The sequence below is a fragment of the Fistularia commersonii genome, chromosome 23, assembly GCF_037954325.1.
Source record: "Fistularia commersonii isolate RoL2024-O1a breed Wild chromosome 23, RoL_Fcom_v1.0, whole genome shotgun sequence".
In the NCBI taxonomy this organism is placed as follows: domain Eukaryota; kingdom Metazoa; phylum Chordata; class Actinopteri; order Syngnathiformes; family Fistulariidae; genus Fistularia; species Fistularia commersonii.
In genome coordinates this window covers 7,194,696-7,410,932 of record NC_141306.1, presented here as the reverse complement: position 1 = coordinate 7,410,932, position 216,237 = coordinate 7,194,696, and the positions used below count along the sequence as shown (strand labels likewise).

The 216,237-nt window shown below is 42.9% G+C and overlaps 17 protein-coding genes and 2 long non-coding RNA genes across 35 annotated transcripts; 11 read left to right on the top strand and 8 right to left on the bottom strand.

Moving 5' to 3' along the window:
- Positions 1 to 3,045: 3,045 nt before the first annotated feature.
- Positions 3,046 to 18,380, top strand: fscn1a (fascin actin-bundling protein 1a). The gene is made up of 5 exons (XM_086170552.1): positions 3,046 to 4,158; positions 14,177 to 14,333; positions 15,652 to 15,773; positions 15,950 to 16,117; positions 16,327 to 18,380. The coding sequence occupies exons 1-5, from the start codon at positions 3,318 to 3,320 to the stop codon at positions 16,533 to 16,535; spliced, it is 1,497 nt and encodes a 498-aa protein (XP_086026678.1). The 5' UTR covers positions 3,046 to 3,317; the 3' UTR covers positions 16,536 to 18,380.
- Positions 18,381 to 23,900: 5,520 nt separating this feature from the next.
- Positions 23,901 to 46,463, bottom strand: rnf216 (ring finger protein 216). 4 transcript variants are annotated; one of them, XM_086170872.1, is made up of 18 exons: positions 46,336 to 46,463; positions 44,889 to 44,980; positions 42,129 to 42,259; positions 39,978 to 40,734; positions 39,472 to 39,878; positions 39,212 to 39,288; positions 38,276 to 38,384; positions 37,602 to 37,763; positions 37,392 to 37,503; positions 36,541 to 36,674; positions 36,147 to 36,197; positions 34,958 to 35,095; positions 33,895 to 34,043; positions 33,505 to 33,583; positions 29,068 to 29,165; positions 26,093 to 26,315; positions 24,781 to 24,850; positions 23,901 to 24,681 (listed from the first exon to the last, which is right to left on the bottom strand). In XM_086170872.1, exons 2-18 carry the CDS (start codon positions 44,953 to 44,955, stop codon positions 24,293 to 24,295), a joined length of 3,153 nt encoding a protein of 1,050 aa, XP_086026998.1. In that variant the 5' UTR covers positions 44,956 to 44,980; positions 46,336 to 46,463; the 3' UTR covers positions 23,901 to 24,292. The 4 variants fall into 4 exon arrangements, with proteins under 4 accessions (XP_086026998.1, XP_086026999.1, XP_086026997.1 ...); XM_086170873.1 differs by having other exon boundaries at positions 39,472 to 39,875; XM_086170871.1 differs by having other exon boundaries at positions 23,902 to 24,681; positions 39,472 to 40,734.
- Positions 46,464 to 50,360: 3,897 nt separating this feature from the next.
- On the bottom strand, positions 50,361 to 68,707 carry smurf1 (SMAD specific E3 ubiquitin protein ligase 1). Of its 2 annotated transcripts, none has more exons than XM_086170433.1 (18): positions 68,449 to 68,707; positions 60,237 to 60,275; positions 58,825 to 58,933; positions 58,486 to 58,619; positions 58,302 to 58,367; positions 58,097 to 58,172; positions 57,623 to 57,834; positions 57,425 to 57,509; positions 56,782 to 56,928; positions 55,354 to 55,588; positions 54,661 to 54,764; positions 54,179 to 54,293; positions 53,901 to 54,079; positions 53,628 to 53,765; positions 52,744 to 52,864; positions 52,391 to 52,592; positions 50,765 to 50,849; positions 50,361 to 50,686 (listed from the first exon to the last, which is right to left on the bottom strand). In XM_086170433.1, exons 1-18 carry the CDS (start codon positions 68,501 to 68,503, stop codon positions 50,587 to 50,589), a joined length of 2,202 nt encoding a protein of 733 aa, XP_086026559.1. In that variant the 5' UTR covers positions 68,504 to 68,707; the 3' UTR covers positions 50,361 to 50,586. The 2 variants fall into 2 exon arrangements, with proteins under 2 accessions (XP_086026559.1, XP_086026560.1); XM_086170434.1 differs by having other exon boundaries at positions 50,765 to 50,840.
- A 4,270-nt stretch (positions 68,708 to 72,977) lies between these two features.
- Positions 72,978 to 89,476, top strand: LOC147220877 (myosin-16-like). The gene is made up of 44 exons (XM_086170319.1): positions 72,978 to 73,248; positions 73,338 to 73,481; positions 74,114 to 74,270; positions 74,664 to 74,691; positions 74,798 to 74,894; positions 74,993 to 75,085; positions 75,471 to 75,534; positions 75,710 to 75,808; positions 76,106 to 76,209; positions 76,435 to 76,573; positions 76,702 to 76,803; positions 77,580 to 77,746; positions 77,823 to 77,993; positions 78,098 to 78,274; positions 78,850 to 79,035; positions 79,150 to 79,237; positions 79,368 to 79,485; positions 79,663 to 79,783; positions 80,623 to 80,759; positions 80,846 to 80,927; positions 81,016 to 81,189; positions 81,269 to 81,349; positions 81,646 to 81,792; positions 81,872 to 81,976; positions 82,075 to 82,161; positions 82,272 to 82,417; positions 82,569 to 82,659; positions 82,774 to 82,830; positions 82,951 to 83,037; positions 83,121 to 83,366; positions 83,462 to 83,579; positions 83,727 to 83,854; positions 84,297 to 84,493; positions 85,072 to 85,204; positions 85,364 to 85,580; positions 85,829 to 85,965; positions 86,304 to 86,407; positions 86,498 to 86,690; positions 86,766 to 86,969; positions 87,082 to 87,207; positions 87,885 to 88,055; positions 88,150 to 88,350; positions 88,463 to 88,668; positions 88,752 to 89,476. The coding sequence occupies exons 1-43, from the start codon at positions 73,039 to 73,041 to the stop codon at positions 88,658 to 88,660; spliced, it is 5,832 nt and encodes a 1,943-aa protein (XP_086026445.1). The 5' UTR covers positions 72,978 to 73,038; the 3' UTR covers positions 88,661 to 88,668; positions 88,752 to 89,476.
- A 440-nt stretch (positions 89,477 to 89,916) lies between these two features.
- wipi2 (WD repeat domain, phosphoinositide interacting 2) lies at positions 89,917 to 98,671 on the bottom strand. 2 transcript variants are annotated; one of them, XM_086170321.1, is made up of 12 exons: positions 98,437 to 98,671; positions 97,576 to 97,658; positions 96,698 to 96,867; positions 96,442 to 96,538; positions 95,987 to 96,084; positions 94,443 to 94,535; positions 94,263 to 94,333; positions 93,752 to 93,859; positions 93,449 to 93,613; positions 93,259 to 93,366; positions 92,512 to 92,609; positions 89,917 to 91,299 (listed from the first exon to the last, which is right to left on the bottom strand). In XM_086170321.1, exons 1-12 carry the CDS (start codon positions 98,508 to 98,510, stop codon positions 91,187 to 91,189), a joined length of 1,278 nt encoding a protein of 425 aa, XP_086026447.1. In that variant the 5' UTR covers positions 98,511 to 98,671; the 3' UTR covers positions 89,917 to 91,186. The 2 variants fall into 2 exon arrangements, with proteins under 2 accessions (XP_086026447.1, XP_086026446.1); XM_086170320.1 differs by having other exon boundaries at positions 93,746 to 93,859; positions 98,437 to 98,670.
- A 3,579-nt stretch (positions 98,672 to 102,250) lies between these two features.
- mmd2a (monocyte to macrophage differentiation-associated 2a) lies at positions 102,251 to 112,060 on the top strand. Its single transcript, XM_086170208.1, has 7 exons — positions 102,251 to 102,576; positions 106,384 to 106,465; positions 108,058 to 108,218; positions 108,459 to 108,533; positions 109,011 to 109,112; positions 109,268 to 109,337; positions 109,909 to 112,060. Exons 1-7 carry the CDS (start codon positions 102,476 to 102,478, stop codon positions 110,107 to 110,109), a joined length of 792 nt encoding a protein of 263 aa, XP_086026334.1. The 5' UTR covers positions 102,251 to 102,475; the 3' UTR covers positions 110,110 to 112,060.
- A 124-nt stretch (positions 112,061 to 112,184) lies between these two features.
- ap5z1 (adaptor related protein complex 5 subunit zeta 1) lies at positions 112,185 to 122,354 on the bottom strand. 2 transcript variants are annotated; one of them, XM_086170207.1, is made up of 18 exons: positions 122,286 to 122,354; positions 121,954 to 122,099; positions 120,982 to 121,119; positions 119,569 to 119,749; positions 119,255 to 119,405; positions 118,453 to 118,565; positions 118,156 to 118,333; positions 116,955 to 117,095; positions 116,785 to 116,822; positions 116,283 to 116,445; positions 115,939 to 116,117; positions 115,692 to 115,834; positions 114,458 to 114,576; positions 114,142 to 114,269; positions 113,917 to 114,014; positions 113,172 to 113,304; positions 112,789 to 113,003; positions 112,185 to 112,711 (listed from the first exon to the last, which is right to left on the bottom strand). In XM_086170207.1, the coding sequence occupies exons 2-18, from the start codon at positions 121,992 to 121,994 to the stop codon at positions 112,459 to 112,461; spliced, it is 2,412 nt and encodes an 803-aa protein (XP_086026333.1). In that variant the 5' UTR covers positions 121,995 to 122,099; positions 122,286 to 122,354; the 3' UTR covers positions 112,185 to 112,458. The 2 variants fall into 2 exon arrangements, with proteins under 2 accessions (XP_086026333.1, XP_086026331.1); XM_086170205.1 differs by lacking the exon at positions 122,286 to 122,354 and adding an exon at positions 117,868 to 117,915.
- A 90-nt stretch (positions 122,355 to 122,444) lies between these two features.
- card11 (caspase recruitment domain family, member 11) lies at positions 122,445 to 141,827 on the top strand. The gene is made up of 25 exons (XM_086170204.1): positions 122,445 to 122,602; positions 129,899 to 130,089; positions 130,277 to 130,414; positions 130,642 to 130,818; positions 131,160 to 131,308; positions 131,400 to 131,579; positions 131,944 to 132,090; positions 132,403 to 132,528; positions 133,532 to 133,726; positions 133,806 to 133,955; positions 134,320 to 134,389; positions 134,610 to 134,770; positions 134,853 to 134,959; positions 135,090 to 135,130; positions 135,218 to 135,341; positions 135,422 to 135,623; positions 135,780 to 135,906; positions 136,222 to 136,465; positions 136,663 to 136,747; positions 137,255 to 137,350; positions 138,312 to 138,429; positions 139,279 to 139,452; positions 140,201 to 140,322; positions 140,501 to 140,616; positions 141,383 to 141,827. Exons 2-25 carry the CDS (start codon positions 129,909 to 129,911, stop codon positions 141,585 to 141,587), a joined length of 3,435 nt encoding a protein of 1,144 aa, XP_086026330.1. The 5' UTR covers positions 122,445 to 122,602; positions 129,899 to 129,908; the 3' UTR covers positions 141,588 to 141,827.
- Positions 141,828 to 144,330: 2,503 nt separating this feature from the next.
- On the top strand, positions 144,331 to 149,908 carry LOC147220872 (carbohydrate sulfotransferase 12-like). Its single transcript, XM_086170708.1, has 5 exons — positions 144,331 to 144,377; positions 146,724 to 147,427; positions 148,337 to 148,489; positions 148,667 to 148,846; positions 149,001 to 149,908. Exons 2-5 carry the CDS (start codon positions 147,059 to 147,061, stop codon positions 149,547 to 149,549), a joined length of 1,251 nt encoding a protein of 416 aa, XP_086026834.1. The 5' UTR covers positions 144,331 to 144,377; positions 146,724 to 147,058; the 3' UTR covers positions 149,550 to 149,908.
- Positions 149,909 to 158,207: 8,299 nt separating this feature from the next.
- Positions 158,208 to 168,328, top strand: il2rb (interleukin 2 receptor, beta). Of its 4 annotated transcripts, none has more exons than XM_086170763.1 (11): positions 158,208 to 158,407; positions 160,871 to 160,918; positions 161,801 to 161,895; positions 162,536 to 162,665; positions 162,746 to 162,812; positions 163,199 to 163,292; positions 163,525 to 163,670; positions 163,771 to 163,951; positions 164,167 to 164,257; positions 165,474 to 165,552; positions 165,686 to 168,328. In XM_086170763.1, the coding sequence occupies exons 3-11, from the start codon at positions 161,820 to 161,822 to the stop codon at positions 166,481 to 166,483; spliced, it is 1,662 nt and encodes a 553-aa protein (XP_086026889.1). In that variant the 5' UTR covers positions 158,208 to 158,407; positions 160,871 to 160,918; positions 161,801 to 161,819; the 3' UTR covers positions 166,484 to 168,328. The 4 variants fall into 4 exon arrangements, with proteins under 4 accessions (XP_086026889.1, XP_086026888.1, XP_086026887.1 ...); XM_086170762.1 differs by having other exon boundaries at positions 160,791 to 160,918; XM_086170761.1 differs by lacking the exon at positions 160,871 to 160,918 and having other exon boundaries at positions 158,208 to 158,403.
- Positions 168,329 to 171,439: 3,111 nt separating this feature from the next.
- On the bottom strand, positions 171,440 to 173,080 carry LOC147220870 (uncharacterized). Its single transcript, XR_015107967.1, has 3 exons — positions 173,065 to 173,080; positions 172,807 to 172,976; positions 171,440 to 171,586 (listed from the first exon to the last, which is right to left on the bottom strand). It is a non-coding gene; the product is annotated as an uncharacterized LOC147220870 (long non-coding RNA).
- c1qtnf6a (C1q and TNF related 6a) lies at positions 171,537 to 177,045 on the top strand. 3 transcript variants are annotated; one of them, XM_086170875.1, is made up of 4 exons: positions 171,537 to 171,652; positions 171,860 to 172,039; positions 173,070 to 173,304; positions 174,708 to 177,045. In XM_086170875.1, exons 3-4 carry the CDS (start codon positions 173,085 to 173,087, stop codon positions 175,253 to 175,255), a joined length of 768 nt encoding a protein of 255 aa, XP_086027001.1. In that variant the 5' UTR covers positions 171,537 to 171,652; positions 171,860 to 172,039; positions 173,070 to 173,084; the 3' UTR covers positions 175,256 to 177,045. The 3 variants fall into 3 exon arrangements, with proteins under 3 accessions (XP_086027001.1, XP_086027003.1, XP_086027002.1); XM_086170877.1 differs by lacking the exon at positions 171,537 to 171,652 and having other exon boundaries at positions 171,969 to 172,039; positions 172,827 to 173,304; XM_086170876.1 differs by lacking the exon at positions 171,537 to 171,652 and having other exon boundaries at positions 171,982 to 172,039; positions 172,834 to 173,304.
- Positions 177,046 to 177,913: 868 nt separating this feature from the next.
- LOC147220868 (SUMO-conjugating enzyme UBC9-like) lies at positions 177,914 to 183,622 on the bottom strand. 3 transcript variants are annotated; one of them, XM_086170195.1, is made up of 8 exons: positions 183,563 to 183,614; positions 183,347 to 183,434; positions 182,969 to 183,054; positions 182,756 to 182,839; positions 182,381 to 182,453; positions 180,853 to 180,962; positions 180,152 to 180,231; positions 177,914 to 179,946 (listed from the first exon to the last, which is right to left on the bottom strand). In XM_086170195.1, exons 3-8 carry the CDS (start codon positions 183,032 to 183,034, stop codon positions 179,883 to 179,885), a joined length of 477 nt encoding a protein of 158 aa, XP_086026321.1. In that variant the 5' UTR covers positions 183,035 to 183,054; positions 183,347 to 183,434; positions 183,563 to 183,614; the 3' UTR covers positions 177,914 to 179,882. The 3 variants fall into 3 exon arrangements, with proteins under 3 accessions (XP_086026321.1, XP_086026320.1, XP_086026322.1); XM_086170194.1 differs by having other exon boundaries at positions 183,347 to 183,622; XM_086170196.1 differs by having other exon boundaries at positions 183,391 to 183,598.
- Positions 183,623 to 184,169: 547 nt separating this feature from the next.
- Positions 184,170 to 185,786, bottom strand: mpst (mercaptopyruvate sulfurtransferase). Its single transcript, XM_086170193.1, has 2 exons — positions 185,192 to 185,786; positions 184,170 to 184,782 (listed from the first exon to the last, which is right to left on the bottom strand). The coding sequence occupies exons 1-2, from the start codon at positions 185,784 to 185,786 to the stop codon at positions 184,487 to 184,489; spliced, it is 891 nt and encodes a 296-aa protein (XP_086026319.1). The 3' UTR covers positions 184,170 to 184,486.
- Positions 184,655 to 186,202, top strand: LOC147220866 (uncharacterized). Its single transcript, XR_015107912.1, has 2 exons — positions 184,655 to 184,784; positions 185,207 to 186,202. It is a non-coding gene; the product is annotated as an uncharacterized LOC147220866 (long non-coding RNA).
- A 1,877-nt stretch (positions 186,203 to 188,079) lies between these two features.
- On the top strand, positions 188,080 to 198,297 carry LOC147220865 (uncharacterized). Of its 2 annotated transcripts, XM_086170579.1 has the most exons (4): positions 188,080 to 188,281; positions 192,039 to 192,500; positions 192,850 to 193,248; positions 193,656 to 198,297. In XM_086170579.1, exons 2-4 carry the CDS (start codon positions 192,057 to 192,059, stop codon positions 197,559 to 197,561), a joined length of 4,749 nt encoding a protein of 1,582 aa, XP_086026705.1. In that variant the 5' UTR covers positions 188,080 to 188,281; positions 192,039 to 192,056; the 3' UTR covers positions 197,562 to 198,297. The 2 variants fall into 2 exon arrangements, with proteins under 2 accessions (XP_086026705.1, XP_086026706.1); XM_086170580.1 differs by lacking the exon at positions 188,080 to 188,281 and having other exon boundaries at positions 192,454 to 192,477.
- Positions 198,298 to 200,200: 1,903 nt separating this feature from the next.
- On the top strand, positions 200,201 to 201,468 carry LOC147220864 (mitochondrial ribosome and complex I assembly factor AltMIEF1-like). 2 transcript variants are annotated; one of them, XM_086170586.1, is made up of 3 exons: positions 200,216 to 200,283; positions 200,374 to 200,532; positions 201,220 to 201,468. In XM_086170586.1, exon 3 carries the CDS (start codon positions 201,256 to 201,258, stop codon positions 201,466 to 201,468), a length of 213 nt encoding a protein of 70 aa, XP_086026712.1. In that variant the 5' UTR covers positions 200,216 to 200,283; positions 200,374 to 200,532; positions 201,220 to 201,255. The 2 variants fall into 2 exon arrangements, with proteins under 2 accessions (XP_086026711.1, XP_086026712.1); XM_086170585.1 differs by lacking the exon at positions 200,374 to 200,532 and having other exon boundaries at positions 200,201 to 200,283.
- Positions 201,469 to 201,795: 327 nt separating this feature from the next.
- On the top strand, positions 201,796 to 209,337 carry mief1 (mitochondrial elongation factor 1). Of its 2 annotated transcripts, XM_086170582.1 has the most exons (5): positions 201,796 to 201,942; positions 203,500 to 203,680; positions 203,854 to 203,892; positions 204,525 to 204,796; positions 205,615 to 209,337. In XM_086170582.1, exons 1-5 carry the CDS (start codon positions 201,796 to 201,798, stop codon positions 206,452 to 206,454), a joined length of 1,479 nt encoding a protein of 492 aa, XP_086026708.1. In that variant the 3' UTR covers positions 206,455 to 209,337. The 2 variants fall into 2 exon arrangements, with proteins under 2 accessions (XP_086026708.1, XP_086026709.1); XM_086170583.1 differs by lacking the exon at positions 203,854 to 203,892.
- Positions 209,212 to 215,058, bottom strand: napsa (napsin A aspartic peptidase). Its single transcript, XM_086170584.1, has 9 exons — positions 214,918 to 215,058; positions 213,815 to 213,968; positions 213,138 to 213,261; positions 212,521 to 212,639; positions 212,170 to 212,369; positions 211,954 to 212,076; positions 211,243 to 211,387; positions 210,543 to 210,641; positions 209,212 to 209,738 (listed from the first exon to the last, which is right to left on the bottom strand). Exons 1-9 carry the CDS (start codon positions 214,980 to 214,982, stop codon positions 209,577 to 209,579), a joined length of 1,191 nt encoding a protein of 396 aa, XP_086026710.1. The 5' UTR covers positions 214,983 to 215,058; the 3' UTR covers positions 209,212 to 209,576.
- Positions 215,059 to 216,237: the final 1,179 nt, after the last annotated feature.

Genomic DNA, 216,237 nt, shown 5'->3' with positions numbered 1-216,237 from the left:
CCCCATCTTGGTGTTAAATCTGTTTTGAAAACCACAACTTTGAAGCACACCACATTCACAATGTTTACATGTGCAGAAACTAAAATAATTTTCCGATGTTTATTTTGTTGTACTAAATTGTTGTACTATTGACGCACTATTGATATTTACATGAAAATTATATTAACATTGAAAATTGGCTTTGATCAGTACTCAGCCTATCTGATTTTAGCATCAACTGAGGGGTTTCGAAATGTGATCACAAAGGTTATGTAAGCATGAGAAATAGCTATTAAATTAAATCCTTAACACCAATGTCTTAACAAGATGTAGGATGCAAGTGTTGAACGTATTTTTTATAGATGTGTAAAAAGGGTGACAGAAGGTCTCGAATAAAGTTGCAAAATGACCCGCAGCTTAATTTCAGATACATTGAAAAACAACATAAAGATAAAGGACCAGTGAAATCTCAATTTGAAAAAGATTCATTACTGCCTTCTTACGGAAGCCCCCAAACTAAATTATTAAACAAGCTAACGACTCTATTAGTCATGATACTCTAAACGTGATGTAATATCAGGGTTCGGTTAACAAAAATGAAAACGTCAGAGCTGAGTACTATGACTTGCAAGCTAAGCGTGGTCATTGAATAAATATTTATAATGTGTGGGCTGCACGAGGCCGACAACTATCAAACACACGCTTGTGCGCGTGTACAGACACACCGCTCACTTTTCATGGCGACACACACCCAGACAGAGGACGACATCAGTGATATAGTGTCATATCATTCCACATCAACAGCAACAAGGAAAGTGTTTATGTGTTTATTTTTGATCAGTGATATGTTAAAGTGACCATTTGCTCATATGACCACATACTCTTGTGTGTTTGTGTGATGGTGAGTTTGTGTGTATGTGACTGCGCGATCACACACATACACGGAGAAGATGCCAGCGTGATCTGTTTGGACTCTTTGTTTAGGAGGCCAGGCCTTTCCTGCCCTCTGATGATGTGCGTGCTGAGGCCATGAATAGCGCTTTGTGTGTGGACACACACACATAGTCCTCATGACTTGAATGCAGGGTCTATCTGATCAGTGTGTCCCACAGAAAAAACAGAGAGGATGATTCGATATAATCATCGGCTGGAAGTCTCCCTGAGTGCAGAGGTATGCATGTTAATAAATCTCCTGTCTTGTCATGTCAGAGCTCTTCTTTGGAGTTGTCAGTTCAAGTGGTGCTCCTTACCTCCCCTGCATCACCTTTGCATCAGCAGGGTGGAACGATGACGGAAAGTTGGACCAAGAGTCCATCTAAAACACACATCGAGAAATTCAAATTGAGTAAGAATCACATTAGACACATCTTGCCTCGTTATCATTCACCAAGATATGACTGCTGGTAAGGACCTTTTTAATTATCACCGCATTCACCTTTTTGTTCTCATAAGGCCTGTTTAACAGCTGTCTTTTTACAGGATCATTTGTGTTTTATGTTAGGTTGCATTGTAGTCTGAGTTGCAGTATATCTGAAAACCAAAGTAACCAGAATCATTATCAATCATTTGGGCTAAACAATTAGAAAATAGTGCAGAGGGTTTACAAACCGTAAGAATAATACAAAAAGAGGAAATTAACTGTATTATCCTCTGAAAACATGTTCACTATCAAGTACACTGAACTATGAAATTAACTCATTAATTCAGTAATGTGTAAACTCCAACAAAATTTAGAAATCACTGTCAAACAACGGTCTGTTTGAACTCACACAGTGCTAGTTCACCCCTGTGCTGGTGTTTCTATGTGATGGAGGGAAAAGACAAAGTGAGGAAGGAGGGGTTTCCTAAATTAAACAAACGAGGCAATGAGCAATTAAGAGATCTAATATTTACCCGTCATCAGATTTTGTCCACAGGGGTTTGCTCTAACTGTGAGCACTGAGTGTGGGGGAGAGGAGACACTGATGCAAGCTAGTGATAGTCGTGATATGCTATGGTTCTGAAACTGAGACTTAATCAATGGGGGGAAAAAACATCTACAGTAAAAACTATTTAACTAAATAAGAAAAAATACTGAACAATGAACTCGAAACTGAGATAAATTCAGGGCCTTATACTGACATCTGTGATCACCAAATGAAACTATGTAGGTATATGTCTTTTAAAGCTATCTTTTGCTTGACTGTCATCTTAATTAAACAAAAAAAAAAGTCCTTAATTTGAAGTGGTCTGCACACAAATAAAGCCATTTCAGATCATACTTGTTTTTTTTTTCGTCGGAAAAGGTTGCATGAAAAGCACATCTGTGCAAGATATGTTTTGGAAGGACCTGGATGTGAGCAAAATTCTGAGATGAAAGATGCCATATTTTAGACAACAGACAGAAATAATTTTCCCCTCACGAATGTCAAAGAAGCCAAAAATTATACACAACACCGAGGAACACTAGCAGTTATGTCAAGGTACACTGTTTTTATACATACAATCAAGGGAAGTCAAGCTAGTGATATTGTAGCTATCGCCAATGATATCCTTCACGAATCAGTCAAACTCTTATCAATACAAAGCTGGGCAGTTTTATTACTTATGTGAATCCGAATTCTGTTCATAGAAACCCGTTCCAATCTTTGATTCTATTTGGAAAGAAAATCTGTCCAAATATTGGGCATAAATTCCAATGTTTTCACGCACTTTCCACATTCCAAGTGCCGCCTTTTTCACATTAGCACGGGATTGTTGGGGGGGGGAGGGGGGCACTAAAACGGAATGTACCATTAACTGTGACTCATTCATCTACCGGGTACTTTCCAATAGCCAACGACTTCAGTGATTCTACATTATTCCGTTTATTCTTGCGGGCGAGTAACGGTACTTTCAACGGATATTCAGTCCTCCCTCGGGTGCACACGAAGCTGGGGAGACAAAGAAAGTTGAAGTCCCGGCTGCCAGCGGTGGCCGCCGCGCCGCAGGCAGAACCATGTCCCCGGCGGGAGGGGGGGGGGGTGACGAGGAGGGGGGAGGGGCGCCGCTTCGTGACGTCACTGATGCTTATATAGGCTGCAGCTGTGGCCGCGGGCTCGCGCTGATGAGACAGGCAGAGTGCTGAGTACCGGCGGCGCGCGCGCTCACAGACTCCCCACTCAGCCGCGCGCACACACTCCCACAAACACACACACCATCCGCTCTCTTTCTCTCTCTCACACACACACTCCCCAAACAAAGGGAAGCACGCGAGGCGAGCAGAGCATCCCACCCTTTCAGCCGCAAGCCAGCTCTCTTGCAGAAGCGCCCCCCCTCCCCCCCGGTAGCACCCTCATCCTCTCCGGACGGAACCGACCATGACAACGAACGGCGCCGCTAACGGAACCAGCGACATGCTGCAGATCCAGTTCGGCCTGATCAACTGCGGGAACAAATACCTGACGGCCGAGACGTTCGGCTTCAAGATCAACGCCTCCGCCACGAGCATGAAGAAGAAGCAGATCTGGACCTTGGAGCAGAGCGGCGACGACTCCAGCGGCAACGTGTTCCTCCTCAAGTCACATCTGGGCCGCTACATCGCCACCGACAAGGACGGTAACGTGACGGGGGACAGCGAGACCCCGGGCCCGGACTGCCGGTTCGTCATCACCGCGCACGACGACGGCCGCTGGTCCCTGCAGTCGGAGCCGCACGGCCGCTACCTGGGCGGCACCGAGGACCGGATCATCTGCTTCGCGCAGACAGTGTCCGTGGCGGAGAAATGGAGCGTGCACATCGCCATGCACCCGCAGGTCAACATCTTCAGCCTGACGCGCAAACGCTACGCGCACCTGAGCTCCAAGGTGGACGAGATCGCCATCGACAGGGACGTCCCGTGGGGCGTGGACTCCATGATCACCCTGGTGTTCCGCGACCAGCGGTACCACCTGCAGACCTCCGACAACCGCTTCCTGCGCAACGACGGCTCGCTGGTGGCCGCGCCGGACAAGAGCACCGGCTACACGCTGGAGTTCCGCTCCGGCAAGGTGGCGTTCAGGGACTGCAGCGGCAGGTATCTGGCTCCCTCCGGGCCCTCCGGCACCATGAAGTCCGGCAAGAGCGCACGGGTGGGCAAGGACGAGCTGTTCGTGCTGGAGCAGAGCCACCCGCAGGTCGTCCTCACCGCCGCCAACGAGAGGAACGTCTCCACCCGGCAAGGTGCGTGTGTGTGCATGTGTGTGCGTGTGTGTGTGCAACGGTATCTCGTGGATTATCTCGAGAGATTATAGACCTGACATATCAGCCCCCCCCCCCCTCACACCCACATAACACATGTCCATCCTCATGTCAATCACCTTGACCATGTGAGGCCTGGATACTTGACCTTGCCTCCCCCTCACACCTGGACACTAAGTGTGACCACTGATTTAAAGCCTCCACAAAGCTTGTTTAACATACACACATGCACGCTCACTGGGCCTGCACGCTGACGTGAGACACTCCCATGCACATGTAGACAAGCATGTTCATTCTAAAAAGGACAGGCATCACACCTGCAGGGACACCAAGTCCATTCATTTGAGCTATTTTTAACCCCTTATGAAATGCAGGGGACATGAAGTACAAGGTAAAAGTCTAGGAAAGGTGTGTAACACAGAGGCCGTCCTCAGGCCCACTGCTCTTTTCCAGCAGCATCACGACGTGCACGTGAGCTGCAAGGAGAAGTTGAAAGGTCTGGGCCCAGACAGAAGCCTCTATGAATACAACTGACATTTTTTTCCACCCAATCCACCTTTTGTCCCCATCCAGACGAACACTACGGCCAAGACATCAAGTAATATAAATTTAAAGCAATGCCTTTCATTCATTGTTGGTTTGATGAATAGTGCTTTGGAAATGTTTGCTTTTCGCCAGTGTTTCTGCCGGACATGTTTTTCTTCAGTATTGTGCTCGCTCAGCCTAGTATGTGTCCACACTTTGAGCTCATAACCGGCGGTTGCTCAAAGGATAAGCAGGCCGTTCATGAATGCAGGTTTTCTAGAGACGACAGCGGGTGAGATTTCTATCCGTTTCAACGCAAAACACAAATTTCCATCAGAATAAAGTCGGCAACAAGCCCACAGTTAGCTTTCTCTGCAAATATGGAACGACGGAGCGGCAGGACAAACGTCCCGGTGATGATTCCAGCTGCCAGCACCAGTTTGCTCAGACGTCATGGAGATGAGTCAGGGTTTTTGTCTGACTGGTATTCACCAGCGGAGATGATTTAAGGGTTGAGTGAAAACCCAACTGAGCAACATCAACGGTCCACACCTGCGCTGGTGTGCGATTGTCGGACGGCAGGTTTCCCCACAGCGGAACTTCGCGTGCCACAGGGTTGCGTGCCCACGAGACCTCCTGATTGCTGGATTTTTCTGCAATTATCTGGCGCGGCGGTTCATTTTCTTTTGAAGCCCATTTAGCATGCGGTCACCGTCAAACTGCCACGCACGTCTGATGGCGTTCAGATCTGCGTGATTGGACCTCTGAATGAATCATTGGTTCGAGATAGAAGATATTTTCTCAGGTTAGCTAAGGTTGTCCAGAGAAGAGGACTCTGTTCATCTTCCTCATTGTTCCTTCTGCACCCCCTCCCCCACACAGTCCTGTGTTGAGCGTCTCTAAGGTCATTTTCAGTGGCTGTCAATCAAGGGAAGATACTTAATGTGTGTCACAAGCCCCATATTTTTAACAGGCTGTAAAAACAGGAATTTTTTTTTTTTGGCTTTTTTTGGAAACCAAATGCATCAAGGCTTTAGGATCACAAAGCGAGAAGTCAAAGTCTGTGGGAATGTGGGATTGATTTGCTGAGACGGCATAAAAAAAATAATCCTGGCTGTCTCATGTAATGAATGAAAGGAACAAATTAATGCTCTGTGAGTCTATATTTAGTGCGCGGTCACGGAGTATGCTGGTGAGAATACTGCTCGGCTTTGTGGTTTTTCTCCCCGTTTTTCAAGAAAATGATCCTTTTATTTTCAGCTCCCGTCTCCTTCTGTCACACCCTCCCTCTGTCTCCCTTCTGTGTTTACCCCTCAAAAGGAACATTTATCCACATTTTCTTTTTTTTCCATTCCATCAGCAGTGCGATTCAAACGTTGTGCAAGGTCTCCGACACAAAATGGAGACCGGTATCCGCCATGAACGAATGAGATGATGCCAAAAGAGAAAACATGAATTACAGTTAAATCATCTCTAAGTGCGAGAATGATATAGTCTGTTTGACATTGTGCTGCATCAGATGATCCCGTCTGAGCTTGATGATGAAAATCAGCCACATCCTGCCCACTCTGGGATTAATCACGGATTCATAAGGGAATGCAGGGGTTAAATCAGTGAAAGTCCCATCAGAGATGACTTTTTGGGTTACTCCTGTTTCACCGGCAACTCACCTGCAGAGTTTTTTCAGAAATATTTTATCCTACTGAAAAACAGACAAAAAGATCTTCATGGATTAATGCTGATGTCCTTTCTTTTTTGTGTGCAGTTTAATGCCACAATAACATTCGCAAGATTGATTTAGCCATTTCTAATCTAAAATTCTTAAATATTTGAGTCTCCATCGCCTTAATGGTCAGACTCTTCAACTGATGTTAATATGGACCCATGCACGGGTCAACATTAGAACAAGGAGTGCTGCGATATATTACAATGCTCAAAACTAATTAAACCCCAGTTGGTGATGTTTCCAAAGTATTTTGAAGAAGTCTATTTAAAAACTAGTGGGATTTTTCTTCTGCTTCACATCATGCAGCAGTCTGAGGCCTGGAGGACTGAAACCATACGGGCTGCAGGACCAACAAAACAACAAAGTGGAAAATATTTGTTTATTTCCGTATTGATAGACATCGGAAATTTGAACAGTTGAATGTCTTGATGGCAGACGTTTGGACTCAAGAAGCCTGTTTTCACATTCACTGATCAAAGTATCAATAGGGTTGTTGGACCCTGCTTTTAAGACCATGAGGACCTCCCCCCCCCAAAAAAAATTTAAGGCTTAATCATTAACCCATGTTTCCATATTAAGTTGACACTGGTCCTTCAGGTGGCAAACACTGGGGATTTTGCTTTATGGTGAAATGGGAAGAACCCAGTTTTCATGGGTTCAGCGAACAAACACGGCCCTCATCTGTGATCACTCCACCTCTCTGCTCCGGTCTGTCAGTAAATTGCAGGCAGTCTGATTTCTTTCAACGAAGAACATGTTCTACCCACCAACAACTGGATCCTTGTGATGTGGATTAAATCTTGCCTGAGTTCTAACTGGCTCCAGATGCGTCCGAGCGACAGCTGCTCAAAGCCGCCCCCCCTTCCTTGCCGTTCTCTGTTTGTTGGGTGGACCTGAGCCAACATGGCAGTCAGAGCGGCTCAGGCTGGCTTGTGTTAACGGCTGACAAGGTGACGTCAGTCCAAAAGGTGCTTCCTTAATACAGCTTTTCCTTTTTAACTCCAGCCTTGGAAACAAAGTTTCAATCTGTGGGAATTCCCTCTTACATGCTCTGCACAGCAACAATCAATATTCTTATGTCTTTTGTTTTTTTGTAATTGTTCTCAGCTATTGGTTCATCTTTGCCATCTTCCCTCCGTGGTCCGCTCCCTCTTGGATTCGTTGAATCCTATTCTCTTTTGTCTCCTGGCTGAATTCTCTCGCTGCCCCTGCTTCGCCTCTTTCCACATAACAGCTTTGTTTCGTAAAAGCTCTTGGGTTGCAAAAGTCCGGAATTCGCTGACCATCTTTTTTTTTTTTTTGAGATTTGTATGGCCAAATAACTTGTTTGAACAGTCCTGTTTTTTTATGTGAATAGTTTTCTCGTGAAATTGGTCTTAGCTGCTCTGAGAAGAGCCATCTTATTAGGAACGTAAGGTTATTTTATACCATCAGCTGACAAACCTACGAAGCGCTTCATGTTAGAGATTCTAAATTTAATTTCACTGTTGGTAACTTGAAGGTCCAAATCTAATCCAAGCAGTCTGGCAACTTTTGGTAACACCGGTGGTTCATGTTATTGTAAACACTGTCCTTTGCACTTTTGCTATCTTCTGAGCAGGTGTCTCTTCACACCTGAGCTCAGGTGTTTGGGGAGACAGCTAGCGTCATAGGCTGGCCTTCACAGGATGTGCAATGATTGTGTTAGAGATGTTGAGAGTGAAATAAATGAATAGACCACAGTGTCGACATGCGCAGGAATTGAATTCCATCTCATCTACCGAAGCCTCGTTCTGCTCCACAACTTGTCAATACTTGTCCTCAAATCTGAACAAAGAACTTTTTGTACTTTCACACTGATTTCACCTTTCAGTATACATTTCTTCATGTCGGACCATGAATAGGAGATTGAATATGGTGAAAGAGGACATGAAGTTAGTTGGTGTGGGTGGACGATTAATCGCTGTGACGATCCCTGAAGGGAGGAGCCGACAAGAAAAGATGCAGTACCATGAATCAAACCATAACGTTACAAGGCAGTAATATTCTATGAATGGTATTTCTGGAACCATCCCCTGATCTCTCTCTATGGCGGCTTCTTTCTTCCTCCACCCACATCTTGAATTCTCGCCTCTCCTGTGACGTTCTGACTCAGTGACCGCGAGCAGGCTTGACTGTACTTCACAAAAAAGCCAGTGGCAGGACTCCATAAGGGAGTACTTTCTGATAAAGGTGCAGGTTGTAATGTGACTGCCAAAGTCCATTGTCTCTACCTCTGTTTCCTGTCATTAGCGTTTGTAGCCATCATGATAGTCATTAATCTGTTTCACTCAGAGATGGTTGTACATCGCTTGAACAGAGATAGTCGCAGATGCCCCGAGAGACCGTTTAACGGCCCTCCTATGGACGAAGTCAGGACTATTAGCCCGTTAGCCTGGGGCTAAATGACCTTTTTAAGTGGCCTGTTCTGTTCCTGTACTGTTGCCAGTGACGCCTCAGAGCTGCTTTGAGAGGCCGCCATCCCCTATCGGCTTCAGACCGATCTCCCCTTTCGGATCCCTGCGCCCCAAAACAAACCACTGCTAAAAAACTACTTGCATGACCAAATATCATCAATCCTTCGCAGCCATTATAAAAAGCAAAAATGTACATTCCTACAATATCACAAAACAACAGCTATACGAGCATCTCTTTACAGAATTGATAAAAATGCAACTAAAATTGTAACAAATTGTTTTGAAACTTCAAGCTTTACATCCTGTTTTGAGTTCTTTCAAAAACCCAGGATAATAATTTGAACTCCTTTTTGTGTTTGAGAAATAAATAAATGAGCTTTTTCTATCAATATTAATGAATACAAATATTGTGTTCCAGTGCGGCGCTGTATGAATTATGGATTAATAGATTTACATTAAGGTTTACTTATTAAATGGAGGTCCACGCAACAGTAAAGCTACCTTCTACTGGACAATGGAGAGGATGATCCTTGGTTGATGTAAACCAAGGAACCCCTCAGTGAAAAGGATCAAATGTCTTCATTCCATTTGTAGAATTAAATTCCGAGAGCGTAAATTTAATAGAATCGCATGTTTGTCTGTTTTGGCACCAAGTCTTCCTCCGGGATTGTGGTTATGGGGAAACACTCGGTAGATGCGCTTTCTTACCTGCTGGAAGCAAATGACTCCTGGAAACTGATCCTGCTTTAAGAATTCTGAGGTGATGTGAAAAGTCTTTAGGGCCCGTTACCATAGATACGGATCACATCAGGACAGCCAGTACAGAGCCCGCAGGGCACGATCTTATCAACTCCTACCAAAAACAGAGAGCATGTAGAGGATATAGTCATAGATTTTACTGCAACGCACACACATTATGTTTTTCACCACCTTGTTTTTTTCATTAAGGAAGCAACGGACCAGACACAATCCGCTTCCTGTGCCGTGTCATGTGACATACACTCCGGCATGAAATCATAGATGGAAATGGAATCCGTTTGTGTGGAAAGGCAGTTTTACTTTTGAAATTACAATCCAGCAACATGGCAACGTCGTCTGACATCCATGCAGATTTTACTTACAAGCTCTAAATGTTTCTTTTATCCTAAACCAAATGTTCTAATTAGATAAGCCAGCCCAATTTCTAAAAGGTTTTAACTTTATAAATTCAATTCTGAGGTGGGTGGTGATGCTCATTTTAAATCAGATTTGTTGTGCAACATTTTAGCATGTCATTTGACTTTTGACCAGAAAAACAAAGATTCAGATTTGGTGGAGGAGGATTATGTCTGGACTGAATCAACCCCAACATCCTGTCTGTGACCTTCACAGAAACTGGGACGCAAAAGTGCCAGGTTCAACCTTGACTGGTGAGGGACAACCCTCTGCAGCAGTCAAAGCACAAACACACACATGATAAACACGTCCAAGGATGCAGAATCCTACTTTGTTTTTTGTTAGCCGTCAAAGACTAAACCCTTGCCTTAATGGACCTTCGGTTTGTGATTTCAGACTCTCGTTTGACCCCCATTAGAGCTTTGACTTCCCCATATTTGCACGCCAACACACACATGTGGAGCGGCGCCGTATTTATAGCTTCTCCTTGATGTGGCGTAATCTTACAGTGAGAGTTAATGGAGTGGTCATTCCTACTGTGCAGTGGAGTCCAGCTGCAGCCACAGAGGTGCAGCTTTTGGAATTCACTTTCTTTGTCAACTTCATAAAATACTGTATTACAGTCATTTTGAAGAAAGGTTTAGTTGCAGAGAAAATATCAGCCAAATCAGAGGCATAAAATGTCACTAATTCAGTTTTTATAAGGAAAATCTTAGAATCTGTCTGATTTTTTTTTTTTGCTGCATATGTACATGTGTTGCGCTTGTGTGTGTGTGTGTGCGCGCACGTTTGCTGAATGAGTAGCCATTCTGTGTCTGGATCAGAACAAAGGCTGGCTGCTTCCTCTGTCAGGCCCACTGAATAAGACGCACACTCGCACACAATTGCAGCGGACACAATGGCCTACAAGGCAGACTGCAGACCTCCACTGCTGGCTCACAGTAACCAGGGCCAACAATCAGCCCAACGCCAACAGGATGGATGGGAAGGGTGGGGTTGCGTCAAGCAGTGGGTGGGGGTATAGGATCCTGCACGAGTGGTCACCCCTTTTTGTGTGGTTTGCTATCCGTCGCCTCCTTTACCAGCAAAACTATGAGCTTCAGGGAGGGACTTGTCTGTTTAGAATACCCACGGCAAACACATACTTTTATACCGTTATCACAGAGTGGACACTCACGGACGTCACGTTCCATAACTACTAACCTTAAACTTCACAATTACATGTCTGTCAAAGACCTGGACCAAAAACCCAGTATTTGCCGTAAAACCAACTTTTAAACCTTTGAAAGGCTCCTCAGAAAGTACTGCTCATCTTCACTTACATCATTACTTTTCCAGGATGACTAAGATGGTTTGAACCTAAACGCCCCCCCAAAGATCACTGAACATAAACACACACACACACACACACACACTGGCCCTGGCCTCTCGGGTCATGGCTGCGGTTCTGTCAACCTCGCGGTGTTTAGTCTCTGTCAGCTTTGTGTTTCCACCCAGTCTTTTTCATTTATGATGACAATTTTCAAGGTGTGTGTGTGTGTGTGTGTGTGTGTGTGTTTATGCAAGCACATAAAGCCTCTTTCATTGAAATATTGAGGTTTTTCATGTTGATGCTAACATCCTTCTCTCAAACCCATTTAAAACCCATTTCAAACCACTGGAGTGGCATCATTTATTCCATGGCGTTACATAAACATGAAATTGAACTTATTTACTTTCAAGTTGGTTTGCATTCATCCTCTGAATGTGGGATGTGTGTGGTTATAAGGAAGCACGGATGTTTGTTTTATTGTATCTTGAGTGAACGTGTAGGTTTGATGTTGCAGGACCAAGTGAATCCAATTGCTTGTGAGTTGCACGTCCATGAATAACAATGAATTACAATTCAACACACAGATATAAAACGGAGGTTTTTGGGACTGAAATATTTGACTCTAAGAGATGAAAACTTCTTTGAGCAGTCACATCTCCCACATTAAGTTCCACTTTGGTTGCTTTGCATTACTAAGTAAACGTTGCTGTGTGTGTGTGGACGTTGGCCTTGCAAGAAGCAGCGAGGATAAGGGAGCATTTTGAAATGTGAGTGATGCTGCTGCTGCAGATGAGCGAGTCCGACCCTCCTCCTCTTCCTTTTGCCTCTTTCAGCTAAACACCCCTCTGATCTCTGCTGACCATGTGGTTCCTCTTACAGCCAGAGCCTGACACATTCTCCCTCTTGCTCCGCTGCGAGTGTGCACATGTGTGCATATTTCTGCAGAAATTCAATCTGTCTCTCCAAGGACAGAGTTCCCCAGCCTCAAAATTGGACGTCGGTGGACAGTCCGCCGAGAAGAGGAAATGTGTTTAACATCTCCCCTTTGTATGCTTTACGTAATCCTTGCTCTGTGGCAGCGCAGCCTCAACTGCAGTCTGTTACTTCTACACCATTGGCTTGAGTTTGGCTCGGCCAATCATGATGCAAATAATTTGCGCTGAATTATACCTCGCATGCATGTTTATTGCGCCACAATTGTGCAGAGATCAGAGCGCTGCTGTGGCGCAGCAGAAAACTGATAAATTGCCCTAAGTCATGGCTTGAGATTTGAAAATGGGGAAAAATGTGGGAGTTGGAAAGATTTAAGGTAACCAGACCCTGCAGACTCCTCCTCATATCTTCCTGGGGCCACACTGTCTAATACCAGACCAACACATGAATCCCAGAGGAAAATGCCAGTAGCATATGTGTTGCTTAAGAGTCAAAAGAATAGCCTGGATCTCCTGAACCAGTGGCTTCCGATAACAGCTGCCGACCGCTGTTTTTTTTTTTTTTTCTTTTTTTTGGAATGCAACCAACTTTCAAATTAATGTAAATAGTAGAAACATATATTTTACCTGCAGTCAGTTTTTGGGATGCACCAATAACATCGAATCGTGCAGCGAATGGTGTCACAACCATCATCTTGGCCTTGGTGTGCAGATCCTGCACCCTGGAGGGAGGCAGGGACAAAGACTTTAAATCGGAGTTTGTCCCAAACACCACTCTTCATTTCAGTTAATTTCCAATGTGATTTCTGTATATTATTATAGTCAGTGCATTTCATATATAACAGAAACATTTGTCTAAAACATGAAAAAATCTGCACATCTGACTCCCCTTCAAAAATGCTGCCACTGCAAATTGAAGTCTTATTCACAAATCTCGTTTCTGGTTTTAATGATAAACCGTAAGGACAGAGTGAAGAAACTGCTGGAGGTCAGTTAACACTGACCCAGTTTCAGAGGGATGAGGGCTAGAGTGTGGGGGGTTGGGGTATGTGAGGCATCCCTGGTATGCCCCCCCATGTGTCCATCCACAATGTACTTAAACATTATGCTCTGGAGAGGGGAAAAAAAAACATTTTCATTAACTTGCAAAACCTCTAGCCTATGAGGTCAGAGCAATCATCCGCCTATCTGGATCTCCGAATCAGAGGACAATTCATTATACATTTTCCATGCTTTGTTTTTATAGTAACTGTGTTGCGCAAAGTAAACCCCCCCCGGCATGACAAAATGACAAAACTAGCCAGCTGTTGGACTGATGGGAACAAGAAACATGGAAAAACTGAGATGGAAATTGGGGGGGATGGTGGGGATAGATGGAGCATACACACCAGTGTTTGCTTGTTTCCTCACACGCTCACAAATCCCTAGCTCTTTCTCACTCTGCATACATTTACACAGACGGCAGCCGACAGACAGAACAACTCTCTGCCTCTGAATCCAGGCGGATGGTCCATCCATGGGATGACCTCATCATATACAATAGCATGCATTGTGCTATATATATATTTATGAGAGAGAGGCTATAGACGTGTGGGAATAATGTGATTTTATGAGGTCTGCTGTGGTCTATGTACAATGAGATGAACATATGCAGGAGTGTGTGTGTGTGTGAACTCACACAGCTCATCTAAATCCTTCTCTAATCCAGGCCGTCTGATGTTGCTCATTTTGTATGTCTTTATGTGGCGTGTGTGTGACGGGGAGAGAGAGAGATACCATTACTAAACTCCTGGTTGTCTTAAGTGTTAACTTTTGACAGAATACAAAAGATTTTTTTGACCGGTCTTAACATACAGCTTCTTGCATGTACGCACACACATCTTAGCAACCCCCTTTTCCCTTTGTCCCCGCGCAGGTATGGACCTGTCAGCCAATCAGGATGAGGAAGGTGACCAGGAGGTTTTCCAGGTGGAAATCTGTCGTGAAAACAGGAAGTGCGCTTTCCGGACCGCAGCCGGGAAGTACTGGACCCTCACTGCGAACGGTGGCCTGCAGTGCACTGCCTCCACCAAGTACGTTTCTCATTTTCCTATTCTTTAAATCTCAGTAGCAAAGATGTATCACTGCCACACCTGCTTCAGTTTGTCGCTTTATACAAACACCCAAAGACACACACACTGAGAGGTGTGTGTTTGAGAACCTGATACTGGCCTTACTCTCTCCTTTTGTCTGTACGTGTTTGTGTCTGTCAGTACAGAGCGAGTGCTGGCTGTTCACCGCCACCTTTTGACCTTTGACCCTGCTCTTGTGAGACTCCAGACCGCGTCGGGAGCCGGTGCTCCTTGTTGTCTAGAATAAGAATTGGTTTGCTGCTCAAGGCTGACATCAGACAACTGTTAGATAAAAGCACAAAGAATCAAACCCCTGATTTATGCTTCTGTCCTGAGGATAAGCTCAGAGTTTTTCTTTCTGAAACAAATTGTGCCATTTGAGTTTAAACTGAGAATTAAAAGATTCTCCTTTTAATTGCCTCTCAGAGAGAGAGCATCATACGCAGTAGCAGCAGTTCAATATGCAGAGAGATGCCAGCTGAAACTGTCAAGAGATCATCATTTAATGGATCATTTGGTTCTGTTTTTTCTGAATTTGACAATCTAAACACAATGGTCCATGTTGTATGAAAGGTTTGTTTTGTTTCTGATTCATCCTTAAATTGGATCTTATTGATCATCACTCATTTTCTGAGTTTGCTGAATGTTGCAAATCAGACGAACTTGAATGCCGCAAGCTTCAATGTTCTCCTGACGAAAAACAAAAGTCGTCAGAGACTCCAATAGAGAACGGATAGACACGTGTCCCCACTGAAATCCCTCTGGGATTTTAGCATAAGGTTTCCATGAAGCCCAGACAGTCGGCATTCTCAAGCAGCCTGTCTCTTCACATGGCGAGCTCCCGTCCCTCGGCAGCACTCAGAGCGTGTCGGGGCACCCGTAGGCCAGCCGAGGCGAGGGTGTCGCATTTCAGCCTCTGCGAAGGGCGCAGGAACGAAAAGTATCATGAAGTTGCATTTGGAGGGTCCACTGATGGAGCCTCCTGCCTCAGCTTAGGAAAACTACACCGTGATCTAGTTTTTCCTGTTTTTTTCTGACCTATACTGCATGCTGCACAAATCAATGCCCCCCCACCCCACCCCGACATGCTCTGTCTCTGACCTGTGGGTTCTGGGAGGTTAAAGTTACACCAAGCATATTGAACCCTCCTCAAATACTTTCTGCCGGATGAAAGGATACAATAGGAGACAGTTTGGCAGATGCTTCAGAGTAAATATACTTGTATTTATACAGGCTTTGTTTTTGTATATAGAATTTTTCACCATCTTACTCTCTGCAGGTCTGCTAACTGCTACTTTGACATCGAATGGCGTGGGAAGAGGCTGACACTCCGGGCTGCTAATGGGAAATATGTTGCTGCCAAGAAGAACGGCCAGCTTGCAGCCACCATTGATTCTGCTGGTCAGTTTAATTTGTCGATACCGCCAGTTTCACTTCAGGTCGGGACTAAATATAAGGAGAGCGTCGCATATCTATCAGGGTTTGGGAGTTGATTCTCCTCTTCGCACAGACTTTTTTTAACATCATCAGTACCGTACATATTTACACTCACTCCGTGATGTCCGTGAACGTCTCAGGCGAGTCCGAGGAGTTCATCATGAAGTTGATCAACCGCCCCATCATCGTGCTGCGCGGTGAGCACGGCTTCATCGGCTGCAGGAAGGTGACCGGAACGCTGGACTCCAACCGCTCCTCCTACGACTACTTCACCTTGGAGTTCAGAGACGGAGCCTATAGCCTGCAAGGTCAGTGTTGCCGAGGCGACTGCACCGGCAGCTCCATCCCCATACAACCGGCCCCCTGGGGGTAGAAAGGGATTAAATCTTGCAGTCATTACACTCATTATGGATTTATTTAAAAACGGGATTTGATTTGGCTCATTTTCACGCACTAATTCAAACAAAGCAGTTTTAAGCTTGAACCTCTTTGTCCTCTCTAATCCGTCCTCCCACAGATTCCACCGGTAAATACTGGATGGTTGGTAATGAGCAGGCCGTGGTGAGCAGCAGCGACACGCCCGTCGACTTCCTCTTTGAGTTTTGCGACTACAACAAGCTGGCCGTACGCCACGGCGCCGATGGCAAGTACCTCCGCGGCGACCACGCCGGCGTACTGAAGGCCAATGCCGATGACCTGGAGACCGCGACGCTGTGGGAGTATTGAGGGGGGAGAAAGGAAAACAGTGCAGTGATGCAGCACCACCTGTGTATACACGTACCTATCCACAAGCCCCGCCCCCTCCTAACCACGTTCTGTACTTTTGACTTTATATGTAGGGAAGGAGGAAGGAGGGAAAAAAAAGGGTTCGGTCTCTGCGGCTCCTCTTTTCTCCCTTCTTCCCATCGCTCCCTTTCTCAGCTCTGCTCTGCAGTGCCGACCTTTATCTGTTGCCATAGTTACCGTGGGGCTGTGCACTTTTTCTGCTCCCGTCTGGTTTGCTGCTCGATTTGTCGCTCCTCCCCCTCCTCGCCTTACGATTGCCCCTCCACATACACATTTGGTGGAGGCCGTCCTTTTTTTTTCCACTTTTTTTTTTTTTCAATTGCCCAGAACAGAGCAGAGTCATATTTGAAGAGAGCCCCCCCCCCAGCCCCCCCTGTCTCTCACGTCTCTTGGTATCTGACCCTGACGTGGCTGATCTGGTCTCACTGTCTCCAGACTCCGTCAGGTCAGCATCTCTGATCTTGTTGGGTTACAAAACGGATTGTTCATGTTTTGCCTGGAAGCGTCTAAATGAACAGGTCAAGTTTGTGTGACTATGTGATGTAACTGGATGATGAAGATATTGTAGATGATGTAACCGGTGGGTTGTAAACCCCCTTCATCTCAGCTGTATGATGCTCAAATGTAAACTATTTTCCTGTGGTTGTTCTCTTAAGCAGAGGTGGAGTGTCTGATTGTCTTGGACCAAACGGGATTTAGTAAATTTGATCTCCAACCCCCAATCCCCTGAACCTATTGTCCTCAGAACCGTTTAAAGTATATTAAAAAAAAAAGTTATTTTGACTGTACTTACCTGACATACTGGAAGGAAACGTGGTTGGATTCTTTCTCAATGTCCAAGGCACAGGCATTATCATGGGTGGAAGGACCATAGGTTGTCATGGCAACTGGAGAGAAAATGAAAGCCCTTAGCTAAACGACATCTCTATCTAGACCAGGCTGTAAGGGGACTGAGGACCCGCCTCCCGTCATCTCACTCCTGACACGACTGGAACCTGGTGCCACACACACTTAAAGCTCCGAGTCCCCATCATCCAGACCGACAAACCCAATCCAACACTTGAGAGCCTTACTTTAATCCTGAGTGCCCTTAGATTAGTGCGTTTCAACGTTGATCACGTTTGTATCAGCGTTTTCGTTTTTTTGATTCGTTGAAAAGTGACTATTTAAAACAAGGATTATTTTTTGTTTAGTAGTAAGTTGTTTTTTTTTCCTTGCGTTTAGCATGTTTTGGTGCAGTCATGTAGCACATTGCACCCACCAGTCCTAGCTTTTCCGATTCTCGACCCTTCAGCTCGTTTTCTGAAAAACCTCAGCGCACAGCAGTATTTTACAGTTACTCTTTCACAACACGTCGAAGCATCGACTCTTCACTGACATCACAGATACTTCTTTCTCTGGGGCAAAAGAGAAAGATTGTAATCAGCAACAAAGCCTGTCTTTTTTTTTTTTTTCCTCTGAAGTCCATATTTGTATGAAGGGTTGAGAATCTCGAGCGAATTGTTGGAGCTGTTATTTCTGGAGGCGCCTTCTCCAGGTAACGACAAAAGGCTTAAAGGAAGGGATGTGAAAGGGTTAACGTGTGGTAATGACTGTGCCTTACCCTTGAGTTTTTGGGCCGTAGGAAATAAATGAGGAAAAAAAATTGAAATCCACACCTTTTGCTTTGTATAACTGGAACTTCCTTTTGTATTATTTTGTATAATTTTTTTGATATTGTGGATTAATCTCTCTCGTGCCATTGGTTCACCTGAAACCCAACAACCAATAAAACTGGGATTTGAACGATAACTGTCAGTTTTATTCTTTCCACTCACATTTCCGGACTTCTTTCTTTACATCTGAAACAGGGGGTTGAATGTGCATGGCAGAGATCTGGTTTGACACTGCTGGATTCCTTAAACCTGCAAAACAAGGTTTGTCAATGTGTGGAAATAAAACAAAACACAGGAAGATGAAATATTTACAATTTTTGAAAACCTTTTTAGAACCTGCAACATTGTTACGACTGCAGTTGATTACAAAATGTTTTTTCAAAATACAAACTGATCTTTGTTTCCTAGATGGCAATGCATTTGACTTTTTTGGAGGGAAATTGCAAAGATTAAGAGAAAATATAAGAAATCCCAAACAAAATGAACAAGAAATAAATCTTAAAACAGCATATTATCCCAAATGAAATACACAATAGTTGCAAGTGTGGCTTTAAGAGCTGTTCCCTCAATGCTCACACATGGAATTACGAGTTCTGCGCCCGCCTACTTTTAATATCACCAAGTTTCTCTGAGAAGCAGCTGTCAAGCAAAGATATCTGACAGATTGCTCACACAAGATCCTCCTCCAAGGAGAATGACAAGTGTGACTGAGGAACAACTCCCTTTGGGTCTGTTCCTTCCCAATGATGCTTTCCCAGAAAATCTGCTGCCTTGGATGTCTATAGAGAAATATTAACCCCCGAACATCTGGGATTAATTGTGTTAATATCACGTTGACTTCAGATGATAAACCCAATTACTAAAATGCAAATAATAAAATTAACAGGTTAAAACAAAGAGAAGCCACACTATTAATTTACAGTTATGTAAATGTGATGGGCATGAAAGGGATGACACCTAACAAAAGAAGCATTCTGTCTTTTCTTCCTGTGTGAAAACAGTAAATGTTCATGAAATCTCAAAACTATCTCAAATTACATGTGTGTGTGTGTGTGTGTGTGTTCAGTGCTTGGTGAGAAAGAGGAGCTTGGGTAGCGGATTTTTAAATCACAGCCTGTCCTGCCCTCCTGATTTGTCATATAATCTCTGAGCTGTGTGCTCTGACCACATGGAGTGGCTCCATGTGCTGCCTCACTAACACACACACACACACACACACACACACACACACACTTTCCTGCCTGCTGAATAGAGTCTTTGTGTTGAAACATTTATTCTGGTGCAGACCCCCCTTTCTAAAAAATCACAACATACAAAGCATGCTGGATAGTAATATAATGATGGAGCCTCCAGAGAAGATCTCTAATCCTGTCCAACCCCCCCTTACACACACACAAAGATACACGTAAGACTGCACATCCCAGAGGAACACCCAACATGGCAAAACAAACACACCACATCTTACTAATCTCCCCCCCTGGCCGCCTCGCCTCACCCGCTCCCCTTGCGTTATCCTCCTGCTCTAACCATCTCCCATCTTCCTTCCTGCTCTGAGCAACTGAGTTTGAAAAGATGAGTCACTAAAAATATGACCTAGATCCTGGAAAAAAAAAGGGTGCTGTGGTTTGTGGGTAGAGAGTCGCACTGCAGGGCGAGCTGACGCCGGGTTTTTTTCCATCCCAGAACGAGTGAAGAGACAGAGCGAGGGGTGGGGGGCAAGAGGAGGCTTTGCACTAAAATGGCTGCCATCTCAACCTCAGCCACCCTACACTCCTCCCACACACATCCACTCGACCTCTTGTAACCATAGAGACTCCAGCTGGTAGAATCTGGGGGTGGGGGGTTCACCTCAAAAATGTCCAAACCCTTATTTAACTGAAAATGTCTCCTTAACGTAGGGCAAATCTGCAAAGCTGTGTGTGTGTGTGTGTGTGGATGGGTGGGGGGTGGGGGCACAATGACTCGAGGGTTGAGGATGAGGAGCCTCAGGGAGCAGCGGGGGGGGCTGCGTTTGATCAGGGTAGAGGAAGCGGCACAGGGCCCAATGTCCCCTCCTCTGCAGCTCTGCATGTGTGTGTGTGTGTGTGTGTGCACGTCCACGCAGACCACTTTTATCTACCGGCTATTGTCACATTAATCAAATTGGTGTCTACCACTGTATTTCCGTCCCCAGTGCAGACCAGCAGACAGTCACTGGGTCACTGGGTCAGTGTGGAAACTCTTTCTAGGCCTTAAAGGAGCAACATGGATGAAATGTAAGGCAGGAGACCAGAAGGCCTTGTGTGCAGATTTAAAAACACAATATAGAACACTACACCATCCTTTCTTTTCCAGCTTTTTTCATGTAGATGCTGCACCAGATTATGTGTGTGACCCAGATGTGAGCTGCTCTTTTAGTCTGACTTGGTTAGCAAACGAAAAAAAAACCCAAAACAAAACCTAGATATTTTTCAGTGTCCCCGATCGGGGTATCATTCTGTTACAGTTTAAATCCAAATGACAGCAACCATGGAAAATATCTTTTTAGTTTTCCCCATCCCGCATAAATGTATATATTACACCCAGGTCACTGCTGCATGAGTACAAGCTCATTAGAACACACACACATGCAGGCACGCACGCACACACACACACACACACACACTCTCATTAAAAGATAAAGGAACTATTACAGATACAAACAACAGCAGAGGGGGATGGGGGTGAGGTGGGCTGAATCATCTGGGGAGAAAATGCTGGCAAACATTGGCAGCCCCTGTGGACAGAGCAGCGTGTGGCTTGGAGGGTGTGAAGGTTCTGTGTGTGTATGTGTTCATTCATTGTTCATTCTCGGTCACACACACACACACGCATAACTGGGAGGACAGGAAGCTGCAGGAGAGGTGGGGTTTCTCAAACCCAGGTGTCGCAGGAAATATGGCAGTACTGTACATTTGAGGTTCATTCAGACAGACACACACACACACACACATACTCACTGCGTGTCCAGTCCGTCATCAGTTTCACAGAAGCTATTCAGTGGTGTTTTTTTTTTGTCCTCAGCGATTGGAGCAGGGAGCTGCAGGCCTGTTTATCTGAGGGTCTCAGGAGCGACTTCCATTCTTCACGCAACAACAGCACCCAGATAAACAATACCAAAGCAAACATCAGAAGTGCATGATTTGCTTTTTCAGGGAAGTCCCAAGAGGTCATTCATTTAGGTCCATTTTAGTATAATATTCTTTTAAACCCTGTGATAACCACACTTTGTTTCCTCTGCAATAATGGCGCCTGCGGTTTGAGGTTTTATGACACAGAATGAATGTGGAGAATCTGCGCTCCAAAACTGCAGGGTGTCGATGTCAGAGGAAAATATAAGTCGAGGTCTGATAAGTTGCTACAGATACATTTCACCTTTTCAAAATGATGAAGTAAAGACTTTGAGGGAGGAAAAAAGAGAGGAAGTTGTAAATGCATGCTTAAATGCCCTTCTGAACCCCCTGTGGTGCTCGCATTGTATGTCACATTCCACACAATCCCACTAAAAAAGTGTCACATTACTACGATTACATTAAATGAAAAAAAAATGGTGCTAAAACAGGCTGCTTGATAGGTTTGATCTTTTCTTTTGCTGATGATCAGCATGTCTTTGCAGCGTTTGGGTGTCTGAGTCCTGCAGGCATTTTGTTTTAATCCAAATTAAAGGACAGATCAATTTTTTTGGGGGGAGTTATAATTTATTGGGTTAATAAGTCCCTGGATCACCATCATGACCACAGACCACACAGGAGGGTGAGGGCGGGGGCTGGGTATCACTGTCTGTACCATCCAGTGACTGATGTTTCAGAGAAAATGCCTCACAGTGTGGGGAAATCGGTGCTCTGGATGATTCAGTCACACAAATAGAGTGAGTGAAAGCAGATGAGCTCGTAAAATAAAATGCACTTTGAGCCAAGACCTTTTTCACATTGCTCGTCTAATTTCATAGTCATGGCAGAAATGTGTGTGTGTGTTGTTTGTGTAGCGTCTTTCACTGAGCGTCAGCACATCTCTTAAGCTCATATTGCGAACCGAACGAGTCATGAGCAGACAATAAGCTGTAATTCTATCAAACTGATATCCAAGATCCACCAGAGAAGAAAAACGTTTGTCTCTATGTTCGGTAAATCCAACATCTGTATGTCTGACGGATTGATCATCTCCGTTCTGTTGCTAGGTTACAAACATCCTCCCGTGCCAAAGTGTCTGAAGCTCAGATGTTCAGCATCACTGACTGGAGGGGCTGAATTACCTTAAAAAAGTCTCTGATCATCATCCTGTAATTTTTTTAATAAAACATCCATCATCATGAAATCTCAGCTGCTGGTTGTGACACACACATCTGTCTGGCACCACTTGTGACTCCAACCATTAGAAACCCCCCGGGGGGCTGAGGTGCTGGTGCTGTGAGGAGGAGGGGTGTGTGTGTGTCTGAGCTGCTCTTATTGAAACAAGAGGCAGGGAGTGTAGAAAAGTGATTTGTCTCACTCACAGCACACTTGGCTGAACAAAGGATTCCCCTCCGAGTCACATCACAAAGCCGGACTGTGACCAGGCTGTGATTGGTGCAAACTGCGCTTTTCATCATGTGATTGGTGCTTGGCCTTCAGGCTGTGGGTCTGTGAGTCAGCCCCTTTCTCCCCCATGACATGAGGATAGGGAGGGCAGAGAGGGAGAGAGCAGAAAGGTAATACTCTGGGCCCAAAAAAGGTAGTTAAAACTGCAAACAAAAAAACAAAAACAAAGGTGTGAGCAATGACCTTCACAAAGTCATCAGTGCAGAGAGGTTTATGTCCTGCATCTAGTGCTAGCTAGCACAAAATTCACATTACCTCTTATTAATTTTATTCAATATAAGGAGTTCTGCATGAGAGACGGTGAGGTGATGTCTTCAGGGTGAGACAGTCATCAAACCTTCAAATCCGATGAAGATTTTTGCAAAGGAGCACCAACACCAGGATTTTTTTTCTTGGATGTCCTTAGAAGACCCTTCAGAAGCATCTTATGTGCTGTGGTTGAACTTGAAAAGCTGCTTAGAGACAGTTTAAGGGCAAAACAATTCATTTTTGGCATAAGTTGTCATGTTCTGAGTGAGACTGGCCTGGAGAGGATTACAGCAAATGGAGGAAATGCCTGATCATGCATACCTGATTTCATGCATCTCTTTGAATGGATGTCTGGGTTCCACTGAGGCTCTAAAAACTTAAAAGCAATGCAATTTAAACATTACGGTCTTTCTGTGTACATTACAACATTGAAGATAATCAGATTCAATGTAGAAAAAAAAAAGACTTCCTGTTAGTTTGAAGACACTAATGTTGAGAGGACCCTCACTTCTCCGGACCAGTCGAACACAGAAAAGTGCTTAATGGACAGAACCATTGCGCTGACTGAGTGTCAAACAGCCTGCCGAGTCCAAAGGGAGGAAGAACAGCCTGGAGATTCCCTGAAGAGCCTCAGCTACAAAACGTTAGAAACATTGACGATTTGAGAATCTCATTGGATTTAAATGTGTTTTGCTTGGGACATAAAAACAATAAAATCTTATTTAAATAATTAAGATTGATTTCTTTACTACAGCTGGAAAGTAAAGTCCAAACCCAAATGACCTAAAATTCCAGTCAATGTAAAGAGAAAACTTTAATAGAAAACAGTGTAAATATACAAAAGATACAGAAAGGGAATGCTAATTTTTTTTTTTTTTTATTCCTTTAATTTTCTCAAAAATATCTGTATAAACAGGATTTTTGTTGTTGTCAAAGTCATGAACTGTTTAATCAACCCTGGGATTTCAAGAGATTAACAGAAGAAAAAGACGGGCAGTTACGTAGGAATCCTCTTTACATTTCTTATCGCAGCTTTTGCAGAAGAAGGCAAACGGTCTACAAGGAGTTTGTCTCTATTGATAAACCCATGGTTTTCCATGTGTGTTTGACTTCTGAAAGTCGCAGGAGCACAGGTAAATAATGACAACGAATGGAGCCCTAGCAGCAGGGTGTGCGCGCGTCCGTGTAATTGTGTGTGTTAAAAGCGTCTGTAGTAGCGGTGGGGGGGCCCGTAGTGCATTGGAAGGTCCATCACATCCACATTGTGGTGGTGTGGGTTGTGGAGGTTGTGATGGTGGTTATGAAGATTGTTGTTGTTATTGTTAAGGGGGGGCAGGTGCTGCAGCGGGGGGACATATGGCGCGGGGGGCAACGGGCGCACGAGGACCTGGTGGTACATCCTGGCCTGGTTCGGGGCTGGAGGGTAACGGGCGCGAGGGGGAATGAACAGGGGTGCTTGTACCGCTTGGGGGTGGGGTGGTGGTCCTGGGTTCGGGTTCTGGGGGTTTTCGGGCGGCGGGCCGACACGGGGACGCTTGGTGTCCTGGATGGGCTCTGGCGGGGGGCCCACTCTCTTCCCTGAATTATCTGAGGAAAGAAAAAAGAAACCGCAGGAGCAACGATGGCTGGGGTTGATGGTCGCTGAGAGGAGAGATGGGGGTTGTCATCCAAGCGCTCTGTCCTCACCTGCACACTTCTTATTCAGCTCTGCTTCTCCTTCCCTCTGGATCTCCTGAATGATGCGCTCATCATCTTGCTATAAAACAAGTATACATAAACAGATGAAGATACTTTACCCCTTTTTATTTTTTTATTGAAAAAAAATAAAAGTTTTGATGTCAAAACCCAAACATCAGAAAAATGACCAGTTGTAGTAGGGCATTAAAGGTAGATTCTTTAGATCCATATTTTAAACATATAAATTTTATTTTCAAGTTATTTATTCATTCAGTTTTGCAGATGACTGGCTGTATATGTGTATGCTAGATTTTTTTTTTCCCCCACATCCACAGGTCAATGTAAATTTTTCTGTGGCCTCCTTTGTTACTTTCCTGTAGGAAATTTTGAACGGTGTCCCTTTCTATCTGAGGATTTTACATCATCGGTCGCTCACATAATTGTCCTCGGAGCCACATTCTCAATCGCCTGCTATCACACTAGGAAGTGACTATAAGTTCTGTCTGAGAGCCGTCCTCCTGTTGGTGCAGAAAAAAATCTGTATCAAAGTATACTAAGAAAGGCAACAGCATAAGTTAAGATACTGTGGGCTTAGCATCACGATCTGCATTCACAGCATTTTCTTCCTGGCCTGAGGAAGACTCCATGCGGACAGACGTCTGTAGATGCTAATTGTTGCCGTTGTGTGATACGGAAAGAAAATTGTTCACAAACTGTTAAAAGTCCCGAACATTTGGAATGCAAAAAGGAAAACTCATGAGTAATGATGAGGCAGCAACAAGGCGGATTAACACTTTCGGAGTTTTGTGGTGAAGCCTGGGAGACACACTTGGCCACATTGGTGACTCTGTGGAGCGGCGGGAGCGACTCCAGCTCCTCCTGCAGGAGGCTAATATTTTCTGTTGTTTGCCAGTAACACAGTGGCTATGTCATTGTGGGCTATGTAAGGGGCCAGGTGGTCAGGGTCAGAGCGTAGGGAGAGTCAATGGAGGTCTGTGTGTGTGTGTGTGTGTGGGGGGGGGGGGGGGGGGGGGGAACCACAGAAGAATGCTGGACTGGATGTCCACCAGGAGTATTTAACCACAGTATGTTTCCAGCCTGGTGGCAGAGCTTACAGTACAACACATGACAACGGTATCTGTATTAATTACATGATACCCAAGCAACTCCCCCTGGGTTGTTATTAGCCACTTATTATTTGTATCATGTTTTTGAAAGTGTCTTCTCATGAGCCTAAATCTGAGTTTGACTTGTTGATTTTATTTCATGTCCAAACTCTTACTCAACAAAATTGATATTGTGTAAGTGTGTGAAAGCGCACCGTGGGATCGGTCCAGAGGGAGCACTTGCGGCAATGTCGGCATGGCGCTCCCGGAGAGCGGGCATGTTGGCAGAAGTGGTTGTAGCCATTGATGGGCGCTCGGCAGAGGTAGCACATGAAGCCGCCGCAGCGGCACGACATCCGATTACAGCCCTCTGACTTCACCAGTCCCATTCCGCACTTCACACACTTCCTCACCCGGGCTGCCGTCATGCGCTCCTCGCTGCAGCAAGCGGAAGGTGGGGAGACGGAGCATCATCAAAAAACAAAGCAGAGCAGGCATTGGAGACAAACATGGCCGCACCGCTGGAACACCTGCGAGGGCAAAGATGGTCAAAACTTCCTGCAGGTCACAGCTGTGTTTTATTTTTAAAGTCAAGGAGAATCTCGACTTGGGTAGAGATTTGGTCTGAAGGTCGGAGGCAGGATAATAACAATGTAGGATACACAGTAATAAACGTTTTCCCCCCTGAATTTGATATAAAGAAGCAAATCTTTTATCACAAAGGATTAGATTATAGACTAATTAAATTGGGTGCTTTCTTTCCTTCGACTTGCACAAAAAAGCATGCTTTAATTCATGCTCAAGCTGAGACAGCTCGTCTTCATAAGTGGTAGAACATATTAGTTTAAGCTGTTAACTGGAAAATGTAAATTAAAATGAAAGAAAGAAAACTGAAATCTGTCAATATCTGAGTCGGACAATCAAAGGTAACAATGAGAATTCACATAGCAAAATTGAGGGCTTCCTCTCTTAAACCCTGTTGTTTAAGTGGTGACTTCTTTATTAGACATTCTGACATTTTCTTTTTCCAAAATATCAATAATTTCTCATTTCACCATGCTGAATGCTACACATACACATAAAATAAAGGCTTGATTGCAAAGTTTCCCTGGACTTTGTCCTAAAATAGGATACATTTCATGTCCTGTAGCTAAACTTGTCATGAGTTCTGAAATTGAATGCCATAATTCCTTCTTGTTCTTCAACTTTGTGAAGTTGCCATCCCAGTATTATGGGTGTTTTTTGTTCACCATCATCCATGCGTGGTGAGTGCCTTTAGCTGCTGTGGTTATCTATCACAAAGGGCAGTTAGAGATGGTTCTTAAGTCACCACTTGTTATACCGTGTGGTATTCATTGTGGACGGTAAAGAATTTAATTGTACAGGGAAACATCTTTCCTTACAGTGCCTGCGAAAATAAACACTGTATCCTTGAACCACTTTGTTCTACATCAGGTCTTAACCTTGAGTCACCATGTTCTTTAAACAGATTAACACAGGAATAAACAATAATTTTCACCCAGTTTTGATTTCTGGGTCAAATGCTTTGTATCAAGTGTTTTTTCCAATGATGTTTGCTGTAGTTTTATCATCAACCCAACGTGACTTTGGGCTACAAGGAGTCAAATGGCCCCTGCAGGCTTAAAGTTCCCTGTGGTGCAACAGATCAGCTACTGTCATCACACAGCTGCTGCCGCTGGGATTCAAACTTTTCTCCTGCTGTTTCTCAAATAGGTCACAACTGCCATCAGGAGCACAAGAAGACAGTCTCTTCATTGATCCTTCTTGTTTTCAGTACACAAATCAAAACTACGAGACCAGGTCTTTACATTCAGAAACAAGGCCTGCCAAAGAAATCAACACTGTAATAGCAATCTTAACTAGAGGTTGCAATATAGCAACTGAATAAGACTATATGTAATCTTGTAATAATGTTTTATTTGTTGTCTCAGTAAAATGCAGAAATCCCTTTGACAATTTCAATATAATCTGTCTGGGATTAATAAATCTATTGCAAGCGCTGTTTGAAATATTCCGACCTTCATTGGAGTCTCAGCTGCTACAGCTGGGGTGGACTAATATTATAATATTCTGCTACAACAATCAGGACAGTCTCCTGATCACTCCACCAGGCCACTTCCTCCCTCTTTTAGCACCAGGAAATGAAAAGGTCTGTTAACTGGTCAAAACAGGAACTACTGCCTTGACCTTCACAGGAAGCAGACAGCCTCTACTTCCTGGAGTGTTGTCCGCAACACTGCGTTGTTTATCCTACATCCTCTCTTGTCAGTCCAAGGAAGAGCAAAGAAACTAAAGAAAAGGACCCGGGACCACAATGGCTCCTGACCCATCTATTACCCACAGCAGAAGTTATATGTATCAGCCATGACAAGCTATTTCACCAATTTAAAATATTTGATTCTTACATAAGTATCAATAGGAAGATTCAGTCAAGAGCCAGAAACCATTTCATTTCATTGAACTCTAAAAGTGTGACACATTAATGCATGCAAAATAATGCCTGAGGAAGCAGATACAATCTTGTAACGAACATAATCTGAATGTCTGCCTGTTAAAACCTTAATGAACATGTTAGTTTCCATGGAGCTGGCACAGATGTACAAGTTATGCAAGACACCTACAGAGCCACAACCCATCACTGTCACACAAGGCTGGCTTCGGAATTTTCCTTTTGTGTCAATCTGGAGGGCTCATCTCTTCTTTAGTTTGAAGAAAATGACCTCTGTGATTTCAACAAAGCAGTTTCTCCCCAAACTTTCCGAAGTATAAGTAATTATACTTTTATGGAGTAATGGTCATTAACTGCAATGTCCCTGTGGACAAGCTGTTTATATCTTTGTCTTAGTAGAGATTTGTCCAGATTCTAATTTTTTTTAGCTTTCGTTCATTGAAAATGAATATTTGTTCATACAGTTTTCACACAAATGGATGAATCCCTTCACTTTCAACCTGTGCAATGTGTTGTTTGTTGTTTGGAATATGCTGTGAGCGTTTAAGGACTATGGAAGAGGGCATGACTACAAAAATAACAGGATACGCATTTGAACAGTCAATATTTAATCTGTGTATTATATTTATTGCATTATGGGTTAATAAAGAGGCCTGTCATTCACAGTGGATAAATGAGAACAAAATGGGTCAGACTATCTTGGCGTGTGGGGACACTTACAAGAGCACCCTCATGCGGATCTCATCTCTCTCCAGGACTTGCTCACATGTCTTCCCCACATGCTGCTTCCACTGGACATGACACTTTCGACAGGTTTCCTACAAATCACAGACACAACAGATGACAAAAGACTATATTAATTATATGCTTATGTAACATTTATTTCTCATGTAACATTTATTTTTCTGTAATTGGATTATACAGTGAAAATTTAATCACCGATGAACCCAAATTTGTACTTCTTTTAATTATGCACCTTCAGTAATAACTGTCATGCAGCTTTAGTAATAGCTAAACACACAGGGTTTCCTGCATGCATATTTCTGATTTAGATGCTGCTGGTGCTGTCACTGCAGTGACTTGGACTTGCGCGGACAGTTAGGTGTGGCTCTACGTGCAAATGTGTGTGACTGCAGTGAGATTTAGTCTGACTGCGTGGTTGCCTAGAAACAGCAACTCCATCCTCCATGCTCCTTTACTGTCAGCACAAGACATTCAAGCCAAAACCACCCGCTGGGCAGACATCACAAGCGTGTGCATTCACAAACGTGCGCGCACGCACACACACACACACACACACATGCACACGCACACACACACACGCACACAGAGTAGTGGTTGCCCCGCTCGCTAACCCTTAGCTAAGTGGAGTCATCATAAATATTTAAATCCCTCATTCAATATTTAAGAGGGAGGAATATGGCAGTTGATTGCAGTGCCTCGTGTCCTGCCATCCCTTTTTCCCCCACTTGGAATTATTTCTCGTGTCTCTCGGGCCATGACATTCCCAGCTGCGTGCACACAAGGTCAGCCAGAGGGTGGAGAAACCACAGGTTTAGAGCAGTTACGCTTTACAGAGATGCTAAATGCGTTTTTCAGAGAAAAATGTGAATCCACTTGAGCTAGCTCACTGTAGCTGCTTCAAGCAAGGGAAGCACCCTTACAGAGCCAAGTCTAACATCAAACAGATGAGGGGCAGACTAAAAGAATGAAAATGTGAAGGCATAATTTGTAAAGGGAGTGTCCGATGGAAAGATTAGTTGAATGTAGTGTGCCTTTTAGTGTCATGATTTCAGAAAAATGGAGTCTGTGGAGGAGGGGAGGAGGGGTTACATGAGAGCCACAGAAGAGAGTCTGGAAATGCCGGAGCAGACAAAGACTGCAGGGAGAGGCAGTGGGTAAAGGAGTGTGGTGAAAGATCGCTCCCCAGTGGTTACCTCCAGAGCAAGGAGAGAGACAGAATGAGGGGAAGCATGACACTGTCTGAGACCTGTTGGTTACAATGTGGAGAGGCAGGAACACAACTCAGCTTTTAGGCCACATTTGTGAGGTTTCCTCCCATGTGACACCAATTGGATGTGGTTCATCGACATGTTAGGAGGGAAAATCCACTTTGAATCAGGTATTTTAGATCCTTTTCAGGCATTTCTCTTATGTGGGAAAAAAATGTTCGATGAATCAGATATCTGCCACTCTGTCATTTAAGAGGACAGATCGGATATTGCCTGTCGACGGCAGCAGCACATAACTCAAATTGTTAGGGTTCCCTGTGTAATTAAGAAGCCCTGCAAATGTTTCGACAAGCTTCAGGACATAGTCATAACAGCAGGCTGACCCACGCCACAGCTGCAGGATGGATCTGTCTGATGTGAAATCCCAGAAATTTACAAGCACGCACGCACGCACACATGCACGCACACACACACACACACACACACACACACTAGTCATTCATAAACACCTCTTCCTGCAGAACTTCTTGCTGCAACTCCATCTGCATTATGCTGCCCTCCCTTGGGTCCTACCCTCCTGTCCCCCCCTTCATTCAACCCTGCCTCTCCTCTCTTCCCCTGGATCTCTTGAGATACAAGCCGAAGCTCTCCTTATAAGGCATTGCGAGCCAATTGTACAGCCTCAGATTGGAAAGCGCACTGAGTTAGTGTGTGTGTGTGCCTTTTTATTGCAGGAGTGGTCCTTTACTGCATTGAGGATGTACACTCAGAAAACAGTACAAAAGCCCTCATATTTCAGTTTAATGTAGAAACTCAAATATTCTTTGTTGAGACGCCCCACCCCTGGAGCACCAATGTTGAGAAAGAATCTGGTCATGATGGGGGAATTTCCTGGGCTGTAATTAGAAACAGTGACATCACAAATCTATCTGATGGAAATAGTAATCTCAAACAGTGGAATTAAAAGAGGGGCAAAAAGCAGTTTGTAATGCTCCTGCAAACAGCTTAGCTGTGATCAATGGATTGCCAAAAAATGACTGAATACTATGTGCACATCTATAGCTTAGGTTTAAGTTAAGATTAATGGTTGGACCTGAAACAAGTCACAAAAAAATCTCAAACGGAGAGCATTTCATTTTTACAATGTAAAACTTCCCTTATTGCCAGCAGCAAACCATGTTTAGGAGGTTAGACATGCCGCTGATGCGTGGCATCATATTTTCAAAAGTCTGTTATAATAGCTGTTCTTTGTCAGACAGATTTACTTCAGCAGTGAGACTTTACTGTGACCACTGCTGACATCCGTACTGTTGAATGCTGTGATACTGTAATTACTGTGCACCAAGGTTCTGCCATTAGTTTGCTGTTAGTTTGACAAAGAAAAGCTGGTAATATTGATGGGATAATCCTCAAATGATAAAATGGATTGAAAAAACACGCTTGTAGAAAGATTCCACTCTCCTCTGTTGTAACAGTTCCTTCCATGGCCTACATTTCACATTCCTCTGCTTCCATGAAGTGATCACAGGCCTGGAACAGGCCAGTCCAAGTGTCCTGGTAACCACATGTGGAATAAATCAGCAGTTGCGTGTGTGTGTTTCTGTGGATCTGACAGAGCCAGGGGAGGGGAAGAATCTGGGTCAAACTTGATCTGAACCACATTTGAAATGGAGGTGGAATAGTGTTCAACCAATAACAAACAAGTAACGGGACAGTGAAGTGTACATCCAGCCAATGAGGCAGAAGTGTGAGAGAAAGTGGGTGGCCCTGCAGAAGTGTGTCAGTTACATAATGACAGCCCCTCCCTGGTCATAGACTGCAGGCCATGGGACTGATGGACCGGTCAAGCTGATGGTTTGAAAAATACATAAAACACAAGCTAGTCTTTTTAACTCCAACATGGACTGTGTTTGTGTGCGTATACACATACAACGACTAACACAAACACATGCACAAACAGATGTACATACTATTATTTAATGTGTGCTTAAGTTCCAAATGAAGACATTTAACCATAAAAGGGGAACAAAGGAACTAGAGAAGGCTCACACTACAGTACTCACATCCGGATTCTATGCACACGTTTGACAGGAAACATGTTTTCTCAACTTCTCCCACAAAGACTAAAAAGAGCATAAAACCCTGCACTCACAAACATACTGGAACCTCATAGTTGACCTAAATCTACAATTGCCACTTATTGAGACACTCAGTTACAGAATATGATTTGTGTTAAGTACGGTAATAAGATGCAGCTGTTCAATAACTTCAGCACAGATGGCATGAACATGGGGCCCCTCCTACAGTCCATTGGTGGAATTACACAAGGAACACCCTTCCGCCCTTATCTTTTGATGGATGTAGCTTGGGCCCCTGTACCTTCTCACCAACATCGTCCATCTTCCCAAACAGTCAGGAGTTAAAATCTCCTTAAAAAGGCATTAAAAGGGTTAAAAAGTGCTAGTGGTGCTTTATAATATCTTTTTGCTTTGTATGCATGTATATACTGCAAATACATAGTACCAGGTGTATAGAATAAGAATTTGATTTCCCACACAATTTGACCACACTTAATAAAAAATTGTGAGTTTGAAAGGAGTAGTAGTACTTATAGTGGTAATCATTGTGATAGTAATAGTAGTAGTAACTGAACCAGGTTTCAAAGAGAGCAAGCACTGTGACTTGCAACATATTTCTGATGTTACTAATCGGTTTCCTGTTGATACACTGGCTTGTCAGCAAATTAAATACTGACCTTAACTTCATCATGGTGTACTCTGATCGCTTCCTGATTCATCCATGGTGCTTGTGTGTGTGTGTGTATGCGCCCGCTTTGGCAAAAATCATGTTGGTTTTTAGACCAACTCTGGCAGACAAAAACATTCCTCAGACAGAGGGAGAAGGCAAGGACAACAGCCAGACTTAGAAAGAGGAGGCAACATTTCCAGATGGAAAGGTTTCATCTCCATGGAAATGTTCAACAATGTTTTCCCTCAACCATATTTTCATTTCTATCTCATGTTTGGTCTACACAACATAATTAATGGTGAGGAGGACAGTACACTCAGGGTTTCATTGTGAACGCAGCTTATTCTGTCAAGAGTGACTGAATTAATTATGACTTGTCCTTGTAAATTTAAATCTTCCCTTTTGTGATTTACCTCTAACAGCCAGATTCGATAGTGTGAGGGAGTGCAGGACTGACCTTGCGGCACCGGGGGTTGGGACAGCTAAACAGGCACATGCCTTTATCCAGCAATGCCGGGAAGTTGCAAAATGGACATCTACAAAACATCAGAAAAGGTGAAAAAGGAGTCAACCAAGGTTAAGAGGACATTTATAATCCTGGTATGAACAACATTTTTCCATTAATGGAAACGACGGCCAAATACAATGTCAGGGATCATTCTTATCAAGAGATGAGAACTGAAATGCTTATGTCAAAATTGACGGAAACACGTATTTGCATCTATTAGGACTGCAAAACGTGGTGTGACAATTGTCTCGAACAAGACTTTGTGTACTCCACAGGAGGTGATCACGCCCTGCCCACCCACACGCACACACCCACGCACTCATACACACATACACTCACCTCACTAATTCATCAGCACAGGTGGCAGCAACTGCCTCCTCTGCTTGCCTCTCATAATATTTACAGAGTATGTTCTCTGGGAGGACCTTATCCAGCTCACACACAGGGTAGGAGCAAGGGCAGCCCCCCTCCATGCAGCTCAGCTCAGACTGCAAAATAAATAGACGTGCACACAAACACACATAATTTGAACTTTATAGGAGATAAAATATGATGGTCACCTTTTTAAGAACTTTGAAACTGTAGATCAGTATTTATGATATAAAGGATTAATGTGACTAGCATTGCAAAATGAGTCTTGGGCTCCTTTATCAAGGTTTTGGTTTGTGTTCTGCAACCCAGATGTCAATGACTTTGTTTTAATGTCCCTGGTTACATGTGACCAGCATTCCAAGGCTCATTTAAGGATTCTGTAGGTGTAAGGCTTCTTTTTGATTTACTGTGAAAAAACGCTTTTAAGTCGATGTTGTAAAAACTGCATTCAGTAAAGACATTTCATGTGTTGTAAAATAGTGTTTGACATATGATTACATATTTTTCAAATAGCACTGAATCATTCTATGGATCTACTGAATCTTATTTATAACAGTTTACAATTCTGACTCCATCCATGATATGTGACATCAACATGTACATTAATCTATGTGAAGCAGGTCAGAGGTTGCGGCGGTGCTGATGTGTTTTCATTTTAACTGCACTTTTAAATGTAAAACCTCCGTCCACTCATTGATTTAATCACCAACACATTCCTCAATTTATCTCTATTTATATAAACACAGCTGCCATCCTCCTCAGTTTTCTCTGTTGAACTCTTCAGTCGGCAACATCACATTTTTCTCATGTTGCAGAATAAGCAGATTGGATAAATAATTTACAACTGATTAATAATGTTGCTATGTGTTTTTAATCTTACAAATAAAGGGTAAATGTCTGGCTTTTGCATAGAAACGGTCATCAATAGAATATTTTTATGTTTCAAATCCTACAAAAATGCAGAAAACTTGTAATTAAGATGTGTTTTTTTTCTTTAAGTGAGATGTTTTCTTTAAAAACATGTACAAACCTTTCCAGAGCCAAATACTGCCTCCTGAGCATATTTGACTAGGCACTCTTTGCAGAACAGATGGCCATCTGAACACTGCGTCATTTTCTCAAACGCAAACTCCCCGTAGCAGCAGCCACACTCAATTAGCTGGCCATCCTACAGACAAGATTGGAAAAATAACATATTTGATGTAACTCAAACGGTCCCATAAATTAGCCGCAAGGTCAAGTCTCTCATCCTGGAGTGATGGCAAAGCTGAGATAAAAGGAAGCAATTTTTCTTCACTAAAGATGTGAACATTTGCTGGCACAGGCCCCTTCTGTTTCACTGGTGTGTAACACCAGCCAGATGAAGTACTTGAGAAACTGAGATAAACCTCTGATCTGACAGGTATGGAAGGGTGGAGTTTGAAGAGCATAGTACTTCTTTTTCAACACAAATACCCATTTATTATCAAATATTTTATTTGAAGTTGATCGTGCACTATTGTTTCACTTGTTGATTAACTTCATAAATTGTGCCCCCCCCCCCGTTTAAGAATTTTCCAACTTTGTGCAAATTGTTGTTCTTTAAATATTTGTATTTACGAAGCTGTTTCTGAACCTACATAGCTTCAAGTAATTGATTTGTTTCATTTGAATGTGATTGCTCTTTACAAGATTCAAAGTGGAGAACTTGGTTATGGTTGTTTGCCTCTGTCATACAGTCACAGTCTAAATCCAATGAAGACAGCAAGATTAGTGTTTTTAAGACACATTATCATGTCAAAGGGAAGTAAAACTCCTGTCCTTTGCCTACCAGATTTATTGTCTTTCTTCTAATTGTAAAAAAAAATGAAAATTCAATTCTTCTACATGAAACTGAAAAAGTGGCATTTTAATAAGCTATACATTTTGGATTTAGTTAACTTTTTTCCCCCCTTCTTCATAGATTCCAAGAAATTCCTCAAGTCTTCTTCAGATTGTGTTCACATGACCAGGATGGGATGACTGACCTACATTCGGGTTGACAAGTCTAACAACATTACATCATGTCCTTCACCAACACAGACATAACACATTGAGTGTCTTCAATTGTGACTGTAGCTGTGATTATTTATTTTAGTGTTTGCTATATAAAGCTGGACAAGCTTGTAAACTTTAAAGATGTTTTACAGAGTACTTTCTAGACATTTTTTTGTACCATGATTATGGACAGAAAATAGTACCTTTTTATATTCATCTTCATTGACCTGCAGAGCAAGGAGGAAGTCCTCGTGCTGTAGACCGAAAACCAAGGGAAAGGCAATAAATTTCACCGGGAACAATGATTCTCTTCGATGGTGAAAAACAGACTGGAGGTTTAAGATCCGACAGGTTGTTTGGATCTTTTATAAGTAAATAAGTAAGTACAATTGAAATAAATACCGAAAGAACAAAAACAGGAAGATTGCCTCTAAGGAATTAAACATTTTTTAAGTATTGTGATAATGGAAATGAATAGTGTCACTGCATTCAAATAGAAAAAGTTGTGTCACTCCGTATAGTTAATGCTCTGTGGGCGGATGAGGAGAAAAAACTCTGAATGGCAAGAATAACAGTGTGCTGTCAGGATATGAATACCTCTGCCCATTCCTTGGCTTTCTGCTGAAAGAATGAAAGCTCCTTTTGTACAGAAGCCTCCAGATTGCTGTATGTCCTGCAGTAGCGACGATCGTTCTCTAAAAAATACATCCTCCTGTTAAACTTCACAGAACCTGGTGGAGGAAGCAGTCTGGTAAGTCATAAAGCCCAAAAATGAATTTGAGGCAACATTCAGATTCTAAACCAAAAGCAACCCCACACCTCATTTATTGTATATGCTCATATTCATCCTGGCTGGCCTGGCTTTAGTTTCCAGTGTTGTGTTCTCACTGAACTTTTAGTGGCCTCTGTGTGGGCCCCGTTGTCATGGCATTGACATATTTTACAGGAAGTCCTTCATTTAGTTATTATCAACATAACAAACAACTGAGTACAGGCAACCCATTATTGAATATCACAGCAGGCCTGCTCAGTGCTGTGATACTGATGAATAATACACCATTTTAATCAGAAGACATTTATCACATAGTCCAGTGACAGAAGCAGTAATTACGGCCACCAGGAGTCAAACTATATGTTATTGCTTCCTGTCATGTAGGATCAGCAGCACATAAAATGTACTATGTTTCTTTGAACAATCATTTGTTTGCTGTCTTGTATATATTTAAGGGTGATACAATGGATCTTGAGCTCTTTAGTGAAACTCAACAACAAAAGTCTCACAGTAAAGATAAAAGAATGCCAGCAGGGCACCATCACCATAATGAAGTCTGAGTTTACAGATACACAAACTACTACTTGCACTGCAAGCACTAATGCGTATGCAATGTATGCTATATGGTGATTTCAGCAGGGACATGGGCAGAGAAAAAGGTTATAACTTTGCTCACCATGCTCGAAATGAAAATCGACATAGCAGCGCTCAGAGGAGGTTCTACTCCGCCGTCTCTTTCCTAAAGGATCACCTGAATCTTGCCACTTTTTCAGAGCTTCACATAAGGCCTGTATAAGATGGAGTAGGGGGTAGTTGAGATAAAAGTGAATGGCAGCTAAAGTAGTGATGATAGATGACAAACTTTAAGGACAACAATCAATGATACCTTGCGTGTGATTGCATAGTGTCCCTTCAGGGCATTAAGAGCCCATTTGATGTCTTGGCAGCTGATCATCCGGAAATCTGCCATGAGCAGGTCGGCAGCCTGCATCACGGCCTCTGGGCCCACTGCACCCAGCTTGGCATAATCAAACAAGTCCTCGGTCACCTGAACATAAAAAACCGCATTGATTCATAAAAACAACTGAGACCAACATTAAGTGTAGACATGAGGCACGATTGTAAAACACTGAATGTGTAAGATCACACACCACAAGCATGATCTGCCAGCAATACATGACTTTTATATCAAACTGTTAAATGTATTGTGGAGGTGTGCATTTATATGCCTTAAGACAACCACACTTACAATGTGGCTAACTATTGTTAAATGCCCTGAACTTGCTTGCAAAAGCCCAACCCAAACAAAACAAACACCACCAGTTAAATCACTATAGTATGTGAGAAGTAGTTGTTAATCCACTGAGTCAAAGGAAATGTGTGTTTTTTAGTTTGGTCTGAACTGAGATGCCTTAACCCTCTCAGGCTCAAATTAAGTTGTAGTTGCAGGAAAAATCTGATATTTGGCTGTCGCAAATCTGCAACATCTGCCTGGAGAAGGTTAAGAAGGTGCACGTGAGATGTTGGCTGTGCGAAATGTTTAACACCTCATACACACACCTCTGCATTTGTGTCTTCAGACTCCAGGAAGATGCTGGTGGGGGCTACTGTAGCTGTTGCGGTCTCTGTCTTTGGATATTCTGGGTTCTCCAACAGCAAGTTACATATTCTGGAATTACAGTAAAAGGAAAGCTGAATTTAGAATCTAGAGACCAAGTTTTATTAGTGTCTTACAAACAACAATAACAAAAAAAAAACAACTTCATATATAAATTCTAATGGTACATCTGAAAATATTAAACTTTTCTATCAAGTTGGAAAAAATGTCTATCGAATAAGATAAACCTCATAGTTTAATGTTCATACTGTTCAATGTAACAGTGCACTTTACTGCTTTGCACTCAAACTGAGTATACGGTTAATTTCATGTCACTATGGGATTGTGAGAAACAATCTCGATTCCTCTGTAATTTCAGTACATGCAGAGAAACGGACAACAAAGCTGACTTTGATAAGCCCTTTCTATGCGGAACATAATTGAAGAATGTTTAGTATTTTGAGAAAAGAGGAGAAATGTGGATAATAAAGACCAAATTTCAACATTAAAGCTGTAATGTAATTTTGAGAATAAAGCCTTGGAAAAGGTTGTGACTTTTTTGCCATATGGAATCATTGGTAAGAGACCTACATTGATGTTTTCCTTGTGTGGCAACTAATTCACACAATTAATGAATGCGCTACATTTTGTTGTTGTGTGGATGGAGGCCTAAAGAACAAACAATGTCCAAAAAGTGATTGCAAAAAAACTTTATCATGTGTACTTTGAGAGGAGGGGCAAATACAAACTAACAGAGGACCAGAAAATGCACACCTAGAAAATATCCCCCGTTTTTATGCAAATAGTATAGGATTTCAACAGGTATTGATGCAACATGATGAGCAATAGAATTATTTCTATTAACAAAATACATTGGGAGATAAAGTGAATGCTCTTACACATTCAAGTCTTCAACATTATTCTTTTGGATCACTTCTGCTACATAGGCTTCCTGGACATCTGGGAAAAGATCCAACTGCAGGGGACACACAACAGGTTAAAAGACAGTGCCAGAGAAGACAAACAGAACAGGGATATGAAGGCTAAAGTGAATAATTACTGTACAGTGAAAAGAAGTGATGTGAATTCAGACTAACTTGTGTATTGTGTAAGGAGGCTACAATAGCTCCAATGCTTGCAGTATGTATATGATACTTACAACACCAATTATTAGGGTTCTAACATGTGACTGCAGTTCAGGCCTCTCTTGTGGCACAGAGGGACCAGGCCTGGCATCCTCGATTCTGGGCATATCTTCTGGTGCAGGAGGGACAGCCACAAGAGCTGGTAAGTGGTTGACCCGCTCTGGGTTTGGGACCAGTGCCTCACCTCTGTTGTGATGAACTGATACTATGGGAAGTGGAGGAGCTGGAGGATTCACGTTTACATCAGGCACCCTGAAGTTGAGATTATATGCTGACGGGACCATGTTAGAGGCACCGGCCTGTGGTTGATGATTAGGAACGGCCACCCCAGGTGCTTGACTTCCAAGGATGATGCGGTGACCAGCCTCCGGAGGCCCGAGTCTCTCTGGGGCTGCAGCTATTAGCACTGTGGATGGTTCTACTGGTAACAGATGGGGAGGTAGAGGGGGTTGGACTGGAGTCTGACCCGGGGCCTGGGCTAGGGGCAGTGGTGTTATCTGAATAAGATTGCTTTGCATACCTCTAAGTAACGCTGGAGGTTGTGTTACTGAAGTAGTGGCTTGACTGTTTGGCTGTTTTGGTAGGACAACTAGCTTCACCTCCCTCAGTTGTATGAAGTTGGGTTGTGGGGTGGCAGCTCCAGTGAAGTGATTCTGTGTGGATGTACCAGGCTGAGGCTGTGTATCTGTATGAGACTGTGGCTGGGGCAGAGCCTGTGAAGATGAAGTACTGGCCTGAGGATTATCTTGTTGCTGTGTACTGGATTCAGACCTCTCCTTTGTGGAAGCACTTGATACAGTCAGTGTAACTCCACAAGAATGTGCAGCACTGGTAGATGAACTCATCTGGGGCTCTAGCAGTGAAGGAGCAACTGGGCCAGCTTGTAGTTTTGTGAGTCCAGATGTGCTAGGCTGAGCAGGTTCTTGTAGATGAGCTAATGATGTGGTACTAGTTACAATGTGCCTGGAGGTAGATGGGGTTTGGATAGAAGAAACTGCTGGGACCACTGCTGCTGTATGTTGTGATGCGTCATTCTGTTGCTGTGAGTTTGAGTTGGGTTTTAGCAGTGTGTCTGATGAGGGACCAGGTCGAGGCTGTAAGAGTCCTGATGTCCTGACAGCAGAGGATGAAGGATTTGTGTCTCTGGATGTAGAAGGAACTGAGTCAGGATCCCCCGACGTTGCACTCCTTTCCCCGACAACTTGGATTAAGTTCCGTGAGACCACGCCCCATTTTGCTGCTGGTCTAATTATGTGTCTGCGTGAAGGAGTTTGTGTCTACAGGAAAGAACAGAGAAAGCATACTAATAGATCAATGGAGACCATTGTGTCAACTGTGTTACAAGTTGTCTGACAACCTCTTTTCTCTTTTACTCTGATCCCCTTTAATTCTTCAAATTTGTAAATGAAGTAGTTTGGCCATAACGTGAAAGTTGTCTATCCTATGGTGTTTAATATTGAGTCTGAAATTTGCAAAACATCTCTCCCGACCTGTTTGTGTCAGCACAGGTCTGTCTCAACACATATTTATTCCACTACAGTCAACAAAAAACACATCACATTACATACTTCAGAAGCCAGGCAGTGACTTCATCCTCATAAAGAAATCTCAAGGGGAAACCCTATCTTAGTTTAATGGAAGGAAACTCCATCTGTAAAATGAACATATCCAATATTTATCAGTAAGAGCAAAGCAGTTCGGTTTTATTGCCAGATCCTAATGTTATCACTGATTCCAATTGCCAGTAGATAAGCAGTGACAAGCTAGCTCTGAGATTTGTTGTTGTTGTTGTTGTTTCAGGGAGCCAAAGGACTTTGAAAAGAGAAGCACGCCAACAGCAGCAGTGGTGGAAAATGCAAAGGAATCAACTTCCTACTTCTCTGAGTATATCTGAGTCTAGAGGCATAATATTTGGCCCACTGCAGAGTTTGGTGTCCTCCCAAAGTTTTTAACAACTGACACTTTTCTCTTTTCTCAGCTTCAATGTTCAATATTTGTTACAGGGACATTAATGCACATGTGGGAAAAAGCCACACTGTTTTATCTTGATATATTTCAAACTACTGCCATTCATGTACCTCCCCCCACAAATGTATCAGTGGTCGCTGGGCAACAGTGGATTGCACAAATTAATGTGCATTCTTTAACAAATACAATAGGTCATAGGGCTTTATTTTTGATTACATGCCTATGGGTGTCCTAGACAACTCCAGCTGTGTGGTCGATGCGATCACAACCATTGGCACAGGAGAACAGAACAAGGAGCTAGAACACTGTAGTAAGCATTCAAAGGTAATGGTGATGAAAGTCTATTTGTAATTATCTTCAGCAAGTGGGGGTATGGCCAGAACATATAAATAAGTGCAAAATCAGTACATCTTTCGCTTTTACAAAGCTCTGTGTAATTTTCAAAGTACTAGAACATCCTGAGCTAGCTGTTTGCATGCTATGTGACTCTATGGTTAAGTTAATAGTTATGATATGCTAAAAACCATGATGTAACTTCATGATGTAAACATCTTTGAGCAGGTCGAAATGTGATTATGAACTCAAATATTTAACTCAAGTATTTTTGCACTATTTTCTATTAACACCATCACCTATAAATACAGTAGACTTAGTAAGTGTGGTATACACAAAAGGGATTTAAAGAGCACTCTTCATCACTCACCTCCACTATTCTGATATCATCGTCATCAGCATCATCTGGGACGAGAACAGGGCTTCTATTTACCACTGTCACAGTCTCCTCATCTGAGTCGTCAGAAATGGTGATCAACTCCCTCTGACGGCCACAGGAGCCTGCACATTAATGTTTATTCATATTACCATTTGAAGCTGAGTCAAAGTATGATAAGTATGTTTTGATGCATCTAAGCTGACGTATATTGGAAAAATGTGACTGCAGAAAAAATCAACGGTCAAATTTGGGTTTATCTATATCTTTTTGGACAGTTATTAGAGATTATTAGAGAGTTATTAGAAAGTGCAATTCTATGTCAACACCAATTATCATACAGGAATCTTGAAAGCCATTATTCATACCACATCCACTTCCATTGTTAATACCATATCAATTTTTTCCTCAATTATTAACTTTTTGTGTCAGTGAATAAACCATTGGACAGGTATCTCTGATAACTGAGACTGCAAATTACTAGATAATCACTGTTCACTGCAGCCAGTCAATCATCTCAGATGTAGACAGTCTGATGAGGGTCAACACCTTGTTATGCATCAATACATCTTGAGTCAAAACATTGTTTTTACTGGATTTGATTAAGAAGCAGCTTCAAAAAATACTTTAATTACTACCTTTGACACCAACCAGACCTATGAGGAATGAAATGAAAAGTAACAAAGCAGCAATCCATGAGTAACTCAACTTCTAAGTCCACTTCATGACAGGATGTAACACTTGCACCTATTCTTCATCTGCACTGGGTTCTTGGTGATTTTAGTGAAAGTAAGTATATGTATAGTATAGTTTCAGGATTTATTCTTCCAAAAAGACTTGTCTTATTAACAGCATAATAGAACACTTGTTTCATTTTTTCATTCACTCACAGTCCCACTACTTATCCAGGACGAGGTCATGGCTGCAGCAGGCTTGAACAAGTCGACCCACAAGTCCCTAGCCTCATGATAAACTCTTACAATTCCATAATAACCCCAGGGTGTTCCTATTCAGACAGAATGCATAATCCCTCCACGATGTTCAGGGTCTCCTGCGAGGTGAACATGACCAGAATCCTTCTACAGGCGGTACCCGACTGACTTCCAAACTGACTCCTTTAATTGCAAAAGATCACCTTCCTCCCCATACAATTCTTGTTCCGTTCTACACTCTCATGAATATACAGTACTCCTTCAATTTTGGTAGCAACTCTATTCCAAAATGGAGAGGATTATTAACCAATGTCCAGGAAAGACATGGCATCTGACTTCGAAGTGGTCACTCTCATCTTGATTGCGTCGCATACGACTACAAATTAGCCAAGTGCAAGCTTAAGTTCATATGAGACTGAAGCCAATTGGACCACAATGCCACTGAAACCCTGCTGATCCTGACGCCCCCATACCAGACATTCTCTTCCCCCTTTACCGAAACTAGAGATCCTGTTCATGAAAACCACAAATTGAGACAAAATGCAGGCCTGGTGAATCCAAACACTCCTGGAAATGTGTTGTGCCAAATATGCAAACAGCATTCACTCACAGATCAGATGGCGTGCAACTGCAATTCTGAAGACACAATACATTACACACATTTGGCAGACACTTTTAACCAAAGCGACTTACAGTGGTAAAGCAGGGGGATTGAACTCAGGGCCTGATACATGCAAAGCATGCGCTCTACTACTGAGCTACAAACAATACAACACTCCTGCAGTCCCTCTATTCGTTCTCAGCCCTGATGCTTTACTGGTGCTGAAACCACGAACCAGTGACTATGTGTTGCTTTTTCATGTTTGCTCTACCGGGAAACTTAGGTCTAGGCTCGGCCACAAGGCCCAGTCACTGGCGAACTCAATGGCCAACACCTGCTTACATCTAATTCCATTCCTGGACTAATCTATCAATGCACTCTTGGCAATTTCTATCAAGACAAGAGAGCACAGACAATGCATGAACTCTCTCTCCTACACACGCGCACTTACGGGCACGCGCACACGCACACACACACACACACAAATCAAATAAGGTAATTAGGGACATATCTGAATTAAACCTCGAAGATGAACTCCTCTTGAGCGCCACTGGAGGGAGTTACAGTTCAGTGCATCACACTACAAAGTTATTGATAAGCTCCTTTTAGCAGCTTCAAAGTGCATCTACCACAGTTCTATCAATAATTCCCTGTTCAGACCCAATTTTAAGGTTCATTTATTTTGATTCAGTCTCATCAGCTCACACTTCATATGTTGATAAAAAGTATTGATGCATATAGCGCAACACTCTCTTCTTATCTTACCACTCTAAAAGATTGCTGACTCAATTTAAATCCTAAGTGTCAGGGTTTTTTCTGTTCCATATCCATCATATTATTGTATTTTCTATGTTATAACAATTGAGCTCATATTCCAGAAGCCCTGTCAATGAGCACCAGAACAACTACTTCCTGCCAACATAGTAACCCATTTCCGATCCTCTGATGCCACAGAACTGTACCCACTCTCCCCTGGCATTCCTTACCAAAAACAGATTATTTTGACCCTTATGTGATTGTATCCAAACAATCTCTGCCAAAATGCAAAGACACTAAATGAAAGCCTAAAACGCAAAATGATTATATTTTTCTGAAACAGGTTGCTGACGGCTCCCTTTAAAACATCAAGCAGGTAAAAAAAATATGAGGGAAGAAGGATATTACAAGCTGATATATGCTAAAAAAAGACTTTGTACAAGTAATTTCAGAGAGTGAACGAACCTTGGCTGCGGTGGACGTTGAAACTTGCCAGGTGGATGACATCATCATCACTGCATCCATCTGCCATCGTGACACCGAACTCTGCCTGCTGACTGAATTAGCCCACACATAGAATCATGGTAGGCATGATCAAACGCACGCATGCTTGACACGCCTCAAGCGCTTATGCTTTACACTCGCACGCGTGCACACACACACACGCACACAAACACACACACACACAAACACACAGACACACACACACACACACACACACACACACACACACACACACACTGGTATTCCCCCTGGAATTCACCAAATAGTTTAACAGTAACATAGTTGATATCTTGCAGCATTTCCCAAACAAGATGCTGACCAAACCCATTTATCGTAAATAGTATATTTACGCACGGCTGTGTGCAAGGGACAATGAAACAGAAAGTTTATCTGATATGTTAAATCTCACACACACATCCTTCTGTCCGCATTCATGGTTTCCTTACCAAAATCATTTGACACGAGAAGCTGAATTTTGGAGATACCCCCCCCCAACATTTTGTTTTCTCTACAATGCAGCAGGATCTGATGTGTTTATCTCAGGGGGTTAAAAATCCTCCAAGATAACATTGAAACACTCAAAAACAGCAATGCATTGTTCCAGATATACAGAAGTCAGTGTCGACTGGCTTTACTGACAGTGACTTTGCTCGGATTTTACTTTTGACTCAGGCCTTATGAGAAAACCCACATTGTCCACGTGATGTCTGCAGCCTGCTGATGAAAACAAAACCAAAGACATGATAGTATTTTATCTTTTTATATGGCAGGGACCTTACTTTGTAACCTATCAATATATGTGACAGGCGTGGGGGGGGGGGGGGGGACCTTGTACTCTGATAGGTGTAGACATCTAAGGATGTTTTGGTACGGTTTACTTGAACTTCACCATTCGAAGTTTAGAGTTGTTTGCTAACATCTAGTGAAAAGTGGATATCGTAACGCCTTACGTGATCGCGGATCATTGTGTCGTCACAATTCCTCACAACAGTCATTTCTCACCCAGCAACAGTCGCCCCTGGGCTGACGTTAGAGACATCAGCGTTACCGTTGCGAGTTCTCATCAAGTACATGACGCTGGAACGACCAGGAACTGGCATTGTTTGCAATATCAACTGCTCGACTTGTCACTATGACATTATCGTCAACATCATATATAGACAGATGTTAAAAACACCAGAGTTTGAATAGATAGTGTTAAACCTGGATGATATTATCTCGTCACACGTAGAGAAAGCAGTGGTTTCAGCTAAGCTAACGTTAATCAGCTTGGTTGGCTAGCTAGCCAATAGATTAACGAGTTAGCAGACTTCTGTTTGCATTTTTAACCACAACACCCTCCCCCCCAAAACGTCCACGCGACGTCTGGAAACGAGATATGGGAATGCTTTAAAGGGTAAAAACCTACCGCGGCTTTCTTTTTGTTGGACAGCCAGCACAAAGACGTCTTCTTTGGAGAGAGACTATCCGTGAATATGGAAACAAACTGCCAAAACAAGAACAGAGGCAAGTTCATGACGTCATGCGCACGATGTCTTTTAGCTGCGCTCGAGCCGCGGCCTTCCGGGAACTGTAGTTAAACCCGGAAAGGACCTTTTTTTTTTAGATTTAATAATAAACAATTGAATTATTTATAGTTTATGCTACGTTTGCACCGGTAGCCGGATCAGATTTTATTTTAAAATAAAGTTTTAAAATAAAGTAATAGAATCTTAAGACTGAGATGATGGAAGGGACCCCCACCCCCTCATTCATAAATGTTGATGTACCGGTAGACGTAACGCAGTGTTTTGCTTTGTGTTCAGTTGCTGCCTTGTGACTGCCCTGTTTGCAAGTTCTCTTTCGTTTGCAATATAACAGGAACGCTGTGTCATGTCGGAATTTGCCCAACTATATGTAGTGAAACTGATGAGGAGAAAATAAAAACCAGGATTGGGAGATTTTCAAACAAATTAATCTTTGTGTTTGAGGTTTATGGAGTATGTATACATTTCTGATATGACTGGACTCATAATGGATGATATGAAACAACTTTTTGATGATAACAGATGTTGGGGTGTACATTTTATTATGAATGATGATTGTAAATATAACCTGTCGATCTCTATTTCTTTCATTCTATTCCCTGATTCTTCTTACGGACACTATTGTGTATCCTGCATGTTAGCCAGCGAATAGCTTATGTACTTAACCTGTATGGGATTATTTTTTCTTTTGTTCCAATGGTAAAGCCAAGTCAGTCAACTGGATTGTAGATATGTATGTAGAAAAGAATACACGCCCACAAACTCAACATATCATCTCCATTGTATATCCTGTGTTCAATACAAAGGTACCGGTCACACTTTGTGCTCTTAACATAAGCGGGCAGTTAAGAACAGTGTCCATGTAATTTTTCTTATTGGACTTTAATATTGTGCATAAAGTAAATCAAAGACCATAATATTCAGCAAGCCTGTCCTGTACATCACGTGGGACAAGATTGTCAATAAAATGTGCATTACTGCCTTTTCTAAGGTGAACAGATGACATAAAATGCCCCCATGGTTCAGAGACAAGACGTGTGTGGGATGAGTCTTATAAAATGCAATCTCTCACAGTGATCCTTGATACTAGTTGAATGTTTTACCAAACTATGAAATTAATGTTACCACTACCTATTCATGGTTGGGCATCAAAGGGCAGTTTAGGCTCTGTTCTGATAAACAGACATCCCAAAACAAATGTATTTGCTGTCCAAACTGTACTGAATTTAGTAGATGAGGCTAAATTCCTTTACCAAATTTTCTTTCATGGATTCTGAATCACAAATAATGATTTGAAAATGATTAGATTCATCAACTGTGCTGTACCTAAGTTAAAGCATTAGCCGACAATGCAAAGACCTGTTAATATATGACATATCCCCTTCAGAGTTCAAAGACAAATAAATATCACAGCAACACTCATTACAAATAGTCCATTATCATGTGATAAATAGATATATCATGCCTGACTAAGTCATTGTTCTCCTTTAGTTGCTCCCATGCCCTGATAAAGGCAAAGGGCTGTGCCAGGGGGGCACCCAACATTAAACCTATCCCAGACCATAAACCTATGACTTAAATACCAGATTGGTCGAGGCTCAGGTTAACAACTTCCAGTGTTGCTAATAATCTGCAGGGTGCTGGTGGAGATTGGGCTACTGTGGGTCGGAGAAGGAGAGAGGGAATGTGTATCAGAGAGGGAAGAGGAAAACCCTGGGGCTTGGACTGAGAGCACAGATCTAAATGTTGGGACAATGGCAGTTGGTTGGTTGACGTGATGATTTAAGTCGTTCTATCATGGTACTTATATTTTAGGAGGTGTTTGTTAGGAATGTACTGGAGGAAAACAAATCGTGATGCATCTGAAACTAGAAATGGATGGTGTGATCTTTATGTTCGTGGTTGGAACTTCGTGAGTTCCCGCACATGTACAGAGGACAGATAATGAATAAGTTAGTAGGGGGATGCGAGGTTGGAACAGCCAGGCAGGAGGCTTAGAAGCTGACTAAAGAGCAGCATTATGGAGTGGAGTGGAAGACGACATGATGTGATTAGTTGGTGTGAGGAGAGGACGCAGAGAATAGACTGCGAAGGAGGCAGATAATTTTCTGTGGCGACCCCTGAGCGAGCAGCAGAAAGGAAAAGAACATCGTGCACGACTATCAAATCAACTGTCTAACACAATGCTGGTGGACAAATAGTATAAACGGCAATAAAATCGAAGACAAATTCCATCAGGCAATGCATGAGGTCTAAAGCGCTCACTTACTGTCAGGGAAATTTCTCCCTCTACTGCTAACGACTGGCCAGCAGAGGGCGCTGCAGTCACATTTTAACAAGAAGGTAGGGCCCCTCCCGTTGCCATGGCACTCGGGGATGTTGCTCAGTGTCCGTCTATCAACTCAAATAGACAAGCGATCCATGTGATATCGACTTGTGACGATGCACCTGAAAACAAGGACGGCTCCTGATCCTGACAGATCTTTGGTGTAATTTCTTTGTACACTGATTTTATATTTTAATTTATTGCACAGGAAAAATTCACACAACACAAAGGAATTATTTTCAATTTAATTTCTTTTAATATAATCTTATTTACACTGTATTTCATAAATGTTTTAGTACATAGTAAGTTACAATACTCTCGCATCCATAACATAGTGAACTCAGAACCTAGAAAATGTAGATTGAAAGATTCTGCTTAACAGTCTTCAATCAGCGAGGGAGCCCAAACAGTTTCCCTCCTTTCTCTCACAGAATTGAGGTTTTTGATTCCATTCATATCTGTGATGGCCCAGCGACTGCAAACGCTTATTTGTTCATTCACGGCAGTCTTTCACAGAGATGACGTACAAGACCCAGGTGAACCTTTTTCAACCATTCAGACAATGAGGGAAAAAAAAAAAGCAAATGGGCAGAAACACGCCGGCGCCACAAAGGAGAAAATGGGTTGCTGAAAACTGCGAATTCGATGTGTGACAGGCTCAAGTTTTTATTATACAGATCACATAGAATGGAAAAAAAAGTTCCTGAAGCTGAGTCCTCCTTTGCATTTCCACGGCTCATTTTGAAAAATGCCAAGTCTTGTCAACTGACCTCAAAAAATTTGAAAATTCAGGCGCAGGGAAGGTCAGTCCCTTTTCCTTTTTGATCTTTGTGACATCATATTCAAAACACTAACAGTTTCTAGACGGTCACAGGAATATTTCGGAGTTAACATGATTGTTAAAAAAAAAAAAAAAAAAAAAAACTTTGTGGGCTACATGATTTGCGAACAAATTGATCATTCAACTCTGGCGGGGTTGGGGGGTGATGAGATTAGTGTGAGCTCTACGTCGAGCTAATAGCAGCTTGGTCAGTAATCAATAAATAATAAACTTCAGAGTGGATCAGAGTGGTCGCAGGTACAAACGGAAGAAACAAAAAAAAAAGTTACCAAAAACAGAGAAGCAGGCTCATTTGATCTATTTTTTTTAACAGCATAACCAGGTGCCATGCTGCACGCACACACACACACACACACACACACACACACACACACACACACACACACACAGGCACTCACCCACGCACGCACGCTTGCATTTCACACTACCTCTCATGCACACACATATTTACACATTCGGATACACGACAGTGGTTAAACATGAAGCGTGAATACTAGTCGATCAATCAACTCGTCAGGAAGAAAGACAATCAGTCTCCGCTTTGTTCGCTCTGCACATCGGATTTGGAGGGTCTCTGTTCGCAGGCTCGAGTGTGTGACAGGAGACAGAATCAGTGGCGGCAGACATTCTGAGGAATTGACATCATAGCTTGTTAAAACTGAAAGATAAAAATGTTTCTTCAAAACATTTGAAAAAATCTTTAAAACACTTCTTGTTTCTGTCCCGGCCCACCCCCCCCATGGTTGTGCTTCCTCCTTGAGCCCCCCCCCCTCAGTTTGTAGTGCAGAGGTGGAGACAGACTGCATGTGTTCCGGTCATGCTTGGCCTCTCAGTATACACTGCGTATACTTGGATGTTCTTTGTGTGTATGCGCGTGTGTTTCTGTGTGTGTATACATTGAAAATGTTAATATATCTGAATGCAAGTGCAACTGTGTTTTTTAATGCAGTTTTGGTCATGGCTTCGTCACTCCACAGCGAAGCCGCAGGTCTCCTCCACAGCCGTCAGCAGTTTCTCGTAAAGTTTCTCGTAAGACTCGTAGGGAGGGATGTCTATCCTGTTGAAGCTGGAGATACAGAGCGGGACCGTTAGGGATCTCGGTGGGGCGAACACATCAACGATGCAAACGTTAGCCGTTCCTTACCACGTGTGAGCCTTGGGCAGGTTGTCTGTGTTGGCGTCAATCAAATGAATGGTAAAGAGCCTTGGTCCTGCGGAGCCTGTAGAACCTTACACACATACATTCTAGTTATCACTGATCTACCCTGGTGCACAGCACGACATGTAATCTGAAGACGGCAGGTGGCATTTATCAGCCCTGACCTTAAGAAACACCAAATAATTCAGATGATAAGGACAGCATGATTACGCTTGCAAAAGTTGAGATTTGGGCTATTTTAAATGTGACTGTAGCGTCCTTTAGATATTCTTATTCATGGGAACATAATGCCTGTGGCAAAATAAGACACGGGGTTCTTTGTCTACAGGAAAAAGGACCCCGTCGGTGCCACTTCAAACCGTCTAAGGCTGAAACACAGATGAAACAAGCGGCTAAAAAAGTTGAGACAGACTATTATGGGTTGTCGTAATTGGAAAACTCAATTGCTTAAAAAACAAGAACTCTCCTGCCTTGAAAAGTACTTGTAAAACGTGGCCTCATTCACTTTTGACTAACCAAAGGCACTTTTAAAGTATGGTCTTTGTTAGCATTTGTATGGTGTTAGCATGCTACTGTAGTTCATCAAGTAACAAACATAAGAAAATGACTAGAACTTTCTAGTCTTTCCATGTTTCTCTCTCTGTCAGATTTAATCCAGTGAAATGATTTTCAATCGAACATACAAATGGTGCCAGATTTAACTCAAATCTGGGTAATTACTTGACTTAATAGTTACTTATCAATGTCAGTCTCGCCTAGTTTTGAAGCTCGCGTGAAGAAACCCTGCTGCAAATTGGAGCCAAAAACTTCTAGACTTAAAAGGGGATGCTCCCACAAAGAAAGATATTTTTCTTCTCTTCTACAGAGCTTGTTATCTGCAACATTTTTTGCTGTGAGTTGCTGAATATCAGCTCATGAATTATGTAACTGAATGGAATTTCTCTGTGTGCTCATAGTTTTGAAAAGCTCTTTCTCTGTTGCTTAGACGGCCCTCAATTCTATATAGGTTTCCTTTGATTAAGGTTATCGGTCGGAGGGAACTTCCAGATAAAAGTCTGCTCAGAATCTCAGCATGTATGGAACTACTTCCATTCCTACAACTGAATTCACACTGCAATGAAAGGATTCTTCGCTATGAATCTCTCTGGCTTTTCAGTTATAAGGCTTGAATTATCAAAACAAGCTGAACTGGATTTTCTCATATTAGCGCCAGAAATACAGTGAGCTGTGCAGGCAGGTGTCGCTATGACCTTCAAGCCGATCAGTGACGTGATCCATGCCGCTGCTCTAGCTTCCAAACACAGAAGGTGGGAAACCAAGACATCCCGAACTGTGATTAGTCTATGAATACTTCTTTGTATAAGGCTGGGATGCGACTAGTCTAGATCTTACTGTGCATTATTCCATGATATCGATACATCAGCAAGAAGTCTATGCAACAATCAGGGTCAGATAAATCAAGTGATCATTTCGGAGAGTTGCGATCGAGGCATTCGCAATCATTTCCTTTTTATAATGTGCGGCTAATCAGAGTAGAAGGTGGGACGAGGCTATCATTTGTCATCAGAACCAAACACCGCGGCTGTGTCAGTGAGCCGGTGCATGACCCACCCTGCAGCGCTTTGAACCCCTGCAAGGGGACCCTGGTGGAGCCGGTGACGAACTGCAGCAGGCGCCCTCTCCTCTCCTCACTGAAGTCCTCCACCGCCTGCCAGAACCACCGCACCACGTTGCTTTCCACTGTGCAGTGCTTTAGGCGGGTGTTTGTCTTCCAGTCTGCCAGGTCTATCTTTCCCAAACCACCAATGATCAGCTGGATTAAGAGGAAAAGGAAATGGTCTAATTGAGCAAAAAAAAATTACTCAACGATTTTTTTTTTCCTGGACAGTCCTCCAATGACAGCAAATAAGAAGGTAGCATCTCTTCAGTCATGAGTTTTTTAAGGTACAGTAAAGACGCTCTACCTCGAGTTCTTTGTGGTCAAAAGGTTTGAGGAGGTGCTGAGGGATGAGTTCACTGAAACCCTTCTGCAGTGCCAGAAACTGGGCTTCGATTCCACGCATAAACCTCCAGTTCACATAAAGTCTGGAAAAAAACACAAAAACAGGTTATATTTTCAGGCTCCAGAGAGATTACATTCAATACATTATTTTGGAAAATCATTTTAAAGTTGCATTACTGCTCTGAAATCACAATATAAGCCTCTCCTTGGCTTTGCTCCCAATATGGAAACTAAAACGCAACTTCCAAAAATGCTGCAGGTTTTTGTTTGTTATTGATTAAGACTGCAGCTGGATCACAGCTGATCAGCTGCCATGTGACCAGTTGGGAGTTGGAGATGGGGAGTGGTAAAACTGTTGCCAATGTTTGTGTCCTTTATAGCACCAGGTAACCCACTGTGAGCGCTCTGTAATCTCTTCCGTTATGTAAAACTCAATTCCGACAACAATGATTCAGGAAGATGTTCAAAGTTTCGAGACAGATTTTAAACAAGCCGGTCAATGAATCTTAATCAATTTAAGTGCATAATTTGTCATCTTTTAAACATTCACAAATTCAGGCTCAGCTCCAGTCTCTTGTAAAAGAAAATGGACACGGGATAAACTTTAGCTGAAGCAGAAAATCTATTAATATCCTCTGACTATCAAGGTGAAATGGGCTCATTTTTTGTGTGTAAAAAGAAGTTATTAATTTTACACAAATATACTGATAATGTGTGACAGCAATTGGAACTGATGAACATTTTTTTTTTAATTCAAGTTTAAATCCAGTTTTTTATAACAGATTGGGGGATATATTTCACCTGTATTGGAAAAAAAAACCCAACTAAAAATCTCACAATCTTTACCTCACATATTCCTTCTTGTTCTCCTCCGTGACTGGGATGTTACGGCCATTAGGTTTGAGCTCATGCTGCAGGAATTTGCCAAAGGCATTGTGTTCCACGCAGAACGTGTGGTCGAGTACTGAGGTGATATCATTCTCTCTGCCCACAAGAGAGGATGTTAAAATGAGGCAGATTTGAATGTTACACATTAACAACATATGCATTGGAAAAAAAGAACTGCTTTGCTGAAAGGCAGTGCAGGGAAATTCAAAGTGTGCAGGTGTGTTTGCTCACAATATCCAGACGAGACTCTTGTGCAACTCCGGGTCTGTGGTCTCCAGGTCATTGAGCTGGATGGGCTTGCCTAGCAGCTGTTTATAGAAGGGCAGCGTGAAGCTCCCATTAATGTAGTGACCATGGAACACCGCCAGGCCCATTACCCGGCCCACAAAGTGAAAGTATGAAAGGTGGTCCTGAAATGAAGAGAGACAGACGGCAATATTGTGGATCAGGGAATAGGTCGAGTGGAAAGAGTCGTGTGTGTGTGTGTGTGTTTGTTTGTGTGCACTCACAGGGTTGATAGAGGAGTCAGGGTTGATCTGTAATGTGTAGATGTTGTCTGTAGAGTACTGGAACAGGCCGTAATAGGGGTTCAACATTTCATGACACAGCAGGTACAGCCATTCCCTACAGACAACCATCAGTGTTATCAAAAACCCAATCTCCAGGGAAGCGTGGTAAATAAATGAAATAAAAATAAAAAGAAATTAAAACAAAGGCCAAAGATACTGTTTTTCTGAACTCTTAAAAAACTGACAGTGAATATCCATAACAGGCTTCATATGTTTAACCTCATATACTTTTATTAGTCAGTTTGCAGGCTTTCGATCACAGGCGCTGCATTAAGGTGCCATTTATCTGTTGTTACTGCTGAGGAAGAGATGGACTCTTAGCCTGTCACTCCTTTGGCGACTACAGTCAACAGTAGCACCCCCCCCAAAAAAAAAGCAGATATAAAACTGACTCTCTCAAATAAGGGGGAAGAGACTGTCACCTGGCCACGCCTCCATAGTCCAGGCCCTCCTCTCCTCTGAATTTCACCATCAGACGCTTCTTCAGATCTTTGGGCCTCATCTTCATTATCTGTCGATAGGATTCCTGGACCCGCAAACATGACATTTCAAATTCATTAACAGACGTAAGGGTTATCTCATGCAAGATAACCAGTGAGTGACCTACAACATGACTGCTTGCGCCAGTGCACATCGGTTTTTGTTTTTTCAGGCAGTGGAGCTGCTGTTCAGCTCTGAGAGAGAGTGTGGTTGGGAGAATAGGCTGCTGACTCACACGGAGCAAGGATTTGTTGTGCGGATGTAAATATTCACGGGAAGTAAACACTGTACTTCACTCCAGGACAGTCAATACATTCCTATTCGGTGCCATTTATGTGACAGATGTGTTTGTTTACAATTCGCGAACCAAATTCATCGCACGGCTCCCTGAACTTCTCAGAAATTCTGACTGACTAGGATGTGAATGTTGGCGTCTTTCAGTAAAATGTTCATTTCGGACAATGTTTACAAAATATTGTCAAACACTGCATTTTAAAGGGTGCGGGATTTCTCTGAGCTTCTCCTTCGGCATGTTGACGATTGATGTGAACATGTATGGACAAACATGTATGGACAGAGAATCTGATAGGTGGGAAAAGTGTATTTGCTTTTCCTGACGTTACACTGGTACCCACCTCGAAGATCTCCTCCCTGGATACCTCGATGCGACAGTGGCCGGCTTGAGGCTGCTGCAGAGACAGCTCATGGCGGAGCAGCTTCAACTTGTGGACCAAGTCTCTCTCGTAGCGCGCCGCCAGATCTCCTTCTCCTCCTCCGCTGCCGCCGCCGCCTACTTCTCCGCCTCCCACGTCTTCACCCCCCACATCCATCTGAGGGGCTTGGGATGATTCCTTGGCTTGGGACTGCTGGCTGGAGACAGGAAGAGGTAGAGGGGAAAGACCAGGAAGAGACCACATTGACAAGAGGAAAGGGTTAGAGTTTGTGGATGCACGAAAATGGAGAAAAAAAACAACTGCAGAGCAAAATAAATTTTAGCAGAGAAGTTCTCAGAGAGATGTTTAGAAATATATTATGTAGTGGATTATATACTGTGTTCAACCAGCCCAACTAAATCTACAGTAAGCCTGCATTTCCTAATATATATATATATATATCACACGATCCAGCATTATCACCAGAGCTGTTGACTGTTAGTAGGTCATGTTCAGATTCAGAGTTCTGCATCCCAGCAGCGACAGATGACATGACCAGATTAGACTTTAAGCCATGTAGGTTTTTATCATATAGGTCTTAGATGTCTGTTACCCAGGTGTGGTCCATGTCTGGCCTATTATACTGCAGCTTAAGATTTGCTCTACCTGCTAAAAGATATTAATGCTCCCATATTTCACACACAAATATGTTTTGGTCTGTCTTGCTAAGAACTACTTCTGCATAAAAAGGCGTAGGCTTTTATCTTAACTCATCAAACTGCGGCATCTGCTTATGTTCATTTTTCAAAATTGAGGCGACTTAGAAGCACGTTCCAGCTGTTTGGAAACACATCTGATCGACCGGGAGCCCAGAGAACATGTCACGAAAACCAGCAAAGGAATGGAACATTTGTCTTCCGCATTTGTGCCTGGGATCAGTTACTGGTGCTGATGAAGTTCTTGAACAACTGGAGAGGAGTCTGCCCTGTCCGTGCAAAAAGGGCTGGACATCAGCCGACTCAAAGCCCGTTGTCCCGACACAGTTCATCTTGACTGCTGTCTGTAGGGGAACAGACTTCGGTTGGCTAACACATATCTGACTGACATGAAGTGACAAATAATTCCTAGTTTTAATCTGAGGATTGTTTTCAGAATTGGTCGCGTCAAACTTTTAGATCATCCAAGGGAGCAAGAATGTAGTTGGACACCTAGATAAAGTTTCTGTGTCGCATCATCAACATGATGCCAATTCTCAGTATTGCATTGCTGGGCCCCATCTTCTTGATGTGGAGTATTGTGGAAGAAAACGTTCCTTGAGACATTTTAAATGTGCTTCGGTGCAGCTTTGTTATTTTAATTTTCTATCAAAAGTACATGTCATATTCAGTGTCCAACATGCATATGCATTACCTGATGATGGTGTGTAAGCGTGGGTCTGTGAACTGCGTGGTTCGGTTGTTGTGGTCCACAAAGTAGATCCGGCCGGACACGGTGCTTCGTACCTCCCAGCCCACTGGCAACGGACCAAGCTCCTCGCAGCTCACGCTGGCCAGATCCCTGCACCGGGAAGAAGTACTCAAGACTCAAGACTCCAGCCAGCAGAAATCCTCTGTGCTGCCCTTTAAGCCCGTGCGCCTTCAAGTTGTTAAGCCTTCAACAAGGCTGAACAAGCACACGCCGCGACTGCTCTAACCCCGCATACTGTATGTTCTTAACTCATATATACTAACCTCAACTCTAACCCTGGGGGACGCAGGAAAAGAACATAAGGGGTTCTCAAAAGAATTCCCGGATCAGGGGTCGTAGACAGTCTTCAACATTCACAAAAAGAAAAAAGCGTAATCTTTCCGTCCAAGTATCATTACACGCAGTAACGTTCTTAAATATGGATGGGTGTATTTATTTGTTCTGGGCTTCCTTTTTGGAATATCTGTCTCCATCCTTTTCCTTTGTTGTTGCAAGTGCCCGGCTTTTGGAGACGGTTTTATTTAACCATTATGTAACGTCTGCTTATGTTTCGACGAGACGTTGTTCGAGCGAGTTGTAGTCGTACCGTGGTATCCGGGGGTCGTGCCAGGTGCTGACACCTGTCTGTGTGTGGAGAAAGTACACCTGGCCTTGCACAGTTGTTCGCTGCTCTGTTTAAAAAACAAAACAAAACAACAACAACAAAAAAAGCACAGAAATATCAAGACTAAGTATAAGTTGGTAGAGCACGATGTGATAGATTTTGCTAGAGTGTTTGACTAACCATATCCCTCTGGTAGATCAGGCGGCTGGTGCCCGTGGGGTCTGTTCTGAGGGGTGTGGCCATGTCCTCGAGAATCCTGCCCTCTGATTCGTTGCGTCTGGAGCCGGCTCTCTTGACTCGGAGAATCAAGACGGCAGTTCCCACCGCCCGCAGCACCGGTGGAGTCGGAGTAAGGCAGCGGCTCTTCGCTGAAACACCCCTCAAACACAGGCCTGTGCAGACGCACACGCGCGCACACACACACAGACACACACACACACATACGCACACACACACACCGAGTTTCCTGTTTTATGCTGGAATCACATGACAGAACAGCGGTCTTTGTTCTTCAGGATACAAATGATGATACAACGCAAACTACACCGCAGATCCCGCAACAGTGCGAGCTGCGAGTTCTGCTTTGGGCGCAAACTGTCGGCTGCGCCATGCCGTAACATCAAATAACACAAGAGCATTTTTTTCCACACTCACCCATCGTTTTCCAACAGTCCCCTGCAGTCGACCACGGGGCCTCCGCTGCCGATGCGATCTCGTGTCTGTAAACTCACTGGAAGAATGAGTGAGTGGTTAGCGAGGAGAAAGCAAGTGTTAAACTTAGGAGGAACGTTCAAAATTCGCATGTATATTTACAGTATTACGCAAAGACAAGGAAGTACATCCTAGCGCCAAGCCTTACCTACAATCTGCCCTCGCACCGCATCGCTGTCCGAGGGGTTCAGTTTACATAGATCTAGACGTTGGTCTGCAAGAAAAGCATACAGTTACAAACATAAACTCCTTTTGATTTTGAAACGAAAATCGACAAATTATATTCTGATTTGTGTGACATTAGAATCGGGAGGGTGGGGAGTGAATCTTACATCCTGTGTCTTTTAGCCGGCTGATAGCATTGGAAAGAAGTCGTATGCAGCCCAAGAAACCCGCGCCCTGTCGTTTATGGATCTTCTTGTGGTTCCATATACTGATGGTGATGGAGTCTGTCTTTCCGATGTAGCTACGACACGAGAAACCTTTTCAGATTTCTTTCACTTTCTGCCATTTTAACACATCTTCGAATCAAACAACACAAACATGCAACACAGATTTCACGAATTACATCATGCTAACTTAATAGCTTATTTTTAGACCAGGTGGTTTATAAAAAAAAAAAAAAAAAAGTAAATGACAGAGCAGATATGACTGGGGTGAGGGAGCCTCACAGGTCGTAGTGCTGATTCCATTTGGGGTCCAGTGTGCTCTTGACTGTGTCTGTCGAGTGGCATTGACCTGATCCGTCCACCACAACCTTGGCAAAAGGATCTGGCAGGCCTGTATGGATTCAAATTGATCGGTTCACTGAGTTAAATCCGACAGACAGTAATGATGCAGTGATCTCTGGTCTCCACTCTCTGCATTTTAATCTGGGCCAAATGCGAACATTTAATATCTAATAAATAAATAAACCCCTGCAAAGTTAGTAACTGCAAATGAAGAGCTTTTTTTTTTCTTAAAATGCTGCATTTTTTTTTTTTTTGGATGCCCAAGTTTTGGGGCATTTAAGTCTCTTTAATCTCTTTTTGTTTTATTGTTTCTGTCTCTATGAAGTGCACAGCAACAGGACAGAGGGACAGATCATTCTGTCTCAGAGGAGCAAATGGATGTGCTGAAAGCTCCATGTCTGTGGAAAATTACAGTGGGAACAGTGAAAGAGGAAATTCAACACAGAGACCCTGCTGCTGGACATAGTATAATCTCACGTGCAGAGGCCAGTGTTGTTTGGTTCGGTATAAACAACATGTAACAGTGAAGTCACTGGTGTGGCAGTACTGCGGAATCTGCGTGAATCGTGCTGGAGATACAAAAAAGCCCCGTCGGGAGTCGTAGACTCATCTTTGCAATATGTGAAGTTTTGCCCCACAAAACACTGTTTCTCAAAGTCCACGTCCTCCTTTTGAAAATACTTCCATTCATAATTTACAGGGCTATAAACTGTATTTAATCCAAAATATAATTTCTTAATACAAGCAGAACCCTGCACATTTTTTCTGAGAGATTTCATTTTTAATAATTGTCCTTTCCCTAAATGTAAGTCATTTTCACGAATGATTCATGCTGAACTGCACCAAATACTCAAACACAGGCTGGACATTGATCGACAGCTGCAACGATGTCGACCATGGAAGGGATTTCATTTCAAAAGAACTTTTCCCAACTTCCTTTGATTCCCCCTCGAGAGTAGAAAACGTTTTCATAACGTAATAATGATTTTTGGGATTTCAGACTTTTCAGATTGCAATTTTCAGTATTTTTATGCATAACTGATGAATGAGAACTTAAATGACTAAAACAAGCTAAAAGAGCTGCATAATATAATCTGGGATTACAACATAGCCCATCTGAACGTCATTATCATCGGTCTTTGGTTTCAAAAGTAATTAAAAAAAGACAAACAAAAAACTGTGGGACTTATTATGACGGCATTTTTGAAATGTGAATGACTTAAATTACAGCACTGTTAACATCATAGCTTTAAGGATACAGTCGGGCCCTCCCCACCCACCCGCACTTAGCACGCACGCATACACACACGCACACAAGTATATGAAAATGTGGCCGATGAATAGATACTTACGAAAGAAATCTTTCTTTGCAAGGTTCTTGGCACATAATACTGCAAAAAACAAAAACAAAAGAAAACATTATGAACAAAATGCCACAGATGAATATGTAAATAATGTTGCAGTGTGTGGGCAGCGACAAATGTATGTTTACGCACGCACAAAATATAACGCCTGAGCTGAAAGAATGTAGGTCTGAATTATGTATAAATGTCAAAGGACTGTAATGAACGGGAAAACGTAGCTGGCATACAGTCAGCGTCAGAGCATAAAGTAAAGGCCAATGTCAGGGCATCACACACACACACACACACACACACACACACACACACACACACAAAGACAGGGTATTAGAATGTTTTTGCCACATCATCAGTGACTGTCGACACAGAGATCAAACCTCAAGCTGACCGAGCCTTTGGAAAGTCAAAGTGTGTGAGCAGTGTATAAAGTTTATTTTGTGTGAATTTTGTTGAGCGGAAACATTGTATGAAACAAAAATGGGTTGTTTCTGCAGGGGTCGAACGGGTGGTGAGGTCACGGCCAGCAGCAATGTGGGATCAGGAGCTGAAATCTGATGAATGTGGGGTGGGAGGCCAGTCCAGACAAATTACCACTTTTGTTCCAAGCATGTGCAACTCCATCACACCGCCATCAAACTGAGAGCAGCTTCTAAACCATACAAATGTATATTTATGTCTGAAGACAATTTCTGCGCTCGTACAGAACCTGTTTTCAGGAGAGCTTTGTTTCTGACTCATTTGACCACTGATATTCCTCGTTTACAGATTAGATCATAGCCGGAGCTCTCGGCTGTGTAGAAAAGCTTTGTAGAAATGAGACGAACTGACATTTATGAATGATCTGCTTAGTAGCGACCTGCATTGTGATCCTGTTGAAAAATGTCTCCAGATGATCTGGTCTGAGTGAAGTCGCTCCTGTGAGCCAGTTTCTCTCAACAATTCATTTATCTGTACATCCGGTGACTGCATAGAAACACCTAGAGCAGCCTGCCAAAAGTGGATAATGACACACTTGAGACACGTGCAGCCTTTTTTCCTAGTCTGTTTAAACTCTGCGTTCAGAATCAGCTGACGCTAAACCTGATTATTGTCATTACCGAATAATCTGTGCATTGTTTTCTGGATTAATCTATTAGCTGAGTGGGCAAGAAAATGTCAGAGCGATTAACACCTGCATTTCCCTTTTCAAAAGATGAATTTCTGAAATACTCGCAAACCAAATATGAAAAAAAGGACACGATTAAAGGTATTTGACTTTTTTACGCTTATGTATATGTTAAATTAGACTATGACTTTTGCTCGAGTGACTGCTGAGCATACACCTTAATAACGCAGTACTTAAAGCGATGTAGAAGTCAACCATGATGAAATGGTGTGTGTGTGTGTCTGTGTGTACGGTTCATACACAACCCATCGCTGTTACTGATGAAAGCATTTCACTGTGGTAAATATATCGCTCCGAACTGCCCAGATCAAGGGGGTTGCCATGGCTCGGAAAACAAACTATCTCCTGATCTATGTCGAATGAGGCGGTCCACTGAAATGCTGATGGAAGGTGACCAAGACAGTCATGGAGGCAGGGAGTGAATCAGCCTTTGGACTTAGGATGTGGTGAATGTGGTGGCAAAGACACGTCTGCTGTAGGCTTGTCCATTTCCTGTGATTAAAGCATGGAGAATGGCAGCAGGATATCCTTCCCTCTTCCTCATCAAGCACGTCCATCTCTCCATTTCTTGACTCACACATTCCACACTGAGACATCATCTTTACAAGAGACAATGAGTGAAAACATAGCTACAAGACAAAGAGGATCAAATTTCCTATTTGCCCCTGCCTCCTCTTTCACACCCGCAGCAGAAGAAGACGGTCTCTGTCAGTGTCATCGTGGTGCTTCCTGGCCCTTTCAGCCTCCGGCCTCTTGCCAGGGACACCCAGAGTTTCGCCCTGTCTCTCTTTTCAGCCTATTCACAAGCTCTTCCATGGCACTGAATATGTGACCGACCCTTTCTCTGCATCTCAGGAAATTCCTTAATCTGCCAAGGTCACGACTGGTAAAGAGAGACAGCCACAAGCTCAGCTGGCTCTCAGTTTCCTCTCTGCAACTTTCTTTTTCAGCGTTTATCGCAGCTTTTGTAGAAAACCCAAGAGATGGGAGGAGCCAGTGGTGGAATTTCATTTATCCCACCTCGAGGGAACAAGTAGCATCAGTACAAGAACGATAAAGAAAAAGTGTGCCGCTGCTGCATCAAGATTACAACTCCTTCAGGAAAGAAAAAAAAATATATATATATATATATATATATATATTCTTGGGGTCAGAAAATTGAAATATTTCTGAAAAACAATCCAACGATGCAATTCAGAGACTCTTTAAATTTTACATCAGGTATTAAAATCAAGTGCTTCGGAGAAGATGGAAGGAATGTTCAAATCTTCACATGACTCAGCCCAATGAGACTGTGCTGGTTGCTGTGCTAGTTGCTGTCTTAGAACTAGACTGGAAGTGTGTCTGGGGACAACAGGAGAAATAAGGAGAATGCAGCCTTTTCATCTCATTGAAATATGTGTTAGTGTACGTGCCTGCGTGCGTGTGGAAGACCTGTAAATCCAAATTGCAGCAGAGTGTCTCCGCACTAACCTGCATCCACTCCCACAGCCAGCCATAAAAGGAAGTCAAAATGGGCCTAATGAGCTTGTTGTGGATCAGCATTACTGATCATTCATTTCAATGTCGAAATGAAAATAAAGCAGAGAGGATTAAAACACTTGTTGAGATTTCAAGGGTTTTGTGTTTTGCTTGGGCTCTCAGCAGCAGGAGAGACAGGAATGGATGAATTCAAATGCAAACCCAAGAGCAGATCAGCGTGCACAACCAGAGGAGCCTCCTCTCTTCAAAATAAAAGTGCAGAGCTGTAACATGAAGCACCTTTAAGCACCAAAATGCCACTCTGTGATGCAACTGCAGCTCAGCCAAAGCCATGAAACGGTGTTTGAATTCCAATTCATTAAATATGACGTAAGATCCATGTAGACCAACACAGAAGGATACAACAAGCTTTAGCTTACATGCTATGAATATGCTAAACCAAAAGCTGCTCTGAACTCATAAACATGTGTCCAATGGAAACCCACTACAGGTCAACTTGTATAGACTTTCCGGCAGTCATAAATCTGGACCCAGTTATTTATTAATTATCTGAACATAAGCTCTCAGTACATGAGTTTTCAGTTGAAAGAATGTGATTCTAGTGATGAAGACTGAATCATGATTACTTCAGTGTTATGCACATACAAAACAGTGAAACCACGTAGGGTTTTTCAATTGACATGTTCCAGAAGACACTAAAGGCCTTGTAAAATTAAATAGGTATCTACCAGAAAATGAGATAAGGGGTTTTATCACGGACTCAGTTCCGTCACATCTGACACGCTCTTTATATATTTTGATGGGACTTTGACATTTGCAAAAGCTGCAGAAGCAATGGTAACAATAAAATACCAAAAACTCATAAAAAGCCTAAACCAAGTGTGTCTCGGACCACCTATGAATGTGGTCTTTGTGACGTGACCGCTGAGATTGATCTTAATAGCAGGTCTGAGCAGAGTTGTGAACCTAAGTGACCTGCTGTGTAAGATTTGAGAGGGGAAAAAAAAAGTCGATGTGACATCCTCCAGGTTAAAAAAACAAAGAAAAAAAAAATTAAACAACTCAATTAGCTTGTCGCCCTAAAAAACAAACCAAACAAAACAGGATTCAAACACGTACTCACGGTGACAAATGGGCTTCCTTACTCATTGCCACCAATGTCTCAGTTACATATAAGTAGTCAAATACGCAAAAATTAAAAAAAATATCTTTCAAAAAAATATCAAGACACTCTATCAAACATAATAGTGTCAACATTTTCCACACTGATTTTGTATGCCTGCGTGTGTTTTGTGTTTTCCCACATGCTGCAGGCTCAATCAGTCGGTGAGAGGATTAGAGGCGCTTATGCAGCTTCCTAAGAGAGCACCATTTCCCCTTTCACTCGCCGAAACACACTTGAGCTACTTTCTGCAGCCCTTAATTCGCTCCTTTTCTTTACTTATTCTCCAGGCTTTTACTCCTCTCTGTCCCCATTCAGTCTCTTCCCTCCCATCTCCTGTGACCGCGTGTCCTGAGTCACCCACTGTCCTGACGCTGACTTGTATTTTTGCGCGTTCGGTTCAGGTATCTGGCACCCAAACAGTTAGTGCTTCAGCTTTGATGAAATGAACATTAAAATTCCCATTGATTCTTTCCACACTGAAGTTTTCATTTTAAGAACCAAATTTGGTCATAAGACTCATTACCTTGCTGCATATATACTGAACATGTTTAGTTAACAGATGAATTACATCCATAGCGGAAACTGTATTAACAAGTCTTAATAACATAGCGCAGTCCTCAAAAAGACCCTGCATCGGGGTGAACATGCCGATGTTTTCAGTCAAATCACGTAAGGTCCATCAATGTTCACTCAAAACAAACAGGAGCGTGCACGAAACAAAAATACAAATACTGATCCGGCAAATAAGCTTCAACCTAGAAAGCGTTTGCATAAAAACAATTTGGCTTTACTGAGAAGAACGCTCCAAAAAACAATATTTGCTTTGAAATGATGAATCAGGAGGTTGTTTTGAGGGCACCTCTCCCGGTCCTTTCTAGATCTAAACTTCTGGACTTGCAGACTGAAAGGATTACTCTTGAGGAGGGGTTTTTCCCCTGTTTCTTTTGAGGCCCCTTTCAGAGAAGAAAAACACAAGAAAATTTTACCCAGTGAGAAGTTGGAGTAGATTTCATTTCAGCGCGGGAGTGTACCACGGCTACATACCACGACTGGTCACTACATGAGTTACTAAACAGCCGCAGGAGAGAAATAAGCAAAAGATGACCAAAGGAAAGCTGAAAATAGCAATAAATGATGAACTTCAATTGTGTAGCACTTTTTAGAACAACATTGCAAAGTGCTCTAAAAGGGAAATTATATAAATTTCATTATACTGTTGAACCACAACTGGGAGGTGGGGTTTTATCTGTTTTGCCTTGTAGCTGGAACTGCAACAAGAATAAAAAGCTTACATTTATTGAATTAACTTTAATACCTGAGGAGAACTGAAATTACTAGGAGGAATTGTGTGATGTTCTGAAGCAGAACAGACAGAGACATGCTGTCTGCTTAATGGCAATGAATGGTTTTGCTTCTGGGAGGGTGCAGGTCAACACACAGCTATGTCCCAGCCTGCTGAGTCAATTCAGCAGTGAAGAAAAATCTGGCTAGGTGTCATTGGTCCCCACTGATAAAGATATATATCCCACTTAAAGAGGTTTCTCATAGTGAGAGAAAAAAAAAACACCCCTGCCTATCTGTCTTTCTACACACATGCACACTGCATTTTGAGCTGCAGTCCCTTAATAACACTGAAAATAACTGTTTTGATTTGATGGACCTGGGTGGCATAACACTGTGATGGTTAGCACTCACACCAAGAATGTTTTCACTTTGATTCAGATAGAGTGGTCCCTTCTTTATGGCGTTTACATGTTCTCCTGGTTCCTGCCAGGGTTCCCTTCAGGTTCTCTGCCTTTACCCCACAGTCCAACAATAGTCAGTATGAGAACTCTAAATTGTCCATAGGTGTGAATGAGTGAGTGAATGGTTGGTTGTCTCTGTATGTGGCTCTATGAGCCACTGACGACTGGTCCAGGTTAAACCCCCCACTGAGATCATCTCCAGAAGCTGGTATAACAAATGATTGGCACAGCAGATCAATAGAGCCCTATAGTTCTCATGAAACATAAGGAGAGGAGTGTCAATAAATGTGCCTTTTTTGCACTCATCTTTCTATAAAGTAATCTGAACAAGATTCTAAGAGTGACATGATAAACCAGGGAAAAAGTCAAACAGAACACTTGTACTATCAGTCCTCATTTTAGCGGACCTCACTACAATACAATGCTTAGACATTAGAAAAAGAAATCCACTAGAGATGCACAATCACAGCTTAGCTAGTGAACACCTGTCCATAAACACAGGCCGGTCTTTGTAATCTGAACCAGAATCAGGCCTGCAGAGTTTTTGTCTATGTCCCTGCCACAGGCACAGGAGCCTGTCTGATGTAGGCTAAACAAGCCCTCTCCCTGACAGACTAAACAAAGCGTCAGCCAGCCGAACAGCATTGCACTCCCATTGGCTCATCACACATTCCTCGGCCAATTAGAATTCCACTCATACCTGTGGGGGCGGGGCACGGTCGGGGGCAATAACCTTGTTTGCATTGAAGCTGAAATAATGAGCCACTGGGCGACACACAAATACAAATGCACGCAATCATAGGAGCGCCCCCCAAAACACATAAACACTTCATTTAGTTGTAAACACTTTGTTGGTGTGCTTTTCTACAAGTAATTACATTTGATTTATAACACTTCTAGAACTTAAAAGACTGCAGTGTGATACCAATATTAATAAACATCTAAACACCACAGTAGCACACACTTAATCAGTAGAGCTTACAACAAAGGATTACAACAAACTTTTTTTTCAAAGAAATACTTTCAACATGAAAAATTGATTTTCAGTGTGTCCCCGGTGACATTATCTATTCATTTATTTAGGATTCCAGGGACTTTCAATAGTCATGTGACTGAATGAAAAATGTTGCACAAGATGGTACCGGTCCAGCTTCTAAACACAGGTAACATTAGCTGGCCACATCTTCTATATAGGACGTCACAGATGTGATGGCGTTTCCCTTAACTACATTATAAACTACATGATTTGTTGAAAATAAAACAAAAGTAGAAAAAAAGAACAACCTCCAAACTATATAGATGTTACAGTTTGGCAATACTCATATGAGACCATCTTAGTGTTTTTTTTCCTTCCAGTGTAGTTGTGAGGTGTTCTGCAAACCGATGCATTGTTTGGAATATTGTTAGTTACAGAGGAGACTGGTGACGTTAGTATGTGGTGATATACATCATTGATATAAGAATAATAATGATCAGGTCGAATATGTGATGCATGCAATGAAAATGAGTGCATAAGATCAAGTTATCTTCTAAACAGTTATAAACAATGCTGAGGCCATCCATGTTCAAGTCACAGAGGGGGCACAACAGTGCAACAAGGAAGAATAAGCACAAGTACAGTAAAGCAGAGCCCTTAATCAAAGATTGCGATTCAAACCTTCTTTGGAAATCATATTTCCCCAAATACACTTGTGTCTTCCAACCAAACACCCATGCTTAGCTGTGTTTTGCTCCGATATGAATCAGAGGAAAACCGAGTCGTCTGCCCAGCGGCTCAGAGAGGTCATTTCCATTTGAATAGAGGCCCCTAGGAGACCAGTGGGGTTACACTGGCTACAGTGTAAAACCATTGTTCCAGCTCCGTGTGTGTGTGTGTGTGTGTGTGTGTGTGTGTGTGCGCGTGTGTGTGTGCGACAGGCAGACGCTAGTATATCCTGCAGAAGAGCGTCCAAACCGCAGATATATCCGATGACCACCCCAAAGTGCTAACGTGTCCAGCTCGGCGGTGTTTAAGTTCATCCTGCCCAGACATTTATTCACCTCCAGCTGACACAGGGACAAAAATACCTATCGATACGACTAGCACGTCAAATCAACCGCGACTGTTTTTTTTCCCTTATTTCTAAGACTGCTTTTCAATATTTCCTGTCATCCTCGGCCGGTACATTCGGGTCATGCTTCGGGTCGGGTCACCCCCCTTTCCCCCACTCCCAAAAACTGGGTGTAGCAATCGGGCGTTAGCGGTCAACATTAACTCCAGTGTTAAAAATGGCTAACACCACCGGGCTAATGGCAATTCATCAGGTTGCCGAGTGTATCTGTTAGCCGTCCATGTTCCCGACAACCCCCGCCGTGTAAAACCCGAGCCGGGCGGAGGAGCTGCTGCTCTCCGGCTCGTCCTTCTGTGGTTAGCATGCTAGCTAACATGCTAGCAACTGTAATGCAGTGTTTTCCGATTAAAAAACCGGATGTTTAGGGCAGAGCCGACTCGGGAGCCCCAGTCCCGCTTCGACATGTCTCCCCAGTGGTGGGTGGGCAGGGGGTCGTTAAATAAAACCGCGGTTCGGTTCTTCCAGCCGAAACGGGCACCGCGTGCGGTTCCGTTCGGTGTCACTTTTCCTACCCCCGCCCTCCCTCTCCTTTTACCTGTCAGGCGGATTTTGATGCTGGACCCGTTCCTTCGAGTCCCGGGATTCGACATCACTCCGGGGGGGAAAAAAAGGGGGAATCAGACAAACTTCCGCTCGGAGTCTCCCGAAAAAAGCTACTTCCACGACTCAGCGTGAGCGCAGACGCGTAAAGCTCACGACCATGGGCTCGCCGTTAGTTTCCTTCATGGAGAAAAACGAGGTATTATTTCATCGCAAAGTCCTGCGCTCACTGGCAACAACACGGGAGAACATTTTCGGGCAGGCTCAAGCACGTACTGACGTCATATTCTTAACGGGTATAGCCCTTTACGTGCGCGCGTTCGGGAAACGTGCGCGTTCACGTGAGAATCTCCTTCCGGTTTATTAGCGGCCCTCGGCCGGTCGGAGCGCTATCGCCACCAATTGTCGGGTCGTAAAGGTCTCCCATTGTTGTTATTATACGTGCGTTTCGTAGATAAGGCGGCTGTAAAAATAGGATTTCTGGAGTCATTTACTGAAAAGGGATTTACAAATCTCTGTGTTAAGTTGTTTATTTTTTTTCTTTTCTGATTTTTATATTTTTTACACTATTAGGATTCATAGTCCAGGTCAAAAGTTTGCCAAGGAGATCAGTCCCTGTCAAACTCACCTAATTCTTTGTTCGCCCTTTTTTTTTCCTCCCCCTCCTGCAGCCTCCCTCTCATTGGCCTCCCGTTGGATTGGGCGTAAATGCCGGCCTTTATTGTCCCCCGTCCCCGTTGCTTTTGCCGCCGTGCCTCGACCCTGCTCCTCATCGAAATGGTCCATGTTTTTCTTTTTGCTTCGGCAACCTCTGTTTAGTTCTCTTTAACCCGCTCTGGCTGAGGTGATCTGCAGGTACCTTGCTACTCATGGCTGCAAGCGCTAATAGTTTACCACATTTCCACATATGCTCACTTTATAAAGAATGCCATGCATAAAAACTTTAGATGGTAGCTTTTGGCGTCAGAAGGCACAACCTTAGAGTAAGGCACCACACGTGATAGAAATGTTATAAAATGTCAAAGGCTTTCCCGTTGGCATGTAAATGATGTATGCTTAGACTGCCAACGCTGTATGTGAAATGAATTGATTCACCTTTATTTATCCCTTGCAGGGCTAAAAAAAACATTCCATCACTTTATCTACGTATAAACAGACACAGACACACACACACACACACACACACACACGCTCACAAAAATAAACACACACGGCTGTTTTGTTCCTGCGACATTTCATTGTGTTTCTGGCACAACTCGCACCCTGATTTCTACATTTTCTTTCCCCCTTTGTTGAGAAATGGGAACATAGATGCCATTTCTCCGCAGTGCAGTTCTCACATAAGACAGCAGATCATTATAAAATTCTGATTTATCTATTTTGATAATGAATTACTATTATACAGATAAAAGTAAAATAAATAAACAATAAAGACAAAAATATTGAGACTCCAGATCAATAATCTCCAGAGTGTTTACTGTGTCCTGTTTTGAATATACCCCCACTGATATGGTCCCGGTTCCCCCCCCCTTTTTTTTAGCTGAAACCTCTGGGAAGGATTTCCATGTGATTTCAAAATGTCTGTGAAACACTAATACTGGACCTGGCAGCTGGTCCTTTTTTATTTATCTAAAGGATACCGGATGGAGTTGGGGGTCAGAAGTCAGATCTTTATAAACCTCCATAAACATTGACCATTGATTATTAAACTACAACCATCAGTTTATGAAGCACGTGTTTTAGGCAGAGACCAGGTGGAAGGGGGACTACTTTTTATTTATTCCCCTCTCTCTGAAAACAATGAAGAAGATGTTCAGTTACAATACCCGCGCGTTTTCTCTGCCACTAAAAATACTGCATATCAACTACTGCAGTTCACCACAGCGGCATGAAAGAAATGGTGTCTGTTCTTCAGCTTGCACTTCTGAACACGAGCTGACGGAGGAGGCTGTGGGGAACATCCACATATGATACTGCAGAGAATACCAAATGGCTTCTGGAGAAATACATGTTTCGGATGATAGACGTTACATGCGCAATACTGAATCAGTAAAAAGCGTACCCAAAATGTAAAATGAAGGCAAAAGGGACATTTGAAACTCAACTTTGAAATGTGAACATCAGCATTATTATAAGCCATACCACAGAGTCAGCAGATCTGGCTGTTCCAAAGTTTAGGAACAAAAACTGCAACTTCTGGCTTTGAATGAGGAGCGAAGAACAGACACCAGGTCTTGTTATGTGAGAAGAACGAAGCCAATGAAAGGAAGTGAGAATTGTTCCTTTGCAGTTTTGTTCCAGTGTTATGGACCGAGTCATGGTTGTACTAGAGGTTTGATGGAGAAGGTCTGATTTTAGTGGTATTTCTTAACATGAAAAAAAAACCCAAGATTGAATCTAGCATAGACAAATTAGTTGAAGTTCATTTTTTGATGGTGCTCCGCGGAGGGCTGAAGTAGGGGTTGACCTGGCCGTGAACCCCACCGGTGGCAGCAGAGAAATGAAGATAAACCGAAATAGAACAATAACCTCTATCACTGCAAGGATGAGGAACGACCTCCGTGTCTTACCCTGCGGGGATGTTTTTTCTGTCAACCTTCCCTGTTTCTGCACATCCCCAGCTGATAATACACTTTATGGAAAATGAAATAAACTCACAATTGAAATCACATGACATCTTTTCCCACCACTGATGTGGAATGTAAAGAAAAGTGCTAGGTGTGCAGGGATAAGGGATCCTGGGATTTGGCTGCTGGACCCTGCTGGACCACTGCAGTATTAACTCGTGGAACAATGGATCCTCTGATCAGACTGTTTACAGGACACAGTAAATCCACATAAGCGTAGAAGCGGCTCTTTGGCCTCTAGGCTCCCACAGGCTTGAACACGAACTATGCACTTTTTTTTTTTCAACTTTCTCTCACACACCTCTTTTCAGTCTCATCTTCTCTGGTTTCAGCTGCTCTTTCAACACGTCTGTCCTCTTTCCACTTTTGTTTTCATGTATCTCCATGTCAGTGGTCCACAGGTGCCTGCTGTAAACACACACACACACACACACACACACACACACACACACACACACTTATGGCTCTGAATTGGTCAAGTACAGCTGTTAGTACACGTGATGACACGCGCATGTGTGTGTGTGTGTGTGTGTGTGTGTGTTTGTGATTCTGAGTGTGTGCGCATATTACTTGAGACGAGCTGAATGTGTTGACATCCCCTGGAGTGTAACTTTAAGCGGCACCCAAACCTGGCCTAACTGTGTAATAACAATCCCAGTTTGGCTTGTAAAAATGAACTGCATTGAAACAAAAGCCTTACACCAGCTGAAAAATGTAAATAAAGACATCAGAACAAGAGCGGGCTCCATCGTGTTTCTTGGGAAGAACTACTTAGTTACACATACAAATAAACATACAGAAATACATACATACGTACACAGATGTATGCATGTATGTATGCATGTGTGTATGTATACTATGCATCGGAATCTAATGTGCACAACATGTGATGAGAAACATGAGATTTCCAAACATTTGTATGCACAAGAAGGACTAGATGAGAAACTGAAACCTCTAAGTTTGCTAGTTAACTATTATTTACTATATCTCAAACAATACACTCTGATGGGTTGAACACTGAGCCTGGTATCATCTATCAGGCACAAATATGAGCGTACCATGACATCCCAACGGTAAAACCAACCCTCAACCCTATGCAGCAATTTTGACATTGGTAAGAAAGTTTGTCATTCAGCCAAATAATGAAAATTTGGTTCCCAAGTATCGTTTCTGAAAACAGTTATGAATCGAATCAAGCTGCAACATGAAGTTAAAGGAATAAAAGCAGATGTCTCTCAGTTCCGCGTTCCTAACCAGCGAGTTTGAATGTGGGATTAGCGACGAACGGCTGGGAAACGGCAGCGACAGCTGCGTTCGATCAAAGACAGGCTTCGTCCAAAAGTCGGTCCAAGAATCGTCTCCTTGGCGCAACAGCATGTGAGTTATTGTGGGCTTTAAAATGTACATCACTCCCCGGCGTTTTGGTCGAAAAGGCCAGAGTGACGTCACCCGGATTGAAAGTATTTCGAAATAAAAAGCCTCCTATTAAGCCTGTGTGTGGTAATGCTTTTAAATATGGATTCCTCACTCATTACGAGATGCACGATGGGATGGAAAATGAGGAGTGGAAGGGCCGAAGGATGGAGAAGATAGACATGGGATGAGCAAGTGTCTTCCAGGGAAGCCCTAAAAGGGCAACGGCAGACTGAAGAATTCCCAGATCTCGAGCTGTCAGTGGTCCGGAGACAACAGATTGGAGGGATGAGACCACTGGGTGATGGCTGATTTTAGATTTGTATCCATATCAGGAAGGCGAGGACGTGATATATAACAGCCTGCCCTCATCCTGCCCAAAGCCTTCCTCAGCTGCTTCCTGCACCGGTGAGTATTTCCTCGGGTCACACACTGGATCCTGTAGAAGTCAGGATAGTAAACTCAGATTTTCTTCTTTCCGCAGCATCCAGCAGTTGAAGGCATTGATAAGTTGGTTGGACAGCAGGGCGGCAGCAGCAGCAGCCATGCCAGGCGCTTACAAAGGAGAGTGCGGGGACGATGTGGACCCCATGCCGTTCCTGGTCCCCCCGGAAAAGGAGCGCCTCGAAGCTATGAATAAGCCGTACGACATCAAGCGTTCCTGCTGGGTCAAAGACGAGAAAGTGGCTTTCATTGCCGGGGAGATTCAGTCGGAGGACGGAGACAAAGTCACCATCAAGAACAGCAAAAACATGGTGAAGCTCGCTCTGGAAGTTGTGATCGTTTGCAAAGATAATAGAGATGGAAAATGGAAACGTTAAGTTGTCAAATGATTTCCCTTCAGACGCTGACGGTCAAAAAGGACGACATCCAGCAGATGAATCCTCCCAAGTTCTACCAAGCCAGTGACATGGCCAACCTCACTTTCCTCAACGAGGCCAGCGTCCTGGAGAACCTGCGCAGCCGCTACGTCAGCATGAGGATCTACGTAAGCCCGTTGTCAGAAAACCCGCAGCCCCGGCTGAGATGGCTGTTTGTTTAAAAAGAAAAAGTCTGCTGTTCGGGGAGGGTTTTCATAGAACATAATATTTTTTAAAAAGAACATGCGGGTCACACTTAAATATAATCGAATCAAGGATTTCGCCCGCGGAGCCTAAAGTGCGCTTGATGTCTCTTTCTTGACATGATTCCCCTGCTTTCTCTAGAAAGTCCACCCTCTTTACTGTCAGCTGATTCATGAGGGAATGACTTTATCTCTGGGGATCTACACCCCCGCTGTCTGCTCCGATCCGCTCAGAACAAAGTGCGGATTCTTTTCTAGAACTCTGACATAAAAAAAGAAAAAAACAGAAAAACATCTCGGCTTGGTTCTCCGGGTTCCGTTTTGCTTTTTAGCATTTTTGTAAAACAAAATAGAAGTGCATTTTCACAGCTTGGGAGTAAAAGCAGACCTCCATGTGTAAAAGTAGGTACTTGTTTAAAAAGACAAGTGGATACAATAAAAAGGGCTATTATTACAAGGTAAAGACCACCACACACCTAAAATCAAACTGGACAGAGTGGGGACAGCCAGAAATCACTTTCACCAAAAGCATGATTTTCTCCCTCCTTCCCCAAAAGACCTACTCCGGCCTCTTCTGCGTGACCATCAACCCGTACAAGTGGTTGCCCATCTACGGCGCCAAAGTGGCGCAGATCTACAAGGGCAAGAAACGCAACGAAGTCCCCCCTCACCTCTTCTCCATCTCTGATAACGCCTACCACGACATGATGATGGGTGAGGAGACCGAGGAGCGAAAAAAAAATAAAAAAATAAAATACGAGTAGTCGAAGGCCAGGCAGGTCAGGGGAGGCAGGGGTGGGAGGACTTTGCAGATTTCGTCGACATAGCTTATAGCGGTGTGTGCGGACAGAGGGAGCGGGCCAGTTGCAGTCGGAGGTGTAATCAGTGTGCCATGTAATGATTTGTTCGGGGAGAAGTAAAATGCTTTGAGGCCATTATGGGGCGTCGGGGAGCGCCGGCAGCTGTCTTTGTTGATTGTAGTGCTGACAGCGAACAGCAACAAGCCTCTGATGTACCGGGACGGAAGCCTGCAGTGATTTCTTTCCTTTCTCTCTCACACACTGTCTGTCTCCCCTTCTGTCCTCCACCGCTGTCATCGCCGAGCAGAGCATGAGAACCAGTCCATGCTGATCACGTAAGGACAACACCCGCCTTGTTTCCGAGTAACTCTCCGTAGACGGTGGGAACAGTGGAAGCTGTGTGCGTCCTCCTCATTTTGGTCGATGACGTTTCTTCTCCAGTGGAGAATCTGGTGCTGGCAAGACTGAAAACACCAAGAAGGTGATCCAGTACTTTGCCAATGTTGGAGCGTCGGGGAGCAAAACCACAGACTCCAAGGCAGGTTCCTCCCCTTCTTTCCTCTCCTCTCCTCTCCTCCCCTTTTCTTTCTTCTCTCCTCTCCTCTCTTGACCTCTCCTCTCTTCCTCTTCTTCCAGGGCTCTCTGGAGGACCAGATCATTCAGGCTAACCCAGTGCTCGAGGCATTTGGAAATGCCAAGACCATCAGGAACAACAACTCCTCACGCTTCGTATGTGTGATGTTACCCCGGTGAACTATTATTATGGTTTCACGTTTGCAAAGCGTTACCTGGCGGCTTGTTTAGTGTTACCATGGGCACCTGATGGGCGTTATATAATTATAAAGTGCCAGCATGACACCCCAAAGAGTGTTATGCAACACACTGAATGAGCAGGCATACACACACACTCACACACACACAAACCTTCAAATGATGCCCAAACATATTAATCACATGACCTCTATGCATTTTGCATTCAACTCATAAAGAGGTGATGATGATCCCGGGACCAACATGTCTTTGCCATCTGTTCCCTCGGAGGAGAGACTTTGAGATCAAAAACATGAACATGAAACTATACTGTCGAGATAAAACGCATGCTCTCTCCTTTTAGGGAAAGTTTATTCGCATCCACTTTGGGCCAACAGCTAAGCTGGCTGGTGCAGACATTGAGACCTGTGAGTTGATTTTTAGCATTCACTTTACTGTGCTGTTTTAAATTCATTTAATTTAATATTTACATTTTATTTCCCTGTTTCATTATACTATATAGCTTTAAAAAAATATTGTGATTATATTGAAATATTTTACATGTATAGATCTCTGGTGTGTGTGTGTGTGTGTGTGTGTCAGACCTACTGGAAAAATCCAGGGTGATTTCCCAGCAGGCAGCCGAGAGGGGATATCACGTCTTCTACCAGCTTCTGTCTGCAAGGAAGCCAGAACTCATTGGTAAGACATTTAAGATTGGCTGATCACATTACAACTCCTAAATGTATTATTGTAGTTTTTTTTTTAAATGTGAATTAAATTACAAAATATCATCTGATAAAGCCTTAGCAGATGTCAAACTAATGTATTGTGTCGTAAACTAGAGCAGTATTGGGAACAGTGTTGCTTTTTTATGTTATACAAAATTGTAAACATCAATGTGATACTATTAGGTTTTCTGTTTTTTTTTTGAATTTGCCAGCAGGATTTTAAAGTCTCTGTAAAAATAAAGAATTCACTGTGTTTCCTTCAACACAGAGGCTCTGCTGCTGAGTCCAGACCCCAAACAGTACATGTGGGTGTGTCAAGGAGTCACTCAGGTGGACAACATGGATGACGGAGATGAACTGGAGCTGACTGATGTGAGTCAAACGAGTAAAACACAAGATGGATCATTTATATCTTATTGATTTTTGATCAGTGATAAGAAACAGGAATCTGCGTTCAGTATTTGGAGGTAGGTCTTATATGAGACTGTCCTCTGGAAGTTGAGCCTGTTGATGTCACCATAGACCATCTGAATGTGTATGTGTGTGTGTGTGTGTGTGTGTGTGTGTGTGTGTGTGTGTGTGTGTATGTGTTTGCAGGAAGCCTTTGATGTCCTGGGTTTCACTTCAGAGGAGAAGATGAGCGTGTACAAGCTAACCGGAGGCATAATGCACTTTGGAAACATGAAGTTCAAACAGAAAGCCAGAGATGAGCAGGCCGACGTGGACTCCACCGAGGGTATCAGAAAGCTCACCTTGCCTACTCACCATGTACTGCCGACCTAGTTTCCTACTTGTATTATATCTATAAAGTCTCCCTTTGTTTCATTCTTTGTCGTTTCGCCTCCTCCAATCCTCCCTCCGAAGTGGCCGATAAAGTTGCCCATCTCATGGCCATCAACTCAGGAGAGCTGCAGAAGGGAATCACTCGCCCGCGGGTCAAGGTTGGCAACGAGTTTGTGACCAAAGGTATTATAACATTATCATAGACATTAGATTTCACATTTCATCCACCAAAGAGCACCACTTAATGGATGTGATTTAATAATGATACTATTAGTAATAATGCTGAAATCACCAATGTCAGTATCATAATAACAGAAATAGAAATAATAGAATAATAATAACAGATAATAATAGAAATAACGTGCAACTATACAACAATAATAGTTTTTATTAACAAGTCATAATTTATAAAATAGTATTTGTATTATTATTATTATAAGTAAGAATACAATATACAAGTACATAAGTATTGTTATTAAAATTATAAGAAACACATCAATAACAGTGTAATAATAACATTATTATTATTATTATTATAGAAATAATGTGCAACAATATAATACTAATAATTGTTATTAACAAATCATAATTCATAAAAATAATACTTGTATTATTATAAGTTAAAATACAATATACAAGTACATAAGTATTGTTATTATTATTATAAGTAACACATCAATAACAATCTAATAATAACATTATTATCATTATTATCATTATTATTATTATTATTATTATTATTATTATTATTATTATTATTATTATTATTATCATTATTATTATTATTATTATTATTATTCTCTCGCTGTGTGTCAACATGCAGCCGTTTGACATGCAAACAGGTGTGTGTATGTGTGTGTGTGTGTGTGTGTGTGTGTGTGTGTGTGTGTGTGTGTGTGACCCGGGAAGTGAGGAAAAGGCTAATAAATCGTATTTGGTCTTGTGCTCTTCATTCTAAGGTCAAAACCAGGACCAGTGTGTGTACTCTATCGGTGCCTTGGCCAAGGCCATCTATGACCGCATGTTCAAGTGGATGGTCACCCGTATCAACAGGACGTTGGACACCAAGATGCAGCGTCAGTACTTCATCGGAGTGCTGGACATCGCCGGCTTTGAGATCTTTGAGGTGAGACTGAACAGATAAGATGGAAATAATGTTCTATATTTTATCCCGTATTCCATTTTCTCACCGTCTCTTGCAGTTCAACAGCTTCGAACAGCTGTGCATCAATTTCACCAACGAGAAACTCCAGCAGTTCTTCAACCACCACATGTTCGTGCTGGAGCAAGAGGAGTACAAGAAGGAAGGGATCGACTGGGCCTTTATTGACTTCGGCCTCGACCTGCAGGCCTGCATTGACCTGCTGGAGAAGGTGACACACGTACACACTCTGACGTGCAGGAGGCGTGTGTGCGTAGCATTTTAGCATTCTTACGCGGTAACTATGGACGTGTATCCCCTCTGTCTCACCTCCAGCCCATGGGGATTTTCTCAATCCTGGAGGAGCAGTGTGTGTTTCCAAAGGCAACAGACGCGACCTTCAAGGCAGGCCTGTACGACAACCACCAGGGAAAATCCTCCAACTTCCTCAAGCCAAAAGGGGGGAAGAAAGGTCCAGAGGTCCACTTTGAATTGGTGCACTACGCCGGGACTGTGAGTGACAGATGACCGTAATCTGTTTTGTTCAACCTTTTTGGATCTGAAGATACAATTTCATAAACAGTTCCTCATAAAGAGGGAACCAGGAGCTCATGTCTACTCCCACAGAAGCTTCAGGATGTGAGATTCGATCCGTTATAACGAAGCGGATGTTGAATATTCAGTATGGAAACCAAAATAAATCCTCTTCCTCCACAAGAACATCAGGATCAAATTGCTCACAGCAATCACACTCTTACAAACTTCCACTCAAGTGAGATTGAAATCCCAACTTTAACAATTGTTTAAGAGCAAAAAACAAAAATCAATAATCTCCCTGGAGATGAGACATGAAAAAATTGCAATTTAAGTAGGAACATTTTGTCTGCTTTATATTCTAACCTAATCCTAGCTCACTTTACAACAGTGTTGGTTCATTCATTATCTATACTGCTTATCCTGGGGTCACTTTAAATTATGTGCTATATTTTATTTTCCATTAAGATATTCTGGACATGGAACTACTGCACGCAGCATGGTGGACATCAGTGTGGCACGCAGGTCAGTCATGGGGTTTGTGCTTTTCGCAGGTGGGCTACAACATCGCCGGCTGGCTGGACAAGAACAAGGACCCTCTGAACGAGACGGTGGTGGGACTTTTCCAGAAGTCCTCCATGCCCCTGCTGGCTCAGCTCTTCAAAGAGGACGAAGCCGCAGTGGGAACCAAAAAGCAGAAGAAAGGCTCCTCCTTCCAAACCGTCTCCAATTTCTACAGGGTAACTGCGTTTCTCCCAAGCAGCTCCAACATCGGGTGTCTTACTTTGTGAAATTCACCCTAAGGAAACACCTCAGTCTCAGCTCCGCATTTCCGCTCCTTCTCTCCTCACCAGGAGCAGTTGAACAAGCTGATGAGCACCTTGCGGAGCACCGCCCCTCATTTCGTCCGCTGTATCGTGCCCAATGAGCACAAGAAGCCCGGTGAGTCGAAGCGCCCCTCACACACAAACACACCACCGTCGCCTCATATTCGGCCATATTCTCCAGTTTTCTCTGACTTTCCCCCGGGTTCGGGATGTGACCCGACCTCCTCTCTTCTCATGATTCGAAGGTGTGACCGATAACCACCTGATCCTGCACCAGCTGGCCTGCAACGGTGTGCTGGAAGGCATCCGCATCTGCCGGAAGGGCTTCCCCAATAGACTGCATTACCCAGAATTCAAACAGAGGTCCGAGTTTGTCGTCCGTTTTTTGGAGATGTCTTGAATTAATCAGAAATAGGAAAAATTTCAAAAGGTTCCAAAATATTTAACCCAGTGTCTCTCATTAATCTAGCGATTTGGTTTTCAGTTGTTCACACACCATGAATTTATGTCTGTCTCCCATCTGCTTCCTACCTCGACCAGATATTACATCCTCAACCCCAACGTCATCCCAAAGGGATTCGTTGACAACAAAAAGGCCTCCGAGCTCCTCCTGAGTTCAATCGGCCTGGATGGCAACGAGTATCGCATTGGTCACAGCAAGGTAGAGCTCTGACTCCGTTTGATGATTTTTTATTTTTTTTTTGCTTTAGATTTATATTTCAAGCGACAGTGCAATGCGTGAGGAGGCGTCAGAGCCGTGACAACCGACAGGAGCCTCAAAATAAACAATGACAGCAACATCAGGTCTCGGGATGCCAATATATGATTGATGCAATAGTACAATCGCGCAAAATATAGGACCAACAAACAATAGCATAACTTAGCATCATTTCCTTTGCTTTGTAGCTGTTATAGTTTAAAATAAAATTAATAAGGAATAAATAATAGTATTTAAAGATGGCAATGCACATGTAAAATTTGATATGGGCATATACATACAAAGCAAAAAAATGAATACATGTGTATGTGTGTGTGCGCATGCATATAAAAGTATATATATATAAGTATAATATAAGTATACAAAAGTATGTATATAAGTAGTGTATAAGTGTTTGCATATATATATGTATGTGTACGCATATACATATATATGTATGTATATACATACATGCACATATATACACACATATTTATATTTCATATATATATATATATATATATATATATATATATATACACATATAAATATATGTACACACACACACACACACACACACACATATATATATATATAATATGCATATACACATACACACATATACTTGATTTTTTTTCTGCTCTGTTATTCAACGGTTTATTGAATAATAATAATAATGATAATAATAATAATAATAATAATAATAATAATAATAATAGTAATAATAATTGAAATTTTGCTCTTGAACAAACTTGTTAGATGACCTCAATCCCATTCTGTCACTGGGCCTCTTCCGGCGCCAGGTGTTTTTCCGCGCAGGTGTGCTGGCCAAACTGGAGGACATGCGTGACGAGCAACTGACAAAGATCATAACCATGTTCCAGGCTCGCCTCCGAGGGGTCCTGATGAGGATCGAGTTCAAGAAGATGGTGGACAAGCGGTGAGGAATCCCCCGCCGCAGGCAGGTCCTTCAGTGTGCTTTGGTTTTGGAGGGTCGTGATCATTTTGATCTTCTGTGCGACGCAGCATTGCGCTGATGGCCATCCAGCGCAACGTGAAGAAGTTCCTTCAGCTACGCTTCTGGGGCTGGTGGAAACTTTACACCCGGGTAAAACACTGCTCGCACACCAGAAACGCCAGCTCATCCACCCAGTTACTTTCATCATCCTCCATTCCATCGGCGGGTCCTCCTGCAGGTGAAGCCGCTCCTGATGGTGGCCCGTCAGGAGGAGATCTTCAAGGCCAAGGAGGAGGAGCTGCGGGCGGCGCTGGAGAAAGTGGGCGATCTGGAGGTGAAGATCAAGGATCTGGATGGAAGGATGGCCACTCTGTCGCAGGAGAAGAGTGACCTCACCCTGGCGCTGGCCGCGGTGAGTCCCACCGCCGACTGTTTCTAGTTTCTTCCACCCTTGCTTTGTGACATTTCGTATCTTCGTTCCTGGCATCCAGGAGCAGGACATGCTGGGGGACGCTGAGGAACGCTGCACCCAGCTCATGCACCAAAAGGTCCAGCTGGAGGAGTTCGCACAGGTGACCCTCTACTTCCTTGTATATCAACCCTTCCTCATCAAATGCAGTGGTACCACAATACTGCTTAAGTATTCATATCAAATCCAAAAGAAGTTCTTTCTCAATAAACTGGAAAGTTACATCACAACAATTCTTTACAGGTTTGCGTACAATCCCAACACCTTGAATAAATTTCGGCTGCCCGATGACCTAAATATGAAATGTAACATGTTAATAACAGAGTCGGTGTTTGAAAATGATGAACGGGTGAGGTTTCGGGGGTCGTTCCGTGCCCTTCAGTCTCCATCTCCTCTCAGGATCTGCGTGAGCGTGTGGAGGAAGAGGAAGGCAACGTTGCGTCGCTGCAGTCCCAGAGGAGACAGCTGGAAGGGGAGCTGAACGACCTGAAGGGTGACCTGGAGTCCCTGGAGTCCACTCTGTCCAAGACGGAGAGGGAGAAGCAGGTACGAGGGCGGTAAAAGGAAATGGAGGCACCGCAGCCGTGAGGAAAAACATTAACATTTGAATGAATCGGACTTTTAGGGTTTTGACATCAGGGTTCGGACCCTGACGGCCGACCTCAGCCAACGGGACGACCAAATCGCAAAGCTGCAGAAGGAGAAAAGAACTCTGGAGGAACTGCAACAGGTAGAGCTGGCGGAACCCGTTGTTTCCCTCTTTGCACGTGCGCCATCTATTTTTGCCCGGGAACGTCACCGTCTGAAATCCTCCCGTCGTCTCTTCAGAAAACTCTAGAGGATTTTCAGGCGGAGGAAGATAAAGTGAGCTATCTGACGAAAACAAACAACAAGCTCAACACCCAAGTGAACGAGGTATAGAACTTTCCAGCAGACTTGCTGCGACTCTGTGGTGCGGGAAACACTGCCTCCATCGTGCGAGTGTGTGTGTGTGTGTGTGTGTGTGTGTGTGTGTGTGTGTGCAGCTAGAGGACAGCTGGGAGCAGGAGAAGAAAATCAGGGCAGAGGTTGAGAAAGCAAGGAGGAAGGCAGAGGGAGATCTCAAGGTGACCATCGAGAAACTCAATGAGATGGAGAATGCCAAAATTGATCTGGAGGAGGTCATCAAAAAGTAAGACCACACCCACACACACACACACACACACACAGACCTTCAAATGATGCCCAAACATTGATCACATGACCTCCTCTTTGCGTTCAACACATAACAAGGTGTTGCTGGTCCCGGGACCAACATGTGTTTGCTATGTGTTTCCTTGTAGGAGAGACTTTGAAATCAACAACATGAACATGAAGCTGGAGGACGAGCAGGCTCTCAGCTCCATGCTGAGCCGCAAGCTGAAGGAGCACCAGGTTTGTGTCCGTTTGACTTTCCCGCAGGGGCTGAAGGGAGCGGAGTTGAGAGAAAGGGTTGAAGCGGAAACGAAGACAAGAATCGAGGATCAATTCTGGTCCGGTGTCTTTCAGGGACGAATCGAGGAGCTGGAGGAGGAGATGGAAGCCGAGCGAGCCGTGAGAAGCAAGGTCGGATCTTCCAAGTCGACCCCGTCTTATAGCGAACGACACATTTTCATGCTGGAAGGCCGACCGAGATGAATTTCGAAGAGGGAAGAAAACAAATTCACAAGTTTTGTGTCTCGATAGGTGGAGAAGCAGAGAGCGGAGCTGTCACGGGATCTGGAGGACCTGAATGACAGGCTGGAAGAGGCGGGAGGCGCCACCGTCGCCCAGGTGAGTTTGTCCGACAGATGTCGGTCACTCGGACAGTTAGCGGGACACCCTGCGGGAAATCTCACCTCGGTCCGACCCCTCAGATTGAGCAGAACAAGAAACGAGAGGTGGACGTGTTGAAATTGAGGCGTGAGCTGGAGGAGGCCGCCCTCCAATCCGAGGCCACGGCGGCGGCGCTGCGGAAGAAGCACTCGGACGCCATGGCGGAGCTCGGCGAGCACCTGGACAGCCTGACCAGGGTCAAGGTCAAACTGGAGAAGGACAAGCAGAGCATGAAAGCGGAGATCGACGATCTCAATGCCACCGTGGAGAGCACTCAGAAATTCAAAGTACGACTCCGCAACGCAGCTCTTGCACACTGGTGTAAACGTATACACACACACACACGCACTCATGCACACACTCTGGGTTTTTGTGTGTGTAGATGAACTCTGAGGCCCATGTACACAAACTGGAGGACAGCCTGGCAGAGGCCAACGCTCGCCTGGCAGAGATGGAGCGCACACAGGCCGAGCTCAGCGCCGCCAAAATCCACTTCACTGGTGGGGTAACACACACACACACACACACTGTTTGTAGACAAACACCGTCTTTCCAAAGTTGTGATGGTCTAATTTTGTTTTCTGACCTTCCTGTTGTGTGTGTGTGTGTGTGTGTGTGTGTGTGTGTGCGCGCGCGTGAACGCGCAGCGGAGAATAATGATCTGAGCAGGGAGCTGGAGGATGTCCAGAGGAAGCTGACTCAGGCCACCAGGCTGAAAGCGTCCCTCACCTCACAGATTGATGAGCTGAAGAGGCAGGTGGACGAGGAGAGCAAGGTGGCCTCCACCTCCCGGTGACTCTGTTCACATTGTCATTCTGTCATTCCGACATTTTTAACAAATTACCCGTCGCCATAAACACACCTTTGGCCTACAACAGTCTTTTATACCCCGTGGTAGAGGACAGTGGAAAGTAACCCTTAACATTTCCAGAAAAAATGTTAAAACATGATGTCATCTTGACTTGGTTTGAGGTTTAATTACTCATGAAATAATATGAAATACTCACAAAATACTCACAAAGTTAGTGTGAACTGAATATTTAAATACGAAGGTCATGTTCCACCTTTTGGAGACCCTGAAATGCCCGGATGTGTGAATGAAATGGTTGCATGTCTCCAGCAGAATGAATGAATGTTCCATCTTGTTTACATTTTATGACAACGTCACGGCTCAGGCGAGCAACGCCACCGCCGCCTGAACCTCTCCTGTCCTGCAGGGCCGGAACACGGCGGCGGTGGCGTTGGCCAACAGCCGCCACGACCTCTCCCTGCTGAAGGAGCAGCTGGAGGAGGAGTCGGAGGCCCGCGGGGAGATGCAGCGGCTCATCTCAAAGCTCAACGCCGACGTCACGTCCTGGAGGACCAAATACGAGACTGACGCCATCCACCGCACCGAGGAGCTGGAGGAGACAAAGTAGGTTTAGCGCTCAAGTGCTTTTAAAAATGATCTCATGAGGTAAAGTTTGAAATGAGGATTATTAAATATAAATTATTGCTGCTCATTATTACATGATTTCTAACTCTTGGTTTCTCCTCTTGATTTTCTAATTCTGTGGAATATCTTTATTAACCTCATTATTATTATTACTGATCAAAACATTCATATGGTTTGGATGCTGGTGGTTTTGGTGATTTTATTTGAAAGGATGCTTCAAACTGTGGTGAATTACTCTGATGAAAATGAATGAAATTGTAATAACAGTAAAAAAAATAGACCAGAGCAGACTGTTCATCTGAAATTAAACAGACACACCTATTATTTTTGAAATTTATTTTTATTGCTTTTATTTTAATTCTTTCTTTTAAATCTTTATTTCTTAAAATGTCTGTACGGCGTCCTTGAGTGTCGAGTAAGTCGCCATAAATAAAATGGATTATAATTTTAATGATAATTATTATCATAAACAAGATGTAGCAAATGGAACAAGGACATGTTTTGTTAAAATATAGGAAATCTGAAATCTCACCCTCCGGTTTTTGTTGAACTTTCAGGCGAAAACTTGCAGTGCGTCTCCAGGAGGCGGAGGAGGCGGCAGAGGCGGCCCAAGCCAGAGCTGCCAGCCTGGACAAGGTCAAGCAGAGGCTGCAGGGGGAAGTAGAAGACCTCACCATCGATCTGGAGAAGGTACGGGCAGCCAAACAAGTGCCCTGGCAGAAACTAGTGTTTATATGCATATGCAAGACCTCAGTTATAAGTCTTCACAACAAGCAGCATGTTTTTTTTGGGGGGGTGAAATAACTAAAATCAACATCTGCCCACCTTTGCCGGTCCTGGCGGGCTCAGTGCAACGCAGCGGCGGCAGCTCTGGATAAGAAGCAGCGTGTCTTTGACAAGATGGCGGCCGAGTGGAGCTGCAAGAATGAGGAGCTGCAGCTGGAGATGGAGAGCAGTCAGAAGGAGTGCCGCTCCTACATGACGGAGCTGTACAAGCTGAAGACGGCCTACGAGGAGAGCCAGGACCACATGGAGACGGTTCGCAAGGAGAACAAGATCCTCTCAGGTGCATCTCAGCTGGTGGATGAAAAAAACAAAACAAACAAAAGCACGCTAACTACTATTTTAGGACTAGTTTATACACAAATCAGTCCAACAAACTCAATAGACTTGTGTTGATTCAATTTGTTTGTATTGACTAATGCTTTGAATTAAAGATGAGGTGGATAAATGTGAATTTGTAGTGTGTTTGTAAACCTTTAAACCTATTAACAATAACCATTGTTAATTTCATTTTCTCTTTTAAACCCTCAGAGGAGATCAAGGATTTGGTGGAACAGCTGGGAGAAGGGGGCCGCAGCGTCCACGAGCTGCAGAAGGCCAAGAAGAAACTGGAAATGGAGAGGGAGGAACTGCAGCTGGCTTTGGAGGAGGCTGAGACCTGTCTGGAGGTACAAGGATGCCATACAGTCAGAAATGTGTCTTTCCAATGCAACTGGTTTAAATGTAATGTCAACAGTATGTAATGTTCAAATGTAATGTTCAAATCTTGTAGTTGACAGTTAACAGTTAAGACAATTTATATTTCATTGTATTTCTTATTCTTCCTCCTTCCTACTATTATCTATTACTGTTATGTTTTTACTTGAAACTCCGGCACAATAATTTCCTTCGGGATAAATAAAGTTGTTCTCATCTCATCTCATCTCATCTCAACAGGGTTCAGAAAGAAAGAGCATAAATCACACTAAAGCTGTATGTGTGTGTGTGTGTGTGTGTGTGTGTCCAGGTGGAGGAAGGTAAGATGATACGTTTGCAGTTGGAGCTGGCTCAAGTCAAGGCCGACATCGACCGCAGGATCCATGAGAAGGAGGAGGAGTTTGAAGTCACCAGGTCAGGGAAAACACACACACACACACACACACACACACACACACACACACACAAACATAAGAGTGTGACCGTCCCTCTCCTGCCGTCTAGGAAGAACCACGCCCGCACAGTGGAGTCGCTGCAGGCTAGCCTGGAGGCGGAGGCCAAAGGCCGAGCCGATGCACTGAGGGTGAAGAAGAAGATGGAGGGAGACCTGAACGAGATGGAGATCCAGCTGGAGCACGCGAACAGGAACAACGCCGAGCTGGTCAAAACCCTCAAGAAACTGCAGCAGCAGATCAAAGTAAAGATTTCGTTTTCACCAGTCAGTCGTAAGTATAAGATTCTTCCTGACGCGACGATGTCGCCGCCCCTCCAGGACCTGCAGGTGCAGATGGACGAGGATGCTCGCGTCCATGACGAGCTGAGGGAGAAGTACGGCCTCCAGGAGCGCCGGCTCTGCCTCATGCAGTCGGAGATGGAAGAGCTGCGAGGAGGTCTGGAGGCCTCCGAGAGGGCGCGCAAGCAGGTGGAACAGGAGCTGGTGGACCTCACCGAGAGGTTCAACGACACCTCCGTGCAGGTAGGGCTCGCCCGACGCCCAAGAGGAAGTCAAAAGTAAAATTCGATCATTTTCATTCTGACACTCTTCTTTTGGCCCGCTGTTTTTGTTTTCATATAACTTTGCACCTCAGAACCAAAGTCTGACTGTTATCAAGAGGAAACTGGAGACCGACCTCACCCAGCTGTCCAGCGAGCACGAGGAGCTGATCTCGGAGTTTCGCTCCACCGATGAAAGAGCCAAGAAGGCTGTGATAGATGTGAGAATGCACACCAGGGGCATGCAGGATCCACTCCAGAGGAACGAAAAGAAACTCTGATCTCATAGCTGTGGACTGTTCACAACTGTTTCTGGCTAAATTAAGCTCAATTAAATTACCTAACTAATTGAATAAATAAGATACATTTTAAAAATTGCAGTGCATTATACCATATTTACAGGTATATCTGTAATATATGACGGTGGATACGTAAGCAATAACACTGGTGCGCGTGTGTGTGTGTGTGTGTGTGTGTGTGTGTGTGTGTGTGTGTGTGTGTGTGTGTGTGTGTGTGTGTCTGTTTCAGCCTATATGAAATGAAATGAAATTACCTAACTAACTAATTAAATACATAAAATACATGTTAAAAATAGCAGAACATTATACCATATTTACAGATATATCAGTAATTTATGAAGGTGGATACATAAGCAATAACACGAGTGCATGTGTGTGTGTGTGTGTGTGTGTGTGTGTGCGTGTGTCTGTCTGTCTGTCTGTTTCAGCCTATATGAAATGAAATGAAATTACACAACAAACTAATTGCATACATAAAATACATTTTAAAATTGCAGTGCATTATACCATATTTATAGGTATATCTGTAATTTACGAAGGCCAATATGTAACCAATAACGTGAGTGTGTGTGTGTGTGTGTGTGTGTGTGTGTCTCCAGGCAACGCGAATGTGTGAGGAGCTCCGCCAGGAGCAGGAGCGGACCTCCCACCTGGAGAAATTAAAGAAGAACCAGGAACAGAACCTGAGGGATCTGACACTGAAGCTGGAGGAGGCGGAGCAGCAGGCCCTGAAGGCCGGGAAACGCACCATCCAGAAGCTGGAGACCAGGGTGAGACACACACCTGGCGTGCACACTCACCCAGGAGGGGCTCCTTGTGTGGCCCACAATAAAATGCAGAGTTTGTTTTGATCCCACACACCAGATTAAAGAGCTAGAGAGCGAGCTGGACCAGGAGCAGAAGCGTCACGTGGAGACAATGAAGAATCTCCGAAAGGGGGAGCGTCGGCTCAAGGAACTGGTCTTCCAGACGGAGGAGGACCACAAGACCAACCAGCGCATGCAGGAGCTGGTGGAGAAACTCCAGAACAAGCTTAAGTGCTACAAACGCCAGATTGAAGACGCTGTAAGTTGAGCGGCCCGTCGGAGGCCTTCTTCATATGGATCCAGATGTTTGTCCCTTCAGCGGGAAACGCGCATGAGCGTCCAACACTGAGAGCGAGCTCTGGCCCCTGCAGGAGGAGCAAGCCAACAGCAGCCTGTCCAAATACAGGAAGACCGTTCACGAGCTGGACGATGCAGAGGAGCGTGCCGAGATGGCGGAGATGGCCCTGAACAAGATGAGGACCAGGAACCGAGCGTCAGCTACCAAGGGCTTCACCTCGGTGGAGATCGTTCAGGTCACCAAGCCCTCTGGTGGACGGCACGATGAGTGAACAAGCAGGTAGGCAGGAAGACTGAGTTTGGGATTAAGATCTGTGATTTGATATCTGAGAGAGCACTCATCCTTGGATTTCCCTTTCGCAGCGACACACACACACACACACACACACACACCCTTTCATCCTTCCACGGGAGGCTCAGCTAAGGAGATACAAACCCAGAGAAATGTCTTAGGAGGTCCTGGCAGGACGCCCGGAGACGTCTTACATGGCTGAGTCTTGAACATCACCAATAGTCTTAACTAACCTAGATTTTAGGATGCTCAAGTCGATCTCAGAGAAATATGCGGAGAGGCTGCAAGACGACATTTTATTTTTTCTTTCTTTTCAAGAAGCAGTTTGTCGCTCAGAAAACTACCCTGTAATCATTCAGTGACAGTAGCTTCTTGAGCTCACGTTCACAAACCCAATGTGAAAGGGACTTAAAACACTCCAGGATGCCGTTGGACTGGATGGTTCACATCTCCTGCAGCGTCATTTTGCACGTTTTCTCTGAGATTCGCCTGAACGCAGCTCGGTTCTGGTTCAGCCTGCATGCCGCCGGCTGTGCCAACTCTTTGACGGAAACCCTCTGGTAGTCGCTCTCGTGATTGCGTGAAGTGCTTCGTGTCCCAGAGCTTGAGTTGCGAGTGTGAATGAAAGCTTTTTTAGAAAGTGTTTTATGTGTCTCATATCTCCTGTTGGCCTTTTCTCCTCTGTGGAGGGGGTTTGGGCTGTAGCTGTGTCCTCACGTCAACGACAGAGGGCCCACCCATGTGTGTATGTGTGTGTTAAATGTATAGCTAATCTAAATAAATGACTCTAAAGAGATGAAATCGTGCCTTTTTGACCATGAGGATGACTCATTCAGGAGTCAGGGATTGACACTAATATATTTAAGTTCTGGACATCATTGAATTTGACAGATTTCCTCACACTGCCGCTTCTGATGGGGGATCATAATCATCGTTCGTCGTTTATTTAGGCACATTGCAACCATCTGCCAAGTTTCGGAAAGGACACATTTCCTGCCGGGGACATCCATTTGATTCTTGAAAGTCCATTTTCTGGAGATAAGGAGCCTTCATTTTCTGCTCTTGTCAACTTCAAAATGACCATTTTCAATGTGGTTGACTGACTGAGGACTTTAATATTGCTCAGAAAAAAGACAAATATTTCTGAAAGGAGCTTCTATCTGAAATGCATGTCTGCATATTTTGATTTGTACCAGATGAAGCCATAGCCACAAGAACAAACATCTGCCTCAGACATTAACATGGACATTATTTTCATTTTAATGTCAGATGACTGTTTCACATTGAATACAAAATCATTAGAAAATAGATGACACTCCTGAAATCCCATGCCTTACCCTTCTATTGGTGGTTTCATAAACCAAGCAGAGATTTAGGAGACCATAAAGCGTTCCTGGACCAGTGGACGAGCTCCAGGCCAGTCTGAGTAAAACGCTCGCTGTCCCGGCGAGCTGAGAAGCCTCATCGCTAACCTGATGGTACGCAGCAGCGTGATCTTGTTACCGTATTTAGAACACAAAGGGAGAACGTGATGGATTTAGGAGGAGCCCGCCGCCTCACTCGACTACCCGATCACTCCCATCCTGAAAATTTGGACACAGTACCACGTGAGAAAAACACCATGCACTGTCTCTTACAGACGACACACCAGTAGTTATGATTGTTTATGGAGTTAAAAAAAAAAAAAGGTCGAGAATGTCAGGCTTAAAAGCAACGACTGCAGGCCTGAGGAGGGGAGGGGGGGGGAGCACAGAGGTTCGTCAAGCTTGGAGCCTCGAGGTCAAGAAGGTTAGGATAATTACTCCATGTTTTGCGAATGTACATGCCCCGGACAGCTGCAGACACGCACGCTCATGCAGGCACACCACACACGCACACATTTGTACGCAAAAAAAAGGTTTCCCTGATGTGTACTCCTCTCTCCGGAGAGCGCCGGCCTGCACGTGCGATGTGATGGTGGGGAAAGAGAGTTTACACACCTTCTGTGAAGATCTGACAACTGAGAGTTGATTTTATTGAGCCAATTTAAAAAAAAAAAAAAAAGGAAAAAATAAGGACGTCCCAAGCAGAGAGGCACTTACACAATCCTGGTCAAGTTCCTTTTGCACAGTGTTAGCATGAGAGTTTGTGTGTGTGTGTGTGTGTGTGTGTGTGTGCATTTGCCTGTAGTGGACACAGCTACATTTTCTTTGATCACCCTCGCAGACACTCATCTTCACATTGGAGCATGTTTCTTAAAGCAGTTGGCACATGTACATGCAAAGCTTCAGTTCGGCCTGCGCAGGCAAAACTGAGGGGTTGGGGTGGGAAGGGTCACGGAGGGAGGGAGGAAGAAACAATGAGACATGTATGGACAGAGACAAATGCACAGGTACTAAAAAAAGACAGGCTCCAGAACGCTTTCAGCGCCGCCCCTCCCCCTCCCCACCGCCCCCCCCCCTCGTGTCACTTGTTCATAGCAGCACCAGAGGAGCCCTCTGATTGGTGGCTACTGCCTCCTGTTCAGTCAGTCAGTTTCAAGGATGAGTGGCGGCTGCTCGTTCTCCTCTTCGAGGCGCAAGTCACTGAGGTCGTCTTCTAGCCCCACCCCTCCCACCGCACCCTGCTCCTCGCAGTAACCTGGGACACATGTCGAAAGACAGAGGAATCTTTGTCACATTTTTCCCTCAGACGAGCTCGAAGTTTACATTTCTTCCGCCTTGAAGTTAGTTGCAAAGTTGAACTTCCTAATGTGACCATTTGAAGAATCCTTTTCAGTTTTTCCATTGATACAACTTCAGTGACTAAAATGTTCTGTGTCAAAACAACATGGACCGTTCCGGTACACCAGCTGCATGTTCTTCTCAGCTCACAACTCATACTATTCTGTCATCTGAAATCTTTTTTTTTTTTATTATTCAACAGAGCGACAAGATTTAAATCAGTTGCCAATGTGTTCTTGAAATATTCAATCATGCCATTCAAAGAGTAGCCACAACTTTCAGGCTAAAAAATCATCCCATAAAATCATAAAACTACATCAGCCTTGCCACCTCTATTTAACACACACAAAGAAACAACAGCTGTAATCGCTTCTTCTTTCCTGTTTTGTCTGACTAAATTTGAACAGTGGGACTGCAGAGCTGTGTTTCCTGTGTTTGGTGGCTGACCGCATGTTTGATCCGCAGCCCAGCGGTGGTCTGGGGGCTTATTCATGGGCTTCAGTTAGCCTCAATGCCAGTAGCGTGATTAGCTTTAGCGTTGTGTTGTGACACGCTCCATTTGGAGTCAGTGGCTCAGACCTGCTTTGCAATGAGAGTTCAAGTGGAGCAATGAGCAGTGGTGTACCTCTGTTGGATTTGCTGCTGGAGTTTGGTTTCTGCTAAGGATGTCATATAAAGCCCTGGCTGGCTACTCCGTTGTTGGGAAAAACCCCAGGGAGTTTCTCAACCAAGTACAAATCCACCAAATCTCTCTCCATTGACAGTAGCTACTATGGAGTCAATGGATGAGTCACTCACATAGCACATGTTCTATTTCAATTGTCTTTCCAAGCTGTTATTCTACAAATCAGTCGGTCTAACTCTCCATAGCTCACAGTTTATGTAACAGAAAAGACACCAAAAGGTATTGAACACTGTGTTGAAAGAGAGAAAAAAAATGAATACGATATGATGGTAGGCTTGATTGCCATTCATGAATAAATATTAAGGTGGTAAATGTGTGAGGATCTAAAATTTCAAAAACGAATAACATTTCGACACTTCAACCACCAGAGGTTACATAGTGATATAAATGCTTTCAGGAATATGATGTTACTCGTATTACAAATGATATATTTGTGAGACGAACCTTTAGTTCCGGCGGAGTTGAAGGTTTGCGCTACAAGAGGGCGATCATGGGAGCCCTGCTCTAGGATCTCATTGGGGGGCTCAGCGCTGCCGTCTAACCTGGAGAAAGCAGTGACAGACATTCAGTGAGATAGATGTGAAACAGCAGCAGGTAGAATACTGGCTGAATAGGCAACATCCACACGACGAATCATGGAAATCTGATAGTCTCTTAATCCAGGCAGTTGAATTCACGAGACCACAAGATTGTGTGAGAATCCATGTTGCCCGGCTTCACTTTAAATGTTTGCGCCTGAGCCAACATTTTTAGCCTATCAACCACCTGCGAAAGTAACCTGAACTATGGTAGTGACTGCGAAAGAAGCAAGTGCAGTCACTGCTATTCTGGATTGCAATTCAGAAGAAGTGCCAGGAATATTCTTCTATTAACGGCTGTCCCTCTTATGTGAAGTCCTTCCAAACTGTCAGGAGAGTCAGCTTTAAGAATTGTAGACGAATTTTAAATTCATTTACTTAACTTGAAACACGGAAAACACTCTAAAACTTGTGAGCATGTGTCAACAAAGTGTAAACAGGAAGCAGACTGGCAGTTGGCTTATTTTCTACAGCCAATACAGAGGGAGGATCTCTGGCTTTATCTGGACGTGCATGCAGTCGACTGATGTGCTGTCACTCAATGATGCTTTACTTTCACGGTTTGGTCGGTTTCAGTAAAGTGATCCCACAAGTGTGAGAGCGTGTCTGTTACCTGTGTTGCTTCATAAGAGTGCATTCCCCTCCCTCCTGTGGGTCCAGGTTATAGAGATATAGGTAGCCGTCCGCTGCTGCAACCAACAACCGGGGAATCTTCTGGATTCTAATCAGAAGAGACAGACACAATCATGGAAAACAAGTAGAAATAAGAGGCTGACCATGGCTTGGTTGGCGTGTCAACTCACACAGCTAAAGCACAGATGTTCTTGTGTCCACAGAAAGGCAGACGCACGGTGGCGAAGGCTCGCCCCTGAGTAAACATTTCTGTGACTTGGGAGGGCAGGTAGGTGGTAGACGCCATGAGGACCTTGCCCAGGTATCCTCCCCATGTGGTGGGCTCCTCTGCAGGCCTAAAAAGCACAGAGCAGGCAATGTGAGATGTTTAAATATATAGGAGAGGTAAAAGCCTGTAGTTTTTTCTAGGCCAGGTACCTGACGACACCCTTACACTGAGATATTAGGACAGACATAAATGTACATACACATACTTCTCCTTCTGTGTTTCTAATTTGAAGATATGGACCGTCTCTGTGTTGCTGGAGGCCGACAGGTACAGACCTTCCATACTGAACGCCAAGGAACAGATGCTCACACATCTGTGACGATGACAAGACACATGTAGGAAATCAGCTGATGCAAATGTATGATGCAAGATTAACACATGAATATTTTCCTGCCACACATTCAACTTCTTCCTTGCTCATTTGTCTAAAAATAACCCCCTACCCCCAAGTTTCCTCCGTCCTACTTATCACTCTGGCATTTCCACTGCTGTTTCTGTGTTTTCGTGATATCTGTATCAACAAAGTTGCGTTATTTTACTGCATCATTGATGTTCATCAGCGACTCTCAACGTCTATGAATGAGGACGACACACGTCTCCATCTTATTTAACAGGGGAAAGTAGATTTCCAAAGCTCTGTGATGCAGAACATTTTTGATGAAGACAATGATCATCTTTTACCTAAAGCCTTTGAAATCAATGAAAAATCTATCTACCTCTTGACTCCTCGTCGAAACTCAAAGAGCTTCTGTCCGTCTGGGATTGAGAAGACACGAATGACTGTGCCCTGGGAGGAAGTATTAAAGTATGGATGTATACTGAGACCAAACTGGGAGGGGGAGCCGTGTCAGCAAAGTAGATTGATTACTCATTTAACCTTGTAACCTTCTTCTTACCTTCTCCGAGGCAGTAGCCAACTTGGTTCCACTGGCATCAAAAGCAAGAGCTGCTAGTGGGCTGTCATGAGCTGGAATCATATTCGCTGCTCGCTGATACAAACATGGATACACAGAGACAGATACACAAACACACACAGTTTAAGATATGCACCGCTAAAACTATTTTTCCAATCATGATGCAAATGCAACATCAGTCAATGTAATGAAAGTATTAACTTGGAAAAGTTTTCAAAAGCATGAAATAATAAATAATCTGTGCTCAAGCGCCAAACCATGCAAAGGCCTATCTAATGTGAAGGATGTGTCCCTATTATCAGGGCCTTTGCACCAAGCAGAGCCATCACATCATCTGCACTGATGTCTGTAAAAAGTCTGGACCAAGCACTCAACATATAAAGTTAAACAGCTGGAAGTAGTGTACACTGTCCATGTGTGACCTCCTCTATAATTCTGGTCAAATAGACCTTGAGATACTTAGGACTGCTTGGGAAACCTATCCAGTTTCTTCAAAGAACAGAGGCATGGCAAGCAGGGAGATTCAAATGTTAAGCTGTGAGCTATGACACTTTTAACTTGACTGCAGTAACTTGAATCTTAGCCAAACTCATCACCTTTTATAAATCCTCGGGCCTGACGACACCTACAGGCTGTGAATGGCATTCTTTTTTTTTAAAACCCAATTTCTGTCAAAAGGTTGTATCCCTTATCCAGAATTCATTATTCAAACGAAGTTTAATTATCAGCATCACTTATTGTATTCCTGCTCTGCTGCAAAGACAGCTGCAGGGCCAACTGTGCAAGGGCCTGATCGATCCTGCTCACAGGGTTTCTCATCAACTCTTTTTTTCTCTCCTCTGATTATACAATGTGTTACCAGTTTCCTGCATGCAAACTATAGAAATTACCTTTAGAAAAGTGAACAAAAAATATGCTGACTACTGTTGTGCTCTTACTGGAGGGGCAGATGTCTTGATCTGATAAAGGAAATACTTATGGAGTCAAACCTGAGGAGAGAGCTGTTTAACAAGTAGGTGACAACTAAGACCAGAAAAGCACCGCATGTGTCGAACCCATTATTTATCTGCCACGAACATTTAGTTGTATACAAATATTGGTGCTAAGAGATGTGGCGGAAGATTGATGGATGGAGAGGCACTCATTCCAAGTGTATATCTTCAAGCCTAATTCTTCAAACCAGATTTTGTCCATTTCAAATATTCTTTGTGAACCAGAATTGCGTCTTCAAACTTTTCTTGGTAAACCCCGTCTAGTGTATCATAATCTCTTACAGCTGATGGGGAAAACTGCCCTCTCACACTACACCTGTGTGTGATAGTCACTGATGATGATACAGAATGCGATCCATCCCTCTGTCATTGGTTCACCTGATACCAGTAAAGCATCTATCACATGCTGCCCATGAACAGATTGATTCGTGCTTTCCAAATAATTAATACGAGCAATGAAATCAAAATTCATGAGAAATTGTTGACCTCAAAACCCAAGCTTGAGAAAGTTGTTTTGTGTTGCAGGTCACCTACCAGGTTTACAGTGTCAAAGACTTGGACTTCACCTATTGTGGCACTGCCAGGATACGCCAGGTAACAGTTGTCATTACTGATGGAAAGGGCACACAGTCCTGGGGAGTGCGCACAAATACAGGATTACTTATAAAGACAGTCAAAGAAATGAAACAAATAAAGTGCCTGATACCAAAATAAAGGATAATTACTGCTTTACCATTTGTATCAATATGTAAATTAATACATGCTACTGCTATAATGGTAATAACAATAAATTGCTTTATGCAGTTATCTACTGTACAAAATACATTTGTACTTAATGTGAGGACATTAGTGAGGGCATTATTCATATATGATTACACATGTTATAAAGAAAAAATTTCCCAATAGAGATTTGCATTATGTGACAGCTGACAAATCTCTTGTTAAAAAGTATCTCGGAAGGAACAGTTTCTGTTCCTTCAGAAACTCACCTGAGGGGTTGGGTGGGGTTTCTCTGATAGTGTGCAACACTTTCATGTCCCGAATGTTGTGAATGTAAAGTGACTCCTCCAGGCAAACTATCAGCCTCTGCATGAATCAACAACATTACTACCATCAAACAAGGACAAACTAAAAGCCTGTGCAAACGTGCACAGGATAAAAACAACAACAGCACCTCTTTTGTGGTTTCACGAATGACACAAGTACAGTGAGTGGACAGAACTCGTGTGGCCACGGGGCTCCTACCTGTCTGTTAAGTTTGACAGCCAATATGGTGTTGGAATAGGAGTAATTGCAGATCTCAGTTCCCTTCTTGAAATGACAGACTTTGAGTTTCCTCGGTGCCTTCAGGCTTACAATGGCCACAAGGCTGCTGGAGAAAAGACGCTCCACAATACACACATCCTCTGTGTCCACTGCAGGGAACAAAACACACAAGTATGTGCGCAAGCGCAAGCGCGCGCACACACATACACACACACACAGGCTTTAATGTTTTAAAAAGGAAGGGATAACTTGATTTTGACTGGTAGACTTCATGAAATGGCACACATTCACAGAATAAGTAGTTTCATTGAGGAATAAATCAACTCTAAAATTATAATTACGCAAATGACTACAGCTCAATGAATAATTAATCATGGGATCGGGGCAATAATGATCATAAAAAAATTATTCATCAGCCAAGGTGACCTCATACTAGCTATTAAAAGCGGTATCATAAATACAGAATGCAAATTCTAGTATTAGAATAGCTAGAAGTGTGGAAACCTTGTACTGAAACACCATTTTAAATGTGATGTACAGCAGTGGTTGTATCTTGTTATATTGCATATAAACCTGGGATGTGTGACTACTCTTTGAAAGACAAAGAAAACCACTTCTTCTTCTCCTTTCGGCTTTTCCCTTCAGGGGCCCCCACAGCGAATTGACGTTCTCAATCTAACCCAATTCTCTATATCCTCCTCTCTCACACCAACTAACTTTATAGAAATACAAAGAAAACCACAGTGATGCTAATTTTATGGCAACGGCTGTTTTTAAACCCGGGGAATCAACCTACCTATCATCTAGGATGTACTGACCACATGTTATGTCCACAGAAAGCATTGGGAAATACTTACTACATTCATATATCTGCTCCAATTTGTCAACAGAGGACAAGGAGAAAAACTTGTATCCTGATTTGGTGCCAACAGCTAGGGACCTAGAGAATGATAAGAAGACGATGGATCGTTGCGTTAGCAAGACATGACAACAGTAGCACTCTTCCATAGTGATGTTCAGCCCCCACGGCCGTGTCAAATAGGACATTAGAGAGCCTGGCGTGTTGATGTCACGCCGGTGTGGGCTCAGCCAGCCTGTCACGGTGGTCACACGACCAGGTTGGTTTTGCAATAGCACCAGGCCCCGATGACTCCGGCAAAAACACCGGAAACCCCGAAGGCCCAGGCACGCCTGTTAAAAAAGTTACTGCTAAAAGCGGAGTTAGGGGGAACTAGTGATAAATTAATATGAGCATACATTGGACACCGCTTCCTTATTAAAAAACGTTGTCACCTAACTGTTCGAAAACCGTGTCCCACGCCTCGGCCTCATACGAAATAGTATCTTTCGGAGTTTAACTGGAACTTTCTGGAGGTCGTCAACTCGGGTATCTTCCCTCCGGACACCTTGGAGATTACATGACACCTGCCTGCGACTACATGTGTCTGTTAGCTAAACTTAGCCCGGAATCACACATCATCGTGTTAGCCAGGGAGCTAGCTGCTAGCGGCCATTGGGATAAAACGTGCAAAGTCCCTCTGACCAACTCGTTACAATGAATGTTTATTTGGCATAAATTGTATTGAGAATTACTGCTCTCGGTTTTATTCAGTTGGAATCGTGTCACCAACTAAGAGGCTCAGACGAGCCCACACTGCGCAGGCTAAGGCCAGCTAGCTTGACAGCAAAGACCCCAACACTCCCCGGCCCTGCCTTACGTGTTGTCCTGGTTAAAGTTGGCGAAGAGGAGCTGGCTACCGCCAGCATCCCCGCTTTGACTGGCCAAGTTCATGGGTTCAGCACCATCGACTTATACGGCTCCTGAGGAAACAAATGCGAGGGCTGACAGTGGTACTTTAGTGAGGCCAGCGGTATCTTCACGTATACATTGCGTATTCCAGCGCTGCTGTAGTGATTGTTGTTGTTTTTCATTGGGACTGTCTGTTCACTTGTCCGCGCATGCGCTTTGCACTGCGCATGTTGCGCAGTTAAAGAGACAGGACACAGTTATTCTGTGAACATTTCCCGTGACTATTATTATCATCGATATCATCAATAAGGATATGCAACCGCACGAATTTTATATCTTTTCCTGGTGAGTTAATGTGAGACGGCGTGGCACTGCCGGAAGGAGACCGTGCTGTGCACAGTTGCCTTGGTACTTTAGCGCCCCCAACAGGCCATATGGGGGAATGTCACCCAAAATGATTGGAACAATTACTATTCATGCCAGCTCCCCTGAGACCATCACAACACGCCTTTTCTTATTTCCACGAGTCAGATTTAATCTCCTTGAAAGTGACACATACACAATAGCAGTCTCTTGATTATATTATAAACAACTACTGGATGATAAATAACATTAGGCGCCAGTGGCTACAGGTCATCCTACGCACCAGGAGCTGGTAAAAGTCAACTTCACCCAACCTACACTGTCCTGGTCACACTGACAAACGCTTCAGCTCAACATAGCAAAATAAAAGCACAGTAGGAGGTCACTTTAAAACAGGACTCAAGCTGAAGAAGAACTATCTTATGAGCCTCAGTTTAGAGCAACAGGGGTCTGGAACTTTATTTATTTATTCAAGTGTCACTGAGTCAGATCAGTTTTCAGTTGCTCCCTTATGTATACGGTAATTGTTCTTTACAGATCGGTCAGTTTATTCTAGGAGCTTATTTTACATGCTGCTTGGCTGTTAAATGATTAACATTACAGAGTGACAGCATGATTTAGGGAGCGCATTTTACATTTTCTGTTAGTTTGACAGTTTTGCAACATTGGAAACAAAATTACTGAATGAATGCATATAATTAAATAACTTTATTCAACACGATACAAGCCCACATACACTGGTCTGTTTGGAACTACCTCAGTAAACAAGTCACCTAATAGTGGATGGTCCCATTCATTTATATACAATAATTCCATGTATTTCGTTGTATATTATTTATCAAACATGTGATATGAAACGTACTTTCATTTTCAAAAGCCTGCCTGCTCTCACATTATTAAACACCCTGAGACAAAAAGCATGCAGTTGGTCAAAAAGAAGTGCCAAAGAGAAGGAATTCTTGCTTAAATGCAGCATGAGAGATATATTTGTTTCATGGTTTAGGCCCATCAATGTGTTGCAAATCTTTTTTTGCCCACATTTCTATGCATTCCACATGTACATGGACACACCAGGAACTACATCTATATATTCTTTTTCATTGTAAGATATTCTTTATATCGTAAAACATAACATAACGTCTTTTAGGTGATTCAAATTTTTGGTCGTAACAACATATTTTCATGTACACATTTCACTTCATCGCAGCCATTTTATATTTCCAATAAGAGACGTGATTACTGTCATGATAGGTAACGGTTTGGTTCATGGTGGGACATGTTTTGTCATCATTACAAGAAAAGCTTGGAATGCCAGACTTCTCATATTATACTGATCTTTTCATATTTTCCCTGCGAGGCACCATAAACACCAAATCGAATAATAATTATCTATTTCTCATCAAATCCAAGAATGCCAAGTACCTTTGGGGGAAACCCATCTATTAGCTATGCAAATATTGTGTTCGTCAGAGTGGCCTTTTGTGCACCCAGTTGGTTGTGATTCTCTCTCAGTTGTGTCCTTTGGTCCAGTTTGCTGCGGTACGCCTCTTTGTCATTGCACTGCATACACCCGCTGTTGGTTAAACAAGTCATCGTTCCCAAATAAACACGATAATGGAACAGAGAGTGAAGCTGCACATCCAGCAACAACGGGGGTTTTATTCTGATGAAAGAATAAAACCCCCATATTGTGGTAGGTTGCTGCCAGCTGACCGTTAAAAACACACATTTACAACTGGATACTACATAATGGAATTTTCTTTTAATGTGGCAGCAATGTATTATAGTTGCTGTATGAATTAAATGACCTGAAAAGGGACAGGGTAATGTTAACTTTCTGCAGAGTGTTCTTAGAAGATTTTTTACTGTCTTCAATAGTAATTATCCGACTGACATGTTCTGACGTCTTTAATTGCTGATAGAGTCGTAACTTGAGCTACACACATTTATGACATTCTGGAACATTCTGGTTCCTGAACAAACCATGAAGACATGCAGGATTGTAGTCACCGCGGTGTTGTTTTTATTTCCCTTGTACAAATATGCGAGTCTGGTCACCGTCACCGCGAAGTTAAATTTTATCCCCTGACACAGGCAGAAGTAAATGTGTAACACCTTTTGTGTGACCTGTGTTGGATGTTTGTTTGCATAATGCATCTGCAGCAAACTCCCACAAAAGCCTTCTTCTGTTGGCCTCGCTTATTGTTGGATAATATTCAATTTTCCATTATGTGTGTATGTGTGTGTGTGTGTGTGTGTGTGTGTGTGTGTGTGTGTGTGTGTGTGTTTGTGTGTGTGTGGTTTAGCTAAGCAGGAATGGATCAGATATAAAGCATTAAGTCTTTTGGTGAGCCGACAAAAACATTTAAAAATTATTATCTTACATTCAGGGAATTTAACCATTTCACCTACTCCAATAAATTCAGTACACTTGCTCCATCTATTTCAAGTAGTGCTCAACAAATTCAAAGTTATGCAGTGCAGAGGGTCCAAAATCTGATATGGGGACAAGGAAATAGGACAAAAAGCACGAGCCAGGTCAGAGTGATAGAACAGTGACAGATTGGTTAATTCAAATTTAAACTACAGTACTTGCAATAAAACTGCTGCTAGTAAAAAGGTTGCAACTACTAGAATTAAATAATCATCATTATAATAATGTTACTACTACTGCTAGCCCTACTAAGGTAATAACGATGATGATAACAAGAACAATGACATTATTATTATTATTATTATTATTATTATTATCATTAATTATAATAAAATAACAATTATCATAATTATTAATATTCTTATAATTATTATTCTCTGTTGCTAGAATATTAATAATAGTAATAACTGTTGTATTATAACAACAGCTATAATGATAATAACAACTTGTATTATAACAGTTATTATTATTCTTATTATCATAATATTGTAATTCACATGACCTTTAGGGGACTTAATCCAAAAACCTTGCGGGTTTATAAATAAACATGTCCAAACCCTGACACCACTTACATTAAACGACTTTTTAAATTCAATTTCTGTTCACCTCATTTTATTGATTTTATGTATGCAGCATCTGAGAACGATAGGATATTTTTGATTCCAATGATAATAATAATAATAATAATAATAATAATAATAATAATAATAATACCAGTGGTGCTAGTTTCGGTGGTAGCAGAAGAAGAAATACTGTGTAAAGCAAATCCTCAGTAATTCTCATGACAACATAGCTCCCTGCTTCGCCCTCTTCCTCGTGTTTTCTGTGCGTGTTGACATGTTGAAAGTGAAAACCCGAGGCTGGGGAGCGGTTGGCGTTATCATCGGGCAGAAGAGGAAGAGGGGAGGGGGAGGAGGAGGAGAGGAGGAGGAAGAGGAGGAGGAGTTACAAACTAACCTAGAACATCCTGCAAACACATCTGAGACTCAGAACAAAACTGTGTAGTTTCAACGCCCCCTCCTCTTCCTCCCCTTCTTCGTCCTCCTCTTCCTCTTCACCCCCGTCCAGAGCTGGGAGACGAAGCCGGTCCCGTCCGTCGCCCGGTTCGTCCCGCGGCTCCGCACCTCGATCCTTCGGGGCTCCCGGGGGCTGTGCGTCGGTCTCCCTCCGCTCCTCCCTCCCTCCCACTCCCCGCTGGACTTATGCGTGGATGTTGGGACGCGCGGCGGCGGGATATCCGGAATGGGGGATCCGTAGGAGGCCCACGGCGGAACCACGCGAGATGGACCTGAAGAGGACCAAGTTCGGAAGGTACCGGGGGACTTCCGGTTCGTCCTCCTCCCGCGGGGTTCGGCCGGAACCGGGCTTCCATGCGCACCCTTGCGCACTGATGCGCTGGCACGGTGACGGCTCCTGAGGCGGGTTGTAGGTCAGGGCTTGTGCACGTACGCGCAAACGTGGGAAACAGAAGCCATAAAAAAGGTTGTCCTGCCTTTCGTAAATTGTTGCACATATTTGTACATTCATAGTTCTTTACTGCAACTGCTCGTACTGAGAATGCTGTGGGCCAGAAGTTTGCAGAGTTCAAAGAATTCCATGATGTCAAGATAATACTAACATTTATAATTTCATACATATCTGCAGAGCCTCACAAACCCCAAAAAGAACAACTTAATCTGATCCTCGCATACTTCTACATCTGCTACTACTCATATAAGTACCTCTACTTCTAATAATCGGCAAAGGAGATATATCATGGAAGATCGAAAATGTCATGAAATGACTCCACCCTTGAATAAACTCTGCTGACATGTTTTTAGCTGAAATACACAACGGCGTGTTTGCGTGTGCATGTGCGTGTTTGTGTGTATGGATGGGATGTTATGATAATTGTGAGAACCCAGAGTCCCAGAGGAGATGAACTCAAACTTAGCTGTAAAAGAAAAGTTTCAGACACACAGAAACGTGTGCATGCACATGTGCTTGCATGCAAACACACACACACACACACACACACACATTCCTTAAGTGTACCCTATCCCACCAGATTCAAAGGTTCTGATCCTCTTACATGCATATGATCCTATTAATATATGGAATGTACTGTAATGGGATTTAACAACACTTGCTTTACATACAAACATAAGTCTCTCTCACACACACACACGTAGGCGTGCATTCACACAGCCACAGACACTCACACCTGTAGACATATGCGGATGAGAGAGAGAGAGAGAGAGGACAGTTTGTACAACGGTTCTGCGGTGGGAGACTGAGAGTTTTGTGTTTTGGATGACAACGGTGTCCTTTCTGATCAGACCCTGTGAATCCCTGTTCCCTCTCCTCAGTTGACTGAACAAACACACACATGCACGCACAGTTCTGTCATAGCCGGTTAGCCGACACCAGAGTCGGGCTTGTTGATGGACTCAGAGTGCCGCAACAGCAGCCAGAGAAATAGTCCTCTTGTTATTCACGCTGGAGAGAGAGAAGACGCGGCTCAATTATCTTTTCACTTTCGCTCGGCTTGTACCTCCAGAGAGGCTCGGTGTCAGAAACGGGGACAACAGGAGTCTTTCTCCGCGTCCTCGAACGATCTACAGTACTCTGCCTGACGTCAAAGATTGATTCTGTGACCAAAACACTGAAATGAAATGTGAAAACGGTCGGTTTCGGAGACTCTGATACAGGTGAAAACGGGAGAATGTTCCCCTTCTACTGGTCGACCCCGTGTTGGTGCCGCAAAGTTCGGATGAGGCCGGGAGTGAAATGCTGAAACCTGACCGCTCCTGATGCACAGGCCGCTGTCGCCAGCGGTGTGCGAGCAGGAGGGTCGCTGGGAAAAGGAGGCGATACCGTAAAGTACCATCAGGGTAACGAGGTTTACAAATTTTAGACGAGAGTCCTGATAGGTCAGATGCTGCTGCAGTGACATAGGGTTAAAGGTGTGATGACACAGAGTCTCATGGTATACACAGCATACGACTCAAAGCCCTAAGAAAGGCTGACTGTTTATTAACTGCCGTCGCCATTAGAAGGTGAAGTTTGTCTCTCTCACACACACACACACACACACATGTGAACACATTCCATGTGGGAATCTCACCATTGTTGAATAACCCACACTATTTCATCATTTGTGTAGAACTTCTCAATTCTGTCAAAAATCCCTTAGTCAGTAATAGAAAATGATTTTTAAGGAATTGAAATATGTTAAGTAAATGTGTGTGTGTGTAACAGAACACAAATGGCAGTGTACAGTGTAAAACAACAGGAAAACACTGACATTCCTGCTGTGAGGGGAGAAGACACACACACACACATTCTAAAAACCCTTGTCTGTCAGGGTATATTTCACTCTTTCTCAAAATCTGACTTGAAAGTGAATGTAGTAATTATCAGGGGCACGAAAGATGTTTGTACCCCTCTTTTCTAAGTTTCCCCGTGTGTGAATGTGTGTGTGTGTATCTGTGTGATTTGCTTTGTGTCATTGTATATTAATGAAGAGGCTCAGAACGAGATGCTTCTGAGGGGCCTCGTGTTCATTCTGACAATAGATGAGAGCGATAACCACGTGCCTTGCCCAATTAAGATTTTTTGGAATCAGGTCCATGGAGTAAAGATTCAGAGGATGCCCTCTCAACACCCCCAGTTTACCCTCAGTTAATTCACTAAATACAATAAACAGTCATTTGCAGTGTAAACCATATGAATATACAAATCTGACACAGTCAGACTCAAACCACCGCCAGAGGCATTTCAACCAAAATGATTTGGGAGAAAATCAATGAACCTGGAGATAAATTTAGACCCCCGGGTTCCTGTGGAAGAAACTTCATCAAAACATCCTGCCGTAAAAATGCACCTCCTATTGTCGAATGATTCATGTACAGAGGTCAAAACGAGCAGGCTGTGTACATAGTCACTTTCTCCCCAACTTCTGGTGTCCATTATAGAGCAGAGACAGGTTTGAGAAAAGACAAAATAAAGGAATCAGTGGGATCTAAAGGTTATCAATGCACTGGTGCATTAACATTTACAACTGGTACACATAGCCCATGTTCAAGAACAAATCAATGCTTGTATGTGAGCAACAGATCATGTGTCAAGTTGTCTTAATCGTATATTATTATTTTTTAAAAATCTAGGTTATCAGTAGGCACCCAGCGGGCCGCCAACATCCTCACCATTTTGGCATTGGTCTAATGGAGGTTGTGATATCGAGATATGTGATCCCAGTGTTTCGTCTCAAGACGTTCTGAATGGTTTTAAATATGCTTTCTTACAATAATGTCTTATCATCCTGCAGCACAATGATATTAAAGTTAAACTCAACTATTTTTCAATGACAGGATTTTTTATTACCCCCAAATTTAAAAGGATAACAGGATCTATTAAAAACGTGGAATCATCAGCTTTGTTTTCCTAGCTGCCGTCGCTCCCGTTACTCAGAAATAATGCACTGCTCCATCAATCAGTCACAGGATTTGTGTCCAGGAACACGTGTGGTACTATTGCTTGTGTGCATGTGTGTGTGTGTGTGTGTGTGTGTGCTTAGATTGAGATGAAAAAAAAAGCAGCTGAATCATAGAGACCCAGCTGTGGTCCTGTCTAAAAGGTCAGCAATCAAACTGTGTGTTTGTGTGTGCGTGTGTGTGTGTGTGTGTGTGTGTGTGTGTGTGTGTGTTCATCTTGATGTAAAATGTGGTTTCATAACACCCCCAGATGTGTTTTTCGCCTGTAAGCTGGGATTGAAACAGTTATTGCTGATTAAATAGAGCGCAAATGTGCGTGCGCATACACACACATACACGCACACACATGCACACACACACACACACACACACGTGTGCACCCATCCGCTTCTACACACATATGGAAAATTACAAGAGTCTTAGTGACAAACGTGGGCGTTGAAGTGACAAATATTAAACAGTGATGAGATTAGCTGTCAGAAGTACAGTCTCCTGTTGTGGAGCTACAGAGGAGTCCCGTAACCGGCATTTTGAACCCGTAACGATGAGGCACAGTAAAATTGAGACTGCGTGATGTGGATTAGAGGCCTGCAAATCCTCAAAGAATGAACCATCACACGCTCTTTCTCTCTCTCTCCTCCAGGTTCATGAATTGCAGAGTACCGGCCAGTAAGAGATACCAGCCTACTGAATATGAGCACGCTGCTAATTGTGCCACGCACGGGGTGAGCCCAACACACTCGGACGGTCAGAACGCACACATTAACTCTGTCGATGAGCAGTTTTTCGATGAGCAGGGCCGAAGAGATGGGTCGGATTGCAAGGAATGAGATGGAACGTGGAGGATTTTTTTGGGCTGCACATTAGAAATAGCGGGCTGTAATCTGCGATTGGTTTTTTCCTAATCTGCGGTAATCCTGGAACATCACTGCCTCGGGGAGAGCAGGGGGAAGAGTAGATAAACCAGACGAATAACGAAAGCAGCGCTTAATGGCTGTAATGACCGTAAAGCCTGAGACAGATTTTTCCAACATACACACATGCACAGAAGCACACACACACACACACACACACACACATTGTTACATGCATACATGCATCTGCATTTAATTAGTTTACCTCTAAAAGTGCAACATTGCACTCTGTGTGTTATACAATGATCATAAAGTTCCTTCCATATGTGTATGATACTTTTAGCCACGTGATGCAAGGAGAGGGGACCCTAGTGTATTATTATTATTATTATTATGTCAGTTTTGCCAGGTTTTCTACATTTCTGCTTCTAATAAGTTATACAACAAGCTATTCTAAAAGTCAATGATGATTGATTCATGCGGTGGGAGTCATGGAAGGTTGTAAGGGTGTCCCTTCTTTTGCCTGATCATAATGCAGGAGTGGATTCTCATGCATGGAGAAGCAGATGGAGCTCTAAATGAAAGTATCCAGCGTGCACATGGAATGAGCAATCAATAGCAGAAGATAGTCAGATGTTTTCCGAAAGGGCCGTATTAATATGAGGTCTCTGTTATCATGTGCTAATTTCATCCTGTGCACGGCAGACGGAACGACACGCAAACCAGCGTCAGCTTGATTTGCTTCAAGAATATTTGTGTCTTCGTATGTTGGCCAACAGTTTTCATTTTTTTTTTCCATGCTCCTGGAACTGCATTTTTTTCGAACACACACATGAGCTCACGAGTTTAACTCACAGCGCCGATACGCTTTGTATTTCACCCAAAAGTGACTCATGTTCTTTCCCATTTTCATGAGTCAGACACTCAATGTAAACTAAGGGGGACCGAAAACCGCAAGTGTCGCTGAACGTGCGCATTATGTTTTCCCCCCTCATCTGTTTGCATATCTCAAGATAAAGAGGAAACCTTTGACCTTTTTCGAGTTTGTACTGAATTGTAAGTTCAATGTATAGCACGCCCTTGGAGTGTGATCTGAAAGTTATTGGATTTTGACCCAGAGATAACCATTTAATATTTCAATATCTCGCTTGCGGTGAACCACAGTGACACCTTTCCGATCAAATCTGCGCAAAAATATAATCAAGTTGAAAATTTGACGTAGTAAAACTACAGTAATGAGAAAAATGTATCTGTTCCCCGAAGGAATATACAAATATCCACATCGTTCCCTTTTTAAAGGTGACTGCATGGTCTCAAGTGGCTCGAACTTTACCACGAGAAACCCTATTTGATCAGACGTGATAGAGAATATAAGAATGTGATTTAAGGAAATGAAATAAAAACAGAGTGTCTCTTGAAAGCAATAAATACATGCCATTGGTTTTTGTTTTTTGTCTCCAAAGTTGTGGATCCTCCCCAGCCTGGTGGGCGGCTCTGTGCTCTACTTCCTGTCAGTCGACCAATGGCATCGTGTTGCCGCTTGGCTTTATGGGAGTGGTCTCACCGGCCTGTTTGTCACATCAACACTCTTCCACACCGCCGCTTGGAAAATCAGCCATCACCGGTTTGTGTGTGTGTGTGTGTGTGTGGTGATGCAGCAGACTTATACTGCACAGACGAAGATGACTATAGAATATCTGGTCGAGCTCACGCTGCTGTCATAAAAAAGTTTTAAACCACATTCTTGGTTGATTGCATATTTTTAAGCTTTGTGTTTGAGACAGAAAAGTCAAACATGAAACATGAAAAATCAACATTTCGAAAGACTGAGATGCTTTTTCACCTCTTCCCATTGTCTCTGCAGGAAAGTGGAGCAGCGTTTCCACATGTGCGACAGAATGGCTATCTACTTCTTCATCGCTGCCTCTTACTCACCCTGGTAGGTCTGTAGACAGACAGACAGACAAGTTGAATAAAATTCTAAATAAAGGCTGAATAATGATTTAATGACATTCTGTCTTTGTGCACTATAATCCATGGGATGAGGCATCAAAATGAGATATTTAGAGTCTTATTTGATGGTAATTCAATCACATTTTAATGAAATGACTGGCTCACGGCAAATCATTTCGGGTTCAAAACAAAATGTAAATGTAGCCAGAGTGAAGACAAAGTGAAAGCCCAGTAAACCCAGAATTCCCTTTCACAACAACATTGAAAGATAACATGAGTCAGCAAGTTGTGAACAGACACTGCAAACACATTCAATGACTATGATGTGTATAAACATGTCTGTCTGGATACTGGAACTGTATGTTCCACACAACACGTCACATGTCCTGGTGTGTGTGTGTGTGTGTGTGTGTGTGTGTGTGTGTGTGTGTTTGTGCGTGCGTGCGTGTGTGTGCTTGGTCAGGCTGATGCTCAGGGAGCTGGGGCCGTGGGCGTGCCACATGCGCTGGCTGATCTGGGTCATGGCTTGTATCGGCTCCACATACGTGGTCTTTTTTCACGAGAGGTAACATCATCTCTGTTTGTTTCTCTGCCCCACATCCCGCTGTGGAACACCTCGCTGAAACCCAACACCCGGTTTGAGATGTTTACAGCAATAACATCGTCTCAGAATGAAAACTGGAGATATTATCTCTTCATGTTCCCACCTTTGGCCTGCAGGTACAAGCTGGCAGAGTTCATCGGATACGTGGCCATGGGAGTTGTTCCTGCTTTGGTCGTCCTCTCCATGGTGAGAGAGAGGAAAAACAAAAAGGATTGTCAACTCTTAAAAGATGTACTTTTGCTTTCATATTCCAGGGACAGTCAAAACCAGAGGGATTTTGAGGGGCTTGAAGGTTTTTGTTTTGCCTTATTACGAGATAATTGTTTTTTTAATTCAGTTTAAACACAGCTTTGTACGATTTAAACATCTAATTTCCTTAATTCAGATAATGACAAGCAGAATGATATATCTGATATTGCAAATATAATATAATATAATATAATATAATATAATATAATATAATATAATAATGCATTGCATTTGAAGGCGCCTTTCTTGACACTCAAAAGACATGCCCATATAATATAATATAATATAATATAATATAGGTTTTGAATAGCTCTTCCTTTGTGTTTTTATTGGGTTTCCTCTGGTTGTTATCTGTAATAGGAGACTAAGTTACATTTACCTTACCTGACCTTTAACGTGCTAAATAGGTAATGACTCAATAAAGATTCACCTCATTAGTTAACAAAATGTGACCCGAGTCAAGTTATCAAGGAGGGACACTTGACTGATCAGCAAGTGTGTGTTGCAGGTGGACCGTGCAGGTGTGTGTGAGCTGGCGGTAGGTGGAGTTTTCTACATGGTGGGCGTGATCTTCTTCAAGAGCGACGGCCTGGTGCCCTTCGCCCACGCCATCTGGCACCTATTTGTCGCGGCCGGAGCAGGCGTTCACTACTATGCCATCTGGAGGTACCTGTACTTGCCCGGACCGGTGCTGCAGACCTCCAGGTGACCGCAGCCTTTCAGCGGAGTGTCCACCTCAAGTGCCTGACAGAGGGGAGTGTGTGTGTCTGTGTGTGTGTGTGTGTGTCTGCAATGGGAGAGCTGGGTTATTGTAAACCGACCTGGCCTTCAGCACTTCCAGGTCAAGTTTTTAAATATATAATGTCTTTAAAAAGATTTAGCTTGTTTGTCAGGAAATTGTTACAAGGTTACGGTGCAGGCCTAGAATTCTGCTGTGCAGGAGATTTTATTTGGTAGAAATACTTTACGATTAAGTGAGTTCATCTACTCGTCTTACCTATCGAATCTGTGCCTACCGACTGAGTGGGAACCCTCTTTATGTTCCAAGAGGTTCGTGGTATTTGATTTCAACACCTTTTGTTTTCAGCACCAAGTTTTCTTATTCCTCTGTGTGGCTGGTTACCATAGCGACTGATTGGCAGTGACTGCGGTGTCGACATGACAATGAATAATGTGTTTTTCTGAATTCTAATCGGAACAGGCGAACTTTTGAATTTCCTTTTTTTAAACGTCTTGATTTAAAACCACTCCGCTGCTTGTCAAACCAGATCATTTCAGAATTCAACAAAATAATAAATAAAGATAAAAATAATCCGGTGGAGGGGAAATTTTAATGATAAGCACATCAGTCACCAGAAGCTTCTCTCTAAAGTTTGTTAACCTTACTTCAAAACTTACTGAGCCTTTACACCAATGTTTTCGAGCTGCAGAACTGGATTCTGCATGAAAATCAAACAAGTGTCAATAAAAACAGAATCAATTGAATTGTATTTGCAATTAAACCAGATAATCAGCCATTCCCCTCTAATTAACGGATCGAAACGTATTCATTCCCTACAAATGACCAATCGGGTTTTTCTGTCGGTTTGACAGGCAGCGGCCTCCTGACAACCAGCGGTATAGTGAGGATGCTGCTATGCTAAGCTAACCTCAGTGACAGCAGGCTGCTGTTAGAAATACTGACCCCATCTTCTACCTCTCTGCTGCATGGCGGCTGGTTTTATTAGTCGTGCAACTATTGAATACTCCTGTGGAACTTCCTGGCTTCCCTCCCACGGGCCACATGCCAAAATACACACAAGTCCAAGGATTCCTTTATCCTGGTGCTAAAATCCATATTTTCCAAGTACCACAGTTGTACAGATTCTGTGCTTTGCTGTTGATCAATCAATCATTTCGAGGTAAAATGTATTTGTTTAATTCACTCTAATTAATGTAGTTAATGTATTATTTAACAATTGCTGTTAAATAATAATTTACTAGCTGAAATCAAATTAGCAGAGGCATCAATTTCTACATTATCCAGTCGCTATTAAAAAAAATCAAAAGTGTTAGTTAACGATAAGATGGATAGCCTTGTTGTTAACCTCAAACCTAAACCCTACATACAAAAAGGCTTATTAACATTTGAGATCCATTGAAAGCTAACTTTTGTACCAGCTGATGTTAATACTAATTGTTAAAGCACCTTTTCGAAGTTTTCTTTTTAAATTAGACATCATTAAGAACAGGGTTGCCTAACGCTGGTCAGCGGCAGACCAGGTGTGCCATCCAGTGTGAAATAGCTTTGTCACTGCCAGAAATAAAGAGTGTATTCTCACAGGACGTATATTTCAGGCTTGGTGCACAACTTATTACCGCCTCCAAGCTATGATTGACAACAGTCTCGAAGATGATGATGTGCCGGCACTCTTGTCCGGCACTTTCCCGTCAAATACGACAACACGTAATAATACATTTTCACTTTTTCATGCTTCTTTCCAACACGACTCAACTTTGAGATTATTTTCCCCGCAAGCCATAATTTAAAATGGTTCTTGTTCTGAATGCGGAAAACAGGGCACTCAGGAAATGAGCCTCTTCTCTTTTTATTACAGATTATCTATTTTGTCAATTTGTATTTTTTAAACAATCACTGTATTAAAGAAGAAAAAAATAAACAGATGGATCTGTGCGTTATTTCAGCACCACACGCTCAATCACCTTAAATTTCACGGAAATGACATTTTAATTATAGAAATCATCCACATCATATTTATCATCCTGTCAAGGAGCTGTCACCTGTTTTTTTTTTGTTTTTTTTTTTAAGCTGATGCAGAAATATGTGGTTGCTGTTCAGTGATAAAGAGACACATTCAATTCCCAAAGGCTTCTCAGTTTATCATATATGACTGATTATTGGACAAATCAAAATTGTTGCCTGTGCGTGCCCGTCTCCAGTTCAAACACACAGACACGCTGGCGTCACGAGCTCCACGGCACGTTGTCACACAACATCTTCAGCCACAGGTCCTGCATCGTGGGCCTAGCAGCGGCCCCGTGCACGTGACTCTTTGAATCACTGGAAGTGTGTGAGGCTGGTGAGCGCTCGCAGTTGTAGTGGCATGGCCACATTGGTGTCCCTGTGCCACTGGGGTGTCATGACGGAGGGAGGCGGAGACAGGACGCTCTGGGCCACACCCGGTGTCTTCAGCAGGGACAACAACTCGTCGCCTAGTGTTAAAATGGCAGCGAGGTCGTCTTCATCGGTGCACCAGGCGACCGACCCACCTCTTGATACCGTTCTCAGCTTGGAGAGGAACAGAGAAACCCTGCAATACGCACACAGAATTACACAACGGACCACAACGCAGACTGACAACATCAACGAGGAACATGTGTCAGCCACCTGGGTATGAGGTCATGTGATCTGGATGCCAGCTTGGCGAGGGCAGTCATTAGCATGGTGATGACCTGGGGGGCGGGGGGGTCTGCTCCGGAGCCCGGGGCCGACGAGGTGATCTCGAACAGCACGGCCTCCAGCGCCTCGAAGCAGGAAGTTATGAGCCTCACGGAGCAGCGGGAGTCACACGACAGCGACAGGTACTCTCCCAGCAACCACACCTGAGAGTTAAGAATGATTTCGGTGTCAGCTTCCGGAACGTCTCATGGTGATGTTTTTCCATCTTTTAATACTCTTTCTTAGGATATGAGTTTCAGTGGGCTTTTGTTCAGACCCCAAAAGACAGGATGTCTCTCTGAGTCTTGTGTTCCCTTAATATTTTGTTTTACCACATTTGTGTAGATATCTTCTTTGTTGAAGGCGTTGACGGTGGCTCCGGCAAACTCCAGCAGCTCGTGAGACTGGTCCATTACCAAAGACGGCTGGAGCTTGCCTAGTCTCAGCAGGTGGCAACTGAACACCCTTCAGACAAACGGCGAGAGAGAATGATGTATTAAACTGACAGCCTGTCTGAGGCGGAAAAACGGCCGTGGTGATGGAGTAGCTGGGCAGAACATAACGGCATCAAGCCGACCGCAGCTGCGTGTTTTCAGAGGTATGAGGTTTCCATTTGGCTTGAGAGTGTATGCAAAATGTTATTCATTTGACAAAAGGTTAAAATCACCTTAGTGGTGCAAGAAGTTGTGGTTTTCAGCCACTAAGAGTTTCCTGCTGCTCTCATACCATAATCCCCTTCCTAGCTGTCTTTACCTCCACACGACACAGTCTGTTTTGTTTTTGCAGAGACAACACTCCCTGCAGCTGCAGCCCTCACGTCCGCTTTAACACACTGTCTGAGAGCATCCCTCAGTCTCACGAATACATAAAGAGCAAAATAAGGATTTACGAAGCCTTATTCTGAAACCATTATGAACCACTTGGCTTCAGAATGCCCAGACGGTCTCAGATGCGTGCTAGGTTTCATCTGATTTGCTCAGTTTCACTGGAAATGGACCAAATAATGGGAGTTGGATTTTTAAAAGTTGCTTCACAAAGACAGCAGACTGTGAGTGAATATTAAGTGTTCACATATACCTGTGTATCTCATTGATGTATTTTGGCACATTGAGGAGCAGGTTGCTCCTCTCCAGCTGCACCAGGATCAAGTGGGATAATAACTTCTTATCGGCTACCTACAAAACAGAACGTCCAGTCTGTCCAAATATTCGAGTGTCGCTCTTATTTTGTTGGCAAAGCAAATGCTAGCGAATAGAAGTTGAAGTCCAGTCATGATTTGTAAGAAAGAAAATTGAATCCTACTTGAGTGACAGCGTTGAAGAAAATGTGCAAAAGTACAGGCACCGTCTGGGCACACTGGATAACTCTCGGCCAATCAGCTGCTTCAGCCAGCAGCTTGTGGAGCATGCTTAGTCGGTCAATCGTGTCCCCTATGGAAGGACACACACACACACACACACACACACGCACACGCACACGCACACGCACACGCAATGATTCTATTGGCGTCACTTCAGCAGAAAAACTGCTACTTCGTAACAAGAACAAGGTCAGTTGGAGGAATTGTTGCCACGGTTGCATCCGGGAACCTTGAAAACAGTCGTATTTCAGCGATTACCTGTGCCCGCCTCTTCTCGGAGCAGGAAGAGGAAAAGCCCCCTGAATGATGCGCTTCTGAAAGCGTCCATTGACGACAGGCTGCGTCCACCTGCCTCTGAGATGGGCAAACTCACTGACCTGTAACAGGAGTTCACGGAGCACACGTTGAGACACTAGCGGGGTTAAAAAAAAAAAAAAAAGGGTAGTAGAATATGTCTTTCCTAAAGACAACAGAGCTTGACATCTAAAAACTTCACATGATTATAGAGTCGTAAAAGGAAAAGGCCAAGCTCTCATGAAGCTTCATCTCCCTGAACATGTCGGCTGGTAAACACCGCTTCTGTTTTGACCCAAACTACTTTCTTTGAATGAGATACAACCCACATGGGAAGAGAGAGCATTTACTGACAACAAAGTGCCGGAAGCCAGACGATTGGCTCCTTTTTTATTTGATTTTTAAAGATTGTGATTTATTAGCCGATCTGTGTGCCATGGTACAGACTGAAGTAGAAAGCGGACATTGACTCTGGCATTTCATCGTCATCTGCATACAGGGAGATGTCCAGACCACCGCCCCACATAATAGCAATATTATTCATATTATTGGCGGTAGGACTGGTGTTTTGTGTAGAATGTAAGTTGATAGTGATCCTCAGGCAGGGGGTTTGGAGAAAGCCAAGAATTTCAGAAAGACAGAGGCTCAAAAGGGGGTCGGCTTCACGAAAGGCAAATAAAAAGTTATTGTCCACTTGATGAAAAGAATCTGGTCCAGGAGACATTTATTCTCAGATTCCTGAATCCCAAGGATGTCGTTATTATATTTATGGATTGGTATTGTCTTATTTGCATTTAGATTTGCTTCAAGAAATGTGCTCTCTTTTAGTATTTATTTCCTGCATTTGCTTTCTTTCCTGCATTCGTGTGGCATTACTTCTTACCATGTAAAATACAATGCAATACACTGGGTTGAGCGGAAAAATTGTATATGTATATATATTTCTATCAATAGATTTTTCGACCAACAACAGTATTGGCTAATGCCGTCCAAATATTAGCATATTAGCATTATCAGTGTTTAACCCATGTTAGCGGAAAACATGTATGAGAAGTCCTTAAAGAAAAAAAAGAGAAAAGAATACAAGCAAACTAACAGAAAAAGACTCTTTGAAACACATTGATCAACACATAATCTGCATGGCATAAAAATCGTTCTATCATAAAATGGCCTGGACTGATCTTAGATCCACGGGTACCTCAGCTGCAAGAGCAGCGTGGCTGTGAGACAAGGCAGGTCCAGCAGAGTGTGGAGCAGCTCCACTGCGGTTCCCGGTGTCACCAGAGAGGGCAACAGATCCACAAAATCCTCCACCAGCGCCGGGCTGTCCCAAGCTAAGAACTGCATACAGACAACATTAAATAACAGCGTGCCTTTCACACTCTCGGTACACGCTGTCCTCGCTTATTCACAGCGGGTGTGCAAAATCTCCCACCGGTCCTCACCTTCAGCAGATTTGGGAAATAGTGGGTGAAGTGTGGAACTCTCAGACGTATGTTGTCAAGGTTCAGTCGCAGGAAGCGTAGGAGCTCATGGGCCACAAAGGGGTTATTGAAGAGCTCAGCAGGAAAGCGGCCAAACACCAGCTTCCACACGGCTTCGCAGTCCACGGCCGCCACCTCACCTGGAGTAAAGATCCAGCTACTTAAGAACTAATAATGATAGAAGTTCACATACACTCTACTTGTGATTGTTGTAGAAAAAGAAATATATAAGAGATTCTGTTTTCCATATTTACACTCTGGAGAAATGTGAAAGTGACAGAGTCCGGAGCGTCATCGCAACACACCGTGATTGAGGTAGAATTGTGCGATGGGCAGCAGCACTCTGGAGAACGACAGGTCTGAGCTAAGCCGACCGAAGAGTGACTTAATGCAGGGGAACGCTCGGTAAACCAGGGAGGCATCCTCCGCACACAGGACGTCCAGAATACACACCGCCTCCACCAGGCACTGAGCCAGGGAACAGGACAGACACAGGACACAAGCAAAATCCTTTGGTAAATTTTAAATCGACATGGAGCCCAAGGTTCCATAGGAGCAGCACCATAATAGTGCTAAACAATTTAATATATCATGAACACAATGAAGCAGTGAACTTGTGCGTCCATCACCAAAAGTAATCCTGCGTAACTTTAACAGCATTGCTTCCACGGTGCCACATGATTATTAACCATTAAATGCCACAACTGTATAATATCATGAGGCTGTGGTCACTATTGGTGTCTGGGTACAAGCCAAAAACACTCGATGCAGCATGTGAGCATTCTGCAAAAGAAAAGAGCGTCTCACCGCCTTCTGCAGTTCAGTGTCAGTCTTTTTCTGGGCCTCTGAGACAAACAGATTAAGACACATCTTAAGTCTTTTTAACAGCCACACATGACGCAACAATTTATTTGAATTCCACAGTCACCACCGCGGGAGGTGGTATTTCCTTAGCCGACATAAACGCGTGCACCTACTACGATCGCTCTGCTCAATGAGCCGTTGGCAGTACTGGAAAGCTTTCTCTCTCAGGCGCTCCTTTGGAGGAAGCAGGCGGCTGGAGGAGGATGTTGCCGAAACCATGGAAACCACAGATCCGTCCACCTCTGACCGGTCATCTGCCACACAGAAGGTCAGGGAATATATTCTATTACTGCCAGATGAACAAGATAAAAACAGCATAAACGGCACAATGTTTGGAGATAGTTTGGATGAAGTCAATAGAATTTCATGAAATTAATCCTGACATGCTCATTTTTAGCATCAGGTTTCTGTTGGCCATTTCGCCCGATACAAGCTAGTGATGTAAAGAAACAATGGAAGCTAAACTATGATATTGAAATTATAACTTATTTTGTTACATATGTAACATTGTAGACAGTATCTTTAACAGTCTCCTCTTTGTCATCCTGTGCAGTTATATTTCACTAACAATACAAAATATAAGATCAAAATAACTTAGAAATACCACTTTTAGAATATGAAACATAGTTTTTCCCATACACAGAACAGCGGGCAAGGAATCAGCACTCATTTCCTAGCTAAAAGGTTTTTACAATGAATAACAGAGATAATAAGCTAAATGCATGCAAACAATCCAAGTAGTCAATAAGAAATAAGTGTGTCTAAACATTTATTGCCAGAAGTGTTGAGGAAAACATTTCCGGCTGCTCATTTCAAACCAGCCAAAGGAAGAGGATCAAGAGAGCAGATTTGCAAGTTAACTGATTTCTGGTCAGTTGAGTCATGGCAAAGCACAGGTAGGTGAGTGACCATTCGAAGCAGCGTGAGCCCAGGTGCAAAACCCTGGACTCGAGAGTTATGAAAGAGGTTAATGGATGTGCTCTTCTTGGCACTTGTGCACGCAAAGACTGCAGTCTCACTTCTTACCATTAGAAAAGGAGTGGGAGAGGGAGAGACTGAGATGTAACTTGTCAGCTGGAGACGATAAAGACACAGAGCAGGTCAGCCGAGGAGGCTCAAATGCAGTAATAAGAATTACAGCCTTCGGAGTCTATATTTGAGGTTTCCATTATTTGGGGCTGCCTTTAATTGTAATTGGTGAGGAGATGCCATTTTTTTTTTAAATCGATGAACACGATGTTTGGCCATTTATCTCTGCAGTTACACCATAAAGAAAAGTGTCTCTGGTCTTTGGTGTGAGCGGTCAGGCCGTACCCATGTCTCCTTTGCTGCTATTCCCACAGGACATGGAGTGAAAGGTGAGGAGCCAGTGCCGCAGAATCGAGAAGGAGTAGACGTTCATCCACTGGTCTTCAGTGAAGCCCTGACCCACACACAGAACTGTGAAGAAATCCCCTGACACGGACCCATCAAGCTCAGCTATCGGCACCGGCTGACAAGACACAGAAGAGAGTCCGATTCGAATAGAAATACAACAACACAATTTCACGTCTTCAGAGCTTTTACAGGAAATGGCAGCTTTCATAAACGAGCATCAAACACACTGTGTACCTGTCGTGACCTGGATCCGGTGAAGAAACCTCCCGAGGAAGCTCCGGCTCCCTGAGTGATGCTGGCATATCGCAGCCAGTCGATAAGCTTTTTACTCAGGAGGGTCACGTGATCTGTTGTCAGTCAAAGAGTTGAGAGACAAGAAAGGGAGATCCGCTCATTGAGCGCCCAACAGAATTTATATGTTGCTCGCTTATTGTGAGACCGGGCTATAAATAAAGACAAACATACACTATTGCCAAAATGTGACATTGTTTTGTGCATTTTTTCAAATGATGTAGACTCAAGGATCATGTCTAAATCCGTACTTAACATCTCCAGTCAGATTTCCAAAATAACTTAGAAGATTATCTGAGATGTGATTTTCTATATCTCTCGGCCAGATGGGATATATAATCCCTCCAGCAAGTTACAGATTGACCACGGGGCCTCCTCCTCTAACAAGAGGTGTCCAGATCTTTCCCGGATGCCCCGACAATCTCAACTGACGCCCTTAGTCACAAGGGAGCGGTGGGTCTACTGTGATTTCCCTCGGGACGTCTGCGCTCCTCATTCTCCCTGTCGCTAAAGCGAAGCCCAGCCACCCTGCGGAGAAAAGTCATTTCACTCCAAAGACCCAAAGTTTCTTCGCCACTGGCGAGAGCTGACAGACTGGTAAATTGAGAACCTCGCTTTCCAGCTCAGCCGTTTTCTCGTCCGCAGCAGACTGATACAGCTATTTACCGCCTAAAAGCTTTTGATTTGTTTTTAATGAACCGCGATGAACAGCCGTGATGAATGATCTGATCAGATTTGCTGCTACCTTCGCTGAGACAGTCGGAGCAGTGTGTGAGGATGGTGTTGAGTATCGGCAGGGTGTGTGCGAGCGACTGAGCCGGTGCTTCTGATGACCGGCTATCCAGACTGTGAAAGAGTTGGACGCAGAGAGATGTCAGGTCATCCTTGGATCCTACCTGTTAGAGATCAGCGAATTACGATTAGATATTATATAAGATTTGGTGGATCAGTGTTTTTTTTTTTTTTTGTCTCAATCTTGTAACTGCTATTTATATCTAGTGGGCAAAAATTTACTTGTCATTTTACTGATAAGACGCACAGATAATCGTGACTGCACACCTGTGAGAGCAGCAGAGAAGCACTGTGACTGTTCAATGGACTGAAGTCATCCAGGTTGTAGTTTCCCTCCTGACCAGAGAGGGGCAGAGTCTCTCTGAGAGCAGCTGAGCTCAGCACCTGGGACTGCTCGCTTGGGGAAGAAACTAAAGAGACAAGCCTCCTCTGAAGCTCCGGGGGCAATCTGTGACATTGAAAACAGACAATTCGTTTAGACGGAGCAAAATATGTATGCATTTCTGATATATGAAATCATTTGACACTATCTTCTTCTTCTTCTTCTTCTTCTTCGCCTTTCGGCTTCTCCTTTCAGGGGTCACAACAGCGAATCAACTTTCTCCATCTAACTCTATTCTCTGTATCCTCCTCTCTCATGCCAACTACCTTCATATCCTCTCTCACTACATCCATAAATCTTCTCTTTGGTCTTCCTCAAGACTACCAGCACGGCAGCTCCAATTCCAGCATCCGTCTACCAATATATTCACTCTTCCTCCTTTGTACATGACCAAACCATCTCAGTCTGGCTTCTCTGACCTTCTCTCCAAAACATCTAACATGAGCCGTCCCTCTGATAGACTCATTCCTGATCATATCCATCCTGGTCACTCCCAAAGAGAACCTTAGCATCTTCATCTCTGCAACCTCTAGCTCTGCCTCCTGTCTTTTTGTCATTCTAACTGTTTCTAGTCCATTCAGCGTCGCTGGTCTCACCACTGTCTTGTACACCCTTCCTTTTATTCTGGCTGATAGTCTTCTATCACATAGTACCCCTGACACTTTTCTCCACCCATTCCGACCTGCTTGAATCCGTCTCCACATCTCTTTTCCATACTCTCCGTCACTCTGGACTGTTGACCCCAAGTACCTGAAATCCTCCAATTTCTTGATCTCCACTCCCTGTAGCCTCACAGTTTCATCCGGGTTCCTCTCATTCATATACATAAACTCTGTCTTGCTGGGACCAATTTTCAGTCCTCTCCTTTTCAGCGTATACCTCCACCTCTCTAGATTTTCCTCAACCTGTTCCCTGCTTTCACCACCATAAAGGGGCAAAAAAACAGATCAGATTTAACTTCGACAACAATTATTAATTGTGTATTTTACTTGATATGGTTCCACAGTACGTTCAGAACAGGTCACTGCAGTAATCAAAAGTAACAAAGAAATGGAAGAATGCTGTTTGGAGAACATTTGGAAAGTGACAGGCATGACAAAGTCAGGGATTAGGGCTTTGTCATCTGAGTGATCAGGAAACATCATCAGTGACAGTAAGCAGGGGATACAATGAGAGACATACAGGAGAGAAAGAGAATAAAGCAGGGGCAGGACAGTGGTAGAACACCAAGAGCAGGTTGGAAACTTGAAAAACAGACGCTAAGGATGAATGAGATGCATGTGAACGTAGTCGCTTACGTTCTGGTGTGCTTGGTTGCTGCCAAGATGAGGCTGAGTCTCTGCAGGGAGTCGACAGTCTCATGGCAGAGCTCTTTCCCATGGAGCAACTTGATTAACCTGCTGTAAAACTTCTGCAGCTCAGGCTCCTGGATTTCCCTTGTTAATGGGCACAGGTACGACATATAACTAAAACTATACAAGTTCCACATTTGCAAAGTGATTAAAAATGCCTTTCATTTTGTCTTTCCTTCTGGGAAATTGTATTTGAGTTTCCGCTGTTAAAATGTAGACTATATTTTCATGCATATCCTTAAATTAAAATGTTTCCATGTTGAATTCATGTCTCAATAAACTTTCAGTTCCCCAAGTTGTGTCACTTCTAAAAAAAGGTACTTTCCCCACACTGTCAAGTGTTCTGTTTAATTTATTTTTTTGCATTATATCGAAGATGTAGAATCTACACCTGTCAAATTGATTGCAAATCCCTGGTTTACATCTACACTGTAATTGCAAATCCCTGGTTTACATCTGTCTACACTGTAGATGTAAACCAGGGATTTGCAATTAATTTGACAGGCGGGCCATATTTCTTATTTAATTTCTATGTGCGGGCAAACTAGGTATCATGTAAACTGAACAAAATGAAAATTTAAATATTCACTTTTTTTGGCATTTTCTTTCAACTTTAAAAATGTACCGACATTATTTTGTATGTTAAGTATATATGTATCATCCATACAAAATTAAAAGAAAACGGACAAATAAGGAGTTTCGAAATTCAATATTGACTGAAAATACATATTAAAATATTCAAAGAAAATACTTCGGCGGGCCGGATAAAAAAAGCAAAAATGCCCAGGGTCGTAAAATGCCAAGGTCTGAATGGTAAAAGATGGACAAAAATGTAAGGCAATCTTACACTTTTATTGTAAGCACCGTAAACTCAACCACACGTCTCTTTTTAAATTTTTAAATGTTAATTATTCTTACCTTGCCTGTCTAATTAAACTCTCCGAGCCGTGAGAATACATGGCGAGAGCGAGTCAAAGCGTCCCTTTTTCCGGTGCGGAAGGTAAACAGTGCAACCGCGTTTCCGGTCCGGACTGAAAACACAACCTTCAATTGGTTCCGGGGATCTGGAAAGGGGACGTGATGAATATCAGCCTACACCATAAAATCACTGAAATAAAGCGCGTTTGTTTGTAAAACTCATTACACAATAATATTTAGAGAATAATTTTCCACCTCATCCTATGATCTTAGTTATTATTTTTATTGTCGTTATTGGAAATGTTAGTTATTTAGACTCTTCCATACTGTACCGTGTACTGAACTTGACGATGATCACCTGTTATTTCCATCCGCTCTCTCTCCATCTCTCTCTCCATCTCGCTCTCTCTCTCTCTCTCTCTCTCTTTCTCTCTCTCTCGCTCCGCCCTCCAATGCTCCCCTCTTCTCTTGTCTCGACTCCTGTTTGCTTCTTTTTCTTCTTCTTATTTTTCTGATACTAATGGAGTTAACTTGAACTCCAGCAACAAACTTTATTCGTCATCAAAAACAAGAGAAACCAGAAGAACAGGGAAACAGGCAACACCCCGATTTTACTCAGATCTGCGGCTCCAGTGTCTGCGTGTCTCAGGTAAGCAATATTTCAGTCCTCCGAGCCGGATTGTTTCTTATTTTTTTCCCTGCCCATGAGAATTAGTCCCAGAAGAATAAGTATATTTGTTTAAATAACTAGCTCGACAAGGGATTTTTTTTTTTAAACTGTGATTCCAGCAATGTTGAGATCTTCCAAGGAAGCCTCTCGCCTAGACATAAACAAATAAATAAAAGATTTGATTTTCAAAATCTCCACATACTTTTACACATACTTCTCCACATACATTTAATCTTTAAGACATCTGTCCTCCCTTATTAATATATTCTTCACATTTCTAGGTCACATGTATGTCACTTTCATTCACATCCCCTTTTTTTCATATGAGCATAGATTTTTTTTTTTTTTTTTTAATATGTATTTTAATTTTGCCAAACTAATGATAACTTCACTGTTGGCTCTGTGGGGTCATATCCTTGTAATATGAAAATGCCAATACCTGGAGCAGGAAATTGTTTGCCTGCTTGAAATGCAAGCAGTTTAACACATCAGGTCTATTTGGAATGCATTTGATACGATCAGATAAAATAATCCTTTGTTAGTCTCGCAGAGGGAAATCACCTAAATTTATTTGATCTGGTATACCTATTTCTTGCACATCCGGACCACTTTATCTCATAGGTGTAAATTCCTTTCTGAGCATTTGATTGTGTTTGAAATGTAGAAGTAAGTGTATGGGTACACACACAGACGTGATACTGGTGTCTAATATCATATTATAATAATATAGATAATCACTAATGCTGCCACCTCGATAAGGTTGTTGTGAAACAGAACATGATAATAAGCTACAGGTTAAGGTGCTCTTTGTTGCACTAAGTAAACCATGCACTTGCTACATTTAGCCAATAATTTTTGAGTGGTTTATATTGAAGGCCCAGTGCAAAACTGAAAAAAGGCATATATTCCCTCTTACCTGAGGAACACAGAGCCGCAGGGAAAAAGTCAGAAGTGGTCCATGGCACATCAAAAAATAACTTCTTGACCTCATATAGCGGAGCTCAACATCGCTAAGTACATTTACAACTTTTTCTATTTGTTTTCTATAATGTCATACTCATGCATGTACAAGATCCAGCATTCCAGATTGCAATTAGCATCAAGCTTTTTACACTGTGCCTGATGAAACAAGACATGAATGATGGATGGATGAATGAATGACTATCATAACGCCGATTTCCAAATTTAGTTTTTTCAGTTCAGTGTGATTTCAACGTATGGCTCTGAGCTTTCAGTAGAAAATATTAGATGATTATTCCAACTTCCTGTGGATATCAGCAATTCTTTTTCTAAATGTTGCGAATAAAACAAACACCCATATGCCAGCCTTTATAAACAGAGGAGCCAGAGCTCGCACACACCAACCATTCTTCACTCTGACATCGAATTCCTAAGGTTTCTAATATTCCCCTGGACAATGCAGCCTTTATGATGCTTTGCACACCTGAGCCAATCATATCTGCCCATCAGCTGGCCGATGAACCAATCCCCATCCAGCATAAAAAAATGCAACCGTGGACCCGAGCCATGTGCAACGCAATGAGTCTGAAACACCGACTGCTTCAGACCCTTTGGTAATTCTGGGCTTTTGACAGAAGAAAAAGCAGTGGCTTTTAACGTTATCAAATTCAGTCCATTCAAACAACCATTATGCAACACATTGGTTTAGTCTGCGTCACTTTTGGCGGCAACAAAAATTTTGTGGCAAAACAACAGCTGTGGAATTATTTTTCAGCGTGACTGTGGGTTGTCTAATTGGCTGCGCCAAAAAATTTAATTTGAAAATGGTTAAAACAAAGACGCTTTGTCACAGTAACTCTGTGTCATGGCTGAAGATGTGACCCTCCCAATTTTCTGAATTGGTATAGTTTGCCATTTAAATTCAGTTGAATTCCGCTACAAAAACAAACAAACCCTAAATCGAGGACTCACCGCCAAGATGACCCGCTGGCTATAATAGCCGATTTCTTTTTACAATTTCTATTTGGTGTGTGAGGGTTGAAAATATTTAGAGTAAACCATCACCTAAGAGAATAATCTTAGTTTGCAATCTAAGCTTGTAAATATTTTAAATGAGCGTTTTGATCACACCTTAGTTTTATTACTCAGCGAAGAACCTGCACCAAACAGGTTTTTGGTCTGAGCCGCTCAGAAAAAAGTTCCGTGTCCAACATTGACACGACCTCGGTTGAGTACCGGGCTGAATTCTCTAGAACTCACACGCTGCGCTGAATATTGTCTCCCTGGGTGATCACGCATCCCAAACGATGATTCCCTCCTTGCTCCTGCACAGGAGAGCTGCCTCTATTCACCACTTCATTAATTGCATTTGCAAAATCATCTCTGGACCACCGGCAATGTAAATTTACTTGATCCGCTTTGCAGCAAACTGTGTGGCGACTGCTGTGACGGCAGCTCTTAAAAGTTGGATGTGATGTAACTGAGGTAGATTGAAATAACAGGTTGTCTCATCACATCATTTCTCTCTTTAAATCAAATTGGAGATAACTTTAAAAGTTTAGTCTTCTGTTTATTTAACAGATTTGATGTGTTTTTAAAGCTCATAACGGTTAAAGGCTGGTCTTGTTTTAAAGCATGTCGTGAACTGCCATTTCCCTCCACCAGAATATGGACAAGAAAACAGTTCCACTCTCTGTAACCACTCTTCAAAACCACGGGATGTAGAACAAACATATGAGATGTGGGTAATTTGATCTGGATTTTAATTCATGTATTTTTAAAAGCACCGTTATATTTCTAAAGCTATCGATTTACTGATTCTTTAATCTTAACAAACGTGACAATAGAGCCTTTGTAAACAGACAACAGGACTGACAAACAAATTCTGAAAAGAGGATAGTGGATATTTGATACATTCAATGCTTTAGTGTCCCTTTCAAATTTAAAGCAAGAGGAAGCAGCAGGTTCAGACTGTCTCATGTGACCAACAAAGCATGAGTTTTTCAATGAAACATCGTGATGCTGGACGCCACACTATCAGATTTTGAAGTACAATGTGGTATTATGTCATGGGTCACGGATGGGACTAGGTTAGCCGTAAGATGCTAATTTAATTCACAACTTTTCACTACATTTCCTTTTTTTGATGCAAAGTCCTAAATATCATCCCATTCTGTTCAAAATTAGAGAATATACTCTTTTCAATGAATACATGGACTTTTGAAACATTTTTTCCAGTGTCACATTGAATTATAACTATATGGCGTTATGATCCTAACAAAGACGCCACAAAATGATTATCACCACCATTTCAATCGGGCGTCGTGGTAACTGACAGTCGTTGCTTCGTCGGTGTAGTAGCAGTTGGTTGAAAGTGAAAAGCAAATCTGGGCCATTCTGGTATGGCCAAAGTTATCAAACTTATCAGTGGAGAAATGTAGCACGCGTGTGATGTCATCCATAGTGAGAGCCGTTTGTGAAAGATTACATCATCACACATGTCCGGAATTGTAAGTATTTGTTTACAGGTGCAGCTGTGATACGAGCTATTGCTATTGACGCATTATTCAGAGATAAATCTTATTGTCAATTTCATATCAATCTTGTTCTTTTCTCTTTCTAAAATCAGATACAGATAAATGGTGAACACTCCACTGTCTAGCTTTTTGATAGTTTATATTTCACCATTTTTTTATGCATTATTTACACACAGTTGCACAAAGAACTTAATTACAACACCCACTCTGATGTATTTTCAATATTAATATCAATATGTGAACATATTTCTGCTCCCTCACTTAGATTGTTAATTAGTTGTTAGATTATATATATATATATATATATATATATATATATATATATATGAGTGATGAGAGTGAGCTTTGCTCAGAGTGGATTTCAGAAACAACAGTGAGAAGGGCTGGATGATTGTTACTTTCAGTTTTCATGAAAAAAAAATTTTAGATGGTGTGTTGTCGCAAGGGGTGAATTTTAGGATATATGTAGAGAAACCGATGATTCACGGTTGCATGATGATACCTCTTAAAACTGTTGAAGTCAAAAGCAAGTATTGAGTCGAATAACTTGATTTTGCTTTTATCACATGAACCGAGCTGAAGGAAAACACGGAGTTTAGACTCAAGTGTTCTTTCTTTCATGAATCGGAATAACTGAGGACTTTATTTCTTCATCTTAGCTGTGTTGAAATAATGACAGGAGAGACAATGTGGTAGAGTGGTGTCGTTGCAGGGGGTGTGAAAGACAATGGAAACAACTACCATCATCGACTTTTTTATAAAGCACTTTAACCATGTTATAAAATGCTGCATTGCGATGCATATACTGGCCAAATGTGCACATGCATGTACACACTGCTCTACGAAGAGTAGACCCAACTCCCCTGAAAGCAATAGAGCTGCCACACACATCTGGTTTGAAAAGGAGGAAGCAGGGATTATCTTTCTCGACAATGAACTCTAAAATAAGAGAAGTGAGAAGAGGAAACGTGTATGTGGTTTCTGTAGAGGTCTGCGTGTGTGTGTGTGTGCGTGCGTGCGTGCGTGCGTACGTATGTGTTTCAGAAAGAGGAGAGCAAACATGCATTTATGCTTACAGTATGTTCTCAGTTAAGTATCTGCAAGCCCCATTGTGGCCTCTGCATGCAACATGAGCACAAAGGTGTGTGTTAGTCTGATGGCTCACTGTTTCATCATCCGCTGTCGACTGTTGAAGATCGTAGTATTTTTACATCAGTATATCTGAAAATACGGTACCTTGATTTGGTTAACTGACCATATTAAACAAAATGAGGAAGTCACCGAAAAAAAAGTCGGATATCACCAGAAGCTGAAGTTTTGTTTGCCCTCTCTGAGTTTTCACAACAAACATCCTGTTGCCAAGTTACCATGCATGACATCTTCCACACTATATAGAAGCTAAAAATATGTTTTTTTTTTTTATATCATGTCTTATCATATGGGGGTATGATAACATGTGCCCACGCATTTTCAGACACATCATCATACACCCACTAAGGTGCAGAATGACACATATCCTCTCCATTTCATGATAACTTCTGGACCGGGGATGAGGTTATAATAAAATGTTGTGGTGACGAAGATTTCCACCTCTGACGGCGCAGTTTGGAGCACAGATGGATTTATATTCAAACCACTGAAGCACTGTGTTTGTGTGTGTGCGTGTGTGTGTCTGTGTTCTTTTGTGCGTCTACACCGCAAACTCAGCTCTGTTCACATGCAACTGAGTAGTATGCAAAGTAGTGGGTTTACATCTTTAATGACATCAGATAGTCTTGATTTGTGTAATTGTAGGCTGATTCACAGTTTATGCAAATGTACATGTGTGTCACTGAGCATATCTGTGCGTGTGTGTGTCTTACACAGTGAGAAAGATCGTGTAATGAAGGATTGCTGTTCATTCACAAGATCAATGTATGTGTATTGTGTTACTGTATCTTGAAATCAAAGGCCATTGTTCATCTGCGAGTGTGTTTGCTTCAGTTCTGGACACTGTCCACGTGTGATCAGATCCCTCAGCAGACGTCTTTGTAGCTGGTCTGAAAAGGACAGCTCTTCACTTCATAAAAAATCCATTCTCAGAGACGAAATCAGACCATCAGGCTACTGTGAGTCTCCCCACTGGTATACTTGGTGCATTGAAGCTATTCAAGTACTCTAATTTCCAGACTATTGAGCGCACCTGAGTACAAGCCGCACCAGCTAAAAGTAAATGAATAAATACACCTGTACGTATATAGGCTGCACTTGTCTATATGCTGCGGGTGTCCACGTTGTGACGAGATATTTACACAGAAACTTTTTTTTAACTTTTAATTAAATAAATACCGGTAACAACCACAAATATGTACTGGAAATTCTTTTTTTCTGAGCAGTGCCTGCAACATGGCTGATGAAAAAGATTAATAATAAATAACACAAGGAATGTCCATCCATTCATCCATCCATCCATTTTCTGTCCCCGCTTTGTCCTACTCCAGCTGATCGTCGTCCTCCTGCGCACTAAAACCATTAAAGTAGGAATTGAACAGCTTCAGAATTTTATGGGAATTGCATTGGTCGGATGTGTCGAGGCGAAATGTTTTGGTGGTCTGACGCTTGTTAGCCCCCCGAGAATTCCATAAATTAGCCGCATCATTGTTAAAGCCGCAGTGTGAAAAAAGTAGCGGCTTATAGTGCAGAATTTATTTACAAGTATCTCGATTTTAACTGTGATGAGTGAATTAAATAGAAGGATATCATGTAAGCAGCTGAAGAGTGGATTGTCCAAAGTAAGGATGGAAGCCTGAATTTTTCACATTAGTGATGTTTGAAGGAGTGCCCAGGCAAAGAATTGAGGTTACACTAAAGGGCACTTTTTCAAGCAAAGTATAATTTGCTCATTTAAAGTCGGAGAACTGTTTTAGACTCCGTAGGCTCAGGGTGTGGTGGTTGGTCATCTCTGGTTCGCCCTCTGCATGGCCTTTGCTTTCAGTTCTATGCCGATAACTTCCTGTTTTCTATCACAGCTGAAAACAGCACTTCAGCAAATTGCTCCATTCCAAATAGCTCTGACCCTAATGGGAAAGCAAAGATGTAAGAATACTTTCTTTCAGCCTGTGCCTGCAGCTACACCTCATTTGTCTCTGTCACATCCAAAACTCCTCGATCTGTGACTTTATCAACGGTGCATTCTCCTCCCGTTTCCTTCACCGGTCCATGTGTTCTTATACAATGAACATCCCAAGCTTCGGTGACACAGCTGTTCCACTGAAAAAAAACGACCGGCAAAAGGAGACATGCAGATTTCAGCAATATCATAATTCAGCACACAGCACATTTCCAGGCGTGTCAAAACCTGTTTTTTTTTTTTTTTTGGGCATGACTTGAATTTCCTCATTACTAATCACAGTTGCACGGAAATGAATCTTATATCCTGTTCCTGATGATCGGTGATGGTCAGCTCCGTGATTCAGGGTGATGGTGACGACACGGGGTGTGAGGATGCTGTGAGAGATCGCTGGCCTCTGAAAAATACTGTCCCCTTCGGCACAGGGGGGGGGGGGGGTTGGGGATGGTTGGGGTGCAAACTGAAAAATTACGTTAGGGCTGTGGAGACACGTCCTTGCAACACCTGCTTGCAAACAGGTTGTTTTGCATTGGCAGACATGTTGGTTTTTCCCCCATGAGTTGAAAAACAGTTTCAAGTACTGCACTGTCACCAAGAGACTAATTTCTTAAAATTCTCATGAACTCAATAGTTCCTGTTTTTTTTTGTTTTTTTTTATGCTTCTTTTAGGGAGAGTGAGATGGAAAATGGAGATTTGGAGGCACTGTGGGAGAAGGTGGAGTGCAAACGCAACAAAATTTGCTGCGCCATCACCCCATCAAAACTCACCCCCTACCTCCGCCAATGCAAAGTCCTGGATGAACAGGATGAAGAGGAGATCCTCCAGTCCATGCTGCTGCCCTCAAAAGCAAATCGCGCAAGTATGTCGACAGATTTCTTCGCGGCGTCACATGTCGCTACCTTCGGCCGAGGTTGCGAGTAGAGGACCGAAAGGAATTCGCTCGAACCTCGCCACTGCGAGCTATGAAGTTAAAACGGAGTAGATCAATGGAGGCATTTGTGTGTGGTTGTGGACAAAAGTAACATGCGCTTCCCCCCCTCCTCCAGGTCGTCTACTTGATATCCTCCACACTAAAGGAGAGCGCGGGTATGTGGCGTTCCTTGAGAGTTTGGAATTTTACTACCCCGACCTGTACAAGGATGTAACAGGAAACGATCCCACTCGCCGTTTTTCTACCATCGTAGGTAAGGCGCCCATTTTCATCGGCAGTTCCCGTTCAGCTCCACTCTCAGACATAAAGTTCAGTTTTACTGTAAGTTATCAACTCAGCTGAGGAAGGAACAATAGTGACGACTGCCGAGACAAAGTTCATCTGTAGTGTTCTGCGTAGGAAAAAGTCAAACTGACTCGCGCTTGATGTTTATGCAATTTGTGTTCCCTCCCTCCGCTCACTGGTGTTTCTCCCTCGTAGTGGAAGAGGGTCACGAGGGTCTGACCCACTTCTTGATGAATGAGGTGATGAAGCTGCAGCAGCAGTCCAAAGTGAAGACCCTGCAGCACGTGGAGCTCAGCAAGAAGAACTGCACCTTGGAGGACGAGCAAAAGAAGCTACGACTAGCCAACCAAGAACTCCAGGCTTTCCAGCAGAGTAAAAAAAAAAATTACAGTCCATTGAAAACGTATTTAAGCTATATCCTCTTCGTGTCCAACTGCCTTTGTTTCTTTCTCCATTGGATACTATTGTATTTTTGAGATGTATAAATAGCTCATAAGGGTTGGCATTTAAATTTATAGCATTTAATCATTTACTCGACCGCAAAAATCAGTGAGAAACACAACGTTTGCCGGGAATGCATCTCACATGTGACCATCACATCTTCCCCTCTGTGCCTGTTGTCACTTGTGCAACCCTGTAATTATAGGTCAGGTGAAAACAGGTCGCAAAACACGTAGGCCTGAACCCGTTTGTGTAAATTTACTTTTCAAAAGGGTACAACAAGTTACGAGAGGAGAGGAACGGCTACAGCGATGAGCTGATGAGGGTGAAAGAGGAAAAGTACCAACTGGCCATGAGGTACGCCGTGCTGAGTGAGGAGAAGAACATGGCACTGATGAGGAGCAGAGACCTCCAGCTAGAGGTAGAACCACGGCCACGTGACCGAACGAGATCCGATATCGGCAACGATGAAGGGATAAAGAGTATCCGATTATTCCCGACTTGGTGCGTAGATCGATCAGCTGAAGCACAAACTGAACAAGGTGGAGGAGGAGTGCAAGATGGAGAGGAGACAGAGTCTCAAGCTGAAGAACGACATCGAGAACCGGCCGAAGAGGGAGCAGATCTTTGAACTGGAAAGAGAGAACGAGATGCTGAAAATTAAGCTGCAGGAGCTTCAGTCGATCATACAGGTGTGGCGTCGCTAACACGCAAGCACAAGTGTACATGCATACATACACATTTGCCACATTTTTGGTTTGGTATATAAATTGGAAAAAACTAAAGCAATAGTATTAGAAGTGGAATAATCCAAATTGATAGCTGATTTCTAAAGGGCGATTGAATGCAGGAAAATGTTGCCTGTTCTATAAAATCAAAACAGAAATAATTGATTAATAAACAAATCAATTATTTATTAGTTCCTGATTTTTTTTTTTTTTTTGGATATTATATGGTATTTATGTATGTTTGTGTGTCTACGGGCTAACTGGCTATTCACGAGTTAGATTTCCACAAGGTCTTCTGGACTGATTATGTTTTTTTCCGGACACGCAGCCCGGTCCTCTACCAGCATCAGACAAAGCGATCCTTGACATTTTGGAGCACGACAGGCAGGAAGCAATTGAAGACAGACAGGACCTGGTCAACCGTCTCTACAACGTCCATGAAGAAGTTAGACAGGCGGAAGAACTGCGGGACAAGGTAACAAACACACACTGAGCGGTTCCTTGTATCTGCAGGGGTGAGTATGAAAAGAGGGCCATATTGTCCACGTGGTAGAGTGAATTTGAAGCACACCGGGCTTAGCGACGAACAAAGGTTAGCAAAAACACGAAAGAAAAAAGAAAGAAAAACAGTAGACAACCTAATGCCCAAGAGACCTTCTGTGAAACACACCCTTCTTAAAAACCCCCATCAAAATTCTCTTTCACCATCATCTGACTTCACTTCTTTCTCCCTCTGTTTCCATTTCCCCCTTTGTCTTTCTGTTTGGGAACGTGTGTGTTTATGCAGTATTTGGAGGAGAAGGAGGAGCTGGAGCTCAAGTGCTCTACCCTGCAGAAGGACTGCGAGATGTACCGTAACCGTATGGACACCATCACCATTCAACTAGATGAAGTGGAAAAGGAGAGGGACCAGGTGGAAACACATTATTATTTTGTAATTATTTTGTATCGTTTTATTTGTATTTCTTATTCTCCCTCCTTTCTGATATTATTTATGTTTTACTTGAAACTCTGGCACAACAATTTCCTTCGGGATAAATAAAGTTGTTCTTATTCTTATTCTTAACACAGTCCTTTAGAAAATGACATGTATGGATACAAATCGCTAATGTTATTGAAACAAACGGCCTTTGAAAGACCAAATCTGGTCTTCAAGCCCAGTGCTTGAGGTACCACGACCTGGTTGATCAAGTGCCTTCACGGTACAAATACAAACATTTCAGTGTCTCGCGCTTCTTAATCCAAAGCCTGGATCTGAACGTGTGGGGAATTAACTAATATTGGTGAATTACATGTTCGACCAGTTCATTTGGTGATTCAGTCTTTGCGTGTATAAACTGTCTATGTGTTAGAGTCGTGCAAGAAGTAGCTTTAAAACCAAAAATTAATTACTATTTATGCGTGTAAATTCGGCAGGGCGCTTCCTTGTCACGTCGCCTGCCTCCTCGGCAAAAATTAACCACCTGCCGCCGCCGTGTAAACAAAGTGAAAATCTGAGCGCCGAGTCTGGCACGCGGCGCAAAGGGCTCGTAATTAGTCTCCAAAGGAATCACTGGCTCGGTGCCGGCAAAGCAAACGGAGCCTTTTCCCGATCTGAGTGTATTCATCTATGCGAGTAGCGTTATCTCGTCCCCGTGGAAGGAAGGGATTCGTCATGAGTGAAAGTTTCCTAAATGGGCAAAGGTTGGGGTTTTTGGGTTAGACAGAAAATATAACAGTTCTCTGTCAAGGAAAATACTTATTTCCTCACTTTCCAAATGTTTCATGAGCCCGAAAAGCGCTGACCCAGCGGAGTTTCGACCGTCCTCGATGACCTTTGACCCCTTTGGTCAGAGGCCAGCGGATGTGCGGGTTTGATTACGACTGCTTTTTTTTTTTTCTTTTTTCCCCTTTTTCTGTTTTTGCCACTTCCTCAGGCTTTCTGCGCCAGAGACGATGCCCAGTACCAGTTCTCCCAGAGCCTCATCGACAAGGACAAATATCGCAAACAGATCAGAGAGCTGGAGGAGAAGAGCGATGAGCTCCACATCGAGATGGTGCGCAAGGAAGCCAGGCTGGTCACGCTCGAGTCTCGCTTACGACGCCTGTCTAAGGACATCGTTCTGGATCAGGTCGGAAGCCGCGCGTCATCGTCGCCGACGGCTTATTCATTTGTTCTCGTCCTAAGCTTTTATTTTTCTCCTCCCCCAGACCCTGCGAAGGGACATACCCCCAACCCTCATCTGCCCGGGGTTCAAATCCCCCCAGGGGCCCTCGGGGTGGTCCAGCGACGAGTCACAGGAGGAGAAGACTTTGCCCGAGGAGCCTCGTCTCAAACGCAGACCCAACCTCAAAGCAGGGGTCAGCCGGTGTCCACGACTCACACGCCCTTACGGTTACATCATGAGCCTGTGTTTCGTTATTTTGTTAATAGTTGTTTTATCTCTTTGTTTATCCAACCCAAAGATTTAGTCTCCCATCCAAAAGAGTGCATGATGACCCAACCTTGAATTCATTGTTTTTTCATGATATGTGTAGATAATATGGCATGAAAAGACACAGAAAGGACATTTGTCAAAAGGATTTGCTCACAGATGATAAATAAAGCATGTATGCAAACAAAATTGCCGCCGGCTTTATCTGTTATTTTTAGAGGTGCAATGAAAATACGCCGCGTGAGTAAGGTTGTATATTTTTGTTTATTTTCATATTATTTGTCCCACAGAACAGAGGAAAGTCTCCGGTTTGCTTCCACAGAGAGCCTCCGTCCAAGTTGGAGGCCGCCCATACTTCAGGTAACCTTTTGTGTTGCAGTTGATACAATTGTTTTCTTAAATTCAATGTATTTCTGCACATTTCTTTCGCACGCATAATAGATGTTTTATTTGTCGATTCCTTTGATTCGGAGAATTAGTATGAACGCAGAGTTATCAAGTGTGCAAGCTGACCTTTTTTCAAGCTAAATCATTTTATCTGGCGCCTCACATTTTATCCGTCCGCGTCCATCTGTCTCAGCGCTGTCAATGAACGGCGGAGACTGTCTGGAGATGCCGAACTTCCACGCCAAAAGCAACTCCCTTCCTCCCTCGCCCAGCTTCACCTCATTACCCACGTTACCCCCTTGCCTTCCCACCACCCCGTTCACCCTGAAGGAGCAGTCCCCCAGGTCCAACATGGTGAGATCCGCTCCGAAAGCACTTTTACATCCGGCTAGTTCACGGAGTTGACTTTGCCGCCACGCCCCCTGCGTTTCTTTAGATGCGCAATCGCAACAACAGCGTGCTGTCCATCCTCCCGGAGCCGCCTGAAAAGGCGTCACTGTACCGTCGCGAGAGGGAGAAAGAACACAGCTTCCAGCCCCACAGGTAAGCCCAAGCCTTTTACTCAATATGTTGAATAACTCACCCATTATGATGCTCAAACCCCGTAAAACATCCTTCGCTTACAGAGGACACCATCCTTTTTCTGAACTCCCTTCTGTCCGGTTTCTTTCAGCCTCTCTGACTTCGACAGCGACAACATGGAAACGGAATTCGGTTAAGTATAACGTACAATTTTTTTTTACAAAAAATATTACAGCAAACATCTTTCCTTCCCTCTAACCCAGCTCTGTCTTCCTGCAGAGGATGAAGGGCAACGTGGTCCGCCGTCCGTCCACTCGTCTTCCTCGTCCCATCAGTCGGAAGGGATGGACACTTACGACCTGGAGCAAGTCAACACTATCTTCAGAAAACTATCTCTGGAGAGGTGGACTGCAACTTTTTCAGTGCTTTCATACATATACTGCGAGACAGGTGTAATATTTATCTGGAAATGTGTGCGCGCAGGCCGTTTCGTCCCTCGCTGTCCTCCATCTCCAGGATCAGCTCGTCCCTGAAGCCCGTGCAGGAGTTTTCTTTGGTGGGCGACAACTTGCTGAGGGACATCTCCCTGGTCGGGGGCAACGCCAGCGGGATTTTCGTCTCATCCGTGCAGCCTGGATCCAACGCCGAGAGGACGGGGCTGCGAGAGGGACACCACCTGCTGCTGGCACGTAGCGCTCAGCTTGACAAAAACCAGAGCATTCTGAATTTCGGCTTTTTAAAATCACCAATCGTCGATTTCGGTCTTATACATACGTGCAAAGTTAACCTTTTCGCAAAGAAAAAAACAAATCACGTCATTCATTTTTCTCTCTTGCTTCAGCTTGAAGGGTGCGTGCGCGGGGAGAACCAAAGCATCTCTCTGGATACCAGCACTCTGGAGGAGGCCCACTGGGTGCTGCAGCACTGCTCGGGCCTGATCCAGCTGCACTACCGGGCCAACTACGATGGTAATGTTCGGGGTCACGGGGTGCGTCAAGACGTCTTGAATTTTACAGATACTTAATAAATACAGCAAAACTCTGCGTCCGCAAATGCGACCAATTGCGAGGCCAAAACCCCTATCACGCAACCAGCTGGATGCAAATACACTTTTATTGGAATAGTTGAGAAGAGAAAATGTCCATTGCACAAGTCAAGCTGTGCTTGACAAGCAATGGCAGAAAATGTAGAGCGGTAGATCTTATATTGTCTCTATAGTCATTTGCTATTATATAACAATATATATTATATATTATGTGAATTTATTTTCTCTTGCATGACAGCTTACCGCCGTCTTCAGAAGGATCTGGAAGAAGGAACGCTGGCCTCAGGCGACTCCTTCCACATACGGGTCAACCTCAACATCTCCGGTCAGCTGGACAGCTGCTCTCTGAGCGTGCACTGTGATGAGGTGGTTCATGTCCTGGACACCCGGCACCTTGGCCGCTCTGAGTGGCTGTGCACCCGGGTGGACCCCTGCTCCGGCGCCGACCTCCCCGACAGAGGCACTATTCCCTGCAACTTCCGGTACGGGGCGATTTATGGAAATATTCTATATTTGTTCAAGTCACTTAGCTCTGAGACGTGTCCCGCGTCGTATATTACTTTTGAATATTTTGAATTTTTTTCATCAGCTGTTGCACAGGAGGCCGCTTATAGGACGTTATGCTCTTAATGGACCTGATGTGTAGTTGTCTTTTGAAATTATTTCCTTGTTATCAAAGGGCACAGCAGCAGCTCTTGGTAAAGATGCAGAAGTTCATGTGCCGAGGGGGGAAGGAGGAGAACGAGATGCATCGTAACATGAAGGTATTTTTCTTTCCCTCATCTGAATTTTCATATTGTACAGTGGCATTCAGTTTGATCCTTGAAGTGGAATAATAGGAAATAATGAATGTGTTTTCTAATGACCAATTTATTTATTTCACACTCAAAGGCTGTTTGCAATTGTTCATCTTGGCACAATAATCATATCATAACTTGTAAACATGAAGTCAGTGAAGTGGGTGCAGCCCTTTCATGTGAGAAACAAAAATAACGTGAAATTAAGGAGGGCAACGAGGCGCCACATGGGTGATAGATTACAAAAAAGAAAATTAATCAAATGGAATTGATATAACTTCGGAGTGCATGAGAAATTGCATTTGGAGTTTAGCTGAGGTTTGTTCAGTTGGTACCATCAGCGTGGTCCTCCTCTCGGTCATGTTTTAAAAAAACCTGCTGTCTCTGACTTATCCCAGTGTTTATGTGAAGTTATTATCCATTTGTTTATTTGGCGTTGGCCTGATAAACCGTGTGTGTTAAATGTGTACGTAGAGCAATTTGCAGCCAGATGAATGCAGCCCCTCCACCGATCCTAAAGCCAGCCCTCGCTTGTCAAGAGCCAGCCTCTTCCTCACTCAGATCATCCAGGTAATAAAGTTACAAAAAAACAACACACACACACACACACACACACACAAACACTACATCTCCCCTGGTGCAGACTGTAGCAAGGAGGCAAAGATTCTAGCAAAACAGGGATACACCACATACAAATTTTAAACTAAATTGCCATCAATCAAACGTATTAAAATTGCGCAAAATAATATTGATTCTGTGCGTTTGTGACAGGAAGGGTTCACGTGTTCTACATCATACCTCATACTAAAACGTGAACTTTTTTATGAATGAATGAACTCAGTTATTGCAAGCATATACACTAAGTACACGCACATACAGGAGTCACTCATAGTAGATGCCCTATATATAAATGATATAAATGGAAAACCGTGTGGCCCACTTCGACCCTAGTATTACGGTGTATTACTGCAAAACACTGAGTTATAATGTGACCTTATTGTGTTTTGGGGTCACAAAGACATTTTCCAGTACTTTTACAGTTCCAGATGGGAGCTCGCATGGACTTCTGGGTATTCACATCGCATTGCCAAAGAACATTTGCTACCGAGGGGGTTTTTGACTTAAAATATTTGGTATTGAAATCAGATTATAAAAATTAGATTTTTTTTTACAGCCCTGAAAACCTGCCTGAATGAGATTTGATATAATAAGTCCAGTATTGTTTATGTGCTCATCACACTTTTAACACATTTTTTTGAGAAAGACATATTTCAACGTCTTCACACGCTGTGGAACGTGTGATGTACTGTGATCAAACACCAGCTAAAAAAAGAGCCATAGTCATGAATAATGTATAAGCGTGGAATAATTTCCATTTAAAATGTAAGCAAAAATATTCCCTAAAAATCTTGGCCTTTCAAAGAAATATAAATAATTCACAATTTGGGGCAAAGAACTTAATCTTACATGTTCTAACTGGGAAAACGCTGCATACTCAATGATGTGTATCTGTTGCTGTTTTGATGTGCAGTTTGTCACCAGGGTGGATCTCAAGTACAAGCGAATGAACAGCAACGAGCGCGTGCGGATCATAAACTCCGGCGGCACAACACTACCCAGGCAGGGCTTGGAGATGCTTCAACCTGAGGGTGAGTACAAATCAATACTGGGGCGGCGAAGTTTATCGCAAGCAGCTTTACTTTGAGGAGTGTTTTGAAGAGGTTACAGTTTCTCGCACTCAAGGTTGCTACTGACAATTCACCGTGAAACTTTCCTGCATATCAAGGTTAATGAATGCAGCATGGGGCCTAATAATACTTGAATCAGACTCCTGCAGCAAGAGACTATTGACAATACCGGTGAAAAAGTGATTTTTATCCTTTATCCGGTCACCATAGAAACAGCAGCATCCAGACTTTGAGGAGACCGGCGCAAAAAAGTGGAAGTAAATCGACGAAAGCGCCACGCCGAATTAAATTTGATTTGTGCATCGAAAAACTGTGGCGCAGTGGAAGATGTCACTTTTTTTTTTTCACCACCATGGGGAGTTCAAGTGTGATACTTGGACACAATAACAGCGATATTGTTTATGTGTCCTTGGCAACAGGGTAGCAGTGATGGGAGGTTGGGGGAGATAAACTCATCAGGTGACATCAAAAAGCCTTGAAGAGAAGAGGATAGGGCAGCTTTCTCTGTACTGTTAAATACTGAAAGAATTCGCTCAAAACTTAGCATCCCTGACTGATTAAATGAAGTATGATTCAAACTTCAGGCTCTTCTGGTCCATCTGAATTCATGCAGCATTTGACAAAAAATGCTACACTCTGCCCACCCATCCCCATTCCCATGCCAATGACTGAAATTTGAAAAATGAGTTGCTATCTAGTTTATCCATTTAAACAAAGCAATATAAAGGATTTACCTCCGTTAAGTGTGTCTTTTGATCAAGGAAGTACATTATTGTATATATACATCTGTGTGTGTCTGTGTGTGTGTAGACACCGCCGACCCAGACAGCGTGCTGAGCAGCCTGATCCCCTACAGTCTGGTAACCCCCCAACGGACTCAGAGGAAGAGGCCGGTCCTTTTTACCCCAACGGCTCTGGCCAAAACTATCATACAAAAATTGCTCAGCACAGGAGGTACCATGGATTTCAGTACCTGCACACCAGGTGAGTCCAGGGTGGGGATCATGCAATGACAGTGTTGTATGCACTGCTTCAAAGCTAATCTCTCTGTTATTACATTGACCTCAGTAATAATGCTGATGGAATGGAGGTTTTGAAGGCCATATTACAGGCTTCAACTTGATCCCAGAAAAACCCAAAACAAACCAAAAACCCTTCTCCAATCATTTATATAGAGAACATGAAGACAGAGTACAGGAGCTGGAAAAAGTGGTTTGAATGATTATGTTTTATTTGCTGCATTCATTTACAAATGTTTATTATACCTATCTGTAAATAATGGTAAATTTCAAATGTTTTTATTATGGCATCTGTTATGTTTGTTTTGACTACTAAACTGTAACTGCATACTGGACCCCGTGCGGACCTGCCTATTGTTGTTTTCACGTTTTTTTAGAATACAATCATGGCACTTTTTATATGCTTGGGGCTGTTGTGATTTAGAGATCCAGGAGATAGTTGTGAAGCAGGGAAAATGAAATAAAAGGAAGCTAGTGATGGGATTCAGGTCAAGCATTGTGCCGTACCGCACAGTAATAGTTAAATAGTAATACCAGAGCAACGGCAATTATATCTCAATTGACTTTTGTCAATTTTTTGTGCTCAGGAGATTTATCTGGAGAAAAACATCAGATGTCTCTGTTCCTCTTGTTGCAGAAAGCAAATGTCAGCTTATCATTGTTTCCTATTTTATTTCCCTCTAAGTTTCGGTGGTCTGTTCCTTTCCCCGCAGAGCTGCTGTCCAAAGAGGAATTTCAGCTAAAACAGAATGTGGAGCCCTTCGTTCACTACAAAGAGAGAGACACTGCATTTGAATGCATCACGAGGGAAAACATAGAGGCCATTGCTGCCAAGGTGTTTATGGGTGTGCCTGAGTGTGCGTGTGTGCGTGTGTGCGTGTGTGCGTGCGTGCCTGCGTGCGTGCGTGCGTGCGTGCGTGCGTGCGTGCGTGCGTGTGTGTGTGTGTGATGTCTGATTGTGTGCACCTGCATTTACCATTTTTAGAACCTGTTCTATTTTTCCTCTCCAAAAGGGCAAACACTGTCTGCTGGGAGCCGAGCTGAGCTGCGTCAAAGACCTGCTGAAGCGGGAAGTCTATCCCATCATCATCTATGTCAAGATCTGCGAAAGAAATGTCAAGAAGTTGCGGTAGGCTTTACAAAGCTAACTTACAACTTACGTGTGCTCCCAATGGCCTTCACCTTCAAGTAAGATCCCCAAAAGCTGATTTTAAAATGTGCTGATGACAAGGTTCCATTGAAAGTATGCTGATTCCAAAGCTGGCGGTGAGATCTACGTTATGTGTGTGCACACTTTCAAGATTTCAGTTAATCAAGTGAGGAGTATGTCAAAATAGCAACAATATCAAGAATGACGACACTGATAATCATGTATTAACATTGTCCTCATTGTCATTAATGTCATATCAATACAACACAACTCTGGTAAGATTTAGCTTCCTAAAAATGGTCCTGATGTGGGCCTCCGGGGACCTTAGCAACAGTGGCCACCACCTAGCTTCCTTCATATGACTAAACCAGGGGGTTTTATGTGCTGCAGACATTGTTTCCATGGTGACATTTCAAGCATTTACTGAAATCACCATGTGTATTCAAGTCCACCATGGAAAGAAATTTGGCCTTGCAGCTCCATCTCACATTATTCTGTAGACTTTTCAAAATGTTTTAAAGTGTTCTGGTATTTGAAAGCTAGAATGGTTTTATTGTTCACACATTTTGCAGTGGGTTTGGATAGAAACAAGTCCCGTGTGTTGAATAAATAGTGGAGGTGTTAAGAGAATTATAATACATAAAGGACAAAGTCATGCAGAGTTTCTCACCAGACACGTGGGGCTTCAGACATCACCACGCTTACCACTGAAGCACGACTTCTGTCCTGTTTCCTGTCCACACAGGAAGCTGCTTCTACGTGTGGAGTCAGAGGAGGAGTTTGTGAAAACATGCCGGGCAAAAGAAAAAGAGCTTGAGGCCATTCCTTGCCTGTATGCCAGCCTGGAGCCAGAAGCCTGGACAGGGATGGATGACCTCATCAAGATCATCAGGGATCGCATAGTAGATGAGCAGAAGAAGACAATCTGGGTGGAGCAGGACCTCCTGTAGATACACACATTCATAATTGTGTCCTTGAGATGCACAACACAAGAAACCCTTAATGCATTATTTTTGCATGGACCCTCTAACAGTTATAATTATTAAATAAATGCATTATTATATTTTATAAACATGTGGCGTTCCTTTGTTTCAGATGTTGTCTACTTACGGTACCGAAACCTTTCTAATACCTGCATCAATGTTTGACACATATGTAAGATGTCACGTGTATTAAACATACAAAAAAAGTTAATTGTTTCCTTTTTAATTACAAGCAGGACTACAATGGCGAACTTAATTTTGGAGGAATGATTTTCTAACTGGTTGCAGCTTACGGTATCCAAACACTGAATGTAACGCACTGGAAACATAACATGGTCATTGAATAACACATAATGTTCCTGGATCAATTAATATTCCTTATCAATATGTTGTGGCAATTATCAGACATTATGAAAAGAAAATTCCTTATCCTGGAGAAAGCGTCAGGAAACAAAAAAGACATTAAAAAAACAAATTTTTACTATTTGAAAAGATTTTGGCTTCTTTTTTGGGGACGTGACGATCAACAAAGGTGTCATTCATGGCAGTCCATAAAGATTGTTCTCATCTGAGTAAAACTAAATCTGGGATGTGTCTAGGTACTCATTTCTGTGTCTTAACCGCCAGCTGTCTGTAAATTTTACTTTCTGCGGGGCAGAAACACTTCCTTGGCTATACAACATGTAGATGTGTGCATTTGCATTGATTTAGCTCAGGTACCGTAATAGTTACCAAAGAACTGCAGTGGGTTATTTCCTCTCCTGCTTTATACTCAACAAGGTGGTACAAATAAATAGTGCCAATACTTATATACGTATATATACTTATATACGGATATACCAAAGCAGAAGTTTGGGGTCTTTACCTAAAGAAATGGTTCTTTTGGTGACAACATTTCTGTCTTTTGAAGACAATGTTGCTTCCCCTGGTGTTTGTACTCAGGCTACTTGTTTCAATTTTAAGGTTTGTAAGAGGAATTTTTTTATAGTCTGCCCCAGAGGTGGGCATCATCACTTCCAGTGCTAATTTGGATCAAGATGACAGGAATGACACGGAAAAATAATCTCTGGGTGGGCGTGCCGGTGCACGTCACACACGGCAGTCATCAACGGTAAAAACTTAAAGCCTCTTTAAGACTTGATCTGTTGCAAATGCTTAGGGGATGTTTGTAATAAAGCCCTAGCAGGTCATAAATGTATCAATTAGACTGTTTTCTCCTTATAAAAACTAATATTGCGTTTTCGTAAACCCTCCAGTTAGACATACCATCACCCTGAGAAGCAGTCATTTTCCTGATATGACTGAATGGATGAACCGCTGTGTCCTGATGATGAAAAGAAACTCTATTATGTTTGAGATACCAGGAAAACAAAAATAATGTCTGCATTATTGATTTGCATGATAAATAGCACATTCCCGTGTATGCTATCTGTGATATAATGGTATTTCAGTCCGTCATGTCTTGATGTATGAGTTATACCCTGGTCCTCAGTGCTCTCCTCTGATATTGTTTCATCCAGTCATGTGCTCTGTAGTGTTTGAGTGTACTTTACAATTGTTTTTGTTTTCGCTATATTTTCAATAATTGATGTTCTTAGGTGTGTTTTCACGTTTTGAAGCAATAACAATTGTAGCTGAAGAGTATAAACCTCTCCTCTGTCAGACATTTCAGGATTTACTGCCCTGCCTTTGATAAAAACGGCATATGAGGAAACCATCATCATCACCATGATTATTGGAATCAATTGCTACAGACTCCTGATAGCTTTACGAAGACAGAATTTGGGGAAAGTCAAGGTTACTTGGGCATTTGTGTGTGTTGATCTGTATTTTCTGATGCCCCAATTTGGCTGGCTTGGTTAAACTAGAGACAGCTAGCTAACACGTCCACTCCATCAAATATCCAACTTTACCTCTAACAAGTAAAGTTTATTTTCCTTGATTGAAAGTCTTTTAAAAACTTTTCATAATAATTTTACTGTCATGCGTGTGTTTTTTTTCGTGTGTTCTTTAGCCCAAATTTGACTAACGGTTAAGCTAAAGCGACAGCGAGCTAAAACGACAATTACAACAAATTACCAGCTTTACCTTCAATTGTACATATTTCTTTTACTTGATCAAAAGTCCTTTGAAAACTTTCACAATCATTCTAGTTGTGAGTGTCTGCGGTCGTTTTTATGCCCTAATTCGGCTGACTTGGTAAAGCAAAGGGGACAGCTAGCTAAAACAACAATTCCAACAAAAAACAGCTCTGCCTTCATATGGAAAGGTTTATTTATGACTGAAAAAGTATTTTAAAAAATTCATATTCATTTTACTTTCTTGTTTGTGTGTGCGTGTGTTTGCGTGTGTGTGTGTGTGTGTGTGTGTTCCACATATCTCATAATCCCTTATTACAATTCTTTTGATGTGTAAATGGGGGTTTGTCGTTCAGGTAGAAGCGGCTCATCCTCAGCGCGCAGCTAATTATGCAGCGTTGGAGGAAGAGGAGGACGAAGAGGAAGATAAAGAGGGTGAGGAAGAGTTGGCGACTGTCGATGCGAATCATCCCGGAGATGTGTTGGGATGGAAGTGACCCAGAAAGTGAAAATTTCCCCAAATGAGCTCACTCTGCGGAAACATCAGCCACGCAACTCTCGCGATACTTCGCGTAGTCTCGCTCTATCTCCGAGAATATATATAAAAAAAATCAAGAGGCGAAAACCTGCCCGCATCACGGTGGGGCTCAGCTGACGCGGCGCTGGGACGCAGAAACGGGTGAGACGGTTTTGTCTTTTTTTCTTTCAGATGTGGTGTTTCTGTGGTAAATACTGGAAAGAACCGGGGGAGATCAGATTCGGGTGACGACGGTGTTTGTTTTCACTTTTTTCATTTTTTTTTTCGTGGAATTGATGATCAGCAGCGAGGCTCTCAGTCAGCGTGTGTCCACGGCGCCGCCGATCGCTGCGCCGCTTGTGTTTCGGGTCTCCGCGCTATTCCGCCGCGAAAACATCGGGTCCGGAAACCCTCCACCCGTCACCCGAACCCCCTCCCCAGCCATCTCCCAGCGTCACGGGGACCAGATGAGCCGCGCTCCGAGGGAGGAACAGCCCGTTCCCGCTGCGCCACTCCCGCCGTCAAAGGCAACATTGTGTCCGGTCTGGCACCCGCCGGCGGCTGCGGCGGACCGGACGGTGGGGTTTCTGCGAGCCGACCGGGGGTCTCTACGGCTGGGAAACACACCGGAGACAATCGGGGACGGGTCAGCTCGGCTCCGATGACTGGCACACAAACACTCACACATACACCGCGGCTTGGAGTCACATCTTTTTTTTAAACGCGGCTGGTACAGATGCGGAATTACGCAGAGCCGCGCGTAACCGCGGCGGACACCTCTCCCGTCCAAGAACAGCACTCCTTCCCTCTCACTCCCTCACCCCTTCACCCCTGCGGAATCCAGTGGTTGAGCTCATCGGAAAATAAGACGTTCAAAGAAAAAAAATAGGGCAGGATTTTTGACATCGGTGTTTTGAAGCCGGTCCAGTTCTAAGCAAACACTGGTATGAATGGCAAACTTTGGATGTGCGGGACTGAGGGAGGGCTCTAAAGCGGAGCCTCCGGGTCTGCTTAGAAAATAGAGTTTCTTGAACTCAACCCCCCCCCCACACACACACAGTGTGTGTTTGCACAGAAAACAAATCAGAGCTCCAAGTTTTATTGGAGTAATAAATTAGTGAAAACAGTGATTCCAAAAAAAATCTAGCAGAGTGGCTCTATCAGATAATTTCAAAGCGTCTAATTCGTTTTGGTAAACAGATCTCAAAGTGGTTTATGAGGTGGTTTGCGCTTCCACCTCACAGCAAGAAGGTCCCTGGTTCGACGCCGACATGAGGCCTTTCTGGTTGTGGAGTTTGCTTGGTCTCCCAGTGGTGTTTCCCCCGGGTTCGTCTGACAGTCCAAAAACATGCAGGAGGCTCATTGGAGACCCTCAATTTTCCAGACAAGTGACTGAGAGGGTAAATGGTTGGATGTCTCAATATGACGTTTGAATGAGAGGGTGAATTTTTTGTCTCTATATGTAGCTCTGATATCGACCGGTCCGGGGTGAACCCCACCTCTCACCAAGTGACAGCTGGGATCGGCTCCAGTGCCTCCGCTATTCTTAGCACGGGAGAGGCAGTAAAGATAATGAACGAAGGAACATTTGACAGTGAGAGAGACACTCAATGCTTAATGCTCTTTGTAGAAAAAAAACTTTATTACTTTTTTACTATGATAAAGCTACACTTGGAATAGCACATCTACCTCTGTTGTGCATTCTATGAACTAGTTTATCAACATGAGGTGTTCGGACTGACTCCCCAGCTACTTCACTGGTGCCGTACATATTCAAGACGGCAGATCTAAATATCCGCTGCCGCTGGTATGGGTGATGTGAAGTCGAATGCTGGTTGGGTACACAGACAGTAGGCGGGAAGGATGCAGTCACCAGAGGGGGGGGGTAATTTTCTGTGTCAATGGACCCCTCTTGGCTTCAGGAAAGAGGAAATAATGTGAAGGCCGCTCCAAATTTTAGAGGTATGGTGGAATGGAAAAGCAGCTTGCTGTAATTTCCAAGCTGCACAAGAGGGAGAGGAGTCCTCTTGTGTTAAAAAAACTGGAAGTGAGAAAAGTACCCGTGGAACAGATGGCAGGGGTTTGGTCTGAAATTACTCCACCAAGACCACCTCGGGCTACATCCTAATTGATGCCTATAATCATGGGGGACGCTTACAGACGCAAAACCTGTTAATTTATCGTGGCAAAGGATTCTGACACTGAGGTGAGGTCAGTCAAGGTTAGCTGCCTGATCTTCTGCCCCCAGCTGGCAGATTATCCTTTATCTTTCTCTAAATCTGAATCACACACCTTTGTGCATCCTCTGGTTCCCGCCGCTCTGCAGGAATTCCTGTTGAAGCGTCAGCTCATCTGATGCCAAGGATCTTCTGGTCCAAAAATCCTGCTATTTTGAAATATTCTAGATTTCGAGATCAGAGGAATTTTTTCAGAGTGGAAGTGGTGTTTCAGCTGTTACATTGTTCCTTGTGTGTGCGTGTGTTTTTGTGTTTGTGTGTGTTATCTCAGTCCTCAGGTCAGTGGAGACCTGAAGTAGAGGTGAGGGTTGATCCGTGGCTCCTGTAGTGCACAGCATCATGATAAGCCGGATCCTTCCAGAAAGTAATAGCTGCCACCTATCTATCGCTACGGTGAGTGAGCTCCTGGACCTCAACTCTGTTGCCATGGTGACCCTGTAGCAAGATTCCTTATTTGCAATCTGTTGCCCCGACGACCCCCTCACCCCCTATCCCCACTATAAGACCCCAGGTAACTATTTCAATCCGGTACCATGGCTATGTGCCTATAGACTGTTGCTATGGTGATCTTATAGCAAGCCAACACATCTGGAACTCTCGGTCACTATGGGAACGTCCAGGATGTTCCGTATCTTTGTAGTCTTGGGCTCAGCCCTGATGATTCTGCTGATCATCTTCTACTGGGACGACGTCGGCGCCTCCCATTTGTATTTGCACACTCCCATCTCTCCGGGGCCCAAAGTCCCGCACCCACCCCCCCAGCAGCAGCAGCCCCAGACCTCCCGAACCCCCTCCTTCCTGTCGGACATCGACGCTTTCGTCAATCAGTTCCTAGAACCAGGAACCGGGGAGCCCACCGATCCCGTACCCGCTGAAACGGGAAACCAATCGGAAAAGGCAGAAGAAAGGTACATACCTCGGCAAGAGTGGAAGGTTCACCTGACCCCTGTGGCGGCAGAGCTCCGTGAGAGACAGGTGAGGCGTGCGTACGACTAGTATTACTACTTCCACTGTTACTTCATCTGAGGTACTGTACTATATATGCACCAATTCTGCAGTTCTGGGGAATATTATGTGAGTATAAAAGCTGAAAAATGTATCAAAATGACAATTGCGCTGTCAATGCTAATACAATCGATTGGAGTATAATAATTCACTCCAATCTTATTAGATTATTTGCATTTTTTTGCTTGGGTTTTTTGCTGGAGTCAGACCAATGGTAATAAAGCTGCAAAGTAGAAATAACGCAAAGTCTGGGGTTATTTGATATTTTAATGTGCAGTAGAAAGAGGAATGATTAAAAAAAATACTAATCCATCACTAAATACTGAATCGTAAAGACAGCAATTAAACACTTAGTAAGTGTATAATTTTGAATATATTGATTCAAAAAAATAGAAAAAGCTGGCTTTGAAATTAATTTATGAAAAGCAGCAGAGAGGTGGAAATTAGGAGGGTAAATGCCATTTCAGTGCTCCTATTGAAATCTACTGTTTGTAAATCCAGTTTGACAAGCTGCATATTTTCCAGCCCATGTTTTCCCCATGTTTTCCGGCATGGTATCTCTCAAGGTTCTCCGTCTTGCAGTCAACAGATTAATCGAAGACTAAATTATCGGCAGGGTTGAAGGAGAGGGTGAAGGGTCGGATGTCTCTATGTGACCTTGTGATTGACGGGTGACCCTTCCAGGTTAAACCCTGCTTCTCGCTGGGATGGGTTCCAACATCTTGTGACCCACATAGATACTGTTCGAAATATCTATTATAAAAACAGTCTTTTCAATCATTCATACAGAGGTTTTGCAATCTAAGAAAATGTTACTAATAATTAACTTCATAACTTAACTTTTGATTTTTTCGCTTCCTATTTTAACGGATCAACCAGGAACAACGGCGGAAATTGCTCCAGGAAATATGCACGAACGACAGCCTAGCGTTTGCTGGCAAAAACCGCTCATTTGATGATATCCCTAACAAGGAGCTGGACCACCTTATTGTGGACGATAGGCACGGTATCATCTACTGCTACGTTCCCAAGGTAACCATCTTTTAACGCTTTACGTGAAATAGCTGCCTCACCGTTCTATCCAAGCGGTTTGAAATATTCCAGTGGTCCGAAAACTTTGAACAATGACTCCTGTATCTGAGAAGATATATTATTTGAAGATGTCAGTCATTTTTACCCGAGCCTTCAGTACTCTGGCGTCCCCCTCAGGTGGCATGTAGTAACTGGAAGCGGATCATGATCGTCCTCAGCGAGAGCATGCTGCGTGACGGCGTTCCCCAAAGAGACCCCCTGGCGATCCCCAGAGACCTGGTCCACAACAGCAGCATGCACTTTACCTTCAACAAGTTCTGGAAGCGATACGGCAAGTTTGCGAGGCACCTCATGAAGGTCCGCTCACAGACTGCGTTTCCACACTACTTTACTCTCATATAATTCCTTTCACATAAGCGCCCAAATACCCCGGCCAACATTCTGTGCTGTGATATGTTACCTGTCCCTGAAGATTTTTTTTTTTTTTTTTTTTTTTTTTGTTATTCTGAAGGTGAAGTTGAAGAAGTACACCAAGTTCCTGTTTGTACGGGACCCCTTTGCGCGTCTCATCTCCGCCTACCGGAATAAATTCGAGCTGCGGAATGAGGACTTCTACCGGCGCTTCGCGCAGGTGATGCTGCGGCGCTACGCCAACCAGCCCACACCCCCCGCTTCCGTGGACGAAGCGTTTGCCTTGGGGATCCATCCCTCCTTCTCGCACTTCATCCAGTATCTTTTAGACCCTCAGACAGAGAAGGAGTTGCCCTTCAACGAGCACTGGAAGCAGGTCTACCGGCTCTGCCACCCGTGCCAGATCCAGTACGACTTTGTGGGCCACTTGGAGACGTCGGAGGAGGACGCTGAGCATTTGCTGCGCCAGTTGAGAGTTGACAATGTGGTGGAGTTCCCCACCTCCCACAGGAACCTGACAGCCAGCAGCTCGGAAACAGACTGGTTCAGCACTGTCCCCCTGGAGTCCCGGAGGAAGCTCTACAAGCTGTACGAGCCGGACTTCAGGCTGTTCGGCTACGACAAACCGAGCTCCATCCTCAACGAGTGACGTTCCCATACGACGGATGCCGCCGTGACAAAAGGTTTTGTTTGTTTTTTATCTTTTTTTTTTTTTTTATTGTGATGTTCAATGACACCCATTTTTTGCTTTGGGTTTTGCCATTGTCTCCCGAAGTCTCCTTTGTCCTACACTGAATGTGCACATTTTCGACCCTTTCACAGCCAGTCCTTTGAAACAGCTGATTCTTAAGCACCTACAAAATAATCGGTTCTATGGATGTCTATATGTGTAATACATTCATGAAAGGACAATGGCTAGATTTAAAAAGAAAAAAAAGTTCATGTTCATTCTAGTGTTCCCTGCTCTTGTTTTATATGACTTTCATGGAAAAACAAACCTAACCCCTCTGACAAAACACTGAGGAGTGCAAACTTCACATTTTTGTTATCAATATCAAATAAACCAGCTTAACGCTGCCTTCTGGGTATGTAAAAACAAAAATAATCTAGAAAAGCTAGTTCTGATATATTATTTTTACAACTGATTTATTACACCCACCCTGCAATACAACTGAACAGACTTGGTTTGCTGGGAGATTATGGGAACTGCGGGTAGAACCATCAAGGATGCTGCAGAACCAGAGTTTTCGTTATTTAGACGAAGCCGCCCTTGTTTTACGCCGACCAAACATCAACAAAGCTTGCACAAGTTCGCGGTTTATTGAGGAGGCTCGTGAAGTGGCCCCTCATGCTGTTAGGTATTATCTCTAGGGTTCTGAAAACAATGACCAAGAGTCATTAATCTCTAGTTTGCTGAAGTGCCTCCGCTATCTCTTGTCAAAATGACATTTTTGTTTTCTCCTTGTCATGGCGTGCCCCTAGTCAAAAGAAAAAGGAAGACTGAATCGTTGTCGCCGTTTTATTTGCTCCATTCCATTTGTTTGCATCCCGTCCGCAACATCAACATGTTTACACACCAACCAGGGATGTCATACCGCAGGTCAATACCCAGAGACATGTTGTAGCTGATGTCAAACTTAGCAGCTAGACACTGAAAACGTCAGACATGATGGCGTTTTACTCTTCGAGGATTCCGTCCGGTAATCTGACGCTGCCTCCCGATTTGGGGATGAGAGTGCATTCAGAGAATCATGCAAGCACACAGATCAGCCAGGAGAGGGGCATTTCACATGCAGATCATGGAAAAACCACAAAGATTTTGTCAAATCTAGTGTTCAATCTTCTCCATGCTGAGACTCAGCACTTTCACCCTTGATGTCATAGCTGCTATTTTAGTCCTTGCGGTTGTGCGGTGACTATCCCATCATACAGGCCATGTAGCAGGAGGCTGCAGAAAAAAAAAGTTTAAAATAAATAATATATATATATATATATATATATAGAGATATATATATATGAAGTGATGTCACACCGATCTGTGATGTCAGAACCCCCTTTTGTTATGAAATGTGGCATTCAGAGAGGGCGTTGGGTGAGGGGGCAGGTTACTCTTGTTAGTTTTAAATGTAGATGCACTAGGGTTGTAGTGATCTGGTAATTTATTTGACACTGTCAGAGACCGATGTTTTATTTAAGCGTGAAAGGGATGTGAAAAACTTGATTTTTTTTTTTTAAAAAAGAAAAACCAATGCTGACAAAGAGTGTCCAAAGCAGGTAGAGAGACGTTATACCTCACACACTGACGGAGATACTGTTGTCGTGCTCCACCTAATGACAAAAATCCTCCCTGCCTGCAACGTTGGCTTTATTTTTCATGTATGAAAGCCTGACTTTGGATGTGATGTCATAGCCTCATTCAACAGAAGCACAGCATTTGCAGCCAGAGCCGCGCTTCACGGCCTGGATCTGTCTCAACTCGACTTTGAGGCACGTACTGAAGCGTCGACATTCTTTTGATTTAATCTCAGCTCCGCGTGTGAGTGCGGGTGTTGTTCTACTCTCAATGACCAAAGGGGGCATTTTGTTGTTGCCAGATTACACAAATGCAACAATTCGAAATCTCGATGATGTGCAATTCTACTACACTTATGTTAGGATTCAATTGTCCTAAAGGCGGTATTTTCAGAAGGGTGCAGGGGGTGAAATAACTGCAGTGTACGGTTGAGGGTTTGATAGCGGTCATGGGTCAAGTCGCGTAATGAACACGGAAAAAGCTAGATGATAAGACAGTGCCTTTGGTTGTAAAACGTTTACAGCAAAAAAAAAAAAGTATTTTTCTAGAGGGACCTGATTTTTACTTTGAACACTATATAGTGATAGCTGTCTGACACCGCGAGTATATTTGATATACTGAGCCTTGTTTATCTTTTTGTCAACATAATTCTGGGGGAACCTGAAAGAAGTGAGCTGTTTTCATATGTGGTTTCCTCGGCGGTGGCTCGAAGCGGCCGGCGGTGTGCAGCGGACCGGTCGCCATGCTGGGCTACTGTCCGGTTTAAAATCTACGTGATGTCAGTCACGCTCATCGTCGACTCAATACCTGTTTTATTTGTCTGAGTAAAGAGTACTGTGTCTTTTCATTATTCTTTTCTCTTTGACTTCTTGACGTGATGAGCATTTTTCTTCACTTGCTGGTTAATACCCAAATACTATCGTCATCATCGTCACTGTGGATAATATGCAAAGTACGGGAAAAAAAAGGGGGATTCGGAAACCTGAAGAAGTCAAACATTACCTATTTTCTCCTGGTATTTTTTTTCTTTTCCTGTCAACTCATTCCAATCTTATTTTGAAGGGAATGGTTTTTACTTCCTGAGACAATGACATACAGATAAATCATATAATGATAAATAATAAGGATGCAGATACAGAAGATATACGTCAGTGTAGCTAAATGACGAGAAAATGGAGATACTTGCGTCACAAATATTGATCAAGGCCGACACGCCATTAATGTATATATGAACATATATGCCACTGTGCAACTCTATATACTGCATATTGAGAGTCATACGCCATATATGGCGCCATATATGGCGTGTGTTTTGCTTCCCTGACATTACTATGCACAGATTTTATCAGTGTGTCAAATCGATTGTCATTATCTCAGGAATATCAAGTATTGAGAACGTTCTGGCTATCTTCGTAAATCATCTCTCAAAAGAAACTAATTTAAATACTCCCATACAGCTGATTTTCAAGTTTGTGAATGATTGACTTCTTTGGGCCTCTGTATTTTTACACCAATATTCAAAAAGTCAGTCAGTTGGATTTTCTCTTTTGTATTTCTGGAAGATTTAGATCCAAACACCATGCGGTTTACTTTTGAAAATGACATTAAAAAAAAAAAAACAAAAGAAAAAGGGTGCAAGGGCCCGGTTCCGAGGCCTGGTTCATTTCTTTGTTATGCAATCAAACAGCAGATTTGAGAGCAAACCTTTTTGAATTGTAATTCACATTGTTTTTATTGCAAGTAAAATAAATGTTTTAATGTGAAGGCATTTTTGAGATTCCAAGTGTTTTTTGTTCGCAAAACTTTGGTGATTTATCCTTGTGAGTTGAAAAATTTTCGCTTGAGAATCAAAAAGTTTATAGCTCAGAGTAACAGCCTGTTTTATCAGGGAGGCCGGTGGGCGGGGCTTTGGCTGAAAGACCCAAGACGCTTTTCCATTGGCTGGACGGACGTGACCTCCTTTCCTGATTGGATAATTTTGGTGGTGGCAGGAAGAGGTATTGCAACAAGCGGATGAGAGAATGACCTCGAAAATCTCGGAAAACCTGCAAATTTTTCCCTTTAGAACACAGTTAATAGAAATGTCTTATTATTTTACAATTTTATAAAAGGTCCCAAAATTTTGTGTTGAGGAAAACAAAAAAATAAAAACAAACATATATATATATAAAAAAAAACCTGCAACATTAATTAGAGTGAACGCGAAATTGCCACAGGTTGCCATTATTGTCCAACACTCACATCTAGTGGACATTTGGGTGAACACAACATTAAATTGAGTATTTCCCTTCCCCTTCAAAGAGTAATTAATGATGCAATGTACTGTAAAGATGAACGTCCTCTTATCTCAAAATAAGATGAGATAATGCTACTTCTAGAAACGTAGGGTAAGTTTGTATGGTATTTACTTTTAATTATAATCTCTCTCTTAGAGATACAATACTTTGCCTGTAGTTGATACTGATATGACCTTCAACAGCCTTCAAAGATTCAAAGCATCTATTGTCACAGGTGCAGTGTAGAGACATGTTTCAGTGCACAGTGAATTCCTACTTTGCTGTCCGCAGTGGATTGAGATATGTGCTCTGGTAGAAGAGTGTAAACATTATTATAAACATGATTATTGACATGAATGTGAACATTGAGATAGAGCAGTGAGTAAAATACGGTGCAATAAGACATTTGAGTGCAGCTTGTTGTGCAACTCACCAAGTGCAGGTGCAAGGATGAGCGCAATTTATGCAATTTAACCTTAAAGGACATATAACATTTTCCAACAAAGCGCGGGTGAAAATAAGATTTCCATACTGACATTTAGCAACCGTCACAAGCCCAATCTGACATTGTTTGTGAGCTTCAATGAAATGCTCTCACAGTGTTGACACATAAAACCAACTCTTTTTTGCCGAAACCACATGATGTGGCATTAATAGTTAAAGCCAACTGAATACATTTCACCTTCAGATTAGATCTCCATTCAGAAATCATAAGATATGATGGTGGCACAAAAAAAAAATGCTGTTGATGTCTATTCCAGGATTTGCATCCCCTTTCAAAATGAAATTAAATGACACTTTATTTCCTTGGTGGTGTTTCGGCCTTTCTTCAATCTTGCTCTCTCTCACACACACACACACACACACACACACACACACACACACACACACACACAGGATCTAGTCAGCTGTTCCCTAGAAGAGTCGAATATCTTCATTCTTTCTCACACAAAAGTTTCTGACTGATCATAGAGAGACACAAAGAGACACCATCTGGGTTTATGTGGTTTTTGTTTCCCTCAACTGGAATGAGGTTGATTTTGGTTTCAATCATCCATCTTTGATTTTTTTTTTTCTTTTTTTCTGACTTTTTTAACCTGAAATGTTTCCTCTCTGTCTCTGAGGTTTACCAGGGGATTTTAACAAGCGTCACATCGTAAGGTTTTCATGAACGTTGATCATTTCGGAACAAGTTCTTTATCCCGAAGAGCTTCCATCTCTTTCAATATGAACAAAGTTTTAAAATCATTTTGCAATTTTTCTTGATTTGTCCATATTTTTCCAAGCACATCTATTATTGGAATGTACTTATATTCTTGCTTCTCAGGCAGGCGTTAAGATCTCTCAAAATCATAATGGTGTTTCAGTCCTACTGCAGTCCTGTTGTTGTCACAGAGGCTCAGAGCTGAGACATTTATCTTCCATCTTTATCGTTATCCAAACCACTTTGGTCTTATAAACAGTGAAAAAGATCTCACTGTAACGTAATTAAACTGACTCTGAATGCACTGAAGACAAAAGATAGCAGATGGTAATCTCTCCCTCTTTCTTTGATATGCTGTTTATCTCGTGCTTTACTTCCTGTTTGACCAAGTGATACCTCAAAACGGATGTCCTTTAACTCTGTTCTTCTTCTTGTGTTTCAAAACACACAGTGATGTCCGTGAACACAAATAAATTCGAATTTTTAAATTTCTGCTGAACAATTTGCAAAAACACATTCACGCACATGTACGTGATGTAATATGTGTGTGTATGTGTGTGTGGGGGGTATTGTAACGTAAAGATGTGAAGCAATGGGGGGATTTAACAGAAACCACTGAAACTCCCTCTTAACTTTTCAAGTCAGACTACAAAGCTTGCCAGTATTAGAGAAGAGAACGAGGAGGCTCGGTAAACTCTCCCGAAACTTTCCAGCATTCAACCCTCCGGTTTTCAAGCACAGATTGTAAGACATGATGACCAGTCGCATTTCTGATTCTTTATAGGCCAGCACTCGATCGTCTGCAGACGTCTGTCTCCCGCCCTCTGTGGACGAAGCCCTGCCAGCTGGTGTCTGCATTCTGCACCAGGTTGTTCTTTGAAATGGGATGTTATGATCTGGGCTGTTGTTCCTGCAGGCCCCCGCAGTGCTGCCCTCACCTTCAGGACACACTGAATTCATTCACCGTCAGATTCCTTGCTGCCGGAGCTGCATCAGTGAGGAATAAAAACAATTTATACAAAAATGTTTCACTTTATTGGTTTAGGACAAATTTGCAGGGGGGCCAACGATAACAGATGTTTTCGACACATGGTTTGGATTTTATAATTTAAGTTTTGTTTGAGTTGCTTTCTTTCTAACACAGTAACAGAGAGAATGAGAAGTACACACAAACACACAAACAAACAGATACATATGTATATATATATAAATATATACACACAACAATTGTCTATTACAGCGATCATTGACAAATCTTGTGGTGGAAACTGGCCTTGTCTTTTCTCTCGAGACGTCTCAGCTCCCATCCAAGACGTCTCTTTAGTTCTAGCAGGCCGGGGTTGTTCCATTCATGTGCCAAGGCAAGGATTCCAGAGACTCACCTGACTCTGAATATTTAATTATAAGGAAAGGAACCTGTCGGTTCACTCGGGCTGAGGCTCAGACGCAGTGGCCGGGACCTGGTGCTTTGAATATTCATAGTATCAATTACCTCCACCTGTTTCCCTGTCCTCAGTCTGTAGATCGTCTGCACCTGTTTCCCAAGTCCGATGCTGCCCACGTACATTGTGTGCTGTGAGTATCCCTTTTGTGCAAGATTTTTTGGTGCGCGCTTGTTTTCTCGTTCATGCCATTGTTTACAGTTTCCTTTTCATCGCCGGATCCGTTTGATTTCCGTGTTGGTATCAATTTTTCTTCACACCTTCTATTTAAGACTCCTACGACAAGTGCGTGTCGGTTCTCTCACCCTCGTCACAGCACTTGGTATCGGCAAGACACCTGGTTTGGGAGGATGATCTCTCCTGGCGGTTTGCGAGATGCTGATTGAGTTCTTGTAGGTGAAAGGTTGTGACCTCCCCTTCCCTCCCTAGCCATTTATGTTACATCAGCATAACTTAAATTGATATAATTTTTCTCCTTTGGTTTTGTTTGCCATGTTTTTTTTTTTTTAACCCTTAAATATACTCCGATTCCGCTCTCTGTCCTTTGACGGAGGGAAAACGAACAAAATCCATTCCTCGCAAACTGGGCGGTGACTTTTCTCCGTAGGTTTCGAGGTCACCCAGGTCAAGGTTATTGTCACATCTTGTCATGGTAACCCGACTTGTTTCTTGACATTTCACCTCCACCTTCCAAAGTTCTAACAAACTGTTGGGGGGGGTTTCCAGAATATAACTGATGCTGTGTGTGTGTGTGTGTGTGTGTACATAGAGCGTGAGAAGACCTTGAATTTATGATCTAAGTATTGTCGCAGATAATTGTCAGGAAGTGATGCAATCGTTTGCGTCAGATCAGTGAGGCGCCTCCACTTAGAGGAATTGTCTCCTTCTTTCCATTTGAGTCACCGAATAAAAGACTGAGTCAAACTTTCTCTCAATACATAGTGTTTTTAAAGAATAATTGTATAACGTTTGCATCCTTGGCGGATGAAATGTTCAGCCTTGAGTATTGGCCCCTTGTTTCTTTACAGCTCCACCCCACCAAGCACCTTCTGTGTTCTGCGGTCTGCGGCGGGAGTCTGGTCAGCATTCTCTCCTCGCTGTTTTAGAGTAAACGCTACACACTTTCTCACTGCACTTTTTCCATCAGCAAGTTTGACCTTTTCGAAGTGCTACATCACGAAGCGTTCAACACCCCCAGGCCAGGCCTCCATTTCCCCTCAGTTACCAAATACGAGCTACTACTAGCCGCTCGGTTCAGGAGTGTGGTTGGCAGTGGGTTCTCCAGCTGTTGTTTGTCGGGTTCAGGTGTTGCAGCATCTGTGTAAATGTGTAAATTTTGCATGTTTTGCAGGAAAAGCATCACACGAGGGCTTATTGAACTTTTGAATCTGCGTCTCCGATTGTCTGTTACCACCAGATCTCTGTGTCCTCTTGGTGAAAAATACATATTTCTAGTCTCTGAAAGAATCTATAATATTCAAATATTGGGCAGTAAAGTCCAGCAAATTGAAATGTGGGTAATTCTGGGAATTGCTGACTGAAAAAATAACAAAATACTTGTATTTCACTGATGGGAGCTTAAGAGTCATACAAGAGTTAGAACAACGATATTTTCGGGGGAATGAAAAACATGGAAAATGATGTCTTGCCTATTTTAGTAATGATTTTCAAGGACTCCATGTTCTTGAGAAAGGTCACTTTACAACCCTTATCATGCAATTCACTCGCCATTCTTTTTTTTTTTTATTGAGAAAAATAAACACATTTTTCTGTGATTGGACGGTCGGCCGTCAACCCTGAAACCAGCAGATGTTTCCTATGAAAAATCCCCCAAATCCCAACGGATTCAAAACTCAAAACACAACTCCAACACTCTGCTTTCCAAACGCCCTGCAACATATCAGTGGTAGGGAAGAAATAACATTGCCGGACATTGCGATAATTCATCAACTGTTTGTCTGGTGCCAAAGCTGAAATTCTGCCTCACATACCATTGTGATCTGTGGGGAGCAGGAGGGGGAAAACCCGTGGAGGTGGGGGGGTGGCGTTGGGAGGTTTGCTCCGGAAAGGAGAGGGATGAACGTTAGCCGTAGATAGAAGGGGTAGGATTTTGAGGACCGAGGGTCAACAGTCCAGAGCGGGGGTCGGTAAAAAGTGACCCCAGAGCCATGTGTGGGTCTTAATCTCACTACCGGAAAATAAATGATGAATCCATCCATCCATCCATTTTTGAGCGCTCATCCTACTCTGAAATGCTGGAGCCTTCCTCAGCTGTTATTGGACAAGAGGCAGGTAAAAACTGTTCTCTTTCAGGACTTTTTACTGCGCTGATGCCCCAGATCAGGTTAGGCAGCAAGTTAGGCTATGCAGTGTGTGTGTGTGTGTGTGTGTGTGTGTGTGTGTGTGTGTGTGTGTGTGTGTGTGTGTGTGTGTGTGTGTGTGTGTGTGTGTGTGTGTGTGTGTCAAAAAAACAAACAAACAAAAAGAAAAAAAACTCACTACTGTTCTGTATATTTCCTGTGCTTCGTGTATTTGCAAGTGTATTTGCAGTCCTTATGTCCTTTATTGTAAGTCGCTTTGGATAAAAGTGTCTGCCAAATGCAATGTAATGTAATGTAAAAGAGGCGGGGTTCTCCCTGGACTGGTCACCAGTCAATCACAGGGCCACATATATACACAAACAACCATTCACTCTCTCATTCTCACATCTGGGCCATTTTCAAGTAACCACCTGTGTTTTTTGGACAGTGGAGGGAAACCTCCAGCTTCCCCCTGGGCCCACCACCCACAGGAAGGGCCAGGGCGGTCGGGTGCAGTGTGAGCCGGGCGGTTGCCAGACTGGGGGACCTTGGACCGGTCCGATCCTTGGCCGCAGAAGCTGCCTCTTGGTACAATGCAATGTCACCTCTGGCGAGGAAGGAGACTATGTTTTTACTTGAGAGGGGCTGGACTCTTTTTATTCTGGAGTTGTCCCCGGTAGGAGGTGTGGCCATATTGTTGGTCAAATTGTTTGTTATTTTCTCAATTGTCATTATGAATTTGACAATTACAGTGATCTTGTAAAATTAAATGTGACGTGCAGGTTCAGCAACAAAAATTACGTTAACCGGGTAAAATAAATGTTTTAATCGGCAATTCCATTTGCAAATATATATTTTACAGCGTTCAGTGAAATAGTCCTTTTTTTATTTGTGGTGACAGCTGCATGCACACGCGGAAAATTGGCATTTCTGGTTTGCTGCAAGGGAATCATTTAAATTTGGGTTTTTATTTAATAAATACGAGGAGGACTCGAACAGTGAATATTTTATTTGAACACAGCTTTCAACCCAGAGGCTTTTTTTTTTTCCACAGAATCCAAAATGTTATTGTCACACGCAGAAATGTAATTCTGTTTTCTCCGCAGCAGTTCATTGATTTCATAACTGCAACACACAATAGCTTTTTTTGTGGACATAGCTTGAAGGGGAAGAAAAGAAAGAAATATGTTATATTTATTTTAAACGTCAAAGGGGTTTTGTTCTGTCTGTGGGAAACTCATCCAAATGACTCTGAGGAGCGTCGAAGGTTGTAAAGAGTGGAGAGGATGGAGAAGAGGTGGAGAAAGTATTAAGAGTGACGTGAAAAAAGAGTAATAGCCAGAATGAAGGAGACGGTGTACAAGACAGTGGTGAGACCGGCCACTCTGGATGGTTTAGATATAAGATGCACCAAGGAGAACATCGGAAGCAGATCTGGAGGGAGAAGATATTGGGGATGACGAGGTTCTCTTTAGGAGAGAAGAGGACGGATGGGATCAGGGTTGAGTCTGTCAGAGGGACAGCGCATGTTAGATGTTTTGGAGATGAGGTGAGAGAGTCCAGGCTGAGATGGCTTGGTCATGGACAGAGGAGGGATGGGGATCGCTGGGCAGGAGGGCTGGAGGAAGACCGGAGAGGAGGTTTATGGATGGAGTGAAAGAGGGTGTGGGGTTGGTTGGAGTGAGAGAAGAGGATGCAGAGAATAGGGTTAGATGGAGAGCGATGAGTCACTATGGCGACCCTTGAGGAGAGCAGCCCAAAGGGGAAGAAGATGACTCATCTACTCAGCTGAGACTTAAGTCTCCCGGCCTGGAGGTGCATTTGAAAATCGGTTACGGCTTGTACCGGAACCATGTTTTCTGATTCCAAACACAAGTTGTATGTTTCATGTGGTGCTTGTTAGAAATGCACTTGTGTCAATGTGAGATGTTGAAGGTCCTCCAGGCCAAAACCCAGGGTGCCGTGGGTCCCTGGACCATCGGAGTCTGTGCAGAACTATCAGAGCCTAACACGGCCTGCAGCTCAAAACAACAGAGCGATGGTTGTTTCCTCTCCACACAAGCAAACAAGTGTGTGTGTGTGTGTGTGTGTGTGTGTGTGCCTGCTGTGGCTGCGGTCGAGGCACTGCTGCTTTTCATGCTGTGCAGCCTTTTTTTTTAAGAGGAAGGGTGCACCTGAAGTAGGGCAATATTTCTAAATCTGGCTGTTATATCCTCTTAAAACCTTCCAAAGTTCTCTCATAATGGACTTCCATTGTGTTCAACCACTTCATAGGATGGATTCAGGGTTTTCTCCAGCAGCTCTCTCAATATTGTAATTAAGACATGATGCGGTTTGATGCATGCACCTCCTTTTTTTTTTTCTGGCGCAATTAGTGTCTTAAAAGTGGATGGGGTCAGCCCCTCTTCTCCGCCCTCGTCACTCTGGCTTGTCACTCTCTTACTATCACTCACAGATGACGATGTGTTTCTCCTCATCGCCTGCGACCCACAGGAGACAAGAGGTAGGGGACAGTCTCACTGTTCATTTCCCACTGATGCCCGCTGTCAACGCCAGGCAGAAATGTCTTTTTATTCATTTCCGTGTGATAAATTCCTATTTTCCACATAGAAATATGTGGAAAATAGGGTCAGCAATACTTTACTGACAGGGGAGGACATTCCCTCCTGCGACATGTAGACAACTCTAAGTCTCTTAGTTGGGTTTAACATTCCTTTCAATGATATTCGGACAGATTGTCTTAGTTTGTCTTCTCCACCTATTTTTCTTTTCCTATCGGTCCTTCTGACTTGAGTTGAGGCGCTGAAATGAGCTGTCATTCAGCCCCGACCGAGAGAAACGGGCTCTTGTTTTCGGTTCATTGCAGCTGCAGCCGAGTTTCAATATGTGTCTGCAGACGGCGTTTCAGCGAGGGCTCCGTGTCATGGCTGGGGATTTATGACCGCCACTTTGAAAGCATGAATTGCGCCGGAGCGCTCTCCTTTTTCAGGTTGCAGAAATGACCACGGCCTGCAGACCTTGACGTCCGCAGCTCCTCCGCTCGTGGCCTTTAACCTTTTTCACTAAACGAAACACATCATTCCTAAATAATCTCTGACTGTCCTCTGCAAAATGATCCATTATTTATTTAGAACACTTGAATATTTTCAACAGATCCATCTGATTTGAATTCAAATTTTGGTCAAAGCAATTCTCTTGGGGGGCATTTATGGAACTTCATTCCCATTTTGAATAATATTTGGTGATTTATTCATTTAATATCTCTCATGCTGAGCTGCCGTTAAGATGATATGAAAGCATCTATTCTGTTTTAATATGTTTTTTTTTTTTTGTGTAGATTCATATAATCAATCAAATGCCTTTGTTGATTTTTATTTCCCCGCAGTCACATCAAGGCTAAGGAGATGCTGGGTCCCTTCTTTATCCTTGCGTTTGTGGTCTTGGTGCACACAGACAGAGGGTGTCACAGAGCTTCGCAAGGTCTTTACATACTATTGCATCTATTTCTGTACTGCTGACCTGCTGAAAAAAATGGCTTAGTGTTGCGCCGTGCGTCTTCCCACCTGATGAAGTGAGGATTTTCAGGCGTAGGCCAGCTAAGTAGGTAGTTTCGCAGGTTGCAGTTCTTTCTCTCGGGTTCAAATATCAATCATCGCCTGAGCTCAGCCCAGCTGCATCACCAGAAACTCACAATAAACATGTCAAAAATCGCCTCCGGTCAAAAGCCCATGGGTTTTCCTGTGTCAGAAGTAATGGGTGAGCTGCGTGTGCTCTTTACGTGACCGGAGGATTCTGGTCAAATGAGCGGACATGTGTGTGTCTCACAGCAGCCTAGACAGTCGCCACCTAAAGCGCTCATGAAAGTCCACTGATTCAACGCTGTAAAACCTGCACGTCTGAAATATCGGGCATTTATCCTATAAACGTACCTGCATCTCAAACAAGCCAGAAATCAATCAGCAATTGTGTAAGGTAATACTCATGACAGTATTTTTGTATGGTAAATACATCCTTGTGCTTTCCCATTACTAATGATATTAATCATTTATCCTTTATTAATCCCTGAGCGTACCGCGGGGTCGGCCACAAGAGACAATGACGTCTTCTTTTATTCTGGCAGTCTCCAAAGGACTCTCCTGCCAAAACGACTTTGTCAACAATGTTAGCTGCTCTTGGAAGGGCTCCCTGCCGTACCCCGTGGCAAGCTGTTGGATCACCGGGATCAAGAGGACCACAAGAACATTTTTAAGGTAAGATATCTGATATCAAGGAATGGGAATATTTGATCATCCCATGGCATATTTGTTACAATCCTTTCCTTTTGCAACAGCGAAAAATGCAAGCTGACGCGCCACCGGGACTCCCTGCCAGGCTGCAGTTTTGCCTTTCAGAACAGAGTAAGTCACAAATCCCCTTTTATTATTTAAGAATAAGAATAAGAACAACTTTATTTATCCCGAAGGAAATTTTTGTGCCAGAGTTACAAGACAAATATAACAATAATAAAAAATTGTATAAACAGTGAAAAAAGAAATACAAATAAACTATAAAGTGTCTTAAGTAACAAGTGAAAACTATAAAGTGTCTTAAGTAACAAGTAAAAGATAAGGAGTGCACAAGAGTATGAAAAAATATTGTACATGTAGCTGTTACGACATATTGCACAGTTATGGACATATATACAGATAAATTATTACAACTTAAGGTAAGTGGGTGAGATTTTTTAGTTTTTTTTCAAACCTCATTGACCGATTCAATGCGTTTGTTAAATTTGTCCCTCCAGATATTCAATGCTTTTGAAATCATGCCCAACATCAGCATAGAGTGTAACGGTACGCTGGTGGAGACCCTTGGAAATTACATCCCCAACTGTCATAGTGAGTTACTCCTTTTCCTTTCTGGGTTTATTTATGGCTGACTTTGCAAAAAAAATTGTATGGCCTCTGCATCACTAGGAACTTATATTCCCACCTGGAGCCTTATAAATTAAACTGAGAATTCAGTCAATATATTCACTCCATATATTTCTACACTGCAGACTCCAGCGCACAGTTCTACTATTTATGTGTGTGCATGTGTGTGTGTGTGTGTGTGTGTGTTTGCATGCAGTTAAAATGCAGGCCCCAGGTGCTCCCAATATCAGCCATGTTGAGTCTGACACGGTGATATCATGGACCACAAACAGCAAGGACGGCCTCCACCTTCAAAACCTCGATTTTTTGGTTCAGATCGAAGTGGCTCATCAGGATGTAATGGTAAATGTGTGTGTGTGTGTGTGTGTGTGTTGGTGTGTGTCTAATGTTAAATTGAAGGTTTTATTCTGTCATCTGATGTATTTTCTCTTCATTTTTCCAGGAGGTCAGGGACTTCACCACAAAAGAAGAACATTTAAATATACCTACACAGAACCTGAAGGGGAACTGCAAGGTCAGGGTAAAGGTCATGCCAGCAAAGAGAAACGGCAGCCAGTGGAGCGACTGGAGCGAAACGACTTCCTGGGTGGCGAAAAATGTTGGGGAGGAATCACGAGATGGAGGTAACTATGAGAGTAATAATTCTGGGTGGTTTCCCCGGCAACAACGGGTGACAGCCAGGCCAACAAAAATGATGTGGACTTTCTTAAAATGATGGGGTCACGGTCGTTCGAGGAATATCGATGTGAATGATTCACAGAATTTCCTCTGTCTCACACACACACACAAATTCACACACGCAAACAGAAACACAAAATAATGTTTCCCTTCATTTCAGAGATGATAACGGTGGTGCTGATTGTCAGCTCAGCTATCGTCGTCGTCGTTGTGCTTCTGTGCTCCCTTTACAGAAGCTGCATGAGGAGAGGGTAAGTGTGTTATCTGTGTGTGTCTGTGTGTGTGTGTGTGTGTGTGTGTGTGTGTGTGTGTGTGTGTGTGTGTGTGTGTGTGTTCTCATGGGGGGGCCCTGCCTGCGGCAATCAGTGGATCCCACAGGAGGTGGGAGGTGTTACTGAGCCGAGCTTGAGGTCAGCGTTACATCTATATCTCCAGGGTCCGGCAGCCAGTAATGAATAGAAGTCAATGCAATAAAATAAAGTGCAAGTGCAATTTTTTATCTAAATGTTTATTGTATTTTTTTGCAATAGTATTGTTTTGTCATGTTGTTTGTCTCCTTAACAACAAGCAGACAATTTCCTAAAAGCCTAACATGAACTAAACCGCAGTAGTTAGAGGAGAATAGGTTATTGTCCACTTGTTGTTACCAAGGAGACAGTCATGTTGGCATCTGCGTGCAGCGTAATGGCTGGGTGCTGGGATTATGATGCTGAAAGGTTTTGTATTTTAATTTTTGTTTTTGCAAAGCTTGCTAAATATCTGCAGGCTGTAATCCTGAGGTACCGCAGGAATTCATCGGTCAGGACAAAGTTAGGTTCTTTGTCCACCCAAAACTGTGAGAATATTAGTATTCAGTAGAATAAAACTGTGAGAATACTGCATTGTAGAATAATACTGTGAGAATATTTGTATGCAGTATCATTATATGGTGAGTTTTTCTAATGTTATTTTTCAATATTTTTTTATGTTTACCGCTTTCTAACTTGTATTGTTTTTATTCTCTTTGTTTCTTTTTAATCTGTATTTTGTGTCTATGTCTGTACGGGATCACTGGGTGTCAAGTCAGTCTCCTTAAATAAAATGCAATATGATGATGATGATGATGATTATTATTCTTATAAATACTGTGAGGATATTAATCCACTCTATAATAGTACTGTGAGAATATTAGTGTATAGTTAAATAATACTGTGAGAATATTAGTGTATAGTTAAATAATACTGTGAGAATGTCAGTCTACAGTAGAACAGTACTAAGAAAATAGGACCCACAGAAATAGCGTTTTAGAAGGATTTTTAGCAGAAAAGTGGAGATCAGTGTGAAATCCATTAAATACATGGTTTAAATGTTGGAGTTGCATTTCAGGTCAGCTTAAGGTTAAGGGTGTTGCAGAAAATCTGTATATCTGTGACTCGAAGTATGTGTCTGTGTGGAGTGTGTTTAAATCCATCTTTTGTGACGTGTCAGCCTTTTCAGAGGAAAACCGATACCGAATCCTTCAGAGTACTTCAAAACTCTCCACTCCGTCCACAGCAGCAACCTCAAGGTAATGTGATGAAGAGGTTCTTAAACGACAATAATCTTTTTCTGTTGTCTTTATATATTACAAATTTGATGTTGATAGTCTTCCCAGTGTTTCCACAGTGCAGTCAAACTGCTCTTCCTCTTCTTCCGTCCAGATATGGCTGAACCCTCTGTCGGCCGGTGAATCCTTCTTCATCGCCCAACCTCTCGATCACATCTCCCCGATAGAGTTGTGCAACAGCTGGAACGTCGGCCAGCCCGGCTTCACCTACTCTGCCTCCAGCAACGTCTTGATCCCGTGCAAGCGCCTCCCCTCCGATGGCTCGGACACCAGCGGCGTGATCGAAAACTCCTCTTCCTCCGTATCGTCCTGTTTCTCTAACATGGGCTACTTTATGAGCGCCTCCTCCGGCCCTTTGAGTCAAACCCACGCCGGCTCTGATTACTTCACCCACTGGGAGGATCACCGCAACCTCCAACCCAGCTACAAATATCACCTGCCCCTCCTCCTCCCTCTCTCCGTGGCCATCCCCCGCCCCCGTGACCGGCCCGTCGTGGCCCCCCCGGCCAGCGAGAGCTTGAGTTGGCAGCCGCAGAGCCCCGAGTCTGGGGTTTGTGTCGGAGGGGAAGCGGGGGAGGAGTGGGAAGGCTGGGGCGGAATTGTCGACGGGGAAGAAGCTTTGGATCATCCCGGATTGTCTCTTCTCAGCCTCCCTCGCAGTCTCCCCGCCCAGACGCCGCTCCCCTCCGCGGCTCCTCCGCCCGGCCCTGCTCAGGAGTTTTCGGAAGACCGGCGGGCGGATCGATCGGCGGCGGCCGCCGATCAGGGCTCCGCGGGCCGGCCTCTCGCCGGGGCCGTCTGCAGGTCCTTCTCCATGCCCGTGGAGTCCAGCAAAGCGGGCTACTTCATTCTTAAAGAGCGACAGACAACTTTCAGCAATAATTCCATCTAAGCTCTCGTCCAAGCATTGTGGTTCATAATCTGTTCTAGATTAGACAAAAAAGCTAAATCACTATGTGGCATTCTGACAAACCCATCTAGAAAACTGTGCAAAAACCGTCCAACGCCTGCGCCGGGACATTAACAATCGGCATCATATCTATCTAAAGAAATAACTTTCTGGCCCAAAAAACAGAAGGAAAGTGTGCATTTGCAGAGGCCGTGGCCTTTCCTCCAGATGCCCCTGATTCTTGTGATGCTGCTTTTGTGTGCACGTCATCATTTGTATCATCATCATCATTGTCATCACCAAACACACACACACATACACACACACAGGTTAAACCAGAATGTTAGAAGTCATCACTGGTCAGTTCACCACAGGATGGTGTTTGACAGCAGTGGTTTCTGTCTCCTTGGTAACCATGTTTTTGCCATGTTTTGCATTTCTGCTGCTGCTGCTGCTGCTGACACACTTCTAAGTGAATGAGAATCGGTGTGTAATCCGATATATTTACTTAGCTACTTGAGACACATATCCCGAGAAAAAAAAAAAAAAACACCTACCTTTTATTTACAGAATATCTCTTTTTTTTCCTTTTTAGTATATATTTCCATTTAATCCTGTGCAACATGAAGCACATCATTCAGAGAGATGAGTGTAACGTAGATGCACAATCTCCCGCTGCTGCATGAGATCGCTGCTGACTGGCTGCCAAAAATGTTCAACCAATTCGAAGTGTACAGCTGGACTTTGTAACTGGTAAACAAAAGGTGAGTTTTTTCTAATGCTATTGTATCAGGCGTTTGGCAGCGTCGAGTGGACCATAGCGATATTTTTGCCGTGCCATCAAAATGAATTGATGGGATAGACTGTAAATAGGCCAAATACATATCTGCGTGCATGTGTGTGTGCATGTGCACATGTTGGGGCTGCAGAGTGAACCTGAAATTCGGTGTAGCATTGGAGAAACCAGGAAGTCTGTTCTGAAGATGTATTCAATGCAATGTGTCTGCAAATATCCGAGCCTCACAGAGTTATGGTGAACTGTGATGACTTTTTTATGTAATCTTTCTATATTTAACTTCACAAGACAGAAAACAAAAACATCTTAATTTTGTTTTGACTTATCAAATGCATATAACTTTTTTTTTTCCAATTCAGAGCCTGTAGTTAGGCTTTTTTGAAGTCACTTGAACTTGGGTGGAGACCAGACGATTACTATAATCTCAATGATATTGCTGTGCAACATCTTACTATATTTACCAAGATGAAATGGAAAAGCTCTTTGTGCCTTTTTTTTTGTAATCATTTAGCTTTCCACATAATCTTAGATCTGCTCTGAGTTTCATGGTTTTTCTAATTTAGCATTAACTGGAATTTTATAGAGACTTATTCAGAGCATTAGCTGAACTGATGCTTCGGTATTAACGCATTAAATGTCGAATCTCACAGAGAAATGCTGTTATTGGCTCTTTAGACAAAAATATGTTCAGTGTTTTTGTTTTTTTTTTCAAATATGTATTCATAGAATCCCGGTGACTGTTTTTTACTTGGAATTTTTCAAATAACATTTACTGAATACTTCCCATTTGAGTCACAAGCATCACCTAGCTGTAAGTGGGTATTTCATGAAATGGAGATAACCGATAATTGACATTTTTTTCTGTGCCTGTCAGTTCTTGTGACTCTTAATCAGTAAATCATTGTTTCCAAAAGTGATCGCTCATCCAGCTAACTCCGCTGCGAGACTGAAAAGTTCATCGATGTGGGCCCACGCAGAGGCTGCACATTTCCATTACGCTCTGTGGCATTGCCGAGACCAAAGAAAAATAAAAGAAATGGGTCACCCTTTCACTTCCTGCATTTTTTTGTGGAGGAAGAGTGATGGAGAGAAAGAGATGTGTGCGTGTCATTGCATGAACGTGTCTGTGCACCTGAATTACAGCTTTGTTTACATGTCCTTCAGGCGGTCCACAGGTGCTGAGTGTGACACCGAGCCTCTTGCGTATTAGAATGTGGTTTGACATTTAACGCTGACGCAACCAGCGACATCCGTTCACTTTATGCGAGGCGCACGATATTTATCCATGTGAGGGAAAAAAAAAAACGCAGAAACAGTCCAGAAACAGTGTTTCTAAATTCTTAATCTACACATCGGGGATAGGATTAGGATAATTCCATCCATGAATGGCGGAATGTAAACATTTGTAAATCTGCTTTTTCACTCATCGTGTCAAACTGTCATGTCAGCTGGATTATATGCCCCCCCCTCCAAAAAAATGGGGGAAAAAATGCAGAAAATTCAAATTAGAGTAAGAATTTGATATCAGCTTAGGGGTTCAATGGACAAGCAGGGGATATCACACATACACATTACAAAGACTTTGGATTTTGCATTTAATCGGGTTGAATATGTGAAATGCAATGCATATATTAACGCAACATGATTTTAAGAAGATGCAATGAGACATTTGAAAAGAAAAAAAAACTGTCTCAAGGCAACGGCGAAAACATGCGGCTGCTGTCATTCCGTGACCTTAAGGGTCGGCGTTACAATGGAAAAAAACAAACACGGGACTTTTTTTTTTTTGTTTGTTTTGCAACCAGTATAGCCTACAAACTCAGAGAGGAAACAAAAGTTAATAGATTAGAACAAACCTTCGGCCTATCGATAGGCTTTATTGAAAATGTACTTTATTGAACCCGAAACTTGAAAATGTACAACATACAGTAAAAAGGCAGAACACAAGGAGCATATTAGACATATTGAAATGGAAATGTGAGTTACTTAAAAAGCACTTCACACATCTAAAAGAAATATAAAATTAGAATTAGAATTGACTTTTTTATGTGCAATAGAGGATGGGGAAAGGACAGACCAATATAGAATATATATATATATACAACAAACAGATAGGTAGTGACTGTATGAGCTAAGGTGCCTTGTAGGTGTTGCAGGTCTGAGACCAGTGAACAGACTGCTGGTTCATCTCCAACTTCTTGTGGCCCACATTGTACAAACTGTGTACAAGTCCCTTCCTGTGCACAGCTTCCGTGTGGATTTCACCCCCCCACCCCCCCAAAAAAAAACAGCTCCAGCTATGTAGTGATGTTTGTCATCAGTTCATTCACTCACTTCAAATCACATCTGTTTAACTTTGGATTTTCATTGTTTCTTTGTCTGTACTGTGTCCTTGAGTGTTGAATAAAGTGCCTTGAACAATTTTTTTTTTAATTAATAATAATAATTATTGTAGGTGCGGTGGGGAGACTGGCCGGCTGAACCCCAGAATCCTTTGTGAGTGATGACGACTGTTGGGAGCTTCTCTCTGTGTTAGAGAACTCAATTGTTGCATAGATGCACGATGTTGTGCTTGATGTGTGCCGCTAACCTGCACTGTTAGCTGTCGTAACCGGGGGGCTGCATCCTGAGTTTAACTGTTGGAGATGAGAAAGACCCCTCCCCGGGGTTCCCCTCTTCATTGACCTTTAAAACTGTCTCCCAAAGAGTATAAACCTGAGATTATTCTCCATTGTTACTTTGTTAGACTCCAACTCCTCACATTGTCATCATTACTATTTGTACTGTTGTCTGTTGATTAGTTAATTTGACCACAGATTATGTTTCAGGTTTGACTGCAGCCGAATTTTCCCAATGTCGTCTGCTGAATGTGACGTGGATCAACCTGCCGCCCGCTTTCTGGGTTCACCAGATATCATCGCACCTGCAGCCGCAAGGCCGGAAGAGTTTCCTTTCACAAATCTTGCCTTTTCAAAACACAGGATGATATTAAGAAATCATGCTGCGCAACACTCAAGCTGAAACTCTTCATCACATTTTCCAGAACACCAATCTTCCCCCACCAACAACTTTATTTTACCAGAGGGAAGAACCAATGCCGGTCGTTTGTTTTGTTTCTTTACTTCATTTTTTGCCATTCTGCAGGAAAAGGTTAAAGAAATAATACGAGAATGTGAACCGGGCCTGTTTTGTTTTTTTTTGTCTCCCCAAATTTAATTTCAAATATCATCTTCCTGCAACAGATAATTTATACAAGTTGACAGAACCCCGTCCGGTGAGGTTCTTGAACACATCATCTCGATCAATCGGATCGCTCGGCGCTCAGACAGAAAACCACCCGGGGAAACTCTTTTTTACTCATTGATAATCCGCACCGAGGTGACTTGACTCAATTCATTCCCTGCAAATGGCTCATCCCAGGGGCCGCTCTGGTCCCACCCAAAAATAGGAAGCTTGGTCCAACTGAAGGGGCCTCTTGGACGGGAGAAGCGTGTCCAGAACTTAAGCCGATCCGGTCACCAAAGGAGACGGGATTCTATATGTAATGTATAAACACATATATGTGTGTTAAGTATGCGTGTATTTCTTTGGCAAAACCAGTTACTCCCATGCGTCAGCTGACATCCCCCTCCTCCCTCCGCCCGCTCCGCTGTTCCTGACCCTGTTCTGGATCCAGTGGAATGTGTCTGCCGCCGTGCACGCCGCCTTTCCTCATCCACGTGTGCGCGTGGAAATGCACGGAGGTCCTGGAAGGAGAGTTGACTGCCAAATAAAAAAATACTGCAAACGGGTATAAAGTTCACACTTTCACTCAGGCTGATCTGCCAGCAGTAATATTATATTGTTTATTCTTAGCTGCTGTGCTTTATGTTAGATATTCTCCCCCCGTACGGGTGTTTATGTGTCTTTGTTGAAACTGTTCCGTAGCTGCTTGGGTTTTGTTCTTTTTAAACCCATTTTAAGTTAGTTCCATCTGCTTGGATGATTCTTCTGCTGAGCTCCAACTCTTCTGTGAGAACCCTCCTGCTGCAATACACCATCTCAGGTTGCAGGAATACTGAATCCTCCCCAATCTTGGCGGCCCCTCGAGTGCCGTGCATGTGTTTTGCCGCGTCTTTCCCGGAATTTCTTAGTCATCGTATCCACCGATCGGGATCAACGTTCGCTTTCACACACTTTCATTCTTCCCCGTTTCTGGTCATGCCAAAAGTTCTCTTACTGACACTCCAATATAGCATTTCTGACATGATTCGTGTTTACTGCACTCTCTGGTTCTTGCTCCCTCCCTCTTTCTTGCACAGCTGCACCAGCTGGGGAGAAATGAAGGAAAGGAATTCAGAGTTAAGGAAATGTATTTATCGTCTGATAAATACATGGTAGGTTTGTCGTCCTTGTGTGTGATCCCAACGTTAACTGAGCATTATGTCTGTCGGCAAGACAGCAAGTACATATAAAATCTGCTTTTATTGATCCGTTCTGCCCTGAGGTCACGCGGAAGAGTCTGTAAAATATTAAGTTTTATATGTTTGCTTTTTGGACACTGATCAGGACAAGCCATAATTGTCCTCCTAAATATCAAACAGACGGACAGATGCCGGGCCCGAGGAGTCTGCGAAAAAAAAAAAAAAGGACAACTAGGAGGGATCAGAGGGACGGGGAAAATGCTTCACACCCGAAACACAGAGGGAGAGAGGGGGGCTGAGAATTTGTCCTCCGTGCTTTCGGTGGAAGCAGACTGAAGAGGCTGCGGAGACGCGATCGAGGTGAGACTCACTCCGCTTCAGATTTGAGTTTGTCGGTTGGAGCTGACGGGGCCACTTCTGGTCGCGTGTCCGGCAGATCTGCGCACGATACTGTGTTTTCTAATCCACCACAATTTTATGTATCAGTGACAGGCCTTTTACTTTCACTTTTGCACTATGTGGGACATTTGACCACAGTTGTCTCGTTTCCATGCATACGTGCGTGCACTGCTGGGAAATTATACGTGCCGAAGTTTTGTTTTGTCTACGAATGCAAAGCTTCTCCGGCGAATGAATGCATAGATTGTCGTTATGCGACGGTCAATACACAGTTCCCCGGCTCCCCCAGCGTAAACACAGCTGGACAAACGGCTGATGGCTAAAACACACTCCTTTGTGTACTGTCAGGATCTGTTTCTCCACAATTGCTGCCGGATATTTCATTTTCCAGGGAAAAATACAATGTTTTTCCAGATTCCGGGTCGAGACCTGCCTTTTTTCTTTCCCACAGCAGAAGAAAAGGACAATCAGGACAGGATGCTCTTTGTATCCACCGGGCAGAGTCGGGAAAACCCTTTTCTTTTTGTTCACGATAAAAAAGGTTTCAGTAATGAATACGAAAATAACTCTTTTTAACACACATTGTGTTTTTCCTTCTATTAACTCATGAATGGGAATTTTTTCACTGAACTTCTGAAATTCTTCACCTCTGCGCCACTGTGTCAAGAGCTTTGAAAGTAAAATATAAAAGGGATTAGATTTCGAAGTTATAACCTCACAAGTTTTACCATAATTCCTGTCGATGGAGATTTCAGCTCCGGGTTCACCGCTGGTTCCTACATTATACCGAGAGCCAACAGGAACTGCCAGTAAGACGGGAGAGAAAAAGGAATAGCCGGCATTTTTCCACTCGCATGATGATATTGGCAGATTCAAGCAGCGGAAAATGTCTGGATCTCTAGAAGGAAAGGAAAGACGTGACAATTATACACAGTTTAATCCTGATACACTCCAGTGCTGAGTATGTTATGATGTTACTCATGTACCTTAGTGTGTTCTCTTCAACATGCTGGTCCTCACCTCGGCGATGTTGGGCATCCTCCTCCTTGTATCCCTTGCTTCCCTGGTGGCGCCGGCGCCTCCTCTGAGCGGCGGCCCGGCCCCCTGCAGACGCTGCTGCGACGACCTGGAGCCGGCAGAGGGCAGCGCAGCCCCGCCGCCGCCGCCGCCGCCCTCCGGCTACATGCCCGAGATCCGCACGTACATCAACATGACCATCCTCAAAGGTAGGATGTCCATGACTGAACCTTTGGTTTCGGGCCACGCGGCTACATTTACGTCTTTGTCAACTTAGCTGACATGCCAGTTGTTTAATTCATCTTTTTTATGGTTTTACGGCAAAATCGGCACACACACGACTCATAAAAACCGGTGTTACTCAACCTCTCAACCCCATATTTAAGCGTATCCACCAGATCATTGCGGTAGATCAGAGTATGAGCTCCTGTGGTGGCCTGCAGGTGGAGGAAGGCGAAATCATTTAAAAAGGTAAAAAACAACATGCAGATGTACGCAAGGCTCTTGTCCAACCGATTCAGCCTCAAAGAAATCAGACCAGGCGAAGGTGAGATACAGCCTGAAGGATGCCGTCTTTTACTTTGACCAAAACCTCACGACTTCGCAACTGCGCTTGGCCTCGTTCTTTCAAGTCTCTAAATGTGATCATTCCCTCTGTTGTCGGCATGACGAAACCCACATCAGCTTCGGGTCAAGTTGTGGTCTTTGGTCCTGAATTGCTCCAGAATTTGTGGCAGGAAACAGGTTGTGCTTTTAGAGCATTGCGTGCCAGAGCTGAAACACAAACCACAATGTTTTCCCCACCCTTTGCCTTAAAGTAACAGACTTATTTATTCAAAGGTGTGCGTATGTGTGTGTGTTAATGTGTGGATGGATAGATAACTTGATAACTGTTTTATGGCTATTAAAACCATCTTATCATGCAGTTAGTGGACTGAAAGTGACAGACAAATAATGGTCCTCGCTGTAACCGGCCTGCTAGCTTCGGAATTGCCCGACCTCTCTCAACAATGTCCAGCTTGACAATGACTTGGGCAATAATTCTGCAACCCCATCAATTTCTTCTCTTCCTTCAGACATTATGGGTTGACAAATTAGCAATTATATCAACATAACTATATTTGTGTTGGTGCAGCTCTCTACAGACGCAGCCTGCTAGCTGCTAATACGCTCTCTAACTATCCAATCAAAGTGCGTGTGACACGCTGACATTACCGCACCCTTCTAGAGGGCCTAGGCGTCGCAACTCAAAATCTGATTGGTTGAAGTAACAGTTTCATCAAGGCTTATATTTTTGCTAGAGCGCTTGTGAATCTGATACTGCAGGCTTCCAGGCCCTTTTTTCTGACTTTGACCGCGCCTAACAACAAATAATGGTCGAAATGTGATTGCCTAAATGCTTTAATATGGAAATACATGTCTGGAAGCAGCACAGGTGGGGAAAAAGCTATGAAAGGAAGCGGACGGACCATTCGGAATTATAGTTTTCATGGACAAAATATAATTAAAATCAGTCTGTGATTCAGATTTTTTTAGTTCAGTGGGGACGGCCCACCACTGATATATCCACAGGTGTGTATACAGTATGTATGAGCCCTGTTGCTTTGCTCAGGTGACAAAGGAGACCGTGGTGACAGAGGAACTCCTGGTAAGGCAGGACCTCCGGGGCCTTCAGGAGCTATTGGACCCACGGGTTCCAAAGGTTCCAAGGGTCGGGCCGGTCCTCCAGGAGAAGCCTGCAATGTCAAGTACGCCGCCTTTTCCGTCGGCCGACGCAAATCCCTCCACAGCCTGGAGTCCTTCCAGCCACTCCTGTTCGACATGGTGTTCGTCAATATGGACGGCCACTTCGACATGTTCCAGGGGAAATTCGTTTGCCACTTTCCCGGGATATACTTCTTCAACGTGAACGTTCACACGTGGAACTTCAAGGAGACGTACCTGCACATCATGAAGAACGAAGCGGAGCAGGCGATCCTGTACGCCCAGCCCAGCGACCGCTCCATTATGCAGAGTCAGAGCCTGATGCTACAGCTGGAGGCGGATGACAGGGTGTGGCTCCGCCTGCACAAGAGGGAGAGGGAAAACGCTGTTTATGGCGACGGCGTAGACGTCTACATCACTTTCAACGGACACCTAATCAAAGCAAACACTGAGTGAACGCGAGGGAAAGAGAGGGAGAGGCAGAGGGATCGCAGAGAAAATGAACAGGCATGGCAGTAGATATGTGTTCAGCGTTACTCCTGTCTTATTTAGACCAACATCAACATCGAGAATCCAAACTGTAATAGAGGGAGAAGGGATTTCTTCTCAGAAGTGTGTGATATTTTCCAAAACGATGACACACCGCATAAAGTAAGACCAAGCCGGTGTGAGATAGTAATATTTAAGTTGTAAAGGATTGGACTTTCTCTAACAGTGCGCAGTTAAGCTATATAAATAAATACAATTTTAAACTAAGATGCGACGGGAAAGGGGTGATTTCAGTTTCAATTGAGAATAAATGTGATGCTAATGTGAGAAAATCAAGCTTAATAGGTGCAGGGGAAATACCACCAGCTGGCTGCAGGTTAGCAGAGCATCACATGAAGACTAGAAAAAAAAAAAAAAAAGACACTGACATCATACACTTTCTCCGGAAACATAGCAAATTAAAACTAAAACAAAAACGAAACTAAATCTTAAATTATAGCTACTATATAAAAACTGTGGGAATGTGAAGGTGGCAGTACGTTGTGGGGCATTTGTGTCTCACCTTCTTGCGCCTTTGGATCTTTGATATTTACAGTAAAAGAATGACTGTTTTTACAGTTGACGTGCTTTGAGCTCTTTACAACTTCTTTGGTAAACTATTGAAAGGTATTTTTCAACCAAATTAACCTCAGTTAAAAGCCACTGCTGATCACCACATTTCTTCTCGTTCAACATGAATAACATATTTTCCATGCAGTCGGTCTGAGCCAGGCTCTAAATGCTAAATGGTAATGCTAAAATGCCGAAATGTTCCTTTAATTATCGAGGTGCTAATTGTCCTTATGTTACAAAAAGAAAAAAAATATGGTGCTGGACATTTATTGAGTATCGACTGACACTGCAGCTAAAGGTTTGTGCTTGAATTTGTAAAACTGCACTTTCTTTGGGATCTTTGTTTTGTTTTTTATTTGCTTTTTTTTTCTCCAAAGCAGATGTATTATATTATATTCTGGACCCCCTGTTTTCAGTTAATATACTTGAATATTTTGTGCAGGAGAAGTTTTCCAGGTGCTGATGAGGTGCTCACTCCCTCTCTCCCCCTTGTTTAGATAGTCCTGCAAAAATATGGTGAAATGTCAACAGAGGACGACCTGATCCTTCACACAGACCGCTTGTGAAAAACCAACAATTGATTTATCTGAAAATTAACATTTTTTAATGGACGCATGAACATAAATATTCTTATTTGACCATGAAATGTGACTGTTTATTTGAAGTTAATGAACATCTTTGAAATCTGCATTCCTATGACCCTCCTTTTACCTGAGTGTCACCTCGATTGAAAAAAAAAAAAACAGTAGCTCAATATAAATAATCTCAAAAATGGTGATTGGTCTCTTACTTTTTGAAGAGATGCAGTTTTATGTTGTTTTGTTTTTTTCAGCTAAAGAGTACTGTCTCTGCTTTTGTGGGTACATGAAAATGGGCGGTGTTAACCTTTAAAACTGCACTAACTGACAGGCGTATTGGGAAAGAATACGTTTCCTTTATCACACATATACAATTTGATTAAAGTATGTAGGAATTACCATTGCTGTAATGAACTTTACAATATAGCTAAGGGCTGAGTAGGTGTTTGAATATGAGCCTTTCTGCACAAACAGACAATTGGGGAAAAAATATTTTCCAGGTGTTGCTTTTCTCTTTTTTATTAGTCGATGTTTCCAGAATAAAAATAGACTTCTTTTTTTTTTAAATTGCACCGTGCGATACTATGAATGTACAACATGTAGTTACTCGCTGTGGCCACTAGGGGGCGCCATGCGAGTTGCTGAGGAAGCTGGAGCGTCCAGGTGCGGCGCGGTCTCATTTATGGAGCACAGAATAATAACAAACCTGTTTCACTAACTCGGAACACGAAGGTAAGTAAGAAAACTTTTGTATTCATCTCTTAGAAATTAAGCGGCTGCTTCGGAAAAACAAGCGGACCTGAATTGGCAAAACATAACTTTTTTATCGGCTCTTGGTTGTTTTATCCAAAGTGCCATTTATTCATTCAGGTCACATGACATTTTGCCTCTTACAAAACTTAACATGTCCACCGGTTGCCATTTAAATAAAGTTGGATTGCAGGTTTTTGTTTGAGCAGTGTTTATTGAAATAACATGATTGAGAGAAACCTGGTTATTCTGCGATTTCCATATTATGTATGCAGCATTGTTGTTTCTAAACATTTACCAGTTTGTTTCCTTCCCGTTTCTGCTCTTCTCAATGTTAAACAAATTAAGATTATTAGATTAATACAGCCTTCCACATGTCTGACTGGTAGTGATTTTTTGTTTTTGAAGTTTTGTGGGGTAAAAAAATCCCCCTTTGTGATTAGTTGTGGACCAGTCAACAAATGGATAGAGAAATCAAAACCGCAACTTCCATGTTGAAACAGAAGATTATCAGTAAGGCCATGACTTTAATCATTTAAAGGTTGGTAGTATTTCCTCTACAGTTAGATGTAGATTACAATAAAAACTGGAATGCATCTGCATCTCTTCCTGTATGTGTGGAAAATGATTTAGTGTGTGTAGTTTAAAGCTCCAATAATGTAGAAAAAGAATTCATGGAATCTCATTTGTTCTTATGTTTAACTTTATTTCACCATTTCATGCCATTTAATGTGTTCTTTGTTAGAATAGCACACACAAATGTCAACTGGCTAAAACAATATAAAACATAACTTCCACCACTTTCATTATTTATATTATGTACATGCGCTCACATCTGAAGACGCAACACATCTCAGGCCTTGGCTTCCCCTCCAGCGCACCGTCATGTGTTTGCTGAGAGCCCATTCAATGAGGTTCACTCTGCTTAAGTTCAGCAGATCTGGATTAGGGTTCATAAGGAACTCTTAATAAACGGCATTGAGGGACCACGTGACTGAATGAATTAAGTAAAAAGTGAGTCCATGGAAACAATGCATCTTCTCTTTGTCCAATACCAATCAGTCATAAGATCATAACCATCTGTCAAATATTTTATTAATGCAATAATCCTGATCCAATGAAGCCTGGACTGTGCTGGAGCTGTGCTGTGGTATCTGAACCCAGACTTCAGCCTCCCCTCCTCTGAGTGTCCTGGAGGGGGGGCTCTGTGGGACAGACTTGTCCCGCAGATGATGGACTGGGTGGAGATGTGGGGGATTTGGAGGTGGCGTTCACAACTCGAACCTATAACTGTCCCTGCGGCGTCACAGAGAATTATCCTACCAAGAGAAGCCACTGCCTTTAGGGAAAACATTCCATGACCGGACGTACCTGGTCTGCAAGAGCCATTAGGTCGCAGGTTTTGGACAAAGTAACATCCACATGACTTGCAGAACATTATCACACTACCTCTCTGGGTTTCTTCCCGTAATACACTTTGGCCCTGTGTGTTCCCAGAATAAGTAATGAAAAGGGAACTCGGCATTGGTCCAGCTATGATGCTAACACTCCTGCTGTTTTCAGAGGGGAAGAGGGGTCGGCAGAGACCCTGACTGGTCTGCAGCTGCACAGGCCAATGTGTGACATCCCACCATACATTTGCCTTCTTAAGGATCAGGTCACACAAGCCAGCTTTCGCTCCCGACATGCATCATTTAGCTGTACCCGCCGCTTTTTCTTCCTCGTGCCCGATCGTCGTTTCTGCCATCTCAGTGGTCCGAATGTTCTGGTTGATCAGTGAATCATTTTACATTTAAGAAGGTGAGAATGGAATAACTGCTCAGTCAAATGCTGCTATTTACTTAAGGATTCTAACTGCTGGAAACCTAAAGAATTTAAGCAGTGAACTTTCACTGCAGAAAAAAAACAAGATGATTAAAGGAAGCGAAGCCTCGATCCAACTGCCTCGTCTAAAATCACTCCCCCTTTTTTGGAGGTGGACAGAGCACCACCTCCTCCTCACACTGCAGACACGGTTTAGGTAACAACTAACAGAAAAGTGGCTTGATTGTCTTTTAGCTGAAATGATGGCCATCTGTGCGAGTCGACCGATGGATTAGTGACAAAGTGGATAGTTTGGGCTCTACGGTGACTCGAATGTCTGATATTTGACCCATCTGAGGCCAATTTTTAGAAAAAACAAGATAATGATTTGATTAAAAACCAACAAAAACAGGTTTTCATCCTCTAACCCTGTCACAAGCAGGGAAGTTTCAATTCAAAATCTTATTTGTACAACTCTGTTAAAAATTAGCCGGACTTAACAGAGGCATGAGTGAGAATAGCAGCGCTCGCTGGATGACTGAAGAGAAGAATTATACAAGTTACAGAGAGCTGTGTTGACCACAGCTGCAAGATAATTGTCTATTCAATATAACACGTCCATATTTCTTTAGGAAAGATAAATCTTGTCTTTGAATACTTGAGGAGCTGTTGTTGACTGGAAAAAAAAAAAAAAAAAAAAAAAGAGTAACAGGTTGGCTTGTCACCTGTACAATACTGGAACAAGATTTGAAAACGAATTCTGACTGGAGTGGTCCTTCAGTTTCCGCCTTCTTCCCCTTTGTTGCCCCTAGCAGTTCAGGATGCTCAGGCAGGGTAAAGGCCATTCTCCACTATGTGGGGGCAAACTTCTTGGCCTGCGCCCTTACCCGCTTCTCATAATCCATCCTGTTCTGACTGAAACACAAAATCAAAACCATTACAGGTGGTCTGGGTCTCCACTGACTCTTAGCTGTGAAAAGCAGTGAAATTTAAAGCTTCACAGTTCGCCAATAATATCTGTCACTGCGAGATTAGGAAGAAGTGGCCCTTCTAGAAATACGAGCGGATAATGTGTTTTCGAAGGAGTAGTAGTCGAAGGCCCGGACCTGAAATCACTCACCAGTAAATTGTGTAAGCCTCTGCTTGTGCTGGGTCTTGAATGTTCGGCTCATTCAGCAGCTCCTGGATGCCCAGCAGGATCTGCAGACCAAGCCAGACGTGTAAACAGTCAACTGGCTGTGTTTAAACCACACGTTGCTGTTGCCACATGATCAAAAGTTTCTCAGGGACACACGGAGGTGATGATGTGGATTCCTGGAGGAACCCTTAATCAACTTTCCATTTAAATTCCATGTACTTTTTTCAGCGTTTTACAAAGAATTTCTATTCAGCCTGTTTTTTTTTCTTCTCTGGTCAGGGTTTTCCAAGTTGAGCATGATTTAAAAACCAAATTGTTTTGAAGTAAATTTCAGAACACATCATTAATCTCAAGGATCCTTCATTGCTTTTACAGGCCACTGGAGACTGTAAAACACTATTTTATTTTCCATCTTTCGTATCCTCTCGTTCAGAAATGACCAACAGAAGAGCCGGTAGTAAGGTGTTTTCAAAACAACTGACCCTTACAGACTTAACTCTTCTCTTTAGTTACTAGTTCACCTTTCATGCAAAGAAATATTCAACTCACTGCAGTATTTTGTTTGTACTTTTAAGCATGAGAGGTTTGGGTTGTAATTTTAAACCATTTACAAGACAATATTAAGATTTGCTCTTCTGACTTGTGAAAGTGTCAGTTTGGGGCACAAACGTGTCAGTGCTAACCTGTTTTATTGTAATGGCGGGCCTCCAGTCTTTGTCTTCCTCAAGGATCGACAGACACACGGTGCCTGATGGGTAGACATTTGGGTGGAATATCGGTGGTTCAAACTTGCCTGAGTTGAGAGAGCAAAAAACACAGTCACCGATTTAAACCATTATTACTGAATTAGTTCCTTTTAAAAAAAGCATACAAATTCAAAAAACAGTGGGGGATCGGTCAAATGGCTAAGAACAGCAATTCATTTGGTCCCTGTCTATCTCTGTGCTTGTGATACAAAGCAACAAGGAGCTGTTGCAGCAGCACTTAACATAGAAAACCCTTTCAAATAAACTTTAAAATTAACACCAATAATATTTATGAGGGACAGACAAAAAGCCAAGACCGTGTCGACGACAGAAGAGGGAGCAGTTGTAGATCATGGCGGATGTGCTGCTTGGCTTAACCAACTGCGATGGAAAAATATAATGTTAAACTGTTTGGGCGTGCCAGAAAGAAGGCTCTGTTCCGAGCCTATTACGAACACATCATTCGAATGTTCCCATAGCGTGGTATCAAGGACACTGCCGGTGTTCATTCAAACAAAATGGCTTAAAATGTTGCAAGAAGCACAGATGAACGCCACAGTGGGAAAATGCTAGCATGGAAAAGTGTGGACTTTCAACATGAACTGCCAAACTGGCTCTGTGAGGCCAGTCTTACATTGTGCTTGTTTTTGTGCCCTTTTATGACTTCTTGCTGCAAGCAAAACCATTTGGAACAATTATCCAGTCTCTGGTCTTGTATCTCAATAAGAGGATTTTTTCTTCCAACAAACTGCTGCTGTAATTAACTATGAAATCCAAAACAGTGACCGAAAAGCACGTACTTGTTCACCTTTTGTTTTGCATCAAAATCATCTGACTTTTTTATACTGGGATAATAGCCGTGAGGTCATACATATACAAATGATTGTTTTGAGAATCTGACAACGAGAGTACTCTGCAAACGGAACCTGCTAACAGCCAGTGAGGAGCAATTCCACATTGGATCAGCATTTCAAAAAAACAAGGATCCTGTCCAGTGATGAGCAGAGATGAGGGATAACAGAGAAGCCCAATGGCCAGGAAATGTGACAGGATCGTGACAATATTGTTTCTTTGAAGATCCTGTTGAGAGCTAGATGCACTTTCAATTGACAGAGCGAGCAGAAGCACTTGTATGGGCTGATAATGTTGTAATTTGCGACAATATCTTTGAGGGGCCTCTGTCCTTTTCAGAAATACACAGAAGTCGTGATGTGAAATGTATAGCCATAAATTGCGTACAGAATACTTGCCCGCTTTAGGTAAATTGGAAATATTAGGGAAAAACAAAAGTATCCTTTACTTCTAAATATATTGCAATTCAAAATTGCTGCCAGGGCACTCTGCCCTGAACTTTATGTACAAAATCTGTTAACAAAACATGTATTTTTTTTAAACAACATTTTTGTTTTAATTATGCAAACTTCAAAATAAATTAAAATGCACAATATCTTAAAGTGCAACTCACATTTGGGTGGTGAAGAAGGGTAGTCATCTTTGAACAGCATTCGGAGTTTATACAGTCCTCCCTCCCACAGGGTCTAAAAACATAGGTTAATTATAATAAGTGCTTGGACTCAATTTGTTGGAACATTTGAAAGAAGATTGAACAACGAAAAAATGTGAATTAGATACAATATCACAGGAGTTATATTTGACAGTGAATAATTGAGAATAGTTTTTTCTGCTTCCACTTGATTGACTTTTGTAATAGAATAATGAACTCCATTTGTATCCAGTGCAATGGATGGATTAATCGTGTGTATAAATGTTGTTTAAATGTTTCGAAGACACAAAAAGCAGTTAGTAAACATCTAGAAGACTGGAGGTGACGGTCACTCACTCCTTTCTTTCCTGGAATGGCACACTCCCAGTTCATCAGATTCATGGTTCCATCAGGATTCTTGGTGGGCACGGCAACAAAACCCTAGGTAGAGTGAGCAAATAAAAGCCTGGTTTAGCTCAAGTCCTGGATAACCAAATATTCCAACTATTTGCACAAGTAGCCCCAATAACGGGAGTATTTCAAGGTCACGGATGCAATGCCACCACTTACAAATGGGTGGTCCTTTCTCCAGGCTTTGCGCTCCTGGGACAGTCTGCTAAGAGCGATGCCAGACATTGCTGCTCATCAACGCCCCCCTGTGGATACCCCCCGAAACACCCACAAAAAACAAATTTACTTTATTACATGTTCGTTGACAAGTAATATGGTTCCCTACACTGTCTGCAACGATGATAGAAAATACTAGTGTGCACTGGCGGAAAGGAACTTTACTCGTTTTTAGGTTTTAAGTAGATATGACCCTTCCGTTTTGACTGGAAAACACGAGTGACTGCTTGGGATCTCTGCGTATTTGAAAACATAATGTGTCCGATATGAAAATATGTTTTCCTTATGAGACTAAATCTTTATATTTCGAGCGGAACCTACCTGTTATTATCGTAGCCCGAGTATTACGCAGGTTTGTGGTGTACCTTGTTTGCCTCTGTGATCAGGGCCACCGGAGAAATAAAACACCCTGCGATGGTTGAAAAACAATTGAAACTTCAGTTTGACTCAAATTCCCAGCACATCCTATGCGCAGTAGGTTGAAGTCAATCTTTATTATTTTGCAGTTTTTTTTTTAAACAATGTAAATCGCGGTACCGTTTCGCGAGCTAGCATGTAGCCAAGGAGGTCCCCAAATTGTTTATTTCGTTCGGACCTTCAGGCAATTTTCAGGACAGCTAATGACCGACGTCACAGCCGGGCGGCCATCTTTGTTGAGGCAAATCTGTGTCTTTTTGTTTTTGTTTTTTTTTTAATTTTATTTTTTTTTATTTTATTTTTCAAATATTTGCTTTTTGTTTGGCTTGTTGAATAGCAGTGGTAAAATATATGGATTTGAATGAGTGGAATGAAGGTCAGTGGCCTTTAAACTTGAATTATCTATACGTAAATACATTAGGACACACTCCCTAAATGTTACCTAAGCATCTCTGTTGTGGGAAAATAGCGTAGATAAATTCTCAACTGTTTTATTCTGGATCTTGCCAAACATCCATGGTTATTTTCTTCATCCCACTAACTACTGGATTAAAAAAAACAACTGCACCAGCAACAGCAAACTCGTGTTCCAGTGCTTCCAAGTATCGAGATATATTTCTCTGCCTTTTTTGTGCTACATTTTCCAAAATCTGAATTTTTTTTTCCCCACCATGACACATATAGTATAGATGACAGCATGTATTCAAATACCACCGGACAAGACTGTAAGCTTCTGTTTAATGTAATAATTATTTACAAAAAATTAAAGACAACTCAACAAGAGTACACTTTGTTGTAGATCTCATTTGTAACATGGCTATCTCCCTATGTTTTATGCAGTAAATACATAAAAAGTGTTAGGTCTGTCACAGTAAAGTGTTCAAAGGCAATACATGTGTAAAAATAAATTCTATGATCATGTTGATTTGCAGATTTATTTTAAGGTTCAGTATGTTGATTTTAGTTTTATGTGTGCATTACTGAAGTGCTCAATCCTAGAGTTGCACTTTGTAGACAATTCACATTCTGATTGTAACCAGGGCCTCATTTCTTCCCCTCTCCCTCTGAGATGATGTGCTCCGGTGACGCCCTTTTAAACCACTCTGACCAGGAGCCGTCATAAACACACACCCCGGGGTGTCCGAGCAGGTGAGCTGCCAGAACCACGTGACACGCCGTCACGCCGGAGCCACATGATGCCCAGAGAGGTCGCTCCAGGTTCACCCCGGCATCTCTGAACAGCTTGGCCAGGTCCTCGGTCCCCAGCTCTGCCCCGGAGGGCCCCAGGAAAGAGGGGAACGGCATGTTGATAGCGCCAGGGAAATGGCCCGGCAGGGTTCCTGTAAGTCCCGAATTACAGTTTTAGTGCATCGTAGAAATTGTGAAATATGCTTGACATTGTTGCTAACATAACAGGAAGTAAAACTAGGACGCTGAGGTGTTCCGGTCTCATTTGATCTCATTATACTGCATCTAATGCATGTGTGTATTGGTCTCTTTGAAGGTAGCTTCCATGTAAGTGTCCCCTGCTCTGTTCTTTCCAGTTGTTTTTCAATGGCTGTCGCAGGGGGCGTAGGACATGAGGGGAAAGGTCACCAAACGCCAAAAGTTTAGGCCCCTGACATGTGAAAGCCATAAACTTTAATGAACTCTTTCTCCACGCTGCAGCATCGTTCCCGGGGACATTTTAACGTCAGAATCACAAGCGGGTTTTTATTCAACTTGTCCTTTTATGCTTCTGAAACCCACCCTCTCTGGGCTCAGGCTCGGTCCCCCGGAAGCGACCCGCGGACCGGGCGTCCACCACCTGCACCAGCCCGGTCCCGATGTTCTCCAGCACGTCCTCGTAGCTCTTCACCCAGGAGCGGTTCATGATGGCCGCGAAGCTCCTGCGCTCCGGGCTGAGGGCGTCCGGAGAGGAAGACACCGGGTGCCCGTCGGTCAGCCATTTCTTCATGCCCCCGTCCAACACCGACACCAGGTCGTGGCCGAACAAGCGGAACATCCACCAGACCCGCGGGGCGCTGTACGCGCCGAAGTCGCTGGTGTCGTACACGACCACATGCGTGTCGTTGCCGATGCCCAGGTCTCCCACGTAACGGGAGAACAGCTCCGGCGACGGGAGCGTGTGATCCAAGTCCGAACTCTTGTCGCAGCATTCGTCTATGTCGAAGAAGGAGGAGGACGGGATGCGCTGCGCCGCGAACTCCGCCTTTGCGTCCCGCTTGGTTTTCGGCAAATACCACGACGCGTCGAGCACCCGCAGGCCGGAGGAAACCGGCCGCTGGGCGACGGCTTCTGCAAGCCACTTAGCGGAGACCAGCGTGCGAACAGCGGCTGCCATGTCTTCCGCGCTCCAGGGGGTGCAGGGACTCCCCCCGCCGCTAGGGGGCGCCATCCCGCTGTTTCTAATATGGCGAGATGGGCGGTGCCCGAGTAATGCCATGTAAACGTGTTGCCGAATTTTTTTTTTTTAATTTTCGGAACGTGGTAGCATGTATTGATTGTAAAATTAAATGAGATAGAAATAATTTAAATTTGAGTTTCTTCTTTTAGACTGCTCATTCTGTAACTTAATCATAATAAAAAAAAAACAAAAGACATTTCAAAACATGCCCCAGAAAAACTTCACAGGTTTCAATTACGTACGTCAAATTTGAAGATTATAACTCAGGAGGAGATATTATACATTGCTTTTTAATTTTCAGAATGCGGCTGCATATTTGGTTGAAAAATTAAAAGAATTAGAAGTAATCTAAATTGACTTTTTTTCTTCTTCTAGACTGCTCATTCTGAGATTTAATCAGAATAAAAACGCAAAAGACATTTCGCAACATACCCCGGGAAATCGTCACAGGTTTCAATTACGAATGTCAAATTCGAAGATTAAAACTCATTAGGAGATATTATTCATTGCTTTTTAATTTTCAGAATGCAGCTGGATGTTTTGATTGTAAAACTAATTGAATTATAAGTTATCTAAATTTGCCTGTTTTTCTTCTTCTTAACTGCTCATTCTGAGATTTAATCAGAATAAAAAAGCAAAAGATATTTTAAAAGATACCCCAGGAAATCCTCACAGGTTTCTATTACAAATGTCAAATTTGAAGATTAAAATTTATTAGCGGATATTATTCATTGCTTTTTAATTTTCAGAATGCGGCTGCATATTTTGATTCAAACTGAGATATTATTAATCCAAATCTGACTTTTTTTCATCTTCAACAGGTTCGGGTGATTAAGGATAGAGAGGGAAATGTATTGACAGATGCTAGAAGAGTGATGGGACGATGGAAAGAGTATTTTGAAGAGCTGATGAATGTGGAAAATGAAAGAGAGGTAGAAGAGGTGACTATTGTAGACCACAAAGTAGCAGAGATTAGTTAAAGTGAAGTGAGGAAGGTATTAAGCAGGATGAAGAGTGGAAAGGCAGTTGGTCCTGATGATATGCCTGTGGAGGTGTGGAAGTGTCCCGGAGAGGCAGCGGTAGAGTTTCTGACTAGATTATTCAACAGGATCTTAGAGAGTGAGAAGATGCCTGAAGAATGGAGACGAAGTGTGCTGGTGCCCATTTTTAAGAATAAGGGGGATGTGCAGAATTGCGGCAACTATAGAGGGATGAAGTTTATGCACCATACAATGAACCGATGGGAAAGAGTAGTGGAAACTAGACGGAGAGCAGAAGTCAGCCTTTGTGAACAGCAGCATGGCTTCATGCCTAGAAAGAGTACTACAGATTCAGTATACCAGAGCTCTGGTATTGCATGAGGAAGTCTGGAGTGGCAGAGAAGTATGTTAGACTGGTGCAGGACATGTATGCTCGCGGTGAGACAGTGGTTCCAGTGTGCTGTAGGGGTAACAGCGAAGTTCAAGGTGGAGGTGGGACTCCATCAGGGATCAGCTCTGAGCCCCTTCTTGTTTGCAGTGGTGATAGGCTGACAGATGAGATTAGACAGGAATCTCCATGGACCATGACGTTTGCAGATGACAGTGGGATCGAGCAGAGAACAGGTTGAGGAAAATCTAGAGTGGAGGTATGAGCTGGAAAAGAGAGGAATGAAAGTAAGTCACAGGAATGAGTCTATCAGAGGAACAGCTCATGCTCGATGTTTTGAGAGAAGGTAAGAGAAGCCAGACTGAGATGGTTTGGTCATGTACAAAAGAGGGATAGTGAATATATTGGTAGACGGATGCTGGAATCGGAGTTGCCAGGCAAGAGGTGTCGAAGAAGACCAAAGAGAAGATTTATGGAACGAGTGAGAGAGGATATGAAGGTATTGGTGTGAGAGAGGAGGATACAGAGAATAGGGTTAGATGGAGAAGGTTGATTCGTTGTGGCAACCCCTGAAGGGCAAAGCTGAAAGGAGAAGAAGAAGAAATCATTGTGTAGCATATGTTACCGTAAATCTGTACAACTGTTTGATACCAATCTGTCATTTCGAAACTTGGAGCTTGGCTGCATCAGGAACTGTTAAGTTAAAAAAAAGGAAATGAAGGAATTGTTTTTTTAGTTTGATGGCCAACATTTGTGCCCCGTTACCCCTCTTTCATGTCACACCGTTTTCTGTTCCGCCTTTATGATGCAACTTTAGGGTAAAAAAAGACATACTTTAAAGAAAAAAGAACTGAACTGAAGAGGAAAGGAGAGAAGAGAGGGTAAAGGAGAATCGAAAGAGGGATGGAGCGAGGGCTGAGACAGGAAACTTAATTGCTTAATTGAAGTCACTTCTTCGACATTATAGACAAATCCTTGTTTCCCTGCCACAACCGACTCCTCTCCCACTGACGCATCATCCATCATACCTACTGGCCAGATCCTGGACATATTATAACAACGAGGTAACCACTTTCTTTATACATTTAAACAGATTTGTCGATGTTTTCTTTTGAATTGATTGATCTCGGTCTGTCCTTGATAAGCATGTGCTCTAAACGTATATAGTTATTTTTGTGAATGAAGACTTACAGGGCATGATCCTATAGATAAACATGATGTGAAAAAGATGGGTCTTTGTGGGCAGTCTGTAATTTCAATCCAAAATATGATAAATAATTGTTTAATATAATTTTTGACCTTTCAATCCCCCAAAGATTTTTTTTTTATCATTGGAAACACAAGTCGGTGTTTCTAATTAAACTTTGCATTGACTTTGGAACATAAACATTCATTCAGTCCCAGGGGCATCATCTCGGAATCTAATCTCAATCACTGTTCTGTGACCCTTGACGTCTTTGCCAGACTAGGAGCACTCGCTCCATTTGACATGTCCTGCTGCTGCTGCTGCTGCTGCTACCATGACCAACATTCATACAGCAAAGAACTAATTCAAAAATCCAAAATGAAGAGGGAAAAGTTGAAATAATTTGGACTGTGAGCCTTTGGCTGAGCGGTACCCCTGTGTTCCACCTTGTTCTGGTTGAAATACCTTTCTTCAAGGATTAGTGTCATATATGTTCATGTTAAATCATAAACCAGAGCATTAAATAACTTCCCCATTTAACGAGCTAAATATTTGTTCATTCTTATCTATGTTTCTTAAATATATATGTATTGATTGCTATAGTTTGCACCACCAAACTTAAATGCCGCCCCTGTTAGCGGTCTTGAGTCCAGGGCACCACATGATCATTTATCACTGAAAAGTACAGCAGGCTTCTCATTAAAAAAACATGGCGGGATGAGTTACAACATGAAAAGACATGAACAACAGAATTATAATTTTTGAAATAACTTTATTATCTTGCTCTTTAGTTAGCACAAATACAGCACGGTGATTGTGAAGCCAGTAAAAGCATCAAGTGTTTCATTTGAGAACACACAAAACAATTTATATAAAAATATACACTAAGTTAAATAGGTTCTGTTGTACAACATTTTAAATAATTTCTAATTGAGGTGATCATGCTTGTTACAAAATACCAATTTGGGATATTAGTATTACTTCTTGTCTTCATGTAGTTATTACCATCACTCATCATTATCTTCAATTACACTTTATTTTCACTGCACAATATTTTAAAGATGGCAGCTATGAAAGATATAAGGTTATTTGTATTTTTTCTGTAATTTGATTATTTAACCCATCTGACTGAAATCTAATAATTATACAATTCCCCTAATTAAGCTGGTAGAATATTAGCATAACACATGCTCAGATCCAAAATAGGGTTTTAGTAGAAAAAAAAGAAAAACTGAAAGTTTTAGGTGAACAATCCAATTTTTTCTTCTAAACCGTATTACTAAAAAGTTTTGTTCGAGCTGCTGAAAATGTCTCTCTGAGGAAGCTAAAAACAACAGAATCACAGGGAAAAACACAAACAGATTCAAAGAGGTTATGAGATCCATTTTTTTTTTCTTTTTGTTGGAGGAGGGAATGAACTATCCCTTTCAGATGATACTGTTTGATAGTATAGAAACAAATGACACCATGATTTGATAATATGCTCATTATGCCTGGTTTGACACAGTGACTCTAAATCTTAGGTAATGAGGGCGAAACGGCGCTCTGAGTTCAATTCAAATGAATCATTATGCAGACGGACCCGGTCTTTGTTTTGCAAGATCATAGTCTTGAGGCCCAGCGTCGTGTCCTGAGCCAGGACCGGCACATGTCTAGCAAGTCACAGGTCTAAAGCCTTGGTCTTTGAGTGACTCCTGTATACATCCCTATATGCTATGTGCAACAAATGTAAAGCCATTAAAAATCGATGTCGAGTCATATCCGAAGATTCACTTCTAAGTTATGTGACTTGATGGTACGTTTATACCATTTCGAAATATGAAATAGTACTACAACCGCTTTATCAGTAATGGAAGTATTGGAATCACAAGACAAGCATCCCTGCCTGATGCTCAGACAGCCAGCGCTGTGTTGATGACGAGCTAATGAACCCAATCAGGAGAAATTGGATTTTCCAACAACTCATTCAGCATGGGTTTCACCCCCTCCCCCAACAAAAAGCAGCTAAAATGCTGGGGGGTTGGTGGAAGGAGTAAACTGTTTCACATGTGAGCAGGCGGGATTAGTTATCAGCCATTACCAAATTCCAGATTGTTGCTGAGTTTGGGGGGCCATTGTCTCGCACCGAAACTATTTGGGAACATTCTTGTCCCATTTATCTCGTTCACACACAATACAATCTGTGTCGGGCCCGTAGATAAGCAGACAGCTTCTACCGACGGTATGAGAGGGAAACACGAGCGACTTCCACTTCGAAGACCAGGAGATGGAGCAAGTCAGCTCCTCCACCGAGCCTGATCCCTCATGGATCATCCACTGCTGCTGCAGAATTGCGGGAGTTCTGAGCTGAACTTGTGCACTTTTAAGAGTAAACCAAGCCCTAAAATATAAATATAACCAGCATGTCACAATCCCTGCAGTTTTATCAGCTAAATAGCAGCACGGATTTGGCCGACAGACATACCAGACTGTGGTAAAATCCAAGACTGCAGCAATTCCTCAATAACCACATCAGGTCATCCAATTCAGTGCAAAGCTGGTATGCATAGAAAAATATCAGTTCTAGTTTTATTAATCTCAAATGCCAAAACCTGTCTCCACCAATCGAGACATGTTTTTCCCACTAATTCATCACATTGTTTTTTCAATCTGACCCTGTCCTTACTTTGGACTGGTTTAATGTATAGTTTTGTTCGGCAGGGTTCTTTAAGCCAATATTGTTGCATGATTCTGACCTCATAACATAAAAATTTGATTTTCTAGTTTTCTGTCCTGTTTTGATTTCAGGTGATGTGTTCAGTCAGAACACAGCATTTATGGCAAAATGTCATAATGCAATGTGACATAGTATTCCAAAATTTGAGCGTTTTTGGCTGAATATATTTCACGTATTCTAAGGACCACATATTGTTCACAGCAGTTTTTGAGAAAGGATGACGATAAGTTATATCATATCAGGTTTGAACTCAATGTGCCTGTTATTTATAATCATCACTCCACGTTCAAATGAACAGGCAGACGCTGCTCATGCTCTCAATACATCAATCCGCCTTAGATGACAAGCTGCGCTGGACATCTGGACAGAACTCATTTCGAAACTATCTGAGAGCAAGTGTGTCCTAATCCTGAGACATCAGCTGATTCGTACCCTATTTCTATCAAGCACTTCTGCTTCACATTTGACTGCCTTACTGAAAACAAAACCAAGACAGCTGCATTGGCTATCATTACTATCACTATTATTATCACTATTATTATCATTGAAAGCGGAAGTACTCACCGTCGTGGTTATTGATGATGATATACATTGATTTAATACTAGTGTCAAATGCCATGATTAGATCTGTGTTGTAAATATCTTGGACTAAACCCACTGTAAATATATATAGTGTTTTCATGTAAATTTACTCTTCACTAACCCTAAAAGCTCATAGCTCATTTTATTGCAGATGTATTGATAGTTTATTTGCATTTTATTTGTTAGATAATGAATTTTAAGGGCTGTGGCTGCCTGCAATGCTGTTGGTAGCCATTCCCATGGCTATGGGTTGGTTCCACCAGCATAGAACCTCAGTAGAAGACAACGATAACAACACCATTTTCTCTCTTTCTCTCTTCTCTCTTTTTCTCTCCAGCCGCCTCCATCTTATAGGATGAATCTTCTCGACTACCCTGTTCCAAATTTGGAGGTTACCCTGCAGGAAGTGAGCCGCGTTTTGCAGCTCACCTTGAATGCAGAGTGTTATGCCGAGTTTAAAAACGCTCTGGCACAGCAGAGGGGTGTTCTCCAAGAGGCCCAGCAGAAAATAGCGGCCAATATTGCAAATCAAGAGAACTGGGTGACGAAGCAGTTTAAACGAAGTCTATTATCTTGCACTGACCCCTTGCCAACCTCCACAGCCCTTCCTGTTGTTCTCCTTCCGTCTAAAGCAAAGAGATGTACCCAGGTGGGGAGAGCTGCTGCTCTGCTTTGGGCGGCAGCAAAGTTATACAGCGATCCGCTGTCGCTCGAAGGCGACGCTCCGGTGGAGCGCACACAGCAGTCGGAGGTATTTGCAGCCAGCCGAATTCCTGGTAGGAGTCAAGATGAAATTAAGGTAAAATGGTTAAACGAAACATTTAGAAGAGATTTTAATTTCTTTCTGTAGATTTGGAGCAATTCTCATGACGCTTGGTCCTTATTGAGTCTGGTTTTTGACCTGTGGTCCCCAAAAAATATGGCATAAGGAGTAAAGCATTCTCAGTTATCTAACTCTTGATGTTTGGTGATACATCAAGGTTGTCATGGCAAACAGACTTTTTTTTTTTTTTTTTTAGAACTCTCAGCTCTCGGTTTTCTTGGCTGACAAGTGAGACCTCTTCAAGAGAAGGTCCTGTTTCCCTTACAACACTACAACATTATAAACAACATTACATTCTTCTGGTCTGTCTCTTTGTCATCCCCAGGTCTACCCAAAGAGCCTCCATGCCATCGTAACTTGCACCGGTGGGATATTCCCTGTTGAGGTACTCCAGCACTCCAGCCCTGGGGGGAAGGTCTTGGCTCGACCGTTCATTGACATCTACAATCAGCTGGCTGAAGTCCTGGACCAAACCAGTGCGGGGAAACAGAGTGATTCTTTGGTCATCTGCAGCCTCTCAGCACTGGAGCGCAAATCCTGGGCCTCCATCAGGGAGGAGATCCTGGAGAGAGGAGGGGCTGCAGCAGCAACCTTGGAGCTGATGGAGAGCGCCGTTCTAACACTGAGTCTGGAAGACTGTAACGCGCCTGCTGATCTGGCTGATATCCTCAACGCTGTGAGACTCGGAGGAGAAAACAGTCCGTGTCTAAGATACTATGACAAGGTGGGGTTGATGTTTTTTCAATGTATCATGAAAAGATGCAAACAAATGACTTTCTTAAATATTGGATAGTTGTAAAACATGCAGAGGTCTCACATTCAATCTCACACATTTAAACTCTTTTTGTGAAACGTCTATTAGATTTACGACAATATAAACCACTGAATTGCTAATCAGCTTGTTTTTTTTTCCTTGTGTTGTATCTTTTCATATTGTGAAACGTTTCAGTATTTAAATCATATCAAGCAAAATTTTCCATCTTTACAACAGCTAAATTCAATGTCAGATTGCGGAATTGCCACCAAATGATCACATAATTTCCCAGTAAATAGATATTGGCATTTAACGCAGGCTACCTATACATTCAACTTTATTTTGTCTTCATTTTTTCCATTTATGTTTTTTGGCAGGTGGTGAATCTGGTGGTGTTCAAGGACTGCACTGCTGGGATGGTGTTTGAGCACAGTGCTGTGGATGGGATGGTGGCAGGGCTTGTCACTGAATGGGTGTTTCATATGTCTGAAACTGTTGACTTCTCTGTAGCCCAAAGTGAGACAGAAAATGTGAACGGGTCCGTCACTGTAAACAGCATCAATCATGTGCCCCCGACACCCCTGACATTCCCCCTGCTAGGAGCAAACGATCCCAAGCCAAGCCCAGACTTAAAAGCAAAAAATCCATTGATCGCTTTCGATATGTCCTCCTTTCCTGATATCTTCTCCATTCTCAGAGGGCAGAGAGGCCTGTATGATGCTTGGATCAATTTTGCTTTGCAGCTGTCCCTGATGCAAACGCTTGGGGAAACTGCATCCAAATACATACTTGTCACACCCACCCATATGCGGCACTACAAACACGGCCGCTGCGATCCAACATACTCTGTCACCATGCAGTCGTGTAGGTTAGTAAGTGTCTTGGCGTCTGGTATTGGACCAGGTAACACAGTCCAGCACACCAACAACCTTTTGCGATTGTTCCATGCAGCGTTTTTGGAACACAAGAGCCTCATCAGACACACTAAAAGTGGTAATGGTGTAGGGCCCCATCTTGCAGCCTTGCGGCGATGTTTACCATCTGACAGTCCATTGAAGACATTTTTGGACCCGTTTGGATGTCCGTCTGTGTACCTCACAGGTATTGACCTGATGGAGGGCGTGGAGTGTGGGGTAGGAAATGTTTACGCCCGGGATCAGTTGGCTGTGACCTACCTCGGAAGAAGGGACAGGGTTCGTTTTGTGCTCAATGCAAAAGGGAGCTTTGCTCTGACACTGGAAAAACTTCAAGAAAACTTGAAAAAAAACCTGAAGGTAGTCATGCTTCTAGCAATCAGATATGCCATTGCATGCCAAATGGGAGCCCTGGAGTGTTTACTCAAACAGGGCCAAACAGAGAAAATGGAAGCTGAGATAAATTACTGTCCAAAGAACGCGACTAACACCAAAACAAAGGTTGCCTCATCCACAGGCATGAGTCCAGACTATACCCTGGTTATTCATGGGGGTGCTGGGGAGAACATGATGCTGAATGCCAACGTGATCGAGGTTATTGAGTTTGCCCTGCAGGCGGCTTTAACCCTGGGAGCCCAAGTTCTCCAAGAAGGTGGTCAGAGTCTTGATGCAGTGCAGAGATCAGTGGAAGCTTTGGAGGATTGCTTCCTCTTCAATGCGGGGAAAGGCTCAGTATTCAACAAAGATGGAAAAAATGAAATGGAGGCCACGATCGTTGATGGTAATACAAGGAAGTCGGGATCGGTTGCGTGTCTGAAAAGCGTAAAGAATCCGATAAAAGCGGCCAGATGTGTGATGGAGAAAAGCTCCCATTCACTCATTGTGGGAGACGGTGCTGAGGAGTTTGTGCATGGATTACAAGAAATGGGAAAAAAAGTTGAACCCGAGTATTTTTACACTGATGTACGTCACAAAGAGTTCCTTACAAAGAATAGCAGTGGAAATGAGTCAAAGAACAATCATCCTCAGACCGTTGGGGCTGTGGCGTTGGATCGCTGGAATGGGTTGGCCGCCGCGTCATCCACCGGCGGGCTTGTTGGAAAGCTGAAAGGCCGGGTTGGTGACACGGCTGTGGTTGGGGCAGGAATATATGCAGATGATGTGTTAGCTATCAGCTGCTCTGGAGATGGAGATGTGTTTCTCAGGCACACGGTTTCGCAGAAAATAGCCAGCCTCTACCATAACAAGGGCTACAACCTCAGGCAGGCATGTAGAGAGGTGATGACCGAAAACCTGAACGGGGTCTGTGGAGGAATCATTGCTGTGGACAACAAAGGGGATGCCATTATTGAAACAAATGCCGGTGTGATGTTTGTGGCGTCAGTGAAAAACGGAACGTCAAGAGTCGAGGTATTGCGTCCTCTTAAAAGCTTTTCAAATGTGATCTGGGAAACAGACGAGCTGGTTGCCTACCTGCACGCTCACCCCTGGATACGGGGATCAACCATTCTGACTCGAAAAACTCTTAGCGGGGCAAGTTCCATCTTCCGACTCGCTGCTCATGATTATGTCGCTCTTCTTGAAGGAGCGAAAGCTGTGTCAGCCTTGTTATGTGAGCAACTGGGCACACAGCGTTGTGCCTTAGTTTTCAATCCAAACCCTGATCAGCCAGCGCAAATTAAACTGCTGCCACTTCATGGCGTTGAGCCAAAGTGGAAGCAGCACCTCGCCAAACAGGAAGAATTTCATACTTACCACCCAGGCTACTGTACGTCAAAGAACGGTGCACGTTGGGATGACACGGCGCTCAATGAAGTTCAAGCTAGAATTAGAAATGGGTTACCGACACCGAATGCACCTCCTAGCTTTGACTTCTTTGGCCAGGCGTCTCATGATAACCTCTTTAGTCGCATTGTACGCGGAGAGGAGCAACAGTGGAGAGTATGGGAAGACAGTCAGCATGTAGCCTTCCTAACACCTTACCCAAACACTCCTGGATTAACTGTTGTGGTGCCACGCAAGCCGCTGTCCAGTGACATCTTTGGACTGGAAGAAGCAGACTACAAAGCACTGATCTTGTCCGCTTACAAAGTGGCTCAACTACTGGAGCAAGGAATGAAGGCTCAAGGTGTTGCTATGATCTTTGAGGGCCTCGAGGTAGACTATGCTCATATCAAATTGATCCCTCTGGTGCCTTCACCAGACACCAGTAAACCACCTAAAGCACAACAGGAATGCTTCCAAAGCTACCCCGGCTATGTGTCGTCACTGGATGGCCCCGCTGCTGATCCTGAGGAACTTCAAAAGATTCACTCAAAAATTACCCGTTGCAGGCCTCCACGATCATGGGAGGATCCCCAGTCCCACTCCACGACGGCCATAAGGAGCCAGTGGTACCGCAACCTCTTCCTGATTCAAAACACTCTTTTCCACAGCACAGTGGAATACTTCCAAAATCACTGCCAGTATGCCTACGCTCTGACCCCCCTCACCACAGACACCATCTCCTCACCGATGGGCCTGGGATCTGACTCCGAGCCAGTCTCTGTCAACCTAATGGGCCAGGACATCTACTTGGCTGACTCCATGCAATTCGTACTTGAGTACTTTCTCCGCTTTCAAGACGACCTACCTGGGACTTACTACATATCTCCAAGCTTTAGAGGGGAGGATCCTGATGCCACACATTTAAACCAGTTCTATCATGTGGAGTGTGAACTGTTGGGTGACATGGACACCGCTATGTCCATCGCAGAGAGTTACCTAGCTCATCTGACCAAGTCCATGTTGAAGAAACACCCAGATATCATTCTCAACACTGCTGGCACACTAACACATATCACAGACATGCTGAGCAAGCTCAGTGAAAAAAATCCACTCCCAAGGGTCCCTCTGGACAAAGCTATTCCCATGATGCCCTCTGCCGATTGCTTAGAGTGGATACAAGATGGTCAGCCCCAGTTTGGTAGAAAGCTCACGCGTAAAGGGGAGCGGATCTTGATTGAGAAATACGGCGGAGCTGTTTGGCTGACTGAGATGGATCATCTAGGGGTTCCCTTCTACCAGGCATACATGGAAAGCACGGGGCGGTGCAAAGCCAAAGCCGCCGACCTGCTGCTGGGATTGGGTGAGACTGTGGGTCTTGGCGAACGTCATTCCACCCCTGCAATGGTGCAAGAGGCCCTCAGACACCATGCTGTGCCAGAAGAGCCTTACAAGTGGTACATTAACATGCGCCAGGTGAAATCACTCCTCACCAGTGGGTGGGGCATGGGGTCAGAGCGATTTCTGTGCTGGCTGTTTCAGCATGACGATGTTAGAGATTTACATATCATTCCCAGGATGAAAGGAATGAAGTACATGCCTTAAAGATCCAGACTTAAGAAGATTATCAGGCCTATAAATCTGTCCCTTGATCAATATGACAAAGCTTAATTGTAACATGGATCCTAAATTACCATGATATTCCTGATTTTTTGAATTGATCATGTTTTTTCTAGGCATTGTCACTTATTCTTCATTAGACTTAGATCAGATTTTGCTAACATGTAATATTTCTTTATGGGAATGGAGAAATCTCTGTAACTTTGCTGTAAAACAGAAGCTAAACCTACACATCTACAATATCACAGTTTTTTTGGTTTAAGAGAAAGTGTTAAATCAAGTTACAGGGTTTGTATCATTATTGTTGATTGCTAAGAACATATGAGATAGCATAGAATATTTTGCTGGACACTGTAATGCTTTAACTTATGTTCTTAGTATGATTTATCGTTTAATTTTATTTCTGTCATACGTGCCTACATGTGTGACCGATTTCTGTCCAACGTAATTTCTGTTCTGTGAATCTTGTGCAATATCTTGCGCTATATAAAAAAGAATCATCATACAAATGACAAATGATAAGGATAGGTGGCCTACAAGGCTAAATTGAGCTGTTTCAAAGATCAATAGTTTAAGTCTCAAGTTTTACATATTTCTTGATTTAACTTAAAAGTTGAATGTTTTGAATGATTTTCTAATGATTTGCTATAATGTCAAATGTGCAAGTATGTCTTTTTCAGTGATTTAATTAAAATGAAAATAAAGAGACTATAATTCAGTAAAAGGAAAACATTGTCCTCCACATTCTGCACATTCAAGTGAGGCACCAACATTTGTCCATTATAATGAACATTTGTCCGTTATAACATCCCCCCTTCTCAGAAGGTTCTTGTTCAGAAGTGACACACGACGCCCTTCTGTGGAGCCAACAAGCTGTTGCAAAACACTTCTTGGGACAGCCTCATAGATTGTGTCCTATTCCTTTGGTGGAACAGCAAAACAAATTTGGCAATAAAGTCTGCATATAATAATAACTGATCATTAACCTGCAGAAGTTGTGCAACCAAAACGATACCATTGGCAACCCAGCTTTTATAATGTGACAATTTCTTTTTATACTGAATATTCCTCTTATTCAAAAGGTAATAATACATGGGTGAAAAATGTTTGTACAACATCTTCCATGCCAGCAGAGCCTTCTTGTGAAAATTTGCCAATTTCACAGGAAGTTTATCAGGATTATAGTCACATTTTAACAGGAATTTGAGTCCTCCGAGTGAGTTAAAAATGAAATTTGGGAAAGCATTCCAAATATTAACTCCTTCATTCATTACTTTTGTTAACCATTTAATTTTAAAGGTATTATTCAATGTTTCATAGCTGAGAGCCTCCACACCCCCATTTTGTCTCGTATTACATCAGACCTCTTTTCTAAGATAGTGGCAATTATTCCTCCATAAGAAAATTGAATAAGATCTTATCCAGTTTTACGTAAATCACACTGGACATTCCTAAAGTCAAGAACACATAAACGGCCCACAATATTTCTTCTGCCTTGGACAGCAGAACCCGAGTGTTCAGTGAGAGATCCCTCATCAACCACATATTAAACTCTTTGCTAATTTGTTCAATTATAGGGTCCCAGTTTAAGTTGTTACGGGGTTTTTCATTTTTCTTAATGATGACCCCCAGATATGTGACTGTATCCTGAACAGGAATACCACTTACATCCAACAGGTTGCATTCCTTCAGTGGGAATAATACCGACTTGTTTAAGATCATTTTTAGTCCTGATACCTTTAAGAATGTTTCTATGCATTTGACCGCATTGCCAACCTCATGCATATCGGATAAAATACGGTTGTATCATCTACAAGTTGCGATAACCTAAATTCTCTCCCTACAGCCCTTAGGCCATTAAATGATCCTTTTTGTTATATGTGTAGCCATAACTTGAGTGACTAAAATGAACAGAAAGGGGCTAAGCTGACATCCCTGTCTTATGCCACGATTGATGTTAAATCTCAGGGTTGTACCATAAACCAACCTTAAAAATCTGTTTCCAAAACCGAAACTGTGTAGAGTTTTGAACGTAAATTGATGATTTGTGTAGTTGAATGCTTTATACAAATCTACAAATAAAACAAAACTATTACCAACCACAACCTGGCTATGATCAACCATATCCAAAACCTAATATCTGCTGGGCACGACACCTGATTGTTCCTCGTCAATAATGTCATCTAACCCCAGCTTCAATCTCTTGGCAAAACACAGAGCAAAAAATTGTCATCGATGTTCAACGGACTTATCTGTCTCCTATTCTCAAAACTTAATTTATCCTTTTTCGGTTTCGGGTTGAGTTTGATAAGGCCATGACGCAGGGTTTGTGGTAATTCCTCTTTGTCGATGGATTCTTCGAATACAGCGACCAGAAATGGGGCCAAACTCTTCCTAAAAGTTATGTAAAATTCATTTGCCAGCCCATCATTACCGGAGGACTTGTTATTCTTAAGGGAACCAATACATGTTTCAACCTCATCTACTTCAATCTTCCGATGACAGAACAATTTGAAGTCTTCCTCAATACATCAATCCCGTGTATGGAATTGATGTTTTTTTTCTCTTCTTGAAGCTGCAGAATTAACCCGGAAGTGGTAATTCAAGCCGGTGTTTGTTTCCGGGTTTTTGCGTCGTAATTGACCCCCTTTGCCTGAGGAGGATTGCCCTGTGAAAGAAGCCTATATCCCGGTCTAATTTCTGAAACGTAAGCAATCCCCTGTCGATTTGTCTTGTGATATTTTTTTTCGTGTGTTATTTTTGTTTTAGTGATGACCTCCGTGTCGTATTTTCCTAGCAAAGCCAGCTCACTCTAAGGTCAGTGCTCGACTAGCATGTTGGCTAGCCCTGGTGAGCGTGATAAGCAAACAAGGCAAGGGGCATATGACTCTTTCTTTTGAGTCAACCATTTTCTTTAGTCCAACAACCCCCACCGGTTCAAGATATCATTATTGAGGTATATTTGAGTGTGATTTTTAACATTAAAGTAAATTGAAACCGGGAACTTTCTCTGCTATTCTCCCTGGGCTTTTGCTAACGGTAGCTTCAGATACTTATCTCGAGCTCTAGGAGGGGCGATGTATATTGTTTTATAGTTGTCAACTACATATGTAGGATCACATTACATTACACTCATTGGCAGACACTTTTATCCAAAGCGACTTGCAAAATGTATCTTACGACGATGTTTTTGCTTCAACATAATGGGCTCTGAAAATCTTGCCCTATATAATGCTTCTTCGTTTAAAATAGCTGAGTGATTGGTCATAACCGTGTTGTCTTAGAAAAGAAATGCATTAATGACCAATGAAGTGCTTTGCTTGAGGTTTTGCTCTGCTTCATAAATGACAACATAAAAATCTCAGTATAATCATGGAAAAACGGTTTTCACAAATTCATTACATCCAAACTCTATGAATTCTAAGTTTAAATGAGATGGGAGAAATAAAGTCATAATATGTTTTACAAGTGAATACATCATGCACACACAGATAAATAATGACCATCCCAGAGCTGATAGTTATGTGTGGCAATAGAGCGTTGGCTCTTTATATTGTGGCGCCATCATGGCATGATATTGTTTGACATTTATGAGGTTTGGATGAAATGTTAGTTCTGTCATTAACCGATGACTGCTTCCTAGGTGCCAGGGTATCCCCCTATCCATGTGTGATCCCTCATGGGCGGCTGGTCTAGCAGTGCCGTGCTGGAGCTGTACAGGGCGCTGCTCCGTGCAGGGCGTCACCTTCAGTATACTGACTGCAATTACTATCGTCGTGCCGTGGCTAAGGAGTTCCGCCGCTGCAAAACCTTGACGGTACCGGAAGAAAAAGAGGAGGCACTGAAAAGGGGCCAGTTCTTCCTCAACAGCGGACTGGGTGGGCTTATGTAGGGGGAAGGGGGGGTCTCTGGAGGTGGGGTCAAAAGTTATCTGGAGGTGCATCTTCTAGGTAGGTCTAAGACAAAGCTACAAATAAGAAAAATACCAGCTATGAAATTACAGTTTATCATGAATGGTTACTGATATTCTTAATTATCAAATTGTCAAAATTGACATATATTATAGTTTGAGCTTTTGATAATTGACCACTGTCAATTATCAAAAGCGGTATACTCAACATGGTGTTTGTATTGTATTGTAATTTTATAATGTGATCCTCTTCACCTAGCCGTCTTTCTGCAATGGTCTCACTTTTATTTTCACGTCTTCAGCAACGGAATGGCAGGAGTGAATGGAGACCGTAAAGGGAAGAAAGATGATAATGGAATTGGCACAGCCATTGACTTTATGCTCTCTAATGCAAAGCTTGTGCTCGGAGTGGGAGGGGCAGCCATGCTTGGGATCGCAACACTTGCCGTTAAAAGAGTAAGTGGGTTGCTTTTGTTTTTTTCCCCATATTCTTGCCTCGGGTGTGATTTGTAAAGAATAATTCTTTACTCGGTGTCCGTGGTTCAGGAGGTGATTTAACAGTAACGTTAGTCCTCGTTGGCACCCATGTTAATGGTTGGTTTCATACTCAGCAGGTTGTCATGATTGTTTAAATTGCTCATGCCTTGAATTGCTGTTATGATTGCCTAGGCATCAAGAAATTTAACAAAATGTACCTAATAAAGTCTGTGGTGGGTGCATATCTATATGTGGTGACTTTGAACATTTTAATTTGAAAGATCAGTCAAGAATTTTCTGGGTTCAATAAAACACAACAGGAGTTTGGACCAAAGCCAGGCAGCTCAATTGCTATTGCGAAGTCAGTCACAATCCGTCTGGTGATGTTTGAAGTGAAGGTTTTTGCCATTGACCTGAGTTTTAATATACAATTACGCACATTTTTTTAAAGATTTTTTACTTTTCTTTAAAATGTATCAGTTTCAGTCATCTCTGCTTGTTGCTGTTTGCTATCAGATTCCTCTATCATGGAGTTTGTTGTGATGGTTGAGAATACAACTGGCTCAGGATCCACTTCATGATTTTCACCCAGTAATTACCTTGAATTGTAATTACGTGAAAGAATTCGAAGTCTCTAAGCGGGAAGAAGTGTATTCAATCAACTATAAATATATATATATATATATATATATATATATACATACACATGTATATGAAATCAAAGCTGTATTGTCATATCACTACATTTTAATGTACTTTCAGTATCTCACATTATCAAACAGGGCTATTTCAGGACCAAGGTGAAAGAGTTAATGTTTGAAAACTGTTTAATTCTGGCATCTTTTTTATGTTGTCATCAAGTACATTTAGCCTTAACAGCAAACACACAATTGATGACTGTTTTGGCTGGGCATATTTAGCGCTATTGTTTGGAGCTGGTTTTATGGGTTGTTGAGGTTGCTTCTGTCACTGTGATGTGGCAACTCTGCTGAACAACTTGAAACGCCGGCCCTCCAGATACCATTATTACTCTTTTGAAAGATGTGTGATACTTGTGCAGCTACCTGTCAGCTGTTCCCATGAGAATCTGTATGGGGAAGTTGATGACCTATAAACTAAAGAATTGTTTTATCACTTTCAAGGACCAGTGCACTTGGTTGTAAAGATCTGCAGCCTTGAATAAGGTCTAATTATAATTTGTATTCCATCAAATTTCAAGATGTTCAGCCAAATGACAGCGATGCTCATACACTGTGGTGCTGCTATGCTTCATCTTCCAGTTTCCCATTTAGTGTGATGTCTGTGATCAAAGTTCTAGTTTCTTATAAATGATTGCCTGAAATTCAATCATTTTTGAAATCGGATTAAAAACTGACGTTTCAGTAACCATTGCCACATGTGTTGCTTTGTGGGCAGAACATTCATTGAGGCAAGGACTACTTAGCAAGTGTGCGTCATCAATTAATGGCCGCCCAGCTCCCGATAAGAGTATTGTTCTCGACTATGTTCACAAGCGGTTGCCTTCTTGTCACACAGATGTATGATCGTGCCATTAGTGCTCCCACCAGCCCCACCAAGATGGAGCAGGCGGGGAAGAGGAGCTGGGAGGAGCCCACATGGATGGGTTCTTCGCCCCGGGTTCTCAATAATGACATGAAGGCCACAGTTAGCAGGTCGCTCCAGTCGCTGCCCACCTCCTCTCATTCTTTTGAACCAGGTAGCTTTTGACAAAACAATTTTGATAAAACGTATCTGCTCAGTGTATTTGGTTTCAAACATTATATTGCCTCTTGACCTATGGCATTATAGTCATTTGGCTTTTTTTTTAATTTTTATTCATATTCCATATATAGGCATTGAATCTTTTTTCCATGTTTTCCCATTCATCAGCAGATAGCCTGCTTGGAGGACTCTTGCTGTTACTTTACAGTGGGTGTTTAGTGCCGTAGTCATCTGAGGTGTTTATATCCCTTACCAATACAATTCTGATACCTGAACTCTACTAATGAAGGCTACTGATCTGATGTCAGCCATTCTTTTTCCACAATTCCATGGAGTGGACATGATATGGATGTCATTATGGTGTGACCTGGCTGTAGCAATTCGAAATATTCAAGAATTGCTGGAATGAAGCCACACTTCTCTGACTAATTCTTCAAATCAGAAAGCAATTCTTCTTTCCTATTTTCAGTCAGTTGTAGCAGTGGCAGCAGAGCACATTCATGTGCATAGCCTTAGACTCAAAAGAAGAATTGATATTCTGAATACCACTTTTGTCAGGGATGAATCAGCAAACATGGAAGTTGTGGATTCCCTGTTTTCATTTTATGGAACGCAATCTTAAAAAGCATTTCTTCATCTGGCCCCAAATTTGAACCGACATCAGAAGCTTTTCTAAAACTGGTATCGGAACTGGGAAAAACCCTGAATAGCTGAGTAACGATAGCCAAATAACCGCTGGTCTTAAACTGCAGATTAATGATCAATTGATTTGCTGTTGGTTTCTAGGCTGTAATATTTGCAGTCCAACCTACTTTACCTGTTTCCTCTTGGTCCTCCAGACTATCTGCGCAGGGCTCTTGGTCGAGCTGCTATGGGCGGCGGCGGCCCGACTCAGTCGGACCTCCTGCGTGCCCAGATGCGCCTGTCCCTGCAGGAACACCTGTGGGACTTTTACCAGAACAATGTCAATATCTGTTCTGAGGAGCAGGCAATGGCCAGGAGGGCGGCACTTGACATCTGCGCCGAGCTTCGAGTCTTCCTTCATGCGAAGCTCCCCGACATGCCGCTACGAGAAATGTACTTAAGTGGCAGCCTGTATGATGACCTGCAGGTGAGCGTCTCCTTGCTTTTGGCCAAACATTTCTTGCACTTGAAAAAAAAAAAAAAAGAAGGTCTGACTAAATACTACTCCAGTAGTGGCGGCACACTGGCACCTCTGCCGCACAGCAAGAAGGTCCCTGGTTCGGTCCAAGCAGGAGGGGATGTTCTGTGTGGAGTATGCATGCTCCCTCGTGCCTGCATGGGATTCCTCCAACAACCTGCCTCCTGCCTAATGACAGCTGGCAAAGTCCCAGGATAATAAATGAATATAACTGGACTATATTTATTATCATCGATTAGAGGCACCAGTGTAGAATTGCTCAATCTAGTAACTTCAGTACAATGCAAACAAATGTGCCACAAATAACATCTGTCTGAAGATGAGCAGTTTATCAAAATACTTTGATAAAGAAAGACTCAACCTCATCCCTTTTAGTTTGCCTCCTGTGTTTTTTGCCACTTAACTAACTTGTTGACATGAGCTGAAAAGTGTTCAGTGGGTTGCTGGCGTTTGCTCATCTGAATGTTTGTGTTGGGCTGAGGGGCTGCTTTCTCCTGGGCTCTGTTACCTCCACCATTGTTGTACTTCTATCCAGTGTTTACAAAAGACTTAGGTATGGGGCCATTCAGCCGTAGAGTCCCTCACGCTCCATGGCTTTGTACAGAAGCCTAATATTGAGTGTTGAGTTTCCTTTCTCCTGAAATAGTGAATCCACACCATCATTTAGAAAGATGATATTGCTGCAACCTGTAATTGTTCTGCATGTTTTTTACACAAACGAATGGAAATCAGATGATCGCTTATGGCTCAATCCTCTCCCCTCCCAGGTTGTGACTGCAGACCATGCCCAACTTATGGTTCCTCTGATCCTGGAGAAGAACCTGTGGTCATCCATCCCAGGGGAGGACACAATCATGAACGTTCCGGGTTTCTGGCTGGTCCGCAGAGAAAACTTGGAATATTTCCCACGGAACAGCAGTTACTGGGACCGCTGTATGGTCGGGGGTTACCTCTCGCCCAAATCAGTGCTGGAGGTCTTCGACAAGCTGGTGGCTGGCTCCATCAACTGGCCGGCCATCGGGAGCGTCCTGGACTACGTCATCCGTCCCGTGGTTCCCTCAGAGACTTTGACCCTGGAGGTGCAGTACGAGCAGGACCGTAAGCTATATGTGGACTTTTTGCCGTTACTTGTGATGGAGGATGGTACGTCACTGATCGCCAAACCACATCGGTTCGCCGCGGAGCGCCACGAGAACCTTTGGCGGCAGAGCTTCCGTGTGGCTGAGACAGCGCGGCTCAGGGCTTTGGATCAGGAAGACGGAGGCTGCCGCTGCGCCTGCCTGAAAGTGGCTAAGGCCGTCTGCAAGCTCAACCCGGCCCTGAACCGGCTCAATGCCAGCCAGCTCACTAACGCCATCTTACTGCTGAGTGAAAAGCAAAGCGACTGGACTCAGAATGCTCTGGCAGACAACTTCCTCCAGCTGCTAAGAGCATTAGTGGGTTACCTGGAGGCCGGACGGCTGCCGTGTGCCCTAAGCCCCAAAGTTAATTTATTCTGTGAGCTGACTGAACAGGAAGTGGATGAGCTGGGGTATACACTCTACTGTGCCCTCTCAGACCCAGTTGGACTTCTGAGGGCTGCCGGGTCACAGCTCCCCGCGCACTGACAACCCTAGAATCCCCACAAGCTACTACGCAACCTTGTGGCCGTCAGAAAATTCGACCAACCACACAGTTACGACCTCAAGCCTGAACGCGGTACCGGAGGGGAACGTAGTTGCATGGTGTCTAGTATCCTAAAACACGCTTTCTTCACCCACATCTGAGAAAATGTGCAGTAGCTGCTGCTTCATGGCGCAATCCAATTGGCAACTGTCTGCGGCCTGTTTGTCAAATTCTCTTTATCTCAGATGAAAGTGAAGCCAATTTGTGTCCATCTCTGTGTTGCACTAGAGCTAGTGTATTATTGAAGTTACAGGCAGGAAAGCTCCCAATTCCATGTATGTCCGGCTGCACCAAAGGGGAAAGCAGTTTTATAAATTTGTTGGAAGGAGGAATTTGTTCCTTGTCTAGGAAGATCTATTTATCAAAGACAATTATGTTGAGATCACCTTTTGTGAGGGAGCGGTGACACAGTCTGGACTTATTCTTTCCTCTTTATTGAAAGAAAGATTGTGCCATTAATCTGAAAAATGTTGCAATCTGATTCGTCCAATTCCAAGTAAAATAAAACTTCCGCACGCAGGACGTGACTGAGATCTTTCTTCTACCTGGCCTGTTACTGGCCACTTAAGCCCCGCGTCACTGCAAGCACACTGCTGCAAATGAATCACTGCAGAATAAACTACTAATTGTCAACGTGGGACTCCCTGACAGTAAAGGAAATGTCTTAATTCATAAGTAAAAGTATGTTACGTGGTTCCCATTTATAGAGGCAAACTCAATTTAATGATATGAAAACATGGTATATTGTTCTCAGTAGGTTTTCCTTTCAAATCATTTTCACGATCAAACAATGAACAAATGAGTCCGTTCTGTGATGAGAGGCAATACAATGTTTCTTGTGCTTTCCTGGTACTAAATCTAATTAATTGTTATAAAAGCAGTCCATCTCAGGGACTCGGTCTTACAGAGTTAAAGAGACAAGTGATCTCTTGATGCCTTCATTGTTTCGTTAAATGCCTCGTGCTCAGTTTGAATCCAGATTTTGTCCTGCGAACTTCATTAATACAGTGGCTGCGTCCTTGTATAGAGGATGTTACAGATGGTGATTGAGGACAAATGTTCGGCTTGCATGTGTTACCTTCCGATATGAGGTCAGTACAAAGTCAAAGCCGTTCTGTCGCTGGTATAGTCTGGATTGGAATACAAATGCCAAGTACCAGAGTTTATGAAAATGTGCCCTTGCAGATTTCTTGCCCGTTTGTTTAAAGTGGAGCAGCGCCAGGATTTTATCATCCCAACTATTTCAGCATGAACACAGATTGTTCCCTTGTGACCGGATGGTAATCTGTCTAATACAAAGCTGTTCTTTGATTGCTGCTATAAAAAGGTTTCCCCTCCAGTTCCACATGGGCTGCAAATGTCTGACTTGATTCATTAACTCGTTAGCTTGTACTAGGTCTGTCCCAGGTTTCTGTTCACAATGGAAACTCTGTCTAAATTAGACTTGAGTTTCTTGGGCTTGGCGTTAGCTGAATGTGACTCCAGGTTAAGCCAGCAATCAGCTTACAGGCTGATTACCGAGCAGAGAGGCTGCTGGTGTCTTGTTTTGTGTCTTGTTTGTGGTGAAGATGTTCAGTTCATCCGAGCCTGATTAACCTGGAGGTGCCAAGTTGGTGGTGGTTAGTTGACTATCAATGGTGTATTGTAGTTTTAACCACTACCGCCGCTGTCAGACCGGTTCTGTTTTAGGGTTAGCCAAGACTGATTAGCCTCAAATTCAGTAGCAGAGGACAAAAAAATGTCTCACACTTACCACTGTGGTCAATGTCCAATATTTATGGATATCTGTTATTTTACTCTGCTCCTAAAGTAGTCTAAAAAAGTTGTTCCACCACTGGAAACTTATAGATTGTGGCTAAATAGATTTCATATGTGTAACATTTCAGACATTAACTATGTAAAAGCAGACAGAATTGGCTTATACCTTTTTAGGTTATATGAAATAAAATTCCCAAATGCATTATAAAAGAATAGCTGCCAAGCTGTCAGCTGGACCGCCTTTTACATTGTAGGTCAATTTTTTTCTCTTACCTGATGATATGGCTGATTCCAGTTCTCACTATAAAACTTAACTGAAGAATATTCCTCATATCCTCATCTGGGTGGTCGTTGTGGAATATAGAGATTTATTTGTCAACCGCTAATGTTGTACATTACTCACATGAAAACAGTGGGCATCCAACAATAATGGAGAAATGGTGATTATTTTTGTATTGTACATTTGTAACCAAAAATACGATTTGCAGTTACTCAGTTCAACATGTGGGCTCTGACTTGTGCTTCATTCTGTGTTCTGAACAAACCCATGGATGCAGTCCTAACAGAGCTTTGTGTGGATATGAAGTCTCCCTCTGCTAACCTGGGTTTAGTTATGAGTGCACTGTGCCACATTTAAAGTTACCACTAAACAAAAACCCAAAGTAGATCACTACCTCTACCTTGTGGACTTGATACTCGCCATAAGCTTTGTTGCATGCTGTGCATTTCACCCTGGCTTGATTTTTTTTTTTTTGACTTAGCTCTTCAGCTGAGAAGTACAGCACTTTGTATACTTACATTAAATGCTAAAAATGGCTTTGTCAGTTTTGTTTTTCAAGAAATACCAGTTTTGTCAATTGCGTACAGCTCAGTAAAACTATCAGAAATCAAGACAATTTGGTGAGAAGTCATGTTCTTGGGATAAAAGAATCTTGTCTTAAGTTCTAAAAAGATCTTTAGTAGAAATCAAGACTTATCAGGAAGACATTAGGAAAGAAACAATTTACATTACAAAAAGTAGTCCATAGAAAAGCCTTGTCCAACATTATCAAAAAAAAAAAGACAAATGGTTAAGCAGCTTCTTAGTGAAAGAACCTGAAGCTGTCCCTTTGTTAAGTAGCAGAACACAGTCTATGTCGAACCCCCTCTGTCACCTGCTTTCAAATAATCCCTGTTTAAACACAGATATTGTTAGCAGACATTGATTTGATATTACAGTGATGCATTTTGGACAGGCCCAGAACTCCTGGTATGACATCTTTGGTTCTCCTGCTTCTGGGATGGGATTTGCAGACAGAAGGCGGGACTACTTTGCAGTGGCGAACCCCACACGGTCAGCTGTTCTGTCGAACACAGTGTAGTACTTCCCGATGAATATGTCTCCCAGGATCCACAGAGGGCCCGCAGGAGGAGGAATGTCCATGGCCATGAAGCCTGACAAGCAAATTGATGTCCCCATTTGAGTTTCCTGCAGCACAAGACAAAGTATTCATTTGCAAGGATACTTTACAACCAAACGAGATCAAATCTGTCTGTTCAAACTACATCCAGACACTTGTGTATTGAAACCCTGGAATTTGAAACACTGATGGAGAGATAGGAGTTAAAAAGATTAGCCCATTAAGTACTCATCATCATCATTCAGGAGTTAGTACAAGTACCTTTGTAATATACTAAGTGAATTACAAAAGTATTCATCATGTCCTTTTCCAAAGTCTTGAACCCTGGTTGCTTGTCTAAATATGTTATTTTAGAGAGAGCGTAGTAATGACTTCATCTGGAAAAGTCCGTGCATCTCCTTCAGCTCGTGAGTAGCAAAGTTCTGGCAAGAGTTGGGGATTGAATTCATGAGTATGAAAGTTGACAGGCTTTGCAGGATGTTTTTTTTTTCCCAGTACTTGGTACAAAAAGGGTCACAAACACGTAAATTGTTAGTTATAACAGCTTTGTTACCATACCTAACAGTAATTAAAGATGGACCATGAGAAGTAGATAGTTCCCAGGTACATTCATATCACTAATACATTTAAATGAAAGGCCACATAATGATAAACATTATGTTTATGTATACTTAAAATTAATTGAATATACCTGATCAATGAGTGTTCTTTAGCAGGCTACCAACATCATGACAATGAAAATGTTAAGAGTTCATCTGTCTGCAGTCAACTCTTTTTCATTTTACATCAGCTGCATGCTGACATTTGTGCACAGCTAAACAATTATTTTATTGTATTTTTGTTCATTTGCATCATGTTTGCTGTATAACTACCTTCATGACATAATCCTCCCCGGTCAGGTTAAACATCTTCCCTCCGATGTTGAAAGAGATGACCGGGAGAGATGGAATCCTTTTACAGTCGATCAGGTACTGGGAAGGAAAATGACAAATTATCTTTAAACACAAGAACTCCTTTTCTTCCCCCTTATTTTATAATGATCATTTAAGTTATCAATTCCCTGATAAGAGCTCCCTTGGTATCTCTGGCCCCCCTCAGTCGGTGTAAACCACCACACCTCACCCAGACACTGCTTGGTCTATTTGGGGCGACAAATCGAGTAGTCTCAGTATCAAAAACTATGACAATCAACTCCAAACAGGTCTTAAAAAGAAGCTTTTAAGTGTTTGTTTTTTTTAACCTAATACTGTTAAAGTGTCTCAATTAACTACAGCAGCAGCTTTGAGACAGTCCTTATGTTAAACCCATAGCTTCCATTTACCGGAATGTGTTGAGCTTGAAATCTGACGGAAAGAGACAGATCCGACGGTTCAGTTGAGACAAAATTAAACTTGAGCGGAGTTCATCTTTAATAATAGTGAATTGAAGTAAAGTTCCTCATTACACACAAAGTTATTTTCTTAATTCCACAAGTAAATGAACAGACACCATGCAGCTACACTTTGAGCTCTGGTGGCTCCTGGAGGCACAGCGCCCAATAGCTGCTCTTTAGAAGAAATGTTTCCCTCCTACCTCTCCCATCAGCAGGGGGAGAGCACCGATGGCCTTCTGAAGAGCTCGGATTTCCTCCAATGGGCCAACTATTAGGGATGTTCCTGTGTCAACAATAGCCTGGCAACTGGCTTTGCAGAGCGTCAGCTGGTTGCCAACATCAACTCTGTGAAGAAAGGTGAGCAGGGTGAAGGAAGACTTGGTCCATTTTTATCATGAGGCAGGTTGGCAGCACAGCGAGGCTAATCCTGTAATTACAATGAAAAGCTGTGAGAGGAGATTTTATGAAAAATTGGGTAACCATTGACCTGAGATTGTGTAGCTGCGCTGCCTTTGTTTGAGTACATCGAACCATAATCAGTGTGCATAAATTGGACGAGAACAGTGGACTAGTTCCTCAAACCACAGGTCTGGTCCAGTCACTGAGGCACTGTTGCTGCTGTGGGAGGAAACTGCTTCCTCAGTTAAAGAGGGAGTTTTTATTCTGAGCAGCAAGTCTTCACTCAATCACACAAGTTTTAGAAATCAATTTTAACTGAAACATTTACCTCTGAATTTTCAAATGGACAAAATTATGTCCAAACTATTTTTCAGTCAATGTGGAATTTGGGGAAAATGAGAGGTCAAATGTTTCCATTGACTGGTATAGAAAGTTAAACCTAACAATAAAACCCAAATCTTCAATCAAAACTATTAGATCCAAGAATCAAACTCTGCCAGGTCCCCTCTTACCCATCCATCTTAATCTGCCAGTAAGCCTTGCGTGTGACATTGACATAATGAAGGTCGCCCACGTAGTGCTGAGGGTCGCTCCCACCCAGCATCAGCTCTCCTCCAACCGCTTCCGCTGGGTCTCTGGGAGAAAGAGGGTAGAGTGGTAAGTTCACAGTTCCACCTGCACACTGATGCTCCAGCTAGAATAAATGAACGTTTTGTTGGAAACCCCACCTGCTTATATAGAAAGAGAAAATATTTTGGGGAAGCAGCTTGGTAGCCATGGCTGTGTCAAAGACTGGGGTGACGTTAGCCACTGATATGGAGGGGTAAGCCATGCCCAAGACCCCATCAAACCGAGCTACAACAAAGGTGATGCCAGGCTGCTTCACCGCTTCACCAAACTGTTGATTAGGCACTGACAGACCGGCAATCTGGTGGTGGTGGGGGATAGGCAAAGGGAGGTAAACAAATTCTTAATTACGTGATAGGACTGGTATGACCACTGAGATTATGGAATGCAGTTAAACAAAAGCAGCAATGTGAGAAATGGAATGGGAATGTAACAGTCTTCCTCTAGCTCACAGTGACTGTGTCTCCACTGATGAAGCCAGACAGAGAGCCTCTGCCATACTGAATGGAGAACTGCGTGCCATTCCTAATGTAAGTGCTTGACTTCTTCGAATTATAGCGGTGGTGAACCCCTGAGGAGAGATGGTGTTTTTAACATATTGTAATCATTTTATTAGAGGAACAACAAATAGGAATGAACATGTGTTTCTTTTTGAAAGAGAAAGCGAGTTTGCTCTGAGAAACCGATGAGCTGGAGGGTCATTCCAGTAACACGGACAATTATAGTCTCATTCTGACAGGACGAAAAATCGTACTCTGAGAAATTCTAGATTTAGCGAGGATGAATTCTTACTGTTTTTAAAACACAGCCCATTTATTTTTAGTTTAAACCTAAACAAAAATACTACAAACGTGAAGTTTTGATATGAAATTCTTTTGGCTAACCTTTTAGGATTACTTAGTAAAAAACAACCAATAGCAGAACGTGTCTCTTCATATTGAGCACAAAACCCGCAAATGAGTTTCTCTACCTTTTTAAGATATGCCCTATCTAAAAAGTAGACAAATTGAAGCAAACACATCTGATGTCAGTGAATCCTAAAGAAAACCAAAAGTTTGAGCAAACCCACAGCAGGCGACATCAAGGAAAGAGCATCGAATGGAGGGGACCCAGAGGTTGGAAGAGCCTGTGTCGAACAGCACCGTGAAGTCCTGCGGCGGTGTGCCGATACTGATTGTCCCATAATACTGTGCCTGAAGAAATAATCAATCATTCAAAAAACGCTGAGCTGTGTGTGCTTCAGTGCACATACTTGAAAGGTAAACTGGTGTGAGAAACTTTATAATTCTCTATATTTTCTGAACACTTACTATAACCTAAACTGTTCTGTCTGTACAGGCCTAAATCAGCTGAAATGTTTTAAATCCTTTTCACAGTATCTGCATAAGTACATCACCAACAAGATTGCCGCAATGAGCACAGAATTTTCCAAAGAAGGCTAGTCAAACCTAATTTTCAGCTCAAAAGGTTAATTCTCCAAATCATTCCTTAGTTTCAGTCTTTTAAAATGTTTACTGAAACTTTACTTCATACAGAATTCAACTACACATATAGTATATGAATAGATACATTTGTATACAAACACCCATTGCAGAGCTGGATGTTGTATGAGTTCTGGTCCTTTTGAATTTTGCCAGTTTTTTTTACGGAAAATAATTGAATAAGTCACAGTAATAAAAAATCTTGTGATTCTCAGTGAGAAGCTAATGCGGAGTTTGGATGATACAATGGATAAATGTGTCCTACATCCATGTAGTTGGTCAGCCTCTCCACGGGAACTTTGGGGAAGGGAGAGTCGCCCACGGAGCCACTCGTCTTCGCCAATGCATGAAGTTGTTCAAGGGACAACCCGCTGTCACCCAAGATACGGCGAATACTTCTGGTCTTATAAAGAGGAACTCTGGGGAAAAACAAGTTGGATTGAAAATGCTGGAGAACAAAAAGAGGTCTTCCAGTTATTTCTGTCATTTGTGTGTCCCTAAAATTCAGAGCTACATTGGTTTGAATTTACAAGTGATTGTTTAAAAGTGATATTTAAATCTATTACTTTGCAAACAACACTAAACTGTGGGCTCTTAAACGTACGTAACGATTCACTGTGATAGAAGAGCTCTTTTTTTTATGAACAAGACAGTTTGGAAACTGTTTGTTACAGCTTCTAGCACCATGAATTATAAACAAATTTCCAAAAATTTAAACCTAATATAATTTCTCCCTTTAAAGCACATCAATAAACCTTAGAGGTCAACAACAGATCAAATCATACAAAAAAAAAAAAACAACAGCAGTTCGCCCTCTAGTGGTCTGGGGTCCAAAATATTATTGCCTTTTGACAGGGATTGTTTTTTTGTTTGTTTGTTTGTTTTCATATTTTTGATCCACTTAACGAGCATCATGAGCCTGAATACATGCCGTTCGTCCTTCCAGACGTTTCTTTAAAACAAACCAAAAAAAAACTGCACTTGTTATAACATTCCCAAAAGAAACCATTCCACTGGGTTCCCCTCAATAAAACTAAACGAAAAAATTGTCGTGTTATGGATATTTTTGTCTTACTTTTCCTGTGTTTTGAAGACATTTTAATATATAAAATCCCGTATAGAAGCAGGAAATGTTCGTCATGAATCAACTGCGTCGTTATTAAACCCCGCGGATCCAGGTGCGCAGAGCCGCGCGCGCACCGTGGTCACCCACGCGTGAACCAGACACACGTGAGACTGATTTGTGTCACGAGACTCTGAGCGAGGCCAATCAACGGACATTAGCATTAAACGTACTTTTCATCCGTTCTCCTGAAATAAAAATATAGTCTACTGACAATATTGGGTCATTAAATGAGCGGAACTTGCCTCATGATAGCGAAGCTTTCTTTAAGTAGCAGCGCCCCGATGATGAACAGTATCGTCGATGCCATTTTTCAACGGATGCTTCGTCTAACGGTATCACCAACTTCGCACTTCTACTTCTCTCACGGCGCGAGACGTCCGGGTTTGCGCTTCGGCAACTTCCGTATTTACTCGTTTTTCTCCGCTGCGGGACTCCTCTGATTGGTCATGAATAGTCAGGTGGGCGTTACCGGCGACTGTCCATCATCCCACAGAGGCTGCGAGTCCCTGAATGGTTGCCAGTTATAATGGATGTTAAGGGCAATATAGATAAATAACTCAATAAATAATTTATGAGTACTCCCTGGTTCACTATTAACGCTTCTTATTTCTCAACAATTTTTGAAACAAATATATATTTAAAAACCGAAATACCGCACAGAAGAATACATTTAGCCTTTTATATATAGTCTCCCCCACATGACTCTTACTTATATGACCTTGAAAATGGTCCAATGAAGACTCTTAACGTTACTTTTTATCAGTGCAGTAATTGTTGTATGTTATCCTTTCATATGCATATGCATTAATTTTTTCTCATTCCATGTTCTCCGTCAATGCAGCAAGACTATAAAAAAATAGTCTTGCAGAAATTTTCTTTCTGCAACATTTTTTCAAAAATTCAGTATTTTAGGTGAACCTATGAAGTCAGTACATTGTAGATATATTGTCAAGACTGAAGATTTTACATGTTTACAGTCCAGGGGATGTTTACGAGCAAAATTGAGCACACAAAAACAAGTTGCCACACTGGAATAGAGGGGTCTTACATGTGCAAGTGTTTCATTATGAAAAGGTTATTCTGTCCAAGATGTCCTTCAGAGGGAGAAGGAAGCAAATGGTTCAACATCACTGGATTGACTCCTGTCAGACTCCAGCGGGACCAAGGTGCGTACAGGGTATATGACTTGTCCTTAGTGTCATTATGGGCAGTTTGCTACTGAAAAGCTGTCTCTAAAATGAGAAAAAGACAAAATTACCTATTTACCAAAAAAAAAAAAAGAAGAGCTGGATAGCTCTAGAACGAACATTTTTACTCTTGAATGATAGCCTATTGCACTGTAAAGCTAATGCTTGTACTCTTTATGGTTATGCTTATTTCTAGATGATTTTGTTTTTTTTTCTTCTAATTCTGCTTCATTGCCACGAGAGCGCAATGGACACCTCTAATCATTGCTTTGACACCATAAGGGTCATTTTTAGTGTAAAACTTTATCTTTTATGCAAGTTAAAACATAGTGTACCTTCTCCAAAAAATCTTCACTTCAGAGTTCACTTCACAGT

Bases quoted from the DNA above. Each gene is read 5' to 3' on its own strand.
- fscn1a (XM_086170552.1), top strand. From the start codon at position 3,318: ATGACAACGAACGGCGCCGCTAACGGAACCAGCGACATGCTGCAGATC. The intron at 4,159-14,176 runs GTGCGTGTGTGT...GTCCCCGCGCAG, and splicing joins GAACGTCTCCACCCGGCAAG to GTATGGACCTGTCAGCCAAT. The intron at 16,118-16,326 runs GTCAGTGTTGCC...GTCCTCCCACAG, and splicing joins CGGAGCCTATAGCCTGCAAG to ATTCCACCGGTAAATACTGG.
- rnf216 (XM_086170871.1), bottom strand. From the start codon at position 44,955: ATGGCAGATGGATGCAGTGATGATGATGTCATCCACCTGGCAAGTTTC. The intron at 37,764-38,275 runs GTGTGTGTATGA...TTTTATGTTCAG, and splicing joins CTGAAGACACAAATGCAGAG to GTGACCGAGGACTTGTTTGA. The intron at 24,682-24,780 runs GTGAGGACAGAG...TTCTTTCCTCAG, and splicing joins GCTGAATAAGAAGTGTGCAG to ATAATTCAGGGAAGAGAGTG.
- smurf1 (XM_086170433.1), bottom strand. From the start codon at position 68,503: ATGTCGAATCCCGGGACTCGAAGGAACGGGTCCAGCATCAAAATCCGC. The intron at 60,276-68,448 runs GTAAAAGGAGAG...TGTTTTTTGCAG, and splicing joins CATCAAAATCCGCCTGACAG to TATTATGTGCCAAGAACCTT. The intron at 58,173-58,301 runs GTAAGGCTTGGC...TCATTCTTCCAG, and splicing joins GGTGCGAGGGCAGATTGTAG to TGAGTTTACAGACACGAGAT.
- LOC147220877 (XM_086170319.1), top strand. From the start codon at position 73,039: ATGCCAGGCGCTTACAAAGGAGAGTGCGGGGACGATGTGGACCCCATG. The intron at 79,036-79,149 runs GTAACTGCGTTT...TCTCCTCACCAG, and splicing joins CCGTCTCCAATTTCTACAGG to GAGCAGTTGAACAAGCTGAT. The intron at 81,190-81,268 runs GTGAGTCCCACC...CCTGGCATCCAG, and splicing joins TCACCCTGGCGCTGGCCGCG to GAGCAGGACATGCTGGGGGA.
- wipi2 (XM_086170320.1), bottom strand. From the start codon at position 98,510: ATGAACTTGGCCAGTCAAAGCGGGGATGCTGGCGGTAGCCAGCTCCTC. The intron at 96,539-96,697 runs GTAGGAGCCCCG...TGATTCATGCAG, and splicing joins CTGTCAAACTTAACAGACAG to AGGCTGATAGTTTGCCTGGA. The intron at 96,085-96,441 runs GTGAGTTTCTGA...CGCACTCCCCAG, and splicing joins AACCCCACCCAACCCCTCAG to GACTGTGTGCCCTTTCCATC.
- mmd2a (XM_086170208.1), top strand. From the start codon at position 102,476: ATGTTGGGACGCGCGGCGGCGGGATATCCGGAATGGGGGATCCGTAGG. The intron at 102,577-106,383 runs GTACCGGGGGAC...TCTCTCCTCCAG, and splicing joins AAGAGGACCAAGTTCGGAAG to GTTCATGAATTGCAGAGTAC. The intron at 108,219-108,458 runs GTTTGTGTGTGT...TTGTCTCTGCAG, and splicing joins TGGAAAATCAGCCATCACCG to GAAAGTGGAGCAGCGTTTCC.
- ap5z1 (XM_086170205.1), bottom strand. From the start codon at position 121,994: ATGTATTCTCACGGCTCGGAGAGTTTAATTAGACAGGCAAG. The intron at 118,334-118,452 runs GTACACAGTGTG...GTGTCTTGTCAG, and splicing joins CCGGATCCAGGTCACGACAG to CCGGTGCCGATAGCTGAGCT. The intron at 114,577-115,691 runs GTACCCGTGGAT...CTCCTGTTACAG, and splicing joins ACGCTGCTCTTGCAGCTGAG to GTCAGTGAGTTTGCCCATCT.
- card11 (XM_086170204.1), top strand. From the start codon at position 129,909: ATGGAAAATGGAGATTTGGAGGCACTGTGGGAGAAGGTGGAGTGCAAA. The intron at 133,727-133,805 runs GTCGGAAGCCGC...CTCCTCCCCCAG, and splicing joins AGGACATCGTTCTGGATCAG to ACCCTGCGAAGGGACATACC. The intron at 139,453-140,200 runs GTGAGTCCAGGG...CTTTCCCCGCAG, and splicing joins TTTCAGTACCTGCACACCAG to AGCTGCTGTCCAAAGAGGAA.
- LOC147220872 (XM_086170708.1), top strand. From the start codon at position 147,059: ATGGGAACGTCCAGGATGTTCCGTATCTTTGTAGTCTTGGGCTCAGCC. The intron at 147,428-148,336 runs GTGAGGCGTGCG...CGGATCAACCAG, and splicing joins CAGAGCTCCGTGAGAGACAG to GAACAACGGCGGAAATTGCT. The intron at 148,490-148,666 runs GTAACCATCTTT...CGTCCCCCTCAG, and splicing joins TCTACTGCTACGTTCCCAAG to GTGGCATGTAGTAACTGGAA.
- il2rb (XM_086170761.1), top strand. From the start codon at position 158,318: ATGATGAATCCATCCATCCATCCATTTTTGAGCGCTCATCCTACTCTG. The intron at 162,666-162,745 runs GTAAGATATCTG...CTTTTGCAACAG, and splicing joins ACCACAAGAACATTTTTAAG to CGAAAAATGCAAGCTGACGC. The intron at 165,553-165,685 runs GTAATGTGATGA...TCTTCCGTCCAG, and splicing joins TCCACAGCAGCAACCTCAAG to ATATGGCTGAACCCTCTGTC.
- c1qtnf6a (XM_086170875.1), top strand. From the start codon at position 173,085: ATGCTGGTCCTCACCTCGGCGATGTTGGGCATCCTCCTCCTTGTATCC. The intron at 173,305-174,707 runs GTAGGATGTCCA...TGCTTTGCTCAG, and splicing joins CAACATGACCATCCTCAAAG to GTGACAAAGGAGACCGTGGT.
- LOC147220868 (XM_086170194.1), bottom strand. From the start codon at position 183,034: ATGTCTGGCATCGCTCTTAGCAGACTGTCCCAGGAGCGCAAAGCCTGG. The intron at 182,840-182,968 runs GTAAGTGGTGGC...CACTCTACCTAG, and splicing joins GGAGAAAGGACCACCCATTT to GGTTTTGTTGCCGTGCCCAC. The intron at 182,454-182,755 runs GTGAGTGACCGT...CTATGTTTTTAG, and splicing joins CCATTCCAGGAAAGAAAGGA to ACCCTGTGGGAGGGAGGACT.
- mpst (XM_086170193.1), bottom strand. From the start codon at position 185,786: ATGGCAGCCGCTGTTCGCACGCTGGTCTCCGCTAAGTGGCTTGCAGAA. The intron at 184,783-185,191 runs GTGGGTTTCAGA...CGGGACTTACAG, and splicing joins CGAGCCTGAGCCCAGAGAGG to GAACCCTGCCGGGCCATTTC.
- LOC147220865 (XM_086170579.1), top strand. From the start codon at position 192,057: ATGAATCTTCTCGACTACCCTGTTCCAAATTTGGAGGTTACCCTGCAG. The intron at 192,501-192,849 runs GTAAAATGGTTA...TGTCATCCCCAG, and splicing joins GGAGTCAAGATGAAATTAAG to GTCTACCCAAAGAGCCTCCA. The intron at 193,249-193,655 runs GTGGGGTTGATG...GTTTTTTGGCAG, and splicing joins GTCTAAGATACTATGACAAG to GTGGTGAATCTGGTGGTGTT.
- LOC147220864 (XM_086170585.1), top strand. From the start codon at position 201,256: ATGGGCGGCTGGTCTAGCAGTGCCGTGCTGGAGCTGTACAGGGCGCTG.
- mief1 (XM_086170582.1), top strand. From the start codon at position 201,796: ATGGCAGGAGTGAATGGAGACCGTAAAGGGAAGAAAGATGATAATGGA. The intron at 201,943-203,499 runs GTAAGTGGGTTG...CTTGTCACACAG, and splicing joins CAACACTTGCCGTTAAAAGA to ATGTATGATCGTGCCATTAG. The intron at 204,797-205,614 runs GTGAGCGTCTCC...CTCCCCTCCCAG, and splicing joins GCCTGTATGATGACCTGCAG to GTTGTGACTGCAGACCATGC.
- napsa (XM_086170584.1), bottom strand. From the start codon at position 214,982: ATGGCATCGACGATACTGTTCATCATCGGGGCGCTGCTACTTAAAGAA. The intron at 213,262-213,814 runs GTAGGACACATT...TTATTTCTTCAG, and splicing joins GGCTGACCAACTACATGGAT to GCACAGTATTATGGGACAAT. The intron at 212,077-212,169 runs GTGGGGTTTCCA...TCTTTCTCCCAG, and splicing joins TTCTCTTTCTATATAAGCAG to AGACCCAGCGGAAGCGGTTG.